Raw genomic sequence first — 221,085 nt, forward strand, 5'->3', positions numbered from 1 at the left:
AGGAAAGTTCATCTACTTTCTATATTGGAATTCTTTTCGATCTTTGAAGTATCTTGATCATTTTTCCAAATGTACTGGTGAGAGGCTGAGGGAAAAGATTCCTGATAATTGACAGTTTTCAAACAGTACAGTAATAGGCAGTTACAGGTATTAAAGATGAAAGATTCTTTGGGAAGAAAAAAAGAAGAGGGTTTATATCTTGTTTGGGAAGCTGTATGTGGGGTTTGGTTTGGGTTGTTTTTTTGTATCTCTTGTTTTATCCCTTGTTTCCAGCTTTAGTGTTTTTAAGACAGTTTGCTTCCTTTAGACAGCAAATTGCCTACTACAAGAACCACCTTTGTATTTCAGTTTAATTTGTCAAGCAGAAAGCATCCACATTTCAGTAAACATAAGGTAGACTCTTTAATAAGCTATCCAAAACACAAATTTAGAAAAGCAAAAAGCCTTGAAATCACCTTTAAAGGCAGAAAGTTTTAGCTACACAGAAATAAGTAAATAAAAAATAAGGCCTTATTACTTCATTAACACTTCATGTTTGTCACATCTTGTGCATTCCTACATTCAACAGCTCTCTTCCCAGTAACCTATAAAAATTATAAAAGTAGGTAAATTGATATTATACTAAGTCAGTTATATTTCTCCCCCAACTTCTGCTCACTTATGAAAATTGCACTGTGCATTAACAGGAGTTTCCAGTTTAATATGGTGTAAGTGTCCTTGAAAACTGTCATAAATTAAACACTATCATCCCAAGAGAAGGTGTCAAAGACCTTGGTCCAAGTCCTGGCAGAGCAACCTCTCAAGACAGGTGGAACTTCAAATACATGAAAAGAATCTAGGTCTCTGATCCATACTGTCTGTGGCAGTGAAGGACACTGAAGTAGTTAGCTACAGCTGTAGGAAGACTGCCACACTGCCTGCAAAGTCAGCAAGAGGGAATGTATTCTCAATTCTCCCACTTCAGTGCAAACCCTGATGGCTTGCTTTACACTTCTGAGGGGTTGGAGCCAGGCTGCCAGACTCATGCTGAACAGCCTGAGGCTCACAGACACATTCTGTCTCTCCAACTCTCCTCCTGGAAAGAATGGAGACCTGGGGGAAGTAACTTCAACTGCTACAGCTCATCTGTCAACACCTTGGTGGGATGATATGCACACTTGCTCAACTTTGAAAGGAGGATGGGTTAAGAGTATAAGACTGCAACTTTAGTAGGATGCTTAATTATGCAACTTGACCATTAATATAACCAAATCAAAAAATAAATTATATAGAAAAACATTCTACTTTGAGACAGATTCAAGAATGACTGGGGGAAAAGTAGAGTTTTGAGTGGCTTGCTACCAGGCCAGAGATTACAGAAAACATTGTGGAGCAGAATTTAACCTGCCTTTGAAAAAATTGAAAAGATTTGTTTTCTAAAAAACCCCGTTCCAAATTTAAGAGAGGTCATCAGAGAATAATAACAACTCAGTCCGCCTCAACCTAGGGTGCTGCTAAATTCTGAAACTTGACAAAAGCTTTACTTACAGTCTGACCTACAACAGGAAGTTACATGTCCATCTGTGCAGGCTAGCCAGTGATGAATATCACTGTGAAGATTCCTAAAAAGAAACCTAGAAGATGAACATAACATGTTTGGAAACAATGGAAGTGGAAAAAAAACGTATCAAGCCCCACAAAGCACATTAGTAGAAATGAAATCTTCCTCCCTAGGGAACCACTGCTTGGCAAACCCCCAGTATCCTTCCAAAACCCAGGATATCTTTTTCCAGCACTGACTGGTAGGTTGGAGCAGCTATAAAATATATATCAATTCATGGTGATTTATTTTTCATTTGGCACAAAAGCTTCTTCTACATGGACATTAAAATGCTTTAGACCACACTTAAATCCATGAAAAAAACATCCCTATAGGCACCTGAAACTCAAAGTGCTCAGGCTGCTTGAAGACTGCAGCATATGAAGTTAAATATGAAATATCTTCACAGAAATTAACATGGAATTTTGAGCCATTCCTCCCACTCTCACAGTACTGTAAGAACCAGAACCAAAATTTGGTGGAAAACTGGTGGAACAAATAAGCAGGCAGATTGTGTGCACACATGCCAGGGTCCTTCCTTCCAGTGAGTCACTTTTGTGGCATTGTAAACCTTTGCACAATGCCACATTCTTGAGCACCTGAGCAGAGCTTTGGGAATAAAGCAGTGCTACTGCCCTGGTATATGTTTTTATTTTTGCAGAGACTGGTATAGCAAATAAATGAAATCCTCCTTCCCACTTTAAATTTCTTAGCACAAATTAACTCTGCAGGTAAAGTTTTTCATTAAAATCCTGTAGCTCAATTTCCTGCATCTACGCATGCCTTGACCTTATTTCCAGGAAGTAAGTGAAATCCAGTTCAGCCTTTTCTTATTAATTTAGATTCAAACACTAAACAAAACTAGTGAAAAGCATCATTTAGGATGAGCCAGATAAAAGCATCAGTGAACTTCCTGGCTGCCATATGTGAAATTCATGCTTGATCCAGAAAAGAAACAACAATTCATGGAACTAAATAAAATTGTGTTAGGTGATGTTCCTATTTTTTCAATATCAATTCATTGACATGTACTAATGCTATATGCTTTTTTGCCCAATCAATAGATCCAGGAAACAGTTCTTGATTATTTCTGACTGAAATTTCTGGCAGGCAGCAAGTGACATAATATGAGGTGATTCATTCCAGTGAAAGTGGGAACATATAGGCTTTATCTATAAAAGATAAACTCTGAGATAAGAAAGAAATGATAACTCAAATATATGATCTTTCAAGATGGCATCCCAAGAACCACCAAGGACTAGAAAACCATTGTAAACTGCAGTAGATTGGATCTTGCATAACATGCTCAACTACAAAGCATCTCTGTACAAATGCAAAAAGGGCTCTTTTCTTCAAGAAAGAAAACAAATTCCTCAAGGGCAAATACAAAACAGAAAATAGGCATGTCTGTGTAGGAGTTGGACTCATCTTCCAAGCCACCCATTTGACTTCTGTCTTATGAAATGACTTCCAGTTCTTTTCGTGGCAATCAATACTGCCTGTTTCAATTAATCTGAAGCTAAATCAAATTAGAAACAGTGTCACTGGTGTAATGACTGACAACTGATCACTTTAGTATTACTTCTGATGCTCCATAGTGGAAACTATATCCAAAAAAGCCAAATGTTTCTTAAATTTTTTGTATGCTTTGGGTTGAGATTTTTTACTTTTTTTTTTAACTTTCTCCAAAATTAATTCATTGAATAGGATTATTTTCATTACCTAAGAACAATCATTTTAATGACATTCATAAAAACCAGAATAATGTCACATATAACTTGACAAAATGAAAATATTTGAAATCCAAACACATCAGGAAATTCACTAAAGAAAAGCAATTCCCAGCAAAACCTCAAATTTTATTAAAGTCATAAAAACAGAGAGGTGCAGAGCATCTTCACAAGGTGATTTATCATGCAGCATTTCAAATGACAAGATAAATGACAACTGAGATTGAAGGAGGAGGTGTGTCCTTAAAAGTTTATCCTGTCTTGTTAGAGTTTATCTCCAGGGGGATTTAAAATGGTAGAAGTAGAGGATATATCTGAATTTTTTTCAAAACAGAAGATCTTAAGCGCATTTTTTTTTATCACTATTTGTGTTCCAAGCTGTTGTGGTTTAACCCCAGCAAGCAACCAAACCCCACACAGCCACTCCTCAGTCTCCCACCAGCAGGACTGGGGAGAGAATCAGAAGAGTAAAAGACAGAAATCTTGTGGGTTGAGATAAAGACAATTTAATAGGGAAAGAAAAAGACATGCACATAAGCAATTCACAACAAGGAATTCATTCAGTGCTTCCCATGGGCAGGCAGGTGTTCAGCCATCTCCAGCAGAGCAGGGCCCCATCACAAACAGCAGTGACGAGAAGACAAACACCATCACTCCACACATCCCCCTATTCTTACTTATTCACTCCAGATTACATACTGAGCATGATGTCAGATGGTCTGGAACGTCCCTTTGGTCAGTGTGGGTCACCTGTCCTGGCTGGGTCTCCTCCCACTCTCCCATTCACCCCCAGCTTCCTGGCCAGTGTGGCTCTACAGAAAGCACAAAAGGCCTTGGCTCCGTGCAAGCACTGCTCAGCAGTAACAAAATCTCTCTACATTATCAACCATGTGTTCACCACAAATCCAAAACACAGCCTCACACCAGCCACTGTGAAGAAAATTAACTACCCCAGCCAGAACCAGCACACAAGCATACCTCTCTTTAGTTTCTGACTTAACCAAACTTAAGAGCATCCATGCCATTCAATTACATTCTGGCCCTTAAAAGTGGCCATCTGCTTCATTAATATATGAGACTTTCTAAAAAGAAATAAATATCCCTAAAGAATAAGAGTGACTTTATCATCATCTCACATTTTTCTGCAGGTCCAATTCCATTTAGAGTTGAACAAAACAAATCAAGGACGACAGTTTAAATTCATTTGGATTATCAGTAAAAAAAGAAATTATTTCCATTTAAGACAGTATTCGTTAATCTTACTCTTAGCTAAATTTTTGGTGAAGTAAGGTTAAATAAGTTTATGCAGGTTTGAGATGCATGCTGTAGAATTTCTGCTTCTCATACAAGGGATAAACAATGGAAGGCACTTGAAATTATGCATATGCAATTTGGGTTATTTTATTGTATTTTAGAGAACAGGTACAAGCTAGATTTAAATAAATTCCTGTTATTAAAAATGAATTTTCTTTTAGCTTTTTGCACAGCTTACTCTTCCAAATATCACAGTAGCCACGTAATGAATTGGACATCTGACATCCAAAGAAATAACACTTACCCCAAGAACCTTTATGATCACACGGCACAGGAATCATCAAAGAACTTGGGAGTTCTTACCTTGTTTTGAGGGAAGCAAAGCCCTTTTCTAATTTAATGTATGAAAGCCCTCACACTTGTAGGTAAGTGGTTGGTTACATGATGAATGCTCCCTCCCAAGGGCAACAAAGCTCTGCTAGGACAAAGTGTTGCTTGGCTGGAGCAGCAGCAGTGCAGCTCAAGTCTGCAGTAAGACAAAAGGGGAATTCCCTCATGAAAACATCTGGGACTGAAGCTTTCTCTTATGCCATATTTATCGAGCTTGAACCTGTGTTCTTATAAGCACAGGGAGAAATACAACCCCTGAAAAGAGAGATACACTTTTCAGTAAATCCCCTTTAGGATCCCTGCTGGAGTAACCTTCTTTGTTCCTCTCCCACCTCTCAAAAATCTATTTATCATGATATGTTGTTAATAGAAGAAAAAAAACAATCTACCATAAAAACTGAAGTGGTTCAGAAAACTGATGAGTTCTTTTCCTCTTGTTGGGGAAGTTGTGGCCAATTTCAATCTGACAAGTGCCTTGTAGGCAGCCATTGGACTATGGCTGGTTTGGTGGCAGATACACAGATTCAACATTAACAGAGCACAGATGGCCAAGGCATTTAGCCTCCTCAATGAGCCCCCATATTTTTCCTGGACTTTGTCTGCTGAGAGGAAATATTGTCAAGAGACTCCTCCACACAGGCAGCCAACAAACCAAACCCAACAAGCCAAACCTACTTAATTTAGGATTCTTTTGAAACTGAGTTCACAAAGCATTCAACTTTTTCATAAAAGATTTCAGGTTTTACTTTGGACCTAGTAAAATACTGTGGAAAAATTCAGTGAAGAGCAATGGAAATCATTAAAAAATATTTGATCTGCTAAAAATGAAAATCAATTTATTTAACTTAGAAGACTAATTTAACTTCCAGCTGCCTGCAAGAAACCTACAGTTGGAGGATCTCAATCCAGCAAACAAGTATATAGCAAGACCTAAGAGCAAGAAATAGAGTTGAAAACATTTCAGAAAAAGAATAAAACTCAAATGTTAAATAAGGATCATTTGTCACTGGGACAGTTTACTAGAGTTTATGAACAGCTTAAACCAAACAAAATCTGAAATCTTTGGGTCACACTTCCCTGGTAACCTTAAAAAGCTTCCTCCTGTCCATCTGGTATGTAATTCCTAGGCATATTTTTGAAACTTGCCTGGAAAAGTGTGGGGTGCAACGTGTAGATAGATAAATATCAGGGCATCCTGAGCCTACCAGCAATTTCCTTTTATCACAACAAAATTACAATATACAAAGTATCATCATAAATAAACCTCTGGATAGATAATACATTTGCATGTGTATGCCTTTCAAAGTATTTTTGAGCAAGTTATCTGTAGGAAAAGGCTAAATCTTCCTGCAAATTTTGATTGGAGTTTTATGCCTGTGCACACCATCACAATCATTGACACTGGGGTCCACCCACATATTTTAGATTACAATAGCAGGATTTCTGGTTTTGTCTAAATTAAACATGACTCTACATCACTCCTCCTTTTGGCACTGGGTTATTGTGTTCTTATTGTTGTGTATTTCTATACCCACTTGTGTCTGCTACTATCTTGCCCTCCCCCAGCTTCTGGTAGAAAGAGAGAACAATACACATTCACTGACAAAGAGCTGAAAATTTTATATCTTCAAAACAATATTAATGCAATTTTCTTTGGCATGTTGCAATGCCAAAGAAAACTCAGCATTCGGGTAAATACAGAAGAAAAAGACATTTTAACAGGTGATTTTTGCTTTTGTGAGTTTTTTTCCCCCAGTTTTGAATTTTCACTGTGAGCAGTAGTCTGGTGTTTGCATTTAGCATCAGGCAGCAGCAATTAACCTGAATGAAGATACCTTCCCTCTGGTAGAAGAAATGATGAGAATCATTTCATGTCAGTGGAACCAAACATTTGGAGAACAGCTTCTAATCAAGATCGATACTTATAATGAGAAAAGGGCTTAAAACCTAGCAAAGCAATAATGCACATATTAGTTTTTTGATTGAACATGCTGATAACCTCAGAAACAAACATTGCACCAGTCAACCTGCAACAAACATAATGGGACTGCCACTCTCACAGGGGGTTTGAGTCAATCAGTCCCAAATCTTCACAAAGGCAGATACCAAAATACTGTGCACCCCCCCCAGCTACATCACTGCTCTTTTATCCAACACATTTCAGCAGAGGCTTAGTCTCAAAAGACATTGCTAAATTTTTTTCTCCTCCTTATTTGAGGTATAATTGACTTTTCTAAACAATATACAGTTGTGCTAACCATTTTGTTTTGTAGGCAAGAGAATAACTACTGTGTTTTCATTTTAATGTATAATTCCAGCCCAATAATCCTACAGGGAAGGTTTTTAATAAGATATGAAATTTCAGAGGAAGAGAAAGCAGTAGCATGAATGGCCTGTTCCTATTCCTTCTGCAGTACTTGTTTTCAGTATCTGAGGTAAGAGACATTTAATGCCCTTTGGGTTTTATAATTTATTTTACAATTTTCTACTAATGAGTATCAAGGAATGCAGCATTGTCCAGATATAGTGCTAATTAACAGGGCTACTTACACAACCAAATTTGGTCTGGATCTTTACATGGTTTTCTCCCAAGACATAATTCAGTTCTCAAACTCATGATGACTCTGTACATGTGCAGATAATCCAAGCTTTTTCCCCCTCAGTTCCTTAGTCAAATAGAATTTGTACAGTGGGAAATCCCTCCTGGCTCAAACTGGGAAGAAAGGAAATTACAGTTTTTGTGATCTAACCTTTCATGCCATGAAGATGTGCAAATGGAAACAAGGTGTTCCAACAATCAGCTGCCCAAAATTTTCAATGAAATGGGCAACTTTCCAGGAAATGTTTTTATTTTCTTAAGTGAAAAAACATTCAGCTGGAAAATATGCAACCAGCTCTATTATATACCATGAAAACCATTAAAATATTGATAATTCCTGTCTGGAGCAGTTTGTTAATCAGCACCAAAAACACACTCTGGGTTTGACAATGAACTACAGCTGTATGAAATCAGACATCCAGAGTGTCTGAGGAATTTGAGATGGAATGTAGACCACAACTCAAGCTCCCCTTTCTTCCCCATAGTCATTCTCACATGCTTCAACTCTTTTCCTTCCTTCTCACATTCTACTTTCCCAAAGTCAGCATGAAGTTATATCAGTACTTCCATTTCTGGAAATACTTTGAAACTGCACTTTCCCCTCCATGCACACATACTGTATCTGAGTTCAGAACCAAATTCTTTAAAATCAAGCAAGCACTTTTCAAGGAGTAAATGTTTCACCTTGAGCAACAATGCTGTAATAATTAAGTTTTTCACAGTTTTCACAAGAGCTGTGGAAGCCTAGTTAAAAAAGTTTAAGGATGCAATGAGTGTAAGGGTGCAAGTTCATCTGGGAAGACCATCTGAGTTGAGCTCCGTACAGGCAGCACACGTCTCAACAGCTCACACACCCTCTAAACTTCAAGAGACAGCAGGAGCAGCTCAATATAGTTAGATTTCAGGGGAAGCAGCCATTAAACAGATCTGACTCAAGAGTGCTCAGTGGCAGAAGGGAGGCATGAAATACTGTCCTCAGCACCATACTGCAGCTCAGCTCTACTTGATTCAGTATCTGCATTCAAGGGGCTTAGGCTGGGTTTTGACTCCACAAAAGGCCCCAGTCCTGTCACCCCAGTCAGCAACATGATGGGACACCCAAGTCAATGACAAACAAGAGTAGTAGTTTTCCCAGGAGTTCCAAAACTATACAGACAACTATAGCAGAATGCATCCTAACAGATTAGTAGTCTGAGCAGATACACCAACATTTTCTTTTAAAAAATATGTTCATAATCATTTAGTCTTTAGAGAAGTGCATGTTTGCAGAGGATACTTTGTGATCATTTCATGAACCAGCCATCTAAGGAACAAAAATATAAATTGTACAATACATTACTTTAGTAACGAATTCAACTGGTTAGAAGTATAGCAATACTATATTCAGTTTGCCTAGAAATACCTATAAAGAGACAAAAGTATCTAATATTATTTTAGATCTACAGAAATGTGAGTTCTACTTACAACCAGAGGTCTAAATAGTTCAAGATTATTACTATAAACTTCATAGCAGCAGTTCCATAACAAGTTTAATTTTTCTTTTCAAGCTGTATATAAATTCCACTGAAATGGGGAAAGAAATGGCACAAGCTCAAAAAGAGAGATGAAATTGGCTTCTGTTGACTTCCCGGTATTTATTTCATGGAGAGGTAAATATTGACAATGATTAAGACAGATTAGAAGAAGGTTAGCAAGTCAATATGTGCCTTGAAGGAAGAGAACACTTGATATTTATTAAAGTCATGATATATTAACTAGAGAAGATCTTCCTTTGCTTTTTTAAAGGCAAAGAATGTCGGCTTTCACGGGACCATTCATTGCTGTCTAGCAGCTCATTTGACTTTAACCACTGTTTTCTATGTTTTGAAAAATCCCAAATATTCTCCCTCTGGATGCTTGAAGAACACTATTTCCTTCTTGCCTTTGAGCCAAACAGCATGTGTTTCTGTGTCTGTATTTTTACTGGCACTGTTGCTATCACAAATACTTAGAAATTTTTCTTCAAGTTTAAGCACATAAGTCCAGTCCATAACTAGCAAAGCATTTCAGAACATATCTGCATGCAAGAATAATATTTTCATTCTTTGCTGATAGAAGATTTATCATTCTAAAAATGATGGTTTTGTGGGAAAAAAGGCCACGTTTCTCTCCATTTCCTTCAGCAAAGGTCTTGCAAATATTAGATTCACTTTCAGGTCCAAGTTTACCAGTAATATCGCATTTTTAACTTGAAACCATTTTTCCATGCTTTAACAATTTCAAACTGGGTTTAAAAAGAGTACTACAAGTTACCGATAATGGTCAAAACCAGATAAAAAAGTAGGGGCTTCACATTAAATTTTGCATTTGGTTTCCAGTTTTAAAACCACCCTGCAAACATGAATAAAATCTGGAGAGAAGAATTTATGAACATTTGCATATTTGAAGACTAGAAAGAAGATCACTCATTACATAATAGATATTCAGAGGTTTCAAAATATCTTGTCATCAAATACTGCTACATGACACAAATGTGTTAGATTACTAGAGACAAGGTCAGATCAGTATGTACGAAACCTAAGTCACAGAATGGGTCAGGCTGGAAGGGACCTCAGTGGGTCATCTGCTCCAACCTCCCTGCTCAAGCAAGGCCATCCTAGAGCATCTGGTACAGGATTCCGTCAAGACACTTCCTGAGTATCTCCCCTGAGAGAGAGTCCACAACTTCTATGGGCAATCTGTTCTGGTGCATAGTTACTCACACACTAAAGTCCTTCCTCACGTTTAGAAAGCTATGCTTCAAAATTATGTCCCTGGTGTTCAAATGAAAATCAAAGGAACATAGCACCAATGAGTGACCTAACCTTTAGCTTCTGCTCAACATCATAGATTTTAGCTAAGATCAGCATTCATTATGGGGAGCTGCCATTCCTAAAAGGAATTCTTGAGCCATTCCTGAGGAACATCATAGTAACAATAAAATTTTGTAAAATAGAAAAATTAATTTCTTGTAAAGAAAATGTTATTGCCTCAAGTTTCAACAGTGTATTGTGAGGAAAGAGCAACAAGTATCTACTTAAAAGTAATATTTAAGAATAAAAAAAAATCTCCCTCTTGAAGTTTAACAACAACAAAAAAAAGTCTAAAGTGCTCTTTTATATTTTTAGTTATTATTTTTGCAATACCGCCAGAATAGATCCCTGAGAAGTGTAGAGAAATCCAGTATGCATGGGCAAGATACAAACAATCTTTCTGTATTCTGAAATATTGTTTGGGGCAGAAAAGACAGTTCTGCTGCCCCAGAAGGGATTGGCTAATTTCTTGTGCCAGAGTTTCTTTTTCTGGTTTGGTTTATAACAGATAGTTAACCTGTCATTTAGCTTCTGAATGGGTTTCTGCTCTTCCCTGGCTGTTCTGTCCAGCTGACTCATTTGGCCTAGTTCTCCAAGTGACAGACAACTGAAAACAAGAGTGTCCTCATCAAGAAACTGCTATACATAAAGGAAAAAATACAGCACCCTGAAGACGCAAAAAAAAAAAACCAAGTAAATACTGTAAAGTACAGTTTCTTATAAATGTGCAGTTGTACAGGACTTTTTTTTTTTTAGGATCCATGTTTTATCATATGCCAATATGTCCAAAAAAAATTTAGGAAGATATCCTAATATCTTCTTAAATTTCTTTCACCAAGCTGCAAAGCCCCAGGGGAAATTCTAGGACAGAATTTCAGGCCTGCTTTTCAAAAGTGCAGGTCAACAGTACCCGATGTTTAGAGCTCTATAACAAATTGTCACAAATGGTGCCTGTTATCTTCAATACTATATTCTCAATGTATCTTATATTAATAAAGTACTATATGCATTCCTAAAGCTAGGACGATTATCTAGGATATTTCAATCTACTTTTGAGTTTTCCTTAAACTGTTTTCATCCTGCAAAGTAACATGTTTCTTTTACTGATAAATATACAGATTACCTTTCATTGAAAATCTTTTACTGTAGTTAATAAAACTCCAAATTATATTCTTGAAGTTGCCAACAAAATACTGCTCAAGAAGCAAATTAGGAGCTCACAAGGAAACATCCTAGATGTAAATTTCAGCACATGTTCCAAAAGCAGTAAGTGAAGCTAGCATTGCCTGAGGAAGCTTTCCACAAAACACATATCCAAGGCCACTCAAAGAATTTACTCTTGCAGTGGTCAAATCACAGTAGAAGTTGTTCAAATAGCTCTGCAAAGTCATTTGCATGTTGAAACAAAACATGAGGTCACTGAAATTGCAGAAATTTAGTTCATGAAGAGTGGATACAAATCTTACATGCTCTGATGAAATCAGAGATCTATCCATTATAACCCCACTTGTCCTGTGCTTCTTTCATTGTTTATACACACTGCTGACTTCACACCACCTCAACATGCTGAATACCTTCTACTATTCTCCATGGAAGAAAACTCATCGTTGTTGGTACTTTGGTCCTGCTTTGGCAGCCTTCCCTTCTACCTCAGGCCATACAATTGCCAGCTCACAGCTTCTCTGGTCTCAGTTCAGCCACCAAACCACCAGCCCTGCTGTAAGCCACCTTCCAATACATTTCCTTTCCCTTGTTGCTCTCTGCCTGGGCACTGCATGTTAAAGAGGCAGCTAGCAGCTAGCCACCAGCGATCAGCTGTGCACCACCTGCTCCTCTAATCGCCTGACCATCTTCCCTGGATTAAGAAGAAATTTGATTCACCCATAAGCAAGACAGAGATTGAAAGGCTGCTGGAGACATCATACAGGCATAAAACAGACCACCACAGTTCAAGCACATATGACTATGCAGTCCTGTTAAAACTGTCAAGTTTCCTTTTCAGAAAACTGCTCCCTCCATGCCAGAGACTCCCTGAAACTTCAAGCACAATGTGCAGAGTGAGCTGGGATTTCAACTTCCCTGGAGGCTATAGATTTACCAGCTGAGTTCACAGTTCGCTAAAATAGGATACAGCCATATTCAGCAACAGGGTTTAATTCCGTTAAGTAATTATTTCACCTGTGGTCTAGGGTATTAATTTTGTTAGAGTCTTATAAAAGAAAGTCATTACAGATGCCTTAAAGGTGAACACTTACAAAGTGAATGGCAGCTATAAATCCATCACTATCTAATTGTTGAAGTTCATATTCCAACGTATTTTCTTGCTCTGTCTTCTTCTTCCTTCTTTTTCTCAGTCAAAGATTTACTTTTCCCAATAATTAAATTAAATTAGATAAATTTGAGCCTAACTGAAACTAATTTTGTATAATATCCCAAACCATTTGCATAAGGCTTCTAAAAATCTCCAAGCTATTTCTCTAGGCAGTGGGGTAGCTAATTATCTACCTCTCTAAGCAGCCTTCAAGGCATCACAGATCGTATGTTTAGAAGACAGAATAATTTCATTCCTTTGCAAAAAAAGTGTCCATTGCAATCCTAATGCATCATGAAAATTCCATGTTTCCACAGAGATTAAATAATTCACCCTCCATGGAATATATTTGATCATATAATAACAGGCAGACATGATCATTATGCCCTGAATATCACCATTTAGGAAATCAATTCCTGAACTTTTGGGATATGCAAATCCAATTGATTCTTGAACTGTGGAACTCTCAAAATGAACTGAGACTTTTGGCAGCATGCAAATATTCACCATCCCTTCAGGCTGGGGCAATGTATCTGGCATCCTCTCCCACATACAACGGAATCCATCTCAACCCAGTAGGATATCCTTCCCTGCAACAATTTGGTTTACAAAAGCTAAACTATACTACAGAAGCATTGTAATTATGATAATTGTTTATCATGGATACAGTATTAGAATCAAAGGAATTAAATATGAAATTGTTGCTCACAGGCATTGTCTCTCTGTACATTCTTAGAATAGAGAATTAATTTTTCAAACAAAAAATCAGTCCCTCAGCCACAACCCCTCACCAACACAGTGAACATCTGACTGAGGTTGACTCATAACCTGCTGTTTTTAACCATGGCTGGGCTGAGCTCTTGGTTGACTATATAAGAATCTGGTAGGACTCACCAAGATCCAAAATATCAGGATCTCTCACGACTCTTCCATAGTGACAATTTTCAACTCAATAGCAACAAAATTAAAGTGGTTTGTCACTAAAGCAAAAGAACCAAACACACAACAGCATATTTTGTTTTTCAAGCATCTAAATATAAAGCTATTCATACCCCAGTCTAAGACTACAGCTCTTATTTTACTTGAAAATTAAGTTCTCTTTAAATTCTAGGTGATCAAGTTTTTTCTAGAGTCTACATGCAAGGAAAACTCTTTTTGAAATTAATATGTTCCAAGCATTAAAAAAGAATTTTAATTCCACAGGTGGGAAAACTAGTGCTGAAGACACCCCAAGGCAAAGTGCTCAGCAGAAGCCTATTCATAACAGAGATATGAGGGATTCACATCATGAAGTCACAAGACCAATTTCTGTCCCAGCCCATTTTAAGAAGAGTTTAAACCCTAAATAGTTCACCAAGGAAGGTCTACCACATTACATTTACAACCATAACAAAACCTCTTCTAGATCCCAGGAGGGCTCAGTTATAATCCTACATTTAAGTTACAATCTGAGTCTCACGTCCCATCTGTCTAAATGACTTACTGGTGCTAGCAGAAGTCAACAGCAAACTCTCTGGTGCCGTACTCAGCCCTCTTCCCTTGGTGATCCAAGCATCTAAAATACAAATATTAAGAGACACAAACAAAATCTGCTGCAGTGCAAAGGCACATTATAAATTATTTTTCTGAAGTTTTTAAACTCTTGAGTGCATTTTCACCCAAGTGAACTAAATCCTTTGCACCCTTGAGCACGCACACAGGAAAAGGAGTAACAGATGCTTCTGAATATTCCTCATCCACTTTATGACTAGGATCTATTATTTCTTCCATAGAAAGAGACCAAAGTTTTGTTTTATGCAAATTATCTTTATTTTGAGCATGGAGAAGTATTCATCCTGCCACTTGAATATTACAGTTTAGACTTAATTCTTTTCAACAGTCTGCATTACAGTACTTTTCCTTCCATTACCCACAGGTCTACTGAGGCCATAAGTAATCTGGAATTGGAAGGAAATATACTCCTCTTCCCCATCCTGCACTTCAATGAAACTAAAAAAATACACAGCCAACATCAGTTGCAGTAACAGAAATCATTTAAAATCTCATTATCAAGGTGTTGACAGGAAGAGATAGGATGCATTTAGGACACAGAGGCTGGAGAGAGGAGTCAGTGCATTATCCCACTACCTGGGAGTCCTATTCTGCCAAGAACTTCCAACTCCTCCTAGGTAAAGCACAGCTTTCTCCAAAACCAGGCTCACCAAACTGTCACTTTCTCTCTTATCCATTTCTCCAGTATCCTCTAGTATTAATTGATAGAATTGTTGTTCTTTTCTCCACAGGTTCTGATAGTACAAAATATGCAATACTGAAGTTCTGTGGTCATAGGAGTTGCAATAAATACCCTCAAATCAAAATATGGACTTTATTTTTTTACCTGAATAACCCCAGCATGCTTAAAGCATTGTAAAATCAAAACTCTTTGCTCAAACTCACTGATAAAAATTTTAAAAAATGCCTAATAACCAGAGCAGGTTTTGGTAAAAATACAATATTAATGAAAATATATATGCATATCTAGATTTCTTTGAACTGCTTTGATCTGGAAAGTAGGTTGTATGGCTCTTATTGTCATGCTTTTTAATGAAGTTTCTAATAGCTCAAAATATAGCAGAAACTACAAATACAAAAAACACTTCTAACTCTTAGTATTTCAGTACTAATATACTCTAAATTATATAGAGAATATGTTTATATGAACTTTAAAACAATGCAGTACTTATTAGTAAAAGCATATCCAGAAATTATGTAGAATAAAAATAATTCCAATCATAAATAAAGTGTAAGATAATCACTACAGCATTATCCATATACAAAAAACACAGAGAAAACATACAACATGAAGAAAATGATAGTAGTATTATACACCTGTGTCTTTATGGATATAAAGAAACAAACAGCCTGAAATACCAATTTGATTGACAGAAAAAAAATAGAATTTGGGAGTGATCATAAAAGATACATTTTACATTAGGAAACAAGGAATCATTTAGAATATCAGATTTCAGGTAGCAAATTGCCAAGCAGAAAGTTTATTTAGAAGCAGTAGAATAAAGGTAGTAATTAAAATAACATTTGAAAGGATATTTTCTAAACTATTTTAACAACAAAAAAATACATAATTTACTTGCACTGAATATTTTTTGCAATGCAGCTGCCAGATTCGTGCCACACTGAATTTATTCACTATGCTTTTTTAAAAAAAAACTAGACTGATACATTTTCCATGAAGTTATTTAAATACCACCCCAAGATGCCAAGTTGGCTCTGTGACTGCAAAGATATATTTTTTTTAAGAGTGTGAAATAATTCATTAACATATTCATGAGGGAGTAAAAGAACTGCAGACTTCAGGTGAAACAGTAGCTTAAGTATCACCAGAGCTAAATTGCTTCAAAAGGTGCTAAATCCTGTGAACGTGCTTGCTATAGCACCACCGAGACTTCAACCAAACAGCCAAGTGTTCATGTAAGTCCCCAGGAGCTTTACAACAAAGAGGAGAAATTTGATTTAAATAAGAACACTGGCACAAAAAAGCCACCATAACAGGGAAAAAAAAAAAAGAAAAAAAGAAAAAAAGAAAAAAAAACACAAAGAAAAACCCCAAACAAAAAAAAAAAAAAAAAAAAACTAACAAAAAAAAACCACCCAGAAAGTAATGTTCTGGCAAACAAGAGGGAAAAGTTGAAAAGTTAGTTTACAACCTGCATAGTTCTTGATATGATGCAATTGCCTCCAATCTTACATTTTAAAATAGACTATGAAATTTCACTACAGATATGTGTGACCAAGTACTGCACATGCTAGCTAGAAATGCAGTGTTGCCTGTACAACATTTCCTGCAGTGAAGACAGGACATCCAGATTAAGAGCATGGGAAAGAGCAGCGAGTCATCATTACATTAGGACCCATCTAATCTATTCTTATTCCTTTAACTGGTGTTTCCCACATTTAGAAAACAATCACTGGAACTGCAATCTCCCAGTCTTGTTACTGTCTAATGTTCCATATTGGTTGGGAGCAGAGAACAGGATTAAGTGATTATCCTCTTATCTTGGCAAATATTGCCTCTCCTTCAATTTTGATGTCATTGTTAACATATCTCTCCATTCATGAGTGTACACATGCTTTGTCTTTATTGGACTCTTGTTGGTTTATCTTCAGTTTCTTTATCCTCTGTTAAAAACACGTAAAAATAAATTGGCCTATTAGTAGAAATGCAATAATACCAATTTGGTAAACAGTAATATAGTTCATTGATGTAAACAGCAGCACCAGAACAATTAATATGAAACAATTACACCACAATTAAAGAAATAAATTTAAAATAAATTGTAGTTTTCCAGGAAGCACAGATTAAGAACAGCTGTTTAGAGGAGTTTCCATCATCATCCTTAGGACTGTTTTGATTCAGGATGACTGCAATTACCAGTTAGTTTGCTTGGGCTTGTATTTGGGTTTTCTTTTTTTTTTCCTTAAAGTAAGTACATCAAAATGACCCATGTGGCCCATTAAAACAGCAGCTCTGCACAGACCTCTTGCATCCTCCCTTCCCATGCATTAACTGTGTTGTACTGTCCATATTGAGGTGGTGCAGTTGAAGACAAACAGATCTATGCAATCCTTCACAGGGGTCAGACTTGCTTTCCACCCTTACCCATGAATTCACACATCATCTGACATTTATCAATGTTTGTTCTCGTTGGTCCTTGTCTCCCTCCAGTGGTGGGACGATCAGACCTCTCTACACTGCAAGCAAGATACACAGTCACCCTCTGATTATATTACACAGCTAAGCCTTCCACAAACTTTTTGTTGCTCCACTGAATGAGGAATACCAGACATACTTGTTATTTTTCCTCCAAACATGCAACTTCTTGTTATTTTAATACTAATTCTTTTCCATCTCCAATTCATCACTATTCAAGGTCAATCCTGGTCTCTTATGTAGTTTCAACTTCAAGCCATTAGCAAATTTCATTAGCACATTCTTGTTTTTATCCTACTTTTTGGTAATTAGTGAAAATAATAAATAAGATCAATGTCAAAGCCAGTCCCTGAGGAACTCCACTAATAACCTCCCTCCAGCCTTATAGCTTCTTTCAACACTTCTTTCTTGTTATCTCCTTCAGTCACTCCCAAAGCATTTGTACTAACAACCATCTCCTCCAGTTTAGATAGCATTTTCCCCACACAGCACCATATGGAGTGCTCTGCCGGGGTTTGGGCAGATTCAATCTTTTCTTTGCTCTCAAGGTGAGTGACATGGCTATGAGAGAGACAGAGGGCACACTCAAGAGGTGTTGTCAGAGAGAAAATTAAAAAGCCATCATATGTGTCCCTGATGAGACCTTATCTGGAAGATTATACATAACTTTTCCATTTAACAACATTGGAGAAAAAAACAAAAAGCCTTGAAGAAAAACAATTAAAAAGTCACTCATGGAAGCCAAACAGAAGGTCCAATTTTTATAAATTAGCAAAAGGATTTGCCTTGTGTGGCAAGGTTTGAGTACCAAGGGGACTACAGGAGTGGCTTCTATGAAAAGGCCAAGCTCTTCAGTGGTAGCAGCACCGCTGGGATAACATATTTAAGAAGGGGAAACAAAACCCTTCTCAAATGCAGCTGAAGAGGGAAGTGAGAATGACAGCAACAACTACACAGACACCACGGTCAGTGAAGAAGAAGGAGGAGGGGGAGGAGGCGCTCCACCCCTAGAACAGAGATTCCTCTGCAGCCTGTGTTGCAGACCATGGGGAAGCAGCCTCCTGAAGCCCATGGAAGACCCCACACTGTGTGGGGTGTGACCCAGCCTGTGCTGTGGTAGACTCCTGGCAGGACCTGTGGGCCCATTGAGAAAGGAGCCCATGCTAGAATAGGTTTTCTGGCAGGACCTGTGAGCCCACAGGAGACCCATGCTGGAGGAGCTTGCTTCTGAAGGACTGCGCCCTGTGAAACATGAGGAACAGCTCCTCAGGACTCACATTGGAGAAGCTAATGAAAAATTGTCTCACATGGGAGGGACCCTGTGCAGGAGCAGGAGAAGAGTGTGAGGACTCCTCCCCTGAGGAGAAAAGAACAGCAGGGACAACATGTGATGAATGGACCTCAATTCTCATTCCCTATCCCCCTGCAGTGCTGAGGGAGAAGAGTTAGAGTTAGGTAAAATCAGGAGTGAATTTAAGCACAGGAAGAAGTATGGAGTGATGGTACTTCAGGATTCGGTTTTCTTCCTTTGTTATTATCATACTCGGATTTGTTTGGTAATAAATGGAATTAATTTCCCCAATTCCAGCCTGTTCTATCCACAGTGGCAGTCAGTGAGTGATGTCTCCCTGTCCTTAAATCAAAATCCGTTCATTATATTTTCTCTCCCTTGTCCAGTTGAGGATGAAGAGCAATAGAGCAATTTCGGTGGGCAACTGACATCCAGATATGGTTAATCCACCACATCATCTCAATAGTAAATGTCAGAGATAGAGAGAAAACATTGTTTAAAAGCAATGGAAAATGATAAAAACTCCCACGGACACATTCTGTCTAGAATTCATAAAAGCTTCAGGTCATGAAAGGCATAACATTTGCGACTAGATTGCATATATGAGGAGAAAATCTAGAAACAGTCTTATTTATGAGATCTACAAGATGGGTATTGGCACTATTTGAAAGCAGGAAGCTTGATAACCCAATAAGTTCTTTCTGCTACCTCCATAGTTTTTCCTTTCCAGAGGTCCTCAGTGTTGGCTTCTTTGTCTCCGGTGCGAGGCAGAAGAACGAGACACACGTCTACACCCAGCATTTTTCAAAACCATCATTCTCAAAGTCAGGCCCTAAAGGATAATGTGCAACTAGTATTGAAGATACTAGACAATTCACCTACATTCCTAGACCATGCAGCTCTTTACTTACATCTCTGTCTGTGTAGCTTCACAGACCAGCTTAATTCCCTCTCTGTCCAAGAAGGACATGCTCAGAATTTGCTTTCAACAGCCTCAACAACATACCAGCTCTCAAGTTCATCACGAGTTCAAACTGATGAGCTAGATTATTCGTTTTACTAGCTCTCTCTGCTCACAGGTCTAAACAGAAGTTTTAGCCCAAAAGGGATGGCAAGATGTCGTGGTTTGGTATTTTATGGCAGATAAGTCAATGAAGGAAGGGGAGGAAAGAGAGGAAGGAGGCTGAAGCAGGGTGGGAAGGGATATTTTGGGATGTCAAAATCTGTTATATTGTCATTTGCATGAACCAATATTGTATTTAAAGCTAGAAGATCTCATAACTTGCTGTGAAGAACCAGATGGTTTAAAATCAGTATTACTGCTGACATTTATGAGCCCTCTTGAAAGGTACAGCATTCAGTTTGTCAGGGGGAAGGGGTGTTGGCAGGTTTTTTTATCATTTTGGGGCAATTTATCATTTTGGCCCTGTATAATTTACCTCTTTAATTCCCTTCTCAATCACTTACCCTATGTATTAAACTACAGTTTGAAATCAATCACTCAAAAATAACATTAAAAATAATTTACTTTACCCCACTAAAAATATCCTATTGTTATTGTTCTACCAACCTTTACTCTTTTAGTTTTTTTTCCCCAATAATGACTTCTGAAAAGGAGAGAAGGGATGAAGTTTAGTCTATGTCAGTACACCCAACTGTGACTCCTTTCTGCACACTAATATCTGTAATAACACATAGTTATGGCTGTCATTAGCACAATGTATTTATTCAATTCTAAACTAGAAATATGCAATGCTTCAACAACGTGTGTGCAATTCCTACACACACTTCACAAGCCCCCTCTGCTCAACTGGAAGTGAAGTAACAAACAGAACCTGAGAACAAAAGAGGTTTTCTATCCTACACATTAAAAAAATCCCATTGCTTAGTATTTCTATAAAATCAAGTGTGTCAGAAAAACAGATTTGTGTCAGAACAATCAAATAATGAAGAGGAGAAATAAAAAACCAAAACAGCCAACTCCTCCTTTCAGAAGTGAAGACTTGACTTGCTCAATGTTGCTATATTCACTCAGGATGTGGGGCCAGCCATGCTCCACAGCCATGCTGTAATCCCCACATTACCTTACTGAGCACAGGCTCAGTGTTCAAGGAAGCATCCTAACTACCAGGTAAGAGATTGATAGGATAGTACCTATAGTTCAACTACATTTGCCATCAATTTATAGTCTAAGTTTCCAGAAGAGTAGAAGTTTACTTCTCCCATCATTCTAGCACAGTTCATCAATCCTTAAAAAAAAAAAAATCTTTAAAAAGTGAGTACTTACCCTACTTTTTCCATTCTCTGTAAAAAAATGATTGATTGGGAAGGGACACACAATGGAAATGCTACTGAAATGTCAGGCTCTAATTTTTTTTACAAAATATCATTGAAAATGTTATTTTAGTCTATGCATTTGTCACTCACTGCAACATGTTCATGAGCAAAGCTTATAAAACAGACCGTAAAATATTAAATCTTGCAACAGCTTTCAAGAGAAAGGGGACAATGAGTTCATTCCAATTTGTTTCCTCTCCAAGTCAAACTTCTTTGGTGTTGGTGTCATGGAATGAAAGCAAGGAAGTTCAGGACTGAAAACAGCTTTCTGTTTGGGAGCAGCCTAGATGCTAAAGCAGACCTTGGCTCAGTTCAAAGTCTCTTTTCTTTCCCCTTGTACTTTCTGATGCGTCATGCAGGAAATCAATTTTTTGGTGCTGGGGCAGAAAGAAGCAAAGACTTGTTGGGTCCTATGTGCCACTGTTTCATATTCCCAGAGCTTTTAAAATGAGGATAATTAAATACATGAACTTCCCAAGAGTATTTTGAAGAGTAATTAGACAACAAATTTAGAGCACTTTGAGAATGAGAAGTACTCTGTGTCAGTATTTACTTCTATCTTTATTCTTACTGAAAAACGCCAAAATATTATTTTTGCATTTATAGGAGTAAATGCATTAAGATACTCAAATGCAAAGAACTTTTCAGAATTATTTCAAGAAACTAAAACTGTAGATTGTTCATACAGTCTTTATGGAAGATGGTAACACTTGAGCTCAGATATTAAGTACAAGAGCTGTTAAAAATAGTAAAAAGTCAAACTACATTTGGAATAATAATTGGCAAACTTTTCTAGATCTATAAAGGAACAAAATTTATCAGCTTTCTATCTAGGATAGCACAAATTATTCAGCAGAAATAAAATTCAGCATATATAATTCTGAAGTGAACAAATTAAACTATAAAAAAATCCTGTTTGCTGACTGAAGATCATTCTGTGTGCACAAAATGGCCATGAACAGATCAGGTCCTTCAACTATTTCTCTATTTAAAACACAGAATCATGGAACTCTAATGGTAGGAAGGGACTTCTGGAGATGTTCTAGTCAAACCTCTCCAGCTTATAAAGTCAAAGACAGCAGGCTGCTCAGGCCTGTCTGGATTTTGAGTAACTCCAAGGATGGAGATGCTACAGACTCCCTCCCTGGACAGTCCATCTAACAGACAGCCTGCCCAGCTTGTATCTCCTCTTCTTTGCTGTGCTTAGAAACAGCTTTCAAGAGACTTTGCTCTCTTTCCCAGGGGTCAAGGTGAAGGTGACTGGCCTGTTGTTTGCCTTATCCTCCTGCATGCCCTTCTTGAAGATGGGAGATCACATGAACTTCATCTCAAATTCCACAACCTTTCAAAGGCCACCAAATGTAGCCCCATGATACAAGCCAGCTTCCCCAGTCCTCATGAGTGCATTCCCACTAGTTCCCATCTACTAGTGTATGTTCAGTTTAAGTGTCCCCTAATCTGAGCCTCCTCCACCAAAGACAAGTCTTCCTTGCTCCAGGCTTTCCCAGTATTCTCAGGGGACTGGGATTCCTGAAGGTAGATTTCCCTGTAAAGACCAGGGCAGAAAAGGCATCAATAACCTTGGCCTTTCCAATATTTTTTGTCATCACAACATCACATTCAGTACCAGATCCACATTTTCCCTAGTTTTCCTTTTGCAGAAGTCCATCACGGTCCCTCTTACATCATTTGCAAAATTAAACTCCATGCACACTTTGGCTCTTGTAATCACATTTCTGCACTCAGTTATTTTTGTATTCCTCCTAGGTCTATTGACTTACATTTTAAACTTGAGTTCTGTCAGGAAAATCTTGTTGATCTGTGCAGACCTTCTGACACCCTTGCCTGTTTCCTAAAAATCAGAATGATCCATTGTTGAGATTGGAGCCAGTTATTCCTGAAAATCATCCAGACCTTCTAGATCCCTCTTCTCTCCAGGACTGTAACCCATGGTATTCTTTCAAGTAGGTTCCTAAACAGACTGAAGTCAGCTCTCCTGAATTCCAAGACTGTGATCCTGTTATTTGCTTCAATCTTTCCTCTCAGGATCCTGAACTCCACCATTTCAAGGTCACTGTCACTGGTCACTCCTGACCAGTTCTTCCTTGCTTGCAAGTAAGGGATCCTGCACAGCAGATTCTCAGTCACCTGTGCCAGAAAGCTGTCATGTCTGTACACTGGAAAAACCCTCCTGGACTGCTTGTGCCCTGCTGTAGCCCATTCAGCACAGATGGGGTGTTTTAAAGTCCCAGCAGCCCGTGAACTTGAGGCTTCTTCCAGATGTCTGAAGGTCTTAACTGCATTTTTTTTTCCTGATCAAACACCCACAATGCAGACAATACGTGGTCCACATTGGTCCATCTGCTAATTCCAACGCTGGTTCATCCATAACAAGTTAAGCTGACTCATCCATAACAAGACAGCTCTGTGTATTCCTCCTACCTTCTCACAAAGATCAGCTCCCCCACCTCACTGTCCTAGCTTGTTCCTCCTAAAGGTCCTGTTTCCACACACCACAACACATCTCCCTTTGAGCTATCCTACCACGTCTCTAACATGCCTGAGATTGTAGCCATACAGAAGGACACTATTTCCCCAGCACCAAGCCTTGGTGTACAGGCACTTGATAGAGGTGCCCACTTGTGCTGGTTTCCCAATAAATGGATGAACGTTTCTTCCCTCATGCTGTAATCTCACTAATCCCTTATTTGTGTGCACACATTTGAAATGGGCCCACTTTCCCCCCATTTTGTTGATTAGAAGGTCTCTTTTACTGTCACTTGTATACTGGTAGACATTTCACTTGTCTGTCATTCATAGTGTAAAGCTCTCCTTTTACTGGATCAGCCAGGCTGTTGGCTCTTCATAGTGATCCTTGGTCTTCACAGTGACCCATGGTTGTCAAAGTACATCATCCTTAAGGCATTTCCTGTGAAAGAATCCCTGAATTCAGTAATTCTACAACATACACATTTCTTCTGGAAATAACTATCATTTCCTCCACAAAGGAAATCAATCTTGAGATACCCCCTCTCTGAAAAGAAAAAATTGGTTGGAGCACTGTCTTCACATTTTGACAATAGTTAAGTTGTTATTGATTCCACTTCATTCTGATTGATTCCATCTCTACCACAACTCTGCTGTTTCCTAGAACCTGACCTTTGACTTCAGAAACCTGAAGCTTCAGTTTTAATGATTAAATGGATTCTTATACATTCAGGGAAAATAAATTCAAGAAATCCACTTACGTAATCAGCTAGAGAAAGCCAATATATTAAATATAAGCAAAAGCTATAGATTTTATTTACTACACTCTCCTTTTGGGACACTCATCCTTCTGCCCACAAAGTACCTCAAAATAAATATTCTGATGTAATATTTCCAAAACCATCCCAGAGGTGTGTAATCATACTACTTATTTTCAGAGATGAGTTATGCAACCTTGTTGATTTTCAGGAACATTTGGACTCAACTAATTTCCAAAAATGGAGCTGAGATGCATTTTCAAGTTTCCTCTTTGAATATTAGAAGATACCAAAGATTTGAGACATTTAGCAGCTGCAAATCTAATTAAAAATTTATTATTTAGATAATTTCACAAGAAAGTTTGGTTCTTGAAATGAACAAGCTAAACCTGGATAGTGACCAAATAACCAGCCTACAGTTGCAATAAAACAGTTCCTTACAACCAAGAAAACCCCAATTCTTTATTGCAGTGAATATTCATTTGACACCTTTGTCTTACTTCAGGCCTCTCCTCATTAGACTTGCCCCTCAATGGAATTGCACCTGCACACCAAGATCCATTTTTCCAAATACCAAGCCAAATAATTTCTTTTTCTAGGATTGCCTTTCATAAATCAGGAATCATTGAAATTGCATACGTAACAAAAAATATGGGGAGAGGGAAATCCCTGAGCAAGCAATTTTCCAGCCAAAGATCCAATATCAGTTGAGTTGAACAATCAATCCAAATTTAGAGACAATATGCTCTTAAGATGCTCAGTCCTGAGTACAAAAATATGCAACCTGAGCCAGTTACAAACCTGCAACTACCAACCATTCCTGTACAAACAGCAAGACTGCTACATGCCTTTTCAAAGAAATTGCTTAGCAAAAATTTTGTGATTCACATTTAAGGCCTAACTAAGGCCCACAAATAGTACAAGTAATTTTTAAAAAAACTTCCTCTATTGCAGAAAGAAAAATATGTCATTATGAATTTTAGCAATGTCAACAACAGCATTCTGTCCTGAATAGGAGCCTGATTGGAGAATGTTCTAAGAAAACCAGGTCGATTTAATCATTCCATGCCAGTGTTGGATTTTTTTCAGCACAATATACACAGTGGGTAACTGACACAATAAAATCTCCAGTTTCCAGGAGTTCAATGCATTTCAGGTCAGTTTGGTGTCAAAGGGATGCATTTATAGAAGCTATGTTGGCTAGAAATTGTGAAGTCAGAATAGTATTCTGAGCCCCCTGAAAATTTCTAAATGGATTTCTTTTTAATTGAACAACACTTCATTGCAATGGGATATGCACAAAGCTCCATTTGGTAGTACAGCTTTTTACTCTTGCATCTTTGGTAGTATGCTCCTATAAAAAATATTTTAACCTGTGAGTGTGTCTTCAGAACACTAATCAGGCAGGGCTGCTTGGCTGGAAATTGCTAGGAATCATATGGAGCCCTCTAGCTCCTACTAGCAGCACCAATTTCCACTGTCAAGCACCAGCAAAACCATTCAGTCTCCCAGATGAACACTTAACATTTAGAGCCCACAGTAACAACCACCCATAAGAAAAAGGCAAAGGGACAGAGAAGCAAAACAATTTGGTTTTGTTTAGATGAGCCACCAGAGTCAGAAACTAAGCCAAAATTGTACTTCATAGACAACACCTTTTCTCCTACAGCAGGGGAAGTAATTTCCTGAGGACTACCATTGCCTGCATTTCTTAGTTTAAGTGATGTAAAGAAAAATTCCTAAGCCTGATTAGTGACAAGTTTCTTCCTCCCTCCATTCTTTCCCCTTTCTCCAAAAGGTACTTTGCATACTACCAGATCTATCTTGTGCAAAATTGCCATCTTAGCTCTGTCAGGTTACAGAGAAAAAAAAATGACAAAACAAAAAAAGATTATTAAATTACAATTACTCACAGACTTAAAGAAGTGTTCAACTAGAATTTGGGGATGCAGATTATCAATGTTTTAAACAGGCATATGAACCACAGCATGTACATTGAAATACCCACCTTTTAAAGAACAAAGATTAAAAGATAATTAAAAACAAAATCACATTTTTAGCCTGTGGAAGCAGCAGTTATGGTTACACCTATCCCCATACATGCAGAAGTCACAAGCATGTGTGCACACGCTGGGTGCCACAGTTTAACCACAGGGGAGAGGACACACCTCCACTGACTACACCTGTCCAATATCTCACAATAAGCCACAAAGAGATTTGTCTTCTTTCTAAGACAGTGAGGAGTTGCAAGTCTGTGGTCAGTAGAGCATAAAACTCAAACTAATAAGAACTAATGAGTTAAAAGCATGTTGCTTCTAGGCAGAAATAAACTTCTAGGTTTTGCCTGTTCATCCAAAGAGCAGATTGTTCCCAAGTGAGATGAGAGAAAGATCAAAATCCAGATACAACAAATTTTCTATCTGATATTTATTCCATCATAAAACTGCAATTTGTCAAACGTTAGCATTTCATGGAAACACTCTTTTGACAGAACACAGAGGCAGGCTGGAAACCTGCTGTTTTGTAGCTGTTTATTTACCTGTCTCCTCAGCAATAAAGAGCTGGATGTGAAGACTTGCAGGTTTCAGAGCCACCTGAGCTCCCAGCTGCCTGACTTCAGCCTGTGACTCCCAGGACAGCCTCCCACTCACCAGGGAACCCAGGGAGCCCATGAAGCTGCTGAATAAAACTGCTATAATCCTTTTAGTTTCACTAGCAAACCCCACTGATTAACAGCAGCAAAACAGTCAAACCCTGTCAGCTTCACGCAGCAGCAGTCAGGGATCCTGCAGAGCACACCAGTTTCATAAGCAAAACATTTTGGTATTTTAATAGCACGTTGTGGAGGAGGGGGACTACTTCTTATTCCAGTTCAGAATTTTCACTGTTTTGGATAAAAACTGGTGAATAAAAATTTGGTTTCAAAGCCAGCTCTGCCAGAACCAAGTCAATTGCTCCTATTTGGATATCTCATGATTTCTGGCAAACTACAGTGCTGTTTTCCTGTTTTCTGACTCAAGACACACATGCCTGCATATAAGTATACTCTAATCCTTTCTCTGTCCTTTCTACCACAAAAGAGGAACTTGCAATGACATATAATTTATATCCATATTCAGAAGTTTGCCAATATAAACAGTTCAACCAGAAAGGCAGCCTAAGTCAGTCTATTATTTGCTAAAATCTAAAAAGCCTTCACTCATCAAACAGATAATCCAGTCCCTGCACTGGATGAGCTAAGGGGACCCAGCTGTAATTCATTACAAAAATCATTCCCATACACTGCTGGAGAGCACATGTGACAGAAGGACATCACGACATCATCTTACTGCATTTTTTCATAGCAGCTCTTTTTATGCAGCTTTAAACTTGACTGGATTTCCCAATACAAAGAGATTATAGCTTTAAGAAAGGTCCCAAATGACAGTAATTTAGTAATCCAGACACACATGGGAGGAAAGTTTGCACAGTTCTTACAACCTTAAGGTTTTTGCAGGACAGGAAAAATGGACAGGACATTAGGAAACTATTACACGAGAAAATAATCAAAATATTGTTTTTACCATAGTTTTGTCTGTATCAAAGTGACATTTTATTTCGAGAAACAGAGGTTAATTTGAGACTGCTCTGAAGCAGTGTATTACCATTGTATGTTGGCATGTTTACTAGCTCTGTGGAAAACTGGCCAAAAAAAGAAAAGCCTAGTCCTATGGCTAACACAGACATGGCTAAGGGCTTGTTTGACAGAATGCTGAGATTTCACTGCTGTGGTTAAAGGCCTGGAGTGCTCTTGAAATTAACTTGAGACAGAGACAGCAAGGTATGTTCCCCGCAGCTGGAACAAATTACAGTCTCAATGGAGTTAATCATCAATTAAAATCTGCTCCACCTCACATCGTATTTTCCCTCCTCTGCAAAGTAATCTCAAATCTCTGCTTCTCACTACACCAGCTTCCTCACAAACCCTGAAAAACCCACACAAATTATTCTTCTAGAGACCTCCAAGCTGCCCAGGGTCACATCTTAAGTAAGACACTCACCTTGCCTGACTTTTCTTCCTGAGACTTTCAAGTTTCAGTTATTGGAGATGTCAGCCTGAGATAATTAAAAAGTAGATCTTTGCCAATTTTCTTTAAACCAATTTATGACATTCTATGCAATTTGTCCACAGAAAGGTAAAACTGATATAGGCAATATGCATAAGGAGCTGCACATTTTCCTTGACAGAACTTGGAGAGGATGCCAACAAGCTGCTGCTTTCAAGGATATAAGCCACAGCTGAGCCTATTGCAGAGCTCTATACCCACCACGGCTCTGCAAAGGCCAGCAGCCATCGCCAGCCCCAGCTCTGTGATTACAAGATTTCTATCCATTGTGACAACACGGAGCTTCTGCTGGCATTGTCAATGCTGAGCACAGAACAGGCAACTTTTTTTTTTTTTCCTAAATTAACTGTAAACAAACTTAAATCTTTTGTGATGGCTGGCCTGGGAAGCTAGCCTAGGTGCTGCAAAAGTGAAGTTCTACCTTTCCACCATGAAAATTTTTCCTCTGAAAAAAAAAAACTGTATTTCAGTGTAGTATCTCAAAGACAGAAAAGGAAGCAGTTCCCAGAAAGATTATTTTCTTTGTTGTTGAATACGCTATTATAAATGACCTACAAAGATTTTTAATACCTTCAATCACAACTCTTTCTAATACCCTTACTTAACTAAAAGGTGAAAGAAGTTCTTAAGCCAACTGTCCTCAATTTTTAGGGCTGTTAGAGTTTATTCTCCTCTCCCTTCCCCTACAGTTTTTTGTCTCTCACCTTGAAAAAATAGAAATACCATTAATTATATTTGTTTGCTGCACTGAAAAGTCTCACAATTTAATTTAAAAGGTGATGTCTATCTATGGCAAATAGCATCTTGTACCACATTTCAACACTAATTTTTAATAGGATTTAACAAACATAAGCCAAAGATGAAGAGGTTAAAGGGCAGATGATAAATAATTTGAAACCTCATTTCATTCTGAGCCACATTTACCTACATTTTCATGTCACGCATGGCACACTTGTGGCTCCTTAGAAGAATAAGAGCATACTGATAGCCCTTTCCTTCAGACTATTTCAGGATAAGCTATCAAAAAATGTTTTTATCACCAAAATGTCCAGAAAAAAGAAAACCGAGACCAAAACTCCTCACAAATAAAACAAGCACAACTGGGGAAAAAAACCCCCACAAAACAGCACTAAAAACCCAAATAAAACAGCAACAAACCAGCACTACACACACAAAAACAAACAAAAAATGCATAAAATGCTAATGTTTCTAAGCTTTATTATTTGGGCTGGGAAGATGACTCAAAGGCTGACAGGAAAATGTAAAGAACATGCTCTTTAATCATAGTATGGTTTCATTCCAGCTTTCTCTGGAACATGGCCCTTACAATGGGAGTGTGCCCATGATATGGAACAGTGTATATTGCAACAACATATGCAAGATATAACAAATAACTACATATAGTCAAAATATATAAATATAACCACATAATATGTTGTTAAGACTTTATGTGAGTAGAACCATAGCTTTGCTGAAGTCCCAGGCCATTTCAAAATTGCAGACAAGGCATTTCATGTCATGCATAGTCACTGAACACTAACAAAACTAGATCTCCCAGCTTCATTTAAAAGTATTACAGATTGTTGCCAACCTTTACAGAAAAGGAAATATTGGATCAGAAGCTACCCACATTTTCTTAGCCAAAAGGAAATAACTAACAGACACATTCAAAGATACATAATTCTGTCCAAAACATTAGAAAATAAGTGGCTACTGATAAGTTTCTAGAAACTGAGTTTCTAACATCACTGTTAGAAAAAGTAATTTTGTGCAATACAGATGAAATAAAAGCCTTTAGTGTTGTGACAACATCCCCCCATCCCCAAACAAATATTTAAAGGTGCAGGTCTGGAATTACGGGTCTAATCTTGGACTCCCAGAATTAAGAGCAGAACATTAACAATCTTTGAATAACACTGCCAGCTGAAACTGCTTGCCTGAGTCTTTCAATTGATATTGTAACTTTTTTCACAGATAAAAAAAAAATTAAAAATAAAAGACTAGTTCTTTCTCATAGATTGCAGAAGAATCAGCATTATTCCAAATAAAATAAACTTTAAAATTCTGTTTTTCAGCAGAAACAAGCAATCACCAAAAGGATCAAACTTACTGTTTTTCAAATATCATTTACTTCTGCTTGGATTGCAAAAACACTGAGAACAAACAAAACAAGATCAAAGACAGAGTCCACATTGCAGAAAATCTTGAAATAGCAACAGAAATCACAGAAGCAAGAAAGAAAAGCCAAACAATAGAAAGAAACAAGGACGGAACTTGGAACAAGTCTAAAAATGAGGTTTTTTATGTATCAGCACAAATTTCTTACTTGTGCTTTCCCCCTGTAACATTATTCCAATTCATGCTGAAACAAGCCTGGATTCAGAGCAGCTCACATCAGGTGCATCAAAACATCCAGAGGAGAAGGAGAAAAGGAAAATTGTTTTAATGGCATTGTCATCGGGAGTCTTATAGCTATAAACATACTGCTTTGTTCATTTTCGTATCAGAAGTTAATTCAGTTGTTACCATTCAGGAGAAAACATTGCGAGATTAACTCCCTTCCCTTCTCCCTAGCCCTGTTTATTAGCAATCTCTGCGGGCCCACAGCACCAACAGATTTCTTTATAAAGTTGTGCAGAGAATCAGAAAGGCAGCTCAATTACCGTCAGCAGGCAGCTTTCCAAAAGAGAGCCATGAACAAAACCATGTGTTGGGGTATCCTGGCTGAGAGGGGCCAAACTCTGTCCGTGCTGGGCAGAAGGAGCCCCTGCTCCCTCAGACCTGGCTGGCAGGTCAGGCACCCCGACACTCCCCCACCTGTTTCAGGCAACAGATTAAAGCCACCTGTTAGGATTTTAGATCAGGCCTATTAATTTCGACCTGGGGGAGGATGCACTTGCATCACAGCCTGGCCATTAGAAACGGGAACTGGTGGAGACAGGAAGTAAGCTTGGGATCAATAAAATCTATCAATAGCCTTCTAAATGTGGGGAAGATCTCTCAAGGATGGGACAAAAGGCCAAAGCAGCTGTAAACACACAGTTCAGACAAAGGCCTTGGGCAGCTGTTGGTCAGTCAGTAAAATTAAGATACAGGTGGCTCCAGCAAAGAAATTCAGGGCCTTTAGTGCCCAGTGCTGGAACATGCACATTGAGCCCAAGACCATTGCATGAAGGATGAAGGATTTGTCTGCACCTGTGAGCAACCATGCTTTGCAGTCCAAACACTCTTCAGACCCACAGGCCAGAATGAAAGGAGCTGGGCAGAACAAAAGAAGATGGAGAAAACAGGGGGTTTCATTTCAATTATGAAAAAAAAAAAAAAAAAAAAGTGGCAGTGACTCAGACAGGTCCTTGTCTCTTTGAGTGAATACGGTAAAGAATAAGTCACAGTTCAGAAGCTGCAGCCATGGGTGTGCTGGTTAAAGCCAGGAGTTTTTGTCAGTGCCTTGAAGCCCCATCAGCATTTCTCTGTGCTGATTGGGATACAGAACGAGAGAGCTGAGAACTTGTACTTCAGTTGTGTGTGAAGTGCTTGGCAACATAGCAGACAAACGGTTAAATCACAGGAAAGTGCACAGAAATTAAAATGGCTTGTCCCAGGAGGGTGGCACACACCCCCTTGAAATCTTCAGCCTGTTCTGCAGACAAATATCAAATGGCCACCTTCAATTTTATTATCTTTTAGTTAGATAGGACAGACAGTTCATAGACTGTAAGAGCGACACCTTTAAAGGTCTGTTTAATTTTCTGTGTCTGAACAGTTCCATGTCCCACTTTTTAATTGCTACATCTAATGGAGGTGGGAAGGTAGATGAAAAATGCTGAGCTTTATGAGACAGTAAAGCTTTTTTAGTTCCCTACTATTTTGCTATTTATTTCCAGAGTGGAATGTCATAATTTGTGGTGCTCTACCCTGGCATGTGCATTCAGAATAGTTTTCTTTAATAGACCATTCTTAAGATTATAGACTCATCTTGCATTGTAAAACTCTTTGTTCACTGCTTTTTCATTAGATCCCTTTGGAAGGCTGGAAATCTTAAATCTAACAACAGCTGGGACCTAATCCTGCCCCACAGAACAATATGACAAACTTCTCAGACTCCTCCAGAAATTCTTTAAATCAGGAAGAGACTGGCCACTGATTTCTTGTATGGTCTATTATATACTATAGCTAACAATTTGCTTTTGCAGGGACCAATGCAAGTTAGCCTGGATGGAATTTTGAGACATTAAAACAGGAGAAAAAGGAGTAATAAAATTAATATTTTAAGGGAGTAACTAATTATTGTCTTTCATAAAACAAAACATAAATTCAGGTGTCAGAAAAAGAATCCTGCAAGCAGAGGAATGATCTAGGAACCCAAGTCCCACAGGTCAGCTCTGCAGCTAATGTGTACAGGGACTGCTGACATGTAGACATGTTGAACTACATTTGAGCTATTAGCTAAGCATATTTTGTAAACTACATCATGGCAGCAATTTCAGTGGTCACTTTCTCCACAAGTGATGACCACAGGCACCATTGCTGACTTGTGTTTCACTATTTGACAGCAGAATAAGTAAGGGATCCTTTTCTTTCCTTTTTGTTTCTGCCAACAGATGGATACTGACTTCATACATGCCAAGTTCAGCTATGTGCAGAAAACTCCATGCAGATTTCAGCATCCAAGACTGCATTCCCTCCAGGAATGGAAAATAAGTATTCTCCCTTTCAAAAGACTGAGAATACAGGTTTTAATTTTTATGTGTAAAAATTCATACAAACACAAGTTTTTCGTTGAAGACATATCATTCCAGACTAGAAAAATCATCTGGGACCAGGGTCAGAACAGGTTTTATGGCTGTAAAGCAAGACCTCAGCAGAAATCAGATTTATTCCACCTAAATTGGAACTTGGGAAAAAGGAAGAACCCTGCTCATCTCTGTCTTGATTAATGAAATTACAAGCATGTACTTTATGATATGGTGAATCATAACATAAATTAGTTAATCTTTTGAGAGAACTGAATAGCAAAATTACCAGGGAAATATCTTAACTATTGTGGCATAGGGTGCCTCCTCCCTTTGTTCTATTTGGTCTCATGGATCTCTTCTCATTGGAAGCACCTCTGTAATAAAAACAACCCAACCCAGATCACTGAAAGAACTGAAGAGTGCCGTTCTCAACAAGACAGTTTTCAGCTTTCTCAGACAGGAAAGAAAACTAAATTTACATCTTTCACACCCTGACAAAATACTCAAATTCTTTGTACAGGCAACAATGGCCAGCACTGTCGCTATAGGACATGAGAAAGCACAACACGAGCCACTGTGATGGCAGGTAAAAAAGAAGAAGGTTTATTTTATGACTCTAACTTTTATACTTTTCTAAAGGTGACAGTGGATTGGAGAGTGAATGGGCCACCTCTCCAAAGACATTGGACAAACCACCAGTACATTAACTTTCTCTACCCCCACGAAGGAATGCAAAACAATATGTTGTTTATAGAAAATGTGTGGGAAAGTTTTCTAACAGAATGTAAACTCAGAAGGCTTTAGAAAATCTTAAGAATCAGGGCGATGCAGCACCTTCCCCTCATTTTCCACATTTTAGAAGAAAGACAGACAGAGGTACTTCCTTACACACATTTTCTTGCTGTCTCCTCTCAAGCAGTTCTTCACCCACCATACTGGTTTTTTTTTCAGAGGGATTGAGATGTAGGAATATGAGTGCCATTCTGGCACACTACAAAATGTGTTTATACACACCCTAGAGCTGTGCATCCTCTGTGCCCATCACCTACATAGCAAACTTGTCCCAAAGCAATATCCCTTAACATCCTAATTTCCCTCTAATTTCTATAACCTTGTATTTCCAGTCTCCCCTCAGAGCAAGAGGTGTTTCCTGTGTCTCTCTTTCAAAGGTTAACTGCAAGGTAAAGCATAGCTGTAGTTCCACAGCACTGTAGGGGGGGAACAACAAGAACAAATGAAAATAAGAGCTGGGAATAAGAGGAAATCCCTTAATCTAGTTTAGCTTGTTTCATCTTTTCTCTTGCTGCCCATGAAGAAAGTGATCACCTTGGGGGAAAAAAATAATAGTTCAATAATCCCAGTTTATTCCTGGGACAGAGAATGAGTCCCTAAACTATTTCTTCTCAATTGGATGCCATTAGACCACTGCCAGGCAACCTGTGACTAATGTAAGGAAACGCAGGTGCAGCAATCATCAGCCAGCAGGCGCCAAGGCAAGATGGGCTTGCTGCTCCAGAAAGACCCTGCAGAAAAGTGTGGGCATCATTTCCTTCAGCAAGATGGTGGGGAAAAAACAGACTGCATGAAACTGACAGTCACCTTTTCCATACCTTGACATGTCCTGATCTCTAGGGAGACTGTGCTCTCCCCTTCCTGTCATCTTTATTTATAGAGACTGAACATTTACTTGAGTTCAAGTTATCTTTATTGTGTAGAGACTATACTCTGGTCATTCAGTTTCATCTCTGAGCCTTGTGTGCATATGCATGTCACCCATTAAAACCCAACTGAAAATAATGGGGTTTAAGAGTACAAGAGCCTCTGTTTCTGCAAGTCTGATTTCTTGAAATATTTAGACATATATACCAGCTGCTGAGATCTTGCTTTAAAAGTAGTGAACTATCCTGGTAATGTAGAGAGGACACTGCATTTACACATTTTAGGTAACTTTTTACCTGTTCATACTCACAGTGTAGTTTCTCCTGGGACCTTTAATGTTGTTGTTGTTGTTCTTTTACATAAGAGATCTTGCTCCCCTGCCACAACCCCTTGCAAAACACTTGTAGCTTATTCTGGATCAGTATCCTATCCCAGGAAAGTATTTCCAATGCTGATCCCAGTACTAGGAATAAAATAATATTCTTCTGTCACAAACAATAGGATTCCTTTCATCCATCTCCTAATTCTTTAATGCATTAACACTACGGAATTTTTTTTCCCTATAGGTTTGAGGGTAGAATCTCTTTTGCTACTATTCTTAAAGGCAAGGTTGTCGCCATTACAGATTTAGAGTATTAAGGAAAATTAAGGGGACACTAAAAGAATCAGTATAAAAATTGCCTCCAACTTCTTTGTGTTTCCCCCAGGGTCACCAATGAGATTTTGGTATTTTTAGTTAGTTTGTGGGCCCAGTCATGGACTTTCCTTGTCAACTTGAACCAAGACCACAAAGCCATGAGGAAAAAGCCACCAGTGGGATGCAGGATGTCTGATTATTCTGACAATAATAAATGCAAGACCAAGCTCTATACCTGTTGTAACCATACTTCATTGAATTGTATTCTATTCCCTGGGTAGTGGTAGAGACCCATCAAGATTATTTAACCATCAATATTTTAGCATTTCAATTGTTTGATTTTAAAGTACCTCCATACACAGAAAATCTGCCTGTAGAGAAAGCCACATATACATATTTATATATATGTGTGTGTGTATGTATGTACACATGCATCCACCCACCATAGTTTATCAAACATGAATGTTATAAAACTTCTTAAAAGCACAGCAGAAGCCTGTCAGTCAAATAGCTGTAAAAGACAGATTTTGATATTTCCTCCTCACTAAATATGAATACATTACTTTGAGACAAAAATAATAATGCCTTGCTTGATTCATGTTTTATGCAAAAATCAGTTTTGGTAGATGAGACAGTTTTAACAAAGTAGATTTAGTGAAATAGCTAAATTCTCTTCCTGGCTTCTAGACTTAAATGGCCATTTACAAATCACTTAACCTCCCTATAGTTCCCTTAAAATAGCAGAGGAAAAAAAAATTAATAAAAAGAAATCTACTTTTACAGACTTCCAGAATACTTCAAATATTTATTTGAAATTCAGTGTGATGTAACTGATATTAACAGGTCATGGTCATGTGTGGACTTTGGAAACAGTTGGTTACTTCCATTACAGTTGTGCCTCAAAAATAATCCCCTGAGTGCTCCTCACATCCCATCCATGCCATCCTGGATTTAAATCCAGGCAGAGGATTTTGCACAGAAGTAGATTAGGAGTCCATATCACAGCAGCTCTGCTCCAGGGACAAGAGTAGGTAGGCAGCAATCGCTACAGCTGTTGCTCACATTCTCATGGGGCTCTGCCCTTTGATCAGATACAAAATATGATACACTAGGAAGGAAGCATTTCCTTCTTTTTTCAATGCCAATGTTCATGAATACTTAAAAGGAAAGACTTTGCATCTTTTTACACCATTAAGCAAGGATTAATATTTTTTATACATATTCACTTCCACTGGGAGGGAAAAAACATTTAAAAATCATTCTCTTCCATTAACATGAGCTTTTTTAGTAAGTTTTCACACCATTTGGGATTTTTTTTTTCCAAAAGCACTCTGACTATATAGCTGGCTTGCCTGAAACAAACCCCTGCTGTGAGCTTTTTTACATAAGAAGTTGAGTATTTTTGAATTCTTCCTGTCCTATACCCTTCACACCCACATGTAGAGAAAACACAGCTGCCAAAGTACAGGAGAATCCTTCCCTAAACACCCTGCTGTTGACCCAGGCAGATATGACCAAGCTTCCCTCTTCATTTAAAAAGAAGCTGAACCTCTGTTGCTATTTCTTATCCCCCAGCTGACTTCTTGTGTGTGCTCAGAACTGAATTTAACCACTTCCATGGGAGCCAAATGCCACTCTCCATTTCAGAGAGCAACTAGGAGGAGGACAAAATGGTGCAGTAGCCAGGCAATATAAATATAAATATAAATATGTATCCAGGCCGTGGAACATCTCTGAGTTTCAGGAATGTATGGTATTTTGCAGAGCAGAGCTGCGTACACCATGAAAATGCATACTGGTAATATTTGAAACAAGGTTTTACAGGTAGCAGCAAGAAAAACAAATAATCTTTCAGTGTCTTTTGCTTCTGTGTCAGAATATACAAGTATCAATAGATAGCATCAGTCTGAACATTTAAAAAGGATAGCTGGTTTAATTACACTTATATTTTCCAGTCTTTCTGAAGAACAATATACACATTTACTTTTATGAGTACAAAACACTGTATTACTTGTCCCCTACTACAGTGTATCAAAGTCAAGGAGCACATAAGACAAAATTCCAATTCTCCTTATTCCTCATCCTTTAAAACTAAAACTGATTGTCACCAGGTCCTGATGTTAACTTTTCGGTATCAAATGAGCACAGAGAAAAAAATCTCATTATAGAAATTTTCACTTTAGTATTCTGCATTTTGTTGGGTTTTTTTTCCATGGTTTCTTGTTGGGAAGTAAAACTTGCAAACCTCCTTTTTAAAATATGATAATGGCTTTAAGTAATTTCTCATTCCTTTGTTAAAATATTTCACAATGTAAGATGACAAAATAACCAAGTTCAACACTCTGGCCACATGGCAATTCTAAGACAAGTGCTGCACGGGTTCTGAACCTCACTCAGAGGCCAGGCTTTTCACACAGCTTTCAATTCCAGATGAACTGACTCTAAATAATTAGGTCATCATAGGAAACAAGTAGAAATCTACCCAAATTCATTCCCTGTAGGTGCTCACTGTCCCTGAAATGCCACAGAACCTTTCAAGGTCACTCACACCATACAGTAGCAGAAGTTAAAATGAGAGGGCATTCTCTTTGAGGTTTGGATTTTTTTTTTAACACTCAATTTTTGCAAAATATCTAATCATATAATTAAACTTCAAAGGCATAAAAGATACATTCTTTTCCCCTTTATAATCAGAGGAATTAAAACAGCACCTTCTTTCCTCCAACTATCTGCTAAATCTTCTTTCATTTTTAGCCTTTATGAAAAACAAACAGCAAAAGAGCTTGAAAGTCTTAACACAAGACTTCTGAGTTCTCCTGCAGAGAAGGAGGAGGATGGAGTCAAGGTGTTTGGCAGAGTTCATGTGTCCTGCTAGGTAACAATGACAGAAGGCAGCACTGCCTGAGCCAGTAGCAAGCTCCATCCTCCCTCCTCAGAAGCAGCAGCAGCACTGGAGACATCATGGGATGTGTCTGAGCAAGAATGGGACTAATGCAGCAAAAAAAAAACAGTTTGGATGTGCATGAATTTGTAGGGAAGTGCAATAAGAGGAAAAGATCTTGAACAAAATGGGAAACATTCATTCCAGTCAAAGTGAAAAATTACAATAGATGTGAAAGATTTTTGTTTGGGCATTATATGACCATCTTGCATATTGCTTTCCTCCATGTTCTGCCTAAGTCAAGTTTTTTTAGAAAGATAAAAGTTATTTTAAAGCAAAAATTTTAAAGGACATTATAAAAAGAAAGACCATTAATGGGAAATTAATTAATTAATCTTTACAAAATGAGTAATTTTAACATTTCTAAAACATGTATCTTTTCACCATGACCATTTGCTGGTTTTGACCTAATTTCTCAAATAACATCTGTTACTTCTTAAACTCTAGTACTAGCATTTACCCTTTGTCAGGCTAATTTTGAAGGGTGTCACCTGGAGGTGTGGATGCCCGCAGATCCCAAGGACCATTCCCTTAGTTATGGAGACAGGGCGATTTCTATGGAAACAGAGGCAAAGTCCTAGCCCAGCTAGTCTGAGCAGCACCACAAGTACCCTCCCTTGTCCAAACTCCAGCAGGTCCTGGTGCTGACTGAGAAGATATTTTTTGTGCTCCCAGGTAGATTTCTTGTGCCAAGTGTGTCAATAGCTAGGAACATTTGCAAAATGTTCAAAACTTGAACAAATAAAATCAAAAAAAAGCCTCCACCACAGAGATGAAGAACTTAAGAGCAGTAGCTGAAAAGTCTGAAAAGACAAAGAGAGCACAAAAGGAGACGACCCACAGCTCTCCTTAGTCCTCACAATTGTTAAGCAAGTATAACTAAGCTTAGAGACAGCACTTTGGGTTTGTCGTTGTTTGACTACTAGTTGGTTTGACTACTAGTTGGTTTTGTGCACTTGTTTGTTTTTAGGTTTTCCTTACAAACTCACCTATGCTTTATCTGCTTTTCTTCTTTCACAGGAGCTAATGGAGTCAACTCTGGCACACAACTCAGCTTTCTGATTTGAAACCAAAGCATTTTTTCTGACTCTACCATGATTTTTTTTCTGCATGTCTTGGCAAATCTCTACCCAGATCCTCTGATGTGTCCTTGGCCAAGTGCTCAGCTCTGCAGGAGCTGTGCCTCTGTGTCTCCTGCACAGCAGTGGTTCTACAACACAGCAGCTCGTTGGGCAAATGCACTAGATCCTACTTGTTTCTGCTTTTGCCAAATGTTAACATAGTCAGAATGAAGGAAGAGACTGGATCAAAGTGCAATCAAGAGGTTAGAAAACAGAGCACATGGTTCAGAAATTATATACATGGCACCTCTTATCTCTCTAGACCTAAAAAACACAGGTGAGAGGGAGAAGGATGTTGAAAATTATCCATCTCATCAAACAAAATTACATTTTTGAAACCAGGGCCAAGAAAACTGAGAGCATTGAAATTGGCCACCAAACTCACAGAATTGTGACAGTTTATACCCATCAAAAACTGTGTCACAGATTGTTTCTGATTTTCCACACCTCTGCCTGCAGAGAAGCCTCTGCTGCAATATGCATGATGAATACATATCATCACAGGATGGGCAGAAATCCAGTCACCCAGCATTGGACAAGGCAGTGAGAAAAAGAACATTTTCATTTCTTGAATGTTTGTTACCTTGGAAAATATTTGAATTGAAATAATTAAAGTTTTATTTAATACTACAGCTTCATAATTACAACTTTTAAAACAATGCACTTATTCTCCAGAGAAGCCAAGAAAATGTGCATTCTACATTTATAGAATATCCAATCACATGTCTGAAAAGGCAAGCAGAGGGATTTGAGGATTTTTTCCTAAATGTCTTGAATAGAGACAGCAAAAAATCATTTGTGTATTTTGTGTACTACTACTACTACTATTACTACTACTACTACTACTACTACTAATAATAATAATAATAATAATAATAAAGTGTTATGTCATCCAACATGAAAACTGTGCATGGCTGCTGGCACAGCAAATTAGCCAGAGGTCTTTGGAGGCCAGATGACCTAAGGAAAGATCCAGAGATGCAAAGACTCTGGCCAGTTCAGAAATCCTCTATGACTACCTCTACAAAGCAGGACTCCTGGTGTGGGGCTGATGGGAATGCCCTAGCCTCTAGGAAAGAAATCAAGGTGTGTGAACCTGGGAATATCCCCTGTGTCACTCACCATTTCCAGAAGGGAGGAAGACTGCCAGCCTATAGAGATATTTCTCTCTTGTGCGGATTTTTAAAAGTAATAAAGAATTGTTTTTGTTCTCAACAATGCTGATGCTGACAAAAAAATTACATATTAGTTCACCTCTGACTACTCCCATGCTTTCCCTGATCAAAAGGCAGAATTTACCAGAAAATTCATGAACATTCAACAACATGCTCTTATCAATCTGGAGGCAGTTGGAATAATCAGAGCGCAGGCACTTGGGCTCACTGATTCAAAGGTAATCTTTGCACTTCATCATATTCCAACTAGCTGAGCAGTGGTGTAGTGTTCAGACCAGCCTGGGTCTCTCCAAACACATGGCAGAAAACAAAAGCCACACTAATAGTAGCACAGATCTTTTTCACATGCCAATTTGTATTTTCTGTCACCTTATCTCAGCACCTGTGCTATGCATCAGCCCAAAACTCAAAAAAAAAGCATGTATGTGCCTACAGTTTTTTAGTCACTGAATCACTGAACTACTGCCAGCTTACTTTTGGTGCACCATGACATAGCAAGCTTGTCATTTGAAAGCAATTTGGGTACTCAGTGAACCACAGCACACTTTCTGCCAGCTCATGCATAGCACACGTATTGTGTCAAATTATACATTACAACTAACCATGGTACCTCTCATTTATAACGTCACATCACATTATATCAGGTTACATTGTGTCAAGCCACATCATTTTCTATAAAGGAAACTCTGTCAGACCCATTGCAATAAAAACTTATATTCTTTTTTACTTCATTTAATAGGAATGGCCCATCTATAACAACACCAATGACCTCTCCCTTCCACTTCCATCTCTGAGGACCTTGCAGAGATTTTTGTTTTTCTTTATACAAATGATAGAATCAAATGTGTAATTTCTCATCTCAAAAGGCATGCTGCCAGTTTAATAATGTCCCTGTCATCCAGTCCCTCAGGAATGCCTCCTGAAACAGGAGGAATTCAAAAACATAGTTTATTATTTCAAATCAATAATATTAACATTTTCTGTTCCACTGTGCATCCACATCTCATCCAAGTATATTGCAGCACTTGGCAAACCTTAGCTTTTCAAGAGAGCAGCCTGAAAAAAATGTGTCAGGACATCTGCCTTTCTTTACTGAATTTGCTCTGGAGCAATACAGAATACATCGTACTGCCTGAAGCCACAAGTGTGGATTTGCTGGAAGATCTGATAACTCCTTCATGACCCCCCTGCATACTGCAATTTTCCACTTTAGTTACCTGCTAATCTTTCCCTACACCTTGTTAAATTGTCATGACACTGAATAAGGGACCGGTTTTACACTGGACATCTGGCAAAATGAGGTGGAATGTCACCTCTGACACACTGTAATACAGCAACTTTGTGTTGCTGGAGGTACCAGACCACAATTATATGTGTATTTATGAGCACAGCTGGATTGAAGCAGCTGCTCCAAATTAACCATGCACATCATCTGCTTTTTCCTCCATCCTTGTTATAGATGCTACACCTGCAGCCAGGCTGCAGCTCTCTTTAAACTGAGGGCCTCATTGTTGTTAAGCATTAGAAGAGGAAGCATGGCTCCAATATGGTTTTCTTCTCCAGAAGGAGAAGAAATCACTTTGAAACCCTGCGGTGAGCTTCTTAATAAGATGCAACCACTCATTCCAAAAAGGTATGACAGACCTGTGCAAAAAAGCAGTTGTTGCCACCAAGAACAGGAACCCCAAAGGTGCAATGAGGGCTCAGCAGCTGGAATCCCTCATCTTCCATGTGGCACATGTCCCAGCCAGAGCACCTGGGCATTGTGCTAGTGAGTGTGAGGGAGAAATCCATGAGAAAATGGGAGCAAGTGCCATTAACCGTGTTCAAGATAACCATCACCTTAATTTTCAGTAAGGTCTTGCACAGAGTTCTGCTACATTAATTTCATGCATAATTGGAAAAAGCCTCAGACTTTATGCTCAGTGTGCTTATTATACTGACAACTCAATAAATTTCCCACTTGTAATATTTTCCAGTAATACATAAATTTTATCTCTTATGAAATCACACTGTGAAGAATCAGAGATTACTGCTGTTTTTATCTAACTCTAATAGGACACAGCATTCAAGTAAAAAATACGGTTTATTACAGCTCAAATATTAAATAGTTTCATTGTTTAAAAGGAATGTATTTTCTGTACAAATATAATTCTATAACCTTCATTCTTTAATTAAGGCCCTGATGCTTGTTCATCCAACCAATATAATAATTTATCTTACAATACTAAAAAATGGCATTCCTACTGGTTGAATAACAGGGGAAAAAAACAGCTAAAGAAAAGTCCAAGAAACATGCCAGTTTTGCTTAAATAGTACAATAAAGATGATGTATATGCTACCAGTTTTTACCACCTATCACTTGATCATAGTAGATTAAAAGCATTCCCTATTCATAGAAATCACTTCTTGTCTAAGTAAGAGAATTCAAGAGTCAGAAAAGGGGAAATATTACAACTTATTTCCAGTGCTTCAACTAATGAATATTTGGGCTCAAAAGCTACTTTCACATTTTATAAATAAAGAATTAAATATAACTTCCATTATATGGTTTCTTAGCTATAGATGACCATATATATATATATATATATATATATATATATATATATATATATATATACACATATGCATGCACATAGAGATACCACTGCAGTCAAGACCACAGAATATAAATAATTTGGAGAACTTCACCACAGAGCGCAAATTTGAAATTTCAGTACATCAAAAACAAGGTATATACCTTTGAGTGCTTTTCAGAAATGTTTGATGCGAAAGTTTATTGTAAATCTGGAACTACATTTTTGTTCATCCAAAATGGTTTCTTTTCCAACAGAGCCACAGTAAGGACATGTTTATAAGCAACATGCTTATAAAACAAGATATTAACTCTTTCCCAGCTGTAGAGGGCTTTAAGTAAACAGAGAAATAAGAGGACAATAGCTCTGGATAAGAGCTTCTCAAAATGAGACATGCACCCAACATTTGGAGGTATTTGCTATACCAAGTCTGAACAGTTGCCTCACCAGGAAACCACATGCCTGTAAAATCTACATTCAGCTATGGGGGGAATGAACCTGAATCTACACCTACTTTGCACCTGCCAAAGCATTTCCGTGTGATTCTGGCCACATTGCTCAAAGAGTTAGCTAGTGCATGTACCTACACGATCATTGTATTTGTATTCTAGGTACATATTTTAATATCTCAGCAGATTTGCAGAACCCATAATCAGCCAGGTCTGAAATTAACTAATTAACAATAATAAATAGTAGTAAGGACACATTTCTATAAAGTCTACAATGTAAACAGTCTGGACTTTCAGAATTGGTATCTAACATTAGCATATACTTAAAGGGACATAGTACAATATATTGTATTAAAAACATTTAAATACTCTCTAATTTCAGGCCTCTGTTCTCCAGCATTAGGGCAGAGGCACTACCTCACCTCTCCAGACCTTCATGAGCAGCAAGCAGTTCATACTCAAAAGTATTTAGACACAACCCTGAAAGCCCTGACATGTCTCTGAAGAAGCAGGCACGGCACACAGGGAGCGGGGTTGGGCTGGGGAGCCCTGAGCACAGCCCCACAGCCATGTGTGAGCCTGGCTGGAAGGAAATCCTGAAAAAGCGGCTATTTGGTTAGCAAGGTATGTGGAAAAGGATTTCTACCCAAACAATTCCTATTTGTAAAGGCTGATAATGGTATCTCATGGGTCTTGAGTGATTAACCTTGCAGCCTTAACATTTTTTTTAACAGGCTGTTTAGTGAAGTTTCCTCAGTATCATAGGCAGTGGCACAGAGCCCAGGGCTGAGCCCCTCCACTGCACAGCCCTGCAGGGAGGGAAGCACCTGTCCTAGCACAGCTATTATGGGGTCCACTGGGGCTTATTTGTGCCACCAGGGATTTTGGCTTTTAAATCAGAGAGCTGGGGGAAAGGGGAAGGTGTTCTGGGGCAAAGCAATGTGTTTCCTCCAAATTGCATTCTGTGGCTGTTTCACCTTCCTCTGCTGCATTCTTCATAAAAGCATTAAGCCTGAGACAGAGACAGCACGGAGAATTTAAGCCTGAAGGGCTAAAGTCGTAAGCAATGGACAACAGAGTCTGAAAATAGGAAGTCTTTAGCCAAACATCAGATACGGCTTCTTTTGTAGCATTAAAAAAAAAAAAAAAAAAGGAATAGTGAGAAGGGTTATGCAAAAGAACATTTTTCACAGCATCACAGTGCTAAACGAACCCTGTTCCAATTCTAATTATACCAGTGTGGCTTTGATGTAATGCCACTGCACCTGACTTATTCCAGTCCAAGGGCAAAATGAATCCACCTATGTGTGTCTGGGCTTTTTGTTATTGAACTCTATCAGAAAATACATCAAAACACCAGGACCATATCAGCCAGTCAGCTTTCTTCTCAAAAGCCAGAGTGATGCCTAAACTCACAAAAAACCTACAGCTCCACAAAATTCTTTTTTTTTTTCTTTTCAGGGCTTGTCTCTTTCCTGATCCCCTCAGCAGCATGCATGGTAAACCCCACTTTGAGTGTGGTTGCTGCCTGTACCAATAAAACCAGCTTCAAAGCTGGAGTTACCCAGTCACACATTCCCAAGAGGCAGGAAGGGAAGCAGGCAGAGGGAATGTTTGGCTGAAGCTACTCACATCTCCCAGCTGCTGCCTCCCTCAAGCCTCTCCAGCAGAACTCATTGACTCATTGTAGGACAGCACTTACTTGCCCTCCTGGCAAAAGCTGGATGATTTTTCCCTCAGGTTGAAAGGGATTTGTTTATCATGAAGTAGCTTTGCAGTGACCATTCCCTCACTGCTCAGCATCACCAAACCTCCAGCACCACTCCCTTCTTTGCAGAAAGGAGACGGCCCATTTTTTTTTTCCTTTTTTATCATTTTCTGTGTATAAATAAAGTTTTAGTTTGAGCTGAGATGTCTGAAGAGCAAAGATAGCAAGGAAAAGTCCAGACTGTGTCTGAAATAGGGCAAGAACACTGTTATAAATATATAAGAGTTTTAACTGGTTAGATATTTCTTGTTGCTGGTTGTGGTTGTTTGTTTTGTTTTTTTTTTAATTGTCAGACACATTAAGTTTTTATATCTTTTATAAAAGTGCACTAAAATTAAAATTCCAATACAAAGAAATACAAGTGCACTACCTTCCTAATATTGGATTTATTCTGCAGCAACACACACACCTAGCACCCCAAACATCTTTTTGCCTTTAAAGGTCATTTTGACCTTGAGACTTCAAAATAAAAGGAAAAAGGTAGTATTATCTACTAATGCTTTGCTTCTGTGATCTTAAATTTTAACCTTTTCTCTCTATGATCTATATATAGATGCAGGTTTCTATATAATGAGCTGGCATCTCAGCAGATTTAAAATAGGCATAGTCCACCAAATTGAACTGAGCTGAGCCAATTTATGCCTATTGAAGTTCTGGACCACTATTCACAGCCCTTTCAGCAATTTATAACTAGCTTGATACAATCTTCTCTGTTAATCCCCATTTCTGTAATGAGCAGCATACCAGAAAGGGTCAAAACTCTATTCAACTGTACCACATATTCCCTAAAATTCTTAGCAACGTAGAATAATAGCATGAGCCCAGGGCATCCTTGCTCTGCCTTAGGTCTAATAGGTTGTGCTATGTGGTTACTTATAATGTGGATCTTGTTGAAAGGCTACAGCCAACATCTGACACTCTCTTTGACTTTCAGCCTGGTCACACTATGGGAATTTGCACAACTTAGTGGGATACTTCATACATAATTGCCAAGTTTATGCTTTTCACTAGAAGAGGTAAGCTGGAGAACTGCTCCAGAGACTCTGCTCTAACAATCTACTTTTATGTCACTAAAACCTAATGTTTTGTTATGCTTGTCTTCCTGAAACATTAGCTATTTTAGCCTTACCAGAAGTGTGTTTGAGCCTATACTTTGTGTGATTGCTTGTTTATTTTTTGGCATGGACCTGTGTAAATTCCATTCATTTCAGCCTTGCCATATACCATACAAAACATAAGTTATTAGGTATACTTGCCAGTGTTGATATAGTCATCCATATTGATACGTCAACATCCATAATAGCAATTCTTATTATATTTCGTATCTGTTATTATAAGTTTATGATCTAGCAGTGTCTGGAGGTCTCAGAAGTAGCTGGCTCATCATGCACATAGTTTTATACTCCTGGAGAAACCATCCAAAATTAATTTGGGTTATTTAAGCAGCTGCAGTGTACTTGCTAATTTCAGCCTCTGGACTTGCACCAGATGTCATTTAGAGACAGAGAGTGTGAAATGGCAGACCATTTCCCAACAGTGATATTAGCTCATGTTTCTAAAGCAAATCTTAATGCCTCCCAGACTAAATGTCTTTAATAGCTGTCCCACGAAAATGAATGGACCATGAGCAGAAATAAGACAGGTTTCAAGTGAGTAAGGAAATCATGAGTTTTAAAGTCATTTGAGACCCAGATGGAACCGAGGGCTTTAGGAATATGCCTCTGATACATGTTTGTAGTTGCATAATTGAAACTGTAATTCTTCAGGGTTTCAGCACTCTGTTGTCATCTACATTTAATTTCACCCTCCTGGGTGCTCACAATAGGGCTAAAAATCCTTACTAATAGGAGACTTTACAGAAAATACACTATAGCTCAATGAGAGACCCCAGAGCTGAAACCACCAAGAACTTTTGGAGGAGGAAAGAGAGCAATGGAGAAGCTCGTGATACAGCTAAACCACTCACTGAATTCTGCAAAAGATGTGGTCTACCTTACCTCTCTTGCCTTTTTTTTTTCCAGACTGAATAGATGCTGCCCTGTTCTTCGTATTCATTCCATTGCTACTGTAGATACAAAATGTCAGAATCAGACATGCAAGTGTAAAAAAGGAGTACTTTAATATATGTCTTTAACACAGCCAATATTTGCTACAACTACAAAATTGTGAGACCCTTTCTCCTTTTGCCTCTGCTGCTAGAGCATAACAGCAGACTGTTACTAGGTTTATATAAGGATCAGAAAAATATTAAGATTATATATACATGTGATAGTTATATAAGAATAGGCTAATAGTGGAGACTAATAATAGATTAGAACATAATTCTGCATGGAAAATCTTCCAGATATATCGGGGCCATTTTCATCCTACATAACTGCTGCTGCATGTGTACAGTTGCCTACGTATGTAGTACCCACTAGTAAATGGCTTCTTGCCCATCCTTCACACAAGAGTTCAGGGCCACAGACATGACTAAAACCATGCCTTTCTTTCCACTTAGCCTTCTTTTTCTGCTAGCCTGATCAATGCCTCCTGCCTCATTTATTGAGGACATCCACAGCATGAGTAGCACTTTGGCAAAAACAATGTCCTGTGTATGCACTCCATACTGCATATGAAAATATTTTTCTGCTACTGAAGAAATAGGCAGACCAGCCTGCAGACAGCAGCATGGGAGAAGGACAACCATCCAGTGAAAAAAGTCCAATGAGAGCTAAGGAACTTCCTCTATACAATGGTTTCACTCAATAAAGGTGTTAGCATACTAAAAGAAAGTTCTGTGTTAGTGCAGAAGTAAATCTAAACAATGATTTTTTTGTAAAAGGTCTTCCCATAAGCAATCTCTCAACAGAATTCCCCAGAGGTGTTATGAATCTGTAACATAAACCTGTGCTTAAAATGAAAATTTTAATAATCTTGTGTAAGGTTTTCCTTTATTTCAACTGTGGCAGAGAACAACACAACTGTCCACAGCCACTGTTTCTCTCTACACCCTTAACAAGACCTCAGTCAAACCTGATGCACATCTCACTTGCTTAAGGCACTTTTACACATTCTTAGGAGTGACAAAAGGCCTTGGTAATAATACTGCTAATTTGAAAGCAGATTGATCAGTTCAGTAAGTGCAAGAAATGCATGTGTGTGTTTCTGAAAGGTTTAAAAGGAAACTAACAGATGCAGACCTGTTCTTAAAATCTGAGTATTTCTTTCAGGTAGGAAACCAGTATAAGGCACAATTAGTAATTTGACCATCCTAGTATTATATTTGCCTACCTACTACTTATTCATTCACATGCCCAAGTGTGCACAGACATCTGAGGAGTGAGTCCTCAGTCTAGTCTTAATTATATCTTGTTTTGCATTTAAAAGCTTAGAAACATTATTATGGGCTATTTAGAGATTCCAGCAACTGTATAGCGAAGGAGAGATTAGAGCCCTGCTGAAGCCAAAGGGAGTTTTGCCATGAGCTCCTGTATCTCAGCCAGGGCACTCATGTGGGCTAAACTGAGCCTACAGTTATTGCTCTGGCAATTTGTAATTGCAGAAAAGATAGCTGGTGGCTAAAATGGAGTAGTAACTGCCAAAACTCACAATTTCAGTTGTTTCTCAACTATGTTATGCCACTCTAAATATCCTTCTAAGAGACACTGCATTACCAAAGTCATTAACAAGCCATTTTATTTCCATTATCTCCACATTTTCATCCAGAAACAGAGGAGAAAGTTAATCAGATGTCTTGCTCACCTACACATATTGCATGTTAATTGTTGCTCTCTTAATGCTAGACAAAACACTCTGGAACTTATGAATAGCTAACTAGACCCACATCAATTGTACATATGCAGAAACACAAACCCAGACTAAACTTTGTCTGCTTTGACTTGAGGGAAAGCAGAGTCATGGTGCAGATCTCTGGGTCAGGTCCTCTAATTGCCTGCTTACACTGTGTTAAGGAAACATTCTTGGCATCTTGGAGCCATATCCAGTGCTAAACCTGCTGATCAAACTTGCTTGAAGTAATGTGAAATTTGCTTGAAGAATATACTCAAGACCAGTCTCCAAAAGGAGAAAGTGGGTAGGTTGAAAAAGTTACTAAAAGAATTTGCTGTCCTGGGGCTGATGCAGTTTGGTGTCAGCTTGCAGTTTGCAGCGTCTACTCAGCTGCAATGAGACTTCAAATAGAGGCATTCACTTTGCATGCACTAACAAGTCAATATAACTCTTTAAATAATATTTTCACATTATTTCATTTTATTTATTTTTTTGGCATACGACTTAAGCCTCACTAACATCCTCTTGACTATATCATGTGACTGGCCCAGTTTAAACATCCCATCCCTTGGGACAGAAGTATAAAGTCTCTGTAGCATGAATAATTTTCTGAAAGTGCTGTGTCTGCTCAGTGCATTATGAACCAACACGTTCAAAACTCAAACAAATCAGTCTGAAGCTATTCCAAGAACTAATCACCTCATATATTTTTCTCCTTTTCTTGATCAGACAGATTCACACTGTCACAGCCAAATGCAGAGGTGGCATAGCCTAATCAAAAACATTTCTGAGTATCACATGAATGACAAATCAAACCTGATACACAGCAACATAAAAGATATGCAGTTAATTAACTTAATGATTAATAGACTGCCCCTACCACTGGCCCAGTCCAGGGAATCAGCCTTATGAACACAAATGAAACATTGAGGTATGAGAGCACAAACATGATTTAAGTGAAGAGCTTTAGCTGATGGCAGAAACTGCATACATACTTGCTTCCACTTTATGTCTGCATATCTCTTTTAAGCCACATACAAAGTAAATTCAAAGTGTCTGTGAGACATAGCCACTTATCTGAGGCAAATTGCAGCAGTAACTATGGAGAGCACCATTTATTGAACTTATAGCTGGTAACACTTTAGAACCGCAGGTATTTTTCAATGAAAAGAGTTTGCTTTCTGTGAAAACACACTGTTGCTGAAAAACACTGCAACTGGAAACACCAGTTTATAAGAGGAACAAAGTTCCTGTCTCCAGTTCCAGCTGGTCCCTGTGGAATACAGAGCTTTGACACCTTATGCCCACATCCTCCTCTCTGTAGCACCATGGAAAAGCACCTTGCTAATGAAACATATAACTTACATGCTCATACGTCTCTTGGCTTCTCCACATATTTTATATAGCCTACACTTCCCTTTTAATAGATTTAAAATACCACATGAGGAATCAACATGCAACTGAGCTGTAGCCAAACAAAGTTTAGTGTCTTCTTTTTTATTAGGAAGGAATACAAATACAGAAGTATGAAACTGCTATCATCACAAGGAGGCAGATTTGAGTCTGATACTCTGCCAGGGCTCCCTTCCCAGTAGGAATTTGAACAAGGAATATGTAGTAAATAAAAAAAACTCACCCAGGAATTTACCAGAGTGTACTAAGTGTCTCTGGCAGCATAAGCACAAAAGCTAGCCACCAAGCCAAGTGATGCACTTTTAGTATCAGCCACAATAATAGCTGCACTATATGTGCACCTTTACAACCCACATAATTAATTGCTACAATAAGCGATGTTGTCTACACTGTGGAACAAATTTCCTAGCCAGATGCCAGCTGATGTCTGCCAGTGTCATATCCAGACTCCAGTCTAAGATGAGACCCTGTCTCTCTTTCATATCTAGTTGGAAGCTGAGCATATGGGTTGGTGCAAATCCAGCATGTGCCAGCCTGGCCCCTGAACTCCCTTGTTTCAGAAACCAGAAGATCACCTTTTGATGTATCCTGTAGAGCCAGACTCTGACACTCTTTCACTGGTTACTTGCATGTGGTTCAGATTGTCCTCCCATGTACAAGTCTTTTAGTTTATATAGTAAAACCAGCCTCAATATATTGTTGTAGTACCCCAGGTCCTAAAACAGCTGCAGAGGAACTGGTTTTGCACAGTAAGATTTCATTAACATTCAGAATTACAACATGAGAAATAAAAATAGATATAAATAGTCAAATAAATTAATCTTTAGGTATTTTACTCAGTCTTCATAGAAAGCTGGTTAAACTGTTTTTACTTTACCAGATTTCCCAGTAGAAACCCAGCAGGAGCCAGCAGTAAGCAAAGATGTTGTTCTTCAGCTGATTTGTATTGTATTGTAACAGATAAGGCTGGGGATCCACAAATTCCCAAGAGTCACCAGGTCTTCCCTCTCAAAAGAAAGCCAACCAGTGCTGCCTTTCACAAACACCTGTCTACAGATTTTGTGGACTTCATTTCCAGCACTACATTGATCTTGCTGATTGTCATTAAAAATTTGACTGTTTTCTGCCACCTCTCATGGATTGCTGATCCCATTGCTACATATTTGTAGAGTGCTCTGGCTCACTGTATCAGTAAACAGAAATATTCCAGATTCCATCTGAAGTTTTCTAGCTTTGCTGCCTTTCCAGCCTTGGGATACCACACACATTTACCAGTGTAACCATGCAACAGGAGGTTGTTTGGTAACACATTCCCAAGGAGCCAGGAACTACAAGGATGAAAATCATTGCAAGTTCTGTCTAAAATACCTAGACACTCAGGATTTGAATCACAAGTCAAGTGGATACAAAACTTCTGGGATTACTTTTGCTCTCAATCTGTCAGTCTTTTAAAATGATTTTTTTTTAACTGTTCAGAGCGGAATACTCAGGGGATGCTGAATTCTAATTCATTACTGAGGCATCTAGCATTTGACTGACAGTGATGCAGACATGCCTAAATACTTAGAAGACAGAAAATGAGAAGACATTTTCCTAACTGCTTTTTTTTTCACACTCCTATTATGCTCAGTGGAACAGATAAAACTAGAACAGTCACTGGGGTTGGACTTGCTGCTGCAGAAAAATGCTATAAGTTTTTGGTGTAGCCAGACACTGGAATGGACATTTCTAACTTGTTTTTACTGCTCACATTACTGATACAAGGACCACTACAGGTAATTGAAAGACTCTGACTGACTAATGGGATTTGTAACTGTCCTGAATATACTCATCCCCCACAAAGATTTCTGTTGGGAAATCAGGGTGGGTGTAAATGGGAGTCCACAGACAGTTTAGAGCCACTGTGATAAGTGAAATCCTGCAGCTAAGGAGTTATTTCCACTTTTATTGAAGGGCAAATCTTGTAGTAAAGAAAAAATGCTGAGTTCCTTTCATTCATCTTCTGGATGGGAAATGTTTTAAATCATGTTTTTAGGATTTTTCCCCCACTGTTTTAGTTTTTTACTATGCAATCTGAGATTCTTCTATAATAGCACCAAGGATTAGTGGAAATTAGCACATATCTTTAGACTTTCAGTAAAAGATAAGAGCTAACAATAGTGTATTCATCATTGAGCTATCCTTTACCTTCCCATTTGCATGCAACATTTACCAGTCTCACAATATTCTTAATATGTAAGTCTTTACTGCATGTGGTTCCTCTTGAATAGCTAACATTTGTATCTTTCAGGCAGCTGGTATAACATAAATCTATGGAGTTCGAGTATTGCTCATTTAGATTTCCTTATTTGGCAGCTGAGCCTCACGCCTCTGTCATTTCTCCTGGCACATCTCACACTGCTAACATCTCTCAGTGGCTTAGTTTAACACAAGGTCCATACCTGACTTCTATCCCCTCTATCTGTAATTCCCTAGTCAAGCTTTTAATCTGAATTGTGAAAAAGCTTTCTAGACCCAAATTCTGCTGGGCTTTTTTGGCAGAAAAAGAAGTCACTAAACAAGTGAATACTATATTTTGGTATCATATTCAGCGTATGGTTATAGGCATAGCTAATTCCTTCAAAAGCACTGGACATTGCAAATCTTCTGTGACACTTCACAACATTATTTCTCCCCAATTACTTTAATTCTGAATTTACAGCTGCAGGCACAAAGATGGGAATGTTTGTGATGATTTCTTCTGTCCTCAGTTAATTAGCATGTGGAAAGTCTGGCATCCCTGGAGCATGGATGGCTGGTGTCTGGAAGGCAATCAGATTTTCTAAAGAAGTCCAGCTGCAGATGGGCCAGATTAATTTTTCTCTGAGTTCAAATAGGGAAAAAAAAAATACATGAGTCATGGAGCTGCTGTATTTACAGATGGTCCAAATGTGAAAATCCATAGTGCTTCCAATAGCGTGGCTATAGAACATAAGCTCATTCAGGGGTGACTGCATCTTAATGACTTTGAAGTGCATTAATATCTATGAGCAGTATTATTGACAGGCATTCAGCCATCAATTCTGTGAAATTATTGCCAGGCAAGAGCAGAGTACAAATAGTACAGGATCCCTTTTATAGACAAAGGCAAGTAATAACAACAGTGCACAAAGAAGGTGCCTATTACCACCTATGCCCTGATGTTAGAAATTCCTGTTTCTATGAAAGATATAGGAAAGGTAATATGGCAAATCTTTCTCCCCATTAATATAAGTATCCAATAGAGAAAGAAAATATCCCTGGAGAATGGTTATCTGGTAAGGAACTTTTTGCTGGAAAACATGTGTCTGTAGATCCAGGCTTTTGTAGGCCATGGAGATTGATGTCAATTTGTCCATGATCCACTTAAGGTTCCTGTTAACAGTGGCTCATATCCCTGCTACTGCCATCCCATCAGCATTAGCACTTGGGAGCCTAATCAGCTTACAGATGGGAGACTAATGCTGCTCAAAGAAACAACAACTTACGTCTTGATGTGTGCCATGTGCCTCACTGCCCTCGGAGGTGACTGCTTCCAACGCACAATCAACACTGAATTCCAGGAACTATCACACACTCAATGTTCCCCACGTTGGAGGCCAGGAACGAGCCAAAATTAACATATTTGAAACTATGTGTGCATAATTACATGTACAAACAACAAATCCTTGGAATTTGCAGATCCCCAACACAGCTGTTCTCAGGCACTCTCTTATTTACACTGGAATGAGCTTTTCCAGGCAAGGGTGAAGCCACAGGACTCTGATATGTGATGTTGATGGTGCACTTGTCCAAGCCTGAGCTGGAATCTCAGTACACCACCAGGTCTGAGACTTGCTGTGCCAGGGCTGTCCCAAGCCAACTCAAACTCCTGATGGTAGAGCTGGACCTAGAGGGAGCCTCAGACCCTGAGCATCTCCACCAGAGCATATCCCTCTCCGCTGCCCACTGAGTTCCCCTCCCAGGCAAGGACTGCAAGTGGTTTGTTGCAGGAGGTGGGCAGACACTTGCAGAGCTGTGAGGTGCCCAGAGAAAGGGTCAAATGCACTGTTACAAATACATAAGCTTGGCATAAAAGAAGCTCGGTCTCATTTGTTTCCACTCCCGCAGCTTTCCTTTCCCACAAAGAACACAGAGCCATACCCTGATTAATTCAACACAACACCAGCAGAACACAGCTGGATGTCATAGTCATAGGCTGTTTATTGGGATGCCCAGTTGGATATTAGCCTACAAACTAGACCTGACAGATGCATATTGGTATAGGCAAACTGACTAATGAAGTGTTGCCTTCTTGTTACCTGCTGGATTGTTCTCACACTCACAAGCATTGTGTGGTAGCATGGGGCCAAGAGAGACAGGACACCTGCTCCTACCATACCTTTGGTCTGTCTGTGACTCCAGGCAAGTTGCTTTGATAAAATGCTTCTAGTTCTTCTAGTTTTCCCTCTTACCAGTTTTTTTCCCATATTCAAATGTAAATTTTTCTGTGAATGATACAACTGTACTATGAGTTAGAGCAGTACCCAAGTCCTACTCTAATGACTTTGGCAGCAATTAACAAAAATCCTAAAATAGTGTAACAGTCCACCCAGGATTTTGAACTTTTCCATAACAAATGTGTTTTTCATTATGTGTAAAATTCAATCACTTCTTTCACTTAGTTAAAAAATAACAAAGGAAGAAAATAATCACTATTATTGCACTAACTTTCCTCTTATTTACATTAGTTCTACAAATTCTTGAGATCAGCAGAGCTGTGCCTGATTTACATAATTTAAGTGAAAAGGATCAAACTCTGAGTCTCTAGAAGCAATCCAGCCACAGAACTGGATAATCACATGAAATTTCTATGGCAACAAGGAGAAAATTGTTCAGCCTACTGTCTGGGTATTTTCACTCTGTGTATATGAGGGAGTGCTATGTCAGAGACAGGGAGAGAGAATATTTAACACATAATCAATTAAATATCACCTTTGGTCCAGTCAGTTGTTTAGAAACATTATCTTGGCATTTAGTGAATTATTTTTCTCATGGGCTGAGAAGGTGCCTGTTTATATTCTGTAAGGAATGATTAAGTTAGACATTCCTTTTCTTCCTATGAATGAATGATGAAAAATGGATTTGGTATTGATTGGCCCACTTACTAATGCTTCTGAATCTCTGTAGAAGATTAGCTCTTCGTGAAACTGTAGCCCTGGAGAGCATCATCCCCATGCCTGACCTAGCAACATTTTTCTGTCAGGCACAACACCATGTTTTGCATTGCCTCCATGTGACTACTTAAGGAAGAAGCAGGAGGAGGGGGCTTAGAGACTTTCATAACCTTTAACAGCTCTCACGTAAGGAGAAATGCACTCTATGCTCTCCCTACTGCAGGGGTACCCAGTGCTGTGTCATCTTGTCTCCCCTCAGCATCTCATTCGCATGCAGGAAATTACTCCTCATGTGCAGCAGATAAACTGTTGCACAGATGTCACTCCTTAATGTGCACTAAGGAAGCAGCAAACAAATTCCTCAATGTGTAGTGCTACCAGCTTCCCCTTCTGAGAAGACACAGACCTGTGGCATGGTCAGACCTATGCCTTAGCTGAAAAGCTCAGTTAGAAGCTGAGTAGATGCTTACCAGGACCACTGAATGGGTCAGACAGCTACAGTGAATTCTGTGAGGTTTGTAAAAGGCTCACAGTACTGATTAGGGCTCTAACACAACATGAATTTAAGGGCTGATTGACACCAACTTGATTGATGCCACAACTCTGTGGCTCAAGATCCAATCTAAACCTAAACATATGCTAAAATTGCATGTAGCATACAGACCTACATCTTCCTATTGAACAAATAGCAGGTTTCACAGTATATGGAACTGAAATTAAAATTTGTCTGTGTAGACAGAAAACCAGTTTGGTAATATCCAGATCTTTTCACAGTTCACCCAATGGAACAATTCCTTAAAATGGGGAAGACTGTCTTATGATAAGATACAATCAATAAATACTGCTAAATGTGGCTGAATTTGACAATAATGTGTTTCAAAACTGCATACTGGTAAAAGCAAGTTGACTAGGTTATATATGGATGCTTTATAAAACCATTTCTATGCACAAAGAGAATAGCTCATGCAAAACAAGTGATTCTATATTTTGTGGCATTGTCATTTGCGTGTTGCTTTGCTGGACATTATCACCTAGACTGTGCAGGCTAATTTGGAGACACAACCTAGAACTTGTAAACTGCCAGACACAGAAATGTGTGTAAAAAATCCTTGTTTTGTTGCCATGCAATCAGCATTGACAGAAAATGCTATAATCCCCCAAGAATAGCATTGCAATATAATACAATCAAGTACTTAGCACTACTAGCACCTATCCTTCTGTATATGGTTTTAGGCATCCTAATTATGTGATGTAAATTACCTCTGTGCAAACTTGCAGTGCTTTACAAAAGATTTTCAATAAATACTAATAATGCTGCTGAGAATATTGATAGCTTGCTACTGAGACAGAGCAAACATCTCCTAGCCCTAGTTCTGATCCTAATAGCAATGCAGCAACATCTGTTTTTCAAATTATATATTACTGCCCAATAAAAAAGTTTTGTTTCTGTTAGCCTAGAATGTAGATCAGAGAATCTACAGCTATGAAATGACACCTGAACAAGATCTATAGCTATTAATCCATTTCTGGGATAAAATTTTTCCAAATTCTGAATCAACTGTCTACCAGCAATGCCCTGGAGTGGAGGGAGCTGTGACATGATTAAAGTGAATAAATAAAGTGAACAAGCTAACATACATTTCACTTTAAATAATAATAATCAAGCATCAGGGTCTGACAAACTAAGCTGAATATATGCCTGGGACTCAAAAAATTCCCATCGTTTAATTGCAGTCTTCTTGACTCTTTCCCCTTGCTTTTAAGTTTCTCAATTTTTCTTTGTACATTATTTCAAACAGTATAACAGCAATTTAACACAGGGCCATTACTCTTCTGGAAGTTGTTTAAAGTATTGCCAAATAGGCACATTTCTGGTGCAGCTTCCTTCATATGTATCATTCCTCAATGTACTTCTACACAATAGTTAAATCTGCTTTCACTGAGACAGTGCTCTGCCTCATGGTGGCATCTGGACTATGTCAGGATAACCACTGTCAAGGATCAGGTTGTCACCACATGTGGCACTGTATAGTCCATTCTGAGGCTAAGTGGTGGGGAAATAAATAGCTGTGGTACAGGAAGGACAGATACTGGGTTACAATTTTCTCGGCCATCACCAGCTGTTGGAATTGGTAAGCACTGGTGGGAAAGCAATTGCTTTGGTGCTGGCTGGTGAGGAAAGAGGCAACTTGATGTTACTGGAATTTTTCCCTGGTTCACACAATCAAAGCAGAGAAAGCAGAGTTCTGCTCTAAAATTCACAAATGCTCTTCCTGCAGAGTCTCTAAACAATGCTGAGGGGAAAGAGGCTGCTAACTGAGTGCTGCTCTTTTCCTTATGTATAGTACAGAAAATATTAGATTTAAACAGACTCAAATCACAGGCTGGAATTCAGACACATGGTTGTCAGCCTTCACAAAGAGAACTCAACTGACTGCGAAGCCATAACAAACACAATTGTGGACAAGTCAAGATCTGATGCTGAATGTGTAGGATACACAAAAGTGCTACACACTGGCACTACATTTTCCTGGTTCTTTACAGGACAAATGTCAGGGGAAGAGTTTCAAAATCAGTCACTGAAACAGAGCTGCCTTGGCCTTACCTCAGCCCTTATTTGAGCAATTTCATTTGCAAAATTGTCAAGTATTCTGTAGCCCTGGCTGATCCCATGAAATAGGAAAAAAATATGGACACTCAGTTGCTCTGAAAGAATCATAATATTTACTACTCATTAGACAGAATGTGAGTTTACATAACCAGTTTGCAAATATTAAACTTAATTTTGCAATGGCACAAAAACAAGCATGTTTAAGGCACTACCATTTCAACTGGTTATTGTTACTCCACATGAAATCTAACAGCATGCTCCTTAAATGCAAAGCGATATACATTTCCTCATCCATGAGATGATTAGCACAGTTGGTTAGAACGTGGTGCTTATAACATCAAGGTTGTGGGTTCAGTCACTGTATGGGTCATTCACTTAAGAGTTGGATTTGATGATCCTTGTGGGCTCCTTTCAACTCAGAAGACTCCGTGATTCTGCAATGTAGAAAGGTCTTTGAAGATTATAATTGCTGTGCTGCACCTTGGATGCCTTTCTGAGCACCTGAGCATAACAAAAGTTCCTGCATAAGGCGTACTAATAGGCAGACTTTGTCAGGCTTTGAAAAACCTTCTCCCTTTATTTCAGTTAGCACAATAAATATACAGATTTATTAAAACAAATGGAAGTGTGATAGAGATCTCATCACATCACATTCTTGTTCAGCAGCTGAACAAATGCCATACAAATTCAGCATAGTCCACATTGCTTGCACAAGTATGTCTCTGCTGACAATGTTCCAGCTGTCTCACTAATGCAGTTATTTGGAATTTACTTACATTTCATATTACTTCTGGACAAATAGCCCTGGACCAAGAAGTTCTCTGGCTCCTCTCTGAGTGTTTGATACAACAAAAGACTGAGCATTGCTGAGGCTGAGCCCTGCAAAGTGCTTGTCATAAAGTATGTGTTCTATTTAGCATGTCAGGGGAGCAAGCCCCACTCACAGTCACCTTCTGTAGCAATGATGAGTGCTACTTCTTACCTATTCTACAAGAGAGCAGTTTCTACTAAAGCCAATGCTAGCTCCACTTCCTCCACAGACACCAAACATGGGAGGTCAAGATCTATGAATAGAACAGATCACAGCATCTCCCTGAGAACTGAGAATTTCAAATCAGTGGTAGCATTAATATTTGACTCTGAGTCTACAAGCAACAAACCTGACCCCAGGAGCACAGTAACACAAGCAATCCTGTTCACTGTAAATTAACTTCCTGATTCAGTATCACCCAGCCAGCCCTAAACTGCCACCACAAGCACAAAGGGGTTATATACATTTGCCTTCCCATTTGTGGGAAAGTTTATTACAGCACCTTGTATGCACTGGCACAAAGGAAAGATTATTCTCTACAGCCCAGTCTGGATTTTAATAAGTTCTGTAACTAATTTTGCAATATTTACTTTTTTAATATAGTCAGCATCTGACAAGCCTTGTTTTGTTTGCATTTGCATATATTTTCCTTTGATTGGTACCATCCTGTGGCCCTTTCTAGGGGCCAGAACATGGAGTAAATCCTCCCAAGAAGAAAGGACCTCACAATCTGCACTTTTAATGACACCAATGAATTTATTTACTTTGTTCACAGCATAATAGTTTTCTAGAGTAATTTCTTGATCCTGATATCATAAGAACACCTCCAAAAGCTTTAATCCAAATGCCAGAAATGAAACCCAAATGAATTTCAGTCACATTTTTTCATCTGTTTAAAGCAAGATTCTATTAGCCAATGCTAACATGCATTCATAAATTTGGATGGGCCAAAATTTCATCATCAGTGTTTATGTGCTTTTTCACATCACAAAAGATACTGACTGTCAAATTCTAAAACATTCATTTATGTCCTATCCTTAATTTGCCAAAGCTACTGAGCAATGTAATTATCCAAGATCAAAAACTGTTTTGCTTTCTTTAAAAATTGAGCAGGGCGAGAAGTCATTCAAAAAAATCATCAGTAATTTAAGCCACACAATACAGGCAAAACAAATTTGTCTACTTGCAGCATAAACAATTTTTCAATAGCTCTATCTGTATACTTGGAAAAAATAAAACATCCCTGACCTGGCTTTTACCTCTCCCTGGTACAACAGGTTATTGAAATGTTAGATGTCTTCACAGCTCCCTCTAAAGTGAAGCCTTTAACCTTTAAAGTGTTCTTTCATATGTCTGTTCTTGACCTCATGGAGTAAACCAGAACTAAGTCAATCTCTAGTCCTTCTAAAAAAATTTAATATAATTAAACATATAGGTCTTTCATTACTCATCTAATTCAAGAATCAATGAACAATTCCTTAGGAAACTATTTGTTGATAGCTTTCATAATGTTAAAACAGAGCTTGACTACAATAGCCACAAATGGGGGCAAACTTACCTGAGTAATAGATGAGATACAAGAAAATCAGTGAGGCCTGTTAAAAAAAAAAAAGTCACAAGGAATTGAAAATGTAGATAAGTTAAAGTTCTTTGAGATAAAGTAGTTCTTTTTGTAGATAAAGTTCTTTGAGTGTCTTCAAAGTCTGCAAATTCTTCATTTCTCCACATTATTTTAAAACTTAAACATTCATTTCCATCTGTATTGTTTATGTAAAAATACAGCTGTAGAAAGTAAATGTCATTACAAGAAACAAGGTGGGAAAAGACCAAACACCCTAAGAACACAAAACAGTAGTTAGCTGAATTTCTCAAAATGCTGGCTTTCATGTAGGGGAGAAAAAGGCTCAAAGTTCCCTGACTTTTTCCTTTTTTTTTTTAGTTTAAATTACTTGTTGCACATTATAGTTGATCCAAAGTTTTCAGCCTCTGGGAGGAAAAAAAAAAAATCAACATTATAAAGCAATACAATTTCCTTCTTGTACAAACTCCTATGCTGTATATTATTGAAATATTTAGCTAAATTATCATGAGCTGCTGTTCAAGACACATATCTTTGTATTGAACCAAAGTAAAAAAGCTAATTTTACCACAAGTCACAGATTTTGCTTCAGCTGCTACTAGCCAATGCTCCAGCTCCTAGTACTGATGCCATGATCATGAACATGGATGCTGCTGTTGCTGAGGCACTGCTTAAAAATGTGGCTTTCTACAAGACCCACCTTGTAACTCAAGCACTCTGCTTTGGCTGGTTCCTCACCCAGCCTCCTCTCAGGGGTTTAAAATCGAATGCAGTTGTCAACACACAGGCACACCTGCCTGAAGCAATCAGACAAAAATCAAGGGAAAAACAGAGTCAGGTGAACCAGACAGGGCCATTTTGGGGAGCAAAAGGGGCAGCCCCAGTGGACAGCTTTTTGTTTGGTTTTCATTAGTCCTTCCTTTGCTGATCCTGTTTGCAGAGAATAAAAGCATTGAATTCACAGTCATCAGGCTCAGCCTTTTGGGATGCACCCTTTGGCCCACTGAGAGAGACACAGGAAGTTCAGGGAAAACTGTTGTGTCTTCTCAGGGATACTATTCAAATGAGAACTGCTTTTATAATTAATTTAGGAGATTTTTTTTTTCCCCTTTTCCTTTTCTTCCCAACAGTAGTTAGTTGCTATTTTCACCACCACCTAATTACTTAGTACTGGTTTGTGGGAGGATTCAGCTTCACACAGCATCCCACACAGGTTGTCATTTTGTCAAGAATTCCTTCATTAACAAGCTGTCAGTACCCTGCCAACAGCCACCATTTGGTTTGTTAAGGGACTGGGGGCTCTGGAGTGAAGATTTGGCTCTGTACCCTTTCCTTTTTGTAAAAAAAAAATAAATAAATAAAGCAAGAGGCAGATGTCTGCCAGTCTGTTCCTTTGTGACACATTGCAGCCTTTTCCCTTCTTTTTTTTCTTTTTTTTTTTCCTTGCTGAAAGAGCAAGGCAGTAAAGGAGAGAAAGGAAAATCACACAGACTGCGTGGGTTGCAGCTGAAGCTCCAGTCTCCCTATCAGGCTGCTTCCTTGGGAAGTTGTCTGGGTGCTCTTTGCTCCACACTACCTCCCAGCCCCACATGCCCTCTGACATGCTCCAACTTCAGCGTGTAAAGGAAAGCTCTGTAGGAACACAGGCACCGTTTTACCTGCAACCTTTAAAACAATAATCCTAATGAAATATAAAGACAGCCTGACCATCACATAGCTGCTTTCAGAGGAGTTTGTCCTTTCCAGCTAATTAACTGGATTAGCACAGATGCTGACAGGCTTTGCCAGGTACTCCTATCACTACTCTTTTGAGATTGTAGTGATTAAGGATAGCTTTGTGCATCTTCCCCCTTGAAAGTCCGACTATATTTGCACAGTCATCTTTTTTTTTCTCCTATTAGCTCCCAAGACCAAATCTCAGCTTAATTTCACTGATTAGTTTTTGATTGCACTGTGCCTACCAGGTAGAGTTTCAAGGTTAGCACAGATGCTGAGAGAATTGGGGCATTTGTCCATTGTCTTGGGCATTTCCGAGAACCTGCTGTTGCAACCAAGTTTCAGCTATGTCAAGCAGGAATTTAGCTGGGTTGGCACAGATGACTGCAAATTAAAAGGCAGACAGTGGGACAGGGAGCAAAGAGCAATAGGGGTCTCTGTGGTATCCAGAAATTACAAAAATAAAGGACTGTTCAAAATGACAGGGGATGAAGTAAGTGTTGTCTCTGGAGGTCTCCCTGGCAGGTTTTTGGTCCTTACAGGCCAGTGAGGCTGTCATTACGTTCAGAAGACACTCAAAGGAATTTAGGAATCAGACTTTTTTTTTTCCTCCCTTTGTTCCTATCTAACATGCCTTAACTGTGTGGTAGACCCTCCTGTCAAATCATGTGTACAAGAGTCCTATCTGTACGCAGAACACTGATATTTATTTGCCAACGTCTTATGCATATTTAGCTACCTACAAATACAGGTTTAAAATGCACCCAGATAAACATTTCAGCTTATGTTAAAAAAAGAGTGCAAAGGTGGTTATGCCCCTATAATTCTAGGAAACAGAGAATTATGACAAGGATCAATCACAATTATACAACTTACACAATCACAATTATACAAAATGTATCTCTGAAAGTTGTGATTGCTTTGCTTATAGATACCTTTTGTACAAAAGTGTCTGGATCATGAAGGAGGTTTTATAATATTCAAGTACAGTGTAAACACAACTATCTGGATAAGAAAAGCTCTCCTCTTGTCAACTGAAATAGATCCCAAACATAATTTCTATAGAATCCAGATGAATAGAGTAAGGGTATAAGTAGAAATTAAGAGAAACAGGTTGGATGCAGTTTGTGCAAGTCATCCTCTCTGGTTATACTCTGTCTTTTATCCTCTCTTCCCATCTTCTTTTCTTTCTTTTGTTGTTTGCTTATTTAAAGGTTTGTTGTTTTTTTTTTTTTCTGCTGTCATTTCATACAATACTGGAGAGTGTAAATGTGGGATAAATAGAACCAGCTGGGAGATGCTTTGATAACCAGACAGTATGCACCTTGAAAAACATGTGTGTTTAGAGATAGGTAGATAGATAGATGATAGATAGATAGATAGATAGATAGATAGATAGATAGATAGATAGATAGACAGACAGACAGAGATATGCACACCTTGACCTCTGCAGATTTTTTAATCTCTTTGGGCCCCTTCAGGCTGTTGCCTCCACTGGATTAGCTCAAAGCTGAGCACTGGTGATCCCGCTGCCCTCCCTGGTGACAGCAGCCAAAGGCCTCCACATGGGTATTGTCCCAGGGCACATGTGACAGGAGTCTCTTTATAGCTCTGAAAACCTGCTAGAACTATTCACTCTGTATTTTAACTTATCAAAACCCGAGTTCTCTATTTTCCCTGGGTATTTTTTCTGTACTTGTTCCCACATTAGAGAAATTAGACATAGGATCATCCCATGTCATAACCAAGGAATTTTGTCCTTGTGCCTCTCAAGGTAAAAGGTCTTCCTAAAATTTGGTTAGCAATTTTGAGATAAAAACTTTAAATAACACACTGTAGTCAGGGGAAGCAGAGAGAAAACAGAGGCTTAAATTTCAGGAGGCTTCAGAATCTTGCAAATGAGAAAGAATCCTCAGTTGATCACCATTTACCTGCCTCTATATTCAAGAGGAGTGAAAATGAATCCAAGATATCTAATAAATTATGTTTAGAACAGAGCCAAGCTATGTGTTTACTGGGTCCCAAATGACATGTTGTTAGAAGAACTTCAGGAGAAGATATGTCCACACAGTCAGTACTGGGAAAACTAAAGCAGTAGCAAGCAGGGTATGACCCAGAATACAGCCTGCGGGATGATTCTTTATCTACAGCAATTTCCATGAGTTAAATGCAGAAAATAAAACTTGAGACAGGTTAAAAAAGAGGAGTACTGAACAATCCTGTGCTCTGTTGCAGACAGAATCACCTACATTTTTAAAGTGGTACTTGACAATCTGTCCGTATGGTTCCCATATACTTTAATGGGACTTAGGCAGCCAAATTCCTTATGCAGCACTTCAACAATGCTAAAAAGCATGCCAGGCTCTACACCCACCATTTTTATTTGCTGCAGGGCATTAAGAGATCAGCTGGATCTTAAATGTTCCCATTATAAATATGTTTCCTTGAACAACTGAGAAAAGAGGGACTGAGACAGAGAAGTTACTGGCAAGACCAAGACCCTGGCAGACCACAATACTGCTGCACAGCAAGTATCATCAAACACTAATGTTATTTAGGCATGGGCAGGGCTGGAGATAAAGTAAAATACCTGTTCTTGTCTTTCAAAGCACTATTAGGAATGTATTGATCCGTTTCAACAATAAAATAAAATAAAATAAAATAAAATAAAATAAAATAAAATAAAATAAAATAAAATAAAATAAAATAAAATAAAATAAAATAAAATAAAATAAAATAAAATAAAATAAAAATAATATTTGTCATTACATCCTGGATTATTTCAAAGTCTCAAATATAGGGATTTTCATATAGGGTTCATTGAGATCATTATTTGTGCCTTAAAACAGCTATGCTTCTTAAGTGTCTGTGTGGACACAGAATGACAACATGCTAAAAATGTTTAGAACACCTCAAAAGAGTTTTTTTGTATTGCATTGAGCAACCAGTGCCCAGGAATATCTCCCTGTTTTGGTGAAGAAAAAATCCCCAAAAATTAGCATAGTCTCCCAACTGGATGAATGTTTACTTCTTCTTGCATGTTTTCTGGCTTATGAAAACTCCTTTTTTCTGACTCCTGTTTTTAGGATGCCAGCCATGTTACTAGACATGAGCAAACTCTTCTACTAAGACAAATCTGTCCCTGTGAGCTTTAATAAAGCAATGTCAACTTATGTTGATTTTAATTGTGGGCTCAAGGGTCTTATTTAATTCATATCTATATTTGTACAGTATCTGCCTAAATGACAATACAACAAAATCCTCATAACAAACTTAGCTCAGGAAAGAGAGGCTGAATTATATTTCAAGTTTAAATATTTGCTGCATTTAAAATAAATTATAAATATGAAAGGTTTCAAGAATTAGCCTAGTTTCTGAGGAGAGCAGTTAAACAATGACTCTGATAAGATTTGAAGCCTACATAATTAAGTTTTGCATACATGAGCCTGGAGTTAATTTTTTATGCACCCTAATGCTTCTGTAGAGTGCTTCATTTTTTATTGGCTAGCTGTGATGCTTTAGCTGCACTCTTTTCTTGCTCACACAATAACAAAATGTACTGTATCTACCAAAGTAAGACCCTGTTCTGGCACTGGTTCTGCAGCAGCTTTGCTTTCACAGTACCAGTTGTATTGGTCTCCAGAACCAACCCACACAGGGTATTGGATTAGGAATCAAAATACACAAGAACTAAGATGCTTTAAGAGTCTCAGAGAAGTATTTACAAGACCAACTTCAGCCAAGGGAAGTGATTCTTCCTCAGTTCCCTCTGGAGGACAGAGACAGACTTCTTTGGGAGCAGCTCATGTCAGCTAAATCTCGGTGTCTCCCTCAGTTCCCTTAAATTTTTTAGAGATGTCAGTGTCAGCACTATCAAGTCTAAGCAGCTGAGGGAAAAATCTAGATGCTTGTATCCTCCAAAATTATAGATAAATGCCTTAGAAGACTGCTAAATATCTCTGACCAGTTTAGTGTCTCCCTGCCATTGATCCCAATGGTTTCAGTTGTCTCTTTGTACATGTGCCAGATTTTCCTTTCAGTTTTTCGGACCATAACATTTACAGTATGATCTGGAAAAGAAAATAACTTAGACTGCAAGTCAGATACCATGTTTCTACATTTGAAACAATTTAAAGTGAAGTAAGATCTTAATTAAGTTTTGATATAGAGGTTAAGGTAACTAGCTTTGCACTTCTAAAACAACTTGTACTAATGGCAATTCTCTGTCTTTAGTTACATAAATACTTTTAAATATTGCTCCTTATCCAAAAAAGAGTTTACAGCAATAGAGATAGTGGGTGATACTTAGATTTTAGTATGTGGAAACCATTATCCAAAGAGGGAATCCAGACAGAGGGGAAATAGTCTGTTTATTTTAATTACAGATATTTGACAAATTTCTTAGGATTTTCATACTGGTATTTCAGCTAGCATTTATTTTAACAGCCATAGGAAATCCAAATGATAAAAATTCAGTACTCAAGCAGTTCTTCAACAGCTAAACTAAGGGGACAAGACCTTCCACATAATTTTACCTTAGAACAAACAAGAGACTTCATAGTTATCACACTTATCACTTATCTCTCTTCTCCCCTACATTTATATACTATTGTCCTAGATTGCAAAGCAATGTGTATTTTATTTGCCATCTGTTAGAGGTGAGGCAGTTATCTTCTGTTAATTGGACAGTTTTTCTTTATCTCTTCCACAAACCAATCCTCCCTCTGGGGACACATCTGCTGTTAATGTCCTGTTGAATGTCACTGCATGACTGATAAAAATTACAGCATTCCATTTTGAGATGCTCCACCCAGAGGGAGGAGACAAGCATTCCTAACTGGATAAAATCTGAGATTTTGGGACACTAGACAGAACAGCCTTTCCACTGGATTCTCAGGGGAACAGCTGCCTTTCCTACTGGATCTTCAGAAGAAGACTACACCCTTCTACAGGATCACTGCTTCAACAGAACCACACCTGCCACTCCAGGAGGACTGCAGCCGTAATTCCAATTGGACTGCTACCAACACCCTGTCCAACAGGGTGTCAAGTTGTACTCTGGCTCTGTCAGTGTTGTTTTGTATTACTGCATTGTTTATTTTATTTTTTATTTTCTTCCCTAATAAAGAGCTGTTATTCCTGCTCCCATATTTTTGCCTGAGAGCCCCCCTTAATTTCAAATTTTTAACAATTAGGAGGGAGGGGGTTTACATTTTCTAGTTCAGGGGAGGCTCCTGCCTTCCTTAGCAAACACCTGTCTTTTCAAACCAAGAGAGCTGTGCCAAAGCACAGCCACCCTAGGTCCTAACAGTGCGATAGGTCTTTCTCATTGCAATTCAGTTATAACAATTTGTTTGCCCACTTTGTCTGTCTCCAAGCCCTGGTGTGCACCCCAGCTGCTTGGCAGTGAAGGCTGCTCAGCCACCTGTAAGGCTCCTCTCTCCTGAGTCAAGACTGGTGTGACCACAGAATGATGTGAGATTTGACATATGGCAAACAGTAGGATTGCTTTTGAGATCCTTTTAGTACTTTTGGACTAGATCTAGACATACCAATCAGCATGTGGCAGGACTTTACAAGCCTTCTGACATATAATGCCCATTGATATTTCAGTATTTTAAATCCCAGATGACTTCCATCTACATTTTTAGGCACCTAGGTCTTGTTGTGATGTAATCCTTCTTTTGAAGCAAGAACTTCTGAGAGGAATTAAACTTAACCACAATTTATTTTGTCTAACTGGACACTGACATAAACGTGTGATATTTTATAAACATGCACACACACATACATATAGATATACATATATATTTATATATATTTCTTATATATATAAAAATTTGTACATGCATCTGTGCACCCAGAAGCCTGAGAGACATCAGGTATAATTTTCAGTGATAAGTGAAAGGCTACAAACACATAGGAAAAGGGAAATGCAGATCACATGGTGGCTGCTACCCACGCACAGACACAGCGTGTCCTGACAGGATGAAAGAAGAGACAATATGGCACACAGGAGAGCAGGAATTTGAAACATGAGAAATTCAGTCCAGGTTCAGTCACAGTGATTTCAGTGCAGGCCCAGTGCACTGGCAGAGGCTGCATCACTGATCTCCCTGACTTTTTGAAAACACTACCAAAACATAAACTTTTGAATTCCCATGTTTTGTACGTGAAACTTAATCATGACTGTGGGACTGTAAATTGTTCTGAATTTAGCTGCTACATGCTAAGCCAAATCTGTCCCCATAAATATACAGCTTAGTTGCCTTTCATCTCAGGGTTAGTTTTTCAAGATTAAAACCTTTCACCAACACTAGCAAATGGATTCCATTTATCAGTTGCCAAATTGATGGTGTCTTCCTGCTTAAATACCATTATTTCAGTATAATTATTTAATCAAATCTGATTGTCATGGTTACTAACAGTTTACCAGCAAAAGCTGCTTTTGTTTTTCTTTTTAGATGATGTAATGATGCCTGAGAAAATGTGGTTTGCAGCTGCTTTTATATATATATAAATATATATATTATATATATATACATACATACATATGTGTGTGTGTATGTGTGTGTATGACAATCCATGATTCTTAAACAGAACAGGCTCCTCTCAGCTCCCTGATGTGGTCACAATGCTGGTATGGAGTTTGACTGTCCACTTCTTGTACATTGCACTACTGTATCATGCAAATTTGTAATTAGGCAAACTTTGCAAATGTATATGTCAATAATAGACAACACAGAATTTTTGCAACCATTTACACTGTTTAGAAGCATTTTCTATTTGCCCTCCATATTTGCAAATGACTACAAGCAGTTGAGAGTCGAGATATTTATCTTGGTGATTGATGTCAATGAAAAAGAAATTAAATCTTAATCATCTGTTTAAAAACTGTTCATCCTTGGTAAGCCTGTGAGTACATTCTTTCAAGGCTACTCCAAGGAAAAGAACAATAGCTTAAAGCTTCACTGCTCCAACTGTTCTGCCATTCCTACAACTAGCAACTGTTGAGATTGAAAACTGTCATCTGGAAGTTTTTCCTGTAAAAAAAATGAGATTGTGTCAAGAACAAGATTTGGCTAAGAAATGCTATTTCAGCAGTTTCCTTTTTTTTTTTTTTTAACAAGATATCTTATATAAAATTAAATAAGCCTTCTGGATTTCAAGATTCTCATGACTTTTCATTCTATTTTCTTCTTTTGTAACTATAATCATTTGAGTGAACAGAACTGATTTTTTTCCATCTTCTGAATCATCAGAGAGTTCAGCAAGACTGAAAAGACAGAGTAACAAAAAGAGAAATAAATTGTATAAACCTAGCCAATAATCCAACTTTCAAAAAGTTGCATCACATAACTGGAAAGAGTAAACATTTTAAAAAGAAGAGATAAAAAGTTAAAAAACTTTAATGCTACTCATATTGTTAGTTTTAGTGACAGAAAAAGGGGGGGCTGTAGAATTAATATAAAAATTTGTGAATAATAGACTCCAAAACAAATTAAAAAATAAAAGTAAGGAAACATTCTATTTTAAAATTTCAATGTGAGATTCTTAATAAGTGTATATAACCACACAATTAGAACTTGTCCACACCTGCCTCAAAGTCATTTGTTAAAGTATTTGGATTTGTAGCAATCCAATAAAATAAGGAATTATGAATTCTTGTCTATTATAAGTGGAATCATGATGATGTAGCAGTTTTTTGTGAATTAGGACTGCAGAGTATGCCTTAAAATTACAAAATAATGTATTTTAATTCCGTTTTCAAAAGGACTGATTATTAAAATGTTTCCTCCTTATAGAACTAGTTATGACTAGAATTTCTTCAGTTTGGCACATCTATGGAATTCTAATGATAGTTCTTCATAAGCAAGGATAGACTCAAGCTCTTCATTATTTGCCCTGCACTCCCAACTCCTTTTACAAACTGTGACTCACCACTGTACAATCAGTGATATTTTACAATCCTAAATTGAGTGAACTGTATTTATTTCTATGAATACAGTCTCCAGTTCTAATAGGTGTGTCCATATCAGACATTATCACCTTGGTTTTGGTGATGTCAGCAATGCAAGGAAGTGGTTTTACATGATGGAATAGCTCTTTAATCATTTATGAAAACCATGCAGCTCAGCTGCTGACATTGGAAGAGTACAATGGCTAAATGTAACAGCGGGCTGTTGGAAAGCAAGACTTCCTAAGCATACTATGGAAAATTCTGTCTCTGACAATCTCTTGAGGACCCCACTGTATTTGTAGTGGACAGCCAGGCTCACCTAGGAAACTACAAGCTTTGTTTGGGTAAAATTGGGTTAAACAAAGCTACTTTTGTAAAGAGGAGAATGTCTGTGGCAGATTCACAGAAAAGATGCCTTATGGGGAGCAGGAAAGAAGACCTTGCTGAAGGGTTTGAAGTAGGCAGTTTTTCCTCCTTTCCCAGAGTGAATGGTTTAAAGTAATGAGGATCTAGGTGAAGACCTTTTCTTACTTCACAGCCTCATTTTCTTAAATGAAGGGTTGATAATGTTTGCTTCAGTTTAGCTAGGAAATCTGTCTGTCACTGGCAAGTCCATTTTCTTCCCCTGGGAAGGAGATGGGATCAACCCACACCAGCAGGGCTGTGACTGAAGCTGGGGCACAGTAACTGGGACTCAACCGGATGCTGGGAGGATATAGGGGAAGAAACATGAAGTCTGTGAGAACAGGAAAGAAAGGAAGAAAAAGTCAACCAGAAATACAGAGCAGGGATCACCCTACCCTGCAACCACATAGCCATGACAGCAATTGTCTGAAACAAGGGAAGAAGGTTTTGCTCATCTCTGTTCCAGTCAAACCCAGAAACAAAACAAAACAAAATAATTCCATGGGCATCTCCTTCTAAGGGGTTGCAGATTTTTCCATAGCTGATTTAGCAAGAAGTTCTCACTTAAATTTTGTTTTGTACTCAGCTAAAACTTGAAATAAATATGCACTGGGCTACTCTAAGACTGACATGAGACATAAATGAGACATTCACTTCAGAGCCCTGGGAGAATCACTGGCCTTGGCCTCTTGTGACCTGCAGAACTCTAAGTCTACCTGCTGACCATTTGTACTGGTTTCTTATCACCTCCTTTTTAGCAGGCACTAATGTAGATTTAAGGACAATTAACTGTTTCTCCTTGCCTTGAGGTTTTTGATGTTTTAATGCGTCGTGTCTTTTTTTTTTTTTCCCAAGAAATAAAACTTTTTAGATAGAAAGTCTTTTGTCTTGGATTAGATGCAGTTGGTGATGCCAAAAATAATACAACTTTTAGATTAACAATATTTTTCAAAGAGTGAATCAGATGACTGATATCTTCATTTAATAGTCTCTGTTAGCTGCTACTGCTTATGAGAGGACATAATTTGCCTCTCTCTCATTTTATTTTTGGGAAATTTAGCAGTGCAAGAATTCTCCCTTAGGATCACAAAGCAAAGTTGGAAACTAGATATGCAGAAGGAGTATTTGTTAAAAAGTATATAATTGCAAGTGCCAGTTTTTCTATAAAAAGGAAGCTGAGAAGCATGCTATGAATGTTCATTTGCAAAGTCTCAAGCTGTGACTGCGTAGCTGTGAATCTCATTCCGCTATTGTCAAAGCACCACATTGGTAATTGGCAAGAATGGATGGCTGGCCACATACAAAATAACAAAAGTTACAAGATCAGCAGCAACTAAATATACTTTCTTCTTCTCCAAAGTGTATAATCTCCTTTTGTTCTTTTTCCTCTGAGAGCTGCATGATAGGTGATGAAGGATGAAGTTGGGGAATAAAGGGAAAGCACAACCCCCATGACTTAAAGCTGAAATCCAAGCCCTCCACTTGCTTTCCCCTCCTCTCTGCCCTGGAGCAGACCATAGTGCTGCAAAAGGGGCCAAAGTGACAGTGGCATCCAGCTCATCAGGGTCCCTCATCAAACCCTCCAGGGAGATCCAGATGCCTGGATGTATTAAATCTCACAGTTGTATCTGCAGCCTGTCCTCCCCAGGGGAATAGCATCACCAGCTGGATGGTGAATGTGGAAGGAAGTCCTTATTAATGCCATGTGTCACAGTAGGACGTAAAGTGACACAACACACAATATGATGGAATGCAACTTGGTATAGCACCAGCTATCTAAAGGGTAGGAATTTGACTGTAGCACCAACCCAGACTGAAAATGTCTGCTATAAATTCCTGTAATATAGGAAAGATGCTGTAAAGAGATTGTGCCTCTTTTTCTGCAACAGCTGTGAATAATTTGACATTTAGGCAACTGTGTAATAAAAATAATAAATAATAATTTAGCCAGAGCCTGTTGGATCCTTTAATAGATGCAACACTTGAGCTGCTGGAGTCTCTTGAGCATTTCTGAAATGTTATCGGAAAACACAGGTAAAAGAAGATCCCATTGGTAGCTCTGAATGTCCCCTAATGATTCCCTATCCAGATAATTTGCTTAGACTCATCACCTTTACTATCATAAATCAAACCCTGATGTGATTTTAAGTCACTTAGCTACCCACAGAGAAAAGATATTGTATTAGATTGTTTTCTGTTGCCTTTTATCCTCTCTTATTCCAAGAAGTTTGGTAAATATCAAGACAAGTTTTGAAATTATAGGGAATTTAAAAGTGTTTCAGTTGGGGTTTTTTTCTTGCTTAGTTTTATTCTTTAGTTTGTGAAAGAAAATTTTTACCTTTTGGTGAAGTAGGAGGACCTGATTTTGTGGTGTATGAAAATAAGAGAGTTGGTTGGAGGCTTAAGATTTACAAAAATGGTTTCTCTGGGGTAAAATGGAAATTTTTTTAATTCAGTTTCTGGTTGTTTTACACAAAATTAACTTTCAAAGACACAAGTTGTGCCACTCCAGCTGTGGTTCTGGAATAGTAAATTGGGTGGTAGCACCATGACTGGGTGGAAGTCACCACAAAAGGTATGTAGAAGTATATCTCAGAATACTCCAACTTAAAATGGGTGCTTCTAAAAGAAGTAGGAAGCAGTATTCAGAATATGAAAGAAGGTTCATTATGCAAAGAAATGTGGATATTTCAAGCTTTGTTTTATTTTGAACATGCTAAAACCAAAACTAGTTTAAGCCATCAATGAATGAAAATTATATATCCATTCTCTGAAAAAATTACTTTGTCTCAAAGATGAAATTCTGCACCTTTACTTTAGCCCTTCTAAACTCTCTAATATCACAAAAAAAGTATAGTGCTAAACCACTGGTTTAACCTGATTGTTTTTCTTTCTGATGGAAAACAAACCAAACTAAAACACCTATGCATATGGCTCAGGTTCCATTTCAACATTAGAACCACATCTCCCAGTGGATTACACTCTCTGCCAAGCCCTTGTAGCTCACAGTATTGGTGTGGCCATATGGAGGGCAATATGGCAGGAACAGGGACTCTTACTCAGGAAAGGGGCCAAGAGGTGTTTTGAAAAGGATTGCAGGAACAAGGAGATATGCAAGGAGCTGTGCAAAAGACTAAGCAAGCACTGATTAAAAGGGCTGTCATGGGGAAAAGACTAGAAATTGAAGTGATTGTTGCAGGCAGACTGGAAGGGATGCAAAAATGAAGCAGCAGATGGGAAAACTTGGGAAAGGTGCTAGATTTAAAGAACAGGGGTATCTGTTCTTTAATCAGGCACAATTCTGATGGGAATTTTTTTTACAAATTGAAGTGTCAGGATCAAAACAATTAGTTACTACGGTGGCAGTAAAGCTCAATTTTTTCATTATAATGAACATTAGAATATTTTCAAAGACATTAATTATCAATTTGTGTGATTCAACAGACTGCACTTTGTCCATAAGGGGAATGGGTTAAACCTGAAGTTGAAAGGCAAGAAGTCCTGTAGAAAAAAATGGGACATTTGCCTTCATCCATCTGAACTGGAGGTAAATGAGCCATCTGGAACTGAGCAGAGAAGGTTGAACAGCTTCTCTGAAAAGAATGTGGAAGCAGCATCCTCTCCTCATGAGCATTGCTTTCCAAACATGGAACACAGTTTGGCCAGAGGGGTCCTGTGAGGGTAAGCAGCAGGTGAGGTAGAGATGTGCTGGATAAGTGTGAGTGAGAGAGACATTGATAAATGTTTTCCAGGTTTGACAAAGAAAGCTTGAGCAGATATGTTGTTCTCTGTCCAAGAAGGATGCTGTGGGGCAGAGCCCCTACCCAAGCAATGTGCTCAGCCAGTTGACCAAGAAATGTCAATTTGCTTTAGAAAGACTATTGTGCTCTGCAAAAACTACTTTTGGCTGTCTCTGCTCCCTGTGAAGAGATAAGTCCTCATTTCAGAGCATCTCTAGGCAGCTCTCTGAAGGCAAGCAAGGGGCATGGGGATCAAGGAACAGGTTTTACACATGCTGCAGCCCCAAAAACCCACCCACACTGCTTAACAAAGTCCAGCTGCATCAGAATTAGCAAGAACTCATGAGTCTATGCCTCAAGACTCTCAAGTTACCAGGCACCTGCTCTTAGTATAAAAAAACTAGTCTGCATAACAAGCATCCTCCATGAGGCCAAGCAGGATGGAGATGGATGCAAACCTGCTCCTCACCCCTGAATACATCTGTGAATGCAGCTGTGGTGTTTGGTGTAGTTCAGGCAGTTTGAAGGGCTCTCAACTAACCCTGCTAAAAACACAGACTCATATATCATATATGGATCAGCCATCTCTTTTTCCTCCTCTGTAAAAGTCTGCTTAACCAGTTAATGACCTCCTTGGCACTATTGCTAATCCTGACAATGGCCTGGGAGAAAGCCCTGGGAATATCACCTACATGACAATTCATCACTGTCTCATTCTTCCCTCATTTCTTCCCATCAAACAAATGTTCTTTCCTAAAGCCTTTCTGTTGTTTTTTGGTTTAATTTTCCAATAACTCCCCCTGCTTCATTGCACTGCACTCATCTGTTCAAAGACAAAACCCCTATATAGTTAAACAGTAATTATGGAAAAGGCCAGGGAACATGGACCTACACCCACAGCAGCACAGTTCTGTCCCACATCCATAAGCACTGCACAGTCTATTTTGAACTGTCTGCTGATAATTTTGTGAGTTTTACAGGGCAACATGAGGTTAGGCAGGCCTTTAGAAGATCAAGGTGAGTAGCAGCAAGTAGTCACTGGCAGACAGAAAAGGCTGCATCTCTTCAGCACTAATGTGTGGACACTGCAGAACACATCTCTTTTAACAAGAAATATCAGTAAGGGAAAGTCAAACAGCATTTGGAAAGAGCTAGGAAACATATTGGGGGTTTTTATTGCAATTCTTTGCTTACTATAGATGTGCATTTTTCTGTGCTGCCTAATTGCTGTCTGGGGCTCCATTTTGGGAGCTGCATAGAGCAAGACAAAGCTGAGGAGCTGACAAATGGGCAAGCAGGCTGGCACAGAGCATAGCAGTAATTAAACCTCCCCCTGCAGCTGCTCCCCCTGGACCAGTCACTTCTTTCATCATAGCCCCACAGTGATGCTTCACAGTGCATATCATACAGGATAGTCTCATTGCATTGGCTTACCTCAGATACCCACCTCCATCAAAGTCCATGACAAAACCACACACATCTTCCCTTGTGGCGCCCTGTAAGCAATATCAAAACATAAGGAGGCCAATTCGTTCCTTTAACTCAGTTTCCACTTTCTCTCTCTTTAGTAAGTGCATGCATGCTGCTAATAGTATTTCTTTAGTCTTCTACCAGGATTTGGTCCTTTTTTTTTTTTTTCTTTAAAGCAGAAAAAATTATACTATTGGAGTTGGTTTGATTTCACTTTCAGAAAAGTGAAGCATGCTGCAGCAAATATATGCAATTGGACTTGTGAGGCTGGAACTCCCACACACACAGACCATTTCTCCTGGGAACTGAAACACTTTTACCATGTGTTGGGTGACAAAACACATTAGTATGTTCCTTATATAGAAACACCATATACTGCTGTGTTTTAAGCATAACTGAGCAGGAACATTGTAACATGAGCTCTAGAAAGTTGGACTCAGATGAGTGAGTATTAATCGTTCCCAAGGAAAGGACTGAGATGAGATTTGGCTTCTGTGTTATGTTCTAGTCGATATGTAGCAGGCAGCTTGTATTTGCTTTGGGAAGTTTGGCATATTCCATTGCAAGTGATTTGATAGAGAAACACATGTATCCTTCATAAACATCAAGGAAATCTGTATTTAATGAAAGCAAAGCTGCATGTGCACATACACAGAGGAAAAAAGCAGGAAAAAAGAGGCAGCACTGCAACTGTACTCACAATCAGGCTGCAGGTGAACCTTGAGACAGATAAGCACTCACCAGATGTCATCTTCACCCCCTAAATTCACATTCCTTGATCCCCTCACCTACTGAGGAATCAAGAGAAATATCTCCCGTTTTATGGGGCAGCAGATGTGGGTACCATTTGACAAGAAAATGCCCTGTGCTCCCATACAAAATTTGTGTAATGATCACATTGTTTTACATTACAGAGATAGAAGACTTGGAAGTAGATCTTTATTCTTGGATTATGATTTTTTCCGTTTCTTCACCTCTGAATTGCCCTTTAAAAAAATAAAGCACTTAATTCCCAGTACTTCTAATTGCAACAAATTCCTAACAGCATTAGTTTCTCAAGCCCAATCCTGCAGATGTCTCTGGAAGTAGCCTTGTTTAAATTCAGGGTAAGAGAATTATCAGAATGTGGAGTTGGGCTCTGAGCAGGTAAGCGGATGCTGGAAATTACACATGCCATGAAATTGGCATTTATAAAGCTTGACCTGTCCTGTGTGAAATGATGAGGCCTGTGAAAGCTAAACTGGTCTTCAAGGAATAGCACTAATATCAGTCCATCTTCCAGCTCTGCAATAACAAGACATGGAAGACTTAGTACCTTAATAGCTTGTTTATGGGTCAGCCTGGACTCCTGTGCCCTGCACACATGGCCGTGGTCTGCAGTCTTGCAAGGAAACATCTCAGTCTGTTCAGTTTGCTTTTTCTACCTATAAAATAGGTTTCCAGAGAACCTCAAAAAAAAAAAAAAACAACCCAGAAACAAACAAACAAAAAAAAAAAAACACAAAAAAAAAAACCACAGCAGCAGGAGAAAGAAGCAAAATGATTTTTGGAGTTGGCTTTCTAGAAAAAACTTGGCCTCTCCCTGCTGCCTGCATTCATGCTTTGACAGCAAAACTGCTTTGGAGCCACTGATGTATTCTTGTCTTTTGTGAGGTGTCGGGGAGATCTGGGCATGAAATCCAGGGCATGACTGTGCATTAAGCAGAACCATTTTCACTTCTCTATAGCTCTCTGTGCTGCAGCAGATTCTTTCTTCATCATTGCTTTAAGTTAAAGAAGAAACTCCTTATCTATTTCTCTTGACATTTGGCTTTAAACACTTTTTTAACAGCTATTGCTATATATATGCTTCACTTTTCTGTTCTGTTCCCTTTCTCCCAATTATTTTGAAAATATTTGCCATGCCCACATTCACTTCATATTTCTGGCATTTTGGGATTTCAAACTTGAAAATATGTCTCAAATACCAGCATGAGTTTCAGACAATGAAATCATTAGCTTGAAAGAAAAAACCTAACCTGTCCATCAGCAGTAATGTTGACTATGTGACAGAATGTACAGAGCTTGTTACCCAGGAAAGGATTTTTTTTTTTTTTTAATGCAAAAAATAACCAGAATGGCATTTATTAAAAAGATAAGAAAAAGGATTAATAAAATGTAATTGTTGGAGCATTCTCAGTACAATGATGGGCCAGTAAAATGCTTTCAGTGTTTCGATCAAGAATAATGTAAGGTGTTCAGGGTGTACAGGTAATGCAGCTTAGGGGATATTTGTCCAAGGAAGTATTTTGTTTGAAGATAGTATTTCTGAAAGTCTGGTTAGTGTTATAATTGCTTCAAGCTTCTGATTATTCTTAAGCTAAATTACTTTTTTAGAGTAAAATATTGGGTTTTTACATCTATACTGTGGTGTAATTTAAGAACAGGTAAAACTGAGCATCAAATAAAAATTTAACACAATTAGATTCTGATCCACAGCAGTATTCAAACCTAACTTTTTATATCTGAGCAATTTCATTATCTCCACTGGCAGTGTCATCTCAGCTGTGTTCTTTATGTTACCTACAACCATATACTACTATTCCACATCAAAACAGATGATTAATATCATACTATGAAAAATTTTAAAAAGTTTGACTTTTATGCAACTAAAAAAAAGTCTTAAATAATAAAAATGCTCCTGACTTTACTCTGGATATGAGTCTATACACAATTGCTATGGTATACAAGAGTATCTTAATCTGTGTAGCTGCAGTAAAGAAAAATCAGAACAGTGCTTTGCCTTATTGTCTAAAGTTAGAGACAATTGTGATTACCTCATCCTCCTTCATTTCATAGAATTCTCCTTCAGGAGAAGAAGCAAGGAGGGGTGGCACACCTGTTGCTCAAAACAGACAGATGTCTCTGCTATTATTACAAGCTTAATCATAATTCGGTTCCTCGCAGTGTGACTATGTCTTATGCTGGATCTTCTGAAGCTGCAGATACTTTGAAAGAAAGTAGGAAAAAATATCAACTATGTTTTGCAGATCACTTGGTGTCAATAAATATCAAGATTTTTTTTTTTTATATGGCTGAGACAATTTAGTTTATGCTTTTATTAAATGTCAGAAGCAAAAGACATTATGAGTGCAAAATATTGCAAACTGTGAAAGAAAAAGGTGACTGGGCTGTGTGGTCAGTTTCCTCAAGCCACTCATCATTAGCCCCGTGCTCCTTGTGTCCTTTCCTAGCCCACTCCTGAGTAGAGATGTGACTACAACAGGAGGTTGGATGCTTCTTCATTACTCTTAGTCTCCACTCAAATGCTTATTTTTGGCTGTACAGTGAGTCACTTTGGGAGGGAAAAATTGTTATGATAAAAAGCACTCATTAAGGAAAAATTAAGTAGGCTACACCATTGTGTAGAGTATAAGGATCTGGATGAATATAGTACAGTCTCTTGGCAGCTGAGATGCTGCATCTGCTTTTAATTTTGCATGCTGCAGATTTTTTAGAGCTTTGGTTACAAAATTTCAGGTACAGGGGAGCAGAGGATTAGGTCTCCATGGGGTCTTAATGGTCTTTTGAGAAATGTGCTGAGGGGATATGGCCCCTTTTAAAATATATTTTTGCCAACATACACTCACACTTCACACACCACAGTCCCACTCTTTTGGGTATGACTGCAGGATAGAAACCTGTGCTTTATAGTCATACACAGAGACATACAAATGTGGTAGGTGGGCTGGGATGATTACCCTCCTTCCTGAACAGTGATGTCTCTTACTGCCTGGTACAGCCAGCCCTGCCCATTGCTGTTCCTCCTCTCTGCGTGCACATGAAACCCTTTGTGATAAAGACTCTTTCACTTGTTCTTCTGCATAGTAACCAGCCCTCTTTTAGGTGGTGAGGTGGTGCAAAGCCTTATATTTTCTAGATCGGATGGGAATGGATCCACCGTCTTAGTGCAATCACACAGAGGTCTGAGTTGTTGAAATGCTGAATTATGGATGAATTGTTGCAAGTCAAGACAGAAAGGCATCGCAGATCATCTGGGAAAGACTGTGATTGGCAGAAAGCCACTGGATTTGTAAACTGGATAGGGTCCACAGGCTGGAGGTATATTCTCCTAACACCAGGCATTCAGGCAGAAAGCTTTAAAGCAACTTAGTGAAAACAGTGAATGACATCATCAAATAACTCTTAAGATTTACTAAAAACATTTGTAATGTTTAGAATAGAGATTTGCACATCACTGGCCAAAGCAAGTGAACTTTTGCTGCCATCCTGCCCTTCCCTTTTCTTACTGCATTAATCTCCTTTGTCTTCTATTTAACTAGAGTCCACAATTACATCTTCCTGTTAAAATGGGAATAAGATAGAAGTTCCAGTGAATTTAGTAAGAAAAGAACTTTGGAGCAAGAAGCAAGAACAGGATTTTGAAAGATCTGCAAATAAATTTATCCTAGCACATGACTCCAACTGCTTTCGACTGAGAAATGGTCACTTTCCCATTGTCCTTCTTGCACTATTCAAGGCAATGCTTGTGAAGGATAACTGCTAAATTCATCTCAATTTTGTAAAGCTTAACTATGTGTCTTGGTACCACTCCTCCCTAAAAGTCTATATGGTAGCTTTATACTGAGTATGAAAGGAAAAGTCACTTAAGGCAAACTGGATAGGGAGCAACAGAATAAGTTGTACATATATGGCTTAGCTGCATTTTTTACCATTATCATCTCTTGTTGCTATGGAGAGACATTTTATATATGTGCCAGCAAAATCAGGTTATTCAGTGCCAAGCTATCAACTATTGCAAAGATTTCAAAAATGAGTGGCAGAAGTTTGTCTCCTAAATGGGGAGTTTTGAAGGACAGAGGATATTCATCTCCATTTGTCAATTAAAGGTTTGCTCAGTCATCTGAAACCCCTAGATTTTTGGCACACCTAACACAATTAACTCAGCCTGGAGTAATTATAATGAAGTCTCAATACAGAACTCTCAAGTTTATGATATAATGTAGCTATTGTGCTGCTGATTTTTTTTTTTAATTTGATAACGTATTTCATGAGATGCCAAATGTTAGAGCTCTTATTTTCTCTCTTTTGGCACTGTTTAAGACAACAAAAACAACAGCCAAAAAGGCAACATGGAAGACTACCATGGAAAAATTAAAAGACTACCTAAGAAAAGTTGCAGTCAGAGTATTAAGAAGCCACTGATCACATCCTCTGATCTGATGATATTTTATATGGCATTTCTTAAAATGCGGGTTTCAGCCTTAAGATTCGTATTTTCAAACTTCCTTCACACCTTTAGAATAGAAGAGGTTATTTCTGGAAAAAAATACAAAACTTCTTCAAAGAGATACACAGTGCAGAAATAAAAAATTTAAAAAGACCTTAAGTGCTACTAGCCTCCCAAGCGTTATGGTAGCTGGCAACCCTCCTGCCAGAATAGCTGTTAAAGATGAAGCACCTGGCAAATACCATCAACAGAAACAAAATGTGGTGTTAACATAGATCCAGTTATCGAAATATTCCCTGGATTTCATGAGGTTGGCAAGAAATAAACTCAGGTGCACTGGAGTTTGTGGAGAGAACAGACTGCCAGAAGCACACAGGCCTGTTTTGTAGGCAGTGTTAATTTAAAAGATGTTAGCAAAAGCAAATAGCACATTCTACCTTATTCACTGCCTCAGCTATAAAATTAGGATTTATTCTTATCCACATTTCCTTTTATCAATACAGCTCTGACTTGGGATCAGTTAGAAAAACGCTTTTAACAAGGGGCACAAGGAATGTTATTCAGCATTTCAGCGAGCAGCATGGTGATCCTAATCTTCTGCCAGAGTCCACTTCCAACAAAGCCATCCAGTTCACAGCCTTCTGTCTTCCAACTGTGCATCTTGTGATCCCATCTGCTATCAGTCTGAGCCACACTTTAGCTTGCCACAAGTTCATGCTGGCCCAATGAGCATACCTAGAGCTGTCTAGAATGCAGAAGAAATCCTACCAAGCACATAACACTGCTTATTAAGCACAAAGGAGTTCATCTACCTGCATCATATCCACTAAGGCTCCACCAAGGTCCTTGGAAGTCTGAGTGGCTGGAGTGAAGCACTGCTGTTGCACCAGGACAGTTGAAATATCCACAGCAGTTCCTTGCTTATCAAAACTAAAATTCACCTTTTTTTTTTTTTTTTTCCTTATATTTTGTCTTGATCTCACTCCTCATTTTCTCCAGAGCAAACACCCCTCCCAGGGAAGAGCTGGTATCACCAGAAGAAAGCAGGGAGCAATTGACAGCAAAGGAAGCTTGCTCATTCCTGTTTTCCAGAAAAGACGGCAATCACCATTTTGGCTAATATCAAGGCTGAACCAAGATATTTAAATAGAAAAGCTTAATTTGGAACAAAGACAGACCTGAAACTAGGTGTAGGGGTGTGAAGTATACCCTTGATAGACATCAGATTAAAGAGCTATATTTTCCTTATCAGTTTATCCAACTGACTACTGAGTTAAATGTACCTGTTGTCTTCTGACATTTGTGTGAGCTATCATCTCAGACATGTTTTTCAGTAGAATTACTAGCTCAATATTTAGAGTTGCTTTACTATAGTGTGCATCAGAATGCATACTTAAATTCTAAACAAGTAAATATTTAATAAAAAAGTTTCCACCATAAGAAGTAGAATGACAGCAAACAAAATATAAGAATCAACTCCCTGAGCTGTCCTCATAAATCCCCTCAAGCTCTATAATGACCTGGTGGGTGATCAGTGGTTATGTGACATGCATTTGACAGCTCAATCTAGTTCCTGCTGGACCACACTACTTCAAGTAGATTCCCACTCCCTCCACTACTGTGGCTTCCCATCTTTATGCAACTGCAGTGACTCCTGCAGCCCCAGCACACCCTCAAAGCATCTGTCTAGATCCCTGCACCACAATCCAGAAGTCTGCAGTCCTCTGACCCCCAGGGAGCTGCTTCCTAGCCTCATCCCCACGGCACTAAGAGGACCACCTGAAGGCAGGGGGAACAGGGCATTGCAGCTGCTCTCCTCTGGAGGTGCATCATAGCACAGGAGACAATCCCACAATGGGAAATAAAGCATAAATTCAGAGCATACAGTAAAGATTGTCTAGCTCAGACAAATTATGGGCTTGGTGCAGGAATCAGTGGGTGAAATTCTACGTTCTGTGTTATGCAGGAGCTCAGGCAAGATAAAGGGCTCCCTCTGGCCCTTTTATCTGTGAGTCTATAATTGGGCACTTTGCTGGTGATACAGAACCCTCCTGTAGCAAAATCTCAAGATTTCTCTTCCTTTTGAAGAAGTCTTGTGCAAGAGCAAAGGCATCCTAGAATTACCAGAGGACACATTTTCATGGGTAAAGAAAATACTCTCAATCAAGAGTATGTATGATATTTCCTATGGGAATTCCTCCATCCCATTCTCTGCTTCCACCATGTTTATCTAAGGCATAATTAGAGGAAGCGATACATACTGGCTTGAACCAGTATCTCCAGGGGAACCAAATGACTCTGAAGATCAGAACCTGTTGTTTGATAATATTTTTGCATTTTGTATGAGAATTTTGAGCACTAAAAGTTAATTTTTCATTACCCAGTGGGAGGGGGACATTAGCTATAAAATTCTTCTGTGGATGTGGTTAAGAACCCTATTTTAAAGTCTTTGAAGTATGTGAACACATCTCCCCAAGAAATCTATTTATACTTGTTCCAGTGTGCAAAAGTAATCAATTGTACTACAGGGCCTGAAGATCCCCTTGAGACTTGGCTGACACAGAAAATATGCATCTTTATACCTGACTGTTTGGGATACCCCTCTAGGAGATCTAAAAATCAAGACCCACTGTGTAATTCTATGTCTAATTTCATGACATATTGGTTCCACATCCATCAGGCATGGCATTGTGGAATTCCTCACACCCACCACACATTAAAGAACACTCCAATCTCTGGGATTCACAGGGTGGGGACAGTGGCTAATGAGTGGGGTTGATAATTGCAATTGGATTTGCATTTTTAACTATTGGCATAGCTGTTGGTAGCTCTATGATTCTCGTTTTATTGCTTCTGCTATTTCAGTCTTTTCTCCTACTGTCCACTATCTTCACCACCCCCATGGACAACCCACGTGAACTGGGGGAAAGTCCTTGGAAAACACCATTTTAGCCACTACATGGCGTAAGGACCTCAAGATCACAGTTGTCTGTCTCGAGCATTGCTACCAGAGAAGAATTTTGCCACGAGGGAAGCACAGAATGGAGCAACAAAATGGCACTGGCTGCAGGCTTGGCGAGGTCCAACATCCAGGCAAGGGTTCCCACTGTGGCAAATTATGTGGGACGGCAACTGTTCATACGCATACCACTGGTCAAACAAAGATCACCCCAGGCTTTTGTCCAAGCGTCATCTCAGCCCTAGGGGGAGGTAAAGAAAGCTGGGGGAGAAGAATGTATCACTGAAAATAGACAAGAATAATCCATAAGGAAAGCCAACTCAGCAATTCTGCTGAAGTCAGCTTGAGCTGGATAAAACTCTGGCACCAGCTCACAACCCACCCACTCAAAAGAAAAGAAAGACTGAGCATGGGCCTAAGCAGCATTAAAAGCAAGGGAATAATTTAAGCAGTAGAATAAGAGAATTGTATAGCCAAGAAGCATTAATTCCTTTGTTTATAAAAATGTACATATAATGAAAAGTATTGAACAATCTCAGGACTTCCACCACCAAGAAGCCCAAGGTGAAGAAGGACCAGCAAGAGGCTACTGGGTCCATGGGTGGTTACTCTCTCTCCCCCTTCACTCCTCTTTTCTATTTTTTTCTATCTCTCTACCTCACATTCACTGTTAAATAAAATCTGTGCTCTTGACTTCAGCATATGATCTAATTTGCACCTTAATTTGGGCAGAGACATCCCTCAATAATCAGATGTTAGCACCTTCTCTGTGCAGCACACCCTGATCAGTGACTAGCGATTGAGACATACATTTTTTTTCTAAAAATCCAACCCAGTTGCTTCAAACGAGCCCTCCAGGCTGCAAAGCACATGCAACATGGCTCAACAAACCTAGAATCAACACAAAATGCTCAAGTTAGTTTTACATCTGTCTTCTCTGACACAAAGCTCTGCCGAATACTTTGGGTGAGAAAAGTGGCCGTATTGCATCTGAGGTTCTCTCTTACAGGCCTGATTAACACCTTTACAACAGATAAACCAGTTTCACAACTGTGCCTTGAGCAAGTCAGAAATGTGGCCATATCTTTGTGTTTGGCCTTGGCTCCCTCCTGGCAACCAGGCTCACAGGGACACTGAAAGAGATGTTGCCAAGATGCATGTTCAGACATGGCTGGGATAAACTTCCCTGTAACAAATGTTCTGAAATCAGGAAGAGTAAAGGAAGAATTACAGTTGATGGAAGCATGAAAGATAGAGGAGCAAAAGCTAGTGTTACTTGCATTGAAGTGTAGGTCTTCCTCTCAGATATACAAGCTGTATCATAAAAATTCACAATGATTTTTTTTTTATATATAGCACATAAACTTGACTAATGCTCCTTCAGAAAAAAAAAAAAAAGACATTTTTACCCTTCACCCCTGTGGAGCTTTCATGCCTTCTGATCTCACCTATGGGCAAACTGCTTAACCCTCCTCTACTGAAAAGAAATCACAGCTTTGACAAGACCAAGACTATACTGAGATCAGGAACAACTGGGAGCTTCCTGCAGCAATGTATCTACACAAGATGTGCTTAAAAATACTGGCTGCCATGGGTGACAAAAATGCAGAACATTTCTGCAATCTTCTATAATATCTTTTCACTTGGGCACTTGCACTCCTGTCCTCTGTGGAAGTCCAGCACTGTGCCACTGAAGTACACTACATTCATCAGCAATCAAAAAAACAAAGAGGGAGAGAATAGCAATGTCACTGCTTCCAATGCTGTGTGAGATCACCACATTAAAAAAAAAAAATCACTGTAATATAACCAGGACTGTGGACAGGACAAAAGTCGTGCCCAAAATTGTGATAGAAAGATCAACCTTGCCTGGTAGAAAGCACTCAGGAACAGCTCAGAAGCCTCCACTGTCATTTAAGGTGCATTTCAGAGCACAAATTAATTAGCAGGAGTCTTTCAGAAAAGAATTGAATCCTTTATTGGCAGTTCTCCATGTGAAAGCCCTGTCACCATGGCTGAAAATGTGACTCAGAAATGAAAATGAGAAAGAGACAGAGAACTGCCACAATTTCCAGCTTCACCTCCAACACCAGCCCATCAAACCATTCAGTCAGCAAATTCTGCTTTTAAATGGTATTGGTCACATACAATGGTATAACTAGTATCATCACATACTACTCCAAGCTGTGCCCTGTTGTACACCTAAGTGACAGAGCATCTCTTAATGTAATGTAGAGTGGAAAAAATACAGGAAAAAAATATTCACATTTTATGGGTAGCATTTCTGCTACCAATTTACAGACTGATAATCCAAACTGATTCATATTTTTATATTTAATACAATTACACTTCCTGCTACCTTCACCCTCCTCCACATTTTTCCCTTACAGCTCCAATGTTTCTTTTTTTTTAATTCACCAAACAGATGCAAAAGCTGATATTTCTCTGCCTACATTTTTCTTGCAAAAATCCTGAAACCTTGTGCTTAATGAGGAGGAGTTTTAACAGACAGATAGAGAGGTTAAATTGGCTGACAGAGAAAAAAAGAACTGGATAAGAAAAAGATCAGGTTGCCACAGAAACAGAGCCACATCCTATAATATTCTCGCATTTATGCATTTATTTATTTATTTCAGCTATATCTGTTCCTAAGCATTAGGTTACAACAATGTCCAGGTATTGAGAGTTGAGAAAACTCTACTTTTAATAGGGGTCCAGATCTTCAGCTGCTATAAATCAGAACAGCTTTGCTGAAGTCAGCATTGCTAATGGCATCAGCATGATTTATACCACTTAAGGACTTGGCCCCAGTACTCCACCAAGAAATTAAATGTAAGAATAAACAAGTCAGAAGGTTTACACAAAAAGGAAGCTACCAGAAACCACCGCATGGGAATATGCACATAGATGTCTTGCTTTGTGATGGCTTTTCAGAAAGTAAAGGTTTTATGTAGGTTCCCCCACTTGTACGAGGAGGGTGAGGGAAGGTGCACACCTCAGCCTGCAAGCAGAGAGGCAGAAGGCAGGTCTAACTAGCCACACAAAGCATAGCACAGGGTTCGTTTTGTTTACGCCTTCATTTTCCATCCTGACACTAAAACTCTTCTGAAGAAGAAGATGTTCTTAGAATTTTAAAGATATGTTGACAGAAGCGATTTTTAGTTATCCTTTAATCACTCAGCTGCACATGTATTTCTCTCCAAACATTTAATGGTGTGATAAAGAAGCTTCATGAGGAACAATGTGTTGGTGTTCTATCTGGAACTCAGTGCAACATCGTGTTGGGCAGATGAACTCAGAAGAGACTGTGGAAACTGCAGCACTGTTGTGCTAGCTAGTTCAGTGGCATTTTAAATTTTCTCTTGCACAACTAAAATAAAAACAAAATCAGTTTTGCTAGAATTAAAGAGAGACAAAATCTGACATCAAAACTGTTTCCCACTGCCCACATTTGAAGCTGTGAAATGGATCTCCATGTGGAGTTTTTCCAGCCGAACTTTACTTTTCTAATAAACTGAAACTTAAGCCCAGATCTGCTGAAAACATTCATTTTTGGAGCTTTTGAAACCTAACTCCACAACTAAATCTTCTAGTTCCAGGCTGTCTCCTGGGTTTGTGTGAATTATTTGACCACCTAGTCACCACTTCAAAAAGTGTTCAAGAAACAAGTGGAGCAGCATTTACTGCTATGGCCTGATTGACAAAGTAGTGAATGGTCAAAGTGTGGACTCAATGGTCTTGAAGGTCTTTTCCAACCTAAATAATTCTGTGATTCTGTGAAAGGAAGAAAAATAATTTCTTGCAGCTCCATAAAACATAAACATACATCCAGGTAAAGATATATCTTTATGCTCTCACTTCAAGCACCTTTTTTCCAGAGCACCACAACTCCCTCCACTTTAACAATAGCCACCTCTTAGGGACATTACTGCACCACTGCAGAAAAGACCCCAGAACACAATTAGGTGTAAAACCACAACTGTAAGAGCAGACAGCTCAGCCCATCAGTCAGCCTGTTTGCTGAGCCTGGCCACAGTGGAAGGCCAGCAGAGCCCCCAGTCATTCCTGCCCTCCCCATGCACTGCCCGCCCCAATTCCTCCCCTCACTGCCCAGCAGGCTGCTGCCAGCACCCTTCATCTGAACAAGCCCTTCTGCAGATCTCAAGTTCATTCATTTTAATGTTTCCCTCTGACAAGAAGGTGAAGCATTTCTAACACGCAGCAATGAAGGTGGTGTCCACCAGGGAGGCCAGAGCAGCCAAGCAGAGGAGGCACAATGGGGAGACACCTCACCTAGAAATCAAAGAACTTGTAGGAACACTGCAAACCACCCCCTCAGCCACACACAGGCAGGACTCAACTTTTTTTCTGGCCACTTCCTCCCTGTGATCAAAGCGACAAAGAATTGCCTTCAGCACAAGAGGCATGTGAAGGGCTTCCTATGGACTGGCTGTCTCAGCTGCTGTCTCCTGTTCTGAGTTTCATCACTTCGGGGGGGAGAGAGGGAGAGAGAGAGAGAGAAAAAAACCTGAGGAAACCCTTCCCATATCATTCTCTCATTAAAAGTTTGGATCATCATTGTAAAGCTGAAACTCTTTTAAGAAAAGTTGATAATATTTAACAGCAGGACTAAAAAATTTTACAAAATAACAGCAATATTTAAAAGAAATATGCTTTATCCCAAGTCACACAGAATTATTCTGGTTGCACAACACAATGCTTTTCCCTTGATCAAAGACTTACCTGATTTCTATTTTACTTCAACTCGAGCCAATAATACCTTGCCATTTTATTAAAACTTTTATCCAGCTCCAGCCTGTAACAGTCTTGCCATCAATGTCTCACAATAAGCCATGAGAACTTTCTAGATTACCCCAAATTATCCTAAAAGTCAAGGAAACACAAATGAATTTTATTATTGTCACCTGAGATTTTTTCCTTAATTTTATTTTTCATATGTCTCTGTCACAGGATCACAATAATTATAATAATCTTTGCTCATTGTGCATATGATTATATTCTTAGCAGCAGTACCTTCCTAAATGCTGAAAAATCTATTCTGTATTATGGCATTTTTCATACGTATTATCAAACCTAAATTCCTACAGCAATTAAGGAACTAGAAACAAAAATAATTTTTCAAATGTTAGAAATGTAAGTACATGATTTTTGTCAATGAAATTATGTGGATTGGCTGTAAACCTCTCTGAACAAACTGTTTCTCAAATTTATAGTATTATAATTCTACTTTTCCGAGTGTTGATATGATAATGCACATCATTCTCCTCCTTAGAATCAATATTTTGATTATTTTGTGGGTTATAACTGATGTGCAGTCATCATCTGAGTCACTAAACACATGTTGCTTATTCTTGCTTCTGAGATAGCTTAAGTTAAATTTCCACACAGTGCTCTTTGGTCAGCACGTTACATAGGATCTCTTGTATAGCATTGAAAACTTTTCTCTCTAATGTGTTTATTTTTCTCATAATCTTTGTTCAAGGATCTATTTAGGCTTGACTTTATTGACCTGTTTGAAAAAAACCAAATTCCCTAGGTGTGGGTCTTGCTGCTATGTTCTTGCAAAACTGTTTGGCTTATATCTACTTTGCATCTCTCAGCAGTTTTTATTGATATCTCCTGGTAAACTTTAAAAATTACACGACTTCTGCAGGATTTTCTTCATTTTCACACAGTGCTGACAACCAGGCATGGTCCATAAGCTGTGAAAATGCTCTGGTAGTACCATTTATTCACTGCAGCGGTCTCATCATTCCACGTGCCAAGAGGGCATTTTCAGCAGCACTTGCAGTCTGTACCATATCTCTTGTGTGGTTTCTATATGGACTCACTGGATCACGCTAAAGCCCAGAGAACAGATCCTATTAAGCACTTTGCTCCATCTTTGAACAACAGCATTTACCAAAAGAATCAAAATGTGTTCTGCATAAGTTCATTTCCTAAATTCCATCAGCTATTTCTGCTCCTGTAATGGCCATCTGGTCATATATCACTGGGGAAGTGTCTGCTTCAAAAGCAGCACTTTTCTCTTCTTGAAATCACCTTGCCTCACTGCCTTATTTTTGTTGCTGTCATCAATATCTCCTCCCTGGACTTGCTCTCCTGCAGTCAGATAAGTGGATTATATCTAGTCAGCTCTTTCTAGGTGTAACCAGCTGTTCTCAATCAGTTCCAATGATATTTCTAGATATCACTGGTTGATATTTCTAGAGAGCTAGAAATCTGCTGGAATAAGAAATCATTCATTTTATTATGTCTATTTTGTCATACAATGCTTCACTGCTTAGCAGCAAAGTAGTACCTACTGACAATTCCAGTTCAAGAATAAATCCTTTTGTAACACTTAAAATAAGTCTGTATCTGATGTTTTACCAGTTACTAATCTTTTTTTAACATGAACACTTCTCTTCAAACAGAATGTCTACCATTTTTGTGATGCATGTGGGCATTTGGGAAGCTTTCTAGTATAGATATGGTTTTCTTATGGTACAGAAGTTCAATTTATCACTTGTAAAACAGACTCACAAAAGAGGATTCTGTCCCACTCTCTTGCTTAAATGTCCAAAATAATCCCATCATAATTGGACTATACCAATGACAGAAATACAAAATTCTGGCATGTTCCACTACCAGTATTTTCCAGGTAACCATGGTTTTAGGTGTCAAAGTTATACTTCACGAGCATAGTTGATGTGTGAAAATCAGTCATTACAGCAAGTTCCATTGAAATGCACTCAGCATGTATCATCACAAGCATTAGAGATTTATGTGCTCCTATTCCAAGCAGGCAGATTTCAAAACTAGAAAGTGACAATGGCTCTGGGCAGATTTCGGAAGGCCAGTCTGCAAATTCATGCTCTGCATTGGCAGTTCATTGGCACATGTATCTTCTGAAGCTGTGCAAATAATTCAATTTCTTCCTTATGAATTTGGAAAAATGTCCACTGGCTCCCTCTTCTTATCTGCTTAGCTCCATAGATGAGACATTTTTTCTTCAAACCCCCAATAAAACACTGTGTGTATTGTAAGCTGCACAAAAATTTTGCAGCTCAAGTAAATAAAAACAATAGTAGCAGATGTACAAATGAAATGGTATCCAACTTCATTTCACCAACCATCTTGGAAAAGCAACTCATGCAGAAAGGTTATTGCACACAAAAAGACTGAGTTACATAGATAAATCTGTTTGACTCAGAATTAGCAATTGTTATCAAGCTGGTTAAGCACTGCTCGGTAAACACAGTTGGTCAAGTGCCTGGAGCCATCAATTTTCCCACCACGCACACTGGGATCAAGACAGAGAACAGAAATTGAAAGGCATAGGGTCTTCTTTTCACCCAGAATTATGTGATTACTCTTTCCTATTCCTCCTGTGCAGAGGCTTGGAAAGTAGTACAGAAGGGCAAGCTCTCACATATTGAATATGCAAAAACAAATTATTTGAGTTCTTTAAAGGGTGCAAAGGCCATCTCACAACTGGGGTTTCTTGGGATTTTTTCCACTATTTATTGACTTCCTGGATAAAAATGCAACTCCTCCTTTTCTAGGCTCTGTTTTGGCATTAGAATAAAGGAACTTGAAAATAAAACTTCTTTAAATTGAAATACAAACATCCTCTTCAATGCTTAATGCAGTGGAACAGACCCAGTTTAAAGTACAATCACATTTAGCTTTCCTGAGGGCCCTCATGTGGATGGATGAGCTTTGCACTGATATAGCCAGTTCTGATCTTGCTTGTCAGTATTTGTTGAAAACTTTGTCAAACAACCAAAGAACACGGAAACTTGATCACAATAACCTGATAACTGCAGGTGTAAATCAACATGGCAACCCATCCAGCATTGTCTCAGCCTTCAGTGGCTGCACCTCCACAAACACAGGACCAGGGTCAGCGGTCATCAGTCATGAGTCTCACCATGAGTTCTTTATGAATTAAACTATACATATGGTGACTATGTATTTTCTTCCAGTTCCTACCTGGGTGCTTTCTACAGATCAAGCATATTTTAACCCAGTGTAATTTTTCCAGAATTTTATTCTTCAGAATACCTGATTAGCTCTTATTCTTTTGAGCTGTGGGTTCTGCTATTTCTTTTAGGGTTATACTGCACCACCATTGTCAACTAGGTATGCTCATTCCATGCACAGGATAATTTTCAATAAGGATTTTTCTTTGATCCTTCTCTCATGTAACCCACTGAAGACACCTAAAAGTAGCTAGTCTGCACTCCACACTCCTCCATTTTTGACCTACCATTTTACGAAAATTTTTTTAAGTCCTCCATGTGCCATCAAAGAATCATAAAATGGTTTTGGTTTTAAGGGAGCTTAAAAATCACCTAGTTCCAGTATCCCTGCCATGGGCAGGACACCTTTCCCTAGACTCAGAGCCCCATCTAACTTGGCCTTAAACACTGCCAGGGATGGACATCCCCACTGAAGAGAATTAATTCTTTTTAGAGGAAACAGTTGCCTGCTTTTCTCTTGGTAACTTGAGTTCAGCCACATCCAAAGTTTTATTGTGCTTTTTATCTTTCTTTGCAAATGGGTTGTGATTTTCCTCTAGTAGCCCATTCATTAAGTGCTTTTCCAAACCAGTGAATCTCTCCTGGCTCAGAGATGACCATGAGCCAGGTCCAGGGCTGGCACAGCAGATTATGAAACGTGAGTCACTGTCCTGCCAGGCAGGATGGCAAAACCTCTATTAACACATCTTGTTAATACACACAGAAACCTCTCCCAGGTTTTCCTTTCCTATCCTAATATGCCACTCTGTCTTTTATTCCTCACTGTCTCCTCTTCCTGCCATAGGGAAATTTCTTATTCTGACAGTTCCTATAACTATTTAATATCATTGACCTTTAGTTTGAGGATTTTAGTAGAAGGGTTAGGTATCACCACTCACTCCAACTAGTGCTCTTTCTGGCAGTCCTCAGGGAAGGTGATTCCTCAGAATCTGTCCAATATTCACAGATCTTCGGGTCCTCCTGTGGCCATTATCTTTTTTATTGTTGTGAAATACTTTAAGCATCTTGAAGCCACAGCAGTTGATGGACTGGATAAATTTATGCAGTTTCCCTTGGAACTCTGGGGCAGAGCTGCACAGATGTGTCCACTGCATGAGCAGTCCCCCACTGCTCTTTGTTTGGTTTGAGCCTTGCTCTCTTGAGCCTCAGTCCGTGCACTTTAGCTCTCCACTGGCACAAACAACACACAATCAATTCTTATAGGCTTTACTCAGTGCCTTTCAAGATTTTGCCATGTCTTTTCCAGACTGAAGAGTCCTAGTTTATTTAGTCATCTTTGCTCACCCCCTTTGCCTTTGAATCCTTTCTAGTTCCACTGTATTCTTCCTGAGACAAGGGGATGAGAAATGCATATTTCCCATATTAAATAAAGGAAATAAAGATAGGAGTGAACCAAGGTTATTTTCTACTTTGTTCTTTAATCCTTTCTTGGCAATTCCTAACATTTTAATTGGTTTTCCACTAAAAAAAAAAAAAAAAAAAAAAAAAAAAAAAAAAAAAAAGCTGCTTATGATTTGAAGGATCTGTCAAAATTCCAAGATCTTGCTCCTGAGGGCAACAGTTAACTCATAGTCCATAAACATATAACCTGATGCTGGGGTTTCTTCTCCTATATACATATTTTGCCACAGTCTGCAGTGGCAGAGTTACAGCAGAAAAAAATGTGGGAGTCACTGCACTTCTAACTCTCCATTTCTCCAGTGTGCATTTGCAGCATCCTAAAAAGGGCCAGAAGTGGGGAGTGCTCCTCTCTAGCTCCAGCTCCAGAGTAAAACAAATGGACTTAGTCCAGCCATGGATTTACAGTAAAATGGGATGAGGCCACAGACATGGGTATCAGGACAATTCACATCCCATCTCCTTCTCTACCAGGTGAGACAAGAGTGAGCAGATTCCACCCACATGCCACCACTGCCACAGAGTTCACCAGTTCCTTTATGGAAGATATAAAACAAACACATCAAAGACAGCATTTTGACTCAAGAAGAGCTTAAAGTCTTAGGAGACAAAGGAAGGAAAGAAAAGGCACATGAAGTGACCTTACAAGGATATGCAGCAAGTCGGAGAAAAACAAGGAGAGGCAGATCCACCCCTAAGCCATGTAAGAGTCCTTTTTGCTGCCTACTCTAAGGAGAACAGAATAAACTATTAAGGGAACTTGACAACCACTTGTTTCTCTAAAACCAAAAGAATTAAGCTGATAAGTAAAAAGAAAAGGTTTCTACAGAGAGGTAGCTTTTCTGCTCTTGCCACTCAAGCCTCCAGCCAAAGTCACCCAGAGGCAATCTCTGCTCTCATGTCCTGCTAGACAAAGGATTGTCCAACACACATCAAAACCACAGACATGGAAAATGAATGGAAACTTTGTCTATAGGCAATAGGAGAGAGACTAGAAAATTTGGGAAATAAATAAACTTATAAATATTTGAAGTACTCTTTTTTTTTTTTTTTTTTTTTTTTTTCACTCCTCACTCTTCTCTCATACCCTCCCTATCCTCCCCCACTTTAGTATACTTAGCAAAGCGCCTGTGCCAAGCAATTTCAAGTGGAGGAGCCGTGGCAAAAAATTTACAACATGAAGGAGCCAAGAAAACATCTCCATTCTAAGCTGCATGCAGGCGTGGGTGGACTCAAGGTGTCATATCAGGCTGTCAAATAAAGTATGAGCGGACAATAGTGAATCAAAACCCTTTAAATGAATTGTTTTGTTTTCCCTCTCTGCCTGGTAGGTGCACCTGTGCTCCAGATGATATACATCTTTGTTTTCCTGCTTAATATTCAGCACATGAGACACATGCATAGAAAAATAAATAAAAGGGAGGAAAGCAGGAGGAGAAAATAGATTATTTTTTTAAGTGCCTTCAGAATTAAATTTTAAGGGCAAGGTCATGCACACAGGAGGCTGGAAAGACTGGGCAATTACCTGTGAGGTTTGCATAACCAAGGGAACTAGCAGGTAGGAGATGGGGCACTGAAGACTGGGGGAAAGAAGCTGCATCTCACACTGCCAGAGGGACCACGGGTGTTGGATAGCATAAGCAGGTGCAGGAGTGCTTCTTAGAGTCTAATGGGAAAGGGATCTGTCTGGTGTCTCTTGTGATTGCAATGCATTTCCCCCAAGATGCAGCTGAAATATATTGTTGCTTCTGTTGTCCTGGTGCAGGTGAACATGCATAAAAGACTGTAAAACTAGTCAGCTTTTTCACAGGCTGAAATCTTGACAAAACAAGCTGCCATTGTATAGAGTGAAAGTAATAAAAATAGGAGAGGGAAGAAAGGTTTCTGCAAACACAGGCTCCCTCATAACTGTTGAATACTTTTTTTCCTCTTTTCTTTTGCTTGTGTGCAGTGTCAGGAATCAAACTGAACTCTACTTTTGACATCAGTTCCTGCTAGATGTGAGCAGTGAACTTGCCCTGCCCTCCAAGATAAAAGTTTAAAAACCTGAAATGGAAGCTGCTCCTAAGAGCAAAAACTGTTAAAACAAACCAAACTGGAGCTGCCTGTGTTGGTTTTTCCCTTTAGGACATCACCTTGGTATTTTGCAGTGATTGCTTAATACCCTGAGGCCCTTGGATGCTGGAGGGAGGGATCCTAATTTTTTTTTCTGTTGACTTCAGTAAAACCCTTTTCTGAATTAAACCTAGGAGTTTAGTTGGCTTCCTGAAGAGGTAAGTAAATTATTTTCAGTATAATTACTGTTTAGCTGTAACTAAGCTCCTTTAAAAGGAGGTTATATAAGAGAAAGGTTTATAATATAAAGTTTATAATATATAAGCTCTTATATAAGAGAAAGGTTTCTAGGCTTTGATTCCCTGTAGCCTCCATACTGAAAGCTCAAGTCTAACAAAGCAAGTGTAAGCAGCAGTGCCACATGTGAGAAATCTGTCCTGGGACTGAGGAAAAAATTGTCTATAGTTACAGGTCTTTGTTTTGATACACACCAAGATTTAAGTTAATTAGTCCTGTACCTAGACATCCCACCAAATCACTACTGCCAATCTGGTTTCTTTTTCTGGGATCCTGAATAAGCATCCACCCACATCACCCCCAGCATCTTACACCTTTGCAAGTGCTCACCCCTCAAGCAAAGGACTGGGTGAGAACCACCAAACTGTCTAAATTAACTGCAGAGAGCCAAGGAAATGTGACTGAGCCATGCTCTACGTTAAGAGTAAGTAATGTTTCTGACAATATAAAGGCAGAAAGATTTGGAAGGGATGTAGTTATTAGTATTCATTTGGGAATAAATTGCATCTGAAGCTGTGACCTTCAGCAATGTGCTATGTTGAAACTAAAATTGATAATTATAAAGCTGATCTATGGACTAATACAGTAGAAGCCACAAACATCCTTATTGCATTCAGATGGCTGGTACCATGCACTTGGTGACAGCCAACCTTTATGTTCTTGTCCACTAATGAAAGGGTCTTTTGTCAGAGAAGGACACTGAGTCTTTGGAAAGCTGCCTTCCATAGATACATCCTGCCCTCCCCACAAAAAGTTGGTATTAGCACTAGCATTAGTGCAAAAATATTATAGTACAGTAACAAAATACTGGGTCAGAGATGAGAGAGTTCATAGTAAGGATTTTCTCACTAACAAAATGAAAGTTTCAATATTTCACTACAGAGAGCAGGGCCCAACAGAAGTACACCCCCTCTTTATCACTTCAGGAGGCAGAGGCATTATTAAGGTCGCTGAAGTGTAAGGATGGCAAGCCGGAGGCCTGAAATTGTGCTTCTGAGTATTTAAGAACATAGGCTTTTAAAGGAGTACTAGCAGGTAGCAGCTGCTTTGAAATACACATATAAAATGACAGAACTGAGAAGTAACATTTTAAAGAGAGACATAAGATGAACCTAAAACAAGAAACCTCTTTCCACCTTGGAGTAATATGTGAAGATGCATTTCAAGTGTTCCCAAATCTGTTCACTCCATTACATGATAATTTGTAAGGAAATGAATAATTGTCTTGGATTTGGTGATGGCAGAGCCTCTGGTACTGTCCAGCTGAAACTGCCTCCTTACTTTCTTCTACTTTGCTGTCTTTGGAAAGTTTTTTCCATACTTGTCCTATGACGCTTGCATTTTTCACTCTCCTAGTATTAACAGGAACACACAAAACACTCAGTAAAAAAAATTTCAAATCCTGTTGAAAGGCCTTCATTAAAATTCTATTAATATCTGTTTGTCTCACACCGTGAATAAATTGTTGACACTTCCATGCTCTTCTAAATAAAGACAAAAAAAAAGCACTGTCTTTCTGAAAAACACTTGACATGTAAGAACAGCCAAGTTCTTGATAGAGCGCACTATATTTTCACTAAGGGCTCCACTGTTGAATATTCTGGCAGCTTAAGATGTTCATCTAAACAGTAAATGCCGCGATAATGGATGCAGCATTTCACAATTTAGTTGGGGTTCTGCCTACACAAGACACAGTTGCTGAGAAATGGACAGATGGAAAAAAACAAAATATTTCTTCAGGCCCCTGACTTTCATTAGCTTTTCACTCCATAACCCTTAGAGTGAGATAACGAAGTTCCAAATAGGTTGGAAAATTATCCAAATTTTGTAAATACCCATGTATGTACAAGTTTTCTTTCTTCTCCCCTGTCCCTCCTGGGTAGCACAACTTCTGCCCCCATGTTAGGGGAGAACATAAATGGAATCTAAGTGGCATTTTCTAGCAGCACTACCATACGCCTTTAACATTTTTCAGAACAACAGGAAACCCTTCCCAAATCAACTAGCCAACAGTTTCTTTGAAAGGACTAATCTAAGCAGGAGAAACTGAATACAAGCCAGGTGAGTCAGAGGTCAGGAGTCCTCTGTTTCACATCAGATGTAAGCGTTCTTCACAAGTCTGTATGTCACATAAGGGTCCTGCTGCAGTTTTAGCCATTTGAGAAACAACATATCTTTCCAATGCTGAAGTTTGCACAAAAAAATTCATCATTACAGAGAAGTGGTGCTTTGCTAGGCAAAATCAGAATTATTTGGCCTTAACAACACAGCTTCCCCTTACCTTTTTCAAACTTTTTTACATCTCCACTTCTTAATTTATCTTGTTATCCACTTAGAAGAAATCCTCTTCCATATTTTTCCCCTTACCATTCTTTTTTCCCCGTCTCTTCTGCTCCACAGAAGCTTCTAGTTTAGCATTTGTGGTGGCATCAGCCTAGCCTGTGATAGAGCTGTGATGGTCCAAGACTGCTCCAAGAGGCCTTAATGTATTTTTTTTCAGCAGATATTACTAGATCTGAAGTCTGATTCTTTTTATTGCTCAAAAGCTTAGAGTATGGAGAGTTCCTGTGCAAACTCTCCTACACTTGCAAGCAACTGGTGCAGAGGTCTGGCAGATTTGAGATTAGCCATGGAAACTGCAGAGCTAAAGCTAAGAAACTTTTTAACCACAGATGAACATGAACCCTTCAAGGATGCTCACTTCTGACCTTTACACTAACCTGAAGAATATGCTCAGTGAAGTTCTTTCATAACATCTAGCTCTACAATTTAGATCACTAGTAGGACTTTGGTGCCAAGCCAGGGAAAATGTCACTTTCCCCATTTAAGTGTTTCCCCATTTATGTTGACCTTAAACAACTTCAAATACAGAATTTCCAGGAGTTTGTGAATAATTCTCCTTAGTACTTTTAAAGTTGGTCAAATTTCTCACTGTAAAAGTAGGCACTGCACCTAATTCCTCAGATCCGGCAGGGTTCACTGTAAATATTTCCAGTCCATCCACACACAGTACTTTAGCCTTGGAGATATTTTTCCTCATCAATTAGTATACTGCTTCTTTTCAGTGTTTCCAGATATGAATTAAAGGAGCATCATGTTCCCAGGCTATTTCTCAGGAAGGTTTCCTTGCAGAGCAAAAGAGGGGGTGGAATCATGGCTTAAATCCTCCAACATGTTGCAGCCAGAACAAAGTAAAAGCAAAGCAAAATACAACAAAAATGGGGGAAAAATATACACCTGACACTTTTAGCATTACAGGGGCCAGAAAAAGCACTGGACTGTGATTTTTCTGAATGGTGAGACAAGCTGCAAAATAAGGGGAGGGTATTTTATCAGTAGTAATGTAGTCAGCATGGCACTGCTCCCCAGTGAAGCAGCCAAAACACTTGCCCACACAAGAGAAAGGTGCTTCAAATCTGCTCTGAGCTGTGTTAATCCATGTATGTAAGTGCCTCATAGCCTAGGACAGTCACCTCACGAACTGGCCCTGCCTGAAAGCTGCAGAAAAAACAGGCACATAATAACAGAAAAACATAAAAGATTGAGCAGAGAGAGAGAGAAGCATCAACACTATTTCTAGGTACATGCTTGAACAACGGAGCAAACCAAACAATTTTCCCTGTTTCATTACACCTGAACACAAAGAGAGGGATCCTGTGAATCACTCCAAGCACCTCCTCCAGTGGTGCCTGAGGGGCCACAGCACAAGACAGAACTGAGCCAAAGAGAGACAGCCATTAAAAGATACCTAAATCATTAAATCTTCATGCTCATGTAGTGATTTAACCCCAGAGCCTTGTAAGACAAACACTTCAGCACATTATTTTCACATTTTTCCATCGTGCCCACTACATTGCCTCTCGTTATTTTTGCAAACACAACCAGTATTTTGTATTCCCCAGTTCATTCATTCTTAATGTTTGTGATTCCTTTTATAAAGCTTGGAAATAGCACTTCTTCCTCAAAAGATTTTATCTTTTTCCACTTGGCCAATAATATTTCTGCTGACACAAGGTGAAAGCCAAGATAGCTTTGGTTTGTTTGCTTCTTTGCTTATGCACTGACATCCCTGATCTTCTTCCCCTGTAGATGTCAAATTAAATGAGAACCATTAGCATCTCTGGTGCAGGACACTGAAAACATGTGTATAGCCTCATCTCAGGAAAATATGAGAATTTTCTGCTTTATCCTAATGTCTTCCTTACATTAGAAGGTAAAGGAGAGGGATTCATCTCACCTAACATAAGTACAAACACATGCAACTTAGATTTCCTTAGCAGACACAGAAAGTAAAAGGGTCTCACCTCCTATCCTGCTTTATACCATGCTCCCTCTTCTCCTGTGAAGATAGCCATGATATTGAGATGTGGTCTCTTTCCATTCACAGCAGCAGTGAAGTCTGACTGCTCCGATTGAAATGGTTATTTCATACTCTCAGAATTATATGAGGCGAAGTCCAGCCAAAGCATCCTGGTCACATAAAAAACATAGAGGACTAGAAGAAAAACAAGGACTCCCTGACAAAGAAAGTTAGTGTTTTCAGTTTGTGTCTTCTGAAACAGCAAGGTGACAACCAGAGATGACACCTTGTAAGCTTTCTATTTCCACTATTTTCAACACTGGGAGCTCAGCTGATGAAAGAACAGAAGTGGCTGAATTTGTGTCACTACATTCTTGGACCTTCACTGTCCTCTGTTACACAGTTGTTTACAAAACTTTTGAAAAATAAAAATTTCTTTTTAAAAATTAAAAAATGTGTTTTCCTTTTTAAAAAGGAAGAAAATTGTTTTCTTTTTAAAAGGGAAGAAATTTGTACTTGTCTCTGCTGGTGCAACATAAAAGGCAGCAAGGACCCAGACATTGGAGTTAAAATCCCTGCAGTTCTCCAGAAATTGATCTGGATACCTAGGATTTTCAGAGCCGTGCATCTGCCCTGACTTTCAGCTGGCCTCAACACCTTGGACACACTCCTGGCAGTTTTCTGCTGCAACTCAGCCAAGGAGGGCATAGCAGAGGTGTATGGATTTCTTACTGCCTTTTTTGTAGTGTTATTCCCATATCAGTTTAGTCAATTTTCCTGTTTATTCACCTTGATTATATTCTGCTCAGTGCAGGAGAAATCACTCTGGGTTCAGATATCTCATGTAAATGCATAGCTTATATTTTTATTTTCAGCGTGGACAGCTTACATCTCTGTAAAATGCCAATGACTGCCACACGCTGGAGGATGCTGGCTTTTTGCAGTAACTTTCTTCAGAAAAATAGATTAATGTCCAGTTTAGTGAACTGAAAGGATCAGGCCGTGTGGATGCAATACAAGGAGGGAGAAGGGGGTTGGTGACCTCATTTCGTTGCTTTCAGTGGAATTGCATAGATGCTGTTCCGTAAAACTGCGCAAATGTAAACGAGGTGTGAAATGCTTTCACATCTCATTTAGGTAACAGATGAGGCATGAAATGTGTTTCAGGGGCACGTGTGCCAGAGCAGTATGCTAAGGCTTGTGACAATGAAGGACTCCTTTTATCAAACACAAGAACCCTCTCTCAGAGGACTGGATTAGCTCTGAAAGAATGTGTGAAGAGGAGAGAGATCATCAAGAAATGGCATGTTGTCTGCTTTTATTAGCTCTCAAAATATTTTGGATAGTAATCGAAGTTCCTGGGGTCCTCTGTCATTGCAAAGTTTGATTCATTTTTCTTTTCCCACAAAATAAGACATCTCCAGATGGTACCAAACAATGAAAATAAATAAGTGAGTAAACAAAGCCTCTGCTCCTAGAAACGAGCTTCTGAGCCAGAATGCAGATTCACTTCTCTTGAAGAACATACTAATCTAAAGTAAAAAATAGTCTTCAATTGTTTTTCAAAAGAAAGCACTTGCCAATCACACAGCACAGGTAACATCACCCGGCTTTTTTTAATTTCTAAAACAAGTACAGATAAGGTAGAGAAAAGTTAATGCAGGTTTAAGATAAGTGAACACAGCTACAAAAAAAAAGTTGGGGAAATGTGAAGGAAAAAAAAAACAAAAACAAAGTCATCATAAAATAAGGAAGATAAAAGTAAAAATGCAATCTAAATTAGAGAGACTCTGCAATGAACTATACAGCCCATGGAGAGATACTCATCTCCTTGATATCAGGTGACCATAGAAGGATATTTGCTGGCAGAGTCAGAGGAAAATGTAAAATGTATTTTGATGCCAGTGGCACAGTTGAAAAGTTCAGCAAAGGACACAGCCATGAGGAGAACTTCACATGCTAAGGGCAGCAGAAATGTAGACATCCAAGAGCAGAGCAAAGCAAAGGAAAACTTCCTTCGCATCACAATGATAAAGAGTTCAAAAATGTTCAGATTTTTGTAGAAACCCACCAAGTCACTTCAGCTGTCTTCATCATTTGTACCTTTTATAATAGAAAAAGTTTCAATATACCTGTTCAGAATCTGAAGTACTTCTTTTTGAATTTTCTTTCACTGTGAAACTATTAAAAAAAACCAAAACAAACCCATTTGTGCTCCATTAAGCACAACTCCCTTGACTGACATTACAGTTTTTATAAACATTAGAAATTAATTTAAAATTAATTCTACTTTATTCATCAGGAAAAATTATTCTTAGAACTGCTCATGGACAGTACTCCAAACTTTGTCTTACAGTTTCTTGCGCTGTTCTTTTTTTAATTCAGATAGAGCACATCAGGTACACACAAATTGACTACTGATGAATAATGGCTTTACAATACTGAAATAATAGCTTGAAGAATCAAATACTTCAGCCATTACTTAGGCAAAACTATCACTAATTTGAGACTGAAAGGGAAATCTACTTGAATAAAAACTGCACTATTAGGCCAAAAGCTGCTAATAAATGAAAAGGAAAAGACTGAATGGAGAAACAAGTAAAGGATTCAAGAGTTCTGGACAGTGCAGAAATGACCTGGCAGAACATTACTAATGATTCAGATAAGTCACTGCAAACATTTTTGATCTTGTGCATCTCCCTTAAATTTAGGAAGCATTTGGCTGCTGTTCTTTATCATAAACTTTCCCCCCTCTCTCAATTCAGTCTAATTGGTACCTGCCAGGTCTTCTGGATAATCATTGTCATTCCCTCAATTAAATTATTATAAATCTCTTGCCTAGCTCTCATTTTGAAGGCTATAGACTGCTTGCATATTAAGTTAGCACTGCTCCTACCTCTCTTCTCAACCCTTCTTCAGCACCTGCTCCTCATCTTTTTCCTACCCTTTCCTTAGGTTGCCCACCTCCCCTCACTGTTCTCTCTGAATGTCCTTTCTCCATCTTTACCTGAGAAAGGCTTGTTTTGCACTCAGCTGTGCTCCACAGAATCTGCATGCAGCCCAGAGCTGCCAACAGACACCCACAGACTGCCACCCACATGCTCCTGATTCATACCCAGCCATCAAGATCCCTTCAAAGTTGGTCTGCTGCCAATTAATCTCACCTTCATAAGTGACTGTCATGACATGGCATGTCAGCACTCCTCTGGCATTCATCCTCTTTTCATCTCTGCATAGAAATGGAACATAGTCCTTATCTATCCTTTGCAGTCGTTTTTCCTCTAGATCCATTTACTCACCTTTACAGATGAGAATCCCAAGGACAGCAGAGACCCCAGGCTTTACACTGTAGCTTCAAACCACACAGTAGAAATGTCAGTCTGTGAGTCTCTGCCTCTCCTTTTCCTGTAAATGAGTTCATCTGTCTAGTAAATGGCAGCCATCTGCAGATCCTCTCAGAAAGATCACAGCCTCAAAGATAAAAGATACAGTAAATAAGCCTTTTGTAGATAACCATTGTCTCAATTCATCATTTGACTGACTTTCAGCAATTACTTATTTGCTAAGAGGCAGGAAAGACCAGAGAGTCCTTTAAATCCTACTGTGGAGCACTCAAGGCACTTCAAAATATCATCTCTTGTCGATTTTTATCTTCTTTTTTTGCTTTGGTCAGGGTCGGCATTAAATGCACAAAGATGGTATTTTGTATTTAGACTCAGATGTTTATTAGTTCTTATTTATATTACAGTCTTACAAGACATGAGTTCTACAGTATTTCACTAACAAGCTACAAAATGGCTCTGTATCTATATCTATAAACTCTTTTAAGGAAAAACTATCTAATTAAGAAATGACACTTAAGCTATTTTTACTTTTAACTTAATAACTAATCACCTGTGTCCCACAATGCAGACTTTTCTGTCTAATTATACAATACCACCTAAGCCTCTGAAGAAGAAGGTGAAGAAGGAATAGCTACTGCTCTAAAATTTTTATCTTGTTTTATATATGCTCCTATATTCTAAAACATTGAACTCTAAATTCTCTAGCATGGGATATTACACACTTCTATTCAAACTACATACCTATAATCCTAGTGCTATAAATCAATTTTGGAAGCCTTCTCTACCACTTCAGGTCAAAAGGAGTGTTCTCTTGAGGGTCTGTGCCTTTAAACTCAGGAAGTCTAAAATTCTTGACATCTAGGGTTCTAACAATCTCTCTTAACAATTTTTTTTCTTTTCCTACCAGCATTGCTTTTTTGTTTCATCTTTTGCAAGGTCATCACCTGACAAGTGCCAGTTGGGCAGCCTGTTGGCAGAAGCAAGTACACCAAAATCACAGGGTCTACCTGAAGGGTCATTCCATAACTCCTAATATAATTGTCTCTTACTAGAGCCTATACATACTGCTGACCTCATCAATTAGCCAATATGATTTCAGGGATCAGACATAGATGAAGATTTTATATGGTCCTTTCTCTCTTGCTCCGGTGATCAAACAGGTCCTGCTGCAATTCTCTCAGCACAGCACATGCAGACCCTGAGCAGTCATGTTTTAATGCAATAAAGGGATGTTAGGATGGCATTTCACTGTCAGTGGAATATGGGGCTGAATGGCTTTTAATCAGACATTCAAAGCCATTCAATGTTTTACGTATTTTATTTAATGGCCTAGAAAATATGCTTTTTAGCACATAAACTGCAGAATTAATGCCTGAGGACTACATATTGTTAAAACATCATGCAGTGGCAAAATGGATCACCTTTCCTGAGTATTTAATGAACAAATACCATTGCAAAAGCACCACTTACCCTCTATTAGAGTAAGAGCAAAGATATTGTACTAATACTCTGTTATTTGTATTTAAAAAAATGTACAGCATAGACAATCATCCTATCAAATAAATCTATTGGTGCAGCAGAGTGCAAATTTTTCAATTAATTGTTACTTACCTGCAGCTTTTTGATCTTTTGAAGTGTGTTTGCATGAGGTGCTGATTAAAGGAGTCAATGAGCTTCAACAGCATTCAGCACACCTTAGGAATGTGATCTCAGGTGTTCTGTGTTTCAGTCAATCAGAGACCACTTTATACATAACAAAGACCATGACTGCGAAACAGGGAGTATTGTAGTCCTGCATACATCTTTTCAGAAAACCCAATTCATCTTGTTAAGTACTACGCCTGAATGCTGATCAGGAATCCTGCCATTGAATTTAAAATTAAAAATAAAACTAACTAAAAATCAAAAAAAAAAAAAAAAAAAAAAAAAAAAAAAAGAAGCAGATTCACTTGGTTCCAGAGCCTTTAATTCATGATCAAACATAAACCTTACATGACAAATACTCTTGTTAATCTCATTTTACAGTTTCCAGATTTCTCTTCCTACCATGCCCCTACTTTTCTCCCCTGAACCTCTGACGTACTGTTTCACCTTTAAAACTAATAAAACTCTTTAATCATCAGGTGTTAATTCAAATATTTCTTTTTCACTAGTGAAGAGAATTAACATTTTCTTCACTTTCCTGTAAGGGATTTGCAATCTTCCACTAATCAAGATAAATAGAAGAGAAATCACAAACTACCTGAGGCCAAGAGTTTTGTACTTGGGAGTTTAATGACAAGCACATAAATCCATATAAAAGTAACCAAATAAACAACCCAATTAAAAAAAAAATACAGAACTTCCAGCAATCCCCATTGATTTCCATAGTCACTTTGTTTTCTTCATTGCTAGTGAAAAATTGAGTATTTATACACAATGCTTAACTGTGGGTTTTCACATTTGAAAATATTTACTTCAGAAAAACTACTCTCAAAAAACTTCTGCCCCAATATAAGAAATTAAAAATATCAATATTTTGATGGCAACTGTAAATTACGGGATTAAGAAGATAACTTCTTATATCTCATTTAATGTCAAACCTATTGATTCACAGTGCCACTGAGTTATGCATATTGACTTGAGGGATTTTAGGTAAATAGCAAATAAAAGTGTTCCTAATGACTGGTAAATCAAGGCATTCAGGTCTGCAAAGCCTAAGGTAGCCACTGCATGAGTTCACATTTGCTTTCAAAGCAAATAGCAAGAAAATTGTTACTAGACTCATAACTCATAATTCATAAATTATGAAACTCACAACTTTGTCACAGATTAGGGAGCTCTCAGACTGACATTTCTCAATGGGCCTCACCCTATAATCACTATACAACTGATCCCACACAAGGGAATTTCTAAATTCAGGCTCCTTAGATTTTTGTATGCAGCTAGTTTGCATCATTTCATAATCTGAGAATGTGGCAGGGAATGGTAAGGAATGGTAAGACCTAAAAGCATTCAAGAGTAATGGTTTGCCTTCACCCATATCCCTGCTCCACACCCCATGCAATCACTGATACCATAGCAAAACTTCTTTGATTACCATAATGTAGGAACATACCGCATTAGAAAAGCACCAAGAAGAATTCATACCTCCAGAGATTAAAACAAAACCTACACCTCAAAAAAAAAACAAAAAAAAAAACCAAAAAAAAAAAAAACCTAATGAAGAATGAGACATTGTCAAGTGATTTGGCTACTGCTAGACTATCAGGATATTTTATTTCTTTTCCTTCAGGCATTTCCCAGGTGGCTACAGAATCTTCCAGCTGAAACCTCTGTGCTCCTGTGGCAATATTGACATATGGCAGAAACACCGGTATCCAACCTATCTTTGTGGGACTGCAAATACAGAATGCTGTTTATTCAGGACTGTTATTAGCCACCGAGTTTCTGAGCCCCAGTTGTTAGTAAACATTAATTGTCAGAATCTTCTACAAAAATCACAAGAAGGCAGCAAATATGACGAGGCAGTCTTTTCAGTTTTTCTCATGCAACTGCCTCTCGGGACTAATTAGGGCTGCTTTTGTAATGCACAAGCTATAAATTCCTCCTTCAGACGCTTTTGGAAACACTGTGTGATCTCTTCAGTGAGATTCTGCTTTCTGCTGATACAGCAAATCAGCTAAACTTCTCAAATCATGTAACAGTCTGTCCGATTAACATGGAGAGGAAAGCCAAGCATGGTAACAGAATTATGGCAGATGCTTTGTTAATTTGATGTTTCCCTTCCTCACTCACTTAAGGTTAATTGCACATCCTGCAGAAGTCTACACTCCATTCTCCTGCTAGATTTTTTTTTTAATTAGCTGAAAAACTCTATCTTATTTAATGACTGACCACATCTAAGAGCTGAACAGACTATGCCTACATTGCAAAAAGAGCAACTCAAAGCCATAAGATGGGATTTCAAAAGGCTGGTTAATGTAGCATACCAAAATGCAGATATTGTCTCCTTTTGAAGGATGCAGAGGATGCACAGCCACATATTTTAAGTCACACTTGCAATTACTCCTTCCTTGCTGGCAGGTAGGACTCACCATCAGACAGATTAAGTATGGCCCACACCACTACACAGGCATCTCCCAGACACAGATTCGGCAGGAGCCAGTGCCCTTACAAGTGCCCCTATGGGGGACAGTGAGCCCACAGTAGTAGTTCAATGTGCAATTGGAGCACAATTATAGATAACCAAAAGGACATTTCACCCTGCTCCTGATGTGCCTTCCACCTTCAGATTACAGCCAAAACACAAAGTCAGCACCACCAACAGAAATGGGATTTTTTTGTTGTTGTTGTTGTTGTTGAGGCTGACACTGGGGAAAATTAAGAGAAAGCTGATCATGAGAAAAGCAAGATTAGGCATCAGCAGCAGAAAGGGAGTGGCAGAGCTGTCCATGGCCACCCATGCAGATGGCAAAAATCCAGGTGCATAAGGAAGGACTAGGCTCTGAAAGAAAACTAACAGATCTAGGGTTAGCTGAATGTAATGGAAGAGACTAAGGGATATGAGAGGCAAATAATACCTTAGCAAGATGCAAATGGTATTTTAGCAAGATTTTGCATGGAGATATCTAAAAGAAGCAGTATCTGAAGAATGAAACAATACCTTTTATCAGACAAGACTGATACAGGTAGGAAAAAACCAAGCAGATCTTATATGCTCCTCTTTTTTTTTTTCAGTTATACCAGTTGACCTAATAAAAGATATAATATCTTCTAAACCATCTCCCTCCTACATCCTGAGAGCATCACAAGTGCAATAACTTTTTACTATCATGCTGATTTTAAAAGATAATATTTAGTCTTTCCTGTAAACATATTTGGAATATGCAAAGAGTTGATGGATATTATAGTTGTGTTTTTATTTCAACAATCTCCTTACTAAATATTATTGAAAACTGAACTAATCAGACTGGGATTTCTTTTCTTCTTTTTTTCCCTTCAGTCAGCTCCTTTGGTTGTAAAGTTTCTCTGTTTTGCTTAAAAAATAAAATATTGAGTAGGAAGAAGCAATATAAATGGATAATGAAAGCAAACTATTATCAACATGCTTCCTTCTTTACTGCTACAATAAAAACAAATTGTATTATGCTAACAAAGCCAAATTGTCAAATACAGAACTACAATTTGGTTTAATATACCATTGCACACTGCATATTCAAAATGTCCCAAAGTGTCTTATAATAGTAAAAAAACAGCCTTATTACCATATGTGTCTGATTTTGTTACCAACCAAGCACTAAATTGAACAATTAAGCATCTAATATATTTATCAAAGCTTTCTGGATTTTCTTCTCCCACAGCTGTATATAAGGCTGTAATCCTGAATTTTTTATTTTGTTTTGGGTTAGACCATAATTTTGAGTTTTAAAGTACAAGAACTGAACCAAAACTACATCGGCAACTCCAAGTTTAGCCTCTGGGGCTACATCCCTATGAGTGCATTAAGGAGAGTCTGAAGATTCACAGGCACTGGGCAGTAATTGCCCTTTGCCCACGCAGAAACTCTCCAAGGGTCCCCAAGCCCACTTTGGGACACAAGTCATACTCTCCAGGGATGTTGCAGACTGCTACCTTATTCTGGAGTCTGTGAGACTTTGGAGTTTACAGACTCCTGAGTCTGTAAGGCTTCCATAGCAAGAGATTTGGCACTGGATAAGTTTGTTTACAAAAGCTGTAGCCTCTGTATCTTTGAAACATATATTTAAAGAAGTATATTCAGAAGAGATCTACTGTCATATAAAGACCAAAATATTCAGCCAGGTTTGCAGAATTGTATCATGAATATGTCAATCAATTCTAAAAATCCCTGTATTTTCCATTTAATTCCTATAAGTAGGAAAGAATTTTTTACAAATCTGATGTTCCAGCATAAAGAGTTCATCCGAGACTAGCTGTAATGTATATAGGATCTAACCAAGTTTCATCTGAGTTATTTAAACTCTATCTCACTCTGTACAATATGAGAGTTCAGAAATGTCCCAGATAAAGTTTCTCAAGTTTGTCTCACTTCTGCTGTATCTAACTTTTTCAGCTGCCTGATTTCTATCCCTACCAAAGTACTCTCCAAGCTCAAATTTTGGAATTAAGTGGATTTTTTTTCAATGCAGCCATCAAACCAAGCTCCTGTGAAAGAAATTAATACTTCCAGTCACACCAAATTTTTAGAAGTTTGTAGCACCCTAAACTCTAATGCAGCTAATGAACATAACTCCTAACCCTGCTGAAACTCACATTCACTCCTTTAAAATAAATCTCACTCTACACCCACAGCTAATTCTACAATAAAATCTCTGCTGCTTACTTTTTGAGGTCTGTTCACAATTGCAAGATGAATCTTTCAACTGCCTGTTGTAACACACCCTGCTCAGTACTTTTGTGGACCACTGGCGTATTCCTGACAAAAATGCAAGAAGCTAATACCAGTGTGCTGTCTTTCTTCCTCCACATGGCTACCTCTAGTACTCAGATAGTTATTTCCAGCTGCTGGTACCATCCATCAGTAATGTCTTTTCCTGGAAACATTTCATCTTCATTTCAACATACTGGGGTCTTGGCAACACACACAATAGATGTTGATCACATTCAGCCGAGGATATTTTAATGTACTGGGTTATCTTGGCAAGACACTCTGCTGCTTTTCTTGCCAGCATCTTGCATATGCTACTAGCCTCTAAATGGTTTACTTCCACAGCAGTGGGATCTATTTGCCTTTCTCTGACCTAGGCCCGCTGCTTGTCAGCACTGCCAGGATTATACTGAGGCTGGGCAGATGAAGGTGAAGTCCATCTGGTCACTGACGTAGTAATATTCTCTGTAGCTCTCCTCCTTCATCCAGCAGCTCCACTGGGCCTGCTAGAGGTGCAAGTTCTCTAAACATCTTGAAAACATCTTGCATGGATATCTCCATGATATGTAAGGAGTACAGGCCAGGGAGTGAGGACAGGACACTTGTAGCACAGAAGGAATGTTAGTGTTATTCCCTCCCTACCCACCAGTGCAGTCTTCTTGTGCCAAATACAGCATAGTACTAGGGGGGACTTCTGTGACCAGCATACTAACTCAACGCTAGTCACCTGCTGTCACTGCAAAGACAGATTCTAAAGTCGACTTTAGCCAAGAAAACACCATGCAAGAACTCAGCCCATATGAAGAAAATAGTCCAGTCTTGAGCGTCCTCTCCTCCTACACTATAAAACTCACTCAGTTTTCACCTGAACACAAATTGTCATCTATGAGCTCTTATACATGGGAAGTTTCAGCCTGAGCACAGCTTCAGGCCCACACCATTAAATTTCTATCTTAAGACCTTATACTTGTGTTCCACTACTTGCTTATCTCATTTGATCCTTTTAAATTTTTTTTCTGTATAGTTGTTCTCTCATTATTTGCCTGCTTTTCTCTAAGGCTAAATGAGATCTTATGGAATCTCACCTGTAAAGGGACGTCAGTGGTCATACAAATGATTTTCCTTGGCTCTAATTAGTCAGTCAATTACGCTTCCAAAGTAATGTAAGGAGGGCAGAGATCTTAGCTTGATAACATACTAATCTATTCACTCCAGGAACATGCCATTAGGCAGGCAAGTCTGGTCCATCAGGGACAGCACTCTAAATCATTAACAAGGTGTCAAATAATTCCTTTCATAAATCTATCAAATTCCTTTTTTAAAACCTTCAAGAAGTGGTTTTCTGCATTGCCCTGACAATTGAAAACTTTATTCTAATTTCTAAATTTTTCTCATTAACAGAGAGCATAGATCTTTCATTCATTTATCACCATCATTCATTGTCTTAACATGTTTTTTATCCTTCCATAGTGTTTACTGTCTTGATATGTGTGTGTGAATGGCACCCATCCCTGCTTATCCTTAATACTACTATTCCAAAGAAAGCCTATCCCATTAATCTCTGTTTGTAAGATAAGGATCTCCATTTTCTTAGTTACTCTAGTAACCCTCCTTCCTATCTTTTCCAGTTTGAATTATCTTTCTGGATTAGGGGTGATCTGAAGAGCACACACTTTCATGTCAAGCAAGCCCTTTCCCTTCTGTATCTCCCAACAAAAGAAGAATCACAATGACTTTCCCAAAGTAGCATCCTTGGTGTCTGACTCCATTCTGTAGGGAGCATCATATGTGCATCCTCCATCTTATCAAGGACTTCTATTACTTCTTCATTTCCATTATGAAGCTTATTACAATCTTGTTGGGATCAGTAATGTTGAATGCATATCAGCTTTTCTCTTTCTCCTTTTCTGCATTATTACAGGCAAGAATCTCAACTGGGTTTTCATTTCTTACCTCAGTAAACATGAAAAAAGTACTACTGATTCCCTCTTTTTTAATCCCACCTCCTTTGTCAACTCAGTATGAGGACTTGTCCTTCTTTCTCTTCTGTGCAGTAGTCATAAAATGCAATGTCTTCACAGACCCAAAATCTTAAATGCTGCCAGATGTTCTGTTTCTGTTTTGCAGAGCACACTAGTAAGTGTGCTCTCACTTGACCAACCACTGCCAGTAGGCTGCTCTTTCAGACCTCTAGCAGTGCGCCAGAGCAAAAAGATCACATCTTAGCTATCCTTTTCCAAGTCTTCATTCTTTCACCTCTCATCTTGTCTTCCAAATCCCTTGCTCACATCTATAAAGGAAGGTCACAGTCCAATTTGACAAATGTACACACAACAACATGGAACAATTCACCCAAAATATTGTGATGCACATATAAAGGCACTTATGCTTTTCAGGTCTCAATCTGCACTTTAGGAGACGTGGAAAAGTTCCTGTACCACAGTGGTTGTTTTCAGCAGATTCTCTCCAGCACAGTCCAGCCATGGAGGACAGACTTTTTTCCCAGTATTTTCACTCCTGCTGTCTTCAACCACTTCCAAACCGACCATTATGGCATACATCAAAACCTTTTCGTTCAAAGTTCTGACAGATTTCTGGAGAAAGGTTGGGGGCTTATTCATTTAATAGACACCAGGGAAGACCAATTCCAGGTTTAAAAATCTCTGAGTAGCTTAAATGAAGTTATTTTTTCACTGCTTAATCCTTAAAGCCAAAATAACGCTATTTTCTTAATAGCTTACCCCAGCTTGTTTTCTTTCACAAGCAGCAGCACTTTAAGTAGAGAGCCCACACTGTAATAATTTACTTGGGGAGAACAGATGGAATTGGAGAGGGTCAAGGCTGAGTTGCATGCTGTGGCTTTTTGTGTGCATTCATCTGTGCTACTTTTCCATTTTTGACAATGTAATTCTAAGACTATTGGTATTTTTTCAGACAGCAAATTATAAAGTTAAAAAGGTAACTGTGCTTAGCAAACAGATAGGTCACAAACTAAATTGTACTACACTGTGTTTTCTCATTTCAGTTAGAGGGTCAAATTTTTAGTACTTTTAAGGACTTTAGAGAGCAATTTGTGAGGAAAGTGGGGAGAAGATAATTTACACAATTTTGCCCATGACTCTGTTTTGAAAATTGTTTTCAGTTATATATACAAAGTTGTCTGAAGATTGCTCTTCTTCCATCAGCTGCCAGCAGCTTTGAGAAGCCACAGCACAGAAAGGGAAAGGAGAGGTACAGTGGGATCCCAGCCACAAAGGTAAATAATACAGTTCACCCAAAGATGATCCTACTTAATATTCTCCACTGGCTTTTCAGAAGGGCTGTATTAAATGGAACATAAGCATTTTGGTACAGGAAAAATTTAAAGCAAATTTCTTCTTCTATTCTTGCTTTCATTTCTAGATTAGTTGTAGAGATGAGGAAAGAAATATGTCTGCATAATGTTGCATGTCTCTCAAATACATATACAAACTGTGAAACTTTTTAAATGTATGTAAACCTGGTGCTCGTCTGTGAGGGTATCTGTCTATGTTATCCAGCATTTTGGAATAGGCTGCCCAGGGAAATGGTGGAGTGGAAATATTTCAATGACATGTAGATGTAGCATTTATACAAACACAGCGGACTTTGCAATGTTAGGATAATGATTTGACTCAATGGCTTTAAAAGTCCTTTCCAACCTAAAAGATTCTATGACTCTAAAAGAAATTCCAACCTAAAAGATTCTATGATTCTAAAAGAAAGAGGAGCACTAGCATAAGAACATGCTTTCTGATTGAAAAGATGTACTTGGTTGTTATAGTAACTTAACTTTTGCAAAGCTCACTTTGTGACAAAATAGAGGTCTTTTGCATTAGCAGAGGATCTTTTGAGAAAAGATGTAAAATTATATGTGCAAGATATATAATTTGAGAAGTTAAAAAAATCTTCCCTTTGTCTTTGTAATCAAATTAAAGCAGCAAATACTTTCTGAGTCAGTGACAAAAGCAATAAAGCACATAAATCCAAAAACTTTTTTAAGCTCCCCAGAGATACAAATGGAGGAGAACCTTTTTCTGGCTTCTCAGCAGCAGAGCTAGTTTAGCCGTTGGGGGTGTTGAAGTCTCACACACGTTCAGATTCAATATTCTGCCAAGTTCTCTATCATGTCGTTTTCTTAATAGGCAGGGCATGGGGGAGAGGATTGAACATTTTATCAAAAAAGACTCATAACAAGGTCTCTTTGGTTGACTTCCAAATGTCCTTTGTAAGGGATCACATGTTTCTTTCCCTACTTCATAAGTTCTTTCAGAAAAAGGGAGATTTAATACACCTAGGGAGACAGGAGCATGTGTGAAAGTCTTGTCAACTGCTGACAAAGTGTCTTGATGCAGACATTAATTTGTACAGTGTACTTGCTTTTGGGGGAAGATCAGTTTCACACATGTCCTGCTTATTTTTCTCTGTCCTTTGAAGGCTAATTCAACATGTATACTTGATTAATTTCATGATCCTATCCAATCTGCACAAAGTGCTCTGTTTGAGCATGTGTAATTAGCCATCTTTTCTTTGCTCTGTTCCTATAGCCTGAATGTAATGAGATACATAATGCTTCCTAATGTGCTAGAAATTTTATAGGGTTTTTAACTGTCAGTTTGATTTGCTGTTACTGTATGTTCTTTTTATAAATTGATCCATTCTTTCTCTCTCAACACCCCAGAAATTAAACCTTTTACAAAGCATTCTTTTCATCCACATCTAGCTAATATATAAAAAGTATATATAACACCACCTCAGAATACATATGCACAAACACACACGCACAACATATGTCTAATAAAAAATTTCCTCTCACTATGCTTCCCTGATTCCATATTTGGGTGTTAAATTCAAGCAAAATTCCCCAGACCAAACATTATTCTCCAACTCAGATTTGCATATGTACAATCAACAGAGTGGGCAGTCAACACTCAGTCTCCCACCTTATCCACAAAAGCGTGCTCTGTTTCTGGCACTAACGTCTCTGTTTTGCCATCAGTTGCACATGTGCAAACCAACAGACAATGAGTGTGCCTGTAGAGGGTAATGCATATTTCTCTCACAAGAGCTGCAGAAGCAAAGATCTCCAGTTTGGCAGAAGAAAGAACTCCATTTTGATTTACTCAGTAAATATGATGCACATATCCCGGTCTAGATTTTCACTGCATGTTGAACCTGAGATAAAAACCCTGACAGAATATTTTGGACATGAGCAACAAGTTTTCTACAGCCTGATTATGAGTAGGGACTAGAGTCCTCTTTTTCACAGCTTAGGAACAGTCTTTCCTGAAACATGACTTTCTTTAAACCTTTCAGAAAAAGAAAACGTCACAGGTATCACAATTATTGTGGCGACATAATGATTAAAGAATCTCCACAACAATCCTGAAGTTCATGCTATTAGGATCAAATAACAAGCCCTTCAGCAGCACAATGAGCACTTATGTAAATAAATGCCCAATTTATTTTTTCAACTCTTCTCTGACAAAAGCCTGTCCCTTCCACAGATCTACCTTCTCACAAAAACCAGAGAGATACAACTAGCTTTGACATGATTTGCACAAGACTCTGTAGCCCAAGACAACACCAGGAATAAGAAATGGGACCTCCTGATTCACAGTCTCTTATGGTCCAGTTCATAGATAATGTAAGTAAATATATTTTATATGTGTCTGGTAAGAAATACTGGTTCATGCATAAAGTTACTGTAACCTCCTGAAAAATGTTGTAACTTGTGGAAGGGGAAGTAAAGGCACTTGATGAAAGAGACTGTAAATAAATCTCCATTCCTCTGGAATAATGACTAAACAATCAGAAGATTGATTTTACAGTTTAATGTTTAATCAAAATGACTCATGCTCCAAAAAGTAAATTCTTTGTCTAATTTTTAATCAGCTCTAAGAAAGTTGAACCACCCTGTACATGCTCTCTTGCATTGCTTTTCTGCATTTACACCACAAATGCTCTGGCCTTCCTCAGGATTGAAAGAGGTGTTTTATCATGATCAAAGACTCCATATCTACAGCACTGACTACATCTATGCTGCCCAACAAGTGAAGGTTTTACTTCAGCTTAGCTACCCATAAGATTGTGAAAGGATATTGATTTATTCATATATTTCAGAGGGTGAGGATTAGCTGCCCAGGGGGACTAAATGCTGGACTGTTCCCCTATGAAAAATCCAGCAGTAAGTTTTCAAATACTTGTTTGCTTAAGAGAAATCCACATTTAAATACCTCTCATTTTGCTAGGAGAATTTATTTTCATGAGAACTGGGTGAAATTTCTCTCTATTTCTACTTTAAGCATAATAAACTTTTACAAGAAGGAGTTAATTTCAGTGAAAATTCTAGGATCAGTATGGACCAATGGATCATACATTCCTTCTCCAGGCACTGGGAATCTGCACATAGGTTATGCATATGCATAGCTGTGTATTAAGTAATGGGATCTTGTAACAGTACTTGGCTGTTCTGCTAATTCCTCATGATAAATAAACAATGTTTCTCTCACTGACACTGCTCAGAAAGTAGATAATGCAGAAAGGTGCTTTCAAGCAAGAAAAGAAAGAAGGAACTTGGAGGAGGGAACAAAAGAAAGACTATGCACCCTAAAGGAAACAACACTAATCATCACAAGTCACAAAAATATTTTGTGTGTAGCTACCTTCCCAACATACAAATTTGTTACTTAAATTACAATCACAGGCCAAACAGAGTATGGAGATATGAATTTAGGCAATGCCAATTGTTTCTGTTTGGTTTTGAAATTTATTTTTTAATCTGGTTTAACTTTTTATATATAGCATGTATCTGTCTTTGGTATCTCCTTTGTGCTTCACTATCTTTCTAGTCTGTTAAGCTGTCATTTATGCTTTCCAGTATCTGCCCCAGTTTTACACAGCTGCTTTTCTTGCATTCCTTTTTCTCATCCTGCCCCATGCTCCTTTTCCCATATAGTTTCCAAAATGCAATGCAAGATTTTATTTGAAAGAGGGCAAAATAATTTGCTCATCTCTATCACTGCCATGAGATTTTTGAGACAGCTGAAGGCAGTATTTCAGAAAATAACTTAGCTTCAGCTCAATCTTAACACGTTTTTGGCCAGTCTGCATAAATATCTCCAAGTGGAGATTATGTTTCACGTCCAGGTCTAAATATCCCCTCATGGTGTCTTGCCCCACCGAGGTAGTTGTGTGCAGGAGAAGAAGCAGTGCCCTCTGACACCTGAATCACTTGCTTGCACCACACTCTGCTTTCTCTTTTCTGGTGTAGCTCTCTGCAGAGAAGGAGCCCTTGTCAGCTCCCATTTCTACCAGATATTTTAGCTAAGCTTTAGACCTGAATGTTTTTCTTCCTTAATCTGATCCCACTCCACGGAAATGAGGTCTTTTGGATTTAAGCATGTTGGCTGTCTTACAGTTCCAGTCTGATTTGTGTGTGGCAGAAAATCTGCCTTCATGATTTGCTTAGCTATCCATTTGTTTTCCTCTCAGCTATAAATAAACAGTGCAAATGGTCTCTCTTTCTGAACTGTTCCTCTCTGTCCCATGCCAGGGACAGGAGGAAAGGGGTGTGGGGATGTAGAGAGAATCCATCCACAACATGAGACAGGACAACTGAGAAAACTAATACAGAGGATGGCATATTTTGGGGCAGTAGGTGTCTTCAGGAACAAGATAAGGACAAATGTTTTCTTTTGTCAATTCCTGCAAATGTGATTTCACTGTCAAAAGCGAGCTGTTCTCTTTGGCACATTAGGAACTGAAAAACAGTAGAAACACCAGTAGAGACTAAAGCACTCAGAAAGAGTTGGGGGGGGGAAAACATTAGCTCAGCTCTTTACTACATGATATGTCTTGAAGACAGACCAAAGAGATTATTACAGCCATCTCAGAAGCGAAACCCATCCGTGATCTTCATGTGAGAAATACATTCCAAAGATTTTTCAGAAGTACTGCAGAGACCGCAACTCTTTTGTGACTGATTATGACTTCCCAGACATGAAGTGTTCTGCTACCAATCCATCAGAAACTAAACAAGCAAGCGTGAGGTGGTGAGGATTGCAAACAAATGTGTTTATGTAGCTGTATGCTGCACAGCAATGACTGACAAAGAGACTTTACAAAGTGAGGTCTCTATGATCTTGAATTGCACGGTCTGGGAACATGCAGCTCCTGGTGGTCTTATACTTATGGAAGTCAGGGGACAGGAACACAGCTCTTCTAGAGCATATATCTCCTAAAAGGATTTTTCAAAACTATTCTTCAAGGCTGGTTTGGATACCTCCTCTTTTTGCGTTACATCAGCACTGTGCACCTCTGCTTGGGCACCTCCCTTCCCTTAAAACCAAATTCCCAGCTGGTTCACACCTGTTTAAAAAAAAAAAAATGCAAATTGGAAAACACAAGGGACAGAGTCTCATTGGCAAACTTGGGAAATGTTCCTTTCAGCACTGAAGAAAATAATCAGTCTGACCTGGAAGTTAGAAGCAGGAGTGATTAGGACATTGTTCAGTAGGAAAAGATACCTTCTACTTAGCTGGACATCACCAAACATATTTATTTTCACACACAAGATCAGCAAGCATTAAGCCAGTTTATCTAGTATCAAACAGGAGAGGCTCAAATGTTTAGCATATCTACTACATAATTCTCTCTGTCTGCTAAAAACCAAGGGGCAATGAGCTGAAAAATCAATGCCTATCATGTCAATTCAATGTATATCAATGTTGTGACACAGCTGTTTTGTAAGATGAGTTTCAGACACAAATAAAATAAATTTCCATGTTGAAGCTAGGGCACTTAGCTAATACTTGGGAAAATAACACTGAAGTTAGAGTAACTGTACATGTTGGGAAATAAAGGAGAGAGGACCCACCAGTAAGCCCTTTCAGTCTCCAGATTCTGCTGATTTCTGCTAACAAGAAAGAAAGGCTTTAGAATTATTATCATCATCCTTCATTCATAAAACCACTGCTGTAAGGGGTGTATATTACTCTAAAAAGCATGAGATTTTATAAAACTTGCCCATACTTACAACAAAACTTCCTACCAGAAATTGTATTGGTCCTTTCCTCCCTGTGGCATACCAATTTCTCAGGTCTATCAACTGCTCAGCCATTCAATAAGCCAAATAAATGTCTGCTTAGGTCCACTGATCTTTCTCATTTTTGAGTTAAGACAGATTTGAGGACTGAGTTAAGCTTGATTTCCCTGATGGATGATGTGATGTCCATGCCCCAAGACAAGTTTCAGAAAATTCTATATTTGGCTTAAGAGTCAGTATTACCCATATTGAAACATCAGCATTTCAAGCTGTGCAGCAAAATGAAATTTGTATGCATAAAGAACAAAAAAAAAAAAAAAAAAAAAAAAAAAAAAAAATCACCCACTTCCTAAAATCTGTAAAATTAGGGAAAAAAGAGAATTCCTGTGGCTGCCTTGCTCATTTCTTGACTGACTGATATTTGTTGTTAAAAAGCAGTGCATGGAGGATTAGCCAGAGCAATGTCTTGATCACACAGGCATCCCACGTTCAGTGCTGTTCTCCATTAATGGACTAGTGGACTATCAGAACATGAATAACAGGGCCACACACTTACTGATTGCTGTGTACAAAGCAAGACTGGCTGTCACACATTTAAAAGAGTAATGACCAGAAATAGGAGGAAATAAGCAACTTTATCCAGACTTTTTCAAGTTAAAGGGAACCAAGATATTCATCTCTTATTACACTATGTAAGCGAAGCAATGTTTACCCAAAGAGATCATGCCCCAGGACATGAACTAGCTGCTGCTGAAATTTAGAAGAAAAGTTCTACTGAGAATCTCATCCTTAATTGACTGTGAAAATATTTCTTGTACCTTTCACATAGACATCTGTCTCTGTGCACCCTGAGAGGACACTATAGTCTAACTATAGCAAATGTAAGCTACTGATAAACTATTTTCCTTTTTCTGAGTGATTCAGTGAGACCATAGCCTGAAAAGTTCAGAAGCATCTCTGTATGCTTTCTTGCCAAACCATGGATCTGATGGGTCAGTACCCACCTGTCTGTGCCCTGCTTTCTTTTTCTGACAGCTGAATCTTTTCTCATAACAACAAATCCTACAATAGACCACGCAGAAGTGCTTGGAGAGCCATGCTGACACTCAAAAACACCAGTCTGGTGTGATATTCATTTGTAGTTCCTAAGTCAGTTCTAAAATATTCTGCTAAGTTTTTCAATTAAGGTCTGGAAAAAGAAGATGCCCTTGCTGAAGACCTAACCCACTCACAACATGAAGGACAGGGGTAATAAGGGGTGTTGAGTAATGTCCCCATAACAGACTTTAAAGCAGCTATGCCCACCTTCCATAGCAACTTATTTATCCCCTGAAAATAAACAATGACACTTGCCTATACAAATTGTATGTGCTCTTCAGATAAGCAAAAGGTCATTTGTCAGGTTATTTGTCAGGCCTGTGGAAGCTGACAGTGGAAAACCTGTTCCTTCATCCTACTTCCATTCCCTTGCCTTATCCTTCCTCCAGTAGGAGCCTCCTCAGAGCTAGTACTGTCTTACACTACATAAGAAAAATTGAAAATATGCCTCAGAATAATCCCTATCTCTTTTGCCTTCACTTTATCTTTTTTGCTCTTCACTTTAATTTCTGTCCCTTTCCCCTCAATGTCCCTTCATTTCTTTCAGCCCTTACTGGTCTTGCTCTTTCTTAACCTACCTCTCTCTGATTGTTGCCCACCCAACTGTTCAGACATTATTTTCCTTCTCACAAATTTCCAAATAGCTGAATCTAACACTTCTTCACCCATCCATGAGCCTTCTTTCCCATCCATCATCTGCCTAGCAAAAGAGGGAGTAGCTACCACTTCCTGATGTTGTGTTTCCTTGTTGGAGATTTTTCACATTTTTTCCTTTCTCCCAGTTCCTATGCTGCACACCCACTTTGTTGTCTGTTCCAGAGTTGAAGAAACCCAAGAATGGTGGATAACATCCCATGAGAAGAGGCTGAGTGCAGGCCTGTCTTCAAAGTGCACACAAAGCACCTAAGAAATCAGTCATTGAAAGACCAGTGAGGGAGATATTTCACAAACCAGATAATAAGCTTCAGAGCGCTTAAACCTCAGCTGAAAAGTCAGGCCAGTTTTCTTCCCAATAGTACCAAGCAGATAACCAGCCTGGCAGCTCATTTAGCCATGGAAAGGTATCTCATCTAATAAGTGCAAGAAGCTTTGGTTTAGACAGGGACACCTTTGCAAAATCAAATCAGCCATTAAAGCACCCCAAACTCCAAAAGCCTTAAGTCTCGTTGATTTAAAAAAAAAAATAATCCACCTGAAAGCTGTCTAGGAGAGAACATGTCACAGGGGAGAAATAGTTGTCACAGAAATCTGCAGGAAACAGACATCACACCTGCATCTTTTTGACAGAAGCTCAGTATTAGACTATTCCTATCTCCATTTCATACTAGCCACTTTTGAGATCAGATGGGTTTTGAGAGGATTCAGCCTTAATACCACCAGTAGTTTAAGACCATGAAATGGAGAAAACTAACCCGGGCTGTAGCCAAAGGCTTTATGTTTTTTTCTCTCTACTATTATATTTTTTTTTATTTATATCGGATAGTCAACTGGATAGAAACTGAGGAAAAAAGCAGTAATTTCTTGTATCTTGGTATTTCCTTTTAGAACATGGACACAGTTTTATGTACCCCGAGTATAGAACATATTGCAGAAAAAGAAAATGCTACATTGCAGGTACATATACAGAATTGAAGTTACATATACAGAATTTAAATAATTTTGTTATTCATCCTGATGACACAAAGCCACATTGCAATATTTTTACTCTCATTAATGACACTATTTCACAAGAACTCCCATTGACTCAAACTGGGCTATTCAATTAGAGCTGACTACAAATATACTGTATTGCAGCCAAGGGTTGCATTGACTTCACATTTCAAATCATCCCTTGGTAAAACAGTGTCCAGCATGAGGAGTGTCAGAATTCAGCTCATAATGAGGGAGTTATGGGAAGTTAGCCCCATTTCTATCCTCACATTGTGAAAGCCTGATGTACAGGATGAAACCTATGCATCAGATGATTAGGGTGAAATCAACCATTAAAATAAGGACAGGAAGGGATATTCCTTTCCTGTTCCCATTGGAAAGAGACCAACAGGGCATAGAGAAGGTATTTGCTTTCCTCTGTATTATGAGACACTGTCCTCTTTTAAGGAGTACACCTAATGCCATTGCAGGGAGCTATGACACCAATGACAACTACAGTCATTCTTTCCTTCCTGTGCAGGTGGCAATTTTGAGATCCTCTTCTACTCTTGTCCTCAAGTGAGTCTTGTGGGAAGTAGAAAAATTCTGGAAGTCACCAAGTCCTGTCACACTCAGGAAGACATTGATTACTGGGAACTGGGAAAAGGGAATTAGACCTAGTCATAACTGATCTTTCTAGGTGTGGTTGTACCTGTGTTCAGTCTATGCAGCACTGCAGAACAGGGTGGAGTAGTTTGAGATGCTGCAATTCTAAGTAGTTGTGTAGTCTGTTCTGCTGGGTTTTATTGGAAGAGCTTCTTTCCTGTTCTATTTGGTGTAACTGACAAAATGAAGCCATAGTTAAAAAATAAACCAGCTCTAGTCATCAGGAGCATTGTAATGCACATTCACATCTTGACAGTTTTTCACAGCTTTCCAGTGTAGGAGGAGAGTGCTTGCCACTAGAGCTGTAAATATAGTTTTTAGAAAAGGTTCCTGCTACTTTTTGGCCTACATGCATTTGAGAAACAAAATTGGGTAGGGAATACTGAATTTTTGAACAGGACATTGTAAAAATATGAAACAAGGAAATTAGAGTTCAGAAATCACAGAAAATTAAAGCTCAATCAAAGCAAAGAAAAAAAAAGGAGTTGAAGAGGCAGAGGCATATTCAATATAGAGAGCTGTTAAAGCAAGGATAATGGCTTTACAAGGAGATTTTCATTCAAAAGGATAATGAAAAAGAAAACAAAGAGGTAATAATCATCCATCCATCTCAGCACAAATAGTTGTTTTGTACTGCATGTGAAGATTTCATCTGTGATATAATCCGCCAAACAGATAATATTCCTGCTATTAATATGCACTTGCCTGCAATGAGGAACAACACCTGAAGAATAAATTGGAATATAGTTTTTTTTAGATACCTAAACAACTACTACTTGAGTCTGCGTGACTAGTAACAAAATTCCATGAAGTATTTACAAAAGAGGCAATAAGAGGTCAGAAATGTCATATGCAGCACGTTTTACTTGATATGCTGCAGCCACCCAGCACCACTGCAAGTTGCCAAACCAAGCTTAAGCAAAGAGGACATTGCAAACCATATCACATAATTTCAGTAATATGCACCAGTCTTGACTTGAAAGAGGACAATCTTGGTGCTTATCAAATCCTTAAACCTTTGCTCACATTAACAGTAAGACAGAAGAGTGGAAGTATCTTTCTCAATGCTGACTTTGGGAAAATTAAGATTTTAGAAATTCAGTGAGATTATTGATAAACCCTTCAGTGCTTTTTAAATGGTTATTTCTGCTCAGGTTGCCAATATTCTAGTTAATACGTTGGAGGGCAAATGCCTTGTATCAGATCAGTTGTACCTAACCCAATTCTTCCAAAATAAGTAAGTAGCCTTCAGTCATTTCTCACTATATATAGATTAGCCCTCAAGAAAAATTGCATCTAAATATGTAATATGTATGTGTGACCTAATTCATAGTAATGTTTCTGAGGGGAAAAAAAAAATCAAAAAACCAAAAAAGCTACTGAAATCTGAGGTCCAAGTTCAACAAATCATCAGGCAAGTTCCAAACTCTACGTTCTGCTAATAGTTTTCATTTACATTTTGATACCAAGCAGTCTTTAAAAAAAAAAAAGGAAAAAGTTGAAGACATCACAATAGTGTCATTTTCTTCAATCATACTATTTCTCCTTGAGAACAAAATGACACTGAGAATCACGAGAGCCGCATGGGTTTTGATAGTAGTAAAAATTCCTCTCCTTCACTCTAACCCAAAAGGTATCAAAGGAAATTATCAACTGCACATTGTGGGCAAATCCACATTTACTTTTACAGTAATGCTGAAGGATTCTGTAGAGGATAAGTTAAATACAACAGTGTCATTTTTACAAGCTCTAGTGCTGTGGATGCTCACTGTTTATTTCTTTGGGTTCTTGAAATATTGCATAAAAAAAATGGATGGCTCCTTAGGTTCACTCCAGAGATTCACCTCATCTGTAGCCCGCTTTCAGACAGCTGCCAGAAGAAGATGATGGGAGAAATAGAGCTGTAAAACACACAGGCAGCAGGGTGATCCTTCCCCTGGCACACCTTCCCACCTTCTAGCTTCTTTAAGTGAAGACAGATTTTGAATGGGTGTTTAAAAAAGCTAAATTTCACAGTGGTGAAATCCCATGTGTGCTGTTTTGACAATCCAGTTTGTAACCTCTGGTCTAACCCCAGCGTGGGTAAGTATGACACAGTGATTTAACACTACACATTTTCCTCAGTGAATCAGCATACTTATCCAGGACAGGAATTTCTTGGTCCTCAAAATTATACTACTACAAGGAGGATACTTAACACCAACATGTAATTCAAGCAATACTTAACACCAACATGTAATTCAAGAAATACTTAACACCAACATGTAATTCATTGTCCCTTCTTGGCCCCATGTATCTTTTACTCTTTACATAAGACAGGATCTTTTTACACTTCCACCTATTAACTCTATTTTGAATGGGGGGATTCATTTTCTTTTCTGTCTTTACTGCTGGGGGAAGAAAATAAGACCTAAGTTATCCTCACTGCCTTCAAGCAGGATTGTTCTCCCAGATCTCTGTGGGGTTCTGCTGCTTACTAAGAGAAAAACCAACATTGTCTAGATGACAGGGCCTCAAAGGCAGAGTTGTACAGTGGGACATAGGTTAAATCAGTGCTCAGAATACATGGGTCTTCTTCCTGCCTCTGCTATTTGCCTTCTGAATGACCAAAGTTGAAGCATTTTGCTGTGTCTCAATGACCCACTCCATAAAAAGAATACAGATACTTTTTGTGAAGTCTTTTCTGTTTTATGCCTTCCATAGCAATGGTTTTTGCTGTCATATGCTCCCACTTTTTATTCCAAGACTCATTGAGACCCCTAAGATATGCAATGGGACTAGAATAAAAATATAAGAAAACCATAAAGAGTTTTACAGACCGTGTGCTTGAAGTCATCATCTGGATTATGATATTACAGAGGAGACAATTTGGTGAACTGTGGTTGAAGAAAGCATTATATATTAAGAAGAAATCTGAAAAGGAAGTGTAAGGAGATGAACTCACCATGCTCAACATAACACAAAGTTTTGATAGAGGCATAAAGGTCTGTGGGTCTTCTAATGAATGTATCATATTTTCATACTCATTTATTTTATGGGAGTTTAGATGCAGGGGGCTCGAGGGGGGTTGTTTATTTGGTGTTTGCTTGGTTCATTTGTTGTTGTTGTTTGGTTTTTATAATTGGTTCAAACACATAAACTGAAAAACTAATCTGGAAAAATTTAATCATTTAAACAAATCACCAAGATAATTTTACGTCATTCTAAGCTTCTGCCTCCAGTGCCAAGACTTCAAATTATTATTTTTTTCCTTTGGTTACAGAGCATTAATAGATGTCCAGTGAATTCAAGCAGCAGGAAAAAAAGGCAACACATATACACAAAAACCATGGGAGATTAAATGTCTACAGAAATTGTGCTGGAATTATTTCATATATATTTTGTGAGAATTTGAGATATTGATGTGAACTAGAATAAACCCTGAAATTATGTATTTAGCCAGCCTGAAGAAAAGGAAGCATTTTGAAAACAGACTGGGAGACACTCGTATCTCCCATATTTTTGCAATATGTGATTGAACCTACCATAACAGCCATAATACTGTGGCTTTGCTAATTAGCTACCCTTCAATAGCACACTGTCTAATGAGAACATCAACCTTAGAAGTCTCTCACAGCAAAGATGTTTCAGAAAGCTGTAGTGAGATTTGCTATTAAATGTGCCTTTCTTAATTCATCTCATTAAGAGCATAAATAGAAAAGATATCTAGCTCACCATCTACCCTTTTCCTGTCTTCTGCATCTCCTGTCTTTCCTCCTTCTGCACCATGCATGCTCTGGGGAATAACGCTGCCTTTATTTAATTGTACATTGCAGGGTAGAAGAACTCAGGTTTCAGTAGGACCTCAGGTGGTGCCAAGTAGCAGCAGCAGCCAAGGCTAAGCTTAAAGTAGAGGTGTCAGGAAGAGATACAGAGTCCTTCTACCTCACCCAGCTCAGAAAAGCTGCTTAGTCTGCTCTACTGTGAGGGACAGCACTTTGGCAAGGAAAACATCAGGTTTTCATATGTAGACAGGAGCAAATAAACCTGAAAAACAACATCGGGTAGCAGCACAGCAGAAAAGCTGCCAGATGGAAAGCAGGGAGGGGGAGTGCTGAGTTAGGGGGGAAAGATTAATTAATTAAAATCCTTCCATATCTGGAAGCTGCAAGTATCCTTGTGCTCTGAAAGGGTGGAGCAGTCCCACACACCCTTTTCTTTCCAGGACTGCTGCTTCAAAGCCTCACAGCAGAAATTTGCATAAGAGCTGCCCTGAAAATGAGGGCAAACAGGGCATTGGCCAAAGTCTGGCACCATGAAATACGTTTCTATCTTCTCTTTCATAGGAGATGCCAGCTGCTATGGACTGAAGCACAGCATGGCCCAACAAAGAACTGTGCTGGTTATAGTGCAGCAAGGCATGTAATACAGTAAAATGGAGTGCTTTTGAAGCAAGCATTATTACTGCCAGCACTTTAAGGAGAGTGTAGGAGCTTCGTTAATAGGGATGTTTCAAGCTGGGGTTTTTGGGAAAGAACTCTGTTTTGCCTCATGTTGTATAATCAGATTTGCTTTTATGCTATTTTGAATATCCTACTCAAGTTTAAGAAATTCCACAGATTATCTCTTTCCTCTTGGTCTGGTGTACTATTGTTTGTCCAATTAACGCAGGTGTGGAAAAGACCCAAATCCACAAAGCAGAATAATAACTAGAGAAAGATTTCTGAGGATCCCAAAAGCTTTGGGGAGAGTTGTGGGAAGCAGAAAACTCCAAAACTATGCATGATGGTATGAACAGCCCATGGCAAATAATCCTTTCAGTAAGTCAGCATTTCCAGTTTTCTCTCATTATATGGTATTTGATATGACTTGTCTCTGAAACAGAAAACCCCAGATATGAACAAGGATTAGCTGAAATACACTGCCATAAACCTAGCCTACTTTAGGTTGAGCTCTGGAAAGCTGTAGATGTATTATACCCAGAGCAAACATGGCTCAAGCTCCATGCTGCAGAAAGAAGGGAAAAGGAAGGAGGTGATGAAGTAGGGAAGGATGTCAATGGTGGATGGTGGATGGCAATGCCACAGCATTTAATGAGAAGTGCCTGGCAGCACTGGTCCTCTGCAGGAGCTTGTGGGGCTTTGTGGATGGCAGCTTTTGGTATGAATCCCTCCAATGACCTCTCACTTTGAGGGGATGGAGGACCTGAGGAGCATGGAGATGGTTTTTCTCCCCTGCAAATAGGATCTGGAAGTTTAAAGTGCCAGTGCTGGTAATGCTAAGTGCCGGTGAAGCTTTTGTCTCAAAGAAAGATGTAAAAAGTGGCATGGAAAAATCATTCCACTTAAAGAGCTGTAGTTTCAGCAAGCTGCTTTCTGAAAGGCAGCACACTGTTTGTCTTACCATCTAGAGACTTAAAATTGTAACAGTCTCCTGAGCAGTTTCTCTATTCTCTCCTTTTTAGCTGTCTCTTCCTGGTGAAACGATGATCCCAGAGAGCCCAGCTCTGACACGGGCATACAGCCCATCTTCATTTCTCTCTCCCTCCTGACACTCTCCATCAAACCCTGGGGCTTTTTTTTCCCTGTGCCTCCGGTAGTTCTCAGTCTCCTCCCTGCCTCCTGCGGCCCCAAGCCTGTGCTGCAACCAGCCTGCATGCTTCATTCCACAGGAGCAGCTGTGGCACAAATTAAACAAGGAGCCACAGAAGGTTTCACAAGAAAGACCAAAAAACAGAAAAGAGGAATCAGTTCCAGAAGTGGTTAATTTTATATCAAAATGAAGTGTGCAGCCTGTTTTGGCAGCAGAACCTAGGAAAGTGAGACATTCTCAGAAGTTACCCTGCAAATTTAGGCTCCATGCCAAGCTTTACCCTGTTTCTTCTAGGTGTGTTGAAAAAATTTGTTTCTTCTGTCTCTTTGCCTGACAGCTGCATCATAACTAGAAATAAGATATTGGATCTCAAATGCCATTGGCACCGCACTTACTGAACACTTACTTTATTTCCTGCAACAAGTGCATTACATGTGGATTCAAAATGAGGAGACAACAGGTCCAGTTGAAGAAAACAACACTCAAACTGATTCCAATAAAATACTCAATATATAAAGGAATATTTTAACCAGAATAGCAAGAAGCAATAAAACATCACCCTCTTAACAGTACCATAATTTTGCCTGCCTCCACTCACTCCATCTGTACAAATGAAATCTTTTAGACAAAGCCACATCCCATGAACATGGCAGATGCAAATCTTCCCTCTGAGGATAGGGAGTGCATAAACCAACCATTTTCATGTCAGCACTACTGGCATATCTCAATAAACCTATCTAATGCAACTACTTCAAACACTGTAAGCCACTATTACATTTCACTGCACACTCTCCATCTGAAAAGGTTATTGTTGTTACAGTCTAGATGCTACTTCACTTAGCTCATCCTATGAGAGACGCTAGATGCAAAAGTGAAGATTATTACCAAGATAACCCCTCTGTCAGTCCTTGTAAGTTGCTTCTCTGATCTCATCCAAAAATAAGATTACCCAGAGGCTTTAATGAACTATATTTAATTGATGCCTGGTATTAACTGCACCTTCATGAGAGAGATAATATCTTTTCCCCAGACACATATCACTCATACCTGCACATAAATCTAGTGTTTGTTGAGTAGACCCATTTATATCATCTTACAAAATGTCAGACAGATCAGTTTTTCCTCCAGTTTCTAATTTCCTGATATAACGGATATGCACATCCACAGTTGCCAGGCAGCAGATCTCAGGCTGTAGCCTCCACAGCATTATTCTTCCCAATTTCCACATTAATTATTGACAGGTTAAAATATATTAATTAGTAACAGCCAGGAACAGCATCCTTCATTGTTAAACACTGGGATTACCTGGCATAGCAAAAGAAGGTGAGTAATCTTTAGGGCAATATCTGAAGGATTGATTGAAGCAGAATGTACAGAGGATATCCTCAGAGGCAGGAGCTCCCTTTTCCAGCAACAGGTATGTCTTTCTCCTTTGCATCTGTATCACCAGCACAGGCTCAAGCCCTATGCTGTGTAGAAGGAGCCACAGCCAGGACTAATAACTGTGTGAACCCTTATGTCTGCATGGCCCCGAAGAATGTCCCACAAGACTGAGGAGGGGCAAAGGTTGGCAGGTTCAGCTTCTCTTGAAGAAATTCATCTATAAACAGTGAGCAAGATCACTGTGTTTCTGTGATGATATTAGTTTAAAGAGCTGCCATCCAACTGTATGAACACTCATTTGCACACATACATACATCAAAGGACTCTAGCCTACCCCAAAACTTTCTCCTAAAACAGTGTCATAACTCATTGACAGGAAAATTGTTTAGACATCATATACTTCCAACAGGTAAGATCAAAGGGAACCATGTATGAAAAACAGATTTCTCCATCTATCTGTTCACACAATCTGCTTCTATACCTTTAAGAAACAGAAAGCCAAATACACCAGAAAACTCAGCTTGTCACATGCACCAGCTAACCACCTGTTGCTGGATGAAATCGGAAAAATCTTCCTCTGATTCTATACACATGAAATGATGAAGACTGCCTTCCCAGTAAGAGTGCATCTGCTGATGCTTGCTTTGCCCATCCTCTGTCCTAGTCCTTAACTATTCATGAGCCAGGGATTATTGATTTCCAGGTTTTAATGCAGGTTCTGATTATTCATTGAGGTCTTAATGGATAACTAGAGGAATGATTTGTCACCATTCAGCCATTTGAAAAATTGCTAGTGGCCAGCACAACCTTGCCTGGTTTGTTTTGCCAATGTGATTTAAGACTGAGGGTGTGCCTCTGGAGGTTGCAGGCTAGGCATATGCTTTCCTACCTGAACCCTGGAATTAAACTTCTCTTCTATGGTACTGAAAGTCTTCCATCCCCATTCATTCAGCAGGAGTTTGAGAACACTGAGCATTGGAGTGATATTCCTGGTGCATTCCATGAAAGTGATCCTGAAAGCACAAAAACAGACACAAACGAGGCACTAAGGGATCAAATGCCTTGTCTGTCTCGTCTCTCTCTATTTAGAGAGAAAATACTCTTTTTCATCTGTTGCTCTTTTCATTTCATTTCAAAGGGCATACATTTTTTCCACATTAAAGTGTCTTCATCTGCAGCCAAATAAAAACATTTTGATATTCAAGGCTTTTTTAGATTCATATCCTTGAAGTCTGTAGAGCCCCATTAAAAGCTGTGAGGTATCCTCCTCATTAAATGTGGCTCTACAGATGAGCATAGGTTGTAATAGCTTCTTTTCAGTAAAACTGCTACCATACAAGTATCATATTAGTGTAAAAAACAAATTAAAACCCTCTTAGTCAGAAGCTTATCTAGGCTTGAATTAACAGCCTGCACATCCAACTTCCCGTTTGCTGTGTGCACCCTTGCTGCAAATGTTCAACACCTCACGCTGCTCCTGTAATTGTGTTGAAAAAGGCCATCAGATTCAGAGCACTGTTTCTCATATTTCTGAATTACATTTATAGACTAAGGCACTCCAGGGTACAGCGTACGCTTATCTTTCTGCACTTTAAAACATGGCAGGGGTACTGCAGTCCTGGACTAAAGATGCATTAGCAGAGTCATGTGGTGACAAATTGCATAACACCTGCTTTTACTAGGTTTAGCTCCAGTCTGCTATTAGTCCCTTGCTTTTGTGAACAAAGTGTTTTCCTGTGAAAGAATAATACAAAATTCCGTCAAGTCAGAACCGTAAATAAATACCAGCACATCCAGCTGGAAAAGATTTAGAGAATGTTCCTGTCAGCAACCAGGAAGGCCAAAAAGCCTCAAAGCACAAAGTTTACACACAGGAGACTGGTGACACATCGCACCATTGCCTATCTCACTTCATACACCACCACAGGGCAGAGGTTTGGGTCTATCCCAAGGATGAGGTTGCTCATCTACAAAGGTTAAACCTCATCCATTCAGCTCACAGTCCACATAGCAAACTAGGCTGAAGGAGAAATGGTATCCTGTGGGGCCAGGCACCATTGCACTACTGCTCTGAAGGCAGCAGCAGCCATGTAACCCTGCTTGCACAGGGTATTTCAGACCACTCAGCCTGGCTGCTCTTGTTGGAGCACAGTGTAAAGGCATTGTCCTGGGGTCATGGAATGTGGAGGGTGTTGCAGGAACCAGCCCATAATATGATCCCAATCACCCTTTGATCTCAGCACTGCACAACAAGAAAGGGAAGCTCCTTATCAGCAACGTGAGTCCACAGAAAAGACTGACACAACCCCTTTCAGCCACAACTGGCAAGAAACCAAGAAAAGACAGGCTAATTCCCACTTTTAATGGTAACACAGATGGAAAATTGTACCAAAATTATGTCTTTCACTGCTCTGTCCTGAAGCAGATTAAAGCAGAAAAGAGAGCTTGGGCTGTGAGGAGCGAATGAAACCCAAACTTGTGGGACATGGAGAAGTACTCCAGCTGAGGATTGAAACTCAGGAAAAACAGTCCCAGGGCTGATGTGAAATATACTGAATAAGCCAGTAGTGTACATCAAAATTATTATTATTATTATTATTATTATTATTATTAGCATTAGCATTAGTATTAGTATTAGCATTAGTATTAGTATTACTACAATATCCTGGAAAGAAATGGGAATCTGGAAGAGCAAGGGAAAAATATTCAAACAATAAGAGGAAAGGTAAGATGATAAGAAAGGCTGAACACAAAATACACCTTGCTGAAGCAAGCATTTAGCCCCAGCACCAGAAAGGCACATCCGGTGGTGGCCTAGGACTCCCAGAAATTTCCTTGTGGGTTTTTTTGGAATTTGTAATATTAAAAAAAAAAAAGACACTAAAACAAACATATCTTCTCTTGTTCAACACAGAATTCCAACTATACTTTCACTTCACAAATGTGACACAGGAATATGTAGGTATACAATTTTCATGCTTCTGAGTCATGGAAGAAAGGTTGTGTTACAATCTGATGTGGGCCACATGCTAACAGGAGGTTGGAGCAGCTGAGTTTAGGCACACAGAGAAAGCAACACAATCACCATTTTATGAAACTTATATGCAACACAAATACCCCAATGTTACTTAAGAAACTACTCTTAAACCATCTGTAAATCTTAATTAACTCCATGATTCCTGCTGCACTGCTCAGCCTTGCCTGTTGGTTTGACCCTCTTCCTTCCAAGAAAATTCTTTTCCGTGTCAAACCACAACACTTTTACATGACCATTGAGGTGGGGTCTCCTCCAGAGTTGATGCTGGGTCTGACAGATGAGACACAGGACAATCTCATGGAAGGCAAAACTCCATGCCGCTTCATTTTATGGTGATAAAATGACCAAGCACAACATCTTCCCTTTTCACCAGCTATAAAACATTGGTACTTACAAACCTCCTGTAATTACCAGAAGGGCTGGAAGGCACAATCCAAGCCTGCAAAGCATCTTGTGATTTTCCACAAAGGAAGCTAGAAACAGATTTACAGGTCTGAAAGAGGGAGAACAGGCATCTGCCTCCCTGCTCTGCCGTGCCTAAGGAGCTCTCCTGCACAGAACACTTGGGGAAGTGCACTGCTGGTTTCAGTAAGGTTGTTATGCAAGGAGGGGAAAAAAACTTTCTGTTCAATGCAATTACCTGGAACCCAGATAACTGTCTTTTAGCTTTAAGACTGCTGCAGATTTCTTACTGACTTTGACTTAGCTGTTTAATCTTCCTGCACTTTCAGTTATCCCATTAGGAGAATCAGGAGATAACCCTTTTAACTCACATGGGTGCTGTAGGAGCATTCAAGTTGCTGAAGAGCTCTGATACTAAGATGATTTAGGCTATAAAAGCACATAAGTACATTAGGAATTCTGTAGCTGGCCGATTCCTATTTCATAACACCCACTAAAACTGGCATATGGAGTTCTTAATCCATAGATAAATTCATTTTAATCCCCAAATCTAGTCAATGGCACTGGTTTGCTTCAAGAACAATGTACACACAGAGAAATCTTGCTATCCCAAACCATCTGGATATTACTGGGTTAAGAGAAGCCAAAAAAAATAGGAAAAGAAACAAAAACAATGGAGAAATAAAACCATTTAATTATAATCATTCATAATTCATCAATGTTTCAGCTGGTGTGTTTAAACTTTTCACAAGTAGATCCTTGCATAAATTCCCACATGCAAAATGTCACTCATGCTAATTTAGTTTTTGCAATTCAGAGGCCAGTTCAGGGACAAGGTACTTCAAAAGTGTAGAGTTAGTTTCAAGCTGAACTATGAACAGAAGAAATATCTTGAATAAACTAATCATGGGGTCTTTCTTTTTACTGTAGCAGATCACATCTTAACAAAAGCAGCAAGTGTACTGAGGATTGCATGCCACAGAGCAAAGAGTGTATAAATTGCATTGACAAGTATATAACTAATAAAAACACCACAATGTAAAGAAACCACATCATGTTAGATATGAAGTGTCCTTTCATAGATCAAACTTCAGACTGAATACAGTGAACTTAGTGGAATGAGTATTACTCTTGTAGTATGACTAATGCAATCATCTCATTCATGTGACCTGACAAGAGCTTTCTGTATGCAAGATTTAAGGTGAGAATTTAATAACATCATTGAGCTAGAGCTAATGTCATCTGGAACTTTAAATCTCCCAGATGGAAAGTTATCAGCAGATAAAAACCTTTTGTTGAGTTCAGTTAGTGATTCAGAGAGGTAAATTTGCTGAAATGTCAAGACTCAAATGAAAGGTAGTGTTAACATTCATTCTTTTGCAATAAAGAATGAATTTAGGAGCTCAGGAGGGCTGGTGTGTAGAGCCCTTGATAAAACCAAGCACACCCTGGGCAGATGCTATTTCAAACTTACTCTTCTGCCTCCATGCTTCATTTTAAAACTTATCAGAAGACGAAACCAAAACAAAGAAAAAAATCTATCTATTTTGCAACAAGCTGTCTTTTAGCTAGATAATTAGCTAATGTCCTTCTAGCTGTCTGAGGCACTGGTGCAGAAAAATATCCATGTGGCAATGGTAGAAAACAATAAATGCTTCATGTGGTAGCCTAAATAAGCCTTAAACTTTGAAAAATGAGAGAACTTGACTTTTATTTCCTAGCACATTTCTGTTGTAAAGGATCATGACTTCTAGTCTTCCTGCATCCTGGATTTAATGGCAAACCTTCATCAGATTATAAAAAGACATCAGGTTTTTAAAGGGATAAAAAGACATCACTGTGTTTTAAAAATTAGTAAGGGTTTTTTTTGAATGAGTGGATGAGTTGTACTGCCAGGAGACATTTAGGTCTATATATATGGCCAGTAGAAGCAGCAGACAAAGGAAAAAGAGCCCATAGAAGAGTTAATGATCAGGAGTGTGGTTTGGAAGACAACATAAAATACAATTACCAGTTTTCTTTTGCAGGTGACTTTGCAGGTGAAATAAATGCATGACCTTCATCAAACTTGACATGAGAAAAGCATTTGATGAAATGTCATGTGGGTCATGTGGGAAAATATTTATTAAGCAGGAAAACATAGATTAGTGGAAGAAATATAGTGGTACACACTTTACATGGAAGTTCTTGAGCAAAATGGAGCTGACCATGGCTGTAGCTGAAAAATCAGTATGAACCATTCACATCTCATATCTTCATATAACAACTTCAGTTAAAAACAGGACTGAGCTACAACATTTGCTCAGGGATGTCATTGGTAAAGATGAACATGAGCATATTGCATGGGAAGTACCTGAGACATTCAAGAACAAGAGTAATGGAAATGGAATCAAATTGCCTAGTACAAAAGTGGCACCAGCTTGCACTTTCAGACTAGAAACAAGAAGCTTTTCTCTGAGCTGAGAACTCATTAGTCAGTGATGACAGACAGGGAAAAAGGCCTGAGGGTTATTCAAGGATGGAGGGTTTCCATCATTCTGGGCCATGATGGAAAGGGTAAATATACCCCTTGTTGTTATCAGGTAAAGAATGTTTCTGGTAGAAACAGGAAAGTATTAGTGCCATTACAGAGCTCATAGGTGTCGCAGAGGTACCAACTGCAGTACACTTCCAGGCAGTCTTATTTAAACAGAAAAAAAATTTGAATCACAAGCAGGTAATCAGGATAATTAATGAAATTAGCAGCTTCATCTTCCAAAAGGATGCAAACAGAAGTAAAACAAAGACTTCAGGAGCTATGAATGCTGTCCACAAGTATAACAGGGAATAAACATCTTCTAGGAAAGGTGAAGATCTAAACGACAATACATGCACTGAAGATCATCAATTTGTCATTATCACAGCTTAAGACAGAGGTCAGAAGAGAAGATAAGTAGTAAAGCAAATTCAAAAAGGAACAAAAACTCCTTCTAGTTTTAGGGTGCAGTGTGATCCTTTTCCTGACATGGTTATGTGACCTGAGAACTCAAAAAACAGATTTGCCTCAGCCCAGGTGGACCCTTATAGTTCCATACCTCTATGCATTATTCTTAAAAATATAACATTTCCCTCCCCTTTCCCCTTTTGCATTCCCAACTCAATTATCAGTAGCTGGATGTAGCTGGTGTTTTGAAATCTGTGGATGTTAAAGAGTTCAAAAAGGATATTATTTTCCTTTGTATGAAGCTTTTTCAGCCCTCCTTTCTGAACCAGCTGAATTATCAATACTGCTATGAATACCTGAAGTAACCTGATAAAGTCTTGGTATAAATGAAACAGGTAAGATTGAGACTTTAATCCTACTAAAAAATATGCTTGTTACCAGAAAATAAAACACTATAGCACGAATGTATGTACTTTGACTCTAAAAAATAAACAAACAGACAAAAAAGCTTGTTACAAATTATTCAATTTGAGATAGTCAATATATCATCTGATTATAGCAATTCTACAAAGATTTATCTTACATAATCTTCTGTGACGTTACATATACTGAATCTTCTAGTGTATTACTTTAAGCAGATAATGGCTGAGAAGCTGTTTATGAGTAGCTTGGAAGATGCTGTGAGAAGAATTTTATATTTTTTAAAACCTCTCAGTTAAGGGGGATTCAGTCTTATATTATTATTGCTTGCAATGATCCTGTAGCATTCTTTACACCACCTTCTTTTTCAGTCTGACTTATGGCCAGAACAGCCTTTGGTATTATGGATCACTCCGGAAGTAAATTGCTTTCATTTTCTTTTACATATCAGAAGCAAGAAATCATTTCTCAACTTTTTTGCACCAATACTCTTACTTACAGGAGTGCCTCTATTTATAGACAGTGAGAGCTGGTTATGTCCTGTATGGACACTTTTAACATCAGCACTGAACAAAACTTAGACCTTTTTCCTCAAGAAGGATACTTGCATTGGCCATAAACCCATTCATTCTCAAATAAGCAATGAAATAGATGTAAGTGAAAAGCATTCCCCTTTGCTGGCTGTGTTTTGGGTGCAATAACTAACGGAATAGAAAAAAAAACACAGGTTAAGCAAAATCTTAAACCACACAGATCTCAGATTTCAAAAGATAGCAAAGGAAGAGAAAATGTGAGATAAGGCAGAGATTTTTCACCAGAAGACATACTAAATTGGGCAGAGACACACCAACACAGAATTTGAGTGGGAGGGGCTTCCCATCCAAAACTGGCCCTTCCCACAAACAGTGTGCAACCAGTGTGCGGCAAGGAGCAGTTTTGGGTGGGGAAATCTTGTTGATTTGAAAAATCAACAAGATCACTATTGGCTCCCCAGACCCTATCCTGGAAAAGTAAGGACTTAAAATAGCCAAGAAACATGTTCAAAGAACTTTAATGTCTCTTAAGATCTACTTCCTCCATCTTGTCCAGCTTTGATTCCTCTTTGGTCTAAATGTGGCTGAATCTTAACACTTAGTTAATTATGATTCTGTTCAATTAAGGTTAAAGGCTATTTTTTATGCAGAAGTCACTCCAGAACATCATAGAATAGTTTTCGTTGGAAGGACTTTTATAGGTAACCCATTCAACCAGAACATCATCAGGAACAGGATATGAGGCCAAAGATATGTCTTTAACTTACACTCTCAGAGAAATGCAGTTAGAATTTATGAAATTATGTGAGAGGATGGTATTTAAGTGACTCCATGAAATTTTTCCTTCAGTTTTTGTCCTCTGCAGGTGTACTCAGGCAACAGTGCAAACTGTGTGTTAGCTTTTTGTTTTCATCAGATTGAATCTCCCACATAAATGCAGAAGGGCAGATTCCTGAACTTCAGGTAGGCCCTAGCATCCCAGGTAAGCAGAGATTTGTACTAGATCATGTCTCTTTGTAGACATAACACTTAATGACCTGTTTTTAAACAGACCTGCTGCTCAGATGACCATGCCATCAACCACAGATACAGTCATGGAAATTCAGCTTCTGACATGGTTTAAAGGGTGGCTTGTCTACTCTAGAAGAAACAGTGGAAAGCTCCATTGGCTTATTCTTTTGAAAAAGAATAAAGGCCACCTACTACTGGATTCCTGGAGGAGTAATAGAGGCTTTGCTTAGAGACAATTGACCTGAAATTCTTCTACCCCACCAAAAACATGAAACCAAAACCAACCCTTCTGTTATAGTACATTCAGTTTATGCTCCAAACTAAGGCTCATATGGAGTGGCACACCGTTCATCCGAAAATGATCCCTGCCTTTTCCCAGCCTCCCTGTTCTTCTGCTCCTGCCTTTTGCTTCAGTTGGATGGGAGCCACCCAAGAGGTACAGAAACAAAGCAGGGAAAATAATCAGAGAAATAAACCCCATTTGTCAGCTTAACTTGCTGATATATTTGACAATGTATTTAATTTTTTAAAGTAAGAATGCATTCTCTAATGCAGCTTCCCAACAGCTGGCCTTTTTTTTTGATTTGTCCACCTATTGAGAAGGCAGATATTAAAATCATTAACCACCTTTCTCTGGAACTATACTGAACCCTTAATCAATTCATTTTTTAGTAGCTGTTTAACATCCCAACAGGAGTGATTTTATAGGCTAGCTTCCAAATTTCTCCACTGACTACTGAATCAACTAATAAGAGTTTGTATTTTCAGTCATGTATGTAAAGAAACTATAAATGAGTACTTATTTCACAAATGAAATCCCATAATATACTGGGTACTTTTGTTCTGATCCAGCAAGACTTAGATGAATGTCCTTCATTTCAAGGACACATTGCTCAATTCAGTAATGCTCTCTAAAAAGGGGGGATAATTAATGTACTAAAAGTTATGTACATTGTTAAGCTCTTTCCCACAACAGGTGCTGTGCTCAGGTGCATTTGGACAGGATCCAGATACTTGGAGCTACTAGACTGGAAGTGTATCAGACAGTTTAAAACCCCCATTTCCTGTGAATCATAGCAGAAGTTCCTCATTGGGCTTCAAAGCCTGTGTAATCATTGCAGCTATTTAATGATCTTATCAACAGAATCCATATTTTAAATATTCCTTTCTCATTTCTGAGATACCTAGAATGGGAAATTGGACTCATCTTATTTCTTATTTCCAGTGATCTTTTCAGATAATCTTTACACAGAATTTTGTAAGCTCTTCTAATTAGACCTGAAGCATTTCAAGCCATGCAATGTTTTGCTCTGTTGCTGGAGTAGATGTAGAAATTACTATCCAGGCTTAAATGTTATGTGGCTATTGCTGACTTAAACAGGAATGATGGTTTTAGTGGGATCTTGAGCCAGAAATCTAATTTTCTATCTGCTTTTATAACACAGCAAAATGAGCAGTCATGAGGTAAACCTGTGACAGGTTAGAAATTAGACATTTTAAGGGCTATTAAACTTTTTTTAAATGTTCCCAGAGGACTGGCATAAACTTACCTAGTGCCTCTACTTCTGTAATTGTGATATAGTGGGAGAATTCACAAGTGTTCAGTGGTTTATTCAGTGAGCTCCTACAGTTTGGTAGTAACCTTGGCTGATATAAAAACCAGGAGGGTAATTACAGAATCTACAAATCTGAAACAGAGTTTCAAATTAGTTTTTACTTGTTACATTTTTAATTAACTTTATTTTGCAGTCTTGTTTTGCTCTAAGATTTTATGTTTTTCATTTTTAGTGGTAATTCTTCATTTAAGAAAGGACTGTTTATTTTCAAATTAATTGGACAAAAAGTAGAGTTTGAAAGAGAGGCTAGACAACTTTATTCCTGATCTATGGGTAAAATAAGAGCCATCCAAAGTAGTATTCATGTGCTCAACATATGGCATCCACAAGAATGTAGCCAAGTGAAGAAATAAATTGCTGAAGGTCGCAGTTTTTGATGGACAGTCTGCTCAAATACAAGACAATGGATGGAAATGAGCACGGCCAGGTCATACAGCACTTGTACACAAGTTTGGTTTTGCACCACAGAATGAAAAGATCCAAAGGAAAGAATGAGCCCATGCAAAAAATTAAGCAGATGGGAGATACCTGTACCAGGCAGTGAGAGAAGCATTCTAATCATCACAGCTTTAAATCAGCTTTCAGGCTGGTCTTGTATCCATAACTTGTGCCCTGAATGACACATATAATTGTTGCTGACAATATAAAATTTATTCTAGATTTATACCGAGGTTACTGAGAGCAGAGGCCAATCTTTAATATTAAATGGGTCCCCTGAGAGACATTGCCTGGTAGCAGAGAGTGAGAATTTGCATCACATAAGCTGCAATGACACTGAGATCAGAAAGTGTCCTGTCGGCATTCTGAGAGAAAAACAGGCACGAAAGTATTCAAATTTTAATTTAGTGTCCAATGCATCTGGCCCTGGAGAAAAAGTTTGGGTCTGAGCATCAAGGATACTATACTTTGCCTTTCTGACCCAGGTCTTGCCCCACCATAACTACTCAGTAAAAACATCTGGATCAACAGAGGTCTCACATCTGACCACCTTTTACAAGGAACTGTGATGAAAATCATATCAAAGCAGTCATACACAATTTCACAGATGCTGCAAGCTTCTTGGAAGAAAACCTGGAAATGTTTCTCAGCTACGTATCTTTATAGAGGGTGCAAAATGTGGAACTGACTTGGCAAACTCCTTGAGTTCAAGCAAGGATGGAAATAGGCAAAAAAAGGATTAGCAGCGCCCTCATGAGTAGTAGCAGCCATTTCCTATTCTATTTCAGCACAGATCTTGACTCTAATGTACCCCTCTGCAGCAGCCCAAAGGAGACATAAAGCCACACAGGCTGACAAGCAGGAGATTCTCCTTGGGTAGGGAATTAATGCACCACAAGTCAGAAACACCAACTCCGTATTGTTCTCCCTCCCTGTGGAAGTCGTGTAGGCAAATGTCAGCAGCAGCCCACAACCACAGATCTCCAGCTGCTGAAACAGCTCCTTGGAGCCAGTGTTGACCTGGAAAACATTAGAATAATCTTAAGGCTTCTTCATAGCATTCTAAGAGCTAAAACAGCTGCTTAATATTGCACACTTGCCCCTCTCAGACCTACTGTCAGGATTTCCTTTTCCACAATTGAATCCCTCCTCACATAGAAAGAAAGCCATGGTTATAGATAATTTTCTCCAGAAGACAGAGCTAAAACGCTGCTGAATATGTCCAATCCTGGATTTGAGGGGGAACAAGAGGAAAGATTATCCAGGTGCTGCTACCAGCATACTTTCTCATTCCATGGTAGGTCTTTAGTAAATTACTGACAATACTTCATACGATTTAACCAACTGCTGTCGTCATTTAATGCCACATGTACCCAAATCCTTTCCTTCTGCCAATCAGACTTCAAGTGTGCCTTACAAAGTTTATCTCAGAGTAAAAGCCATTATTTTTACCACACTGATACAAAAATCTATCCAGCAGAGCTCTCGCAATCAGCAGGAGGGGAACAAGATATTTCCTGGAATAAAGCTCTTCATTAAAAAGCTTTCCCTAACAGGGAAGCATAGTATGGTAGCTACAGCATGTAATTAAAAGTTAAAGGACTAAAGCTTAAATTAAAAAGCTGTGTGACTGAGTTATTAACTTCCTTAGCTATTAATTTGCAATATATACCAACTCATCGCCATCATAGAGTTATTGAGAGACTTAATCAGTGAATATACCTGAAGCACTATAAAAATGTTGAAAAGCTGAATACTTGGCTTTATGGAGGTAACCATTTTAGTAAATAATGATGTAACTGAAATACGATTGGCAAATTTTGAGCTAAAAGAATAAAATGAACCTGTGGTAGGACTTTAACATTTTCATCTCTCCATAACTGTGAGAAGTTTACTTGGAGCACAAGAGTAAAACTTACCCTGTCACTCTGTTTCTGAACAATTCTGTTACTTGAATTATTCTTTTTAATAGCCTTAAACATATATCTGGGTATCACCAGGCAAAACTTATGAGCACTTAGGCCCAGGATTCTTCCCCTATAGCAGACAAAAGAAATTTCATCTTCTACTGAAAGCCTTTCCTAATTTGTCAAAAGAATTAAAGAAGCGAAAAAAAGTCCTCAGAAAAAGTATGAAAGTTACAGCATCAAAAAAACCCACATTCACTAGAAGTAAGTCTTTCACTTGGTAACACATTATAACCATTGGAAGCAACACAGACTTCTATTTTCCTTTTCTAAAAGCCAAATGTCATTTAATGAGCCATTTAAGCACAACTGTGTGCAGTTTTGGGCACCACGTTATAAAAACAGACACTAAGCTATTAGAGGGCACCCAGAGGAGGGCCATGAGGATGGTGAAGGGCCGTGAGGTGAAGCCATATGAGGAGCAGCTGAGGTCACTTGGTCTGTTAAGCCTGGAGGAGACTGAAGGGAGATCTTGTAGCAGACCACAATTGCCTTGTAAGGCCAAGTGAAGGGGCAGGTACCAATCTCCTCACTCTCATCACCAGTGACAGGACCTGAGGGAATGGGATGAAGCTGAGTCAAGGGAGATTTAGGCTGTACATCAGGAAAAGGTTTTTCCCCCAGAGAGTGGTTGAGCACTGGAACAGGCTTCCCAGGAAAGTGGTCACAGCACCAAGCTTGACAGAGTTCAAGAAGCATTTGGACAATGTTCTCATGCACGCGGTGTCACTTGTGGGCAGGACTAGGAGTTATAGTAATGATCCTCGAGTGCCCCTTCCAACTCAACATATTCTCTGATTCTATGATAACTTAAAGTCAATATGAAGAATAGAATCTCATCATTATTGAGGAGTGAAGGAACCTCTGAAGATCATCTAGTCCAATCCTCCTTTTCAATCAAGGTGAACTACAGCAGGATGCCCAGGACCATGTCTAGTCTGGTTTTGAATACTTCTAGGGATGGAGACTCCACAACCTCTCTGAGCAACCTGTGCCAGTGGTCACAAAGTTATGCTTAGATGAAATCTCTTGTAACTCAACCTGTTCCCATTATCTCTTGTCCTGTCATAAGGTACTATTGAGATAGTCTGGTTCTCCCTTATTACCCCCTCAGGTATTAACACACATACTGAAGAGATCCCCCTAAATCTTGTCTTCCAAGACTGAACAACCCCAGCTCTCCCAGATTCTTCATTTATAAAGGATGCCTCAACTTCTTAATCATCTTTATGGTCTTTCACTGACCTTATTCTGACCATGTCTCTCTTGCACCAGGGAGTCCAGGAGTGCATCCTTCTCCAGATATGGGCTCACTAGTACTGAACAGAGACAGAAAAGTTTACATTAATCAAATCCTCAGTAAGCATATTTAAGCAAGCACATCATCCTTCCATATTCTCTGCACCATGACCTGATGGCACCTGGGCACACAGAACTACCATGACCACACACCTTCATTGCTACATCCACAGAAGTCCCATGAAAATGCTGCACCACCAGAGCATTGGAAGGAATGGCTAAGCAGGAGTAGAGGTTGCAAAAGGAGGAAGAACAGAGGCAGCAAACTGCAGCCACATGTAAAATAGCTTCTTAAATACTCCTTTCCTGCTTTCCTTTTTAGGAATCGGCAAACACTGTGGTTTGAAAAAATGCCCAGAAGTGGGCAATTTTGTCTTAGGTCTGTCAAAAAAATAATGTAAACTAGAAGCCCTATTTTTCTTGTAATCACAATACACAGCTGGAAGAATTTAGTAAAGAGATTCATATGTCTGTTATAGGGCACCAGTTTGATAGTGCATTTTAATCATTGTTGTGAAGAAATAGTGAGATTAATCATTAATTGCTGAAGTAGGAACTCAACTGACACTACAGCCCTCTGTACCACTTGCTACACAAACTCATGTAGACTGGCCTCAAAGAACTTGCAAACTAAACAAAGCAAAGGGAAAAAGCATTACACAGTTTGGAAAGATTAATTGTTTCCATCCAAACAGTTCAACAAAGACTCAAACTTTCTAGACTGTCTGAACTATCTCTGCGTCGAGACCCAAAAATACCTATACCTTGTGAGACTCTCTTCAAGACTTAGCCTGAACTCTGGAGCACCAAGATGCTGCAGAACACTAAAGGTAAATAAAAAAGCATCCAAGACTCAAGTTCTAAGCAGAATTATCCTCTAATAATAATATAATTCCAAACTGACGTATAAGATAATATATTTTCTCCCCGACATCACAAATTACCTTGACACCTAACTTTGCTTCTAGAATTTTTCCAGAGCTGTACTTATCTCTGACATTTCTCTGTTTGTCTTTTTGCCATGATCTTATTCAGGTCTTCTTTGCTGTTTAAAACAGATTCTAGTAAGAAAATATTTTTTGAAAAATAAAAAAATCTGTAAGCAGGGGGAAACTATGCATTACGTGTTCATGACTACAGGAGCAGTGCAAAACATTAAAGGTTACAGAGAGCAAAAAAAAAAGAGGATTCCATTTTGGATGGAATTCCTGAAACTGCCAAGCAAAATCAGGAGAAATAAACAATGCCAGGAACTTGGAGACAAGGTAAAAAATTGAAATTATTCATATTGATTTATAGAGAACACCACCAGGTTACAACTTACTGAAAGCACAGGAAGAATGACATAAAACAGACAAGTTTACATAGAAAACATATAGGAAATGCTGCATCTTGTGGTCATAACATAGTTGGGTTAGCTGTGAAAAATCCTTTTCTATTTTGTGGCTTTGCATGGCATTGTGTACGCCCTTCAGGGCAAAAATTGATGTAAGGACTGGAAAATCATTTGGCCCATGATTGGACATAATGGTATCTAAGCTGTGTCACATGGAAGCACATCTAGCATGCTCGGAAAGGAGTAGGCACTTGAGGGCTTTATAGCATGTTTATACAGGCTCAGACACTAAGACAAAGGTCATCTTGTATTTAGGAGTGTACGACTTCTTGAGACCAAATATCCTTCACTAATCAGTAAATAAATAGCAGGAAACAATGAAGTCCTAACTTGAAAGGCCTGAAGTGAGGAGAGGAAGGGAAAAGGGACTGAGCAGGTTAAAATAAAAATTTCATCTTACAGAAATACCGCCAGTTTCAGAAGCAATTGGCCTGGACTAGAGAAGATGGCCTGCAAATAAATCAGAAAATCCTTGATTTCAAAATCTCTGTCATTCAGGTCATCTTATTGCACTGACATGTTAAAAAAATCTGCTACTGTCACAGTGTCAAAACAAATATCTGTATCTGTATATCAAGCAGACGTCAGATATTGAGGAGGTCCATACACACACTTGCAACTTTAAACAAAATTTTTTCTAAAATTGGAGAGAATCTGTTGTCCTAGTTGCAACATACACATAAATCTTTGTTAGAGGGAAAAGTGCTGATTTCATCTTTTTTTTTTTTTCCCACAAACAGAACCTGTGTTCTGAGTACAAGTAAACTGAAATAAAAGAATCAGTAGCATCTTTAGACAGAACCAGGCCTGTGTCTGGGTGCTATTATTTTTCCTTTTCATCCTAATACTTATTTGCAAACATAAAAAGAGTGTTGAATAAAATATTGTGTTTGTATTGCAGCTAGGAATAATAATAGTATCCTTTTCTGAAACTAGATAATTTCTCACTCCTGGAAATATGGACTATTTTTCCACAAAAAAAAGTATTTGTGGAAAGAGCCCATCACTGACATTTATTTAACCACTCCATAGAATCTATGACTTATTGTTGTTGTTATATTCACAGCCTCAACAAAGATGCAGATGTAAATGGAGTATGTTAAACCAAAAATAAGCTTCCTCAATAATGAATCCATGTGCAAAACAGTACAGAAATTACACCTTTACTATAACAACATCAGACTTCTGCAAGACATCCACACAGATCTTTAGGAGGTAGATCATTAAGAAGGTCCTTTAGGAATGCATGTTAATAAAACACATGCCCTGAAGACTTGTTCAAGAAGGTGCATTCCTTTATGTGTGTATGACCAACAACTGCAGAGTTTGACCCTGAAGCTAATGTTCAAGCCACTTGCTTCCACAGCATCAGCTGATAAAAACCTGCATCCCATATAGGTGCAAAATTAGCAGTGACGATACACCATGGACTTGGCAACCAAAAGGGGCATCACATCTTCCCTGGTGAGAATCATGAGGCAATATGTGATCTAACAGGATAGCTTCCCCCTTTTTCCATCACACAGAGCAGTTTTTCCATTTTGTAATCAATTATTGTTATTCTGTATGTCATTCAAACTATTGGTTTAGCCAAGAAGTTAAAGGGACTCCCATCAGTAGAACATCACGCCCACATCTTATTTCAAGCCACTCATCTCAGAAAAACATCAGTTGAGCTAGAAGAGACACAAAGAAACATAATAAAGGTGCAACTTTTGGCGCAGCTTCCAAACAAGGAACAACATTGCGATTCCTCAGTTGGAAAAAACAGAGATCATGAAGACAGAGATTAAGAGGCATTGGAAAAATTACAAAAGGTTTAAATACAACAGGAAACAATTACTCTTTTTTTTTTCCAGTACAAGAACTAGTAGGTATCAAACAAAGTTTTCAGAGTGCACCTTCAATACAAAAAACACATAGTTCAGCTGTAGACTTTCTTAACATGTAGAGTGCTAAAAATGCACATCTGTAAAAAACTGCTCAGCAAAAAATTCATGGAGAGATAAATAAATTAATGAATAAATCCATCAAAGGCTCTTAAACATCAAGATCTCCTGCCAAGCTGAGGACCTCAAACCACTAGAGGCTGGAAGAGTTTAACAGCAAGGAGGACTAAATACTTGCCCTGTACTTCCATAGTTGGCCTATCCTGTATGTCTGCCCAGTGCAAGATACTGTGCCACATGGTCCCATCAGTCATGATAATGATCACTTAAACCTCTTTCAAAAAGAAGCCATGAGAGGAAAGCAGAGATTTCTTGCAGACTCAAGGGTCTGCAAGGAGAGCATTTTACATGCTTATCTCTAAACTCATCCTTAAATTTAGTACAACTAAGATACAAGCATAAATCCTTTCTTAAACTGAGGTGTTTTCTGGAATTGGAGGTCTTGTTATTACTGTTTATAGCAATGTTTTTTGCACAGTTGTCTTCACTCGCTGTTATCATTTTCCTAGGTTTAAAAAAAGAAAAATGTGCACAGTGTTGCAACTATTCATTAAGTGCAGACTTCCGTGACTTAATTACTTCAAAGCTTTGTTGCCAAAGCTGATTATAGCTCCCCTGTACTGCAGGGAAGTTTGTCAACCAAAGATTCTTATCATCTACAAGGAACAAAATAGCTTTATCCACAGTTTCTAATGTTCACTAATAATATAATATGTATGTATTTTGCTGTGACACACAAATTGAGCAGATAAAAACCTCCCAAAGCATTTTCTTTAAAAAATAAATTATTTATAACTGTTAGTGAGTTTCAGGTATACTTTGATTTTAAAAGTTCACTGATCATGCTCTATTCAAAAGATACAGAGCAAGAAAAAATAAAGACCTAAAGGAATTCGTGTGTTCAGTGACGCTAATGACTAAGACTCTGGTCATGTTTTCTAGATTTAATAACACATCCTATAGCCTTTTGGACTAATCAAATGAAAGTAGGGGATTTATGTTCCAGTGTGCTGTAAGAAGAGGGCTTAGAAGACTCCCAAAGTAATTTCGTTTGACATTCAAAGCTATTTGATTGCAGTTTCTGAACATATCTACCACATTTGTATTCAGCATGGGGTAATCTGAATTTTGTCATGTTTTGAGTCTGTCTAATACATGGCATTGGTCTCTTTTTTTCCTATTCTGCAGTGCTGATGGCTTTCATACCACTAAGGCAAAAACATTGTGAGTATATTCAAAATTGCTAACATTAGAAAAATCCCAGCATCACCAGCGTATTGGGGGTTATCAAGTAGTATTTAGGGGTCTGAAATTGAAGGAGAAAAAAATAAAGAATTATTATATATTAATGGTAAGAAATTTTCTGTCACTGCAAATTTTACAAGGACAGTGCAAAAGCTGCTTCTAATGTACTTTCAGAGGACAAAATGCTGATGCAAAAACATTTGGGAGATTGTATTATTCTAATGATTTTATTTTTTACTAATATGATATGGCATGGGTGATATAATGGCAACTTTAACCCTCTTTACATTCATCTTGCTTTTCCACCTTACTTTTCAATAATCTTACAGGTACTGTACACAAGGTGCATTCTGCTTTATTATTTGGCTGCAGAGAAAACCATCATCTTCAGCAATTTCTCATGGCTAAAGAACTGGACACTTTTACAGCATGGTCACAGGGTCAGACATCCAGCTGTTGCCTGAACTTATGATGCAACAAATCCAAGAGGCTGCACAAATATTCAAAAATGCTGAACCCACTGAACCATGAAGCATGTCAGATTTCCAACCATTGCTCCAATTTTGACAGGATAGGGACATTTTTGCTTTCTAGAAAAAGCAATTTTTAGTTAAGTGGATGCTCCAGTTCATGTCAGCTATTTTCACACTCATGATTTCTTTCCTGCCTTTGTTCCAAGGCTGCCCTAAAAGTTGTTACAGCAATAAATGCTGTTTTGTTCAAAATCTATACAGATATCTCAGGAAAAATGCTCTCATCTTCTCACTGCAACTGCTTGCCCTTCTTTTGATGGCAACTGAGCAAAGACCTCTGTGAGAGCAGGGCATGGAGCTGGATTTGTCCTTGGCTGGGTATCACAGTTCTTGCAAATGAACCCATCCAACACTGACTTGCTTTGAAAATACAACAACAAAAACCTCAAGGAAGAAGACTTCCTCATTCTACTGATAGGGAGGAAGGTAAGTGGAAGCTTAAAAAAAATATATAGTACAAATGTTGACTACTGCCTATTCACTGGTACAGTCTTTTTAATGCTGCAGGTCGCTCAGTTGGATGAGGGAGTGAATCACAGAATGGAATACCATGTTGGAAAGAACCACAAGGGTCATCTGATCCAACCCACTGGCAGAAGCACAGTGGAACTAGTATGGCCTGCTAGACCCAGCTCTCAGCTATCAAAGACTTGAGGAAGCTGAAATGCCTGGTGATAGAAGGTTCTGGAGGCTTCAGAACAAACATGTTCATCCAGGTCTAATTTATTTCTGTGATGCCTTTCCCTCATCTTCCATCTAAAATTCAGCAGTTCCTGGGTTGCTGAGCAATGTTTCTGGCAAAATTCCTGCATCAGCCAGAGAAGGGATCCTTTCTGCAGAGCCAGCCAATGTCCTGCAGGAGCAACAACTAGGGCTTCTTCATGAGGGACAAAAAGGGAGCCAGGAAAAGCCTGCTCTTCACAGTTTTATTAACCAGCCTCTCAGAAAAGAGAGATACAGACCTCTGAGCTCGGAGTCAGACCTTAAAGAAAAGGTCATAAAACCTCAATTTTATGCAGGCTTTTGCTTTGAGAATTTGGGAAGGCCAGGCCAGTCTTTTTCACATTGCAGAAGCACTAGCTCAGGATGCTCTGTCATGCAAGCAAGCAAACAAAATAGCTTTTAATAAATGGGGTAGGTCAACACTTTTGTTACCACTCCTGTACCTGACTATTGTCCTGAACCAAAAGCAATTAAAACAGGGATTATACTTTGACAGCTGCATTTGTGGTGATATGTATGCGTAGCAGAATTCTGCCATGCTTTGAGAAGCTGATCTATTTTTTAGCATCTTGTTATAATTAGAACCAAATGATTTACAATGAATTATTTATTTGATTAATTTCACCCTTTTTTCTTTTCTATCAATGAATTGTTCACAGACAGAACGTTGAATTCTTCAATTCATTTTTAGTTTAAATAATACATTTGATGATTAACTCCAGGTCTGTAAGTTATTCATCATTTGCTAATAATCACAAGTCAGAATTTGTCCAGTGGCATGCTATTTTCTGAGGCTCAGAGGACATATGGACTCTTTCCTCCTCCCTTTTTGGAGCAATATGCATGGTACAACATTATGCACACTTCTTAAATTTTATTATTGCATATACAGTCTTAGCTTTTCTTATAGTTAAAAATTTAACAAAAAAAAAAAAAAAAAAACCAAAACAGACTTCTGATGCTAAGCTTTATTGTTTAACCCTAATGTGATTTTGAAGGAAAATAAAATAGAAGATCAGAACAGGATGAAAATTACTTCCAGAGAATCAGCAAATACATTCTGGAACTTGAGAAAAATTATTATAACAGGCTACAGAATGATTTTGAGAAGTCCAGTGGTGGACACTTCTATGCAATTCTTCAAGCCAGATATTTTTGGTGTTTGTTTTCTAACCATCATCTAGTCCCATGTTTTAGCTGGCACAATAGGAAATTTCTAAGTGGCTTCTGAAAACAAAGACAAAGGCAAGCACAGAAATTCAACTTGGATGCATGATGTTACAACATACATCACCACATGGTAAAAATACCTCCTCTGTCTCATCTCATCCAACCTAAATCACCTCACCGTAAAAATCTGGATCCTAACATTTATCACAAGGTACAAATGTATTTATAATGCGAATGATTTATTTGGTGACAATTTCCTGCTCTGCAGAGATTCATTACTTGCAAATAGTAAATATTCACACATTGCCATGGTGGAATATGGCACACTTTCCATGAGGTACAGGCCTCCAAGCCTTCCTCTCCACCTTTCACATACTGTACTTAAATTACAACACTCACATTTAGACAACTGTTAGTACAGAACTCTGTTTGTCTTACCAAGTGAGGAGGTTTTTAAGCCTCAGGCTATTTTTAATCTTCTGGATGTTTTTAAGCCTTGAGAAAAGATGCTCTGTTAATTTCCTGTTTTAGTCAGCAGGAGTGAAGACAGACAATGTAATAAGCACACAGCCAATTGCACACATGAAGACTTGTAAACTTGTCTGTAAATTCTACCACAAATTATTAACAAGCATCTGCAGTGTTCTTGCTGAGGAAAAAAATCCTACTTATATAATAGTTCATCACGATAGGCACTGAGTGTTCATACAGATGTATTTTTAGCCGGTTCCTATGGAAACGTGACTTATGTGATCACACTTTATATATGTTCTTCAATAACTTTTGACCCTATCAGGTAATTTCAGCTGCCTCTGACAGAATGATGGACTCCTTCAGTTTGGGGAACTGAATCAGCTCAGCCTGCATTAGCCACCTGAGAGTGTACTGACTGAGGCTATAGAATAAGGTGAGAAAAGAAGAGGGTACATACCCTAGACATGGAGATGTTGCTATTCAGAGCTCATGAGTTACCATGAAACACAAATCCATAGGAAACATTGGTCCAGATGCTTATAGAAATTCTTGTCTGAAAAGTACAGCATATGCCACTGGCCCAGAATTAGTTTAAATCTTGGACAAGAAAGATGACATTAAAATGGTGCTTTCAGTTAAAGCATATAATGATGAACGCTTAAATCTGCTCTTGCCTTTGACATAAAACTAAGGTTGTTCTGTGATTCTAAAAATATTAACCCCAGACACAAAGGCACTGAGAATGCCTGATTCTTGAACCTGCAAGTACAAATGTAGAGGCATTACTTCAGGACATGCATGAATGTCCTGTTTAAGTAGGTTGAGAGAGACCTGGTGCTCATAATCTCCTAAGAACCCTTCTTGATATTCCTTAAAATCTATTCATGGCCTGGATGTTGTGTAAGTCTTCCTCACTGAGCCCATCAGCTTCAGTTGCTCTTTCCCTATACAGACCTTATCTTTCCAATCTCATGAGGATAAGCAAAGTGGGAAATAGTTCAGACAGTCACAAGAGGCACCTTTAGGAGAATGTGCATTTGGATTATGAATGCTGTTACCTTCAGTGGGTGACAGTAAGCAAGCAGGTCCTGCAAGGAAATCCAGGAAAAGCAAATTTCTACTCATTCTTTTCTCCTACCCCAGTTTTCTTGGTGGATCAGTATAGAAGGTATGTCATGACAAGAGATCCCTCTGCCTGCTTACTCTTCCACTGCTTCAAAATGAATTCCAGGCACAGCTCTGAAAGATGGTTCCCTGTATACTCTCACATGAAGGTGCAGATTCCTGAAGAACTGGACCAGGTCCCTAGTTCCACCTCGCTCCCATGCACCATACCAGAATCAAACCTCCCCCTCCTCCCATGTGACCAATGCTCAAATGCACTGTGTCTTTAATCACCTTCCAAACAAAAGGCAGTTCCAGGACCCCAACTCTAAGCAAAATTCAAGCACCAAATGAATTTGGCAATAGTGCCAATTTTACATTTTCACCCTGCTTATCCTCACTATGGCTGTCCATAAACCACTACTCATGGAAGTTTCAACAAACTGCAACTAACTTTCACTTTCAGCAGGTTTTTTGTGTGTTGCTATTCCAGTACATGTTATTTCAGCGATGCTCAGTAAAATCAAGAATGCTTTTTTGGTTTTTATATTGTCACACTAATAAGAGGTGTTAAGATTCTATGCACAAGGATAGGAGTAGTAATAAGAAAGGAAAATTCTCCAGCACTGCATTTAATTTAAAAGTGCTGAGATAAGTACATAAACTCTTCTGGACACTCTAGGAGATGATATCTTGCTTCATGGGTGTGTACACATGTCTGTCTGCTTCTGTGTGGCTCTCACACCTGCAGCTTATAATCGTATGTGGTTTCAAATGAGTTGAGAAAATTAAAATTACCTTCAAAGAGAGGGAAAATGCATTTGACATACCTCTTGTTCCAGCACTTGCGAGACTCGCTATAATTACTACTGTGAGCTTGCAGGCAGATGGCAAACGAGGCAGCACCTTGAATTCAAGTCAGCAGGATGCTGCAGAATTGCTCTCACTAACATTTCGTTCAAGATATTTCAACACACAAATCTAAAAACTGGCAACCAAGACATAACTACTGTGATTATTAGTGAGCCTTAAATAACAAGCACATTACATCTCCACCAGTCTTCCACATCTCTCTGCACCCGCAGTGTCACCTATGCCGTACCCAAGCTAGCTGCATGTGCTTGGCCCCAATTAATGCTATTACAGACTCCAAGATAGAAGGAAGAGTCTGCATTAACAGATGAAATTGAAAAGACCAGATTCTGTTCCAAGGGATAAAAAAAATAATCTTGCTCAGATCAAGAAGATAATTTTGAAACAGCAATGGCATCCAAGTGACCTGAAGGTTGCCAGCTGCCTGAGTCTTACTGGGCTTTTAAAATGACAAAAGGAAGGAAAGGGAGGGGGAAAGGAGAGTTTGGAGAAGATAAGGCTTTTTTTTAAAAAAAAGGACATAATAGGCTAAATATCCAGCTGCCTTAAGGCAGAGGGGTTATCACTATTCATTTTTTTTAATCCACCTGGCTCCTTGACTACGGGATTTGGGAATATCTCTTTGCACAAGAAATCACTTCCAGTGGACGTGTGGAATAATTTGAGAGGTTGCAAAGGAAAGAGTGTTTATATGTCTGAACAGCCTTATGAAACTAATACCAGAGTCCTACTAAACTAACAGAACCAGACAGAAGAGGGTTACCTATGCTCTCTTGCTTCCATTTTTTTAAAAAAAATTGTCATTTATGCTGGTGGTTGGGGTTTTTTCATTTAGTTTGCTATGTGAGATGTGATTTTACAGTTCTGGAGTCCCTCTCTACATAGCTGCAGTGCTGTAAAAGCAAACATTGGCTTTTCAGCTGCCGCTGCAGTGCAGCCAGCTACCACACTGCTGATTTAGACCACAGGAATGAGTACTTTGCAGTATTTCCACAGCCAAGTCCAAGTACTGTATGTAAGTATGAAGTGATTAGGGCAGCTTTCCTTAAGAACAATGAATTTTCCTTTCTGAAAACACTTTAATCCATGTTATTACACCCCAAACTATTTGCATAACTTAAATAAATGGGTAGTGTTTATAATGCAAAGGTAAAACTATTCCTACTGTTTGCTAGCTGTTTATGCTCATACACTGTTAGGGTTTATTTCAATTCACAGAAAGAGGGATTTTTGTGACACAATACATAAAAGTAAGTTTAAGATTAATAAAGTAGAAAAGACTTTCTAAAAGAAGTGGTTTTCCCATGGCCTGCACTCAGAATGATGCTGGTATGAGGTATAATCAGGGTCACTGTTTCTACCAAGGGGATTTAACGGTAAAAGCAGAACATCTATTCTTTGTAACACAGGGTGGCTCAGCAGCAGCAAAGGACAACAAATGGAGTACATGGCATATAAAGGGTAGATAAAAGTTCCAATTTTATTCATTGACTGAGATGCTCAGAAAATTTTAAATTTGCTTCTTGTGTATTTGGCAAATAAGAGCAATCATGGAGTTTGTGATGCTGCAAAAGAGTCAGATCTATTGTTGTGCCGTTCACTACCTTGATCTTGTGTCTGCAAATGTTAAGAGGATAGAGGTTAAGAATAGAGCAACAATTTCTCTTTGACTGGCAAACTACACCACATGATCAAGTACCTTATCACTGCTGCCAATACCTTATTTTGATCAGTTTTTGCAATATATTTTACATGCAAATGGATCTTTTGTTACAAATACATATCAAAGGTAATAAACACCTGCTCTCCTATGGCCTAGATCTCAAGGTGATTCCCACTTACATTTTATTGCAGATAAATTACATTAGGTCCATGCTGTCCCTTATCTCATTAAATTTATCTTAGGGTAAAACTAAGGTTTCTGTTTTCTTCATGATCATCAAAGTGTGACATATACTGTGGGGTTAAAAAATTAATGCTAGCAATATTCTGTATGTTGGAAAGGACATCCAAGGACTGCCCTCAAACAGCATAAAATTACTCAGGTGGCAAGCACTCTGACCTGCAGAATCCCCTCCAATGGGGTAAGAAAAAAATGCCAGTTTTTCCCACTTGCCCAGTGACACACCTTGGCTATCTAGGCATCATCACCTGGTTTTGATGGAGTGCAATGAAGCTGTGTTTTGTATTGAGTGTTACAAGCTGCAGAGGCATCAAGATTGAGAACTTTGGTGCTTTGTTGCAAGGGTTAAAATCTGCCAGGAGTAGGCAGATGTTGCTAGATTTGGTCAGTCTCAGTTGTACTTAGGCACTAAAGAGAAGACAGAAAAGTAACAAAACTAAGAGGATGTATTTGCTGAATATATATTTTCATAACCTAGATAGCTGTAGTTAACAAGTTAGAGCATCCTGTTTCTGATATAAACAGCAGCAAATTAGTAGATGAGGTATACAGAGGCTATGCCTCAGCCATAGGTCACAAAAATAACACAGGAAAAATAATACGGGGGCGGAGGGAAGCATCAGCGTTTTAACAGGCTTTGCATAATACTGTGACAAGAACTACAGCAAACAAACCACAGAGATCAAGAATCCAGAGGGTTGCAGACAGCACTCAGATCAGAGCAAGCAAGGGTGTTCAGTAGGCACAGAAGCTGCTGATCAAAGAGTGACATCCTCCCCATCACCAACCACGCCGCTCCTTTGCTAAAAGCCCTTTAACACAGCATAGCATGAAGCACACACTTTGAGCAGGAGCAAACTTTGAAGAAGGCAGACATGCAAAGAAGCACCATGTATTGGAGCAATTAATACTGAGAAAGAAATTCTATTTCCTGCTAATTCTTTCATGTTGCCAAATAGGCAGCCCAAAATAGGACTGGGGGAAAATACTCTAAAAGGTCACAGGGAAGGATTACAAAGAGACCATAAAGTAGGAATAAATGGTAATATTTTTATTTTATTTAATATAGATGAATAATATCTGCTGAAAATCAGCCCCAGCTGTTCATATACTTCTCATCAGAGTTATATTAGAGTACAGTTAACAACACTATAGAAGATATTTTCCCTTGCTGGAACTGGCATGGGAGAAGTCCAGAATCAGGACATTGCCACTCTCAATACTGTAATGTCCTTGACATGTATGCAGATAACACACTTTCCCATTTTTAATTGATGTAATATCCTTTCAGTACCCACTAGACATTGCCAATGAATGTTTTAACATTAGCAGTGTTGAAGCATTGTTAATGACAAAAATTACACCTGTAGCACATTATGTTTTTAGAGTGCTTTAAGGTAATTAGTTAAAAAATTAATTGATCCTTAACAATATAAGTAGGCTGCTATTTAGACAAATGTTTTAAAGTGGATAACAGAAGGCAGGCACAGGTTAAGGACCTTGCCTATGATATTACAGCAGAAGAAATAAGTGAGTCTAGATTAAATCCAAATTAAATGCTGATTATTAAAAGATTTAGGTATGCCAAAAAATGAGGTAGAGGTCCTTTCTGGGGGGGTGGGGGGGAGGGGGGGGGGTTGCAGAAAGAGTGGCGCACGAGCTAAATTTTCCCGTGGGAGGAAGGAATAACACAAAGATATTTTCAAACCTAATTTACAGCACTGGAGAAGGTCATGCTGAATTTGACTTAAATAATGTAGGCAGAAACCTTCATTGAATACCACAACAAACAAGAAAGACTGAAAATCTGTCCCTGAGATTGCCTCAGTTGATTAGAGCATGGTGCTAATAACACCAGGGTGGTGGGTTTGATCTCTGTACAGGCCATTCATTTAAGAGTTGAACTTGATGAACCTTGTGGTTGCCTTCCAACTATGGATATTCTGTAACTCCTGTCTGCTGAGCTACAGGGTTAGGACAGTATCAGCACTTAATGCTCTTCTGTAAGATAGTCAGGGTTTTGATGTATTCTACCACTTCTGAAAACATGATTTAAGACAACTATGGGCAATCATACTCCTTTATGAGACACAGAGACAAGGTAAGTTTGCTTTAGCTTATTGGGAGAAAAAAGAAGTATTGCAAGTTTCTATGTAGGAATAAAACTTGCAGATATACATGTAAGTCAGTAAATTTCTGAGAAAACTACTATAATATAAGGCAAAAAAGACTCCAAGTAGCAAACAGGTGCTCTTTTCAATCACACAACATTTCCTTATACAGAAATGATCCCATGGTACATGAAATGAGATACAGAAAAGTATTGTTGTACCAGTTCAGCAACTGGGTCTTAAAGATTTCCCCATGGAAAAAGACACTTTTTCCACTCTGTTGCTTTCCAGTGAGATGCAGAGCCATTTCTTATTCACTCTGATAGAAATGAAGGGAAAATACCCCATTTTTAAATTAAAAACCAAAAATACAGGATCCCCAGTCACAGTGGGAAACCGCATGATCAGAAACTGCAGAGTGCTGCCCTTCAGGGAGCTACCAAAAGTTCATCATCCCCGCTAACCAGTGGGTGATTTTGCTGTTGCAGAGGTTTCCTAAAGTCTATTCATTATCAGACTATACATCTAAATCTTTAAATAAATTTAAAGAGTGTTTGTGGACTTATACAAGTACTTTTTTAATTCACTGAGAACTAATAAGAATTACTGTAGACGAGCAGTGCTGGGCTCTGCCAATACAAACTGGGGAAGTTTCTGTGTCACATATTTTCTCCCTGTGTGACTGCAGCAGACCCCATAATTCCTGAGTCTCTGTGGCATTGGCACTACAATCACTTGGATGTTTTACATGAAGAAGCAAATAAAAGCTAAAGCTTTCATCTATTTTACCTTGCAATCATTTTGAAAGGAATATTTTTATTTTCAGAATAGGTTCAGTAGTTGTATAGAGTATTTTCAAAGTCCAATAAGCACGTAATTCATAGACACAAGGTGAAAATGGAAAATAAAAAATAGGGGGAAGTATTAAAGAGCTGAGTTGTCCTTGGATACATATTTTCACAAGTGACAGAAATATAAGAGTTTAGAAGAACTGTAAGTTACAGAAAATATGATCTTAACTGGTGCTTGTAGCAACAGGATTAGTGACTGAGAGGATCAGGTTCCTATTTTGGCTGAGTTGCTTTCCTAATGGAAAACAATTAGTAAAATCAGTTGATGTTAACCTGTCTGAACTGTTAACTCATAATAAAAAGTTGAGATGAGGAACTGAATTTGAAACAAATTCTCTGCAGGAAAGCTGGTTCAAAACTTTACAGAAAGAACATTATGTCCAAAACAATCACTCCCATTTTGGTACCACAGATCAACAGAACTTAGTAGAGGCATTTCAGAGTCTTTCTACCTTCAGCTATTCTGTTTTGAAAAACTATATTTCTAGTTATAGAATAGAAGAGATATGATTAAGAAAATAAATCAGTACTTTTTTTCATATAATTTAAACTACAAAAGTGAAATTGCAGTGAAGTTAATAGCTTCTAAAGTAGCTGCTACAAGAAGAAGTCCCCTCTTGCATGATTTTCATGGTAAAAAGAGAAGGAAAGAAAAGTTCAGTCTTTCTATTAAAAGCAATGCAAGTTTTGCCTGTGCAGTGATAAAATTTGGTTCAGCATGTCATTTTGCTACAATTTATTTATGAATTCTCTCCAGTCAGTTCCTGTGTTGGGACATGATGAAAAATTGGGTACCCTGCTTAGCATATTTCCTATTGCCATCTAAGGTAAAAGGTGACTGATGCACAGGAATTTTAGATTCTAGTTAGGCATTCACCTAACAACATATGAGTCATTCTTGTTTCTATGCAAATGTAATCCTTCACCTGAAGGAAAATTCCTGCTTCTTAATATTTAAATCTCATCTAGTTTTCATCGATTTCTGAACATCATCACATCCTTGAAATTTTCTTGAATATACATTGAAGGAAAAAACATCTTTGTATTTTTTTGCTTATTTTACCAAACCAATAATAGGGAAAATATAAATACAACTTAAATCATTTCCCTCCTTGGGCAAAGAAGATGACACCAAACACAGAACTGCAGCTGGCAATTTGTATTGTTCATTTTTAGAGACCCCACTTCTAGTGACAGGCCTCTCTAATGGTACATACAGGGATAACCTAAAAGTCAGGATAAGGGACAGCAGTGAACGAATTCCACAGAATGATTCTAGATATCTAGATTTTCCCCTAAAAACTCTGTTCTTTTTCTGGTACAGTTAAAAACAAACAATAACACCCTCATAGAAGCCTTCTGGCATAAGCACATCTGAGTGAGACCATAATCAGACCCACTGTGTTACTGAGGGTTGAAATGGGATGACACTGCTACAGCCAGGGATGCAGCTATATCAGCTACAAAGTTAACTTTGAAGTGGGCATTCTTTATGGGAGGAATTCTTCATTCTTCATTCTTTCAGGTGTAGTCCACTGGCCTTGGAACCACACTGGTCCAGTATCTAAAGCAGAGCATAAGTTTGCAGCAGAGATGCAGTGTTTAAATTGATTTCCAGTGTGGAAATCCAGTGAGGATCCAAAGACCCAAAGGCTGCTGCTATGGAAAACGTTTCACTGAATGTTGGGCATAGCAATGGAAACCCACCTTGTGGACATAACACCAACCCTTCAACAAGCTGCGAGCTGCTTGGAGAATACTAAAACAATATTTTTACCAGGACAATTTAAAAGATAGTCTGGGCCATTTATATGCATGCTTTGCTCCCTTATGGGTTCACCCAGGTGATTGGAGCAAAAAGGGCTCTGCAGAATGATGCGCTGCTCCCATTTGGTGGCAGCACTCCATCTGCCCATCCCCTCCCTGCCTCAGATGATAACAGAGAACTCAATCATCCTACAAGAGAGAGTGTGACAAAGAAACTGCTTTTGCAAGGCCACATGCCATGTCTCAGCAGCCCTATGTCACAGCCTGCTAATTACAAACAGGCTGAAGAGAGCTTTGCAATCCCTCTGTGAAAATATCCCTGGTGAACCAAAGTCTCAGGCCAACAGACTGCTAGGAGAAAGCCAGGAGCTCTGCCAGGAACAACACAGAGGCACTGACAAGGAAGAAGTTGACATTTGTATCCCAGCCATTAGCCATGGGAGCAATCACTCCTGTTTCCCTAGGAAACAGCTCCAGACTTCCCTGCTCCTCCTTCCCTGCTCCAGCCCAGGCAGTGGAGCTTGCGGAGGTATCACAGCCAGTACAAGATCAGCCTGAACCCTGCCAGCAATTCCCATGGGTTTTCATGCCCCACTCAAATCATCTGAATAGGTAAATGCCTCCCAAGTCATAGTCCCAGTACCAGCAGCACCAAAGTTATGTAAACTTTTATGTTTCAGCAGCATCCAACTCTGTCTTAATTGAATTTATACGTTGGTTTTCCATGTAGCACCTGTGGAATTTTTGAGGTGCATTCACATAGGATTATTGGCTTTTACTTCAGGCAAGAGAAGCAAATGAAAGTGCAATGATTCAAAGGCACAGGGAAGTAAAATTTGAGCCTTAGCTTAATCACCTGAAAGAACAAAAAATGACTAAACAGACTAATTATAAACTCAAGGAAACAAGAACCCTTCCTCCCAAAATGATTTACTAGACACTAAACAACAGCAAAGAAGAATATTTACTTGGGCAATTTGCAGTTTTATTACTTTTAAAGAAAATTACTTGTAAAATTACCTGTGATGTACAGATAACTACAAAAATAAATTGTTCTCAGCATTAAAAATCAATGTCTCTCCTATATGTGAGAAAATTATGTGTGTTTTCCTATTGCTTCTAACTAAAATGGCTTGGCACAATAATAAAAAATAAGGAAGGCTTCTTATGGTTCTCTATCTTTAGAGAACTTACATTTAATGGTCTTTTTACTTTGGTTAAATACCAGAAAAAAACTCACAGTGGTCAAGCAGGAGCATGAAATCATTTAGCTGCTCTGTTTCTTTTACCAGCTCCTGTGTTCCTTCTGTATCAGACACATCAGATGAAAAAGGAGCAAAAATGGACAAAAGCAGCTGAATAACTCAGAGACGCAAATACACAGGAAAAAAAAAAAAAGTTATGCAAAGTTTAAAAATAAGAATATTTAAGATGGACCATAAAAGCCTAGAAAGGAATAGCTACTTCCCTAGTATAAGAATGAGAACAATTCACTATCCTAACATAATATTATGAGATTTACCTCTCAGGTGCAAGGGAAAGAGGAATATATTTAAAATGTTCCAAATAATTCACAGATACATTATGCTAGTCCATCTTCAATCTGGAAATGAGACATAGATCTCTGGAGCTTCTCTCAATATCAGATTTAGAGGATGTATTTCATATATTGATAGGCTGTTTAAAAACAAACATCTTACAGCTGACTCAAAACATTTCATCTATTAGAACCAAGTGGTTATTAAAGTTCCTTGTTCTAAATATGTTCTTGTGGAAACAGAGATGGTGGAAAGCAGTGCAGTGCAAGAGATACCCAGGCAGACCAAGGCTGAGAGGCAGTGGGCAGGGCTACAGGGCAGTCCCAGAGCTGTAGCTTGGATCCAGCTGGCAGCAAGGCTTGTGCATTAGCCCAGGCAGGAGGGGGAGGTATTAGAGCAGAGGACACAGAGGTACCTTCCAACCTAAATTATTCAACAATATTAAATGGTATTGAGTACTGATGGTATTATCACAGTACTGGGAGAAGATAGGGGTAAAAACAGGATTTGCAAAATCTGTCTCTGGATATCAAATTCACTTCTGCAGGCCAAACCACTTCACAGAAGCAGTTTCTTGCTCCCCCAGCAATGGCAGTATCACAGGTATCCCACTGACCCCATTTTCCCCGAGCCCTTTTCTCCACGTCCGCTGACTCATCTGTAGCTTGCTCTCTGTCACAGCACTCCCACATATCTGAAACATAGAAGTCCCTTATCCTTTAAAGTTTCCCCACTCTATCCCACAATACCTATAGGAATTTTACAAATCTTCTCTGGTGCCAAATTTCCATATTTTTGCTGCATTCATGTTAGCTGCAAACACCTGACAAAAAATGTAGATGCATCTAGCAATTACAGCAGGTGTTAAAATCCTGCACAGCATTTTTATCAGGTACTAGAGGCCACCACAAGACATTATGCAACTGACCCAATTTGAGGCATTTAAAATAATAGAGTTTAACAAAACGTGTCTGTTATAATCTACTGAGGACTGCTCCCATCCCCACTGAGAACCAGTAACCACATTACTGGAGGCAGAACCAGACCTTCTACGTCAGCACCGCCCATCCATATTCTAAATAAGTTGTACAAGGAGACATATTAGTTTCTAATCTTGGTTCTTCCCTTATCACCATAGCAACAGATGGCTACACAATCTTTAATGCCTTTATTTTCACAAGTCCTCAGAGAAATAGAGGAGGACAGCTGTCCCCGTTTTACAACTGAGTAACTGTGATGCAGAGAGGCAGAGTGATTGGCCCCAAGCCCTGCAAGAAATCTATGGAGTGCAAGATATCAGAGCACCAGGTCTCCCAAGCATCCTACCAGTGCTCTAATCTACAACTCCAACCTTACCTATAAAAGTACTTACTATGCCCATGGCTACATCAATAGAGACTCTAAAAACCAAGCATTTTCACAGAGAGGCTCAGGCCTCCATTAAGTCTACTATCACTTCATAGAGTGAGATGGTTTTGATTTATTTATTACCTTATTGGACAATTTTCTGCCCAAGAAGTTGAACTACAGAGGAAGTCCAAAGGGAATTGTGAAAAAAAATTGATTTGGCCAATTTACTAAGTCAGAAAACACTGAGGACACTGTGTGAACCTCATAAGTTTGCAAATATTTGAAAGGCTGCAAAGGAAACCAGTTCTATGGTTTTTCCCCATAGTACTGGCAAGAATTCAACTTCTACCCTGTACTCTAGGGAACAGAAGCATTTGGTAGTTGGCAAAACTAATACCTGTCCAGCTGTTCTTACCTGTGAAATAGTTACATAAAAAAATAAAGTCCATAACCTGAAAAGAGCAAAACTGTGCCCCACACCTGTGCTTTTATGTGTGTTATACGTATCTTTATTTCTGGGCATAAAATTGCAAATTCCAAATGTGGAATATTCTGTTCTGGGACTCTGTCTTAGATTGTTTCATAAAAGTTAGTCATTAGGTCAGGATTCATTTCTGATTCCATCCAGAAATTGTGCTGTCTTGTCTCAAGGTTCAAGTAACAACTTTCTTTTCCTCTATTTGTAACAATTTATAGATAAAACAACTTATAAACAAAAGAAGCAAGACAAAATTAGTTTATCAATATAATCTTTTTCATTTACAATTAGCATTGGAGTTGTATATGAATGTATGTATATGAAACATCTCAACCTTAAAATGTCTCTGCTTATCACAGCAGTCTACACTGTTTATATTTATAAGGCAATTTGCACAAAAGCCTTTAAACTGATGAAATGATCACTTTTATTTCACTTTTCTACTTCTAGTGTGTTGAGTTTCCTTTTATACTGGCTTTGTTTCAGGAAACTGCTTAATTCACTTCTCAGGAAGAACTGCTTTAAGAGGGGCAGATGGGAGCACCTCAGAAGTGAAATACGGAAACTGCCTCTACACGGTAGAAGTATCTCCCTGGGTGCTGGTGAATTTTATACTTTTTAAAAGGCATGTTTTACTTTGGAAACAGAAGCAATTACTTTTAATTGTGCTTCTCAGCATGAAAAACTACAAAAGGCATGTTTTTCTCCTCCTCAAAGTCAGGCCTGTATATTAAAAACAGAAACACTCCGATACACACTAAAAAACAGGCCATAGTTGTCCTGGGAATATAGAGCTGCTCTGCTAAGTATGACTGCATAAAGAAGTTATGTTATATATGGATTTGCCTGAGGTTTATCTTGGCTGTCTTAACTTTGATGAGATTAGATTTGCAGAATCAAATGCAAATACAACCTCCGTTTCACTACAATAAACCTTGGCACTTCTTTAAGCTACCAAAACATGTCAATGCTTCACTATATCAGCTAGTTTAGAGCATTAGCACTTTTCCCCTTAGTTAGGCAGAAAAGGTTAAAATCCAGGACAGATATTTTAATCTAAATATTAATTACCAGAGAGATCTGATGCCATGCAGAGCATGCAGTTTGGGCAGCGTGGTTGACCTCTTGATCCCACACACCTTGGTGGACCCCGTGAGTCATATTCTTTCTGACAGACACCAAAAAAGGTGTCAAGATAGCACTGAGTTGATAATATTACTTTCTTTTGGGGGGTGTCTAGTTGTCTCCCTGTAGAGGCAAAGAAAAGTGCCATGGAATGCCTGAGATATTCCCTGGTGCTGGGAGGGCACAGCACTGCCACAGTCATCACCATTATATACAACCCAGCAGAAGGTAGGACATAGACATTCCTCAAGAATATAAAGCAGGGGGATGTCTTGTGCCCAAACCAGGTATCCAAATGACTAAAAAATATTATGCCATGGTGAAAATACACATGAGAAACCAAAGCAGTAAAGAGTATTAGTGACTGCAAATGTATATTCAACAGCCTTTGCCTGCAGTGAGAGAATTTGGATTTCATGTGCAACAGTCTGCACATACAAAAAATTTCTCTGATGACACAAGGATGTCTATTTTCATAACCATTGAAAAGCTTAGCTCACACAGAAAGTAATGTACAAAGTATAACATGGCTAGAAAAGCACATTTTAAACCCTTGTTCATCCCACATTGAAAAATAAACTTCCCTTAGACTGCTACTTGCACTTCATTGACATAGTCCCCCTAGCACAAAGTGCAAACAAATTTACAATTGCTTTTATCAAAACCATTTTTCTTGTGTATTTTAACTAGCCAGAGATTTGTTTGACACTGCCTAGAATTTAATGGACATGAATTTAAAGACTGCCTGGTGGGAAGCAGACCATAATCTCAATTATCCTTAATTCAAAGAGATATTGAAAAATAATGTATAGATAAATTGCTTTTTTTGAAAGACCCTGGAATCAGATTCCTACCTGTATTTAGCACTATTTAATTAAGGAACAATACAGTTGATATATGAAGTTTCACTCACTGACCAACACAGTTTTCTGTTTAATAGGGGATGAAATAAAAAAAATATTTACTTGCACTGTTAAAATCTGATAGCAAACACATTACATATTTTCATATGTATAAAGCAACCAATAAAGGAAAACAAAAATAAAACAACACAATTCAAAGCCCTGAGAACTGCCCTGAAAAAAGCATTGTGCACCCTGATGAAGAGAGGCAGCTCGTGCACAGCAATACTGTCCCAAGAGGTTGCCCTCAATTCTATGATTCTGCAATTACAGATAGATGTATTTTATGATGGAACAGAACACAGATTCACAAAAACATACAAGAAGAGGAAAAACAGGGCATGGAACTGCCCTCTTGCTTGAAAGGAGCTGAGATAACACAACTGGAGCAGGCTAAGACTGTGAATGAGGCATGTGGACAACAGAAGGGTTTCTTGTTTCCTTACCAACCAAATGCTGTTGGTAGAGGAGGTCATGGAAACTCGAAGGCTAACCAGACACCGTGATCAGAGCTACCTATTAGTTTAACACACTCATTTTGGTTAGGAGATGTCAATGGACATCTAACACATTGGCAGACTCATTGATTCATCTCCTCACCAGGGATCTCCTCTATCAAACACACCCCAAAAGACGCAATGGGTATGGTAATATGGGCTAAGAAAATAGTTTGGAACAAAGAAACAATTCAAGTCAATACCATGGGAAAGATGGTGCAGGCAGAAGTTTACCACTATAAATTCATAGAGCCTCTGTTGGATTCAGTGTCCTGAATTCAGGTTCATGTTGTGGAAAACTGGAAAAACTTGGTCCAGTTATTTATCTGGTTCTCAAGTCAAAAGATAACATTGTCAGCTTCCCATCAAAGCAAAATAGAGATTCCTTCAGTTAATATTCCCCTCACACTAACACACATATGCACACAACATGCCCCCTGCTTTCCCTGTCATACTTTGCATACTCTTAAGGAGTTGATGTGGTAACAACTGGATACTGGTATTTCCTTGATTCCGGGCTTGGCTGCAAAGATAAGCCACAACACATCCATATATCCAGCAGGTAGACAGAATTATTTCCAGTGTTTCTTCCCAGAACTGGGGCAGCCTAGACCAAGAAATTCTGCAGGAGATTTCTAAACAGGCTTTATTGGTTGACTAGATTTGCCTATCAGAAAGTTCCTTCTCTTGGCTGCTTTCCTCATTAAGCCAGTAATAGGTCATCTCGGCAACTGCTCAGTCACCAGAGATTTTAAGAATTCTGCAGACATCTACAAAGATTACAAGCATATCAAAAATATACTGGGAAGGTATTATAGATGAGAAACTTCATTACTAGTTTAGTGATTGGGTTGAAGTATTAAAATATCCCTAACAACATAACCAGCTTTCTTGGTATTTTGCAAGCACTGCACTGACTTTATTGATGAGCTGAAAGATTCACATAACTGAGCACTCTTACAGAAAAATTAATACACACATTTCAGCCTTATTACGGCTGCTGCTTAGCAATTGGGAAGGTAAAAATCCCTGCTTCTGCAGCTCCAGAGTGACTCCATGTGCTGAACTGCCTTCAGTCCTGGCTACTAGGTGGCACCATTTGCAGTTTGTCAGTAAAACAGTCAGAGTTCAAAGGCAAGTAAAACAAATTGGATTAAGGGACTCAGATATAAAGAAAAATTAAAAGAGCCAAGTGTCCACAATGTATTCAAGCCATGTGAAAAGGCAGATATTGATTGCCTGGAAATGCCCAAAATATGGCAATAACAAACACAGAGAGGATATATTTAATGTGCTCCAGGGGAATTACTGGAATGCACAGTATGAAACTGTAACTTCTGTGACAAGTTTTAGAAGCCCAGTTTCACAAGCATTGATTAGCTATCAGTCACTGTCCCCTGGTTAATTAGAATATTTCACAAGTAATGATGAATTTTCAGAAGTGTTGTGCAGAATTAATTTTAGGTGACATAAATCCTACAGTGATGTCGTAAAGTTTTATCCTCTGACAAGAACCTTGCTGTGAACTCAAGCAGCCCAAAGCCCAGACTGACTTTCTCTGTGTTAGAGGGTCAGCACCAGCTCACTACAGAATGACTGTCCTTACACTGCTACACCAGAGCTCTTGGAATCAGTACACTTAATATCTGATGTATTTCATAGACTCTTTGAATGATGTGGTTTGTGAGGAATCTTTAAAGATCAGTCACTTCCAACCTCCCTGACATGGGGTGGGGACATCTTCCACTAGACCAGCAAAGCCCTGTCCAACCCAGCCTTGAGCAATGACAGGGACAGGACATCCAACAGGTTCTCTGGTCAACAAACTCTGTTCCAGTTTCTCACCACCACTGAGATTAGGATAGTCTTATTCTCTTTTGTGGCCAAAGCCTTCTTTTAGGCTTATAGTGTCTTAGTGCTGTGTTACGTGCAGCTGCTGATACACATACATTCTTCCTGACAGTGATCCCTATCAGGCAGTGGAGTAGCCTCCTGAGAAAAAGATAAGGTAGCCTTATTGTTGAGAGAATACAAAACTAGGAGAGCACAATGCTAGAAACTCTACTTCAGAGAATAAAAACCTGTAACTGCCTTTTTCACAATTGAATAAGGCTTTTCCATCTTTAACATCTACAGGTGATGCACAAAGTCCTTTGGAAAGCTGAAGGTATTCATAACCCAAAAAATAAATCCCAATATTATGTCTTATTTTGAAAACTCATTTCTTCTGGCTCAAGTACAAAGTAGGATCTATCTAAGGTAACTCTTAGCACTACTCTAATGGACTAAATTCTAATCAGGTCTGCTGTTCTAATAGAAAATATGTACAAACTTACAGAATGCTTCATTCTCATTAACTACTACCTGACATAATTTTCATTGTTTCACCCACATTTTTTCCTCTTCTTTTCCACTGTAAATAGTGGGTTCAAGAAAATATTGCTATATTATCTAAATTTTCAGTCCAGCTTAAAGAAGTTATTCCTCTCAGGAGTTTCTGAGTTCTGAAAAATAATATCTTAGTGAGCTTTCAGCAAGAAAACCAAGGACAGGTTGTTAGTCTAAAGCAATATCTGAAGATATTTCCCTACATGTGTCAGAAACAACGGGAAAGAAAGGTTTATGAAGCGCAGCACTGTCAGGCACAATCAGTCACTCTGCAACCTGAAAGACTGGAAGAAAGAAGTTGCTGATCTAGGACACAAGGGATTTCTTGACATTTATTTTTCACTAAAAGATCCAGCTGTTCTAGAATTCAGGCTGACCAAATCTTGGAGAAAAAAAAAAAAACAGGCAAAGACTGTTTAAAACTGTGCCCAACCAAATACTCAGAAATAAAGAATGAACTGATGCCAAGAACCCATCTTCCCTTTTCAGGAAAAGAGCCAAATATGGTTCTTTGCTTTTCTGAATTCACACGTGGATGAGATTGCAAATTTTTTTAAAGGATAGAGGGAAAGTTTAATCCAAGTGTACGAAAGCATACAGAAAAGGTTTAAAGAAAACTATTGCTCAAGACGATAAGGAATATTTCCCTTTCTCCTGTGGAAAAGAATCATGAACTATTCAAGTAAATTCCAGAGCATTTAACTTCAGCTGAGAAGACCACAAAGAATAAAATAATAAATATAAAATTAAATTATAGATAGTAGTTTCAAGTTAGGGTTATGCCCTCCAACTCCATCCATCACAGATGGGGTTAGACAAGACCAAAGAATTCAGGTCATTCCCAAAAAAGAACTTCTAACTACAAATGTGAAATAACCATAGACTTTATTATTTGTTCCCCTCCTTTTAACTGTTTACCAAATTCCTATCAGAAGGAAAAAAAAAAAAGAGGCCAGAATGGATGAGCAGGCCCTCTCTTCCCAGATAAATTGACTGCTACCAGTGTAGGATATTGCCATAAACTTACCTGGGTTAGGCAGATTGGCACATGAGTGGCAACAGCTTTTCCTAAAGATACAGATGAATTAGGCTGTATAAAACTCACATTAAATGTAGCCAGAATCTGTGTAAGACTCCTTTGATAAGAAACTTGAGTAGCAAAAGATGATAGAATATAAAGGCTACACGTATTTGTGTTTTCCTAACTTGTGTAAGAAAGTTCTGCCCTGTTATCATCAGCAGTTTGACATTAGGTCCATGTGTTCTTAGCTGTTTTGGGAGGTGGTTCTTTGAGTTCTGCCTATTCACTTATAATAGTAATGAACAATTTGATGAAAAGCAAATAATATAAGTCTGCCTTTATATTGGTATGCCAAAATATGTTTAACAGTTGCTTAGCACCATGGATTTCAATAGGGCATTTCCTCATCCCCATAATTGCAAGCTAGAGAAGAAACAGTCACCAAATTAAACATTTGCAGGATCTTGTTAAAGGTTTACTTAATCTAAATGCTACAGTACTTCACTAAAATAGGAATGATTATATGTGGATTTAGCTCAATTAAGCATCACTGTGTTAAATGCTCTCTCTTTTGTTATCCAAAAATCATTGCACATGTTCATCAGGATGACTAAAGTTTACCCAGGAAGCCAAGTCAATTTCCTAGCTTTAAGTGAGCCAAATTTAAAGAAATACTCTTAAAGCCTGAAACTAACTGCTCTCCATTCACACTTGTGACTTTAAATGTACATGTTTCAACTGCTCACATACTGGCTACAAAAATGCATTGCATGATTATTTGACAAGTCCCTGATTACTTGACAGGTTCCTTCCAACTCTTTTTCTGAACCTTTTGCACAACATTCTATGCATTATGTTGAATATTTGAAAACTGTTAACAGATCCTGTCACCTTTTCTCTAGGCTAAGAAGCTGCCTGTTCGTACATTTATGTCTTTGAAAATTTGATCTGTTTGTTCTTCCATGAACTCACTACAGTTTGTTCAAATCTTCCTTGAACTGTGGCACCCAAACTGGGCAAAGCAGTCTAGGAAAGTGGTTTAGCATTATCTGAGCAACAAATTGTTTCATGTTTATGTATCCCGGAATGATCTTTTTCTTTTGTTTTTGTGCTTATATCATGTTCCATTTAACCCATTTTCCACAGAACTTCACCATTCTGGATTTGCGAGACTGATTTCTTCTATCTACCTGTAGTATCTTCCCTCATTGCTATTGCATAGCCTCTTTTATTTTTTCAGACAGCAGCTTCAATCTGTCACTTAGAATTCACATCTTCCCTTAAAATACTCTGGAGGTCCCTTGTGGATTACTGTCATCTGTGTATTTAACAAGTATGCTCTCTACCCTGTCTTCTTGGTGACTGATGAAAATGTTCAGTAATACTGGGTCTAAGACAGCCTCAGCATTTTGACTATGGGTAACTAGCTGTGACTTTTCACCATTGCTTTAGCCTTGGATGAGGTTTCTCAAGCCAACTTGATTTTAAAAATATCAGCTTAGTCAAGAAATCTCCATTTAGTTAATGGAGTTAATCTCCCTGTTGAAGGCAGAGATCTTACCCTGTGTCCCACACACTGTGTCTGACACAGATTCACAGATATTCACTGATGGAATAGCAGTAATTTCTCAGATGTCCTGTTCCCAGGAGCAGATGACCAGCTCTTACCTTAGCCATTCTGTTACTGGTTCATGTTGCTGTTTCTGTGCCTTGGCAAACAGAGATGGTGTCTGGTTCAGTGTGAGCCTAGCTGAAGTGTGCCCTTTTTTAATACAGTTAGAACAGCATTATGCTTTCAATTTATGGAAAATATGCATTTCAATGCATGGTAGTACATTTTAATGCATTTTAGCTTTCGAGAAGTTTCTTGAAAGCATGCCATTGCTACTGATGCCTCTTTTCTAAAATGCTCTGTAGTCTGTTTGCACAGGACAGGAACTGCAAAAGTAAGCAGCTGTAAAGAGGTTTTTTTCCTACATTCCCTTAAAACTTTGAGACAGTTGACTATAAAACCTAATCTTTCAAGTCATTCTGTTGTATTCTCATTACGCACATTCACTGTTTCACAATTCTTCTGTTTTCATCATACAATAAGTGGATCATTTCATATTGATACACAGATTGCAGCAGAGATATCACACTTGCAGTAGAAAACTGTCCCTACTCATCCACACACACATATTTATGTGTGCACATGTACACATACTTACACATATTCATATATGAATTTGTTTACTTACAACTTACATGTACACAGACACACATACTTACACATTGCACATGTATGCCTACTGCATATTTTACCTACAAAGTTAGGTGTTTGTTCATAATACAAATTCTGTACTGGTACCTAACAGCTTAAACAGAATCTTTTCTGCATATTAACTAACAAGAAAATTAGTCAAGAGATTATCATTTGGAGTATAGAAAGAAGAAAGGAGTAGGTCCAAAAACACACAATAAAACAATCCAAGGTGTGCAGCCCTGAAAATAACTGAGTGGGGATTTCTTTACCAAAGCAAAAAAGACATGCAATGACACCAGAAAAGGAAAAAGTACAAAGACTGCTTTGTTATACAAACCAGCACTTATAGTTACTCCTAAATGCCAATTAAGTTCCTTGTCACTTTTAGACCAGAATTTCTGCAAAAACTTTTTACCTCTGGGCTTGGACTTGACCCCCTGCACAGGGGGAAATTTCACCACTCAGGATGACCATCATACATCACAGAGTCACACAATGCTGTAGAAGTCTAAAGGAGAACAGCCTTTGGACAGTATGTGGTATGTGGATACCACATACATCACTAGGACTGTTTGGAAAACACTGGCTTAATTTAATATCTCTCTGTATATTAATGAAGAAAGCAAGTACCAATTGACATTAAAAAAATAATAATACAGGAAGGATCCTGTATACTTTTGTCACTTGTGGCAAGAGATTAGGGCTGTTCTGCATGGTCAGGAGCTGGGGCTGGTTGCTCACCCTCTCTCTAGGCTTATTCCTCACAGCCAGAGGGAACAGAGCCTCTCCCTTCTCCTCAAAGAAAACACAAAGCTGTTTTAGTCTTAACAAAAGCAAAATACCAAAATCTTTAAGGTAGTTCTAGCTATAAGTTCCCTCCAGTGCTGCATGAAGGAAGATTTATCTCATTCACTGGACTTTGGACTAGACTATACATAGGAGTAAAAGGCAAAACCATAATCACACTGAGATCTAAAATACTTGGCTTCTTGGTCTCTGCAAAGACAGGTCCCCATCTATCAAAAGCAGCCATTTATATTACCCAGAACAAACTTGGGCCAGTGGGAATTTTTTCAGGCTTGCATCCACGCAGCAATGAAGAGATTAAACATACTTTGGTGAACTGACTATAAGACCTTCCAAAAGTCTGATTTCTCTGGTGTTTTCTTAGAAAGTTTTGGTGAAATGAATCTCTCTGGAATACAAACTAAGGAATAAAAACTGCAGATTCCTAAGACCTCCTCTGAACATTAACTGTAGAAGGCAAAAAAAGGAAATGAGTAATCTTTAAGTGTAAAAACAATGTTATGGTTAATTAAAAAGAAAAAAATCTTCTCCATCCTCAAATAACTTTGAAATTTTATTTTATTGCAATGTGCAGTAGACCTTCCTCACAGGAGACCCAGGTTGGCCAATTATAACAAGAACAGGAATGTTTTAACATTTTATGTTCTCATAAATCAGAAAGTTTGGTGTGCTGTCAAACTACTATGAATCACCAAGCTTTCTGGCTGAAAAGAGCTTTCAAGAGCCTCAGACTTACCTCAAATGGGACTATAAATCTGTTCATGCATCATTTGTATGGAAAATTTCCTCACATAAAACAAGTGATCAGAATAAACCCCATTCTGCCATCACAAACTTGGTGCATTTAAAATTAAAAGCAAACATCGCCATTGGCAGGTAAATCTAGGAAGCCTTGTTTCATGGAAATTTTGACCCAATGCTTTCCACATTTCTGTACTCTCTATAGATTTTACAAAACTTTTGCCATCATGGGGCATGCATCTACTCTGATCAGTTACCTAGTCTCATGAAACTAATGGGAATTCATAATTCTTGAAACCTTGATCTCTTCATCAAGTAACCTTAAAATCAATCAAGTCACAAGTTAATTATGAGAGAGAGAAAAAGGCATAGTAGCAGCTGCAGCATGATTGAACAACTTTCAGTTAGTTTTTAGGGGGGATTTAGGGAACCAAATGAAAGCACTGTCTTTATTTAACCAAAATGCACACACAAAAAAAATAAAGAGGGATTACAGCCTGAGCTGATATCATACATTCAATTCACCAGGTTTGCTAAAGAAGCCTGTGTTTCAAAAAAATCTCCTGATTGCAGTCTCACACTGCAAACAGTAAACAGCTGAGCCCACACAATTACATTTACTCCTCCTTTGCCTTTCAGATCAATCACAGAATATTATTTCCCATTCCTGCACAATCGACTGAGCTCTGCTGCCAGCTTTGAACAGCACCAGCCACAGACCCAGCAGACAAAGGAAAGGTGCCCCCGTTAGCAGAGCAGCATCACTGTGAGCCTTATGAACCTGGTCATAACACACCTGAGATTCACACTGCAAAGCAAAGATGGGAAAATCTCAGGATGTGCAGCAGCAAAATGTTGGGTCTATCATCAAGGTAAAATGAGACCTTTTCCAATTTATGGAAACTGTCTAGATGTCCACGAGTTTCATTTACCAATGTTGCTGATCTTGTACCTGCTCCTTTTTCCCTTGCACCTCTGCTCCAATCCAACTTCTGCTGCACCTCTCTGTTTGTCTGGGAAAGGCTTTGCACTTACATCCAAAGTATCAGCCTTGTGGGACCTTGGCCACATGGCAAATGCCAGGCTGGAGCTCCTTTCACCATTTGCCAACAAGTGAGAAAAGTCACAACACCTAGGAAAGGAAACCTGATACAGAAATTTCTGTGTGCACCATGCCCCAAAGGTGATTATAACTGAGTTTCAGCCTGATAAAAAAGTGATAAAAAAGTCACTTTTCATGAGTTTCCACATAGTTTATGAGGTAGGACCATAGTCACAACACTCAGCATGGTAATTTTCCTCATGGGGCCTTGCTTCTTCCCTGACTTGTTGTTCTGGTTTGGTATTTTTTAGCCACAATAAGTCCTTTAAAGGGCAGTGATTTGAAAACTTGTAAGATGTCCTGCTCATTAGAGTTCTTTAAGTAACACAGTGTGCACAGTGAGCTTAATTATGAGGCAGTGCCAAGAAATTAAAATTTTCAAAAAAGCACTATATCCTAAAAATTAAAATGGCATGTTTAACTGTCAAATTGAATTTTAAAAATGTGAGTTATTAACTGAAGAAGTCATGCACCCTATAATAGTCTCAAGAATAATGGCTCTATTATTTTTTTTTAATCCATATGTTGTTAGCCTTGCATCAGCTAATAAAATAAAATAAACAGCAAGATTATCATAACCATTATTAGCTTTTCCTAACAAGGAAAGAGTATCTGCAAAAATAAAATGCACAAACAAGAAAGATGAACATTAGTGTAATAAAGTACATGCTTGGAGCAGGCAGCTACTGCAACAAAGAAACTGATCTGTGTGAGCATCGATGATGTTCTAGCCTCAGAAAAGTCAGACAGGCTTCAAGAGAAAAATGGACCATATAATAAGATGTGAAGGGGACCTGAACAGCATACCTCATGGACAGAAAAGAGGTGACTCTGTGGGCCACTCACAGAGGACATAAGATCTTCTGGTTCTGAAAAAGAAATTTGTCTGGTTTAGAGTTTTCTTGGGTTTTCTTCAGGAAAAAGGACTGAGTAGTTTTTGTTTTCAGAGCTGAACATCTTGACTGCCCTGAGCTCCACAGCAAAAGAATCATTCATTACAGAATGTCTTTACTGGGACAGTCACAAACTCATTACACGAAGAAATACCTCCATCACATTACAACCTGTAAACTAATGGTACAAGGTGCTACTCATGTTATGGGGAGGAAAAAAAAAAATAAAGTCAAACCAAGAAAACATTGAAATACCTTCCAAAAAAAAAAAAAAAAAAAAATGAACCAAAGTCCAGTCAGGCCTCCGTGAAATAGAAATCCCTCCAGGGTCCAATAAGACATTAAAAGTCTCTTTAATGAGAACAGTTGTGGTCAGAAGTGTGACAAAATCTCTGAATTGCTTTGCCCATAGAGTGCATTAAGAGATGGACAAAACAACAGGAAACAACAGTTTGGCTCATATCAAGACAGCATACTATACAGAACAGAAGTAAAAATTCAAGTACATAATCTATATTTGTCTACTGATATCAATCAGAATCCCAAAAAGGAAATGAACTTGGTTAAAGTACATTAACTTCCCATTTTATGAAAATAAAGAGAACTAAAACTGTTCCTATAACACTATAGAATAGCATTATTTGTAAGCTCTTCAAATAGTAATAACACATTTCAAGGAAATATGACTTTTACTGCCTTCCCTTCTCATAAAACCAATACAGATCTTGTTGCTTACTTTGTTCTTAATAAGGAAAAGCTGGTAGACATATCAGAATCATTAAATACATTCGAGACATGCAATTCTGTCCATTTTTACCTTAAATTTCTTAGAGAAAAACATAGAAAGTATCTGCACCAATACTTCCAGTGTCAGATTTTAATAAATTGTTTCCCCTCTGTGTGTGCTCACATTTTATTAAAACACATAAGGAAAATAGTGAAAATATTCAGAGTAACAAAATTTCCTTTGTTGATTAATCATTGCAAGCAACATCAAATCTGTTATTAGCCATCAGACTCTCAATGGTGTGATGAATGCCTGGAATTTATATGGCACTTTGCATCTTCAGAACACTGTAATTTATGATTTGTGTGCTGTGTTGCACAGTTTTCTTTTAATGTCCAACCAGACATTAATTCTAATGGCTGCTTTCCCAAGCTGGCATAATACGGTGAAACTCCAGGCATATCAAACATACATGAAGAAAAGATTCATACTGAATGCTGAAGCAACAGAAAAATTGCCTTTTTGTTTTTTGTTTGCTTGATGGTTTTGATTAAAACCTTTAAGTGCTTTAAGGTTTGGGGTTTTTTTAGTAAGATAAAGCTCCAGAGGGAGCCCATGCACCAAAGAATATATATGTAAAGTATCTTCCAGACTAATAGTAAAACTGCATGCAGAAATTATTTCAAATTGATGTTTCAAGCCTGTCATTATTAGGGATTTGTAAATTTCAACTCTATGGAATAATCCTCCAAAGAATTTTTACATAGCAAGGCCTATATTGATTTCATTGTTTGTTTAGTGTACTATGCCAACAAATACAAAGCCTGTTCAATGGAAACAATCTCCATTTGGTATGAAAAATAATATGACTCTGCCTAAAATTCAGAAGAGTTCGAGATAGTCCATGGTTAGTTATTCTTAGAAGACAAGAGACACCCAAAGGAAACAGTATAATTACAGTGAGATTATGGAATAATTTAGGTTGGAGAAGACATTTTAGATCATCAAGTCAAACTGTAAATCACACATTGCCAAGTTTGCCACTAAACTATGTCCCACAGTGCCACATCCACATGCCTTTTAAATACCTCCAGTGAACATGACACAACCACTTCCCTGGGCAATGTGTTCCAATAATTGGGAACCCTTTCTGTTGGGGAAGATGAAACAAGAAAGCCTTATAAATATGATTGCCTGGCCAAAGGTTTAGGAAATACAGAGATTGAAATGGTAACAAGTTTTGAGATACCAAACCTTAGTTACTGCACAAGTAGAAAACAATAGTACAGCCAGGATGAAGATAATCCCCCATTCTGGTTGAACAATGCCCTTTCCTACAGATAGGTCCAAAGGTCAAATGGAATGTTCTCTCTCACCCCCCAAAATGTATGGGTCATCCCACACCTGTAACCCTCCCCTGAAATATCAGGTGTCTGTGACCCCATTGGCCCAAGTCTTGTTCCAGCCCACCTTGAAGCCCCCTGATAAGGGGTCCCTGAGGAGCCAGACGTTCTCTTGGAACTTCCACTCTCTCCTGGAGCATCCTCTTGTCTCCCTCTACCCCTTGCCTCTCCCTTCCCCCACTCCCTCAGGCCTTGCCACGTGCTGCATCTGGCGGCTCCACACAGCGCCTTTCACCCTCTCTAAAAAACCTGATATTCTAAGAGCAGCCTTCAGAGATCTGTCGTCTCCATCCAGCCTAACCATCCTGGGGTCCAGCCTCCCCGCACCTTTCCATGAAGATATTTTTCCTCATATCCAATCTAACCTTCCCCTGGTGCAACATGAGGCCATTTCCTCTTGTCCTGTTGCTTGCTACATGGGAAGATGAGTTAACCCCACCTGGCAATAATCTCCTTTCAGGGAGCTGTACAGAGCAATGAGATCTCCCCTGAGCCCCCTTTTCTCAAGGGAGAGACCCAGCCCCTCATCATCAGCCTTCTCCAGAACTTTCACCAGTTCCATTGACCTCCTCTGGACACACTCCCTTCAATGTCTCTCTTGTAGAGAGGGGCCCAAAACTGAACACAGGATTTGAGGTGTGGCCTCACCATGCTGAGTACAGAGGGACAATCACTGCACTGGTCCTGCTGGCCACACTACTGCTGATACAGGCCAGGATGCCACTGGCCTTTTTGGCCACCTGGGCATGTGCTGGCTCATGTTCAGACAGCTGTCGACCAGCACCAGCAGGTTCTTTTCCACATGGCAGCTTTCCAGCCACTCTTGCCCCCAGCACTGCACTGGATTGTTGTGACCCCTGTGCAGAATTGGCACTTGGCCATGCTGATCCTCGTACAACCAGACTTGTCCTGTTGATCCAGCCTGTCCAGATTCCTCCACAGAGCCTTCCTGCCCTCCAGCAGATCAGCACTCCTGCCCCACTTGATCTTGCCTGTGAACTCCCTGAGGGTACAGCTGATCCCCTTGTCCAGATTGTGGATAAGGATATTAAACAGAACAGGCCCCAAAACTGAGCACTAGTAAACATCACTTGTGACAGACTGTCAGCTGGATTTTTTTTGGTCAAGCAGGACTTAGCTTTTATAAGCCCATTATCTGTCTGGCCCTGAGCCTCTGGTTGTGCAGCACGTCTTGTGACACCACTCAAGATGATGTACTCCATTATCTTCCCCAGAATTGAGATTGGGCTGACAAGTCTGTAGATCCCCAAGTTCTCCTTCCAGCCCTTCTTGTAGGTAGGCATCACATCTGCTAATTTCCATTCAATTGTGACCTCCCTGGTTAGCCAGGACTGCTGATAAATAAAAGAAAGTGTTTTAGTAAGCGCTCCTCACAATTCCCTCAGTGCCTGTCATTGGATCCCATCCTGCCCCACAGACTTGTGTGTGCCTAGGGCCTGTAGCGGGTTACTGACCATTTCCCTTTGGATTATGGGGACTTCATTGTGTTCCCTGTCCGCTAACTCTGGGGACTGGATGTCCAGAAAACAATTGGTCTGGATGTTAAAGACTGTGGCAAAGAAGGCATTAAGTACCTCAGCCTTTTCCTAAGCCTTTGCCACTATGTGTCCCTTATATCCAATAAAGAATTATGATTCTCCCTAGACCTTCTTTTGTTGCTAATCTAATTATAGAAACTTATTATTATAGAATTCTTATTGTCTGCTACATCAGCAGCTAGATTAAGTTCTAATTTGGCTTCGGTCCCTCTGATTTTCTCCCTGTATAATTTCACAATATCCTCATAGTTCTCCTGAATGGCCTGCCCATTCTTCCAGAGGTCATAAACTCTCTTCTATTTTTTTCCCCCGAGTTCCAGACAAAGCTCTCTGTTCAACCAGAATGGTCTTGTTCCCCACTGGCTTGTCTTTCGGCACACAGGAGCTCCCTGCTCCTGCCGCTTTAAAATTTTCTACCTGGACTCCTTTGCCCTTCAGTCCCAAGGGACTTTGCCAACCAGTTTTATAAGAAGGCTGAAGTCTACCCTCTAAAGTCAAAGGTTGCAGTTCTGCTTATCCCTCTCCTTCCTTCTCCAAGAATTAAAAATTCTGTCATTTCATAACCACTGTGCCCAATATGGCCTTCTACTATCACCACATCCCCCACAAGTCCTTCTCCGCTCACACACAGGTCCAGTAAGGCAGCTTCCTAGCTGCTCCCTCTCCAGCTGTGCCAGGATCTTCCTAGACTGTTTCCTCTCTGTTGTGTTATGTTTCCAGCAGACACATGGAACAAGCTTCTTATAGAATATTTTCTCTGCCTCTTCATCCTGGATGGGCTGTCTGTAACAGCCTCTCACTGTTACCAAACCCTAACCCAGGATATCCTGCAGCCTTCCCCCTGATTCTTACCCATGAACACTCAACCTTGCTTTCTTTCTCTTTTTTCTCTTTTTTTTCCTGAGAGTGAGAATGTTTGCAAAGACTAACAGGATGATTATGGTAATGCAGATTGGTGGGGTTCAAGGGGTTATTTTGGTAGAGTTTTTGTTGTTGTTGTTTGATTTTGTGGGGAAGATAGGTTTGGGTTTTTGTTTCTCCCAGATTTAGAAGCAGGTTTATTTCATTGCATGTTTTCTGAAAACCAAATTAGGTAACAGTATATAGTAGGAAAAAAGGGAGAGAAAGAAGAGGCAAAAAGCTGGAGACAGTGAAAATTTGCCCCAGACAAAAACATATATCAGGGAGATAATCAGGAGGAGAAATGTAGTTACTGCATGCAGACCCCAACCTGAGCATTGCTGATTCTACTGAGATTTCTGGCTCCTCTGCTTAAAATTACCCACTATTATTTTGATTTGGCTATAAATTGCAAACCCTTTCTGCAACTGGACTTAAAATCTACAATCCTATACAATCAGATTGTCTTCCCACTATTAAATATTCTTCCACCCTTAAACACTCTTGTGGACTTCAGTTTTATAAGCATTGCAGGATATCAGCCAGCTGGGGTAAGAGTAGTATTTCCCTGAAATATCATAGATTTTTAAATGTCATGCTTTTGGTGAGGAGCAGAAACACAAAAGCATACTGACAAATGGAAATAATTCTATTGCTCTGTTTTGTTTCCCAAAGCCACTGAGAAAAAGAAAAAGCTACCTGAGTGAAGAATGGAAATATTTGCTGTTTGACAGAGGAAGCATGATTAAAATGCACTGAAGCTGAAATAACAGCTAAATTCTATCAAGAATAATTCTCATAAACTCATATCACAAGTGCTGCATTTATAATGCAGGTAAAGAGTTTATAAAATCCATTTTATTTCAAGGCACAACTTATAACGTGTGGCCATTACCATTAAAAAGATATCCCCCAGAACATCTCACAAGATGAGAGGAGACAGAACAGCATATCAATGTATCTCCAGTAACCAGAAGCTATTTAGTTCTGCCAGCAGTGCTCCAACATAACCATCATTTCTCTGCTCACTTGCACAGAAACTCTAGCAACATCTGCTCAGATTTTTTTTCCAACAAAGTAGTTTTCCATGGGAAGTTACTGGCTAAAAAAAAAAAAAAAAAGTGAACTGTTCATGGAACTGTGGCACTTGCAGATAATTTGGGCAAATTTCTTCTTGACCTCCAGCACAACAGCAGTGAGGATCACTTAGGTTCCCTGGATTTTTTGGCTGAACAGTAGAGGGCTGCTCTAAAGTCAGAGTCAGATGTGTAGGCTTGTATGAAAACATATTCTGTCAGGGGACTGTCTCAGAGGGAGTCCTGGGATTCTAGTCTCCAGGTGCCCCATAGATAGCAAAAAAACAACTCTGTGTTCCAAAGGATAAAACATCATCACACATCTGAATTGAGGGAGATGTCAGCCAGGAAAGATTTTTCTATTACTCCAAAATATCAGTCATTGGGAAAAAGAAAAATGGTTAACATGGAAAGATAGGCAACTAAGATGCAAAATGGTTTCTTGACATTAGATTCAATTCTTTAAAATAATGTCAAATCTTTAACATTTCATTTTGAAGTGTCCGGGGAGGTTTTTTCCCCCGAACTTCTCATTTTGGAAGAAATTTTTACATCTCAATGGTTTACTTTGATTTATAATGGAATGCTACATTTTACTGGAGAACTTCCCACTGGATGAGTATTCATCCAGTTAAATTTGTCAGTCCTTAAATGCCAGCTTACCTCAGAACTCACTTCATTGTTTTAAAAATTAGCATGGCAACAGTAATTAGCACTGGTAATTGCAAAGTGGCAGTAGTAATTAAACTAGCAGAAGAGTAGGCTGCATATCAGGAAATATTTTTCAACAAGCAAGTCTATTATATTTTGAAACATGTCTCCCAAGACAAGTAACAAAAGCCCCACCACTCGGATCAATTAAGTGAGACAAAACACTTGAAAATACACTGTGGGGAACAATCCCCTGCCAGTCGAGCAGATGAACAAGATGATCTTTTAGGTTCTTTAAATTTCCAAAATCTAGGGAACAAACCAGCACTGCCGTGGGGAGCAGGGATGCCACTGGGCATACCCTGCCTTCCAGAACGCCCATTAACCTAAAGAGGAATCTTGAGCAGGACCAGGACTGTGCCTGTGCAACAGTGATTTGGGCTCCTGCAGATATCCAGGGTACTTCTGAACCACCTTGCTTGCTTGGGACTGGCTAACAAAGTCTGGCAAGGCATAACCCAAACCAGGCTGCAAAACTCTCCCCAAAATTGGGAAAGACTCCTGCAACAACTCTGCTATTCCTAAGGACCAAAGCAGATGCTTCAGTAATTGCCTGGCTCTGTCTATAGAGGCTGTAGAGGAACTATTCACAAAGAGCTTTGCAGCCAGAGGATCAGCACGTGCTGGGTCTCCCCTCGTGCCTATCCAGCAGGAGATGAGCCCATCACTCCAGTATTATAAGCTTGAAGGGATACAAAAAAGTAGACTTCAAAGCTCCAGCCTTCAAGTGTGTCATCCCTGCAGCAAACAAAACAGGAGGCAAGTTCAGGCTTTTTGGGATGATTTCAGCTTTCTGTACTTTAGTGCAGCAATTACCACATCATCTGCACACCTCTACAGGTGCTGTGGGAACATCAAAAAACTTTATGAAACTTTCAGTCTAGAATCGCTTCATCTCATAGCAACAGATTGTATTCATGAGTTTGCATAAAGTAGAGGAAATGCTCTGCAATTTGATATTCCCTAAATCCATGTCATTTACATGTCTTTATTCACAGTCTACTTCTTCTCCTCATTTTATTTTTTTATGGCCTATACTAATATAAATAAAAACCCTGGCCTTCATTTATCTTTATTCCATTCTTCCAAATGCCAGAGGAAATTTTTTAGTCAAAAAAATAACCTGTTTCTTACTTTATTTTTTTTTTAATTCTCATGATTTCTGAACACCTGCTCTTTATGTCATACTGCAAAACACTAGGCAATTAAAAACTTACAGAACCAGGAAAAAAACAAAGCGTACAGGGAATTATACATTAGACAGTAATAGCTCCTCTTGCAGCCACGAGTAAATTGTTAATTTATGTGTGTATTCAGTGCTAAACTACAAAAGCCAAAAATTACTGGGATTTTTATGTTTAGACTTTAAAGTGAAAAAAATTCAAAAGCTAAGTACCCATGGCAACCTTAATTTTATTCGTCTTGCCCTGTGATGCAGCTCTTGTTCAAGGATTTCACATTCCTGAGTAAACCTACATCTCTCAGATGATGTAAAGCAAGGTTAAAGAATTCTAAAAATTAATAAAGCCCTTCAGCATACTTGTAAGTGTGCTGGAGGCATTCAAATACACATTTGGAAGAAAAAGAATTAACTGCATTAATTTTTGAAGGGAAGTAAATGCAAACTGCTAGCAAAGTATTTTGTACTCCTCTCCTATACTTTTAGTATATCCTTTTTCACATTTTTCTCAGTCTCTCAGTATGAGAAATAAGTAACATGTTATTCATTTTACCTTTTAGTGTTTAGTCTCTGCTTCTTTGCTTATGGTCCAGTGAGAGATGAAAAATTATATTTACCATTATTGTTTGGTGAGGCTTTCTTTATTTTTCATCACTGGAATGTTTTTATAATTATTTTTATAGTGAGATGTAATTTTGTATGACGATGTTTAAGGCAAGTAGAATCATCCTGTAAAATTTCCAGGCAGTTTAGCATGTGTTTTTAGCATAGCACTAATAATAGGATGCTTATGGACTCATGCTGTCTGTCCAGTAAATGTGTAAATTAGCAGGTTCTCCCTCATCTTCAGAGCTCAATGTCTAATTTCATCCAAATTTAAAAGACAAGGACATAAGCCTCCAATATAATTTAGTTCCTACAAGTTTAATGGAAAAATGAGCAGGCTGGAAGAAGACAGACATGAATTAATGTGGCCAGTGACATCCCAGAAGGAGGGCAAGTGGAACCATTGTGTCACAGCAACCAGGTGGCATTAGCACACTGGATATGCAAAGTGCAGGTTAGCCAGGGGGCTGATATAGCAGTGGGGAATTTCAAATCATTGTCTATTTTCCCAATGGGATTGTATTTTAATGCTCCTGACAAGGTTTACCAGCCAGATCTCAACATCATTTTCTCCAAAAAATGCATTCTTCTGAGAAATGAATGCTATGGCCTGCAAACTTCCCACCTAAAGGGTGTTGTACAGGTTGGAAGGATTCAAGTAGTCCTGCAATTAAGGGCAGAAGTAATTAGACTTTTAAAAGTAGCCAGTTAATGAACTTTGAAAAGGGGCTGCAGGGGGCCAGGTTGAGGAGCTGATGCAGCGTTCAGCCTGGCTGACACTGGTGTCAGTGGGAGGAGAAAGACTGCTGAGAGCACTTTCTGCAAACACTGAACAGAATGTATTATCTTTAGCAGAGACTCATTTTGTTACACTGTGAAGGTGATGAAGCTGCCTCTCATGAATAGAGTGGAGTCCAGCAATGAGTTTTGGTGAGCTGCATAGCACACTAGCAAGTCTCTTGGCTCTGTGCACATCGCCCCAAGCCAGAAGGCATCAGAGCTCCAAACTTCACTGGGTCCCAGTCATCTCTTACAGGCAGCCTAGCTCCAACACCCTTCAGATCATCCCCTGACACTTGATACTGTCACAACAAAAAAAAAATAGTAGTTTCTGAATCAAGAAGAACCATCTATTTTGCTTCAAGCCCACAGGAAAAAAAAAAATTAGAAGACCCTGCTCAAAATCACCCCCAGAATTTCTAGAATCACAGCATACTTCCTCTGGCTGCTCTGTACAGGCAACACACAAGCATTAATATGAGATACTTACCTAAAGTCATGGAAAACTATAATCAAATGCCATTCACTCTCTTGCCCTTTCTCAAAAGCAAACAAAAAACCTCCACAAAAACAACAACAAAGAGCACTACCTTATCCTTTGTATTGGAAGTTAACAGGATGCTCTTTTCTCTCCTCTTAATGAAAAGTAAAATAATACACTATTAACTTCGGTGACAGTAAAATATTCTAATGGTAAATAAAATACTACTCATCACAACTTTGGCTACAATCCAGGAATTGCAACTGAATATTTGGGATCTATAGCAGCATTGCTGCTCAATGAGCACTAAGATGGACAGTTTCCTTCAGACAAAAATATCTGATACTGAAATGTTTCTGGATGAGCTCTTATGCAAGTAAGGACATTTCAGTTCCTCATAGTGTATAGACAGATTTCAGTCAAGCTTATGTTTTGCCATTTCTGCACTCTACAGTTTAAGCTGAAAGATCTGTTGGTGCTCCAGGACATTATGAATAAACCTTATATATGAGACAGTGATTGAGACCACGGAGTACACAAACAGAAACCCATTCCCCTTACCTCGTAGCCATTTAGTGATTACTTGTATGTAGCCATGGTATCTTCTAAGAGATCTACCAGTAGAAAGCATTATAAAGTAAATTCTGTATACTCAGCCACATTTCTTTCTCTCTCTTGCTAACAACTACATGAGGCCAGGAATGTCTTCCCCATCCCTCACAAAGCTCTAGCTGATGCATTAGGAACAGCTGTTTGCTCACGTCAAGCATTAGAGATTGACTCCAGTGGTTCTAACATAAAGGTGACAAACAGGCTCAGAGCTGTAAGGCTTCTATGGATGTCCAATGGGATGTGTCACTAGAGAAATCAGAGTGTGTGAGGACATAGTGCTGCATAGCAAAGCAAGAAGCACAGAAACCCTGTTCAATGTGTGAAGGGAAGCATCTGCCCAAATTCTTTCAGCTGGGTGGTTTGCTTAAAGAGTGTAAGGCAGAGTGTGAAGGGAAGCAGCGAGGAGAAATGCAAATAGTCAAAACCAGGATAGGAAGCAGAGCGTTAAGCTGAACAGCATTTCAGAGTGAAACCCTCACTTCCCTTCATGCATTCCACAGCCATGCTCAGATATTGTCCATCAGCTACACATTGCCTCAGGAAGGGGAATGTGAGAGACCTCTGGACGTGCAATAATATATGATTATTCCACAAAAGACAGAGCCTGTGATTCTCCAGAAAACATCTCCTGACTATTAGGAGGTTTATCAGATTCACCTCTCACAGGAACAGCACCGTATGTGACTGCATGAGCAGCAGTCACAATCCTCTGAGCTGTTTTCCCTCACGTTCGGAACGGGCGATGTCCCGAGCGCTCTCCCAAAGCCGCCTGAGAGAGGGAGGCTCATGCATCTTCCCCACCAGCCACAGACCTGTCCCACAGAGTGCAGCCCTGGCCGTGAGCGTGGCTGTGGCCGTTCCCCATGGCTCTGACCAGGGAAGCGCCGCGTGCCAGGAGCGCAGTCCTGCAGGCGAGGCAGCGCTGGAGGAGGCCACCTTGATTAAAGCTGACGAGTCCTGGGTGCACGCTCTGGGTTATGGCTGTTCGAGCTGCAGCAGGGTGACATGAATTGCCTTTTATCTAATTGGAAAACACCCACAGAGTTTAGAAGTACTCATTTAGACAGGCGAATCAATAAAGCAAATGGTAAGCATGAGAATACAGTGCAACTATAGAGCCTCTGTGGGTCCTGTATGCTTTTGCTTAATAAAGATTAACTCTTGCCAGTTTGCTGCAGTACCCAGACCCTGATAATAGCAGAACTGGTGGATTCAACCCTATAATGGCAAGGAGTAGCTTGCCCTTATGCATACACCTCAAGGCAAGAGAGTAAGTCCTTTGTTAATGAGGCTAGAAAATCAGAAGATGTTGCAGAGAAGGCAGAAGAGAGGAAAAACCTCCCTTAATTGTAACTGTTCTGAAGCTGGCAATCAGATCTCTATCAAAAGAGGGGGAAATGCAAAACCTTGTTTGCAAAACAACACAAGCAGCAGCTGTATTTCTATAGAGGTCTGCTGCTATAAGGCAAATTGCAATGAAGAAAATGAACAGAAAAGCGAGCCTGGCTTCTGAACTTTCAACTTTTCTTGTCCTTTTACTTCCACACTCATCAGTGACTGCACAAATCCCCACTCACAGAGTCACTAAAAAAAAAAAAATCAGGACTATTAAGAACAATTATTTAGTTGCTAAAACCCCCTTCATGTTTCAAGAAAAAGAAAGAAAAAAAAAACAGCAAAAGCCCCACAATTATTACAGTTGCTTAGTTCAGGATTGGTTTTGTTTTTCTTATTTGTCTTTGACATTCCTTCCCCTAAATCTCCAATCACTTTCACAACAGGCTTATACTGAGTAGCTTCAGGCAGCTGAGAAAATAAAAATCCTGTTTAGCAATGTAAGTATCTCTCTTCTCACTGTTGCTAATAGGAGTTCTGTGCATAAATCACAGCATGCACCAAAGGGAGAACAGATCTTGAAGCCCACGACTATCTTCACCCACTGCTTGATTCTCTTCTCATTTACACTAACATATTGGCCTCAGGGGGAGCTCTTCTGACATGTCTCAGTGTAAGCCAGAGGAAAAGCAGGCCCCTGGGATGACAATAGAGAATTTGGCATCTTATCCTGCTGGCAAAGGTCAGAAGGAACGTTCAGAGTAATACAGGTTGAGTCATAATGGTTCCACAGAAACCAAAGGCATGGGATTATTTAGCACTCATGTTCCAAATTCAACCATCCTTCCCTTACCACCACCTGCTGGCCCTTCCACGTGTACTTCACAGAAGTATAGATAACCCAGTAGTTCCTTGCCAGGGTGACAACTGTTTAGAAAAAGATGTTGGAGGAAGTTGACAGGGGTGACAATTGCCCCATGTGAACTACTCACTGCATGACTGAGGGCGAGTCTGCCAAGGAACTTCTAATGGCCATTACTATTGGGATTAGAAAGCTCTCCTCTGTTTCAAGAAAAAAAAAATATGCCGGCAGAATTTTAGGTAAATTTCAGCTGCAGTTCTTTAGTTCATGTTTCCTTTCAAGCTAACATTATATTGATCAACAGAAACGAGTAAAAACCAAACAGATCCTTAAAAAAAGTACTTTCATTTGCACTTATGCTCAGTTAGAAAAGGAAATGAGTAATAAAATTAATGGATTTTTCCTCCATTGCTCCTTTTCCTCTTACTGACAAAGTATTTTAACAAGGATTTTATATCCTCTTGCTTCATCCCACACTAAAGTCATGATCCTATACTTTGGACATCAGTCTGTTGCCATGGAAATCATCCTAATATCACCAAAAATGCAGTATTATGACTTCACTGCAGGATCAAGGACAGAGAAAAAGACAAGCTGTATGGGATCAAGTCCTTAAGCAGCAATGTCCTTAGTTATTAACAAAAAGAAAATAACAATTTTTAAAAATATATCAGAGGCAAATTCACATATGTTTTCCAAAGTTCAAAGAATATTTTCCCTAGAAGGCAAATGCCATTTGAAGCAGTAATTTCAAAGAGATCCCAAGTGCCTAGTTTCTGTCCTTCCAATCTGTAATCCCACTCACCATTTGAAACATGCCCTTTCTGAGAATAAATTCTGGTCATTTGTCATTCCATCCCTTCCCAATGCTCACTCAGGACCACCTTGCCAAGTTTGCAGTCCTATTTCAGTAGTGAAAGGGCTGATACTTAATTCAATTAACTTTTTCAATTGAACACAGTCAATTAGTTCAGGTGGTTTGGGCGGTGGGATGAGGTGACATGCCAAATCCAACCCCAAAATGGAATTTGCATGTGGCTAGCATAACATGCAGACCTGGTAAGTTCTTTCCAAGCCTACAAGTACATACTTTCAGACACTCAGTATCCCCCAAGACTGCATTTTGCCCCAGAAGAGGTAAAGTGAGCTCTGCTATTCATTTTCAACCTCTGCTATAGCACTGGTTAAGAACAAGACAAGCTTTAATGATCCAGCAATAGGAGGCTTTCTTAAGAGATGGCCAGGCCAGTTTCAACAGTTACACACAAATTCAACGGTGCAAATTTTGAGCCCTTCACCTATTACAAAACAGTTAAACCTGAAGGTTCATCCAGGACTCTCCATACCCCAGTAAGGTTGTGTGAATTAATTAAAACCTGGAGGAAAAGAAACACCATTAATACTTCAAAAACTTAAATAGTTCAATGGATTCTGCATGATGGTGGGTGCTACCACATCCTGTTGATGTAATTTCTGACAGCAGCAACAACCATACAAAAATTATACCAACAGACACACTTTAAGAAACTCCAGAAGACAGTTGCAGCCTTAATAATTTCCTTTCAGGACATATTTGTTTTCATGAGCTCTGTTCCAGAGATCATTTTAGGAGGTTGCCTAAAGCTGAAGAAGAGAACTGGCTCTACTGCCAAATTCAACTTCAGACTTTGAGCTTTAATGAGCATGACCTTCTCCCGAAACCTGCCAGGCTTGGCAGCTCTCTGAGAGCTCCTTTCCACACACCAACATCAAACAGTTTCTCCCTGCAACTCTGTCTCAGGAAGAAAATAGGATTTGCAATAGTCACAGACAGTACGAAAGGTGCTGGAAGAAATATTAGAGAGAGAGAAAAGAAAGCAGTGGTTGAGATAAGACTGTTCCCTTCATGGGTTCTCTCATTTTTTGTTGGATGAAATACTTATCTTTCTTCTGAACACCAACATGTACACACCATAAACTTGTGATTGCTTATGAATTTACATGTATACAACTTAGGTTTCTCAACATTACTAAATCTTCCCACTGAGAAAGCCTAAAGCATCTGTACTACATACCAAAAGACTATTCAGTCTTCTATTCATACCAAAAGACTATTAAGAATTCACTGTTTTTTTGCCTCCAGATGTGTTTTAAGCTGTGTGAAGCCTCAGAATTCAGCAGATTAATGTGCTCCAAATGTCATTTGATAAAGGGCACTGCTGCCAATGGTTCATTCACACTGCACAGATTTAATTACCTAAATTAAGTACCCTCCAAGAAAAGCACATTTCTTTTGGTTAGGAGTTTCTTTGCAATTGCATTTTTAGGTTGATTTTTTTAAAACCAAAACTCCATTTCAGTTTATATTTTTTTCTTTCTAATTGAAATTAATCTCCCTAGCTGTTTTATTTTAGAAAACACCTGGAACGGGACTATTATTTCAAAGAGGCAATTATGAAATTGGAAATATAACTATGATACTTATTTCTTTAATTACAGATATAAATAGGAACTATAATGCAAAAATTGCTTACAGGCATCTTCCTGGATTGTGTTGGAAGAAAACTGCAGAATCTGCTGCTCATCTAATTCCAAGGAGTCTCAAACTAAGATAAAATAAAGAGGCAGCTATCATCTACTACTTAGTTCTGCCTGAAACTTTGGCTTGACCTTTCCCTGCCATAGCCCTGTTAGTGCAACCAGAGCAAAAATTGTGAGGGTTTTAGCAAATTATTGAAATTAACAATACTGCAGCTCTGACTCCAGAAAGCAGGACTTCTCTGATCCTGGAGTAAGCAAAGCAGGATTAAGTCACAATAACAGCCCATATTGTTTGCCAGAAGTCTTAGTCGTTTGCCTTTTTGAGCTGGGAAAGTTAATCCTACATTGAAATGTCTACAGATAAAACAGAGGCAGCATCAGTTGACAGAGAGAAGTTAGTGCATTCAAGGAAATTGACAGTGGAGGTTTTTAAGAGAAGGGAGGATGAGACCATCTTAGGAATAAAATGGGGCTAAAGTGTCTCTCAGGGCTTCTCCTGATCCTATGGCATTCATAAAGCCTGTTCTTTAGGGCACCCATGCCAACATTGTCCAGTGCAAGGCAGAGAGATGGCAGCAACATCAGCAACCAGAACAAAATGCAGTTATTCACCATCCCTGTTCAGAGCCCTTCATTATTTTAGCTGGCCATGGTGACAGCTATAATTAGGCACTCTTAGCACAGCATGTTACCTTTCAGAAATCAAGGCACTCCCCCACACTCCGCACCCCCCTGAGAGCCATGTCAAGGGGCAACTTCCACAACTGCTGCCTGCTGACCCCTCTCTGACATGACTTGATCATTCTCTGTTATTGATCTCAGCTCTTTTTTCCATCCATGACTCCCAAGCCACCTGCCAGGTAATAAAAATCTGCATCAAAATGCACAGCACACAGGGTGCTGCGAGCCAGAAGCAACATTTGTCTTACAGACCTGGAAACCTGACAGTGTCGATAGGGGCCAGTTATCACAGTGTTGTTTGATCTTTCTGCTGAGGTTGTAAATAACTTCCATGGGTAGCCAAATGGGGATAAAAATGGAGAATCTGCCACAGAAGCTATAAAAACAAGGTGCTGCTTTGTCAGTGGCAGCAGACATAGTTAAGCAAGATAAGCAGCCCCTGCTGCCTACAGACCTCCAAAGACTCCCTGAGTTTCAAAGGGAAAGTATAGGATGATAGGTTTTTCTTGCACCACCATTAATTATATCTTTTCCCTTTACTTGCTGTCCATCAAGTACAGTGCTCAGAGGCAAGCCCAACACAAACATCTCTAAATGTCTCGATAAAGCCTTGTAAGGATATGTGACATTTCAATACCAGTCTCATGCAGGAAAATTTTGTATTCCTTTGCTCTCCAAAGCACCTCCAAACCCCATATGCCAGTGGAAGCAAATGTACCCACAGAGTGAGGTTAGCAGTATTTATATTTTGAGATTTGCTTCTTTTCTTACTGCATTCCTCCACCACAATATGAAACTCCAAAATGTGCCTTGTGTGGCTATATATCTGAGTTACACATTGCTTCCTAAAAGCCTATTGTGCCAGGTTTACACTGAAAAGTCAGTGTAGCAACCCAGAATACTACTAAAATAAAGGCAATGAAGACCTAGAGCTAATGCCACATGCTATGCAAAAGAGATGAAGGTTACAGACCTGATTCTGTCTCAAAGCTTTTCCATTCCTGTTCCAGCTCTCCAGCCCTGAATGAGGACTTAAAACAATGTACAAGGCAATAAAACTGGAGACAAGTTAGGCAAGTAACGGAAGGGGGTAAAGAGGAGCAAAAGCACACTGACAACAACTGTTCTTCAGTGTTCTCAGATTTAAGCAGGTCTCAAGTATGGAATTTCAAATAAAAATCAATTTCAAACAATGAAATAAACTGCACTTCAAAAATAAGCTTATTCTCTTAGGTCCAACAGGACCATGCAGTCTCTGAGCAAAATCAGAACTCCACATACATTATGTTAATCCTCAAACCATTAAAAATCTCTCCTGTAATTGTGCCTGCCTCATCACTGGATGTTCATTAAATACTGTTCAGTGAGAGAACAATGCTTTTTGAATTTCCTGAAGTTTTCTAAATTACAAAAAGTACCAACATATTGCTGCTGTTATCACAGCCTAGAAGATATCTCAGGATATCTTTGGTTCCATTTTCCTACCTTGGAAGGCTCTAGCACCTTTCAGTGATGAGTTTTAACTTCCCAAGTAGAACAATTTTCTTGCAGTCTCCTTATTTTCAGCAAGACACATTGAAATTAAAACTTGAATATTATCATATTGTTATGGCAAACATATTGGTTGGCAAAGGGAAAATGCACGTACAAGGCTTTCATTTCACCTCAAAAGGATGGGTATTGACAGAGATAGAAGTCTATCTTAGTGAATGAGGCTTTTGAAGGCACACAGGAAATTAATCAGTGCTTTCACTCTTTTTTTTTTTTTTTGCATAATGACAGTCCCTTTCCAATAACACCAACCTGAGATATGGGTGCAAGACGGGGGTTGGGGACCAAACTCTTATTTCATCTCCAAGGTGAACTATTACTTAAATTACCTCAACAATTACCTTTAAAGTGCTAGCAGTATTGCTGCAGCCAGGGAATCTATGGGTTTTTTCCTTATTAAATAATTCAAACCTACAGAAGATTTTTCCCCCTGCTGTCACAATCAAGCTCCTTTTATAAACATTAAACATATCTAACATATTTGTTAGAAACATTTTTTAAGTAGATGGTTTTAGTGTATAATATTTATATTCTATCCAGTTGTTCAAGGCTTTATACCAGGTGATTTTTTTATTCATTTTCCTCTCTCAGATGTGTATATGGTGCATATGTAAATAGATGATAATAGTTTTTTAATAGACAGGAGAAAACTTAGACATTTTGATTTAAAAATAAATAGAAAAAGATATACAGAAAAATCTAACTTACTATTTTACTAGATCATAGAATAATTTGACACAAGCTAATAATTTTTTATAACTGCTCATCTGTGCCATTTTTCAATCTTAATGAGGTACAAAGATAACCTTCCAAACTTGTTCCCCCATTATTTAAGCATTGCTAAGTTTTTCTCTTTCTCTCTAAATTATTACTGTACAGATATAAATGGATTTGCAGCACTAGAGCTAAGGAGCCAGTTTTCCTCCTTTATACCAAGTCAAATGAGGAATAATTCCAATGAGAACACCTCTAAAATTGACTAAATTGTACCAAACACATTCCTAGTCGAGGCAAAAATTTTCTCTTGAAAAACAATAAACCCCCCCAAACTTATCTAACCATTTCAAATGGGTAGTTTATGAGATCTGGCACTCTGGGGGCCAGAGGAAATATTATTTTAATGAATTGAATTTATGGAAGCACTTAGGTTGGGTCATTACTCTCAGAGCTATAATGCTTAACTTGAAATAGTGATTTAAAGCTAGTTTTGCTCCTAAAAAAGCAGGATTTTTCTCCTGAATGTAGGTGCCTCCTTTCAAAGTTATAACCCAAGAGATTTCACTCAATTGCAACCTTTCTCTGGAAGCAGTTAAACTCCTTTAGCATTTCCTTTTTTAAGTGAAAGCTGTCATGTGCCTAAACATGTTTTTCCAAGCCTGCTCAGGACACCAGTGGCACTCAGCTCTGGCCTGATGGAAACCCAGACTGCAGCAAGAGCAGCTATGAGAGTCTGCACCCGTGGCTCATCTTCTTGGGTCCCTCTTTAGGGAGAAGGCATTCAAAACCATTTTTCCGAAAGGAGCACTCCAGCCACCCTTTTTGAAGGAAAGCATGCACTGGTTTGACTCTCAGAGCTGCAATACCATGCAGGAAGGGATTTGAGCAGGAGGAAGAAGAGTGGCAAGTACAGCACAGCTCTGGAACTGGAGAGTCAGTCCCTCAGTCCGGAGGGCCAGGATTCAAGTCTTTGCCCTGTCCTTCCACAGAAGCAGCTCTAAGATGGATTTTTTTCAACATTGTGGTAGTTGCATCCAAATCTGTGCTTGTGCTCACAAAATGTCCCTCCACCTGATAATAGTTATAGCACAAGTGGAAGGCTCTTCATCCAGTACCAAGGGTCAGCAGAGGTAAAGGACCACCTTCTCATCCAGATTTGGTGTTTACATGCAGCAGAGGACCTTTTCCAGTTCACACTCTTGTGCATCACTCCATGTTACAAGAAGCTTTTAAATTAATAAACTCCCAAGGATAAGGGTGGATTCCAGAACATGCCATGGAAATGAACTAAAGCAATTTATGATTTTAATTCCTTTTTTTCCCCCTCTCACAATCTGCCCCCTACAAAAAATTATCATGATCTTCTTACATAAGTTAAACAAAGTAGCATAGGCCACTGCAGTATCATCCAAGACCTATAACTCGTTTATTGTCGACAAATTCTTCAAATGTAGATGATTTCAGTAACTGCATCTTCAAGCAAATACAAGACACATACTACACCCCGTCACATTACTGTTTTACCAAAAGTCCTTTGGTAAGATGACCTCTACTATTCATTGTGTTAGAAACTGTTCCCTGACATTATTAGTGCCAAGGAGAAGAGACTTTCCAGTTTTCCTTACCTGGTCCTTCTGAGCCATTTTATGGCTCATACTACCAATGCTGATTACCAGCACAGAAATGTTGTGCTGACACCTGCATTCAAAGTGGACCCCTAAAGAATACAAAGGTATTGTTTCCTATACAACTACAGTCTGGGACAGCGCCCATACTGCAGTCACTCCAGTAATAGTGTATTACATCCAGCTGAGATTCACAGCCAAGCCAATATTAGCAGAATATTTACTCAGTCACTTACTTGTGCATAGACACACACCACATGCATAAAGTTCTTCCAACTTTTTTTTAATAACAACTTTTCCATTTCAGGCATTTTGCAAAACCATTAAGCCTTTTTCTTTAAAGTGATTTTTCTGACACCAGCTGACAAGACGAAAGAAATAGTTGAAGCTGCTGTTCTATCCTTAATCTGATGCATTGTGGTTAGAATGAGGCAGTGACTGGATAACTGCATCTGCAGGTTTGCCATGTGTCTTGCAGCTTTAGGCAGAAAGCAGTGAACCCTAGGTACAAGGGCTTATTATGGACCGATGTGTGGGAATAAGTTATTATCCTTCTGTCATCTATTTCACAGAATTCATTTCTGTTATCTGTGCAGTTGGAAGGAGGTCCAAAAGGTAAAGCTGTGTATTGCCAGCAGTACTGTGTATCATTACTAGACTCCCAGACTGATGGCATTACTGCAACCTATGAAACTTCTTAGCTTGTGACAAAACCTTCAAGTTCATTACACAAACATCATTTTTTTTTGTCTTTGTTAATTTTTCAAAGCCTGTCCTAATAGTGTTTCATAATGAAAACCAAGGGGAATAAGTTTTCTGTCTTTTATATAATTTGGTTCCCTTAAATTTGCTAATTCTGCTGAATTCTACCAGTAACTGCCTCACTATTTACCACGCAGCAGAGGTCTGATACCTTCCCTACAGAGACATGTAGCTTTGCCTTCTCCTTTGGGCTCTTCTTACTCCAAATTATTCTGATTGATATAGACCTCAATTCATGCTAATTATGCAGAGCTTCTCTTATAAAGTGCAGTTCCCATGGCAACAGCATCGGGCAAACAGGTGCATGGAAAGCTGTGATATATTAAAAGACAGCTACCCTCTGCCTCCGAGATGAAGATTGCCATTCGCAGGGTTTATTTATAGCAGGTAGTAATTAATCCATGTGAATCTCATTTCATTGAGAAGGAAAAAAATGAAAAGAATTATTAGCAAGAGTCCTAATTATCCTCATACCATGGATTCTGAAAGTTTTGTCGCCATCAGATAACGCAAGCATGGACTTGTTGAATTATCATTTGTGTGGAGATGCCATCGCCTGACAAACACCTTCTCTTTCTCCCCTGGCAGAGCTGGAACTTGCATTACTGTTGGCATAGTAGAGCTGGAGCAACAAAATACAGACATTGCTCTGATTAAAAAGGAGGAGATGCTGACTTTTCTTGGGAGGCCATAACACTGAGGTAACTGGGAATCAAACGTATGGTAAAAGTCTTCAAACCCTTTGCCAGGAATGACCAAGCAGGTTTTAGCTCTGATACTGGCTCTCTCTGATGCCTGAAGCAAGACTCTCAACCTCTCCTTCTTTGCTCTGACTCCCTTAGTGCCTGTCTTTTTGGGACTAAAAGCAAATGGCCTGAAAACACTTCAAAGATGAAAAATTGGATATTATGCTGCAAAGTAGGATAGGCTTTCCATTAAAGAAAAACTGCACGTAGTAGATTAATCTGTGTCTCATTGAGCCTTGTGTTTCAGAGCTCCTTGAGTAACATAGGTAAGCAAAACTAAACTGGTCAGTGTTGTGATTCACACTGCAACGCAACATTAGTATTTGATGGATTTCTTGGATCTTGGCTATGTCTCAATTTTTACTCCTTATTTTTCTTTTTCATGTCTGTGTGAATGATCATGGTTGACAGACAACATTCCAGATTTTTTAAAAAGACAATGATAGAAAATGAACACTTGATCATCAAAATAGCCTTCTCAAAAAAATCAATACATGTCTTAGATGAAAGTGTACATCTTGGAGTTTAGGGTTGAGAAGGTGGAGAAAAGATCCCCAGTTGCTGTTACGGACATCACTAGGGATATTTTTATAGAAAAATATTTCAGACTTTATGACTGCAAAACCGACATAGTTTTTCCACTGATCTGTTTTGTTTGGGGTTTTATTCCCTAAAAAAAAAGCAACTGGGGAAGTTAAATGACCAGCAGGTATGGATCAGATCATTCACAGACAGTACAGCCTGAGCTAAGCTACTCCTCAAGTCTCAGGGCATTCTCAAACCATCAGAATTACAGGACTACAGATGACAACAATTAGCAGGTGGAAGGCACTGAGAATTCTTTCCTCAGCCTTCCAGTCCTAAGTGACAGATTGGAGTACAGCAGCCTGGAAAGGTCTGGACCTGCTGAGTATTCCCCTTATAAATACAAGCTCCAGAAAGCCAATAGTCCAGGGGCAATGACTGAACATGCCTTGCAGCAAAACTTGCCAGTGCTAAGGATGGTTTGCCACAGCAGCACAGCAGTACTGGGGCCACGGGGTCTGAATTAGGCATAGTTTAGAGGTCTTCTTCTTGATTTGGATGGAGTCACTGCCTATTATCCTTTGTAGTTAAGCAGTTCTGGTGTGGGAGACATTGCATATCATTTCAGGAATCATGCAAAGCAAGCTAGGTCAAGATTTGATGTGACCTATAGTCCAAGGCAGCACCTTGTTCTTGCTTTATCAGATTCAGGTTAGAGTGTCACAGCCAACAGCTAAACTTGTAATTCTAAGAGAAAGCCAAAATCATGAAAGGGTAGCAATTACTCATTTCCTGAACAGACCCAGTTACATCAGAATATAAAAAATGAAAGCTGCATAGGTATGCATCTAACCTGCCAGGAAATCCTCCCATGATAAAATTCTGCTCAGGAATATAAATATTTCACAGAAATGGGTTACACATGTTTTGAAACCCAATATAAATCAGTCTGCTCTGATTCAGGCGTAGCTCAGGGGACAAGCACTACATGCTGCACCATTGGAGAAGGCCCTGCAAGGCTTCATCAGGTGGTGATGTTGACAAGTATGGGGCAGTAGAGAGGGTATAAGTTTGGCCTTTGAGAGACTTAATTGCCTTTTCCTGACTCTTGTGCTAATTAGCACATATTGGACCACCATTCTATCAGCTTTGATGTATATATTTATTGAAATTCATTAGCCATGTATCCATTTTAACCTAAAAATCTTGAACTCAGAATAACACAGGCAAATTAATTATTCTTGCAAACCAGAGTAATTTTTGCAGCAAGGTCTGCTTGTTATGGCTTTGCAGCTGTTCGGGGATCTCTGCATTTTTCTCTAACAGATACAGCACCACAAGACCAGGGACAGCTGCAGAACAGGACACAGCAGCCACAGCTGCTGTTTACACCCAAGGTGCATCAGGGACTCAGAGAAGGCTTTTATACATGACTTTTATACATGACTTGCATCAGTTAAATTTCTGCTAAAGTGGAAAATTGCAGCTGGAAACTCCAAGCAGACTTAAGCCCTGTTTTACTGTGTGAGCAGGAGAGAGAAGTTTGAGCATCTCACTAGACTCTCAGATCATCTGGTTGTTAAAAGGCTCAACTCAGGCCAATTTTTTTTGTTCTCTCTGCCTCAAGAGTCTAACTAAGGTCCTAGGTCTGAACTCTCCCTGCTTTCACAAACCTTTTATTTTCCACGGGTCTATGGCAGAACATGAAGGCTGGCTTAGCATTGAAAGCCCACACCTACTGCATGTTAACATGTAACATCTTAAGTTTTATCAGTTCCAGACATATTTCTTGACTCATGCTTCAAAAGTGCCTCTTGTTCGGTCAAGCCCATCAACAGCTTCCAGCAAGGAGGAAAAGAGGCTACTGTCAGCTTCCAAAGAGTGCTCCATCACATGCTTGCACCTTGAAACAAGTTGTATGGAGATCTGAGCTAACAAGCACTCTTTCACAATCTTTCCAGGTGCTCCCTAAGCTTATGCCTATTAGACTTCACAATGTAGTCTGGTTTGCAGCGAGGTTGCAGCCTCTTCCAGCAGGACCCATCTCTCTTACTGTCTGTTTCTACAGATCAACCTCAGTACAAGTTATAGTTAATAATAATGGACACTTCAGCCCTGATGGAGTTATGGTGATCTAATGACATAAAATACAACATTTCAATGGAAAGAGGAAATGCTTTTTTCTGGTTTTTTGGGGGGTTTTTTTGGTTGTTTTTTTTTGTTTGTTTGTTTGTTTTTTTGGTTTTTTTTTTTTTTTTCTTAAGACTGAGAGACGAAGAGAAATGGAAAAAGCAGACAGCTCCTTGTATGCCCAGGAGATTGCCTACTTTCTCCATCCCATCCTACTAGTTAGTTTAATAAAAGATTGTACTTGCTTTGCCTAATAATTGTGTCTAATGTCAAGAGAGTTTAGGTCTCAGTTAAACTCTATTTGAGCAGGATTTTAAATTAAACCATGCAAACTTAGCACTCTTTACTGTGAGAGATCCCTTGTGTCCTTAAAGGAGTGTGGACTGCATGGGTCAGAAATAATTTCAAAATGTCTACTAGATTTTTTTCCTCTCCTGGCAAAGCTGGAAATTTGAAAAAGCCATTATTAGCTTCTGCTAAGTCATCTTCTTTTCACATCAAGCAAATGAAATTGTCCACTTTGAATGCTTTTCCAAGGTCTCCACTCTAAGAAAACAAATTATTCTAACCTAAGGAGACTCTAATGACCCCTTACAGCAAATTCACATTCTGCTCATGATTTATATGTTGCCTTTTCATAGGTCCTGTCATGTTACTGTGTCCAGAGGACAACAGGAAAACTCTCTTTTGCACTTACGCTGATTCCAAAGGTCTGACTGCTCATAGAAGCACTCACACATATAATTCTGGATCAAAAATTGTCACAGACTAATTGACATAGTGACAGAAAAATAGTAAAGAAAAAACTGAACCACTTCAATAGTCCACCATTAAGGTGCCAGTGTATGGCTGTAAAATGAGGTAGAATAGAGTTCAAACTAAACACTTAGATCTCCCAGTCTCTGATAAATTTGTTATAACTATCCAGCAAACCTCCAGAGAGGTAAGGGAGAAGTAGGAGTCTTGTCAATGGCATTAACATAACACAAGAAACATTGCTTATGAAAATATTCAGAGTCTACAAGTGTGATTGTCTATACAATTAATTCTCTAGCTTATTTCAGGCTAACTTCATCATTCAGCCAAGACTGCAAAGAGTTTATCTCCATCTCCCCCAGTACATTTAGAAGAAAGATTCATTTTATTTCTGTCCTTCCCCCAATCTCAGAAGGAAACTTCTCCTTTATTCAGAGAACACACATTTTTATATGGTAATTCCAACTTCATAGCCTTTGTTAAAATTGTCATCTTTTTATCTGGGAAAAAGCATACCAGGATGTATCTAGGGCCAGGCATTCATGACACCTAGGTGACCATGGAGTTTGTTGTCAAATGACACCAGTCTGTTGACCCCCAGATGAGATCTGGTACCACCACAGTGCTCTTCTAGATCTTCAAAGCAAACAGCAAAACCTTTGGTGAGGAGGACAGAAGTATTGTCAAACATACACTCTGTATATATGCAGAGAGAGGAGGAAAGTTGCCTATATAAAATGCTCTATAGGCTTATTTTTTGACAAGCCTCATCCTCTACCTGCCTTCGAGATCACTGCAAAGCATAGCCAGCTGTTGTTCCAGCATTCCTGGGGTCTGGAGGCAGCTCTTGTTGAAAAGGATAGGTGCTATTCAGGAGCATCTTTGCCCCACTTGGAAATTCTTACCCTAATAGTGATTATGTGTCATGAACCCTGAACAACCTAAGCTATGCTAGCTCAGACAAAGAAAGAGGAGAGAAAAGATGACCAATTCAAATTTCAATACAGTATTTGCAACCACAAAAGCTTGCTGGTCCTAAAAGAAGTAACTTGCAGAAAAAATAAATGCACTAATATCTCGGGAGCTATAATTATCAAAAGGTGAAAGATTAAATATTCTGAAAATTTATGAAGTGAGAGACTGTATTTACCTTTCTTTATGTTGACACACCATATACCTCAAGAGAAGAGCTGAGAATTCTTGTGTGATTTAGGCCCATCATGTTAATTATAATTGGTCTGTCAAAGATTCAAAAATGCTTAAGTGATAGGTTTTGAAAATATATCAACAGCAGGGCACTAAGCATAGTTCTGCAAAGCTGAGAAAACAAGTTCTAATAAAGGGGAACCTGTTTACTCCATAAAATCAGCTCCAGTCCCAGAGCTCCCACTGGAGCTCAGCACTGTGTGTGAGAGGGAGAGGCAATAACCTCCAATCAAAAAATATTTCCAGTTTTTTGAGCATTTTCTGTATCAATTTCCAGAAAATATAGAGGTACCTTCTCTTCATTATTCAAACAAATTTATAAGGGATGACATTTCCTTATACATGCACATTATTCCAAGTGCATTCAAACTCCAGCACTAGCTGCCTTCTATGCTGTATTTTAGAGGAAAACTCTATTAATGTAGAATAACAGCAGTATAGGGAAGGCAAAAATGCTATAGCAATAGTATAATAATTGCTCAAACAAGAATCGTAAGGCTAAGGAAATTCCAATTTAAGTTTAAATTGAGAAGAAATTCAAGCAAACCATGATGCATGGACATTTTTTATGAAGTCACACAATACAATTTCTACCTCTTTGAAAGGTGTAATGATACCATTCAGAATGCTGTATAATTAAAGTCCCACTAATTTTCAAAACACCTGACACCTGAAGGGGTTGTTTGTTTTGGAGGACTTCATGTGAGATGAGAAATGCTGCCTTTTTTTTTCTAATTCCTTATGTGACTAAGGCTTCAGATATTTCTGGGATTTTTGACTGTTTAATTCTGCTTCACTTTTTGACCACATCTGTATTTTCTGCATTTTGTGTGCATTGTTCTGGATGTTACAGTCTCCTAAAGGCATTTGTTGGCACTCAGGACCAACATTAACTGCTAGTTTACTGCTTTTATAAAATAAACCTTTTTTGTGCATACTTTTCTTCCCTCACCAGAAGAGCACGAGATGACACTTTTCCATGCAAGGGCTATGCTGCTCACAGCCCAGGGCAGTTAGCCAAATTCCAGCCACAACTGCACAGGGAACAGAGCAGCAGCCCCAGTAACACCCAAACCAACCCACCTAAGCCCAGCAGATGCAGAAGGGGGGCTTCTCCTCTCCCTGCCACAGCAGTGACTTGTGAACTCTATGTTGAAAGGCAATAGGAGCAAAGCACAACATCAAGCTCTCATGAATACACAAGAGAGTGTGGATCCCTTGCTTGTGCATTACATCTGCTTTGCCAGCATCACCCAGTCACGCAGATGAGAGCCTGCAGAGAGAGCACAGCATTGCTGGGATCACTTGAGGTAAAGCCATTGGCTGACATGGGACATTGTGACCCCTTTTCACTCACTGAAGCTCATGAGCCATTTGTTTTATTCCTGAACTCCATAGAAACCCAGTTCTACACTCAGCCAGCATTTTGGGGAGCATCTCTTGCATCTTGCATATGGATCAAGCACTAGTTCAAAACTCAGCCTTACCAGCAGAGTCACGACTAGCTGCTGCCTCACTTCACTGCAAAGAAAATCACCCAAGTGTCTTTCACACCCAAACTTCTCCAGCTTGCATTCATGACCCTCAGTTTTGACCTCATCCAAAATAGCTCCCCTTAGCCACAGGTCATTCATTTCTCACTTTATCCTGTTCAGTTGATATATTTTACTTGCTGTTACTGCTGCTTAGTCTCATCTTCTGTCACCACTCATCTCCCCCTCCCTATATTTTTTTAGGTCATTGTCATGTTGCCAGCATTAAGGAAATATTTTGGATATGGAATAAATTCATGCACTGGCCTGTGCTAACATGTACCTTGGCAAGACAAAACTACCAGAACTGCTCTTCTGGGGATACATTTGGTTCCTTAATCCCCATTCTTTCATAATTTTCCTCAGTAAGCACTCCTGCAGGGAGCAGCTCCACGCAAGGACAGGAGAATAACTGGCTCAAATAATGCCTTCAATTCCTTGGAATTTTGCTTGATGAGAAATAAATAAAACCTGAAATAACCAACAGGGGGAAACCTGTTCTTACTTGCCCTACTCTATTTTTGGGACTTCTATTTGAATAGCACAGAAATATACATACAAGTTCTTTTCAGAAGTGTGTAAATTTCCATTAAATCTACTTAGAATCTTTTCCAGATAAATCTTCTACACAGAATGAACTTGAAGAACAAGCATTTCCATTTCTTTCCTCACCTCATTAATTAATGTGGGACTATTGGCTGACTCCCACATACAGATCTGCTGCTGAGCCAGATTCTCCAGGCTGTTCAGCATATCGAGGCTACTGCCACACATTACCAAATGCTTTCCACTTGTCTAAATTTTTTTTTGAATCACTGAAAGAGGGAGAAGTGTATCCTAAATTGACCTTTTCCCTAATTTGAGAGTCGTTCACTTCAGTGGCCAACCCCTACACAGCCCAAGATGACTTTTTACACAGTGTAGTAAAAACAAAAGTTCACATCCTCATTCCTCTGCATTCAAAGTGTTCAAGAATTGAGACTTTGAATCAGCTTTTTTACAACCTATCTACAATTTTAAAGCATCTCTAGTACTCTCAAACAGGTATACTTTCTGGAGGAAAGTAGGTTTCTTAAAAGTTTTCCTCTACCCCACTTGTCTCAGGTACCTTGTTTATCTAGCAGTTGGATACTTGAGAAATACTATCTTTTTTTCCTCCAAAACAATGCTCATTCTCTTCTTGGTTGTGTCTTTCCTTCTTTTCATATTCTCAGACATGCAGCAGACAAAAAAAATTTAGTCAGTAATAAGTTTTCCTAATAAGGCAGCTTTCGTTATCTCAGAAATGTTTTTAAATTCAAACCTTGAACACTTTTTGTAGAAACATTCTATTTTCTCCAACAGTTAGGGAAAACTCCTAGAGGTGAGGGAGTCAGGTTGGAGTCTCTGTCCTGACTATGGATTTAATCCATGTCTGTCTCTGTCCAAAGCCCTACCCTGCCACATTGCCTGATCATCCTTGACCAGTCAAGCCCAGTGAGTGTGTGCACCAGTCACCCCACAGGCAGCTGTCTCCTGATTTTCACATATTCTGCCTGAATAGTGATGGTACCACCAGGAGGAAAAATCCCTTGCCCACTCAAATCGTGCTTCACACAGAAATGTGCTCTCTTATTTGGGACAACAAAGTTAAACAAGATTGGGTTCTTTTCTTTTTTTCCAGGATATTGAGTGTTCTTAAAATTAAGGAGTTAAAATTATTATTGCAACATTTTAGATGGAAACAATCCATGTTAATAAGCATAATCTCATATTTCTAATAAGGGAAATTAACATTTTAGGTAATTGTTACCTCTCACAGTGTTACAGTGTAGTGGAGAGCTTTGCAGAAGCAATGGACTGTCAGGAACAATACACAGCTAGAGCCTCAGAGGACATCTGTTCACATAGTTGTGAGGGACTGAGATTTTACTAAAAGTGAGCAAGCCTCTGTTTGCAGATGCTTGATTTGAACCATGACTTTAAAATTGATGCTTACGGTTTCACTAGAGTCAAGTGGGCCTAAAAAATGCCTATTCAGTTAATATTAAAAAGATATAAACACATTAACAAGCCCATTTTCCATAAAGTTCAGAATTGGAAAAAGATTCAGTTTATGTTGCGTAAATCTCCAGCTAGAAATTAAATATCTGGACTTGGTTTAATTACATCTTAATGTCATCCCCAGTTGGACTGAGTAACCTATAAGGTTTAATAACCTCAGCTCATTTAATGTCCTCTCATTACATTAGTGGGACAAACCAAGAGCTAGGTTTAAGAACCTAAAACTGTATGCTCCCTCCTGGGTTTTCCCATATGTTCACCATCTTTAACTCAGGCTCCCAGGATACTCCTGCCAAGTCTTGTAATATGTTCCTAGCAGAATAGGAAAAATATCATCTTCCACTCAAATTTATATATCTAGTAGAGGAGGAGGAAGAATTAATTTAATACTACAAAGCAATACTCTGGGTATCTATAAAGATTCTGCCTTATCTCTGAAAGAAAAACTAATCAAACCTTCTCATCTGGAGACAGCAATAGGTCAGAAAATGTGATGGGGGCGACACCTGAGACTGGGTTGTTTTGTGACATGAATAGCAACCTAAATAGAGACCACATCCAAATCAGACACTAAATAATCAGGCAGTAGAAACAGCCTTCAGAGTAGAAAAGGCCTTCAGAGATCACAGAACCTGACCCCTGCTCCAAGCAGCGTTAATCTGCTCTAAGTTTGCAGGAAAAATTTTTGACCAAAAACTGGGACAGCCACCCCCTTCCTACAGGTTAGGTAAACTCAGAAGTTTTAATTTTCACATGTCACTTTTAGTACAAGTACAGCATTTTAAAACACATGGGGACTTGACACTCCAAACAATGAACTGTGATGTCTGGGCTTGCAGAAGAGCCCAGCCCTTTGGAAGGGCAGAGCTTAAGCCTTGCAAGAGAAGGCACCCTGCTGTAGGAACCACTCTCCACTGACACAACAGGTGGGATGCACACCACCAAACTTCACTGTCTGATGACTGTAACAGCCACCTATTATCCCTCTAAAATCAGTGGAAAGAAATAAGCCTCTCAGGCATGGTTTATCTGACCTATTTTGGTGCTGCTTTAGGAGAGTAGGAATTACACTCCAGGATCTGTTGACTGTCCTGATTTGATCTCCACTAACTGTAAAGGAAACTCAGTTGTAGGCAGATGAATCCTAGCTGCTTTTACTCACTGCAGACTTTTTGAGCTAGAAATAATGCACATATGTGAACAAAGCAGGGCCAGATTGTACATTTCAAAGCAAATACTACCAAAGGGAGGCTGGAAAGGGGTGGGAATAGCTAAAGCATTATTCTACAGAGGGGAAAAATGTCCAAAAGACTATCTAAAGAAGCAAATATTTCTCAGAGATTCTTCCAAGTGCAATTTCTGCATCAAGTATCTGCCCCCTATAGCAAAAAGCACAAATACAGATTGGGATTCCATTAGCTCTGCCACTCATGGGAATTAACCAAGCTCCCTCTGCTTTTACCCTACTCAATACTTTCAGGAAAAATGCAGCAACATATGCTCCTTAATTGTTTTGCTACAACCTGTTAAAAGAAAAGTTAATTCTTATGGGCCAGAAATAGTGTGGCTAAGAGGGTCTCTTCTCCATTCATTAATATCACTCAGCACAGGGCTCTAAGTCCCAGTGTGGCCAGAAGTGTAGCTGCCTTCATGTAGCACTATGGAAGAATCCTGATAAAATTTCTAAACTGTACTAAATCACAAAATGTTTGAAACAAAAAGATCACAATTCTTTTGATTCCCACCTACAAACCCCTGAAAACCAGTGTTAAATTAGTAAAATAACCCAGAAGTTAAGTTAATGAACCGAATGTTAACATACAGTCATTATTAAGTGACAGTGTTTTTTCCCTTGATCTTTTTAACTGTATCAGTAAAAATAATCATAAGGAAAAGGACTTTTTCAAAGTTCAAGACCTGAAAAAACATTAGAATTTACCAACTTCTCCACTGGGAAATCAGAAAAGCATGCAAAATATTTTTTTCTTGTTTGAAATCTCAATGGTAAGAGAAGCTTGACTCACAACAGCGCAGAGGGTATTCCCCAAGCAAAAGCTTCTGTCTTGCAGGAGCTGTTGTTATGCCTGGTCAGGCTGTGAACAAAGGAAACTGCTAATCCCAGGTATTACCAACATACAGAATGCTCATACCTAACTACATAACACAGCTACTAATGCAATACTCTGTTTAGGACCACAAAGGCGAGGTTAACAAAAAAGCCCAGAGCCGAACAGCCCTCAAACTTTAAGGCTAAAAATGGGGATTTGAAGACTCATTCCTTATTCTAATAAAATGAATGTGAAAAACTCCAGGTCCAGATAGTTCAGATCTGATATAGGTTTAATGAAGACTGGAACTTAACATCTCAGACATATGCTTAATTTAACAAATCAGAGGTAAAACCTACATATCTGTGAATCTAACCAAAGAAGTTACTGCTTAAATTACTCTGTCCTATGTTATAAGCCAAAAAAGACAAACCTATGATCATGGAAAGGCCCAGATAAGAAACAAATGTTTCTTGGGTGCTACTGGAGTCATTTATGTACATAAACCTGGTCAGATACTGTTGAATTATAACCATATTTTGAAAAAAGAAAAAGGAATTCCTCAGCAGTTCATGCAAAAATGAACTACCACTCGGGCTAACAAATGAACATTTACATGTGCAGCAATAACATCTGATTTATGTTGTTGTCAAGTTCTCTTTAATTCAGGAGAATCTGATAACGTCATCAGATCTTGCTGCTGTGAAAACAATCCTTACACACTAATCTATACAGCATCTGTTAGTGAAGGAAAAATAGTGGTCACACCACCCCTAAAAGATGCAGTTTATATATTCCCTACCAAATCTGATTTCAAGAAGTGTAAATTTTAAAGAGGAGCTGTTTTGTGCTTCAATTAAGAAACAATTTGAGCCAATCAATACACTTGATCCTGAGGAATTATATTCTCAGCACATACTTTTTAATGTATCCACAAATTGCATTTTGTGCTCTGTGCTAATTTGTTGTGTGCATATAGAGGGTGGCTATGTGCCTATGCCCTTGTGGGAAATCACAAACACCATCTCTACCATGCTTGGGAGCATTGCACACAGTCAAATGTCCCTACAAAACATCTTGATGCTTATATGCCAGTATGACAACCTCTTACACCTCCCAGTTTTCCATCCTGATCTCTTTTCCTCTCCTATTTACCCATACTGAGGGCATTATAGTCCTTACATTATTGCTTTAAAGTAGATAATAAATTAATCAGTTTGGGATTCCCTACAGGTTCTTTTTTTGCACCTGAGCCCTTAGGAGCAACAAATACCCTCTTGAACCTCCATAAAAGAATAGAATGGTACAAGAGTGAGAGCAGAGATAATTTTTCAGGATGACAAGACACATCTTTTTTTTAGACATCAAGCACATTACAATATAATTTACATTTAGGCCTCTCTCTTTAATGGCTCTGTGAGTAAACAAACAGCAGCCAAATACAATTTAAAAGTTGCATCAGCCTCTGGAAAGTCTGTCTAAAAAAGTCTTGTTAATTTATATAGACTACATAAGAGTATTTAAAATGCAGGAAGCATATGACTCTAGACAGAAGTATACAATGGCTTAATTCAACACAAAGCAGACCAGGTAGTTGTTATTCTTGAAGTTGAAAGAGCAATTAACCTTATAGGACAATGACATTATACTGGTAATAAAACTGTTTCAACATCAAGTGTCCATATAAGACTTCAGTCAAGTTTTCTTTTCTGAAAGCACTTTATGTTTAACCATGTGCATTTCTGGAGAGAGGCGCAAAAGTTAAACCAGGCAACTTAATCTGTTTTTAAAATGACCAGGTAAAATCAAAGTTTTCATTAAAAATAATTACTGTTCTGAAATTGTGATCTTTGATATCTGTTGTTCACCTTGCTCCTGATAAGATAAACTCTTTTGACAATCTTTTTGTGGGTATTCTTAATACAACATTAACAACAGAGATTATAAGTCTTCTATTTTAGTGTCACATGCAAACATACAATACTTTCTTTATTAATTTTCTCAACATTTGTGATGTTTTTAATTAAAAAAACTGGGTTACCTTTATCTGTAACTGTAGCTAATAACCACAAATGACTGGAGCTGATGTACTGAGAAGACACCAGCTTCAGGTTACTTTCCCACACATACACGTTTTGGTCAGGTCTCAAGCATGGGCATCTTTCCTGCAAGGATCCTTATAAACATTTCACTGTTTCATTCCCAAATTGATTCCTCTTAATCAAATGTTGGCAGTTCTAGGCAAAGTTTCTGTGGCTCCCATCTCCAACTCAAAAACATCTTGCTTCTTCTATTCAGAAATAACAAGCTAGTGCTAGCAAAAGGCCAGAGCACCAATACAGAGCAGACTCCTTCTCAGTTGTCTATCACCTCGACACCCCAGGTCTGTTGTTCTTCCAACAGCCAGGTGCTCTGTGGGACTTGCCAGAATGCACAGACTTCATTGAAACATTCAGAGTCTTCTCACAAGTGACAAAATTCAAATTTCAAATCTTCAAGCCCTTCAAATTTCCCAACCACTCAGAATAATTTTGTACGTCCTAAGCATTAAGGACTTGTATTTTTCATTTCCTTGTGACTTTCTTATCTTGCACATTTACTAGCACACTTTGAACTGTCATCAACAAAATGAGATAAGAGGCTTATGGCATTACTGGTACCTAGAGCATCCCTCTCAGGTGACAGGGCATATTGCTGAAGTTAGTTAAATTAGGCCATGAAAAGGCACTTAGGAGGACATATTTTGCCCTGTTAAATCTATGCAGATTCCTAAATGTTTTTTACCTGAGAGGACCCTGAGGCTAAGTGGGAGTTTATGCAATTTTCCTTTTGATTATGCCCATACCTCATTATAGAGAAATGAGCAGGGCATTGATAAAAAGCCATGCTGCTTTTGAATGATGACTTCAGGGATCCTTGTCTCTCCCCACTCTCTCTGTTCATTGCAACATTGTCAAGTTTAATTTAATCCACTTTAAAACTATAGGAACAACTCTCTTTGTTGCAAAGCATAACAAGGGTGTCCCTTTCAAGGACCACACTAGGCTCATAGCTCAATCTTCAATGGAAGATCAAAAGATACGTGCTGAAAATTAACCAGAACAAACCTTTTCATTATGAGTGGCCACATACAATTACAAGTGGTTTTGGAAACCAATTATTGACTTGCCTGGAAATGCATATGCAACAATTACAAATTATTACTACTGTTTGGTCAAATAATAGAACCTATCAAGAATGTTTATCCTGATTCCACATTAATTTCCTCTTCCATAAAGAATCCATATGCGCTACACTGACACTAATCAGGGCTACTCCACAGTTAATAATATTAATTTGTTCAACAATAATAAGATGTAAAGCACAAAGAGCATTTTCCCTATATCAGTTGTATTTAAAGAACTATATTTTTCTGCCTGTGAAGGCTGAATCTCTTTGGATAGTTCAGAGAGATAATACACTGCATTCTACAGTCATAAATATTTGGTAAACAGAGGATAAAGGAAAATGGCATTAGGAGAAAGAACCCATCACTCTTTTGCAAGATAGTTGTGGAAGTTACTATAGCAAATAATCCAGCACAGAACATGGAAATTCTAATTTCACGTTACCTATCCATGTGATACTTTCAGACAGGCAGACCTGCTGTGGACATTGTACAGCCTAACAAACTTTTGCTTTGATGCAACTTTACTTTGTGAAAACCTTTGCCTTTATCCTGCACCAGGTTTTCACAAATAAATGCATTTGTTACCAGCTGAGCAAACACCTACACACACACAAAGAGAAGAAAAGCAGTCCTGATATAGACAGAAAGTTTCAAGAATTTGGCTACTAAATTTGCAACTCACAGAGTCCAGTGCTGAAATTTCCTGTGCAGTGCAAACAGCTTCCCTGAGGAAAGCACTCCAAGGGCAGGTGGGGTATTTACCATCAGTCAATAACACACTCTTAAAAGGGGGATACAAATGAAATCACTGTGAATTTAAGTTACCAAGTAAAAAATATCCTAATTCTTTTCCATCATCCTTGTCCTCAAAGTTTCATAGCAACCTGAAGCATTAAACAAATATCTGCATGCAATTCTCCTGTGTTGCCTCTTCCATGATCCTTTGCTGCTTGCTAGCTGTTGAGTTAGCCTCAGTGCACTTCATCTACTTTGCCCCAGCACCAGTGATTATGTGGAAGTCAAGGACTCATCTTTCTAATAACTTGGGATTTAAAGGCCGTTTGAGGTTTGTGTTTTATTTACAGCAACTGCCTGCCTATTACTAACTGGTCATCTAATACAAGTGTCATGCAAGATACTATGCAGAGCTATGACTGTGTTTTGAAGAGATTACCTAACGAGTGGGCTTTGCTTAGGATGTTTATTGCTCTACTACCTGACAGCAAGTTTGATTCAAAGATAATGCAGAAGGAAAAGCTTTAATCACAAGAAGAAAGCATACAAGCACATCTGGGCCATTTCAGTTTGTTTTTTACCTCTCTCAGAACCTGCATCTCATCACCTTCTGGAAGCAAACAAGTGCAAGCACCAAGGGAAATCAGATTTTGTCAATTGTAAACTAGACAAAGATTCACAGAGAACACTCTTGTACAAAAGCAAACAAATAAGCAAAGGGCAAAGACCACAGATTTCAATAACAAAGTTTATATGATTTTATGTGTCCTCTCTATGAACTCTATGCAGTGGTGGGCATGCTTGTTTGTGTCTTCCAGAGCACAGGATGCATCAGTCACAAGAAGGTCACAGACCCAAATGCTGACAGCCACACAGCATCGAAAGTACATAGCCAAGACTGGCACTCTTTGTCAGGCATAAAGGACCCAGAAATCTCAGTGCCAGCAACCACTGGAGTCCAATCAAAATGAAATTTTACAGCATAGGCACAGCCTGGAAAACAAACCAAGTATTTACATCTGTGTTCAGAATAGCAACCAGAAATGCCTTTCTATATAAAGACTGCATTACATGACTTTCAAGTGTCATAGTTCTCTTTTTCAGAGGGAAACCTGAACAAATCAAATCTCCATTTCTGTTTGTTCTTAAACAAAGGTTTCATTTCATTAGTTGACCAAGGCTTCTTGACGTTAAATATTAATTAAATCATCCACTCTTTATCTACCTGTTGCACCACAGTTTTCAACAGATTTTCCTCAGTGTCTCACAAAGGTCAGAATCCACCTCTGAACAGAAGCTATACTTCTTATGAAAAGGAAGAGGTTATTCTTTGCACATGCCATGTCTGAACTGCATCATTTGGGAATGGTCAAAATCTCACTTGCTCCCTTTTAGTCACAATCTTGTTAAAAACATGAAACAGGAAATGGCTGAAATGTGTTGTAATATTCTGTCAGCTTCGGTTTCATGGGAAGAAAAGGGCTACATTCAATTTATATGAATTCCTACTGAATAGTTAAATGAACTAAGACCTGTCCTCAGGGAGCCAGGAGGTCTCTGCTCATCCAAAAGCTGTGCCTTCCTCTTCCTGACTAGCAAGTGTCAGTGAGTTCTTTTCTCTCAGGTCTGTAAGTCACTATTATGCTATTAGCCACACCAGCTTGAAGCCTCTTTTTACACCTGGTAGAGCAGCAGAGACCCTTACAGGTCACCTTTAGCACTTCTTCTCTAGCCTTGATTAAAGCAACTGAGTGCTGCCTACCCATAAAACATTTTCAGATTCAAGGCTTCTACTTCTTTTCCTATTTAACAGATGCTGATGCACACACTTTTGTGCTCCTAAATTGCCTACAGTCACCAGCAACCCCAGCTCTCCTGTTTAACTCTGCACTCTGCAGGTAGTGCTCCAGCACCCAGTTGTGTGGGGTGGCCATGAGCTGCTTCTCAACACACGATCTGCTTCTTAGCTAATTCCAAGTGCTGGTGTTCAGAACAGGTTCTACACCTACCCTACACACTCTGGGAAAAGGCATGAAGCTGCAGGCACTGTTTTACTGTGAAACAGGAAAATAGAGCCTTGCTTGTGGGCTTGTGCAGTTTTCACCCCCACGAGAAACACGGATGTAACTAATCTAAGGCTTTGCTTTGCTTGCTGAAAGGCAGGAAGCTGCTTGGTTCAAAGCATGGCCAACTTCAATTCTGCCTGTGCATAGAGAAGGAGGTAATACAACTGGTAATACCCTGGTAATACAACTTTTCTATCAACAAACACAAAAGGAGTCACTTTATAGGAACTACTTCTAGTCCTCTCCATGCCCAAAGCATACAGCTAAGCACATGAAATTGCACATTTACTTGAATGCAGATTCCAGGCTTCTGCTTTAATTATTTCTAGACTGGGTATAAGCCACTGACGATCAGCTTTTTTCAGTGCTCCTTTCCTGATCTGCTCCATAGGAGATACAACTCTTTCACATGGCAGCTGAGCTTCCCTCCTGCTCCAGATATAGGCTTGGATATGTTTAGCTGGGGGAGGGTCTAAATCATTCCCAGATGCCAGCTAAGATAATAGGTTCTCAAAACAAAGGTTTGTCTTTGTGTCTGTATGGTTTATTGTTTTCTGGCCAGAGACCACCAGATTGCTTTAGTACCATAAGTATTTTATAGCTGGAGTGGCATAATACTAGCTTTACCTCCCTCTACACAGGCTTCAATAATGCCACAGAGCAGAAATGCAAATCAATTTATTCTGTATTCATCAGAGATCAGTGCCTCAGGATAGGCATAGGAGTACTGCTAGGGGAAGGGCAGACATGAAATGGCAGGACAGAAGACGATTCCCTGACAATGCATCAAGATACATCTAGTCTTTACACCAAGCTTGTGTGCTGTTTGCCTCTGAGGCATAACATTTCCAGTTGAGATTTATTTGGAAATCATAGTCTATGGTTACAGATTTCTCACATTTCTACATAAGCCTGGTCTTAAATATTGCTTTAACTAGTGGTGGTGGTCCTTTTTTGATCTTAATTCATGACCAAGAGTTAAAATGTGTGAGTGAAAGGTCACTTCTGAAGAACAGAAGTCAGTATTCATATGAAAAGTAGTTTTCTGGCTCTTACTATTGCACCGTTTGGCCTTAGAAAATTTAGCTGCAAGGCTCTCTCCCTTTTTCAGAAAAGTTAGAGATATCATCCAGAGTCTGCAAAAAGCAGCTTCAAACAAATCTGTTCTGCCAAATAATAGAAAAAAGTAATGTTGACTGATGGATGAGAATCAGTTAAACTGATTTCTGGGACACATTATGCATTAATAAATCTGATACTCTGTTCATTGAAAGAAGTGTAGGAGGCACCATTAAAAACTTTTCAGGGAATACAAGAAAAAATTAAACATTATATTTCAAAAGAACCTACAGGACGATTAGTACCAAGATCTTTTTATGAACACTAATTTTCAGCACTTACAAGATAGCAGACATCTCCACAGGAACCACTGCAACTTATTTTTTGTTTTAGAAGATACTGCTGCTTTTCATTGCACTTAACAACAACCCTGTGGTATTGCTGAAGCTCCCTGTGCAGCCCACAGCAAAGGTATTAGGGCCAACACTGATCATCAGTTATAACACTACCAAAAAATATTAGTCCTCTTGTTTAGAAAGAGCACAGTTCCAAAAACTGAGAGAACTTCTGCACTGCAAGTGAAAACACAAGCCTCAAACTAGGGGTCCAGAGAGGTGCACACCTCAATGTGAGCAAAAACAGAGGTGTGGACATTGAGTACTAAGCCTTGCAGATCACATCAATGCTATCTCTGCCCTCTCAAGTGGCTGGATGGACAAATAAAATTTTAAAAGTCGGGGAGAAAAAAAAAGTCTCTCCATCTGAGAAAACCAAGCCTTGTTCCTGAGACCACCTTGTCTCAGGAACAGAAGACTCCCACAGGGAGAGGAGTTTAACCAGGTTGTTCCTCCTCAGTATCTTTACAGAGGCAGCAATCTAGGAAAAGACACATATATAAAAACACAACACTCTGGGCTTTTCTGCACTCTGGCAAAACCTATTCATGCTGCTGTAGTGTCTCTTATGCTTCCCCTTCAAACACAACAAGAAAAGATATGTTTCTTCAGACTCATTTACAGAGTGACCCTGCTGGTACTAACACACTAAAGGCACTGTTAGAGGTTAAAATGCAAAATGATTAAGACAGCCAGAGAGCAGATATATGCTGGGGAAGCAATGTTTCAGTTGATAATACAAGCCTGAGCTGAAGCCTGTGAACACAGTACATGCTGTTCTGTCAATAAACCCTTACCCTCCTTTCCTTCTCTGTTCTAGCCCAATTACAGACTGGCAGAATGGATGTTTCCAGGTAAAGCAGGCCTATATATCAGTAAGTTCAAGCAGCCAAGCTTAGGTTCAGCCATGAAAACCTCCAGGTTTTCAGTAAATTGGAACAAGCAGAAGTGAAGACAGAAGGTGTCCTGCATTTTCCATCATTGCAATGTAGCTGATTTACAAAGAAATCCTCTTTTAGGCAGCTCCAGATGCCAGGTTACTTGCAGCAGTGGACAGGTTACTCCACAAAGAAACACAAACTGATTAAAATTACCTCTGTTTCAAAAGCATAACATCACTATGCATTTTAATAGAGCTGTTTTTTTCATACATTCATCCTAGAGCCCATAGAAGACGTATTTCCTAGGAATCTAGACATTAGGCAGCATTTTTAAGATGAAGGGCATGCTCTTATACAGCTACATACTCACATAAAAACACAATCTGGGACAACTAAACAAGAAATTAAGAAATAACTTGTAAGCTTTATAAATTATTTAAAAGAGAATGTTCCAAAGTTTAGATGTGTCATAAAAAAGAAGTTTAAAAGGTGAAGAAATTATTTCAATTAAACAGAACAAATGTCAGCAATGAATGCCTAAGTATTTTAATGAATTCATCTGTAATACTATGGTGTATGCTGAGGCACAGAGCCAGTGGGGGCATATACATGCAGACAAGTTATTTGTGAATATAATTGGAAGTCTATAAAAAACACCCACTCCGACTGGGGAAAAGTTTCTTGAAACAAAATCTGTAAGAGTTCCAGAAATTTCTCAGATACCAAAGCCAGATTGCAGGACTATGATACATAAAGCAAAGTAGCAAATGGATCCAAAGCCAGGGAATCCATTTGTGCAAGCAATTGAAACCATATTCTTTAACTTGATTCCTAATATATATAAAGGATTTTTGCATCAGAGCAGTTTTACTAGCCTAAATGTCAGCACTTCCCACCCTTCAAACAAGAAAAAATTTAAGCTTCTTTCCTGTAAAATGACATGTTAGAAAAGTTCCTTGTCAGCTGAAAGATGTTTCCCTCTACCAAAAAAATTAATAGGGGAAAGGAGTATACACACAACAAACACAATGGGTAAATAGAGCTGGTACTTAAAATAATTTCCCCTTAAGAAAATGTGGCTGTAAAAAGATTAGCTAGCAATAAAATTTAAAAAAAATCTGTTAACAGAATACAACTGATCACCCACTGATTTTGTCACCACTCTTAAAGATATTTCTTATCCCATCTCTTTTAAAGAATCCAGTTCTGTCAACCTTAGCTTATTGTGTATTAATATTCAGCTTATATTGTTATATTTGGCAAATAGTAAACACATCACATCATTGGTAATAAAACAACTAGAAATTGTACCCAGAGCACTCCAACTCCTTGAATCCAAAGAACCCAAACTGGGCTACATCTGATTTATCTTATCATTATGATGTACTGCACACAATTTTATTGATTGTCATCTACAATACACTGTATTTTTGGCTAATTATTTTCTCCACGGCAAAAATATGCTCACAAACTCCAGTGATTAGCACTATCACAGCCACAGCTCACATTATGAGCTGTTACCTACAGATGTTCCACTGAATTTTCCCAGCCACTTGTTCTCCTTGTACAGAGCCATACAAATCTTCTGCAGCCTATGCTTAGTCCTTTGATGGATTACTGATATCCCACTCCTTAATTCGCTGTTTCACTAAAGGGTCCTCTATAAAGATCTCCATTGCCTCAGTTTCACAGGTGTAGCAATTAGATTTCATATTTTTGAAGACTTCAATTATAATCTGCAAATAAAGCCTTAGTGAGTTCATGGGTGAGCTGTGAAAAACTTACCACGGAGGATTTAGATCAAGATTAACAGAAAAGATGACGCAAGTACACACGGTAACCATTTAAAAGTGTTAAGGATGTAATCCCATCTGATCATGGGAACTGAACCAGCAGCACTTCAGGACTAGCTTCCAAGCAACTCTGTATTCTTCCCTGAACTCCTGAAGAGATTGTGAGATGGACCATGCATCTGGAATTTTATGGCTGCTCCTGAACTCCCAGGAGCATTGAAATGGATTTGGAGTTAGGACAACCAAAATGACAAAAATATTTCTAAACTCAAAGCACTTAGAAAGAACATCTAGCTTGGCATTTAGCATGATTGTTAAACATTTCCCAATATTTCACCAAACCAAAATTAGAGTTTTCAGAACATGAAGTCTGACACTTTTATTCCACTAAAAATGCAAATTAGATGGGACCATGAAGACATTTCTATAGACCTTCCTTCTCCTGTCCCCAGAGAGAGGCTTTTGTCTGACTACCCACTGTTAAACTGCCTTCACAGGCTCCTAAGAAATCTCAGTTGTCATCCTCTGCCCTTCAAACACAGCAGGAGAAATGGCTGCAAATAACAGCTTTCTATTAAATTCTTTTGGCAAGTGAGCAATCTAGGCAGGTGCCCTGCCCCACCACCACCCCCTGTCATGAAGGCAGAGGGACAGTTGCTCCTAGGAGACTGTGAGGTGAAAGATAACTCATGAAGTCCTGGAAACATATTCTCTAGGCAAGATCAGGCTTGTGGGAGACTTCACATGGGACAACTGGAATACCAAAGACTTGTAGAAGTAAGAGAACTCAGCTTTGAACAGAGAGCAGACTACAGTGGTGGCAAATGGGGAATGGTGGAAGCTTTTAGGAAATCAGCACAAATAGAAAGTGAGCAAAACCCTGTGCAGTTATCCAGCAATTTGTAAGAAATTGCAACTTCTGACAAAGAATGCAAGCTACACGAACAAGGAATTATGGATCTGGCAGGCTACAAACAAAACTATCCAAGAATCAAGTGGTGAAAGAGTTAGTCAAATCCTTGAGAAAAGCTAGAAGATTATTTTATCATTGCATGCATAGAAGAATAAAGTCTGATACTTAAAAAAGTCATTCAACAATAACAGACAAGTCCAAAGAATAAGGAAACAAACCACATCAAATACTTGGAAAATAGATATGCTGCTAACTCAGAGCTGTCTTAAATACTTTTATACCTTCTATAGACAAAAACAGCAAAATAGCTGTTAAAATCTACTAAACAGCACGGTTACACGAGGCATAAGAGAATGTCACATTTAGTAACACAAATTCTAATTCAGTAATAGCCTTTTAAACTGTATTTACTCAAATTAGTAAATTTTGAAGCGATCAGAAAGCAAAAGGGAACAGTACCCCATGACATCTCAGTCAGCTTTCCACCAAACTAAGAAACTAAGGCATTTGCAGAAGGAAGACAGGAAGCTGTATCTGGGCAATAAAACTATCCACAACAAGATGAAGCACTGAAGCAGAGAAAAGTCAGTTTATCATCCCAGGCACTGGAAATGAGAGCAACCTATTCCACAGAGCCTGGAAAGACACAGCTCAAGCTGAAGTTCAGAGATCAAAAAGCCACATTCAACTCCTGTTGGAGGAGCAGGGTTCCCAGCAGGTATACCAGCAAAGACAACATATTACCAGAAAATAACACTGCTGTTAGCCCTTAAAAAAAAAAAAAAAAAAAAAAAAAAACACCTTCATTTTTTTGTTAATCATAGAAAAACACAGGTTGGAAGAGACATCTGGAGCTCATCTAGGCCCATCCCCTGCTCAAAATTAGATCAGGTTTCTCAGAGCGTGGGTGGAGACCCATGAATATTTGAAAGTCTTGGAGGTTAGAGAGTCCACAGCTGCCCTGGCCATGGTTCCTTTGCTTGGGCACCCTTTTTTGTGAAGAATGCAACCTTAATCCTATAAGAATTACCAATGCAGTTATTTCTGCCAACCACCTCTTGTTCTTTAACTGTGCAACCGAGAAAACCCCATTTTCCCTGCAGCCCCCATTTGGAGATGGAAAGGCTGCAAATAGATCCCTGGTTCCCCACTTTGGCCACCTCATGGCTAAACCAATCCATGTCCTTCAGTCTCCCCAGTAAGTCTCAGGGTCCATCACCATATTAAATCCCTCACTCCAGTCTGGCTCCTTCACTGTAGGAATGGGGACACACCAACACTAGACATTAGTAATACCCCCTCATACAAGTAACTGTGGTCAATATCACAGTCAGAAAACCAAAAAAGAACTAAATAGTTTTAGGAATACAATGTATGGGGAAAGAGAGAATAAATGAACAATAAATCACACCTTTTCCTATCTACCATGGATTTAAATGCTAACAAGACAGGAAAAAAAAAAAAAAAAAAACGCATAAAGGACTTTGCTAAGTTGAGTGACACTGTTCTAATTATACTGGATTATCTTGGAGCAAAGAAGTTTTTCCATATCATGCCTTTAAAGGATTTAAAGAAAAGAAGAAAGCCACAAATTACCTTAAGAACTGAATCACTCTGAAGATTAATGGTATTTAGCCAGAAAATACTTCAAAGACACAAAGCATCCTTCCAAAATCCAATTCACCCAGCTACCCAGGAACAAGCAGGTTGGCTCTGCTGAAAAACTGGCAAGGAGGATATGGATTTCCTTGTTTATGGCAGTCAAAAAGGAAGCTGAAACCAGTAGATTTCCACAGCAATTCTGCAGACCAGACCTAACTGGAGGAAAGAAATGAACTGGCATCCATAAGAAAAAGTAAAGGGGTGCTTTAAAGGTAAATTTTAAGAACTCTCTTGAGATCAAACCTCTTCCCCAACATCCTGCTGCAGGCCAAGGAGATCTTTCTTTTTTTCTTTGCCAAGCACCAGAAAACTCATCTTCCTCTCAGGCCCCAGGAACCAGCTGCTGAGCCAGCCCTTGCAGCTGGTTGCTCTGGATCTTCTGGAGGATCAGCTCAGGATGCTGGGTCTCACAAAAGCAGTTCAGTTCCTTTTTTTAAGGATGAGAAAACTGATGGGAAAAGCACCAAGCTTTGGTAGTTGTTGGTTACCTTGACACCACCCATAATACAAGCCAAGTAAAAAGCAAAGAAATAATTGACTTACTGAAATCTAAGAAACAGCCGCCCCGTTTCTAATGTCGTGAAGGACAAGTGAACAGAAATAGAACTGTGATTTTTCTTTCTTTTCTCATCCTAGAGCCAGATCTAAGGGGTTTCTTACTGCTTGTTACACAGTTTTAGATGAGACAACTGTGTGGTGAAGGCCCTGCTTTTTGAAAAAGCCTTCAATAGTCACATTTTCCTCGCAGGAGGAAATATAGGCTGAGGAAAATATTTGCAGTAACACCCCACCCTCCTGTGTTGCCTCCAGCTAGACTCAAATCGTGGTTCCTTTCTCACCCTTTAGGACTATGGTGTTCAGCTTTACTAAGGATGCAATTTCAGTAGGTTTGAACCATTTTTCTAATGACTGTCCTCATTTCTTTGGAAATGTTTGAAGTACAGATTGACAACATCCCTGAAGAAAGCCATTAAAAAAAATAAAGAAAGAGAGAAATATAATATTATTTTCACAGGCAGATTATGGATTGAAGAAGTTAGGAATGGATTAAAAGTACCTCTGACTTCTTAAATCTGTTTCACAGCCCACACCAAATATCCTGCTGTTCTGAGCCAGCCAAAAGATAAATTGAAGGGGGGGGGGGAATAAAGATACAATATAATCACTAAACAGAAGAAAACTGTAAATACAGCCACATAATGCCTCTCCAACATTGTAGTTTCATGCAGATAAATTAATTTTCTTTGCACAGTAGAGCTCAATAACAGTACCTTGAAATAAATACTGCAAACATATGCCACCGCAGGGATTAAACCAGTAGATTAGAAAAAGAAAGGATTATTTATGTAAAAGAGCTACATTGTTTATTATTATTTAGTTTATACAGCAGGCTCTTGAAGGCCTCCAAGAAATTATAAACTCTGCACATTTACATGTTGTTCATTTCTTATACCACAGAAAGGCAGCCACCCTATGACTGCTTTGCCGTCTCCCCTGGTGATTTTTCCACTTATTTTTGCACTGTGTGGCATTTTCCTTAAAGTTATGGATGAACTTTTCAAATTAGATGAAGAAAAGTTCCCGTTCTTCACAGAGTAATAAAACTCTTGAAAAAATGAATGCTTTTAGAATAAAAACAAAGAACAAAGCCGGGTGACCCAGCACACCACACTCTCAATCTGCAGGAGTGTGGTGGCATAGTGACATTGACATCTGGCCACTTCTTCTTCAGCTGTTTTACCAAGGACTATGCAGTTATCAAGAACTGGCTTATAGTCTTTAGTCGGGCAGGTACAACCAGAACAAGTTCATATAATATAAAGTATTTTCTCACAGAATGCAAGATATGTTCAAAATTAGTTGCATGGGAAGCCTATGATAAAAGGGCTAATTCAAAAGGATCTCTAAAGGAGATTTATAGGGATGGAAAACAAAACAAACAAACAAGCCTACACACACACCTACAACCCCCCCCACCCCCCAGTACAAAAAAAAGCACACATGCAAGACAACATTTGTCATTAACAGGGCTAAGGATTTTCAATGCTGTAAAGAATGCTGTAAAGAATGCTTATATGATTCTAGTTATAATTCAGTCATCTCATACTTGGATATTACAGAAATGCTGTTTTGACAAAAAAAGCTTTAACTTCATGCAGGACACAAGATTAGAGGTAGCAATATTAGGCCTCTAGAGAGCTTCTTCTAAAGTTGCAAAATTCAGTGAAAAATAGTACAGATCTTCCTTTTTGATAGGCACAAGGATTATCTTCCATCCTAAGAAAAATCCATAAAGTGATATTCTGTGAGACTACCTTGAATTGGTATTTCAAAGGGGTTCTTTGAAAAGAATGATTTATAGATCACAAAGACCAATGGGTCTTTTATCAAAGAAAATGGATTCCTTTTCTGAACCACAAAGAAAAGATTGATGATATCCTAGACCACAACCCCATTTGCGAGAGATGCATAGTGCCAAGAGACAACAGTTACAAGTCGGTTAATGCTCTACAATACCACAAATAATTCACATACTAATTACAGGCAAAGTGCTTGTGGTGTTTTATGGAGCTTAGAAAGCAAAATTATAGCAGAGGGAAATTCACAAGGTAATTTATGTTATCCCCCACAATGCATATTAGGAATGACAAGGAGGGTTTTTAAGTAATAAGTGCACACAACAAAAAAGCAAAATTGATATAAATGTGTCAGTGTGTTGTCTTGTTTTCTTCCCAGGACTAAGAAGATTCATGTACATAAAAGTCTGCTCCATGTACGAATGTTAAGATACTTCCAACGTGATCATACCCCTTCCTCAGCTCAGTGAAATTCTTACCAACTCTCTAAAGCACAGCCTATATGGACAGGCTTTGCAAAATTATTATCCAGCCAGGAGAAAAAAATGCAAATGTTATTACCTCCAGGGTTTGAAAGTTTATTTGGGAGGTCAGAACAACTCTTTCTTTTGAAGTTGACTGTATTA

General features: G+C 38.8%; 1 long non-coding RNA gene across 3 annotated transcripts; it reads right to left on the reverse strand.

The window, feature by feature from the left end:
• Positions 1 to 58,502: 58,502 nt before the first annotated feature.
• On the reverse strand, positions 58,503 to 219,785 carry LOC110483364 (uncharacterized). Of its 3 annotated transcripts, XR_014953299.1 has the most exons (7): positions 218,037 to 219,785; positions 143,116 to 143,189; positions 100,385 to 130,536; positions 76,058 to 76,119; positions 60,782 to 60,818; positions 59,395 to 59,476; positions 58,503 to 58,846 (listed from the first exon to the last, which is right to left on the reverse strand). It is a non-coding gene; the product is annotated as an uncharacterized LOC110483364 (long non-coding RNA). The 3 variants fall into 3 exon arrangements; XR_014953300.1 differs by lacking the exons at positions 59,395 to 59,476; positions 76,058 to 76,119; positions 100,385 to 130,536; positions 143,116 to 143,189; positions 218,037 to 219,785 and adding an exon at positions 61,371 to 61,506; XR_014953298.1 differs by lacking the exons at positions 59,395 to 59,476; positions 76,058 to 76,119; positions 100,385 to 130,536; positions 143,116 to 143,189; positions 218,037 to 219,785 and adding an exon at positions 61,371 to 61,506 and having other exon boundaries at positions 58,503 to 58,913.
• Between the last annotated feature and the right edge of the window lie 1,300 nt (positions 219,786 to 221,085).

The sequence above is a fragment of the Lonchura striata genome, chromosome 2 (genome assembly GCF_050655825.1).
Source record: "Lonchura striata isolate lonStrDom1 chromosome 2, ASM5065582v1, whole genome shotgun sequence".
NCBI classification, from domain to species: Eukaryota; Metazoa; Chordata; class Aves; order Passeriformes; family Estrildidae; genus Lonchura; species Lonchura striata.